This window comes from Alligator mississippiensis, chromosome 5 (genome assembly GCF_030867095.1).
Source record: "Alligator mississippiensis isolate rAllMis1 chromosome 5, rAllMis1, whole genome shotgun sequence".
Classification (NCBI taxonomy): domain Eukaryota; kingdom Metazoa; phylum Chordata; order Crocodylia; family Alligatoridae; genus Alligator; species Alligator mississippiensis.
The window spans coordinates 108,882,936-109,171,293 of record NC_081828.1 but is presented as its reverse complement, the minus strand read 5'-3'; the positions used below and the strand labels follow the sequence as shown (position 1 = coordinate 109,171,293).

Sequence of the window (288,358 nt, the reverse complement as noted above, 5' to 3'; positions counted from 1 at the left end):
TGGATCACTTGGCTCATACAATCTCAACATTCCTCTGAATGGACTTTTTCTCTGCATTTTTAAGGTGTTCCGTGGTAACTACTCAGAATCTATTGACAACTGTACAGCAACTCTGTTTCTGCTGAATTTGATTGCTGAATTTTGAGCCCAAAAATAGCTTTGGTATATAGAATGTTTAAGTAGGGGAAAAGGAAGAGAAATCCTCTTTTCACAGTGGCCAGTCAGAATGACCCTGTAAGCCATTTTATTCTCACAAACATGCATGTGAACTGGTATGTGTACTAGTTGCCTTGTGTCATGTGCTTACTCTATAAATTGAAATACAGTTAGGGCCAGTAGTATAACAAGAAGGGTTTACACTCTGGACATACTCTCCTGGACATCAAGAAGTGAAGGAGAAGGGGAAAGGTGGGGGCAGAGCTTCCCCCTTGCTCATAAAGTAATGGCAGCATAGTGCCAATGCTTTGGCTGCTGCTGCAAAAGTAACACTGTGGGGCTGCCCTGCTGCCAAGATACAGACTCAGCAGGCGTGGATGCTGGCTGTAAAAGCTTGAACAGTGTCTCTTGCAAAAAAATGCAACACAGTGGGTGGGGCAATGCTGGGCTGTGGTGACAAGACCGATACAGGAAAAATCAAGTCTTGGCGATGGCTACAACCCATGAAGACGTAGAGACAGTGGAGCTTGAGGTACCCAATACCAGAACCATGCCATAAAATAATAAGAGTGATGGTTCCTCTAAAAGCAAAATTGTTGGCAGAGACCTGACACACTCATCAGGTGTATCTCTAAGGTAAGAGAGCAAGAGAAAGAGGCTCAGCTACTGTAAATAGAGAAGGCAAGGTAACTACATATACATTTCAATTGAACTAGCTACTAAAGAAGACAAAAGACTAAATATACATTTCAAGAAAAACCTGTAAAAGGTGCATTGGATACAGGAAAGTTGTCCTGTATGTGACATCCTCACATTTCTCAAAACAGGCATCCAATGTCTAAGATGTTACAAATGTCTCAATCATTCAGTGTTTGTCTGGAGTTGTGTAATAGACCATCAATGGTACAAGCTATTGCAAAAGAAGCTATTGCCCCACTGATAAATGAATGGGGTACAAGCTATTGCCCCATTGATAAACAAATACCCAAAGACAGGTCTGGTAACCAATGCTTCTAGGTATCTTGTTTCTCTACTGAAGACCTATCACATTTAATTGACCTATAACTTCTGTAGTTGTGAGAAACACAAGTCTTCACAGCTGGACAAATCAGAAGGCAGGCAGTTTAACAACTGTAATGTGATGGTAACCCATTTCCTCCCTGTTTTGTTCAGACTTTAATCAACCAAACATCAAGGAAAATACTTTAAGCTATACAATTAAAACAATATACAAAACAAGGCAGAATGGCCAGCAACAGGTGCAGTCCAGAAAAGATCAAGGAGCCACCCTAAATTCAGTCCACCAGTGAAGGGCCATGCTCTGTAAAGGCTGCAAGACTGAACCAGCTTCCCTGCTTCCATTGGTGAGAAAACACTGCTGCAACTAAATATGTACTAGGGCTTTCTGTAATAGCTCATTTTATATTGGGAAAAAGTATTTTTTCTGTCATTTAGTTTTGTAGCTTGTTGTTAGTTACTAACGCAAGCCTTTCTCCTATTAATCAACTAGGTGTTGCGTCATTTCTTAAAGCACTAGGTTTAAAAACCTGCTTTTAAGTGCAACAGCGAGGAACGATTTTGATGCCCTTCGTAAGTGAGCACCTGGGGCTAGTGCCGCTCTCATCCACCCTTAGTTATGCTACTGATTAGGGCTTTTCATTCCCAATGAAGATGGTAGGTGTTTGAGTCATCCAGCTATTGTGTCTGTTGAAGACAGTGCACTGGTAATTGTCTATATTCAGAATAATAATAAAAATAAGAACCCCTCCCCCCTACCTCTTAAATGAAAGCTTAGATCCTGCAGGAACTGATGCTTTGAGTAAAGAAGTGTTCCTGCAGCATTAAGTGATGAATGCCAGTTTGCTCCAATGAAGAGATATTACACTTAGGGTTCAGGAGACATAGATTTTATTTTTAGCGCATTTACTTATTATTTGTGCAAATCTTTTAAGCTGTCTTGGCTTCACTTCCTAATCACTGTACAATTTAAAACTCCATTGTAATGGGTATGTAGAAGAGGACAGAGTTAAACTTGTTCATGGAGCATGAATGTAGAGATGTCATGACTCCAGTCTGTGAAAGTACAGCCTGGAGAGTCTTTCAGAAAAGCAAATATAAAACTGTATTCTATTAATATGATGACATTCTGAAAAAAAAGTAGTCTAATAAAAGAGAGGGACTTAAAAAACCAGATAAGTGAAACTGTACTTCTAACAGTTGCCTAGATTTTATCCACCAAAGAAAGATTAATTCATAAAAGATAAACCGTGGGGGAGAGGGGGTATTTTTGATTGGTTGGTTGTTGAATGTTTTGTTTGGTTGTGTTTGTTGTTGTTTTGGGTTTTGTTTGCTTGGTCTATTGATGGCGGGGGGGGGGTGAGGGGGCGTTGTTTTATTTTGTTGCAGTGTAATGGAGCCTAAATTTAGAAAAAAATGTACAAAATGAATCTTAATATTAAAAAACGTTTATTGCTTATCCTGGAGTATAATTTAAAGCCATGAAACTATGGTAGGAAGTGGAAGAACTGAATTCCCACCCAGCCCTCCAGTCTTGTAAACTACATTTCACAAATTCTGGAAGCCCTGTATAAGTGTTTTCACAATCTAAGCTTAAAGTAACTCTGTGTATGGCAACCTACCCCATATTGTCCACTCCTGGCGGGAGATATTAGCTACAAGAGCTGTTTACCCATGAACGTACTGGTAGCTCTGGTACTCTTCTGACCCACCCAAAAATTCTTTTCAAGCTTTGTGTATTATATGCTGCCTATGCAGAATCCTCTCAAGTTCCATCTCTGAATGTCCCCATTTGTGTGCAAGGAAACCACTTCTTTTCAATGTATAGGTAGTCTCCCACAGTTTTAATGTACCTTGATGCATTTCTTTTGCTATGATTTAGATAACTATTTTAGTCAATGCAATTATAGAAATGCTTTTACTGTACACAGGAGAAATCCAATATGTAAATATGAAATACTGATGTTGAATTAATTGTAGAGGGAAGAAACACAATAGGGTTGGGGGGGATTTCAGGGGGAGGTTGTTTTTTTTTTTAAAGATTGGCATCTGACATGAGAGCATAAATCCAATCGAAATACATTTTTTACCCTTTAATTTACTTGATTTGGGGGCATACTTAGTAATGCTGAATGTACTGAAATGAAAAGTAAAGGTGACTGAGCCTTGGAAACTGGTATGAAAAAGGTGAAGGAAAAATTTCAGATGATTTAAAACATGACTGCCATAAAAGTAAAGTTGGGTATTTTTAGTTGTCATATACACAAGGCAGGAATATGCACTAGGACTAATTGGTAATCCCAGGGTGTCTATACATGAGTGTGGATGCTACTTTGACACGCAGGAATTCCAGCTCATTGCAGTAGGCTTGTTTAATCAAGTCTGCTAGATCGTGGCAATTGGCATGTTCCAGCAGCCTCCTGCATCTTGTGCATCAGCATTGAACAAGCTTTAGTTCAAGTGCTCCCACCACCATTTTCAAACATGGGGACGCTGATACAGGACATGCGGTGGTGCTTTAATTACAGCAGCTCTCAAAGCCACTCTAATTAAAGCTCCACACCTTCCCCCACCCCTGGAGCATGACTAAATGTGTCCTGAGTGCCTGTTGTTGTTTGTGGGAATTACTTGTGTGAATACTGACATTGGTAAAGGGTACATAAACAGTGTCCCTCTTATGGAGAATGTTTTACTTAAATCCGTTCCCTACCACAGTAGTGCAGTTATTCCAACCTCTCCACCTCCACCCCCCCCCATCCATTTCTACTATAGTGTGTGTGGGGGGGGGGGCAGAGGAGAGTAGTAGGAAACTCTTTAAAAATATTTTCCGACAATTAAAATTTCACCCATAGTCTCAATTCACATCCTTCCCTTTAAATTAAGAAAGACCAAATAAATACTACGTGAAACATTCAAAGGGCATAACTAAATCTGTGTGAAATTGTACACCATTTTGGAGTAAAAGCAGAATTTATTACCCATCTTGAGCCTAACATACAACAAAATTCTAACTTGGGAGGTATTTCCATAATGCACTCAAAGTTGTGCAATCCTTGAGTAAATCAGTCAAGTAGATGATGTAACACAACTGGAGATAAGCAAAGATTAAACTGGTTTGTGTGTGTGTTACAGAAAACTTACATTGGTACACATTAGCTGAATTTTTAAATTACATTTGTTAAACTTAGCCCTTTTGCGGTCTTGTGTAGTATTTTGCAGTGCCTTTCTCAGAGAGAAAACAGTATGCTAGCCATGATGCATGTGCTTTATACATGAAACAACTAAGTACAAAATGTGTAAGAACTATTCTGTTCTGGCATTCTTAGCACACAAACTCTGCTGTGCTAAGACTTTGAATGAACGCACATTACAAGACATGAATCCTACCACAAGAATTCACAGCTTAAGGCAGACACTAAAAAAATACAGTATAAATATAGAACATAATACTAATGCTCACTGCCTTCTGACCAGTATTTTTGTTGGAGTCATTAATCTTGAGAGAGTATTTGAGGGAAAGCAGAATAATTTCCCTGGTTAAATTAGGGAGGAGGCATTCAGATACAAAAAAGATACATACAAGGATTAATGAAAGTGTTGGATAAGGCAAGCATATTCATTGACGATTCTTGTAGAGTATTTCAATGAACTTAATATAAGCAGCACTTTTTGTTCAAGAGTAAACCACATCCTATGGAAGACTCCTGTCACTGCTTTCTATTGTTACACTCAAAGTCTCACTTGTGGCTCCAACTAATTGGCCATGCATGGTGATGGCTACACTCCAAACAAATGTGTCAGCTTAGAGATCAAACTAGGTGGGTGATAGTCCCCAGATAGGTCCTCTAAGGGTGTGGAGAGACACTTTAGTGAACACTGTCTACCATGATTAATTCAGTTGATTTAAGAGATATGCCAATTTCTCCAGCTTTAAAACATTGCAGCAGCGTTCTGTGCATAGCTTAGGTCATGAATATGGGTGTCTTACATATTTCAGGCCATCCACTTCAGCCAAAGTTATTTCCAATTGTTTGACTCTACCTTGCCACAGGGCCTAATGAATGATGCCAAGAAAGTGATATCAAAACAAAACAAAGCTTCCTTGCTTCTTCCAGTTCCTAAGAAGGTACATTTCACCTCATCTCATCTTTGTCCTTCTAAAATCCCCTAGTGATATGCAAGTGGTGGGGTAGTATGTGTAGTCACTGTGGGAGGGGGTTGGGAAAAAAACAACAGTTGCAAACTTACATATAGACAGCTTAGAGTATATGGTCACTATTCACAGGATGGAAGCAACAGGTGATCTTGGCAGTCCCCTGGGTAACTGAGCATTATCATGCAGCTCCCTTTCACTATAAGTGGAAGGAGCTGAAGGAGTACCTTAACTGCCTGTTTCACATTCACTCTCATCACACTACATCAGTTGACAGCTATCCCAATAAAGTGCTAAATAGAAGTTGCAAGGAGTCTGGGATCAGTTGCATCTTCCTTTGGAGTGGTTGGTTCCAAAAAGAATGTTGAGAGGCTAGTGTTAGTTTTGCTTTTAGATCTATTCATGTTGACTGCTTGCCAAATTACATAAATAGCTGTTTAAATAAGCATCAGGCTACCACATTCTGGGAAGAATCATGTTATTACCATTGGTGCCTATGCACTTACTATTACAAATCCATAGACCTGAAATATACTATCAGACAGCAAAAGACAAATTCATTTACTAGGGCAATATTATGCTGTTGTTCAGCTGGGCCATAGAACCTTTCAGTTTGCAAATAGTACATCAGAATGTACATCAAGAAAAGCCTACTACAACAGAGGAATGGTACCACAGGCAATGTGTAGGCAGTATGGGGGCGGGGGCTTGTGCCTTCCCCCCACCCTGAAATTGGCCCTTGCTGGCCGGGGATTGGGGAGCGCTGGTCTGTTCCCTCCCCGAGAAGCATCGGTGGCACTTCCAGGGTCAGTGATCAGCCACTGGGGGACCCCTTTCCACCGGGATCAGTGAACAGCAACTGGTCCCCCCTTCCCCCTGAGCCAGGAGGCACCAGTCAGCCATGAATGGTACCAACCACAATCTTGTAATTACTAACATTATATTTTGGATTTCCAGGGAGAACAACATTTCCTGGGTGGTCCCCTGTTCTAAACAATTCCATTTGATTCATTAATATTGCTTTTCCTGACAATGAAGTAATGATATTGGGATCAGAAAGTCCTGGGGACAGAGTTCTAGACAGCTTTCAGCCATACAGAGTTCAATATTTATGTCAAATTAACTGCATAACCTCAGTACAAAAAAAAAAATCCTTTGAAGAAACAAAATATCAAGAGATGAAAGATTCATGTTGTAAAATAAGACATATGAAAAGCACTGGAATTGCAGTTAAGTATCACTGGGCATGTCTACACAACACACTTTAGTGCACAGTAGACTACTCTACCGAACAGTAAAGTGTCACCATCTATATGTGCATGGAATTTACTACATGGTAAATTAGATTAATGCACAGTTAGCTATTACCTGAAAATACAGTAGTTACTGCTCAGTAGTGCTCTAGTAGACGTTGACTAGGAGCAAATTTGCTCCATGGTCAGCCTTACCAGCAGGGGATCACAGGGAACAGGGGAGTTCTTTGTCCCCAGTTCTGGCCCTGATTAGCTCCCAGATCCTCTCAGGACCCAGGATCAGATCAGCACCAGGATGGGGTCACTCTCTGCCTTCCATTGTACTGGCACTACTCAGCTCCCAAATCCTATGGGGAGCCAGGAACTACACAGTGCCAGGATGGGTGGGAAGGGGGGCGGGGCAGAGAGTGATCCCATCACTGGCGGAGAATCCCTGCCCAGCAGGGGGCTCACCAGCAGCTTCCCCAGAAGTGGGACAGCTGCCAGTAAGCCTGTTGGACAGGAAAACACCCTGGGCATGGGGCTCACTAGCAACTGTGTCCCAGTGTGCACAGAGCCAGGAGACCCCTGCCAGCTACAGCAGCAGCTGTCTCCCAGCTCCATGCATATCAGGATCCCTCCAGCTACATCAGCAGCTGTCTCCTGGCCCTGTGTATGTTGGGACTGGCCCCTGTGCCTCTTGCCAGCCACCAAGCTAGCACCCTGGGGGAGCATAGAGTTCCCCCTGGCTGCCATAAGGGAGCAGAGCAGGACAGGAGCAGCCCTGTACCAGGCTGCTCCATTTGGGAGCAGAATTGCTCCCAACAGGGAACACATGTAGATGTGCTAATAGGGAAGGCTTACTTCACAGTATCTTAGTGCACATTAATAGCCCTTGTAGACATGCCCACTAATGCTGTTTCTTGAGACAGTGAAGCTGACTGGAAAATTCAGAGTTCAGGGGTAATGCAGAGAATGGATTTCCCCAAATAACTGTGTTTTACAGTGCAAATGGATGTTCACCTCTACAGTGGTAGTCTTCCACTCCATAGGGCTGGATGCAAGGTGTAAGCCATCTATGGTCTTGATTACCTCCAGCTTGAACCACTATTGGAACAGAATTTAGAGCACATGGGCCAAGGTTTCATCAGTGATATTGCCCACTACTTCAGTAGGGCAATTAATATTAGATTTGCCCTGGGGCCTGAAGGTCGTCATCCTGCTGCAACTGACAGTTCTGAGGGTCAGATTTTCTGTGGGTTTTTATTATTGGGAGGGTGAGGGGATTTGTGATAATCCCAAGATAGCCCCCATTCCTGGGCCTGGAGTGGCTTGTTTCCTTTGTCCTTTCTCTTGGAGCAATGAGTGAGTCTGTCCTGTGGCCCCCACCATGGAGACACAGATACTGTTGATGGTATTGCTCTTGTCCATTCTGGATAAAGTGATAGTGCCCTTTATGAATCTGCATGGGTTTGGGAGTAGCAGCAGCAGGATGAAGAATCAGAGAGGGCAGGGGTTATCTTCTTTCCTTCCTCCGCTCCTGGAGACAATAGTTAATTCAGACTGCTGCATCAACAAAGGTACCAAACCTTGAGGGTTTCACCCATGTCAGTTCATGATCTACCTCTTCTCAAAGCACCCAACAGAATGAGTAGAGCTAGGTCACCTTGTTCTAGTAAGTGTCTGCTGGAACAGTAGAAAAGGGATGTATAGGCATCAGCAGTAACCTGGCCTCGCAAAGGTTCCTTCATGCAACTTCTGATGTCTAGGCCTGGTGGGGATCATTAAATATTATGCAGATTTCTTGAAAGAATGCCTCCCAATCCTGGAAAAGAAGGCTCTTATGCTCCACCAGTGGAGAGACCCAATTCAGGGCATCCCCATCAGGAAACTTATGATGAGGCTCATCTGTGCCTGATCCCTAGAGGAGATTCCAGACTGGGCTAGAAAAAAAAGGTGGCATTGCATAAGTAACCCCCTGAAGCAGTACCAGCCCCCCATTATATCTTTCAATTAGCAGAAGAGGGACATGGGACTCTGTGGGTGGACAGTGTTCTCCTCGCATAGCTTACATGTCTCCACATACAAGTGTGGTTATTCTCATCAGATGAAACAAGTGGGTTCAGCTTGTCTGGCCTGGCTTTCTGATCTCTCAGAGTTGTGGCATCCATGTGGACAGGTTCAAGGGCACCAACGGGGGATCAGGCTCCATGCCATAACCTCCGCACCAAATTGGTGGTCTGGGCACACGGTCATGCTGGACACTTCCTGTTCCTGCTCAAGAGACTATCTGGGGGAAGTAGTGTCAGCTGACCATGACCAGCCGCAGTGACAGGAAATGGTCAGAGGTTTAGGCCTTATGGAAGCTTCAAGACAGCCTTGCTCAGTCTGGGTGGTTAGCTTGCTGGGTGGCAGGCCAGGATGAGCAGCTATACTGGCCTGGCTGAGTCAACAGATTTGAGGCTGTGGCCTTACGATTAATTAGATTACTTTTTGGTGCATTTAAGATCTGTTCCATTACTTCCATATTTGTGTCCTATCTAGTGATTGTTACTTTAGAACAGGGGTGAACAACCTGTGGCATACATGAAACAAGTATCATGAGTGCTTGCTTGCTGGGTGTCAAATACAAGCTCAGTAAAGGAAGGCTTGGAACTCAGGCTGCATGTAGGAGAGTGGGGGCAGGACACTTCTGGAAGAGGAAGGGGCACCACCAGGAGGAGCCAGATTAACTGTTCCCTGATCCTGCAGACATGAATCCTCTCTTGCCATATACAACTGTGATGGTTGCAGTTCCAGGACCCAAACTCTATCAGGTATACTCTGACGGACAAGAATCAGAGCAGCACTTGGGAAAGGCATGGGGATTAACTTATACAATGCCTGAAAAGATAGGCCATCACTACTTTAGAACCTTTTTGGGACTTTGTTGAAAAAATGTATATGATGAAATAGTTTTAGAGAAAATACTTTCCCTTTTTGACTACAATTTAAAAATGTTGTCAGTTGATTGTTCCTGATTTATACCAGGGTCAATAAGAACAGGATAAGGCCTATTTTCATATCCAGACTTGAGAGTATGAAAAATAAAGCCATACAAGACAAAATTAAATTGAAATTTCTTGTTTGTGCTTTGTCTATTTTTTCCTTTTATTGATCCTTTTTATTTTATCTTTTTTTTCTTCTTTTGATGACCTTATTTAGATCTTCCATTTTTAGTTTCCCTCTTTTCTTTTTATTGTACCCTTAGAGGCTTGTGCTCTATTTTTTCACAGGTAATATAAGGCTTTCATGTGTGAAGTGAGCGAGTAAGATTTTGGTTATTTATGTCTTTTAAAAGACTCATATGTGATGAAAGACTTGTAATGGGGATTCTGCCTAACTTGTTTGAGAGTATTGAACAGACTTGTAAAACACAAAGTTTTCCTGTTTTCAAGTAACATTTTTGCAGTGTTGAGGAATACTATTAAACTACACTCTATCCAGCACCTTTCACACAAATTGTAACCCTAAACTCTTCATTATTTTATGCTGTTGTAGATCTCTAATTGAACAACTGCAAAGGAAGAGATAAACGAAGGGATATAAGTGAAGGATAAAAGAGACTTTTCCACATGTGGCTTCAAGGCAAAGAGGAACAGGAAATCCATTTAGACAGCATGAACAGTAAAAGCAATGGCTCTTGTACCAGTGAAAAGGAATCCAGTGGTATATGAGCAGAGAGAGGGAAATAAAACCCAACAAGACTGATTTTATATGTATTCCCAAATAAATGGAAATATGTAGCACATTGAGAAGAAAGGAAAACTGAGCTTAGAGCTGCACTAGAGGTAAGGTTGAAGCAATGTTGCCAACATAACTGTAGGCAGATTTTGAAAAAAAGAAAATAAAGAGAGGGGGGACAAATAGCATTGCATGGTATGTATTCCTTGTTCAAGAGAAGCACTTCTGTTTCTTGAAATATTTTAACAGAAGTATTTTCAGATTAATTTTAGACCAAGGGGTCAGAGGGTGATGAGAGGAATGAATCACTGAAAGTGTAAGAAGCTACTTAAACTGGAGAATCATTGGTGTAAAAGTGGTGGCTAAATAAGGAATGGCAAAAAGTAGTCTCTCACTGCTTTTAACTTCAAGTACTGACATTCTGGGAAAAGACAGCAGAGAGATGAGAATTGAACTCTGTGGGCTGCTAAAATGGAAGTATTGCCAGACAGAGAGAGCAATTTAAGAAGAGGGAGCCGAACCATAAAAAGGGATTGTAAGTATCTGCAGGTGAGCCATGAGGAAAGAATGGTCTGAAGTGTCAAAGATTTTTAAAGCTGTAGAAAATGCAAGGTAAAATGGGATTGCTGACAATATAACAAGATTTGAGAGGCTGCATGAAAAGATAGGAAGCCGAGTGGATGGTTAGAAGGAAGGTCCTACAAACTACAAAAGAAGTGGGGTGACATACTGCAAAATGTGTGGAAGAGAAAAATTAATGAGAAACGATATTTGGAGAAACTGGAACTTAACATGAAAAAGTGAATTCCTGTTTCTATAATGGCAGCTATCTAAAGACAGGAGAAGCACATTAAACATTTTGTAATGGAAACAAAACTTGCTAGGACCTTTGGAAAGCAGAAGCAGAAGTTAGGGAACTCAGTAAAACTAAAATGTCATGAATACAATATCTGACAATTATCAGAACCTGACATATACTGATTCCCATTATGTGCAAATAATTCCATCTCTTCATACTTCATCCAATTTGATTCTTTTCACTGTTCTCCTTTAAAACTGGGGTTCAATTAGGTAGTCTGGCAATAGGATCAATATTACCAATGTCACTGTGGTATTTGATTGAACAAAATCTTGCCTAGCTTATCATTAAAATTGCTGAATTCTTATTGCTAGAACTCAATTAATTCCTGTCTTTCTAATTTGATTATATTTGTGGATTCTCCTTGCATTTTAACTGTTAGTAGTTTTTGCTCTGCCCTTCTGCTCTGAATTGTTAAAACCTAAGAGGCTTATGCTTTGGTTGCACTTTTCATTTTCATAGGTATCTCAATTCATGGCTGCAAACCTGTTTCTTTTCTTTGTCCTCCCCTCCCCTTTCACTAGGAGAATGCTGTATAGATGGCAATGTCTCATTTACAAGAAGGCCCCAGTAAAGAAAGTTAATAGCAGTAGAGCTTAGGTCTCCCAACACTTCTGATTTAAGAAACTCTTTTTACTTTTGGACAATCCTGTCATGATACTATGTGCAGCTAAAAAAAACATTCTCATCTGACTGTATTGAAAAATCCATTTTTGTTCTTATTCATGGGATTGCCTACAGATTCCATGGATTGCTTTTGGGTATTAAGATAAACTAAGACATTTAGATAAACTAAGGAGGAAAAAAAGTAAAAAACAGAGGAAACAGAGAAAATATCAAACTGGGTCAGAACACAGGTCCATGTGGGGTCAGGCCAACTCTCAGAATCTCAATATCAAGCTGTTAGGCAGGAGGGTGTGGTGTACAATTGCACAGGCACTCATATCACTGATTCAAGCACATACACACCCTAATGATAATGACATGGAAACATACACAATGCACACATACATACACAGATACACACAGGTTAAACACTGACTCGGGTGACAGTGTGTGTGTGTTGGTGCTTGTGGTACCTATGCTTGGGGTGCTTGGTAACTAAAGAGCAAGTGACAGAGATCAGGGAAAAAGACAGTGGGGATGAGGCAATAGCAGTGGCACAGACTTGCGGGAAAGGCAGTGGGAATAAGGCAATAGCAAAGAAACAAAAGTTTGCAGGCAGAGAGGAGCTCAGGATGGTTGGAGTCACAGGAGCATGGGACAGGTGTTGGAGATGGTGGTGATCCAGAAGCAGGAGAGGGAGAAATGAGACAGAAGTTAGAGGGGCGATGAGCAGAGATTGGAGCAGGGCTGGAACCGTAGTAAAGCAAAACCCAACTCAGGGTGCCAAATAACAGTTTTATTAAATAAACACTGTACTGTACAGCTTGGTTTCCACACACACTCACACAATGGTAGCAGGAGAAAGAGACTCAGTGGAAGGGTTGGAGTCCAGGTAGGGGAAGAGAAACAGAGTCCATGTCCTTTGTTGAAGAGAGGATGGGGGTGATAGCTACCTATCCAGGCTGGGAGGGGGTCCTCGATGGCCAGTCGGGGTCTTTCTCCAGCAGGTGTTGTCCAGAAGGGGTAACCGGCAGGGCCTCTCAGTTGATAGGCAGCATAGCGTGAAGCAGGTCTGGTCCAGGTGAAGATGGCATCCCAAGGAGTCAGGTCTTCACTACCCCTTTTTATGGGGCAGACTACCTCTGATCTCCTATAGGGAGCGCCTGTCCAGGCAATGTCAGTCCTGTTCCAGAGGGTTCCAGATGTTCATACTGAGCATGTACAGCCTTGGCACAATGGCGGTTTGCCTCATCTTTTGTTTCAGGAATGCGGAGGGTGGTTCCAATGGCTGGGTCATTGGTCTAGGTATTTTCGACTGTATTTTCGACGGTGGGGTGATTTAATAGGGGGTCCTGCTATCATTGTGTTTCACTCATCCATTAACTCTTTAGTGTCAGACACTCAAGGAAAACCAATTTACATAGGAGGGGTAGGTATGAGTCATAGTTGTAACATATTGCATAGGGCAGGGGACACAAGGTGGAAGCTTGACATTACTTTACAGACACAGGCCTAGATCATACAGTATTAATATGAAACAATAGAATCAATGCAAAAATGATAGGAATACAATATAATACAATATAAAACAGTAAAAATCAATACAAATATAGCAGAACACTATTTACAATATAAAAAAGGAGCTTATTAAAATAATATCATACAAGAACTTAGCTTACCTAGTACTACTTGTAATCACTTATACGGGATAGAGAGGTCAGTGAGAAAGTCAGAAATGGTTAGGGGAAGGGGAGGGAATGTATTTTTAAAAAAACTGAAAACAAGAAAAACTGGGGCGGGGGGCACGTTGCTACACATGTATCCAGTATCCAATAATCCAGTATCTTTGTATCCCACAGTGGCAGAGAATAGATTCTGAAGGGAAGAGTGTTTTATGCAGGGCATATTTGTCCCCTTGCTGCCAGTTATAGCTTCTAGAACTGAGAGGAGCTTGCAATAGTTGTGAAACTTGAAGAAATTCAAAAGACACAGAAAATGGAAATAGTATTCAAACCAAAGCTTCCAAGGTTTTGTGTTAGTCTCAGAGATAGTGTGTGTGTGTGGTGGGGGGGGTCTTTTTTTTTTCTTGTTTGTTTTTTGCCACTGAGTGGTAACAGTAGCTATACTATACCATGAGAGAAGAGCTTTTTTGGCTAAGGACAGACATTCAAAAAGCCTGAGCTTGAATTGATTCAGTCTTTGCAGGTTATTCTAACCCACCTAGGTTAAACGGGTTTGCAACCATACAGACATTCCCTCTGGACTGAGGAAATGCAGGCAGATGCCTGCAGTGCTTCAGGATAGAAGCTGGAGGGTACTAGAGCAGCCCTCCCTTCCCTTGGACAATGCTGAGCTGCGGGAGGGTGTGGCCTGGTCCTGGCAGGACACTCTGATTAGGAAGGGGCGTAAACCCCTACCCTGGCCTGCACCATCCCAGGCTTTTCCATGCTCACTGCTCTGGGTGGGAGCATTGCCAGATCCTAACCCCCAGGTAGTACTCTGAGGCAAAGGGGGGGAGGGGGGAGGGAAGGTGCAGTGCATGCATCTGTTGATGATACTGAGCTTTTCAATCTCCCTCTCCCTGCTTCTTCATACTGTCTACAAACCTGACAGGGCTGCAAACCAGCAGGGGGATGATAGAACTAGCAGGGGGCTGATAATAGAGTGTTTATCAGCTCATCAGCAAAACAAAAGTCTCTCTCATGAGTTCAAGCTCTTCTTAAACACCTTTTTCCAAGGAAGGGGTAGAGGGACATTACTAGCTGACCTGTTGATGAGCTCCAAAAACCTCCAAGTAGATATTGCTCTGTCCTCCTGTCCCAATTAAATTGGGGACACACACAGACACCCCTCAGCATTAGCTAGCATACCCCATGCCTAGGGTCAATGGGGCTGTGGTTCATGTTATGGGAGAGGGAAGGGAGGGAGAGGTTGATCCTTGCTTGAGCAGCAAGGTGCTGGGGGCAGGGGGAAGCCAGGCAAAACTTGCTGTACCTGCAGTCTCCCCTGGAGCTCTGGCTAGGGAGTGGAGGGGTTAACCTGTTCTCTGGAGTAGACAGCCCAGCCCAGGGCTGCAAAGCATCCGGGATGCTGGAGGACTCTGGTTTAATTTAAACCAGGAAGGGGTCTGGGACAGACATTGCATAAACCAGTTTGACCCAAATCAATTAAGTATGATACTACATTCAACCAGGTTTGTCTTAAACCAGTTTCAGCTATTTTGATACTGGTTTATTTGCAATGAACTTATGTTCTGTTACAGGTTTAAGCCAGTTTTTGATCACTTTTATTTGATCACTTTGATCACGGTTTGTGTGTCATGTCTGTTCCTAGCCTTCCTGATAGAGCTGGATCTCCTTGTCCTCTACATATAAAGGCCTGTGGAATTTTTACCAGCTGAGCATTTTATTACCCCTTTTTCAGATTTAAAAATCTAATTACATTCTATCTGCTACCACTTAGTGATCTCTATACCGATAAGAAGAGTAACACCATTGGCAGAGAGATTAAAATATAAAAACACAACAATTATCTCAAGATATAAAGATAATGGTATTTAGAAAAAAAATAAAACTTTTTTTTCTCATTTGATAGAAAATTTAACAATATTTAAATTCCTTTTAAAAATAGTTCATTGTTGAAAGTGCTTAATAATTTAAGAATGTAACATTTTAATTTTAATAGAGACTGACTATATTTTCTTTAAATATTAATTCTGGATATAAAAGACAATTTTTAAAACTAACTTAACCTAAAAGAGTTCTTTCTTCTTACCATAGGATGAAATAAATTTGTATTTTATGGATGTGTCTACACATTGCCATAGTGATGCACTACATCACCACATGGCACGCTATAGCAATATAGTGATCACATAAGTGTACACATGATCGGCAGCTACTTGACTGTATCAGCACACTCCTCCCATTTTAGCACACTACTATGTCAAAGTAGCAGCAAAATCTAATCATGCACCATGCACACAGTGCAGTACAGTACATGGTTACTTATTTCCAAAAGGAAGTACTGAAGCATGGCACCATAACAACATCACCAAATGGTGGCATGTAGACACACCCTATGTGCTCTCTCCTTGCCCTGCTTAGGAATCCACACAACATTTATTAACATAGAATGAAATGTATGATGGGAAGAAAAGGAAACTGGGGTGAGGGGGACTTCATACACAAAATCCTCTACCCCTCCCTACCCCAATTTATTGCCATATTAATGTTATGATTTCTAGTTAAGGGGTCACAGACATTTAACTCTACCTTCTTATACATACACATATCTTTGTGTTCACAAATTTGAAAGGAAACATTGTGATGAGCTATATTTGAATATAATTTGCATTTTTATTTCACAAAAATGTTAGAGTAAGGTGATAATTTTGCACATTATCAGGTGCATTATCTATTTATAATACATATATAAGCACACACTGCTTAGTGACAATAATATATATTACAATTATAATGCATGTATGTATATGTGTATGTGTGTGTGTATTTATATATACAATATGTGTATATATATAATTTGTCACTAAATTCACGAAGCAGTATTGCAAGAGATAGCACTGATTGTATGATGCTGCAAGAGATTACCATTGAATGAAATATTGGCAGCTGTTAATGTGTTATAGGCAGAAATGTTTCCATGGTTGCAACTACTTATAGAGCTTCAGTAGTGTTATTAATGATGTAAGTTTTCGCTGTAAGGGGAAAGTCATAAGATGACTTCTCCTTGCTTGTCATTGGAAAATCTGCTTGGGTGTGGCAGTAAGAGACAATTGGTTTGTGGCTATTTTATTCCATTGGCTACTGTCATTATTCTTGCTTAAACTCAAGATGCATTTAAAGTAAGATCTTGTCAACAAAAGACAATTTGCGAATTTCCACTGACTTCAGTATAAGTTATACTGGTGTAAATGGAAGTAAAACTTGTCTCATATATTTTTTTAAAATACTGTGAATAGTGTTGTCATGAATAAATTGTTTCAATAACTATATTGGTTTTTATTTTGCTTGGTTATTTTATTTAGAAGTTCAGCAAATCTGTCTCACTCCTAATTCATTCCATATAATTCAGTGATGAACAATATTACAACACGTGATCTGATGCTCTGAAATTTGCCTAGGCAGCTGACATGAAATACCACAGTCAACCTAAAACCTTTATTTTCAAGCTACTGCAAAGTATGACTCAATTTGAACCTCATATTCTGTTAATATTATCAAACTGGCAAAATAAATTATGACTTTCTTGAGACCTTTTAAAGTAGTCTGTACTTCATGAGCAATGCATGCTCCCAGAGGCTGGGGAGGCACAGTGACCACCCGCAGGTAGCCGCGGTGGTGTCAATGGTGGGGGGGGAGGGGGGTGCGCCCACCAGTGGTTGGCAACTGCCCACAGGCACTGGCAGCTGTGTCGGTAGTGAGGGTGGGGGGGAGAGGGCAAATGGCTACCACCTGCAGGTGCCTCTGGCAGCATCTGTGGCACTTCTGTCAGGGGGCGCATGTACGCCTGTGTGCACCCTTTACACATTGCCAATGCTCTACTTCCTCTGATGGGGAAAAAAAAAAAAAGCAAAATGGCATCCATATCTGGAAACACCAAAGGCATGGAATAAAAGATTAATAGATATTAATGTTTAAAGGGACAGTTGCAATCAACTAAGCTGGCCACCTGTGCAGTTTAGGGCATAGAATTTCACCTAGTAGACTTAGATATCTACATTTTGGCTCCAGTTCAACCTATGATTAGTCTACCTTTTTCAAAATAGACAATTTGAAGTGAAAAATTCATTTGATAGTTATTAGATCACATTCCTGAGAATCTGCTCCACTGAGTACTTTTCTTCACTGTTTATTTATAGACACATACACATTATACACATACACATATATATTTAATTTAAACCTTTTGGGCATGTCCCCATGAGTGAGAATTTGTGTTCCTTGGGGATAACTAGCAATGGCACATTTGTGCTGCTGCTAGTTGTCCCCTGGCATGCCCCTGCACACATATTCTGGAATATGGCAAGTTGCCCCAGCTGGGTCGAGGAGGCTGAGGCCAGCACCTGAACTGGTCCCAGTAGCCTTATCTGCAGCCATGGGGGCTTCCCAAGGCTGCAGTGGTGGTGATCCAGGCATGCGGAGCCTGGCCGGCAGCCAGAATGTGGCTCTGGCTGGTCAGGCTCGCTTTGGGTGGTGCACACTGCTGCCATATACACTTCCTCATGTTCTTCTGGCATGGGAAATCCTGGTTTCTAAAAATGCCACTGCACTGCAAATTAGCATGGTGAACACAGGCATGTGCAATGTGTGCAATTTGTGGTGCTGAAGACAGGTTGGCAGTACCACAAACCACAATTGCATGCTCGTGGGGATGCACCTTTTGTTTTCAACATCAGCTACTGGATCTTCTTATGCTCTTGATCTGCTACATTAGTGTTCTTGTGGATTATTTTCTTATAAATGTATGTTTTAGGCAATGATGAAGAAGCAACAATTAGTTCCATATTTTATGCTTACATTTTCTATACCTTTATCCATGGGTAAAACTTTCTATAAGCCTTTAAGCAATAAGGCATCAGAATTCAGATACAGGTATTAAAAAAAATCTGACTAGTTTCTGCTCTCTAGTTGACAAGTAATACATTATGAAGAGAATTTAGAAAACAAAAAAACAAAAGCCCTCATTTGTTGAACCTTTTTTTTTTAATGGTTAGATGTCAACATTTTAGAAAGCTGACTTTCTATTATTTGATATACAGCACTTTGCAAAACAAAAATATACACTTACACTTCTCTGTGAATAAGTCCCATTTGATTTCTTTCTTTTTCCCCTTAACTTCTTTCACTTGAAACTGTTTTTACAGGTCAGTTTTCTTTCTTTGTTTTTGTCTCCTATATTAATATATGCGTTTCTCTTTTACAACTTCTGTTCCTATGATGCTACTGAGTTACCAGCGTGACATTGGTCATCATTTGCCACTTTCCAGAAAAATTAAATATCTGATTGGCCTGCCAGGAATGGGGTGTTCGGGAACTTGCTAGAATAGGCTTTTAGTTATTCTTGCCATTCTAAATATCTTCTGCAGAAGAAAAATGTCACTAATTCATGCTTTTCAGAGGGGGCGGGGGGGGAAATGCCCCAAATTTTCTGCATAACTCTTATGAAAGTTAGAAATGAAAAATTGGTAGTAATGAGTGTCAGCAAAAATCTTTTCTACCACAGCTATCCCATACCAAGCATGTACTCAAAACTTGTCTTTTTAGTGGTTTTGTTACAAACCATAAAATGCAAATCCAACATAATTAAAATGTTTGTGTGAAAGGTAAACACATTCTCAGATTTTATTAGACATATAATACATTCTGCAAACCTTTACAAATTTGAGAGGCTTGCTCATATTCAGAAACGTGGTTAAATACTGTCCAACAACTTGTAGATTTTGGCAAAAACATTGCAGAAATAAGTCATTTTTTGCTAGCATAGGACATTTTATCTTCCTCAACATTTATAGATGACTCAACACTTCAGTGACAATAAAACTGGTGTGGTGACCCTACATTTTTTATCTAGCTGTGCAATGCTTAAGCAATCATTCAAGACAACTGTGTGTGTGAGAGGTGGGAGGGGGAAGCCTTCCAGTTTCTAAAAAACGTATATTTGTGCTGGGAGATGAAATTTGTTTGTTAGAATATTGAACAGCAGTTTCAGCTGAGCTGGACAGATCACACAGATATGAAATGCAAGGTATCTTATTCTTTCAAATTAGGTTTTGTGTTTAAAAAAAGAAAAATAGAAAATGCCTTTGCTGCCTGTTAATTCCTCCTCCTAGTCTTTCTCCAAATGTATATAATGTTACTATGATACACCGGTTACCCAATATAATTCAGTAATAAATATATGTTAGTAATAGTAAGAGAATAAAAATCTATACAAAAATAAATCCGTAGCTGTTGTTATAACACTAACATAAGGTATGTTCAACAATCTATGCCTTTCAACCTAAGTCACATGCAGGTTAACTGGTTTGTCTGACTGTACATAAGGACTACTCTAAATTATAGACATCACTAGAAATCAGCAGTCCTTGACTTCTGATCACCTGTTCAAACCATTTAATAGCTTTTTCTTCTAGTGCAGACTGGCTGAATATCAGTGTTTGACATCCCATGTAAATGGCCTGTAGATTAAAGGTATAAGCTTCTAAATATAATGTGCATACTCTTAATTGTGTTTAAGCTGCATGCACACACTGGACAATATGAGTGAATCTACATATGTATGTTACTGTGGAGTAGTATAGCAGGTATCCTGGTTTTCTCTGTTTAAAAATCTCAAATTTTCTGATTTAACCCCCCTCTCCCCCCCCCATCTGTGATTTTCTGAGATTAAAATGAAGCACCACTAATATATATATATATATATATATATATATATATATATATATATATATATATATATATATCAGTTGAACACAATATTTTATTTATATATTTACAATTTAAAGCAGTTTAGAAGCCCCAGTCTTTATAATAGAATAAATTCTAAATGCATATATATTTTGGCATTTGATTTTGGTTTTTTAAACATAGAAAATCAGAGCACCCTCTGCCTGCTTTGCTCACCAAGATGCAGGTCTAGCTGTGGTTGTCCCCACTGGTGCTTTGTGGCACTGAGCAGCCCTGATATGCTGGTGCATTTCTTAGAAATGTTTAGCGAGATCCTGTGTGAAGTGAGAAGGTGACAGGAGGGTTTGAGGAGTGAGACAAAGGTAATAAAAATTCTGTTTTTTGCAGGGCTTCAATTTTTTGAACTGGAGCAGAGTTGTTTAGCTAGGAAGATGGCAGAGCTAAGAAAGGAGAGAATAAATGTGGGAAAAGTTACTGAGCATCTCTGGAAGATGTCATATGACCAATGTGAAAGCAGGAGAACAAGAAAGATGTCTGTGATGAGGAAGGGCTGGAACATGTCATTCTAGAAATGGCAGTAGAGGAGAAGTGAAAGATACAAAGATGTAGGAGGCTGATGCACTGAGAGAATAATTTGTTGTTTTGACTCCATACACCTTCTACCCTGCCATTTTTCCCAGATGAGCCAATGTTAAAGTGGACTGGGCCTGGGAAGTTGATCCAAGGAGGTGTGCTAGAATAAGAGAGCACTGAAATCACGTGGAGTATCAGCTGAGTCTGAGGTACAAAGCCAATTGTCACTACAGATTTGTGATGGAGGCAAGCGGACGATCATAGTGGTTCAATCTAAGGATAGGAATAGGTAGGGCAGGAACCAAACAATCCAGAATGGAAACAGACAGACAAGGTAGCAGGAGCAGAGAAAGGCAGGTGTTAGACAGGGATCTGGGTAGGAGCAAGATACAGTTTCAGATAGGCATGGTGCAAGTCAGAACTGGGCAGGAGAAGGCACACGTGTAGGCTAGGCAAAGATGCAGGCAGGAATTTAGGGAAGGATCAAGGCACAGGATTAGGTGAGACCTAGTCAGGTAGGCAGGCTGGAAGTATATGGGCTTAAACGAAAAAAGAGACAATATGGTAGGCAGGCAGTAGGATGGAATAAGAGAGAGGTAATAGAAAGAAGGAGCAAAACTCTTTGCCAGCCCCAGTTCCTCACTTTGCAAAATTGATTAACTTAAATTACGTTGGTAACAGACTCTCATTCTTATTTATGGTTACTTGTTCTGTTTCATTTTTTAAAGCATGGTTTATTTGTTAAGCGGTAGAGATGACCAGATACTCCTCATTATATGGAAAAAGTCAGTAGCAATGTAACTATTTTTCCTTCCTGTCAGAAGAAGGAAATGGTTCTATGTTGATAAGCACACAAACAACTTCACTGGGATCAAAATATGTTGACATATTTTACATTTTCTCCAGATTTTGTAATGACGTGTTTCCCAAGTGAATTTGAACACCCCAGAGTCCATTAATAGCTGGAAGAACAAGTTGAATACTGTCAGTAGTCCTTCCAGGCAACTTGAGATATAAGAACTAGTGGCCTGTCTAAATGATTATAAGCAGATATCCAGGGTATGTGAGAACTATTCTTAAATTAAGCAATAAATGTTTAAAGTTTATTTAAACTCCTTGAAAATAGGAAGTGTTCTATATGGTGACTATCAAATAGCATCTATTTGGTAGTCACCATATAACACTCAGGTAAATGTTAATATTTACCTGAATCCAAAGTAACATTGAGTTTAAGATTTCCCCCCAATAATTATATTTTATATATGTTAAATCATAAATGTATTACAATTTTCCATGTGTAGAATTTGACCCTCATATGTCTTCCTGCCTCCACTAGCCAGGCATGTCTCTCTGCCACCTCTATCCCTGCCATTTGGGACTCAAGTAAAACTGAGGTTGCTGTTGCTTTCAGTCAGACTAAGGTTTGGCTGTAAGAAAAGCTTACAAGAAATGTATATGAATGTGAATGTCTTACTAACAGCTATGTGTGTATGTTAAATGTTGTTGCTACAGTTACTGCTGCAGATTAGGGGTTGGCAGCCTTTTGCAAGTGTGGGCTGGAGCTTGTGCCCTGGCTATTGCTGCAGACTCTACCTGGAACAAAATGTGGGGCATGGGAGTGGTGGAAGATATCAGTTGTGTGTGACCTTCGCAGTTTTGGGGCTGGAGGAGGAAAGGTCTGGTAAATCAATCCTGTCCACTCTTGCCCCCAAACTGGGGGGAATCTTACCCCAGTTATCAGCCCCTCCACTTCTCACATGGACATGGCCCAGCCCCATCCCTCCCCAACCCTACTCCCTCTGTTCCCAGAGACTCTGCCCCCCCCACGACCCCCCATTCCCACAGACCCACTGTACCTGTGTTCTGGCTATTGCTGCAGTCTAGAAGTCTGCACCACTTTGAGCAGCTACTACCAGATTTCCTCTGCAGCAAGAGTAAGCTCAGATGCTGCAAAACAGCAGGGTTCATAGTGAAGGGGAGTCCATAAGAGGGGATGGGAAGCATGGTGCAGCTGTATGATACCAGTACCACATGTCAGAATGGATCTCCTTGTGCTGGACTGGACCTTTTTTGTGGGTTGGTGACCTCTCCCGCAGATGTTTTTAAAGTCCAATATTGCTTCCATTTAACTCTTAGAAATTTTTCCTTTAATGGAATTAAGATATCACTGGATGGATAGTGTTAGGAGAAGCTGATCAATTTTAGCCAGTGCGAGAAATCACTTGAGCTTTTTTTTGTCTGTGTTCTGGATTCATATTTTCCAACATTTATTTGTGCTCTCTCTTATCAGTGTTGCTCAAAGAGAGTGTTTCTGCCTCCCAAACTCATCTTTAGATTCTTTAGAAGCCATCTGTCTTCTACATGATGCTGTTTGCTTCTAGAATGCCTTAGATTTATTCTTAGAATGTTTTCATGTTCTTCAATTTATTCTTTTCATTGTGCTCTATTTGTAAATCGCATGGTCATTTCTTTTTAATCCTGTTGCCTGATAATATCAAAGATGAAGACCATTCAACAGCCGATTATATAAATATAGGCAGTGGCATCAGAGAGGATAGTTAGCCATTTGTAATGGCTGTAGGTAGGAAAAAGACCACACATTATGTCTGAATCTACATGCCCATTCAGTATTTCTAGTTTATTTTGGTGAGTTGCTCTTTTTTTCTGCATCGCATGAAATTTCTACAAGCATTTTTTTTTGTTAAAAATTAGATTTTTAAAGTAGAAACCAGTATGCCTTTTCACATGAATAGCTAAACCATTGATTTCTTGCTTTTGATGCCTAAGAATTGATCCCAGTTAAATGCAACATTCTTTTTTCTCTTTTTCCACAGAAGATTAATTCTCTCCATAGTTCTTTTTGGAACGAGTATTCCCTGAAATTGTTCAACTAAATTAAGAAACGATTATAGGTGCCACCTCCATGCCTCATCTCAGTTGTTCTAGTGCCATTAAAGCCTCTCTTCACTGAAGTAGCGTAGACTGAGAGAAATTTTCAAGATCACTTGACTTGCAAACAATCTTTTAGCAGAGTTGTTCATCTCTCAATGAGCCTTGACAGTGTGGCACAGTAGCCCCTTTCCCTAAGCTATTCATTGAAACTGGTTGAATTTTAACCCCAAGTGTTAGGAGAAGAGGGAATATTCAACCTTTTCTCCTGAGGTATTCAAAGTCACTTGCTCTGTGGATAATTTTCTGTATATCCTGAAAAGCCAGCTCACAGCATTCAGGAGGCTTGGAAAATGTCTTAAACATGGCGAAATACAAACTGTATTTTAACAAGGTTTGATTAGAAAAACTGATTTAATAAAATTGTTTCAGGTGACTGTGGTCCTGTAACTTGCCTGCAGTCAACTCAGGATTCATGGAACAACAGAGGTAGCCCCTTGGAAACTGCTTTTGAAGTCTCAATAAAGGATTGTTTTCTTTAATTTGTGAAGAAAATGGCGAAAAATGGATATGCTGCATAGTCATTGGTTATTTTCCTGGTGCTGATTGTGACAGGGGGCCTCCAGGGGCCGATCTCCACAGCCCACCCCCTGCCTGGTGGGCAACCGCCTGCCTATCTCGCCCACCACGCCTTTGATGATAATTAGTTCAATTAAGATGTTAATTAGTTCAATTAAGATGTTAATTAAGCAGGAGGCTACCCATTGTAATCCCCCAATGCCAGGGGGCGCTCTGCAGCTCCGACCTCCCCTAATACCACAGCCCAAGCCTCGCAGATGGCATCTAGGTTTTCATCTCTTCCGGCCCCCACGCTGGGCCCCAGACTCGTCCAAACAGGACCCCTCTATGATCCCTCCTGATCAGGCGGCCTCTCCGCCTTCATCCAGGCTACTAGCCCCCCCATGAAGCCCTTTTCCCCTCTCGGGTGTGGTCCCCCCGGGACCTTCGGCTAACTGGCCCTGGCCCACCTCCAGGCCAGTCAGGACCCCTGGCTCTTGGGCGTCCCTCGCGGTGGGCCCCTGGCCCTTTTGACCCTCTCTGGTCCTGGCCCCAGCTTGGGCCAGTCAAGGGTACTCTCTTGTCAGGTCGGGTCTCAAGCCCCTCTCTCTCTCTCTCTCTCTCTCTCTCTCAGGGTCCGCCCTCTGGGCCCCTCCACAACTCATGGGGTTACCCACCCGGTGGTGGGAGCTAGGGGTTAAGGCGCCCCAACCCGCCTTTCACCGGGTTGATCACTGGCCTGGCATTTCCCGGGGGCTCCCGTGCCACTGAGAGCCCCACCAGACCACCCACTCCCAGCAGGGTGCAGTTTCAGGTCATGCCCAGGACCAGGAGCCTCCTTGCCAACCCCTTGCAGCTCCCCCTTACCTCTGACTCATTCACAGCAGCCCTTCAACCAGGCAATGTTACTGCCTGGCCTCCTGCAGCCAAACTGCCCTGTTTAAATAGGCAGCTGCTGTCTCCAAAATGGCTGCCCTAATCAGGCACCTGGAGGCTGCCAGCTCCAGGCCCTTAAAGTGGCAGGCACACACAGTGCACTCACTGCCACACTGATAATACAGAACTGTAAGCTATGATTACTTTTCACTTATAACTGTTTGGATTATTTGTTGCTGAAGTCAGAGATAAGCATTTTCTTTACAGCATAAATTAGATATATGTTTATTTTACAGTTAAAGACATACTCTTATTTTGCTGTTTCCTTATTTGGAGTTTTCCTTATTTAGAGACTCAGGGGATTTCTCTGAGTCAACCTTAACTACCTTAGCTATCTTTCAAACATCTGTCTCTATGGGTGCTTAAAACATTACATTATATACATCTACCACTGACATCACAGTTCCATCAACTAAAATGCACTATATGCAAGCATTCACAAAATTTCAACCATTAAAAAAATGGCCAGTGTGGTGGAAATCTCCACTATATCAGACAAGGCTGAAGTGCCAACAAATTGCAGTTCAAGCATCTGAGTGAACGCTTGCATACAACTCCAATTACACACAACCACAGTATCCCAGAGTTCCCTACTCTGCTTCTTCCCCTCCAGGAAATACTCTATGACTCAGGCCATACTCCACTGCTGCACCCTGAGTGACATCCCCTCCCCTTGACAGCTCAGGGACTGGAAAGTCCAGTCCCTCTTCCTAGTTCAGAGGCTGTGGAGATGTCGAACCCCACGAAGTGCTGGGGCTGCACTTGCCCCCATCCCAACCCCAAATTTACCCCCTGGCCCATCCCCACCTAGACCCTGGCCCATCCCTGACCTTGTTGACCCTGAGGCCCTTTACAGCCCCCAACCCAGACCCTGGCTTGTCTCTGCCCCCACTATCCTTGTGTCCCTTTAACCTGCCTGTCCCTACCTGGACTCTAGCCCTGCTATCCCTCAGCTCCCTTAATCCTTGCCTCCTAACCTTGGACATGGCTCACAACTGCCCCTGTGGTCCCCAGAGACCATTGATCCCCCTACCTCCACCTGTATAGCTACCTAACCAAACGATTCCCCCTATCTCCTCTTGTCCACCCCACAGAATCTACATGGAACAACATGTGGGGGGTGGTGACAGGTCCTACTTGTGTGTGATCTCTGCAGTTTGGGGACATGGGGAGGTAGGGTCTGGCAACCTTGTCTCCTCTTGCCCCCAAACCGTGGGGATCCTGGCCCAGTTATCACCCCCCACCCATCTCACATGGGCATGACCCATCCCTCCCCAATCCCACTCCCTCTGTTCCTGGAGACTCTTCCCCCCCCCCCCATTCCCACAGATCCACCCTTCCTATGTTCTTGGAGCCCCCAACACCTCTTTCCCCCCCACAAGAACCCCTTGACTGCCTCCCACTCCAGGCTTCCCCTGACAGCTGAGGGATGGAGAGAGTATTGTGGGGGGGAGGGGGCGCATCCCTTGAGGCATTAGCCAGTAGGCCTTGATGTGCTCCTTGGGCCTCTATCATCTGTAGCCAGGAAAACAGAAGAGTCTGCAAACCATGCTGAGATGTGTGCTTTGGGATTGGGTGCTTTTAGCATTGCAGACAGCCTGCAATACTAAAAGGAGGGTAAGCCATCAACCAGTTGAACTTCAACAGGTTGTTTTGAACTATTGCACACACTCTAAATAAGGATTATAATTAGTGTTGGGCAATCTTAATTTAGCAGTATCTTTTTTATATTTTCAATAAACCTAGTTATGAAAAGTCATTTAATATGAGTTTATAGTTGAAATTTAAAATGATTACTTTATATTTATTTTACAATCATGTTAGCTTCTGTTAAATACCATATTTGCCTGATTCTAAGATGAAGGGTATTTTTTTACCTCATTTCACATGGGGGAAAAAATCCCCTCACCTTAGAATTGTGTATGAGGGTTGGGGGGCAATGTGCTGTGCAGGCAGCTGCTGTAGTTCTGGCCAATACCTCTGCACCCCCACATATCTCCCCATCTCGTGCAGCCCCTGCTACCCTACCTGCCCATCCCTCTTTTCCTTACATTTGCTCAACACCAGGTTTCATACATGCTGAAGCTTGGGGGCAATGAGCAAGGCCCCAACCCAGTCCCATAGCAGCATAATGCAGCATCCATCTCTGTTATGGGGGAGGGGTTGGCACTATGCTCAGTGCCCCAGGCTAGAATAGGGACAGAGCCTGCCACATGAACAAAGGGTAAAGGGTGGGGGGAGGAGGGAGGAATGGAGGAGAAGGAGGGGGAGGGATCAATGGAGGATAATCTTGAGAGGGTCCAAAGGAGAGCCACTCATATGGTTAAGGGTTTACAGGCCAAGCCCTAAGAGTAGAGACTAATGGACCTGGACCTCTTCAGTCTCTGCAAGAAAAGGCTGAGAGGTGATGTTGTGGCCACCTACAAATTCACTAGGGGGGTACATCAAGGAATTATAGATGCTCTGTTCACCAGGGCACCTCTTGGGGTAACAAGGAACAATGGTCAGAAACTGACAGAGAGCAGATTTAAGTTAGACATCAGGAAAAACTTCTTCACAGTGGCGGTGGCCAAAATTTGGAATGGGCTTCCAAGGTACGTGGTGCTCTCCCCTACCTTGGGGGCCTTTAAAGGAAGGCTGGATAGGCATCTAGCTGGGGTCATCTGACCCCAGCACACTTTCCTGCCCAGGCAGGGGGTCAGACTCGATGATCTGTTGAGGTCCCTACCAACCCTAGCATGTATGAATCTATGAATCTATGAGGCTAGAGGGGAGAGGGTAATGGGGCAAATAGGCTGGGGGAAGAACAAGAGGAGGAGCAAAGGCAGAGGGGGAAAGGGAGGTGAGGCTTTGGTGGGGCAGGCATAAGCAGGGGGCAAGCTGCTTTACTCCTCTCTCTGCACCAATAAGTGGGATGAATTAAAGCTGACCCTCAATAATTAGATTCTATACATAGAAAAGTATAGCACATTTATAAATATTCCATGTTTAGAATCTAATTAGTGGGGAGTCATCTTAATTTCAGAGTCATCTTAGATTTGAGTAAATATGGTGTGTTTATATATAAATCCGCTTAGTACTGTGTGCCTCCTGTATGTTGTGTTGTTGACATATTAGCCTTAAACCATGAGTGTAATGACATCTGCAACTCCTTAGAGTTGTGGTAGACTTCTTAAATGCCACGCTACCTTTTAATTGAAGTAATGGTAAAACAGAAGTACAGCCGGGATATTTCTGTGCATTGCTTATTAACTCCTTCAAGACTTCCTGCTGTTATTGTAGTAGCCGTTAGAATATTCCATGTGGCATAAGGGAATGGCCAGGTAGAGAATGGGGCTAAAATCAGGATGCTGTAGAGGTGAATATTAAGCTGTCTTTGCACAGGAATCTCTGATTTGCATTTTCCACAGTTTAATCATAACCAAGGATGTGACAATAATTGTGGATTTGAATCTATGAGATACTGTGCTCTCTACTTATAGTAGTATAGTGGTAATGTGAGGCATGAGTTTAGACAGTTGGTTAGTTATCATTCCTATCGGTAGAGACTAGTATAAATTTAAACCCTCAGGCTCAAGTAATGACCCCCATTCAGCTCCATTTACCCTTATCTTTTTGGAAGATAGTTTCTGTAAGAACATGTCCCTCCTGAGCCTAATTTCTTTCACTGTGCTATGGAAACAGAATTTTGCATATGTATGAAAGTCCCAAATAGCACAAGATTTAAAGGTGCATGTCATATGGATAGAATTAACTTTTCATTTCCTGTGGTCTTATCTGTTTTGATTATATTAACTATCATATTCACCACATACAGATTCCTCTCTTATGCAGCTCCATTGAAATTACTTAGGGAAGAATATGTCCCTTTGCGATTGCATTTTCTGTATCTGAATAGGTTATTAAATATAATTTTTCAAAAATGATGTACCACCAAAAGCATAGCATATACAATATTCCAGCATATCATTACTTTTTAAATCTTAATTTCTAAATTTTCTGATTTTTTTTTCTTTTTGTAAGCTGCCAATGAAGTGTGAGGTGAAATGATCATTCGATGAATACTGAATTTCACCATATTGTTTCTCTTTTTGTCAGATACAGAACTAAAGTCTAGGGCCAGATTAGATAATGTTTAGGGACAGTATTTTGTTCCTCCAGATTAAGTTCACAAGTCTTTGCCCCTCAAGAGAGCTCAAACTTCCCAGGTTTACCCTCTTTGTAGATATATGGCTCCCATATAGTGAGAATAAGTGCAGGCAGGAGAGAACAACACAAAGGCTTATGGAGGAGAGTGCTGAGGAGGGGATGGGTGGCTCAACACAGCTGCTTGCCACTTGATCCCCATGCTAGTTCACTCTGGGCCAGACTGGACCTTCCTGTGCCAGATCCAACCTCTTCACAGGCTGGATACAGTCTGGGGTATAGTTTACCAAGCCCTAGTTGAAACTACTATGAGCTGGTTGCTTACTGAATTGGACCATTTTGCCTAAAAAATAGTTTTTATAGCTTCATGTCAAATTGTAAGGCATTATCAAGTGGGGTTCCCCAAGCATCTGCTCTGGCACTGGTTCTGTTTCTATCTTCATTTCTAACTTGGAAGATGGAATCGAATATGCACTTAGCAAATTTGCAAATGACACCAAGTTAGATGAGTTTGCAGGAGTTTTAGAGGACCGAAGTATTATTCAAAATGACTTTGTTAAATTGGAAACATTATCTGACTGTCGCAGGGCACCTCGGTGCCCCTGCTCCTAGAGTGGAGAAACTGCCAGGGAGCAAGTGAGCGTGCCCTGGCCTGACATGACGAGCCCAGCTGAGGCTGGCTCAGGTAATGAGCGCAGCTGCGGGTTGCCGGAGCAACCAAGCGGAGCCAACTGCCTGTAGGGGGCAGGGCCTGGCCCTTATAAAGTTCTGGCCTGAGGCCAGGCTGGCAGTTCTCTGCCAGCAGCCTGGGAGGCAGGAGCTCTGAGAGTGAGGATGTGGCAAGTACAGCTCATGATAGCCCTGGAGGCTTGAGCTATGATGATGAGTTATGGCCAGGCGGCTTGCATTTGTGTTACAGCCTAGGGGCTTGTGGTTTTGCTTTGTGTTTGTATTATTACACCCGGAGGCTTGGGCGAGGCTGTAGGGGTTGGAGGAGGCCTCAATCACAGGGACCCCAGAGAGTGTGGGGTGCCCTAGCACCAGGGAAGGCGCAGCTCGCTCGCCAGTGTATGAGCAACTGGCGGCGAGGAGCGCGGCCAGTGGGTCGCGGGCGCAACCCGTAGGTTGCAGACGGGGACCTAGACCCCGGATTGCGTGTGGGGGAACATAGACCCCGAAGGCGCAGCTCGCATGCCACTGCCCGAGCAGCTGGCGGCGAGGAGTGCGGCCAGTGGGTCGCGGGCGCAACCCATAGGTTGCGGACGGGGACCGAGACCCCGGATTGCATGTGGGGGGAACATAGCCCCCGGCCCCAGGAAAGGGGCAGTGTTACTGAGTAGCCCAGTGTGGGCACGGCGAGCCCCAGAGAAGGGGGGAGCGCCATACTGAGCAGCCCTAGAGAGCGGGGCCATACTGAGTAGCCCAGTGTGGGCGCGGCGAGCCCCAGAGAGGGGGGAACGCCATTGTATTTTATTGAGTAGCCCAGTGTGGGCACACGGGCATAGCGAGCCCGGCCGCAGGCTAGTGCAGCAATCCCCCTCAGACCAAGGCAGCGCGCTGCGGTTGCCCCTGAGAAGACAGGGAGTAGCAGCGCGGGGAGCCAGAGTCAGGGAGGGTATCCATCCGGTGGCCCATAGGACCGGCGGGCCCGCTAGAGAGTCCCTGAGCGGAACCACACCGGCAGGGCACAAGAGAGGGAGCCCAGGGTGGGCCACATTAGAGAGGAGGCCCGGGAAGCGGGCGTATAGACCGAACAACGTCCTTTACATCTGCGAGGCTTGGGGCGTGGTATCAGGGGAGGTAGGAGCCACGCATAGCCCATAAGGCTAGGGCGCTTGGATAGCGCCCATTATACGGGGAGACCCACGAGGGGTCCAGGAGCTGACAGGCCCGAGGTAACACAAGGCAGCCTCCCTATTACATATATTCCATCAAGATGTGGTGGGCGAGAATGGAGGGTGCCCTCGGGCCGGAGTAGTGCGGTGAGAGGGCCTCAAGGAGATCACGGCCCTCCGTGAGGACCCCGCCGTGACACTGACATAAGTAGGATAACACTCTTTTAAAAGAACACCTTGTTTCACAGTTAGTTGTTTTAAGAGGAATATCAAGCAGGTTACAGAAAGTGATTCCTCAGCCCTTTTTGGTGCCTATGAAGTCTCGCCTGGAAGCTAATGTCCAGCTTTAGGCAACATACTTCATGAAAGACATGGACTAATTGAAGAGTCAGAGGAAAAACAACAAAAAATATTAGAGATGTATAAAACATGACATATGATGAGAGGTTGAAAAAAGTTGAGATTGTTTAATCTGGAGAAGAGAAGAAGGGAATGAAGAGGGTTTTGGAAAATGTGGCAATTAGTTGTTCTTTTTGTCCACAGGAAAGAGAACAAGATGTAGTGGCCTTAAATTACAAGAAGGGAAATTTAAGTTAGATTTTAGGAAGAATTTCTAAATAAAGGTGTGATTAAATGCAGGAACAGATTAGGTAGAGTAGTTGTGGAATCTCCTGATTGTCAGTTTTTAGGCAAATATTTGCCTACATATTTTACACAGCATGATCTTGCCCTGAGAAGGAGGTTAGAGCACATGGCCTCTTGAGGTCCAATGGAGGCCTATTTTTATGATTCTATATAAAATATGCATTTCTATTCTTTCCAAATCACTTTTCTGTTCAATATAAAAACCTGTGTTAATATTTAGTAGAAAAAGTGAATCTCCTCTGACCAATTCAGATTTATTGAAAATAAGAGGTCATTAAAATTTGGAAGAAAAATAGGAATTATTTGTATACGTCAACTACCCACGCAATCCTTGATTTAAGACAATAATGTGGCATGTTTAGAAAGTTTATCTTATCTCCATATAGGAGATTCTCTATTAATGTATCCTTTCCGCTGGAAACAGCATATTCAGGCAATTGCCCAGAAAAGCTGTGAGCTGTAACATCTCAAGGATGAAAGTGTATACAGTACAGCATGTCCTTATACTCTGCTCCCAATCAATACACAGTTTGCTTTCACTCAGTTTTAGAATGAAAAACTAATTGTAGCTACACAGTCAAGGACGCTGACCCAAAACCTCTTGATTTTTTTCCCCCCTTTTCCTTATTCAATGACAGTTCAGGAAAGGACAAAACTACAAGAGCAATAACTACAATAGAAACAAAAATTATTAGTCCTTCTGTATATTGAAGGTGTGTGCATGCTTGGTCTTGGTCACATACACATTTCTTTTTCCACTTACGAAAGAGAGAAATCATGCATGTAACAACATGGCATCCTACCCACAACAGTTATTGCAGCCCTTTACACAAAGAAAACAATCAGTAATAGTGTTGGGGCTCCTGCATGCATCTCATTCATTAAAATGTCTGATGTGTAACCAAAATATTAAATGAGAAAAGAAATGGCATTAGTTTTCTGTAGATCACAAGTCAAATCAAGTCAGCCTTGAGGCCACTGCAACCACTGGGGAACCCCAGCCCTCCTTTAGTTGAGTTGGTTTGTATCACTGGTGATTCTTTGGGCAGAATGACCTGGCGGTGCCCATCTCCTCTCCAGGTACAGATGGCCATTAGCTCACAGGGAATTCATCTGCCCTGTGACAGGCCTTGTTTTCAGTCCTGCTGGGTGTCCATACACCTTCCTCACCCTGGCTATCTCTGGTGCGGGTGACAATTTAGCTGCTGACAATTCAATCATGGAACAGGCTGTACTGGTTTACATGATACCAGATAGCACCAAGAGAGGCCTGGTTTGACAATGTCTATAGGTCACAGTGACAGAGAAACTATGGTAATAAATGAGATGGAAGAGGAGGCTTTGAGGCATACCCAACCTGTGTATGACCTATTGTAGATGCCTTCAAGAATCCTGGTTAGCCAACTAGTAACTTGGGCATCTGAAACTTGTAATTCAAGAACTGTCATTATACAGTGGCATAATTATGTCTGTTTAATCCAAATAATGTTGCAAGTTTCTTTTCATTATCTGGTGTCATGTCCTGTCTTGGAAAATGTGATTTTCATAAAGTACTGGCAATAATAAAGTTTAGAGACAGTGAGTCATTGGATGAAGAAGTCTGGGTCACTACAGCCATGAAGTGAAGAACCGGGCTCCGTGCAGCTCAGGGGCTCTGCAGAAAGCCCTTCAGACAACCTGACAGCAGCCCAGGAAACAGCTCTACCCAAGAAAAGTGGCAAGCCTGATCTTTTTTCCCCCTCCCCTGAAGCCTGCCTGCCTGAGCTACCCAGGGCCCTGGTGCTTCCCTCCATGGCTGCGGTGCCCCCTGGGACTGCCCAAGCCAGGTGCCTGAGGGCAGCTGCTGCCTGGGGGGGGGGGGGGGGCGGGGGGTGTAGCTGGCACAAAGGGAAGTACCAGCCCCCCCTGCAACCCAGAGACTGCTCTGCTTGCTGACTGCTCACCCTCCCCTCCCCTCCTCTCTGGAGAGGGAGATAAGTCAGCAGGGTGTGTGTGTGACAGGGGGGTTTAATCAGCCCTAAATTGGAGCATTGTTTTTTAAAACCCACCACTTCAATTCAGGGCACCCATTTCATCTATACACACTCAATAATCCCAAAGTGTGTGTCTTTTTGTGTGCTTAGTTACTGATTTACGTATCCATTGCCTGTGAGGCACTAGGGTGATTTGTGACAATTGTTCAGGTTAGAAAAGTTTCACTTAAAATTCAGTATATGATTTAGATGAAGATATTCGCTAAATTTGGTCAACTTATCACTGTCAGCCTTTCTCATATTTTAACAAAGCTGTCTACTGTAATGCAGTCTCCATCTGATTTCTCTCCTCCTCATTCTAGGTGAATACAAACACAATAAATGTTATGAAGCAGAAGTTTGATGATGGGTCTTTAAAGGTGAACTAATACATTGAACAGGTCTGTTTATATTAAAGTTAAAGTTATATTAAAGCAGTGTAGCAATGTGGCTGGGTGCCTGGGGCACTGGGGAAGTTATGACTTCTGTTTGCTGCCATGCTGGCAGCATGCTCACAATCACACAGCTTCCAGGAGCAGTCCTTGCCCAAGTCAGCGCCTAGACCCATTGCCTTCTAGTTAGACCACTGGGTAGGTGGATAATGAAATAACCTTTTCAGTTTAGTTTGTGGCTTATTATGTGAACTTCTCATAAAAGACAGGGAAGTTTCTTGCCTTCCTTCTATCTTTAAGGCACAGCTAAATGAAAACTTCAAAGACTATACAAATAAGGCTTAGATCACTACATTGTAAAAAATCATTCAAATATATTTGTAGATTATTAATATTAGTTAAACATTTTACATTCTGTTGAAATTCACTCATTCCCACTTTCATCACACATTGTCACTTTTCAAATAAAATAGTTATATTTTATTTTAACAGAAATAGGCAGAAATTATTTTACTAGTAGCCATATATAATATAAGTAAGAACTCCAGTATACTCTGTTACTTACTTGTTCTATATGTTCTCAGTCCCTTTTTATAAAGTATATAAAACATATGTCATATGGCAGAGGTCAGCTTCTAGGGATTACCCCATTACAATATCTTTTGTGTTTTTGCATCTCCAACTGGTTTAGATATGATCTTTCTTGGTGTCTTAAATGGACATTTTAAAATTCAAAGCAGAAAGTTTAGGATATTGATTCTCAAAAGGTAGAAAACACAATCCTATTTTTGAGGTCGAAGAGGTAATTTTAAAATGTTGCTCTTGATTTTTGTGGATATTTCAGGCAAGTTCCCCTTCCTCCTATTCACAAAGTCTGCGTGCATGAAGCAGAGACATAAACCTAGAAATGCTTTTATAACACAGCATGTTGCTTTGAAATAACACAACTGGATTTTGTAGGAAGTGAAGGAAATTCTTATTTTCTGTGGATACACTGACTTTCAGCCAGCATGACCCAGAGGGAATGGTATATTTTGAATAACATGTCACTCAGGAAGACAACACAAGCTATCACTGTATTATTTTCTGCATTTCAGATTCTACAGCAGACTGGTCAAGGCCTACATCTGCAGTGACCACAAACTCTCTGCCTCACACATTTTGTTTGACCAACATGTGCTATACAAGTAGTTCTTGAACTGGTGGAAGTCTTATTGCTACTCCCTGCCCCCTGGTCCACCTAAAAAAAAATCACTTTCCTTGATTGGCTGTATGCTGGCTTGAGGATTGTCCTAGAACCATTCCTAGAAATAAAATTTTGTATTTGAAATGGTATCACAATTTTCAAAATGAATTATTCTTCACATTCACTACAAACAAAAACAACCCCCAAAACATAATTTCAGTAATGTTTTTCAGTTTCAATATCTGTCTGTTAATGTCTGTTAAATATCAAAAAGTTAATTGTAAACCCAGAGTATGCTGTTAATGATGTTGAGATAGCATTTATATAGCAAGAAGTTTCTAGACCCTATACAAACATGAACTAGCTAATCTATACAATGCACTGGTGAAAAAGCTAAATACCATTAGTAAAGCTGGTGAACACTGCAATAAAATGAAGAAACATAAATTAGGTTATTACTAGTATTTAAATATGGTGTCTGGTTCAAATTTGTTACATATCCCCTGTCACATTCACTTTTGATGAAGACTACAGTTAGCAAGCTTTTTGAAAAGGTATACAAAATGGAAATATGCATATTGAGAAAAATCAAATTACAAATGCATAAATGTGTATAGTTAATTGGAAAAATCACTCCCAGATTGTGTGAATGTTAACATGATACCATGTGATCTAAATTTGTTAGGAAAATTTGCTACTGTTGTTTGCCTTTATATACTGACAATGGAAAAATTTACTGATGCAAAATTAATGCAGTAAGAAATTATTCATAAGAAATGCAAAGAAACTATACGTTTTGCCTAACAGACTGTGAGTAGAGAAATAAATGTGGTCATTCGATAATTCTTTCCTTTATTTCATTGATGCAACCCCCCCCCCCCCCAAAACAAAAACATAAAAATAAAAACTGAGTCAGAGAGGAAATGATTTTCCCAAATGCTCACAGTCTTTTTCAGAGATGGAACTGGGAAGGTGAGCTTCTGTACGTCTTGTTCTATGCTCTTACTATTAGCACACACAACCAGTAAAATCTTTGAGGTCTTGTGCCTGTTGGGGACATATGGGATGTTTGGATTTGTATTTTTGTAGCAGAAATTATTTACTATAAGAAGCTGGCTGGGGAAAGCTGATAGAAAATGGCATTGATGCTATGGGTGATTTTCTCTGCACTCTCTTTTTTTCTTTTTGGTGGGGAGGGGAGGCATCATTTTCACTGTTCAGTCTGTATGTTAACATAAATATTTGGACAACGAAAAATTTATGCCAGTTTGTGATATATTTACATTGGTCTTTACTAGGCAATTTAAATTACTAGAAATGATACATTTAACAAATTTCTGTCATCCTGAAAGTATGGTTTCTACTTTTAATCAGGACAATTCTTTATTTACAGTTGGGGGGAGGGGAATGGGGGAAAATGTGTCTGCTTTTAGATCCCAAGTTTTTTTTGCTGCAACCCGCTGCTGGGAGCAGAGTGCGGCAGTGGTCCAGAGGCAGAGGCGGGGGAGCTCCCAGCATGCAGCATGTCCTTTGTGTGCAGCACTGCTGGCATTGCCTCTGTGACCCTCATGTGGGTCATGACCCGAGGTTGGGAACTGCTGTTTTAGATAGATACTATTCTAATTTAAGGGGAAAGAAACTGAGCATTGAACTATGCTTTCTGCCCATCATTGCACAATGATATTTTGTTTTACAGGATGTTCCTTGTTCATTTACATCTCTTTTAATTGCTACTTCTGCATATGGGGCTTGTGACTAAAATAAATATTAAAAAAAATATTTGCTAGCTTCTAAAAACTGTGTTAATAGTCTCCCGTAGGCCTTCATTATACCTCATAACTTCATGTAACGCTATACAGTAGCATAATTAGAAAATGTCAGTACTCAGAACTCTCAAATACTTGCTTTCTTGGGGATGAGAAAGCAGCACAGTAAATGACCTAACAAGGGAATGAACTCAAGCCCTTTGGCTGTTGTCCAGTTTACAGATGAGCTATAAAAGGCTTTTGGCTGTTTTAGATCGTCCTTGTTTAATTTCCTCCCCACCCCTCTTCCCACCCCTAAAGGTAATAACCTACAGATAACATACTATGGCCTTTGAGAAGCTGTATGCAAAATTAATTCCATGCTACACTGTGACATTTTTGAAAGACTAGAAACAGTAGTAGAGGACCAGTGACTGAAGTGAGGGCCTTGTTACATGTGCCACTTTTGAGCTGCTCAAATGTTGATCAGTGTTATTGTTAGCTCCAGTTTGCAGTGGTTGCATGGTCAAGCCAGCAAAGGCCTAGATGACTGAAAGATAAGAATTGTCTCCTTCCTCTCCCATTCTGGGCTTTCCCGCTGCCCAGCCCTGAGGCTCCTCCTGATTCCCCTGCCCCCAGGTCTCCACCCTGCCCCCACTCAGCCCTCATGGCTCACCCACACCCCCCAGCTTAGATGTGGCTGCCTTCCCAGACTAGACAGCAGCAGCGGTGGCCAGAAGAGCAGGTTCCCCTTCCCTGTCTGCTCTCCTGAGACAGCACAAGATAAGTCAGTACCAGGGACTGGGATAAGCGGAGATCTGGGGTACTGTGGAAAGTTGGGGATGGTGGGCCCGATCCTGAGGTGTGAGGTGGGGGGGAGCAGGCTGATCCAGGCTGGTGGCTTCTTCGCAGCCCTTTAGGGCTCTCCCTGCTTCTCCCTGGCCCCTTCTGCCCCTGGGGCTCCCCTCATCCTTCAAAGTTTATTTTCAGCTGTTGGCACAGTTCCCATAGAGAGGCAAGCAGGGAAAGGGATTCCACCTGCTTGCCCTCATCACTGCCACTGCTGACACTGGGCTGTTGCTCTTTTCTGAGCTGAACCCAACCCAGGGAGTAGGGAAGACAGCAGTGGGAGCTGGACAGTGGGGTTTCCCTTCCCTGCCTGCTTTCCCCAGGACAGTTCTGGCAGCTGAAAGTAAGCAGGAGGACATGATAGGGAGTCAGCCGGGATCTGGAGTGCTGGGGGGCAGGAACAGTAGGCCTGGTCTGGGGGGGTAGTGGGCTAATCACAGATGGTGGGTGGTGGGGGTGGAGGGTGACAACCTGATAAGAAAAGCAGTGAGCCTGATCCAGGCCAGCAAGGGATGGATGTGTGTGGGGTGTTCACACTAATGTTTAGCCTAGAGTGGTTACACATTAGTGCAACACAAGCTGAATAACACAGATCAGAAATAAACCTAGGCTGGAGTGGCATAACTTTAAGTAGCCTAAAGAGTGTTTAAGACTTGTTTAATGTGTTTAATACTGTGAAAGAGAGACACAGCAAGAAACTGTTTTCCCTACAGGGAAACCAGCCTCCTCCCAGCTTTCCGGGAGATGACAGGAGAGAGGAGGGGGCTGTCCTGGAGTGAATGCCAACTCCAGAGGAGCCAGCAGAGCTTGGCTGAGAGCAGCCCTAAGCTAAAGAACTCAGCTGAGAGAAGCCTTGAGCCGAGGAGTGATGTGAGAAGAGCCCTTAGCTGGGGATAAAGCCAGCATCCCCGAGCTGGAGCAGCACTGAGTTGGGGAGAGACACCAGGAAGAATGGTGAGGGAGGGAATGCCCAGGAGGCATGGTCAGGAGAAAACAACAAATGCCAGAGCCCAGGAGGGAGAAGAGGAAGTGGACACACCCTGGAGAGGAGGAGGGAGAAGAACAGTTGGGAAGCAGGTTGTGGAAGAGTCCCAGGGAGCACAGGGATGAAGGAGGGATCCTGTGGGTTACAATTGAGGCTAGCGGTTGGGTAAGAGACACACCACAATTGGGTAAGAGACACACCAGAGGGTAGCCAGAAGGAGTGGCAGCCCAGTGGTGATGATTGGGATGCTGGAAAAAATAGAAATATAAATTTAAACATAAGAAGAGCCATAGGCAACAGTTAAAACATGACTTTATTTTGTTTGCTTAGTGTTTTTTGGACTGTTTCATTTTTACATTAACACTCTGAAAGGAATCCTGTGTGTCATGTGGCATGAGGTTGGAATGCAGGGGATGGTGGAGCCCCATTTTTTTCCTTAGGGTATTTTTCACATCAGTAAAAATCTTTTTTGCCCTGTTTCATGGTAAACTTCCTCTCATTGGGGAAAGTGTACATAACCCTGTAATAAATAAGAACCAGAATACTTAACATCAAAGTCATGGCAGGAGAGGTTTTTTACCAACAGGGAAGGGTAAGGGTGATGGTAACCCCTTACCTGTTATAGCAGAAGAAAAGACATGTCAGAAAGGGCACAAGTCATGTAGCACCCACCACTGATTGACAAATATGTGGACAATCCAGGAGTTAAGAGCTCCAGAAGCCATCTAAAATTGATATGTAACAAGGCCCTGAGAATCACCATTAAGTGGTATGCATTACTCTTAATGCTGTACTTATATAAGGACTGTATTTATCCAAAATACACTTGTGGGTGGAAATAAACTGCAGCCCCAAAATGGTGTTAATATTGGATGATTCTGAATAATACCAAACAGAAATTTCATATCTTCAGGTATTAAGAAAAAGAAATACAGAAAGGATGTTATCAAAATGACACCTTTGTCTTAATTTGCATCCCAAGTCGTATTTACTTCTTTCATAGTGTAGTAGTAGTAATTTATTTACAGCTTAAAAAAAATACAGAAAAAACTGACAATAAAATTATATATAGTATAAAAGTACAGTTAAATACTTTATGGTTATAGAATCATAGATTCATATGGTTATAGAAGAACTGGAAGAGGCCTGTAACATCGAGTCTGGTCCCCTGCCATAGGCAGGAGGTAATTGGGTTCAAATGAAGTCCACAAGGTGCTTGTCCATCTCCTCTTGAACACCTCCAGGGATGGTGACTGCACCACCTCTACTGGGAGTGTGTTTCAGATTCTAGTTACTCTTATGGAAAATAAGTTTTTCCTTATGTCTAGCCTAAATTTTTCCTCAACTAGCTTGTGCCCATTGGACCTCATTCTCCTGAAGGGTGCCTTTCTGAAGAGCTCCTCTCCTAGATCTTGATGTTCACCTGTAACATACTTGTAGGTGGCTATCAAGTCACCTCTCAATCTTCTCTTACTCAGACTGAACAAGCCTAGTTCCCAGAGTCTCTTCTCATAGGGCCTATCTCCCAGGCCCCGATCATGCAAATGGTCCTTCTCTGTACCCTTTAGAGCTTAACTGAACCCTTTTTGAAATGTGGTGCCCAGAACTGGACACAGTACTCCAGCTGTGGCCTCACCAATGGTGAATAGAGAGGGAGGAACACCTCTCAGGATCTACTGGCAACACATTGGCTAATACAGGCCAGAGTTCTATTTGCCCTGTTGGTGGCTTCATCACACTGCTGACTCATATTCATCCTTTGATTGACTGTCACCGCCAGGTTCCTTTCAGATGCAGTGCCAGCCAGTGGGCACCACCCACTGGTTTAGATATGTGGGTGGTGGCTATAACCTTTATCATATAATTTTGGTGAAGTTTTTACAGACCCAGATGAAGGACCTGGCACTTACCCCTGTTGAACTTCATCTGAATACATTCTGCCCATAGGACCAGGCTGTCAAGGTCATCCTGGATACTTGCCCTGCCTTCAGATATTCCAGTATTTCCCCACAGCTTGGTGTCATCCACAAACTTAATCACTGCGCTTCCCGCTCCCTCATCTAGGTCATAAAGATGTTAAAGAGTACAGGCCATTGGCAAAATCATGCAATAAGATTGTGCATGCTACCAGCTTAAACAAAATTAAAACAAATAATATATGATAATACAGGGGAAGTCTATTTGAATTTTGGCCCTTATTCTTTCAAGTAATGCAAATACACCTAACGGACACATCCAGATGAGCCCGCACATGCTTCTTGCAGCATATGAAACCCCTTTGAGATGCTGCAAGAGGCATGTGCAGGAATGGGAAAAGGTTTCCCCCACTGCAAGTTTGCAGTGCGAGGGCAAAGTTAGACCCCTGCATATCCAGGGATCAAAAAAAAGAGAAGGAAAAAAAGTGGGGCATGGCATGATCATGGACCATGCCGTGAGGCAACCAAAGGCTGGGCCCTCCATGGAGATGATCTGGTCCTCCACAGAGACGCCCATGCAGGGTAGGCAGCGTGTCAGCCTCAGGGAGCTGGACCCAGGCTCCACTGCAGGTAAGTAGGGAGTTGGGGGGGCTGGAGGAGGGGACCATGGGGGGGGACCCCTGTTGTCCCCACCCACTCCCCCAGCCCCCCAGATATCTGCCCCACCTGGCCCCACCCCCCACAGCCCCCCAGATCCTGGCCCCACCCCTGCCTGACCCTGATCCCTTCCCATCCCAGCTCCTTCCCCCACCTTCCCCTCAAGCCCCCGATTCCTGCCTCACCCAGCCCCACCCCCAGCCCCCTTGATGGTTTCCCCACCTGGCCCCACCCCCTGCCTGCCCTGAATCCTTTCCCAGGCAGGCACCATCCCCTTTCTGCATCCCAAGCCATGAAGCCTTTTTTTTAAGTGCCAGAGGCTGGGGTTGGAGGGGGCAGCCATGGGGGACTGGGGGTACAAGTGGGTGATGGTGCCAGCTGGAACAGCCATTGTGGGGTCTGGTGGAGCAGGGGAGGTGGGGCTGGGTGGGGCAGTCGTCAGGGGGCTGCAGGAACTGGCAGGGGATGGGCCCAGGCAGGGCAGCAAACTGAGGGACTGGGGGAGCAAGCAGGGGTGGGGCACATGGGGCCTGCTGGGGTGCTGGTAGCCACTATGGGGGCCATTTAGCCCCTGTGGGGGAGGGGGCTATAGCCTCTGTGGTGGGGCTGGCACCTTGGACCAGCTGGCTGTGGCTGACTTCCTGACCAGTTGGTGCCAGGAGGACATGCTTTGACAGTTCAAAGCAGGCCACCACACTGGGAACATCTTCTGGGTGATAGTTGTCCAGATGGCTGGGCAGGGCCACACATGGCAGTAGTACCACACAAAGGCCAACCGCACAGCCACAGCCAATTGGCAGCTGGCCCAGAGGGCCAGGTCTGGCAGGAGCACAGCAGGTCACAGCCAGGTAGCAGCCCCCACTGTCAGACTGCTGCAGTCAGTAGAGGGTGCAGGGAACTCTCAGGGCTGCTTCAGCAGTCCAGCTGGCACAAGGGGTAGTGTCTCCAGGTACCAATTGCCTGGGCCCCAGAAGCTCCTAGGAGTGAGTAGCCCTGAGCTACTTGACAGGGCAGCTTTTTGCACTGATGGGGCTAGGACAGGGCAGCTTGTTATACTGCTGGGGATAGCACAGGTGATGGCCCTGGGCTGTAGCTCCCCCTGGCTGCATATCTGGGAGGTTCCAGGCAGAGTTATTTTCCCCCAAGTGGCACAATTTGCCCCACAGCAGAGTGCATGTCCAGGCATGTGCGCTGAGACAAAAAGCCCCAGCTCAAATTTGCACCACTTCTATTTGAGCTGCTTCAAGTGCATGTGCTTGCATGTGTGGATGCACCCAAAGAGGACAGGACAGGCTTTGATTTATTAGAGAGAAGTCAAATTGTTTTTTGTTTATTTGTCCTCATTAGCCCAATATTTTACATTTCTATGAATGGAGAGATCAATTTCCTCTTATTTCTTCAAAGAATGAATTACTACTACAACTAGTAATTTAAGCCACATTCTTCCTGCAGGAACACATTCTATCAGAAGATGATATCCGATACCACCTACCCATTATGACTGTAGACTTCAATTGAATGAACCACAATGTAGTAATCGATTGAGACAAACTGAAGATGTGAGACATCTGCTGTATGACCATCCTGCAGCATGTAAACATCTGAAGTCACACAGGAGCTTTCTCACCAGCACCCAGCCTCTTGATACCACACTCAAGGAGACATGACTACAGATATGGAACAAAAGGGTGAAGAAAATACCTGACAGCAAAACAAGGTACAGTCCAGCAGCTGAGTCCTTACCACTAGGGGCTGATGAACCATGGCAAAGGTGGTGATGTCTCAACCATCTATGTACTGGAGTCGGATACTCCAAGGAACTAATGAAGTGGAGCTATGCCACTGGTTCAAACACCTATAACTGTGACACAGAGCCTCAAACTATTCAGGGCCTGCTGCAATACCTGCTGCTTGAAGGCACATGTACAATGAAAGACCTTGCAAAGTATAGCAAATGAGCACAAGTATGTGTAATAAAATGGTCAAATGTTGTGTAGAGACATGAGAAGAAAAAGGAGTTTAGTAGTGGACACTGCTTGAAGTTTTGTACAACCGATAGGTACAGTTCTAGAATGGAAAGAGTGCTTTATTAATCTCAGAAAAGGGGAAAATTGAGAAAATCTCGCTGCCTGTATATCTGTCTGTATGGTGGCATCTTTAATTCTTAAATGTATGTTTTGTTTTAAATATATGGGACATATTGGGCCACTAAATCCCGCCACTTCTGGGCCATATTGGGCCACTTCTTTGGAAGAGAATATAAATATAATAGACTTCTCCTGGTTTTATTTGTTTTACTCTTCTATTGTATATTGCTGAAGAAAAGGGTCTCAGCCTTCTCACTAGGTGGAGCTTCTTTCATCAGCACAGCCACCTTCCTTTAAATAATTTCTTTACATAATTTCTGTAAGTAAGCAGTCAGAAATAATGTATATATTGTATTGAACTTTACTTAGTGTGGTCTTAAAGTTAAGGTTTTAATGAATCCTGCTACTATTTACCTGCCCAGGTATGGTAATTATGAATAACTTCTTAAATTGAGTATAAAAGAAAGTAGTGACTTGTAACCAGGAGACATACTATCCTATGGCAGACAGAGAGCTGGTGGCTCTGCATCTTTGCCAGAGCTGACTGATTACAGCATGGATCCTTCTTAAAACAGTATGATGTGGAAGTGGCAACATCAAAGAAGTTTTCTCCACTGTCATTGTATCTGAAAAGTGTTGTCTAGTGAAACTTCTCAGAGTAATGAACAGCTTTGTGGGTGGGTTGCCTCCACCATGAAGCTGAACCTTCTACAATCCACTGTGGTGAGCTTGCCACCTACTTTACAGGAAAAAAATGCCCATATTTGGCATGCATTAGGAACTGTCAATTTATTGCAAGAGTCAATTTGGAGTTGGGGTAGCAGGCTTGTCAATTTTATATGGATCAGTTTAAATTGATCAATTGCTGGCACCTACTGTCACAGAAGTTGTGGTCAGGGGGATGTAAGTGAGCTAGGGTAACTGGGGCCATTCCTGGAAGGAGTTGTCAGTGCCTCTCTCTGGGAGGGCAGAGTACTGGAAGTTCTTGGCTAGGGACAGAAGTTACACATAAACTGATTTAAGTCTTCCGAAACTGGTTTAAACCTATAACAGAACAGAATCTCAGTGTATATAAACCAGATTCAAAATGGCTGAAACTGATTTACGATAAACCTGGTTGAACGTAGTATCAGACTTAACTTATCTGGGTCAAACTGGTTTATTAAACTTCTGTCCCAGACCCCTTCCTAGTTCAAATTAAATCAGAGTCCCTCAGCATCCCAGCATACTCTGTATGTTTATTTACTCTTCCTGTTTCCCCTGAGGTTTCTGGGATTGAGGTCCAGGCCCACAGAATCAGGCTTCTGCAGGGTTGTTGATCACTTCCTCCTCCTGCCTCCAGGTGCCTCTGGGATTTGTAGTCCATGATCACAGGCAGCAGGACTCCACAAAGTTGTTCCCTTCTGTTCAATACATGCTCGCTTCAGAGAAAGTCATGTTCTTGCTTAAGCTTTTATGACTTCATTGCCATTACCTTTTTCCCTACCCACCCATTCCTCAGCCTGGCAGGTGCTGCCCCACTTGGACCATCCAGCTAGGTCTGGGCTGGGGCATGGCCATGCTCTCTCTGCTAGAGCAGGGAGGGAAGAAAAGCCTTGGAACTGGCAAGCTGGAAGGTGTGCTTTAGTGCCCTCCAGCTTCTGGCTTGAGTCACTGAAGGCATGTGCCTGCATTTCCTGAGTCAAAAGTGAATGTCTGTTCACTTGCTTGCCAGTTCAATCTCTGCATATTAGACTAACCTGCAAAGACTGAACTGATTCAGCCTTGGGCTTTTTGATTGTCTGTACTTATCCCTTAAGTTTCAGACTGTGCAACTCCACAGAAGAATCTTTGATGTTATGATCCTTTTTTTTTCAACTTCCCGTTTTGGAGGAATGTCTTTGAGTACATGGCCATCTGACAGTCTCTGGTGCATCTGAATTCAATCAGATGCCTGGACCCTGGCCAACCTACTTTTCACTTGGATATAATATGGAGACTGAGCTTGTAGCTTTAGTTGATGATCTTTGCTTGAAGTATAACAAGAAACTACGGCAATGCTGTCTTTCATATTTTAATTAATTTCAACTCTAAAGTCCCATGTTGACCTATGTTTTCACCTTGTAATATATAACAGCTGCATAAAATCAGGTGGGAGATAACATGAGCCAGGCCTATGTCAAGCTTTTTTTGTATTTTTCCCCCTCTGTGACCATGATTGCCTATAACAACTTTGTTCCACTGGAACAAAGTAGCTACTGACTATAGTGATGAGGTTTGTGTGAACTGAGAGTTCTTGGCAGCTGGCCTACAGTTGTAGAACTGACTCCAAGAAAACCTCATTTTGATCACAAATCTCCTGGCTCTCAGCAAAGCCATAGCAGGGAGCTCAATGCCCTGGGATGTGTGATGCAGAGGACAGTTCCGGTTGCTGTACTACTGGTGGGGTGGGGTGGCCAACTGCCAGCTGTGGCAGTGACTATTTTAGTGTCCCCCTCCCCTCAGTTATGTTACTAGGCATCAGGACAAAACAGAAAGCTAACACATTTGATATATGTTCCCTAAATACGTAAATGTCTTTAAAATAAACCTCATGGTGTGTTGAAAAGAGGGAACCATTCAGGAGTAGTGTATAGTAGAAAGTGAATACCACTTTGGAGGGGTGCCCCCCATAAGCATGCATTTTGTTACTTACTCTTGGAAGGGTAAGATGGATAGGTGGATGGATGGACTGAGGTTCACTGAGATTATATGAATGCAGCTATGAAACTGAAGGAAAGCTGTATGCAACATCAGCCATAGTGTTTTCAGCTCAGATATAGACTAACAAACTACTGGTGAGATGCTTAGCTTGCTGTTCTTGCACTCTCTCTCTTATGTGGAGGTGTTATGCTTAGTTTTGCTGTTTATTGTTTTCATTAATATATAGTAAATCATCTAGATTAAGAAGCATGTTTTGCTCTGTATATGTGGAAAATACAACAGAGCATCAGTTACTTAAGGTAAACTTTAGTGTTAACATGAAACTGCTCAATTTTCTACTCCAGTTCCTTCTCCTTTTATGCCCCAGAGGCATGAAGTTTTCAGTTGAAAATGCAGTAGTACATTCTGCTGCTTAAAGAAGCCTCTTAATGTCAAACTAACAGTTCATCATTCCAGGTGACCTGTAAATGCAGCTCATACCTCCCTCCCCATTCTATAATATGTCTAAAAAGGGCTAGTGTGTTTTATTTTTCATTGTCCCTTTTTTAAATCATAAAAAAATAAGAATCTTAATTTGATTTTGCATTGCCTAACGCAATGATAATGTGATCTCATTTGAGGCCCCTACTATAATAAAAATAATGTGGAGATGTTTGTTATTGAAATAGAAAAATAGTTACTGAAGAAAACTACCATTGTTTGGACATGGGGGCAGTATGGTACAACAAGAATAGGAGCAAGTCTTTGCAAGGCAAGTGGATTTAATGCACTGGAGAAAGCAAAACCAGCATGGGAATTCCAATAAAAGATGGCCTGGGCACAGCATTAAGATGAAAAATAAAATTAATTTAGATAATCTGGGGTTCAGAATGTAGAGGTTTGAAATTTTGGGGGGTTAAAGGTGGACAACCTGTCTTGAACTTGTATCTCAAGGAATGAATAAAACGTATAGGGAAGGACTGCATCCAGTTTGCGAATAATAGAAAAACAATTCTTTAATAGCAAATGCTATTAAATTAAAGCAAAATCTGGGAGATGAAAATGGGTCCAAAATTAAAGGTAGTCCTAGTATGACCCGAGAACTAAATTAAATATTTTACCTCAGTTTTCAACAGTGATGATAATGTTGAACTTGGGATGAGGGGATAGAGAAGATGGCTACTTGGGAGAGGGCATAGAAAATGATGTATTCAAATCAGGGTAACAGGCAAATTTCCAATCTGAAAGTCTGAAGGAAGTGATCCAGAAAACTTCTGTTTAATAATAAGGATTTTTAAATAAATCTATCAGTTGATAATGGTGCCACATAGCCAGAGAATAGCATTACTTATATTAAAGAAAGGGAGGGGAAAAGTGACATACACTCATTAATTTCTGTCTTCAATCGTGTGCAAGGATTTGGAGCAAATTTTGAAGGAAAGGATGATTTAAAAAATCAAGGTAAATGGGATACAATGCAATGTGAGATAGATTGTGTCAAAATAATATGCTGATAACTAATTGATAACTAATTTTTCTAGACAAGGAAAATGTAGTAGATCTCATATATAAAGACTTCAGTAAAGCATTTGATGTGGTGCCACCTAGGAAATTATTGAAATGTCTGATTAATTTAGGGATTAGTGTACAAATTGTAAGATGGATAATATCCTGGCTAAAAGGGGTGACAATGGATGGTGCTGAAAAGGGGAATGTCATTTTGGAGTGTGGCTACTAGTCAACTTGGCTGTTCTTGAAACTTATGTTATTTAATATTATCATTAATGGCCTTAAGCACAAAAAGTAGGAATTTACCAATTAAATTTGAAGGTGCTATGAAGTTGGGAGGCATTGTCAACACACAAGAGGATTGTAATATATCAGGATGACCTTAAGGGAGGGAATAATAGAAATGAGATAAAATTAAACAATTTGAAGTACAAGGTCCATGCACTTAGGGACGAATAAGAATTCCTGCTTTGAGGTCATCAATTGAAAATAACCTAGGAAGAGAAAGACCTGATTATGACTTGGTGGCTGTGAAAAATGCAAATGTGGACCTATGATGTGTCAGCCAAGGCATTTCTGGCAGACAAAGGGAAGTATTAAAACGATTATATAATTCTGTACAACTCTGATCACCTATTTTCAGTATAGTTGATTTCAAGCAGGAGCAGGTGAAGAGAAGGGCTTCTAGGATGATCAGGGCAATGGAGAGTTTTGCTTATGTGAGAATGTGCATAAGCGATTGGTGTGTTCATACTAATAAAACAAAGGCTAAAAAGGCAATATGATTGTTCTCTGTACATACTTCAGGGAAAAGGGAGTAAGCCCATAGAGAGAGAAAAGTTATTTATATTAGCAGACAATGTTGGAACAAGAACAAATGTGTATAAAGTAGCTGTGAATAAATTTAGGCTGAAGAAGGTTTCTAACCAGTAGAGGAGGGAAGTTCTGAAACATTCAGTCAATAGGAGTAAAAGGGGCAAAAAAAGGTGTAAGTTTTAGAATGGAGTTGACCTGTTTATGAAAGGGATCCTATGACATGGTTGTCTGCAATACCTATTGCATTGTACTTAAGGGTATGTGTATTTTTTCTTGGATTTACTGTTTGTTTTTTCCACATATCAATATAAAAACCACTTTTTTTTCTCTACAGTAGTATATTTAAATGGACAGATATTTCTTTTTGTCATACATTTAATTAAACACAAGAAATTGGTTACTACTGCTATTTTCTCTTTCCCAGATGAATGCTTTTAAAGAACTGAGAATAAAAATCTCAAGTAATAATTTTCTATCTAATTGAAAGCAACTTTTACCAGGAGTCCCAATCACTTCTATTTGCTAAGTGCCACTCTCTCTCATCCAGGATCTTCTTTTACATTGCAGAAAAACATTCTATTTCTAATATTCTTACTCTGTCTCCTTTGTAACTGTTTGGACCATGAACAGAGGGCCAAACCCAGCTTCCGTAGAAACCCACTGAATTCTGAATTCTGTCTGATTTCAGGACATGCAAGGTCAAGGATGTGCTATAGTCAGAGTGTAATTGCCATTTAATTTAACAGACGTTTGAAGGTAGAATTCAGACCTAGCAGCTAAAACTTTAAAATACACATTACAACATGCACAGATGTGCAGGACTCAGGTGTGTTTGATTCTTGCAGATGTACATGAAAACAAGTATTTGTGTAATCAAGTATTTTGTTTTAGTTACAGACTCACCCACTTAAATGTGCAACTGGTGGGCAAACAGTATATAAATTTAGCTCAAAGGCAGTGCCTTTAATTTTTCAGTTCTGGACCTTACACTTGTTGCCTTTAATACCCAACATCGCCCTGCCAGACCACTGTGTAGATGCACAGGCCTTATAATGTAAGCCAGAACATTCAACAACTTAAATGATAGAAAGGATCCAACACTTGCTTCTGTGTATAGGGAGTAATTCAAAACTATGGTTCCTACAGCAACCACATTTTAGACTGCTTACACACATGAAAGATTTTGCAGGATTGAAAAACGATTAGTCTTTTACTGTAGGCCGACAAGGTTCTTTGGGTAAATGTGATAGCTTTTATTAGATCAACTAAATAGTTGGAAACATGTTCTTTACAAGCTTTTGGCACAAACACCCTTCTTCTGGTATAAGGAGAGTCTGCTGGTATTTGTGTGATCTCCTGGGTACAACAGAAACCAATATGCAAAATGTAGGTCTGTGAAAATGCAAATGCATGGCAGTGAGGATCAGGGAATGGAAGACAACAGGTGAGAGATGGGGTGGGGGTGGGGAGGAAGAATATAGAACTGTTGACAGAATGTAGCTGGCAAAATGCAGACAGGTTACCTGGGGTTATCAGATGGCAGACAGGTTATAATGTGCCATAAATCCAATGCCTATATTAGTCCATGATTTTCTGTATCCAGGAGATTTATGGAGTTCGTAGGCTTGTCTACAAAAGGTGTTTTGTAAATTCCCTTTGAAGATTAGAACAGAGAGACTGGAGAGAGAATGGTCTTTTGTGAGAAGCGTGCACCCATAGGCAAGAATCGGGTATTTTTGTCTTTGATAGATTTTTAGTGTGTGTTCATTCTGGTACAGAGTTGTTGTTTGGTTTCACCTACATATTTACCATCCAGGAAGTTGGTGCATTGGATAAGATATATTACAGTTCTGGGGGTGCAGCTGTAAGATCCAGGAATGGTGATGGTTCTGTTGTGGGATGTAGTTATTGGGAGAGTGGTGGAGATGTGTTGACAAGTTTTATATTTTCTGTCCCGGTGTGGTCTAGATCCATTTGGTGTGTTTTGGGCCATAGAAAGTTTGCTTCTGGTGATGAGGTTGGCAAGGTTTGGTGCTTGTTTAAAGGTTAGGATGGGTGGTTCTGGAAAGCTCTCCTTAAAAATTGGGTCTTCTTCTAGTATGGGTTGCAATTGTTTGAAGATTCTCCATATAGGTTTCAAGGAAGGATGTAGTATTTTACTGTAGCACCCTAGAAGCATTTGCGTGTTTAATGTGGCTGTTACTGTTTGCATGGGGACCATGACTTTGGAATACCTGATTTACACTTGCTTAGAGTATGATCCTCAAAATTACATTTAATAGTTATAATATTCTGAACATAATTACCTTTCTTAAAAGGATGTTGGCAATATACGATTTACTGTGTGTCCAAATAAATACACATTTTTAAGTTGAAAGTAGCATGTGAGATTCACATAAGCACTCACAATGAGCTTGTTTACTGACAGCACATTGCATAACACTGAACTATAGATTTAATACACACATGCCTGGGACTTAGTTATTGTACATGTTGTTGTATTTTTATGTTACCTGGTATATCACCCATTGTACACAATGCTTAGTTGGTCTCGAGTATGTGGAGCCTGAACTCTGAGCTACTAAGCTGTCCTTTTACATTGAGTTTTAACAAATGGGAAATCATTTGACATTCATACAACACAAAATACAGTATTGGTCAGCTATATCCTGCTGTTCCACACCTTTGCCCATATAAACTCTGAATGATTTTCTTTTTTCTTTATTTTTTGGGTGAAGGAAAGTAGGAGAGGAAAGAGGTGATAATCTAGAGTGTCATGTCAAGTGTATGTTTCTCTCATCTTCTTCCACTCCAGGTCCAATTATTAAATCTGAAGTGTGTGCCTATACTGTTTTGGGTTTGTTTTTTTAATTATGGGACAAATCCTGAGGTGTTTTTATTCAGTATCTACTCTAAAAAACTTCACTTGCATAGGAGCCTTTCAGTAAGGACTGAATAAAAATGCAGGCCAGGAGTGCCTCCTTCTGTTGGAACAATTCATGAGAGAGAACTAAAGGAGGGGAAAAAAAAATCTTTACTAAATGTTGGTTGCAAATCTCCTGTAGTCCTTCAAGGTCTGTGCAGAAAGATCTCTCTTTCTTTCTCTTCTTTTCTTTTTCTTCCTTTTTTTTCCGAGCCAGGAGCCATGTTTGCAGGTGAGATCCTTTCTCCCTGGCAGCCTAGGTCCTGTTTGAGCCATTCTGATATAAGATGGCTCTTTTCACTAGAATCACAGGGAGTTCATATTGCTTTGATATGTGTTACTCTATATACAGAAATCCAGGTACAGAGCAGAGGAAAGTATTGGAGAGATTTGGTCCTTCCTTGATTCCTCCCCGTGCCTCCCCCCAAACCCCGCCTCACTTTTTGTCAGAGACCTACAGTTGAACGTCTCCAACAATCTGCATAAGATGAGATAGTGTTACAGCAGTAGCACCAATTATATTCTGTTCAGTTTGGAAAGGAAAAGATCCTTATGTACAGGGCTTCTTCTACATGTGGACACCTTGGATCTGAGTTTGGTCTGCATAAGGAATTCAGCATGTGCTAGACCCCTCTCCTGTCCTCTTACAGTACAATTACAACCTGTAAACGTATTAAAAATGTAGCTTATCTCTCTGTCTCTCTCTTTCTTTCTAATATATATATATGGATAGATAGATCTAGATCTATAGATATAGCTAATATATAACTATATCTATATATATTAGAAATAGATAGATATTAGAAATAAACAGAAATAGAAAGAAATAAGTTCTATTTCTTTCTGATAGAAATTAGAAATGTGTGTGTGTGTGTATAAAACCCCATTTTTTAATTTGTGGGGGGGCTAGGAGAGGAAGAAGGAACAGTGTTTTACCATCTGCTCTGTGTTCTCCTGAACTCTACAAAATCATTCCTGATTTTAGACAGACTGAAAACCAAGATTTAGTTTAATTTATTTTGCTTAAAAAATGCAACTTCTTTCACGTGTGAGCAGTCTGACTAAAGCTGTCCCTTAAAGTATGTAAGCCATTGCATTTGCCAAATGTAAAAATAAATAATGTATCTAGATGAACCCAGATTAAATTTATTAATGGAAGAAGGCTTCCTCATTTATTTGTTCATTTCTGTTCAATTCCATATGCTTGTGCATGCTTATTTAAGGGTAATGGGATGGCAATACACCACTTGTCATCCCTTCAGGAAAAGACACATTCACAGCACTGTTAGTACATTACACTCAAATTTATAACCATGCCAGCTAAAACACACTTCTGATTAAATTCAACCTGTGAAAAATGCCACTGACATCTAAAATGGGAGTAATTTATTTATGTTAGAAGAGGATTTAACAACAGGTTGTATGAATTGGTTGTCCTGTTTCAAATGCAGCTGTCATTGGAGGTGAGCGAAGAAATAGAAAGAGCAAGGGAAGTGCAAGGTACTTGCTATCACTCATATTAGTAATATGCTTCCTGACAAAACTGAGAATCTTCTACTCAGTTTGCTAACTAGCCATTTACACCTTCAAGTAAACTGTAAAATTGTTAAAACCAATGCTAACAAGAAAACAGTAAAGACATTGTGTGAAAGGGGAAATAAGCAACAGACACCAGCGCTAAGTACAGACAGTCAAAAAGCCTGAGGCTGAATCAATCCAGTCTTTGCAGGTTAGTCTAAAATGCAAAGATTAAACTGAGAAACAACTGGACACACATTTACCTCTGATTCAGGAAATGCAGTCACATTCCTGTAGCGGCTCAGACCAGAAGCTGGGGGACGGGGTGGCACTAGAGGACAGGTCTCTGGCCCTTCCTATCCCTGCTGCCCCCAAGATCTTTGGGATTTGTGGTCCAGCATCACTGCAGCAGGATGCTGCAGGGTTGTTCATCACTTCCTCTTCCTGCTTCCAGGTGATTCTGGGGCTTGTAGTCCACAGTCATAGCCTGCAGTAACTTTCAGTAAGTTTATTGGGGCAGAACTGCACTGGGGGAAGGGGCAGTTTAGGGAAAGGGGGGGATTAACCCCCTTTACCTGGCCCCAGATCCCAGCCAGGGTTTGTCTGGGGGAGGCAGTCCCTGCACTTCTCTCTCTCTCCCTCTCTTTCTCTCCCCCGCCAACCCTTCTCTGCTGGAGCAGACAAGCCCAGCCCAGCCTAGCCCTGTTTGATTACAAGTTTAAACCAGTTTCTATTGGCTTAAACTGGTTTATTTGTAACTTCTGTCCCTAGCCAAAAAAGAGTCTAAGTGTGGTGGACTGAACATGCAGTTTAGAATGTATTTCCTCTTTAATACAAATAGTCATAAGTGCCATGAAGATAAATGCTGTGTTTTGAACATAAATGTATCAAAGATGGCATGCTTCCAAAGGCCTTCTCCTCTTTTACAGTTATATTCACCCCCCACCCCATTTTTTGTTGTATTTTTTACATTTCTCCTGATCATTACTATTAAAACAGAGGATCAGAAGGTTATCATTTATGCTCCATAATGGCTTATTGGTAGGCTTTTGTAGATATACTGACCATATTATTTTAAAGGAAATCTAGGACACTGTATTTCAAGTGAAGGCAAAGAGACCTGGTGGGCGAGCAGGCACAACTTTTGCTGTGCTGAAGCAAGGCAGGTGGACTGGAGTGGTGCCCAGCCTAATCTGTCCTCCCACTCCAGCCACTTCTCAGGAGAAACCAGGTCAGGCACATGTAGGTGGGGCGGCATGTACTCTAGTCTACCTGCCTTGCTCCCACACAGTAGTAGTGGTATCTGCCTGCTCTTCTGCCTGGTGCACCATGCACTCTGTCCACTCACCAGACTATATACCATGACCCACCTGTCTGCCTCTGCCTGTAGCAATGCCACTGACTTCGAGGGTGGGGAAGGGTATGAATCTATGAATCTGGTACAGTACTGTCCCAGCCAAACCAGAGCTTACAGTCACCCTATCTATAATTAACATTATTTTCTAATCACTGGAGAAATCTTTGATAAATCCATGTTTTACAGTGGAAATGTTTGATCAGTACCCTGCCCAGCAGTTTAAACTTGTTTGTGTGTGGTTGTCATGAACCAGATTATGTTTTGGGGGGTTGTGGGATATCATCAATGTTTTTCCTGTGGTTTACTGTACTGATATGGCACATGTGGTATCATTGGATAGCCAATGTTATGCTGTATCCATTTATGTTGCTGTTATCACTGCATAGCTTATGTTATGCTGTCTATGTATATCTCTACAAGTTTGGGTCTGGTTCAGACAGGGGATTGAGACATACAAACTTAAAGTTAATTTCCCTTCCTCGTCCCTCTCAGACATAGACAGAAGGAGTTGAGTCTCAAAACATTGTGTTGGGAGATTCAACTTTATAGTAAAGGCATGTGAGAGCCATGGACCATCAGACCATAGGTTTGCCAGGTACCAAGGTAGGCCAGAAACTTCTGGACAATTCTAATAACTTATCATCGTGAGAATAATGCTTTTGAATGGGGTGGGGCCTGACCTTGGAGGCTTTTTAGGGTCTAGTTAGAATAGGATCAGTGTATTTGAATCTCAGGCTTTGAAAGATCATTGACCCCAGATGAGCCAAATGAGAAGGTAAGAAGCTTTGCTTGTTTCACTTTTATGCCTCCAAACCTATATTCTGTTTTACTAGTATATTTTTTTTGTCCTATGTAATAAATCCTAGTGTTATTTTGTCTCCTTACTGATTGCTGTAGAAAGAATGATTGCTGGATGAGTGATACTCTAAGCTACCCTCTCCATGGAAAGGGGGGCCTATAATTTCTTCCAGAACCCAAATGGGGTGGCCAGCTAGGCTGGCAGGGGATCCCTTGTTCCAGTGGCAGGGTCCAGTGTAAGGGCAGTGAAGAGCATTGGCAGGGTCCAGTGTAAGGATTTCTGGGTTAAGTAGTTATCCCAGAGCAACCTCCGTCTGTTCCTTGGTGCAAGTGGCAGTACAGTGGGTTGAAACTCAGGGTCTCCCATGGATGAGTTTGTGACAATTGTCTTCTGTATATCAAACCCACATCTCATTTATAACATACCAAAGGGGATCTGCAAGGCAACTGGAGATAAACTTTTGAAGTATGCTTAAGGTTATAGTACTGAAAGAGGTGAAGATCCAGGTTGCAAGGGCTCTAGGAGAGATTTGTAAATAAGTCATGATGGGCTTCATATTATGAATTCAAGCATAATTGCTGTGAATAAAACAGCAGGTACAACATATTTCTGAGGCATATTTCAGCCTTTTCATAAAAATAGCACATCAGTTCTTTCTGATGGGAAAAGATGCACAAGATTGGATTAAGACAGGATGCAAAGGATTAGAGGATTTGACCTCATGTCTTGGAATTTTCTGCAGACCAACTATTTTGGATCAAAGGGATTTTAATGCCCTACACCATAAGTCAGTGCTGGAGGCAGACTATAGAAGGCTAAAAAGTACAGAGTAACGTTGTCAGAATAGGGAGTCCCAAGTGCCATGGCCACTATTACTGGCAAAACTGCTGATTTTGCTTTTCAGTGGGTTGGATTTTTGTATTGCAGCTATGTCCCATTTTAGTTTTACACTCACACTACTTATATTATATAGGTCCTGGGTAAGACCATAAACTGCATCTGACTGGATGGCTTGGTAGCAATGTGATGGGACTACTCATAGCAGAATAGCTCCTATGAAATACCACCATTTTGCAACCTCCAAAATAAGGGCAGTATAGGGTGCCTCAACCCTAGCCCCAGTGCCTTATGGGTATTCCTTGGTTGGAGAAAGGCTGAGAGACATCACCCTGACAGAAACATGCCCATGCTGAGCCATTAGGTAGTCAGCAGCATTTTTTATCTGTTGCTCTCTGACAAAAGCTACCATCATCAAGACACTGAACATCTGGATTCCATCTGGCCTTTGGATTCTTCTTAGTGGTCTAAAGTGGGGGTTGTTGGTCTTGGGCAACCTTAACTCCATACTTAAGAGTGTAATCTTGTTGGGCAGAGACAAGATTTTTTTTTTTTTTTTGGTCTTAGCACATTTGCTTTTATTAATGACCGCACAATCTTAATTTGGTACCATTGTGCATACTGTCTATAATATTGTCTTCAATTACATGAACAGATTCAGTACACAGGATAAACAGAGGCCTCCTAATAAAAAGCAATCCAATATTTTGCTTTATCTTCATTGTTCCATGTGCGGTCCAAAGCCTCATTTTGTTGGGCACTATTTAAACCCTGCACTAAAAATGGAATGAATTGTTCCTCCTGTGGCTTTCTCTGATACACAACACCAAAGAGTCCATGTACACTCTCTGCTCTCCCAATAGAAACTGTACTTCACTTACATAATCCTGATTCATACCAGGATGGGACATTGTAACAGGGGGCCTTTTCGGGGCCTATTTTCCTGTGGCCCACCCACCTGTTTCTGGGCTAACCGCCTGCCTTCTCACCTGCCATGCCTTGATGTTAATTAATTAATTGATGTTAATTAAGTGGGAGGCTGCCCATTTCTTGCCCCAATGTGAGGGGTTGCTATCTGAGGATCCGTTCCTCCCCTACACCGCCGCCCAAGCCTCGCAGATGGCATCCAGCTATTGTCAATATCATCGGCCCCACACTGGGCCCCAGAATCCTGCTATTTGAACCCCACCTGGATCCCTCCATTCAGACGGCCTATTCCACCTTCATTCTAGGCTACATAGCTCTCCCAGCTACTCCCCTTATGGATGTGGTCCCCTTGGGACCTTTGGCTCTACTGGCCCTGGCCCACCTCCAGGCCAGTTGGAATCCCAGGCTCTCAGCGTCCCTCATGGTGGGCCCCTGGCCTTTTGATCCTTTTGGTCCTGACTCCAGCATGGACCAGTCAGGGGATATCAAGACAGGTTTTAGTCTATGGCCCCACTCTCTCACTGGGGTCCACCTTCCAGACCCTACAAGGGTATAACCCACCCAGTTGTGGGAGTTGGGGTTAAGACACACCAACCCGCCTTTCACCGGCATGGTAACTGGCCTGGCATTTCCTGGGGGCTCTCGCACCACTGAGAACCCCACCAGGCCACCCACTCCTGACAGGGTGCAGTTTTAGGTCATGCCCAGGACCAGGAGCCTCCTGACCATCCCTTACAGCTCCTCCCTTACCTCCAGATGATACCTGTAGCCAGGCAATGTTGTTGCCTGGCCTCCCAGCAGCAAAATGCCCTGTTTATATGAGTAGCCCTGAATCAAAAATGACTGCCCTCATCAGGCACCTGCTGGCTGCTGTCTTCAGGCCCGTAAAGTGACAGGCACAAACAGTGCCCTGCCACAGGCATCCTGCAGGGTGTATGACCAGGTGTGCTGTAGAACCAGTATTATGTGAATACACAATTAGAGGCTATTGCATGATACATACACACCGGTGGGTTTAACCTGAATTCTGTATTTCCTCACTCTGAAAACTTCATTTTGAAAATGTATTCATGTGCCTTTAACATGGGTGTTTTCTTTAACGTAAATAGTATCAAACTGGGGGTAGAACCCCAAACAAGCAACAAGACACATTATTGATGCCCCTGTTCTAGGCCTAGTTCCACTTTTCTAGGCTGTTCATTCAATTTCTTAACCCCAGCCTTGGACTTCACTTGTACCTTCCTCTAGTCATGCTTGACCATTGTCTCTAAGTCTCTTTTTCCAGCCAAAGCCAATTCTCCCTCAACAGAAATATTTATCATATTTATTTCCCATCTTCAGTCCCTCTTTTCTTCTGCCCTCGTTTTCAAGTCCATGTCTTTGTCCAGCCAGTACAAATCCCAGTTCTGTTGTCTCCTTCCCTCCTCATTTCCCAATTCCCCACCCATACCTATTTCCTTTTTTACCTCCTTATCCTTCATGGGCAGCCTCTCACCTCTGTATCTCTGATCTAGTCATTTTTCCTAGCTTGTTTAAATAGCCCACACCTCATACTCAATTTCCTTCCTCACCACTGTCCTAACAGCCACAGTTCTAATTTCCCTCTCCATCCAGTCACCTGTTCCAAACCAATTACCCCACCACTTCCACAGGCCCATTCTTGTCCCCTTAGCATAAAAACTGGGTGGCATCATCCTCTAAAGTGCCTGGATTCATCAAGTTGATCACTGAGGGTACCATGTTTTCATTTCAAGTATCTGACCCACCAAGGCCCTCAGCAGGCTAGGCCCAAAGGAACTGCAGGAAGAATCCTGCTCAACCATGGTTGTGAATATGCTCAGTGCAGATGGACTCTTTGTGCATGTCCAGATGAGTGCACACCTACAGTTTGCAGTGCCACAAATGCACCTCCAGTGCCACAGAACACACATGTTGCATATACAGCATGGTGGGTTTTTTTTTACACCAATGTCAAAAAAATGTGGCAGAAAAAAGTAAGGTGGCACATATGGTGGCAGTGTATGCTCCACATGCCCGTATCACTGCCACTGCATCCCTAGGAGGCCCCCAGGAATCCTGGTAAGGCTGCTGGGGCCACCCCAGGTGCTGGTCCCATCCTCCCCTACCCCACCTGGGGCAATTTGCTGCATGCCAGACTGCATGTGCATGGGTGTTCCCCAAAGACAAGTAGCAGCAGCACAAATAGGTCCCTTCCAGCCCTAATGTCTATGAAATCTATGAAATATATGCCACAGCTATTTGTCTCTGTGGAAATGTACATTCCTGCTCATGTAGTCACACCTTTTGGGTGGAAATTTAGATGCAAAACTGTGAGAATTATTTTTAAGCATTTAGGAATAGATTTTTTTTTTAATGTCTTTATACCTTGGCCAGATTTGACTGCTTTCTCATGAGGACAGCAAGAGAACATATTAAGCATGTCTACACATACAATTAATCCTCATGAATAAGCTCCAGAGCTTATTACTCTGAAGTGTTTTTGCTCCTGGGCATGCCTTTGATCATGCACCCAGGAGTAAAAAACTTGTGAGCATATTTCTCTGGAGTTTATTTGTGTGCAGTACAGCAAGCCTAGTAGAAACAGCCTAGGCTGGCAGGGGACCTAGGGGGGCAAGTTTGCCAGCCCAGGGCTGCTCCAATTGGGCTCCATGTGTTGCAGAGGCGTTGGCTGGGGCACAAGGGTGCTTCAATTCAGGGCTAGCCAGCAGGTAGCCCCCAAGGTGAAGCACCCTTGCATCTCAGCCAGCTGCTCTGGAGCACGTGGAGCCCAACTGGGTGCCACGTGCTGCAGAGGGGGTGGCTGGGGCAGAAGGATGCTTCAGTGCAGGGATTGCTTGCCAGCAGGCATTGCCTGCTGAAGCACCTTTTTGACTCAGCCAGCCCCATCACTGTCTACATGTATGCTGTGGCACATGAAACAATGCTGCCATAGGGTAGTACTTGTGTTTAGCCAGATTACCTTGCAGCAGCATTTATCAGTCTACTGCAACCTAATAGGGTTGTACATGTAGACGGTGATATTTTACTGTGGAGCTAATTATTCAGCTCTGCAGTAAATATTTTGCGCAGACAGAACTGAAATCTAATGCAGGACTATCAGTCAAATTTCAAGTTTGCCAGTATTTTTTTTAATGCAACCAAAATGCATATTCTCTAGTCTCTTTTTTAGAAAATAGCAGGAGTGTTTTTGCTGAAAACGATTAAACAGCAAGGTGGACACTGAGCATGGAAAAAAAAAAATATCCCAAATAGTTTTGCAAAATTTCAAGCAATTGTAAACAGAACCTTTACAAAATTAGTGTTGAGAGGCCTGTTATAGTCTATGCTACCAGTCCCACTATAATGCTCCACCTGATGTGGTGTAGTGGCCAACTTAAACATTTCTCTGGATTCGTATGAATGAATAACTGCTGTCTTAGATATTTTTGTGATGTCACTGAGGGTAATTGTGTTCTTAATGGTTATCACTCTATGGGAAATGGAAGTTAGAGTTATTAGGACTTGTTTAATATTATAGTGGGAAGAGAAATTAAAGCTATTCCTGAAAAAAATCTATATGTATGACACAATTATTCTGGCATTAGTTTTTTGATTAATCTTAATCCAATTTAACAAACTATTTAAGTGAAACAAAATTCTCTTTTTCCTGAATGAGGATGTCAACATGTCCTCTTTGCACCTTTAGGATTTGTCCCAGCAGAATATATACACAGATGCGCACAGTCATTTAATGTATGGTTTCATAATGAGGATGTCAACATGTCCTCTTTGCACCTTTAGGATTTGTCCCAGCAGAATATATACACAGATGCGCACAGTCATTTAATGTATGGTTTCATAATGATTGCAAAACAATAATAAAGATAAAATATTCTTTGTGATCAGAAAATAATTTACCCTACAGTTCTTGGGCATGGACTGTGAGGGTTTTTGCCGTCCCCTGTAAGAGGGGGCCTGGTACGGTTTTTTTGGATCTCTCCTGTATCTTTTAACAACCACTTCCTGTCCTTACAGTGACAAGACATTGACAGTATCCTCATTCCCCTTATTTACCTGTGGCAAGCTAGGGTTTTCTTAAGAGTTTTTGGGCAATGTGTGTCTGGTAGTTATGTGAAAGGCTGGTTTGTGTAGCTTTAAGAATAGGTTAGACAAACACTTTATAGGATACTTTAGATAGCATGATATTTTCTTGAGTGGTGGGGAGGGGAGGGGAGGGGGGCAGGGGGGGAGTGTTGTTCGATTGGATGACCTCCCGAGGTCCCTTGTAGCCCTTTTCTATGATTCTATGACAGCCTGTTAAAAACATAACACGTTAATTGCCAGCAACTTGTACAACTTGTACAATTAATTACAGCAATGTACAACTTGTAACATTTTTGGATCACTGTCAGAACAGTGCTATCCAGATTTACTGAGCTTTCTCACAATAATATACATTTTAAAAGCTTCTTTAACCCCTTCCACTGTGAGTTGTACTGTACTGTAGGTTTGGCAATGTAGCTGTCACTTTAAGAAGTTGTTCAGCTTGCTACTATGGGGACCAAGCCTAGACATGTTGCTTTTAGGAAACAGAAACACAGTTGGTACAGCTGGACTAGGCAAGTGTTTTGAACTCCACATTCAACTCCGTCCAGGGGAGATGTCATCAAATACAAGGGAATTTTATATTTCCTCTTACGCACAAATAAAGGGAAATGATTGGAAATCGGCACAGACATCTTAATATCATTGATGTAACACAGATCAGTGGAAAATGTGCAGAGCTGTTTTCACTTAATAGTTTCTCATGTTGGATAGAGTAAGGAACCTTGAATTTAATTCTCTGTCTTTCCTGAGAAAAAACGAGTAATGGAGAGGAAAGTTGTAGAAAACCAAGAAGAGAAGAAAGAATGGCAATTATTATTTGTTAGACTGATACAGCTATGGGAAAGAAGGAAGCAAAGCAAACACAAAGAAAATTGTTGTTTATAAATATTATTGCATTAATGTATTTTACTGACAAAGCATGTGTAACTGAGTACATTCTAGTTCATTTAACTTATTTGTGTTTTCTAGAGAGAATTAATAATCTGTTGAGACAGAAAAATTTAGTCACAGAGCAACCTGCTATATCCTAGGAAAGAGAGATTTTCTTTTGTTGCATTGTTCCATTGTTTGTCAGTTAATATGTTCAGATGTTAGTATAACAGAGGGGGTTAAATCTTGCCTACTCTACTTTAACTCTCATACAGTGTTGTGTTTCAGTCTCTTTCTCTCTTCTCTCCCTCTCTTTCACACACACACACACACACACACACACACACACACACACACACACACACACACACACCTAGCATCTATGTCTAACGGAATGAACATATCTTTCTTCATGACCACTTCTTCTTACACAGATCATCAGCACACCTTTGGGTGATCATGTTACATTTCTCTGGCAACTCCAGGAATATAGAAAGTAACATATTTCTAAGCCGCGACAAAGCTGGGAAAAGGAAAGAGAGCCAGCACAATGTAGGTACCTGCTCTCCATGGACCACTACTAACTGCTCTACAGACCAGTTATGGTCACGGACCCAGGTGGTGGGACTTCTGTCTTTTCATCTGAGAAGACCGCTTTTGTTAGGAATTTTTAGTTGAATTATTTGCCTTACTTTTACACATTTCTTTTCTACAGTCCAAATATTATACTTCTCCATTTCTGTTTTTTTAGCTCTTTTTTACAACCAGAAAAGGTCCTTTGTGACACTGTTTGGATGGAGCAATACTGACATCCATTGGCTTAATCTTGGGTGGATATTTGCCATTGCTTTCCTAATAAATGCGCACACAATCCTCTACTATATCACACTGAAAGGACTGGTCTTAATATGATCCAAGGAGGATTATACTGAGTCCAATTTGTTGTATTAGGAAACATCAACTGGTCCAGATTAACTCTGTGAAAAGGATTACATCTTTAAAATGAGAAACTGCAATGCACTGATTGAAATAACGATATAACAAAACACAGGACAGGCAAATGTGAACCTGAGGGGAAAAATAAGGTTGGGGGAATAAGTAATTATTTCTACACCATAATGCTAGATGACCTCTGGAAATGTATCAGGACCCTATGCGATGGGAACTTGCTCTGTTTTGTATACTCTGTAACACTGATGAAGGAGGATTTTTTTAAATCTAATGGAAAAGGCAGTTCAGTGAAAACAATCATAACCCTCTCTGGTTGCATTTCAGTTCTTTGTGATTTAACTTGGCACCCTATTTGGGGGGGGGGGGGAGGTAGCTTGGCATAATGGTGCTCCAGGCTCAGGACTGATACAGGGAAAAGTAAATATATCTAATTAAGAAAAATGATTACAAGAAGTAGTCGGGTCTTTACTGTTCATTATCCCCACAAACCAATAAGATTAGCTGATTACCTTGGACTTCAAACACAGAGAGCCATTCTATCACAAAGGGGAGGGGGACAGGCTTTAACAAAAAAAGCCCTCCTTTCACTGTACCCTCCCACTGCATTCACTTGCAAATCGCTGTGTGCTTGGAAAAGCCTGAGCTTCCCCAGTCTCTAACCTTCCCATGGTAAGTGCTGCAGCTCTATCAGCAGAACCTCTCTCTCTCTCTCTCTCTCTCTCTCTCTCTCTTCCTGTGAGGGAGTATTTTTTTTTTTTAATCAGGAGCTCTGAATGAAATCAAGTCAGAGAGAGAGAGCTCCCCCCTTAGCTTTGGTTCCCTGCTGTCCAGAGTTAAGTGATGCTGGGAGAAAAAATCTGAGTTAGATCCAAGTAGGATCAGTCTTAGAAAATAACAGCAGAAAACACACACACAAAAGGAGACGATCATAGCAAATACTTCAGTTTTGCTTGGATTGGACACCACTACTTGTACTCAGAAGCAGAATAAAAGGTAGGAGTCTTTCTTCTTTGCATTTCCTTAGGTGGTTTTATTTTCTGGGAGTATTAACAGCAATGTTTTTAATGAACACACAGAATTATTCTAATATATGCAACTTTTATATGTTTATAGAGATGCTTTAGCAAATATGGTTAATAAAGGGAAAGAGGTAAACGTGTGTATTCTCTCCTCAAAGTACATTTCATTTCTACCTATGCCAGACTGAAGAACTATACCTTTTGCAAAGCCTTTTTTTCCAATAAGCAAGCTAGTTCCAAGCAACACAGCTTCTATTAATATTCAGTTATTGCAAATTCAGTGAGGAGTGGGGGGGAGGTTACTACTTGCACTGAAAAAGCTTAATGTTTCACAATGTAACTGTCATGAGCCTGGCATGCAGCATATACATATATGCCCACACTCCACTCCTGTTTGTAAGTCTGTGACACCTTTCTTTAATATTAGACTATCATGTTTGGCTTTTCCTCTGAATAACATTTCAGTATAATTACACACACTTAAAGCAAATACTTCTTCAGGAAACAAGTCTCTGGAGATGGACAGGAGGGTGAATATAGGCAATACTTCATATACATATGTAAATGTGTAGCTATCTGTGAATGCAGGGAAGAAAAAGATGCATACTTTCCCCTTAAAAATACATTTCCCATTTTAGTAAGAAGATAAAAAAGAGAAAAGGAGAGAGAAGAAAGAAAATATTTAGTCAGCAGTTGTGTGAGCTTGTATTGTCACTGCTGCAATAAAATCCATATTTTATGTGGTGTTAAATTAATGCAGCACAATTCAAGTCCAAATCCACATTCCCAACAAGTAATTGTTGATGGCACTGTCAGCTGCACTTGAAATTTGCAATAGGCTAATACTGTACAAGACAGTTGCAGTCTGAAAAACCTAGCAGTTCTTTAGCTAAGGAGGATGCATCTGCACGTGCAATCAGTGACAAACAGCTACTAGCATTTTAAAACTGACCTATCATCTTTGTTGCTTCCACACAAATGGAGCTGTTTTCTACAATCTTCATCTTTCATTCCAGTAAAAGCCTCTCTATTATCCAAAACTGTACTTCCTATACTGTTAAGATGTTTTGAGTTACATTGTTTTCTTTCTGTTTATGTGCTGTGTGAAGATGCAGCACTGCAAAGAACAATGTCTTTTTTAAATGGTGTCAATTTTTTAATTATTATTATTTATTTATTTACATGTTAATATTACTAGTTTTTGCTTGGGAAATATTTCTGAACCTCTCAGTCCCTTGTGAAATATGCCACTTACCAGGAATGTTTTTCATCTAGTTCTAGTATTTTTTGAGGATTTCAAATTACTAAAAGTTTTATGCTAATCACATATCCTTTGAATGTACTGTAAATGTTTGATATTTTAAAGAAAGATGAAAGAGTAAGTCTGGAATAAAGGACTAGGAGAAGGAAGTGGAAAAGATAAGCAATTTTTTTTCCAGAATAGAAAAAGCAGGTTCGTAGAGTCAATGCAGCTTGCTCAGGGAGATAAATACTTTTTGGATCATAAGCTGGTAATCTTGTATGTGCCTTGGGAATTCCTCAAAAATCAAACCCACTCTGGTAAATAATAATGTAACTGAAAAACTCATTTGTGCAGCAGGTTTCTGTTATAATTTATTCCCACTTCACATCATTTCCTCTGGATGTGTGTCAAAATGAGTTTGAACATTGAAAAATATGTACAATATTCTGTTTGATAGAAGGGTAGTGATAAAATAAGTCTTAAGACTTTGTACTCATTTTTTTTGTTTGAAATATTGTCTCTGATTAATTGTGGGTGTATGGGACTATAGCTTTTAATGGTTGCATTAGTCACCTTATGTTTGTAGTACTGATTTTGTAGGTACACTTGGCACAGGAAAGTATTTAAGACATATATTTGTATAGCTATTTATATTTTATATGTAGGTGCTTATTGGTTGCTTACTGCGACGGTGACTGGTATTGTGGATTTTGCTTTGGAGTGGAGGGGTGTCTGTGTGTATGTGCAGTGATACATGCATACATGATGTACATGATATATATATATATATATGTGTGTATCTCACTTTTAAAATGCAAATTGAAGAAAATAACTGTTTCTACTAGATATAATATTTAGATTTTACTTATGGTCCACAGATAAGCTTAGCTTTAAAAAAGGCACAATTAGTGTCTTACTGTCACTCCCATCCATTAAATAATAATTATTAAAAAAATCTTGGAACATGACAGAATGCAAAACTCAGTTTAAGTTGAAACAGGAAATATATTGTTTGAACTTTCTTGTCATATAACTCAATGAAATGATACAAAAGGTTAATTTGAAAATGATACCTACCTTGATTCTCAGAAAGTGATTTCCTGATTTTTCCATGATTTTCTAAGGAAACAGTGCAGATGACTTATTTTCTACGTCTGTTAAATAGATTTGCATCCAGGTGACAGGTGATATAAGCTATCCTCTAATTTCATACCATATCATGCCACTAGGTTGCAGCGTAAGTGCACAGGGTCAATTTAAAACTGAAATATTGCTGAACTGACAACAAAAATGGGGGAACTAACTTTATACTAAACGGTCATTTTTAAAATGTATTCATTATTGTCCAGTGAAGTAATGAGTGCTTAGGTTTCCTAATTAGACTTTGTCATATATCTGTGCTCTTACTTCTGAACAACATGCTATCTCCTCACCCTGATTTGACATGAAAGTCAGAAGTGGAAGAGGAGATAGAAAATTTAGACAGATAAATAGCCTTGGAAATAAACAGGGAGATGAAAGACATTTTGGTGTGCTTTATCACTGTAGCTGCACAGCATAATATAAATTTACTTTGTATTATTAATAATGGTAACTAGTAGAAGCAAAAATATATTATTAATTAACATTTCATTTGTAATAAAGGATGAATATCTAGATCGAAAGTGAGTCAGGAGCAAAGGAGCTATGGTTCATTTTTAGTCCCAGACTGCTTAGGTGGGCAGCATGACAGATGACTTCATTGTTTGTATTGGGAACACTCATGCAGTGGCAAAATTGATTAAGCATCTTTAAACTTCATTGAATTTTGTATGATTGTGTATACAAAAAGTAAAAGTCAAGGCTCTTGGTGGTACAGCGAGGACTTCTTCAACTGTGTGTAAAAAATATCTTAAGCAAAAATTCAATTCACCTCCTACCTTCAAAACTACCACTGTGGAGTATTGCCCTTTAACTAGGCAAGGTACCCTGTCATAAGATAATTAATTTGTCTCTATTATTTCCACATAAACAGATTGTTTAATATAATTAAAAAATATGCAAAACAAAACAAAGCCCTAATTTCATAATTTGGATGAAAAATTCTAGGATATCCTTCTTCCTACGTTAACCTTAGAACAGGTGTTTTCCAAATTTCTCTTGGAACCCTGTTATAGTTGCCTTGTTGTTTTTGTTTGCTTTTATTTTCCTCTCTCTGGGTTGGTGGCCTTCTCACCTTTAAATCCTTTTCATCATATCTTTCTTCCACTCAGTGGGTGAAGGGTTGACCCAGCTCAACCAGTTCTGCTTCTGTTTCTTAAAGCCATAACAGCAGAGCAACAGAAAGTAACCCTTTCCTTAGGAGCCAAGGTGTTGTGTCCAACTGGCCCAAAAGAAAATTAGATACACTCAAGACCTGGTTTTCACCATGTTTTGTGTTTGTTTGGTGGCAGGCCAGAATATTGTCTTAATCAGAGGACCACTGAGCTCATTAATTCTGTTTATTATCTTCTCCATCTAATTCTTAATATGCAGATGATTTGCTGATTATACACCAGCCAGCACTTTATATGCATTTTTCCACTAGCACATCCACCTTGATGATCTAACATCAACAGTGGGTTTGCTATAAAAGGAAAGGGGGTGAAGAAGGAAAGAAGTTGTGCATCTTCTGGGATTGTATTACAATAAATAGGATACTATATTTTCTTTATCTCATTCACATTTGATATCTATTCCTTCTCTCTTTGGAATCTGCCATTATTGCTTCTTGCCTTCATAAATGTATATGAAATAGATGTCTGTGTCATTCTGTTGATAAGGAGGAAGAGTGTGTGCAAGAGGCATAAGCACTAGAAGTATCTGTGAGATGTTTCCTAGCTTCCACTATCATAGGCCATCTGATCTGGAATATGCTACAGTACCCAAGCCTGCTACTTGGCAGTTTGTAATGCTATCTCTGTACCAACAGGCTGTATCAGGGGAATACAAAACCTTAGGAAGTTAACTAGATACACTCTAAGACAACATGGCAGGTGTCTTTTTTTAATATTGTCCCCAAATGTTCATCAATTAAAAAAAAAATCATTTCTTTACACAATGGTGTTCTTGTTTTAACTTATTTTTATGGCACTTCTTAAACACAAGTAAAAAAAACAACATTAAACCATGTTAATATGTATATAGTTTAAAAAAATATAACCACTCAAAGAATATGTAGCTAGAAATGAAATACCCAGACATAACGTGATTTCTGCTGGTGTTCAAAAGCCAAAGCTGTTCTCTTCTGTGTTTTATGACAACTGCAGAAGTCCTTGTCTAAAATATTTCCCCATGTGCAGTTTTATATTATATTATATGTAATTATGCTTTTTGTAAATCTTATGATTTTATCACTGGTATTTCATCATCTGCCACATTACAGATTGGATTTATTGCATTATCCCATCTCAGTGCTTTGCATTACAGCATAAAGAACATGACATACCTTCATTTAGCCTGATAAAATCATGCCATTTTAAATGAATGCAATCCTTTTGAACTCTGCAGATGTTCTGTCACATAGGCTTTTTAGAAATAAAGGGTAGGTATCAATGTAATTTACCGCACTTATGAGCAAAAGAGGTTGAAATACAGCATTTAATAACACTGAGAGTTCCCCCTCCCCCCCCCAAATTAACATAATGTAAATTAAGTAGAAATGAGTTGTTATCATGGCCTCATGTCAGGCTGAATATTAGCAAGTTATCTGAAATCCATGTTTATTTAACAGAATGAACTGATTATTTGAATAGTTATGACACAATTATAATATTAAACATAACTAAAATAAAGCATGTGCCTGTGTCTAAGACTCTGATTCATTTGAATAATGTATTCTTTCATTGGTTGCTATAGCTAACTGGTTGACTCCTTAAAGACAGAACAAACATAAGACTTGTTTTTACTCCCTTTGAAATCAAAGGAATTCTGTATGCAAAATTTTTCAAGTTTTGTGCACAAGTATTTGGAATGGTAAAATCCTGTCTTCTACACATGGTAAGGGTAGGGCCAAATTCTTATTTTTTTTATTGGTTTTTTTATCGGTTAAGGATTCTGTGGAAATGGATTACTAATTGAAGATATTCAAAGCAGAGCTGGTCATAAAGTTTAAGTCTCATATAGAATGGCCAATTAGAGAATATAGCCACTGAATGTTATAAGAAATAATTTCAGATTTATTTATTCTGTTACTAAATAATCATCATTAAATACTCAAGGACCTATCAGTTTCACCACAAAGGCATCAACTGTTCAATTTACAGTCAATATCTCAAAAAGTCTTAAAACTCCATATGTTATCACGTTGAGAAAAAGGCATTACAAGCACTTTAGGAAATTAGCAAGCTAGAAAGTGCAGCCTTTCTACTACTAGAGTCAACGATAAAAAGTTTGCGAACTTTAAAGGTTGCATGATTCTGAACAAAGTGAGTTGCAACCTGAATTGAAGATATTAAATATCTGAGAGTCTAAAATTATATCTAGCATTGGAGACATTACAAGTACAATGAAAACAATATTTCTAAACTTTACCTTCACCACAACCTCTGTGGTTTTAAGGCAAGATGTAATGTAGTAGAGGACGTGGCAATTTTTTTTTTAATTACATGTAGCATTTTTTTTAATTGTTCAAAATGATTAGACTTATCTGTGTGCAGATTGATCACTTGTATGTGTGGTCTGGTATGAAAAGCCTTTTTTTCCTGAGGAAAAAAACACATATACCAATCATAAGACATACTTGCCAGGTGTTGGACATCAATTTCAACTGTTTCAACTGAGATCCATAATGTTTTATTTCTTTACACAAATCTGAACTCCTTAGTTAATAGCCCCAATTGCTGGTCATTTTTAAGTACTTTTTTATGAACCATAGAAATTTGAAATGGAAAACTCACTCACCCTTTCATTTTAAATTCCCCAGTCTATCTCCCTTTCAGTGTGGCTATTTTAGAAGTAATATTTGGGCCAGAGACTCAGGTCTAATTAAAACCTATTGAAATAATTGGAAAGATTCATACTGATTTCTATGCATTTTGGTTAAGCCCTGTAGGTACTAGACTTGACTTCCCGGCTTTGTCAAGTGATGCTTCTACATCCGTGTAATCCAGAATGTCAAAATGCCATTTTTATTGCTGTATAACAGCTTCTTCCAAAGTTTTCCCTCCCACTGAATATTAGTATGTTTGATTATTTTCTTTCAGATATAATCACTTGCATTTTTTTCAAGTTGAAACTTATTTTTGGCACTTTTCAATATTTGGTTTCATATAAAACTCTCCCAGGGTACATTTATTTGGTTCAGAGAGAGACAGTTTTTCATCATTCTGTTGAAAAATTCTGGTAATAATATTGGACGTAGGCCCATAAACAATATGCACATCTTCTGGAACTCCACAGTACTAGGGGGAGATACGATTTTTTTTGCCTGAATTTTCCAGTAGATAATTTGTGCCTCTTTCTGCTCTGGCTCAAGACAAAGGTCAGATTCAGTAATGGAATGGCAGCATATATTAGTAGGATGATCCTGCAAGCTATGAGATCTAAAGAAGTTAAATAAATCTCAGTTGCAGAAACCTGAGTTTGGGCAAAAACTGCATATTTCATTTACACAAAATCTGAACCCTCTATGCATTTAAATCTTTAAAACTAGAGAAGTCTGTGGCATATTGTCCACCCTATATAAAGATATGTTGGAGGAAGCCTAACAACAACATTTCTGTCCATTGAGAGAAGAGTGTAAAATAATAGGTAAATATGTCATATCACAATTTAAAAAATATTTTAAACTGTTTTTTCAAAGTATAGGTCAAATGTGGAATTCTCACTAAGGATATGCCCTAGTAGTAAGTTCATTTGATATAGGACCAAACCCTCCATGGTACCAGAGGCTACCATGATATCAAGAAAGCATGAACAGTTTTGTGGTCTGTAGTGAAAATAATTGAAAACCCTTGTCAAAGGTTGGTAAACTGAGCTCATAAAGACTGTATACAGCCACTGTTCCTTTGTAAAAAAAAAACAAAACAAAACAAAAAAAGATTTTCAGCCTTTTTTTCCCTTTCCTTCTCACTCCTGCATGCTGAATTGAGAATAGTCACCTAAATTTCCAGAGCACCTATGTACAGACCTAACTAGGCTTAGATTGATCTAAGTGCAGATTGTTACAGATGTCTGGGGAAGTTAGACTGGGCAAAAAAAGGCCAACCCAGTGTAACTTGGTTTATCTGAGGAGGTGAACTAACTTAGGTTGGGAATGGGTTAACCTGATCTAATTAACGTCTAAGTGCAGCCTCAGGTCTGGGAAAGCCCATCCACTTGCCCCAGCACTGGGGCTACACTTTTTCTAAAGCCCCTCCTCCCTCCTCCCTGACTGGGCTATTTTTAGCCCTCTGTTCCTCCTTACCCCAGGACATTCAACCCCTACCACAGACCTACCAATGCCCTCACAGACCCACCAGCCCCCCTACTCACCAACCCCTCCCAACGCACCAGCCCCCTGATCCCATCTGCCCCTCTCCCTACCCCAGCTTATTTTGATTGGGTTCCCAATGTGCCTTCCACCACTAGCAAACATCTGTACAAGCATGATCTATGATCACATGGCTTAAAATAACCCTGGGCCTTGCAAACATGTGTACCTACCTCAAACATGCTTGTCATTATCTGTTGAAAACACCGTTGGCTTTAAAGTGCATTCTAAGAAATTACTTTGTGACAGCTGGCCCCTTCCTGCAACTCAGGACATATATTGTACTTAGGACATACAGCTGTGATCACTTTCTCTCTTCTACATAATCACAATGAATGTTTTAACTCTTTTTTATGCCAATACCTGGGTTTTCATTTAAAAATAAGCATGCTATGTAATTCCTTTAAACATCAATTCATGACTGTCTTCTTGCAATCAGAGTTTTTAATCTCTGTATAGAAGTGCTTTCATTTCAACAATGAACTTGGAAGTAAAAGCTATTCATGAAAGAGTCAGGATCTGAAATTTATCACCCAGGCGAATCTTTTCCCATTTTACTATTGGTTAAATAGACCCCATTGGTCTGTTTCAGCTGCCATCTCTTCTCAGCAAATCACATAAACATACTTAAGTCACACTGATTTTAGTGCAAGCACATATTTGAGTGATTCATTGACTGGTGAGGTAAATGAATGCTTTAAGACAGTAGGAATTCACTCTTGAATTGCTTTTTTTTTTAATAGTGATTTTGGAAAAACCCACACTACTAGAAATAACTATCCATCTTTTTATTATGTGCAAATAATATGTAATATAGCTGCAATATAATATTCAATAATAGGAAATAACTGAAAAACACAAAGGAGATAAAACATGCAAAGCTAGGAGAGATTACAGAATTCAAACTAAACAAAGAACAATAGCACTAAGAATAAAAATAGCAAGGCATTAGGAAAGGTTACTTACTATATATTTTTTTATTCCTGTGATATATTTTAATGACATAAGTAAATAAGCTCTTTGTCTTAAACATTGGAGCATATCTTCCTACATTCTTCACATTATTCTTTCACCCTATCCGTATATGTCTTCTAAATTCAATACTATATACTTTTTTATTTTCCATTTGTTTAATTATAAAGTATTTTGCACAAGTAATCACTCAGCCATAAAAAGATGAAAAGTTGTGTGCATTATTAAGTCCCAGATCCTGCAAAAAAGAAGCATATGGGCTCTGTAGTCTATCCCAGGGGTGCTCAACACATGGCCCACAGGCGAGTTCCAGTCCCTGGTGTCATTTCATCTATGGTTCTATGTGCCTCATCTATCATGCTGAACTCTGTGGGCTCCAATTCCAGCATGCCAGGCTGAGGGGGAGAGAGGTACACAAGGCTCCCAAAGCCCAATCCCTGCATTGGGGTTGAATAGGAGCAGCACGAAGCCCAAGCCCCCAAATGCTATGCATGGGGCCAGGCAGGGGGTGGTGTGGGGCAAGATCCCTGCACATGAGGCTGGGTGGGGACATCATGGGGCTCTTGGAGCCTGATTCTTGCATACAGGGATGGAAAGAGGTAGTGTGGGGTCCCTGGATCCTTGTCCTGTCATACAGGGTCTGATTTGGCCTACAGACTGGCCCTACACCCCTCATGTGGCCTGCAGTGCTAAAAGGTAGAGCACCTCTGGTCTATCATGATTCTCCTACCAGTATTGGGCCATAAACCATAAATAATCATCAGTGTATCTACAGTGGTGAATTCTAGGTCACATTTTTAGTAAACTACATTTATTTGGCTATATTCTACTCTGTCATCAATTTGTTTTTATTTTAAATATTCAGGTTTAGCCTGAACTTCATAAAGTATCTTGAATACACAAAAGATGAGCAACAACATTGCTTTCAAGAACTGAAACTATTTAGTTATTACTATAATATTAAGTTATGGACATCCCTGGCATGTCAGAAAAACTATTCCTCACTTGACTTCACACTCTAGAGCATTTTATTAAATCTTTATGAATAAGAACTTACTGGATGAAATGTGTTATGAACCGGATCCTGTCTTCTGGAGGGTAGCCTCTGTGTGAATGTCAAATGAAGGAAGGACCTTTTTTTTTTTTTTTTTTTGTGATGTCTTCTACTGGACTAACTGCATGGTGGAATAAAGTAGAACAAGTTTTCTAATGCCTTGCATACTTCCTCAGGTCTGGGTAAGCGGGGAAAGTACAATTGCATCTCTTGTAACACTAACAAACACAGGCAGATGTGTTTCCCAGTGGAAAAGTAAATACTTTAATGGACACTCTACTTTATCTTGTTATTGTGTACACTTTAACTTTTAGAACCTGTCTGCTTTAGGTTGGCAGAGATGAGATTGTATTGTGATTTCATTGACTTATTAATTGGATGAAATCAAATAGGTGGTAGGAAATTATTACTTTATTTTGTATTTAGTGTTGTGCGATGCTCTCCACTAATGGTATTTTAATTTTGTTTATGATTGATAGAAAGTTATTTTCTGATGAAAACTAGTGTTGGGGTTAAATTTATATAAATTTAATGAGAGTGCAGGCTCAAGATTTTCTTTCCATTATTGTGTTAGCCAAGTGAACCTGCTTTGTGAAGCATGTGAGCTATTTGTGCATACATTGTAGAAGTGGTACTTTTATCCAGAGTTTAGTGAGGTCAGAATAATGGGAATTAGAAAAAGAATGATGAACTGAGGCACAGCACACTACAAAAATAATCATCTTGAAGCTTGAAGTATTGAATCAGATTGCAGTATAAATATTCAGAATAATTTAGAAAATTATATTGTGCATTATGTGGATCATTGTGCTATAGTTATCTTACATTGGATACCTCTGAGCATATAGCTGACAGAGAGAGGATCTTATTTTCTGAAATACAAGTTAATATTTAATATTTTTAATATTTCAATTTGTTATACTTAGGGACTTGATATTGTTTTTCTTAGATTTGTACATCAAATAGCACTATTCAAATCATGTCCCCTAATATGTGGGAAGGAAGATTTTATTTTTTTGGTGATATCTTTTTATTGGATCAAATGTATAGTTGGGAAAGCTGTTAAGCATGTTTTTAGGTAAACAGTGCTCTTCCTCGCGTCTCCAGGTCTCAGAAAGAAACAGACACAACATAAGCTAAGTAAGAGATAGAAAAATGCCTCACATACCACTTTGTATGTAAACGCAAACAAGTCTTCTTAAAGGAAGGTTGTAAAATAGGAAAAAGGAGGTGTTATCAGGGATAGCTTCAAAATGAGAGAAGTGCAGTAGAATACATAAAATAATTGTGGGGAAGAGTGAGACTATTCAAGAGGGAAAAGGGTTGTTATTACCTGTGGAATGTAGAAATAGTCTCTATCTGTTATTTAGCTCAAGCTGTATCTGCTTCTTTTCCAGACCAGAGGTTTGGTACTTTGTACCTGTCAACTTGTCTAACATCTCTCCCAACTATGTAGTTGGTTCAATAAAAGATATCACCACACACACACACACACACACACACACACACACACACACACACACACACACATATTCTTGCATCTCATATATTTCCTGGACCATTTTTCAGTCATTCTTTCTGTCTCAAAAGTCACCATGTCAGCTGATGTTAGCCACAGTCCGGTTCTGTTACTGGTAACATACACAAATTACCTTTATTCTACAAGTCTACAATGACCAGCAATTGGGTAATTTTTCAGTGTCAGCAGCACAGTGCAAAAAATCCTAGGTGCATAATATGAATCAGGAGATGTAACATTCCTTGCAACTGCAATTTGATTATTACTTGTGCCACAGACAGATGCATGTGTATTTGTAATGCTTTAGTAAAGATTTTTTTAATTATTATAAAAAAGAATACATTTCTGTTGGTTTTAATTTATACCTATCCTATAAAGAATTTACTTCTGCAAAAAATTATTTTAATTACCATTCAAATATAATAGCTTATAACTGGATCAGTTAGTGTTCGCGGTTGACATGGAAAAAAATGTCATAATGGTAGAGATAACTGCAAGTTTAAAAAAGGCATTAAAGTCCTATGCTGAAGATCATTTGAACGCCATAGGAGTTGTACCATTGATTAAAATAGCTCTATCATCAAGCGGAAACCCCTCAAAGCTAAAGCATTAGTACCTTAAAATATAAAAGGTAAATTGATCCATGTTTGAAATTTCTTCTTTTAGTACAGTTAAGTAGTGTACTATCAGAACTGTTGCCAGTGAAACAAAAGACAGTGCTGATTTAAAATCTCATTTTATATTTCAATCATCCTTTGTCTCATTAAATAATATACATATAATCACTTCAAGAATTTTGAGATGAATGCCAAGGTTTAGATTTGTTGGTTTTTGTTCTTTAATATGTAGACCATACTTCTATTTTGAGCAGTTATATATCAAATAAATCAAATGTAATGTAGAGAATAATATGATTAAAGAACTGGCAGAGTAATTATAGCACAATTTTTTTACCTTTCTTTGCAACTCTAGAAAATCCTGGTGCAATTTTATACGACATAATCATATAAGTATATTCTTGCCTTTAACAACACTCTGGATGAATCATATTTTGTTGTGAAAATTTGGAAATACAAACATATGAGGGTGTTATAAGAATTCACTGAATATGAAATGGCTATTGAATCTCTCTTGAAATGTTAATATGGAAAAAATAGCATAGAATCAGTTCTATTCAATCAACAACAAAAATGCATAGTTTATAAATTCTAGGGCTAAATATTTTATTTTTTCAGCTTGGATATGATTACTTCAGAGGCCTGTGTATTTGTTTTGTTTACTGTTGTATACCTTTGTATGTTCTTGTTCTATGTCTTAAAATAGCTCATATTTAATTGCAAATAATATTCACTTCCTATACAATTTTAGGAAATTTGAATTTAAGGAGAAAGAAACCCTGCATATTAAATAAATCCAAATTGGGTCTCAGCCCTTCAGGAGCTTGTCAAAGCAGTTGGGATTATGTTAATAACTTACCGACCCATTGGAAAGTGAATTGATTTTTTTTTCGCCTGCAATTTCCAAAAAAGTTTCTTCTGTTACACTTAGAAAAAAAGCAAAACAAAACCCTTAATATTAAGATTATTAGCCCTTTGGTGCCATCTTGTGGTGAGATGATAGTTGTGAGAAGAGAAACAGTATTCTGTGCTTGTCATAAGTTTCTTTGCCTTATTGAAACAATCTCAGTTTTAGTAAAGTAGGAATATGTATGCATTTACTAGTAGCTATAATATGAGAAAATGACTCATGTATAAAATAGCTACTTTCTTTCTTCTTTGACATTTCCACAGACATCATTATAAATTTTGTTTTCAAGAGAAATCTTACTAAAATGACTCTATTAATTACCAAATAGAAATATATTTTTACTCTACAGCTGCATCAGATCTCTATAGAATACTTAAATATATAGCTAGCTCAAGGCAAACCTCATGTTGTCATCCCAGAAGAGGGCCTATGCTAGTGTTCCTTTTGTTTTTGGAAAGTTTAAAGGAAAATATATGGCCTCCGAGTGAAATAAAGGATAGTGGCCCAGGCAGCCTTTTAAAGTCATGTATTTCTCAGTCAGCTCTTTGGAAATACAGCTCAACAAATGGTTTTATTTTTGTTCTGAACAGTGGGTTAAGACTCATTTAGTTGGTTGTAATGTGTTGTGTAAATGCATATGCTGAGTTTATAAAAGTCAAGGCCGGGTCATTAGTGCACTACCTTCTCCACCACCAGCTGACTTCAATGAGACTTGTAGGCAGCCAAAATCATTCAGAATCTGGTCCATGCACAATATTTTGAAGGGCACTATATACAGTAGTTAATGTCATCCCCCTGCCACCCCCACATTTATGCTGGAAAGTTCTTAGATCAACAGTTCTCAACGTTTTTAGACTTGACACACCCCTCTATAAGTTTTGTGTATTGAGTGGCACCCCATTTCAAAAAATGATTTACCCAGTATAGTGCTTACCTGTTGTTGAGGAGGGGCCAGAAAGGAGAGGAGTAGCTGACATTAAGGGCCTTGTTATGCATTAATTTTAGGTGGCTCTTGGAGCTCTTAACTGCTGGATTATTTGTACATTAACACCTTAAACTTGTTTTATGCATACGTTAGATAGCTTAAAGTTACACCATACCAGGACACGTTTATCTTTCATCCATGTTACCCAGCTTCTGTTCCATTAATGTGTGGCTACTCTTCACAAGTGAGCCACTCAAGTTACAGTCATCCAGCATCCCAACATGCAGTGTCCCCTTCCTCATCCGTCTAGTCTATGTGGGCAAACTTTTCACCCCTTGAACTTTACTGCCCAAGGAGTGGTTCTGGCACCAAGCCAACTGCTCCTATCACTCCTGCAGGTGTGACCTTCACACACCAATAGCTGCAACCCCATGCAAATAGCTTGCACAGTGTATGCCCACTAGCCAGGTAGCAGGGCATGGACAGGTCCAGGTCCAGGTCCAGGTCCAGGTCCAGGTCCAGGAGTGGGGTCTAGAGGAGGTAGGGGGGGAAAGGTAGGGAGATGGATTGGGCCTCCATGAGCTGGGGATTCTTTCCTGGAGCTGGGGTTTTAGCTACCCCAAAAGTGCCTTCCTTCACTGCTCTTACTTCCCAGACACCTTGGAAGCATGGCAAGCACCACCCACACCCCAATCCCAAATCCTAATTTATTAAAACATAAGATCTTATTTAATTTACTTTTTTTTTTACTTTGAATTTTATCCTTTAGTGAATGACTTCTTTAATTTCACCACTTTTTCCTGACTCCCATTTTCTTTCCACCTCCCATTTCATTACCCACCTGCATCACATTAATTGTCCACCTTCCAGCTTCATGTTTCTATACCCCACAACTCATTTCTCTCACAGTCCCACCTAGAGCAGGGATAGAAGTCTGTCCTGGATCACCAGCCACATAGTGGCAATCTAGCTCACTAGCCCTGTAGGTCCTAGTCAGGCCCTTGCTATCCAGCCCTCTAGTGACAATTCATAGCTGTGCAGGTGGAAGACAGTCAGAGGTTTTTATTCTTATGGTGTGGCAGCTCCAAACTTAAACTAGCATTAACACTGATCAGCGTATGAGTAGCTCAAAGTACAATATGTAATAAGCCCTAAGAGCCTGCACTGCAGTGAGTTGCAGGGATGGAGGAAATAGCAGCTGGAAAGAAAGAACCTACACTTATCTCCTCACTGGGGTTTGTATTTATCTCACTTATCTCCTCTCTCTTGCTGGCACCCTTCAAGGACTGTCACAGCATCCCAGGATGCTGGAGCACCCTGGCTGAGAACCACTGTGTGAGAAATAAAATATTACTCTCAGTCTATAGCAGGCAGGTGGTCAAGAGGGTTGGGAGGGAAGGGCAGGACACCACATCTGCTAAATCCAGTAATATCAATTATCTAAAGAAAAGAGTTCACGCTTTAGGTAAAATATTTCTAGATATAATGCACACCATGTTTCCAGTGTATAAATGCATGTGTTATAAGAATAAAAAAAATGACTGGGAAAAAAACCCATAAAATCGACATTGGGGCAACTTTTATAACAATTATTTCAATTATTGTCCATTATGTTTCTTCAATTTATAAAATACGCCTTAATTTCAGGTTGCTTTTTCAGAGTGGAGCGGAGGGGGGGAGGAGAAACAAAACATCTTATACACTGGAAAATGTATGTATTTCCTTTCCTTCCTTTCTTTTAAAGGGTTTATGTAACCTCGATAACCATAATATTTGATAATCGAACAATATTTCATGGATTTATCAGGTACTACATGTGAGTGTGGCCCTGGTCTAGGCAGGGAAAACCAAGGTGTGGGTCTTGTTGTCTGGTTTATGGGTTTGCATGCTGAGTTTTGAACTCCAAAGGTTAGGAGTTAAAGGCTGGGTATGGGTACAGAGAATGGGCTGGTAAGCAGGTCCCAGGTGAATGTGAGGATTCCCCCCTATACACTCTATTCAGGACTGGTGAGGCCACATCTGGAGTACTGTGTTCAGTTTTAGGCCCCCACTACAGAAAGAATGTAGACAAATTGGAAAAAGTCCCATGGAAGGCAACAAAAATGGTTAGGAGTCTGTGGCACATGACTTATGAGGAAAGACTGACAGAACTGGGCTAATTTAGTCTAGAGAAGAGGAGGCTAAGAGGGGAGTTAATAGCAGCCTTCAGGTACCTGAAGGAGGTTTGAAAGAGAATGGACCTAGACTGTTCTCAGTGGTGGCAGATGAGAGAAAGAGGAACAATGGTCTCAAGTTGCAGCAAGGGAAGTTTAGGTTAGATACTAGGAAGAATTTTCTCACTAGGAGGGTAGTAAAACCCTGAAACAGGTTACCCAGAGAGGTTGTGTAAATGCCATCCTTGGGTTTTTCAAAACCTAACTAAACAAAACTTTGGCTGGGATAATCTAGTTGAGGATGGTCCTGCTATGAGCAGGTGGTTGGACTAGATGACCTCCTGAGGTGCCTTCTAACCCTAAGTTTCTAAGATTCTATGATTGTATCCCTTTTTTTACAGACAGGAAATGGAAAGCATAAAAAAATTAAGTGACTTTCCCAAGGCCACACAAAAAATCTACTGAAGGGCTAGAAAACAAATATAGATGCCCTATCCCAGTCTAGTGTTTTAATGACAAAATAGGATTTTCATTAAAAAAATAGTTATTCTGTATGTTCTTCAGATCTATCAGAAAATATCCATGGCAGTAAATTCTTGCAGATTGTCAGTGGAACAGTTTTTTTAATTTTAATAGTTGAAAAAGGAAGTTGTACTGAACATGTTTATCCTGCCATTAATTCATTTTTGAACAAATTTATGGGAGTATATGTGTTTATGAATGTAAGTACACAATATTGCTTGCATTGGGTATGCTGTGCCTCATCTGTGCAATTATTTGAAAGTACAGTTCTTTAAAATTATGCTACTCTGGTAGCATATGGGCAGAAAGGGTGCCTGTAGACATGCAGGATGCCTGCTCTGACACTCTGTAATGACACTGTGTCAGAGCAGACTCAGCTAATCGAGTTTAATTACCAGCCTCAGTGTCTCATGTATTCAGTGTTCCCATGCTTCAAAATGGCATTGCAGTTACTTTAACTAAAACTCATTAAACAAGCATTTGTTAAAGCACCCTCATCACCATTTTAAAGCTCTGAACACTGAAAACATGAGGTGCTTGTGAGCTCTTTAATTAGAGCAGCTCCCGAGAGCCGGTTTAATTAAAGTGCTCCTCCCCCGCCTCCTTCCGCCCCCAGAGCATGTGTAAAGATTCCCAAAGCAACCATTCCTTACAGTGCTGTGACATTTATAGAAATGCCAGATACAGGAGCACAGTATTTTAATAAGTAGTCAACAGCAGCATGCTGCACTGCCAAGGGAATATAAAACACCAATACCTATCTGTCAGCCAGTTAAGGACTCTGTGGTTAGAGATACCTAAATTTTATGGGTGCTGTTGTGATTTCTCTGGTTTTAGTTAGTTCTTGGAGCAAAACAGTTTATTTACAATATGTTTCAGGAAGATAAGGATAAACAAATGTTAATGTGCAGAAGCTTGCTACTGAATGCAATATGATACAGCATCTTGGCATTTCAGCTTAAGTGTGTGATGATTTCTCAGTTTATAGTTTTCACTCCAGATACAGCTTTCACTTTATTCCACAAAGTTCTCTTGACAAATACTGTGCTTAGATTTTTTTCCTATATATATATGTGTGTGTGTGTGTGTGTGTGTGTGTGTGTGTGTGTGTGTGTGTGTATCTTCTAAGCTTTCTTATATATTTTATGTACAGTATAAAAATGGTAGCTAGTTACTGAAGCTGATATAAAACGTTAAAAATAACATCTCTCTGTGCTAGTACAGCTTGTCCTGCTATAAGGGGTGGACACATTTAAAGGGATAACAAACCTAGGTTTATGACATGACTCTTGTTTTTAAAATTGCCCAGTTTTGGACCAGAGCAGGTATACCTTTTTGTATGAAAGTCCGAACTACTAGTCATTCTGTATGCATCATGTGGAACTACCAATTTGAAGCATATATTTAATGCTCACTTGCCAGTGTGTATTTATTTGGTCTTCAGATCTGACTGTGGGAGAACGGTTTTAAAATATTCTCTTCAGAACCATATGGTCAGCATTTAGCTAGTCACCAGCCATGTCTATGGATCATGTCTAATTGTCTTCTGTCATTTCCAGAGACTTAGTAGTAATCTTGTCTCTAAGGGTATGTCTACAATCACATAACTTACTTTAAACTGTGTGATGCTAGATTGGGAGTGGCATATGCAGATACTTGCTGGTACCAGGAGCGTCATTGGAAACTCAGTGGGCGTGCCTACATGAGACATTTACTGTGCAGCTGATTAATTAACTACATGGTAAACATCTCAACATCTACACCTGTGTCCCTATTAGATTGGAGTAAACTAATTTACTGCACAACAGGACAGTACTTGTATTTATAAGACTCCTCAGCAGTGCACATATATACACTGGAGGGGCTGGCTGGGGTACAAGGGTGCTTCAATGCAAAGGCGGTCTACTGGCTAGCCCTGTGCTGAATCACCCTTGTGCCCCAGCCAACCCCTTCTCAGCACATTTGTTGGCTACAAAGGACCAACTCACAGGATCGTTATAAATTCAATTTTATTAGATGGGATGTGAAGTTTTAATAAAATTATAAATGAAAATTTTGGGGGTTTATGATGGGTACTGGTCACCTTAGCGCACACACACACACACACACACACATGCGCTCACTCATTCAAATCCATGTAGTATAGTATGTAGTAGCTGCTATAGTGATTGTGAAAGCACTGGTGTTAGTATATCTACCTATCTGAGGCCCTGTGGATCTGCTGTTGATGGTCAGCTTCCTCCAAGGTGGTGTGTTTTCCAGAAGGGGGTCGCTTGCTTGTCTTTCTGTCTCAGTAGGTCGGGTGCTGGAAGAGAGGGCACCACTGAGGGTCACGCTTCACTGCCTTTTATCCCTTTCTGGCAGACTTGTGTGATCCCCCTGTGTCATCTCAGCTGCCCAATCCAGAGGTTGCTGTCCCACATGGGTCTTGAGTAGTGCATGACAGCTGTTAATCACAGTGGTCTCTGCCTGATGTTATGTGCGGTTTCAGGAGTCAGTTTGTGATTTTGATTAATTTAACAATGGCATTGTTAAGGGTTGCAGGAACAGTCAATAGGGTGTGTGCTCAGTTCCAGGAATCACTTCCTTGGCTTGCTTAACCTAAAATTGCTTGTAGAGTAGAGTTTTGTAATGGTAAGTTTTTCTGGCTAGGCTATTGGCAATTAACAGGTGGTCACGGGAGACTTCAAGTACCCGGACATCTCATGGGAAGAGCACTCAGTCAAATCTGACTGGTCACAAAGCTTTGTCACATGCGTGGACAAGCTCTACCTGACTCAAGAAATCTATGGACCGACAAGAGGTAAAGTGCTGCTGTAGCTGGTACTGGCCAAAGGGGATGATCTAGTCAGTGACCTAAGAATTGAAGGAAAGCTGAGAGACAGTGACCATGAGCTGATTACTTTTACTATCCATCGCAAAGATGGCAAGTCAGTCAGCAATGCAGAAGTCCTCGACTTTAGGAAAGCTGAGTTTGATAAGCTTGTTGTCAAGGAAGGCTTGTTGTTGAGGGAGGGGAGTCTAAGATGAGTGGTTGTTCCTTAAGGGAGCGATGCTGAAAACACAAGGGGTATCCATCCCATCTCAGAGGAAAGGTAGCAAAAGGGCACAGCAACCCCCTTGGCTCAGCAGGGAACTCGTGGACCTTCTACATCTAAAAAGAGTGGCTTATGAAGGATGGAAGACAGGAATCACCACTACGGAGAAGTATTCTACACTGGTCGGTACCTGTGGGGAACGAACCAGGAAAGCCAAGGCTGCAACCAAACTCCAAATGGCTACACGTATCAAGGACAATAAAAAGTCTTTTTTCAGATATGTGGAGAGTTGGAAGAAAAGCAAGGGTAACATTGAATCTCTGCTGAACCAAATGGGACAAATGACAACCAGCACCCAGGAAAAAAACAACCTGCTTAATGGGTACTTTGTGTCACTTTTTCACCAGCCCAAAGGGACCGCCCTGCCTAACATGATGTGGGACAGCCAGGATGAGGGTGAATTTATACCCAGCATTGGAGTAGACCTTGTAAAGGAACACCTTGAGAGGTCAAGTCACCTGGTCCTGACAGATTGCACCCCAGAGGAGCTGTCAGGCTCCTGGAATGATCTCAGTGGAGATAACTTTACTGGAATCCAACGAGCTGTCATGCATCATAGCAGCCACTGGCAAGTATATTCAAGAACTCACGGTGCTCAGGTGTTACTTAAAATTGCCAATAGCTCAAATTAAGAGTGAGACCTTAAAAAGGGAGATAAGGCAAAATGCCATGTTTACTGGTTACATGAAGCTGATACATAAGCTTGGACACACCAGTCATACAAACAGACATAGACAGACATACAGACAAAACCACTCCAGTAAGGTGTTATAGTTACCAGCAGATGTTACTCAATATTAGCACTGGATGGTCGGGTCCAAGCTTATTGAGGATATGAACAGGGGTATACAGGCATGCATGCCTGTGCTCCATGAGGTAGCAGAGAGTGGATTCCCCATCTTGGCTTGTCTACATCTCACTTTTATAGGGATTTTAAGTCTTTGTTCAGCATTGGGGTTTTTCCATGCTCAGAATTTAATTAGAGGTTGTTTCTTCTTGTTATCTCAACTTGAGGTCATTCCAGTAAAGACGGTTATCTCCACTGAGATCATTCCAGTAAAGTTGGTTATCTCCGCTGAAGCATTGTGTCCTTGATCTCTGTCTTGAAGCATTGTTGTCCTTGATCTTGAAGTACTGTGTAGTTCAAATGGCAGGATACGCAAAATTCCTTCTTTGCACCTGATCACAAATGAGTTCTTCAGCCATCCATTAATTAACTTAATTAGTTTACTGTCTGGTAACATACATTGGTGTCTTGTTTCTTACACAATCAATTAAATCTTATTCTGTTTTCAAGCAAATACTTACCATTCTTTCACCATTCACCCTCTGACACAGACACTCACATACACAGGGCATAAGAAGTTCATTTACTCATGTCAAGCTAGCACAAAATGGAGTTTTAGTTCATAAAATCATAGAGGTTTATCAATTCAATACTGTTATCATTTAAGCATAATAACTAATATTCAAAAATTAATACTACACAGGTGACGTACCTGAAGATTAGAAGAAGGCCAATGTGGTGCCTATCTTCAAGAAAGGGAGACAAGTAGATCTGGGGAATTATAGGCCAATCAGCTTGACCTCAATCCCTGGAATGGTTTTGGAAAAAGTTATTAAAAAGAACATTCTAGACAAGCTCACTGATGGCAGCATACTGAGAGACATCCCGCACAGGTTTGTTGCAGGAAGGTCTTGCCTGACCAGTCTCATTTCCTTCTATGACATATCACTTGGACAAAGGAGAAGAGATTGACATCATATATCTGGACTTTTAAGAAGCCTTTCATCTTTTGTCCCATGATCTCCTCATAGAAAAATTGGCCAACTGTGGCCTCAGCTACATCACAGTCCGGTGGCTAGGGAACTGGCTCCAAGGTCAGACCCAGAGAGTGGTAGTCGATGGAAGTGAATCATCGTGGCACTCCGTGACCAGTAATATTCCCCAAGGTTCCATCCTTGGACTTGTACTCTTTAACATCTTTATTAATGATATGGACACTGGTGTCAGAAGCAGGCTGGCCAAGTTCACTGATAACACCAAACTTTGGGGTAGAGCATCAACACCCGAGGATAGGCTGGTGATCCAGGCTGACCTTGATAGGCTTAGAAAGTGGGCAGATAAAAACCTGATGTCATTCAATACAGAAAAATGCAAGGTACTCCACCTCAGGGGGAAAAAAAACCCCACATCACACTTATAGGCTTGGCAGTGCTATGCTCATTAGCACCACAGCCAAAAGGGACTTGGAGGTCACAATTGACCACAAGATGAACATGAGCCACCAGTGCAATGTCGCAGCTGGTAAAGCAAACAAAACTCTGGCTTCCATCCATAGATGCTTCTCAAGCAACTCTCAGGATGTCATCCTCCTGCTGTACTCAGCCTTGGTGAAGCCTCAGCTGGAGTATTGCATCCAATTCTGGGCTCCACAATTCAAGAAGGATGTGGAAAAACTTGAGAGAGTCTAAAGGAGAGCCATGCACAGAACAGGCCTTATGAAGAGAGGCTGAGAGCCATGGAACTCTTCAGCCTGGAAAAGGGCAGGCTCAGGGCTGACCTGGTGGCAGCTTATAAGTACATAAGGGGTGTGCATCAGGGTCTGGGGGAATGCCTGTTCACCAGAGCAGACCAAGGGATGACAAGGTCCAACGGTCATAAACTCCTCCAGGACTATTTTAGGCTGGACATAAGGAAAATCTTCTTACTGTCTGAGCCCCCAAGGCTCCTACTCTGGACTTAAGACATTTTTGGGCACTTACCTTGTTGGGATCCTTAGACCCTAGCTGACTTCCTGCCCCTGGGGCAGGGGGCTGGACTTGATCTTCTGAGGTCCCTTTCAGCCCTAATGTCTATGAAATCTATGAACAACCAGAAGCTCTTGCTTTGTTTTCAGTTATCTACTGATTCATACATACTCGCATTTACTCAGTGGGACCAGCCCAATACAGCAATACAATTCCAGTGATTACAATTCCAATGTATTCTTACAATAATCATTTTAGTAGTACTAGGTATGACTTTACTTTAAAGAAAAACACATTTGTTAATAGTTAAAAGTTATAAAATATAAAATACTGAGTGGCAGGGTGAAGATGAGACAGATAAAATATAACAATGCACTGTGAGGTAGTGAGGATCAAACACTGGGGACAATAAGTGAGTGGGGTTAAATGCAATAGACTGATTTAGCATAAACTTTTGATGGCTATGGGAAGCTTGCTTTGGGAAATAGGTTTTAATCAAAGGGGGAAAGTGTCCAGCAGGATATATTTACAGTGATGTTTTCAATGTACTTTGGCTTGGCTTGTCTCTTACAGGCTTTGCGTTAAAGTGGATATTTTAGTTCTTTTGTTTTTTTTGAATGACACTTAGCTCAATTGATATGTAAATGTAGTTTGTAGGTTTCTCCTACAGAAAGCCACTTCAGCTTTCTGGTTTTCTCCAAACCTTGCCACACCCATGCAATGTGTGTGCTAGGTCTTTGCCACTACTTAGAAGGAAAGACAAATGCACAAAATGGGGAGGGGGGTTCAGGCAAGAAAGGGCTTTTTGTTACACATTGAGCTGGGGGGGAGCAGCTCTGGGATGGCAGGCTGACTTGTGGGGCTCCCTGCTAGCTGGAGCTACTCCAATTCAGCTCCACATACTGCACACGAGTAAAGTGCAGAGCTTATTGCTCTAAAGTTAATTGCTCTAGGCACATATTCAAACAGTGTGCCTGGGAGTAATAAACTGTGGAGCAATAAGCTCCTCAGTTTATTTATATGGAGTAATAGCACAAGTAAACACACCCGGTGGAAGTAACTTGTGGTGGGGGGTAGTGGTTTGGCAGAATTGGGGAGCTGGCAGGTCCTTGGGAGGGGAAAGGGGTTACATTGGGGGGTTACCAATCTGGGGAAGGAGGATCAGGGGACTAAAAACAGCCTGGCCAGAGTGGAAGCAGTAGGAAGAGCACAGCCTTGTGGCTGGGGCAAGCAAGCTGGGCTTTCTCAGCCCTGGGGTTTTGCTCCAAACGTGTATAAACATTCACTACATCAGGCTAATCCAGTTCCGATCTAAATTAGTTCACTTCCATTTTTGCCTGATTTAATCACCCCAAACATTTGCTCAGATTGGCATTTAGATCAACCTAATCCTAGTTAGGTTGACCTAACTGTAGGCTGTTGGAAGATGTGGGGAAAAAAACAAAACAGCATTTTACTGGAAGAGGAAATGCTTTAGTTAGACCTGGCTCCTCAGCATCTCTATAGATTGCATACTTCAGCAGGAATTTTGGCACTTTTATCTAATCAATCAGCTTTAGAGAAAAGTGGGCAAGCTGAGTCAAATTAACACGATGCCTTTTCTGGGCATGCACTGTGCATGGTGCGGGGCCACTCCGAGCTTAGAATAAAGCGCTTTGTTCCCCTCCCCCCCCCATCTGTAAGCAGCTATAAAGTTTGCATGTACCGTAACAAAGAAATCTAATGGTCTTCCTAGTAATTTTCTCATCACAAAGTGCATAGACCATCTTCCTGGCTGGAAATATGTTTTCCAAAGCAAACTTGATTATGTTTAAACATGAAGTTCTTAGGGTTTATATTAAATACTGTTCCACAGTAGATTGTTCTTGACAGTAGTTATATGTTTATATGCCAAATATGAGCCAATAGAGGTGAATGGCTAGGGGGCTATAGCATTATAATATTTTGGGTATCTACCTTATGCTAAAAGAGACTTATGGAGATACAGTCAGTGTAAAGAATTAATCTTGTCAGTATTTCCAGTATCAGGTATGGAGACTTCTCTTGAAACCAAAAATTGTAACTGCTCAGTATTGGACATTTATTTCTTTTTGATATACTGCAGTATGTGTTGCCTTAATTTGGGGAATATGTCATTACATTTGCTGTGTTAAATTACCTGCTTCTTCCTGGTCAGTAATCTAAAGTACAGTACGAAAGCAATAAATGGCAGTGTGTGAAGTGTCACTCTGAGTCTTTTGTATATGGTGAGCTATAAAACTAAAAAAGAAATACAAATAAATATACTATATTTATATGAATATAATATGAGTCTGAATATAAGATGACTCCCAGTAATTTGATTCTATATATGGAACATTTTAAAATTTGTCTTAATCTTCTGTTGGCTACAAATGACCAACTCACAGGATCATAATAAATTCTAGTTTATTGGATGGGATGTGAAGTTACTGATAAAATCATAAATGCAAACATGAGTTATGAGTGGTACTGGTCACCTTAGTGCACACACACATGCACTCACTCATTCAAACCCATGTCATTTAAACCCATGTAGTATAGTGTATAGTAGTTGCTGTAGTGATTGTGAGCACTGGTGTCAGTATATCTACCTATCTGAAGTCCTGGAGTCTGCTGTTGATGGTCAGCTCCAGAAGGGGGTTGCCTGCTTGTCCTTCTGCCTCAGCAGGTTAGGTGCTGGATGAGAGGGCACCACTGAGGGTCACTCTTCACTGCCTTTTATCCCTTTCTAGCAGACTTGTGAGATCCCCCAGCATCCTCTTGGCTTCCCAATCCAGAGGTTGCTGTCCCACATGGGTTTTGAGTATTACATGACAGCTGTTAGTCACAGGGGTCTCCATCTGCTGGTACCTGAAGTTTCGAGAGTCCACCCTTGACTTATTGAGTTAATGGCTGTATTGTCATGGGTTACAGAAATAATCCATAGGGTGAGTACTCAGTTCCAGGAATCAGTTCCTTGACTTGATTAGTTTAAAATGTCTTGTTAAGTTCCTTTGGCTAGGCTATTGTCACTTAATTACATACTGATCACTATATACTCGCATTCACTCAAGGGACTGCCCAATATAGCAGATTTTATCACTTTACAATTACAATTTCAATGCAGTTTTTAACAATGGTCCAAGGTATAACTTCAGTCTATAGGGAGTACATTTCTTAAAGGTTTAAAAGTATAAAATATAAAATACAAAATGCCATGGTAAAGATAAAACAGAAGAAATATAAAAATGCACTGTGAGAAATATATAAAAATGCAATGTGAGATAGTGAGGATCAAAGGCTAGTGAGGACAGTAAGCGAGTTAGGTTACTGCAGGATATATTTACAGTCTTTGCAGTGGATATTTTAGTTCTTTTGTTTTCTTTAGTGACACTGAGCTTAATTGATATATAGGTGCAGTTTCTAGGTTTCTCCTACAGAAAGCCACTTCAGGTTTCTGGCTTGCTCTGAGCCTTGCCATACCCATGCAATGAGTGTGCTAGGTCTCTGACAATAGTGAGAAGGAAAAGAAATGCACAATATGGGGGATGGGGGGGGGGGGGGGTTGCAGGCAATAAGGGGCTTCTATCAATTTCCAGAAGGGAAATGTACAAAGGGGGCTTTCTGCTACACTTCCAGGTAATTGTTGGAGGTTTATCTTGAATTTGTTCCCCTCTCATTCACTCCTACAACAGTAAAAAATAATGAGGGGTTAAGTAGTCCCTTTCACATCTGCCTCCCCCCAGCTGCTTGCCCCTACAAGCCCTTTCTCCTCCCCTTACCCCATCTTGCTGGCAGGCCCTGCTCTCTCTGAGCACATGGAAGTGAGTAGCACATAAGAAAACACTGACCTTGAAACAAACATACCATATCTGTAGTAAGACAAGGTTCTTTGGGTAAATCTGATATCTTTTATTAGATCAACTCAAATAGTTAGAAAAAAAAATTCTTCACCCGTGTCCTTGACCAATATGACTATAACCTATACCCCTGGTATCTGTAGTAATGTATATACAGTACACAAAGACTTAGTTCATCCAGAATTGGTGCATTTTACCTTTTTGGAACTGGTGCAAGTTTTAGCACAGGTACTTCAGAAACACACTTTTAAGAAGGACTTTTGTACTTATTTACATATCAAACTATGATTTTTTTTTTTAAATGTGTGATATTAGGCCCAAGTCAAACATCTCATGATTTACCACATAGTTCATTTGGGATGGGCCCTAGCAGAGTCAACAGCATTTCAAGCCATGGTGACCCCACAGCTCAGCATTGCTCAGTATGTGTGTGTACTCCAAATAACCCACCACAAAAGATCCATGTGGTAATTAGGCATCCACTCATCATTAGAATCAGGCATTCCTAGTTGTGAGTTCTGCTATCTTACAAAAATGTATATGCAGATGAGATGCAGGGCACCTTGTCCAGCTTTGTCTTATGGAGGGTGCGGCTACACTAATTATATGCACTAGGCTCAGAGAGGGAGGAATAGAGGTATACGGGGTGAACTGTTTGGGGACTCATTTGGTGATGTTTACCAGAAATTTAAGGCCAAGGAATGATTTGAAATGGGAAAGAATGGTGCTGCTCAGCTGTGGGAGTGAAGAAGTCAAAATATTTGTAACAATGTGGCTTACCATGACTTGAAATAGAGTTGGGGCTGAGTGGGGCTGCTCACAGTGGGTATTATCGTATGTTGTATTCATGTGGGCTGCACTAACTTTTCTTTGTGGTAAGTTCCCGTCAGTATGTTTGCCCCAGATGGGCCATATATTTTATAATTGTGCTCAGTGCACAACTATTTATAGACTTGAGTTTAATTAGCTTCATAATCGATTTCCATTATTGAGCATATACTGCTTTTGGAAATAATTTAACGATAGACAATGCATTTAATGAGGTTTCCTTGTATGCAAATGTAAGAGAAGGAGATTTTCCTCCCATGCTGATGAGGAAAAAAACCCTTGATGCGTATTCTAGTAAATATGGTATTACAATTTTTTGTAAACTATTGCAATTCAGATCGTATTTTGGCTAAGCCATTTTTATTCTTGTGTAATCATATGAAATGGCATTGCACAGTAAAACAAATGTGTGTCTATAAATCATTAATGAAAAATTTAACCAAAATGCTTTAAACAATGTAAGGCAGAAAGTAACTTCAGTTTTATTCTGTGTACTAGAAGGGTTTTTTCGGGGGGAGGGAGGGGCAGGGGTTGTTTTATTTTGCTGGGGTTTTCGGGAGAGTTACTTATGATTTTTAATGATTAGTTATAGGCAAAGTAAAACTGAAATCAGTTGAAATTTGAATCTAGAAGAAGACAAAATCAAACAGAGATAGATAAATATAGTACTGTCTGTCAAGAGCTGCCAAGGACAAGATGTTCAATCAAATGTGGTGAATTTATGTTGAGGGAAAAAGAGAAGGCCCACACTAGTTGAGCAGAAGTAGCAAGAGAGAGACAAGAGTCTTTAGAATATAAAGGAGTACATCCTTGGAGGGCTTTAGAAAATGTTTTTCAACTGGATACTGAATAAAATGGAGAAAAAACAAAAATTGCTAAGCCAGAGAAAGTTAGTTGTTGCATCTCTTCATTTATATGAGAGGAGACATCATGAATGTAAATGCAGTGGATGGAGTCTGGCAATCAAAGGCTTGAGAGGGTTCATAATCCTTGAAGAGAGAGGAGGAGATGGTGTCATGGCCAAGACAGAAATGAAGATGAGGCATTACTGTACTTCAAAAACAGTGCAGGTATATAAAAATGGTCTATTTACAAACCAAGAGAATGTATGAGTAAAAGAGTTCAATTGGATATAGGTGTTATGGAGTGTGTTATAGAATATGGAATCCAATTAAAAGTCTGAGTTGAGGAGACAAGAGATGAAGGCATGTTTGTGGGGGTGTGCACTCTTTCTTGAGCAATATTTACATTTAAATAAATGTATGTATATTTAACTGAGATGAAGCACACAGTTTGGTTAAGATGAGTAAAAGAAAAGAACAAGTAGGTTTTAAAATATAGACATTTTGATATAATAAATTCAGAGGTATTAATTAATATTAAAGATAGCTATTATAAACTAGAGGCCATTGGTAAATAGGAAAGAGAAGAGACTTAGAATTGAATGATCTTATAGAAATGGAGCATTGGTACAGAGATGGAACTTTCTGGCCAGGGAGAAGAAAGTTTGATAGAAATGAACAGTAAAAGAAAGAACCAGACAGACCTAGGCAGAGGGTTCAGAAATCTCCAGTGAGGCTAAGGAAAAGGTAGGAAGTTTTTGCCAGTAAAAATAAGTTGATGGCTAATTATACAAAGGGGAACAAAAGGGAATTAAACTGAAAATGGATAAAAAAAATTCTGGTTGGGCACCACATGTGTATAGGGTGTTACTGATGATTTTGGGTAGTGCAGCCAGCAGCTCTATGATGGGGTTTAGTGCATTTTTAAGAATAGTTTATACAAACACTTTTTTTATAGTTCAGAGAGGGATGATCCTGCCTTGAGCAGGAGCTTGTACTAGGTGACTTCCTGTGGTGCCTTCTAGTCTTACTATTTTATGAATCTATATTCAAGAACACCTCTAATTTGATTTGAGACCAGCATTTAATATTCTCTAAATGTTTCCTCCTAACTCATCTTTTTCTAAAGGTATGTTGAATAACTTAATCCGTAATAGCAGTCCCTCCATATACCACTATATAATTGAAATAGACTCTAAAATAGAGCTTTGTTTACGTATTTTAATTGTAGTATGCATAATTACCTTAGAAAGCATATTTCTGCTACTTTTAAAATATGTGACTTTTCATCTTTTCATCTTTTGCCTATTTTGCTTAGTACCATTTTAGAATTTATTTTCCAAAGACACAATATTCAGCATATACCTCTTGGTCCATAGATTTTCCACTCTCAATCCTATGTACTCCCTTTAACTGAAATATCAGGAGGCTAAGGAAATATATTATTTATGTTTCAGGATCTGTTAGGTCTTGAATATAAAGAGGGAACCACAAAGTGTCTGTCATAAAGCTTCAAAAGATGATGAAAAGAAAAAAAAAATGTTTTTCTTTAAATGTTTCCGGTCTTAGTCAGTTAGATAAGATTGATTGCTGCTGCATGGAACTTGTGTATTTAATGTGTTCTTCTCCTGACTGTCAAAATTATTTATGTCTTGTGTGCCTACCGACTAGTGTAAGCACCATACACCTTAGCAGTGGCAGTGAAGGAAGAAGGGGAAAATTCATTTTGCTGTACAACTACAGCAATATATAACTGACATGTTTCGGGGGCTGAATGTCTAGAGAAATTCTAAACAAGATGTAAAGGTCACTAAAACACAGGTTCCCAACAACTGTGAGTGCTGTTCTTACATATGAGACATAGAAGTAACATCCTTTGAGACACCTACAAAAATAGTCTGAATGAGCTGTTGCCATGATTTTGCCCTCTGGAGATTATACTATTTTGGACTCACCATAAAATGGCTATTTAAATTGAAAAGAGAAGTGTTACAACAGGAAGAGTGACACCAATAATTTTGGTTGCCTAGTTTTGCCATCAGGGTTAAGAGATCCTCCATTTCCTAATATATCCAAAGTTGTCTTCACACACAGCTGAACAAAGAAGTAGATGTACATATTAGATGTGCATACAGTGCATCTTTCCTTTACTGTTATTATTTCTTTTTCCAGTGTGAGCCATGTCATTTCAGAGGTATGAATGCACATCACTGAGACAAAGATTAAAATTTCATTTCAATGGACTAATGTCTGAACTACCTATTTGCCAAAAAAGAGATGGCTGTTTCCCTTCAGTGGAGTTGTACTTGTATATCCCTTCAAGTAGAACAATTGTGAATTTACCTATATGGATATCTGCAGCTTCCTACTTTTCAACCAAAACCCTCCAAAAAACAAATACCTCCCTCCCCCCATCAGGAATATATATTAAACAGAGGACAAAAATATTGAAGCTATGTAAATATAGGAAATGTTTTGCTGAGATACCAGTGCATATTTTAAATATAATTTTGCTCAATCCTGGTTTAACTTAATTATGTCATGATGCAAATTATGTGAGTGAGGGAGAAGGGAATGACGTTAAAAGGAATAAAATTTCCAAATGTAAAAAATCATTGTTTTCCTTCTGACAGCTGAAAATCAGATTATTTAAATAATGTAACTTCCACTAAGAAAGCAGATGACAAGAAATACTCTATTTGTCTTTGTGGTTCCTGGGATCACATGTTTAAAGCCTTCCTCTCTGCCATCTCAAAAGGAAACAAGTCTGCAACAGCTTTGCTCCTGTTTTGTGAGTTAGGAGGCCTAAACTAGCGTGCAGACAGGAGATTATCAATTCCGTCATGTTTTCTACCTGTAACTTCTTAGCTCTTCTGTGAGGGTTTTGTGGGGTTTTTACCATGTGAATCAAGTGACAATAGGTCTCATAAGTGAGATTTCAAGTTGTGCTCGGTTTTCCATTCCTTCTCAAAATTCCCAAAGGAAAATAGTTTTAATTACCAAAGTTATAATACTGTCTCCTTTGCATATTTTGACACCCATAGTTAAAACTATTTCTGTTGGCACCTTATGGGTGCCCATTTATGTACTCAGTTGCTCATAAGAATCATGGTGTTCAGGGACCAGCTTTTGGATTGGTCTGCACTGCAATAGTCTCTTTTGTTCAGTGAATTTCCCAAGACCTACAGGTCTGAGGCACAGTAAAAACGCTCCTTACAGCCATAGAAACTCCATAATCTGTTGAAGTGGAGCTAGGTATACAAGAGGGCCATTTTGTTCCATCAGTGCAATTCTAAGCCAATAGATCTCAATTCAGGACATCACTGTAGTGCTTAAGTTTCATTTCAGTCAATGAGACTTACACATGTGCTTAACCCTAAGCAGACACTCAAGTATTTTCCTAAATTGGGAAGAATGTATACGTATGTCTAAACACTTTGCTGAACTGAGGTTTCAAACTACCTATGTATCTGCAGGAAGAGTTGTGTTTCAGTATATTTTAATTATCTAGCAGTCTCCACCAAAGTATTACTGAAATGGACTCTCAGTAGTTTCAGATTGCCTTGTAAAGCTGAACTGATTTTGGTTGATCAAAAGACCTTTAGGTATGAGTGCCTCAATTTATACCTAGTTTTACAGAATTACTTGTGGTCAAACAGCATACCTGTAATTTCTAATGTATTCAGATATTTTATTGTTTGCTGCCTAGATTTTAATAAAAGGGTGAGTTTCTTTCATCATTAATTCCGCAAATCTGGTAGTTTGTTTCATAGCCTTTTAATGATCCTTGATAAGTATTTGATAGATAGTTAGTTTAATTGATTTATGTCTATTAAAATTCCAAGGTGAACATTCCACCGTCATGATTGATGCACAGAACAGTTGGAAGGAATGAATTATATATGGTATTACTTAACGCCATATGTGATCACATTTTGTCCTGGAAAAAGCTTAAAACAAGATCCTCCTTTGAGTTTTTGCCCAATAATCGTTCTAACCTTTTGATAAATGCTTGATTCTACTTCTGCTACAATATGCTAGGGGATAATGTTTCTATAAAATGAGTTTATAACACCATTGCATCTTCAACAAGGTATTGACATGCTAGCTAGGCAAAAAAGTTACAATACTGTCTATCATGTAACCCCAAATAATTATTTGATAATTGTCATTGTGCGGTTTAAATAAACAGATATACATCTTATAGGATTAAAACAAATGTGAAGATAAACCCCAAGCATTTAATGCTGGATATTGCGTTTATACACGTACACACACACTTAGCTCTAAAGGTTTAGTCTTAGTAATCTTAAGAAAGCTTTGTTGTTGTTTTTGTTGTTGTTTGAGGTAAAAATTAACTTTGGATATCTTTAGCTGCTTCATAAGGCAACATAATGCTTTCCTAACCTTACTCAGAAGCTGGATCAACTGCTTGCTTTTATCTTTCTGTACTTTGCATTCACTGATAGATCAGTGTTCTTTTCGTGTGTCATGTATTTTTATGTTCATTGAATTTTTGCCTAGAATTACTTACTCAATGATATGCTTTTCACTTCTTACCTCCTGCTGTTTGTAGATGTTTGAATTTGAGTTGTATTATGTAAAATGGTAAAATCAAAATTTAATGATGTGTAATCTCACTTCTTGTAAACAAAACTAGGTTTTCATTGTGGCAGGTTAAAAGGGTTTTTGGAGTATCCCACAAGAGACCTTACTCCATAGCTTTAATACACATACAAAATTATTATTGACTTCAGCTACGTGCACATAGCACAGACTAAGCCAATGATTTTGCTTACGTCCAGATGGCTTCCCTGTATCTTGTGACAACTGGCTTTTTTAAACAACTCTTCATTTATGGTTCACCATGTGGTCTTTTGCTGATTTGAAGAAACTATACACACAAAATTATAAATTCTGCTTGGTCTTATGAAATTCAGGTCAGGGTTCATGTAGACCCTCAGAAAAACAGGAAGCTTAATTAGGAATGAAATAGAAAGGACGTACTTTATAGCAGTGGGTTTTGGTTTAAAGGAAGAACAGACCAAGTGAGAATGAAATTAGCTGTACAGGAGGGGTGGAGGAGACAAAAGGGGAGGGAAGGAAGAAAGCTTTTTCTATTGGCTTTTTATACTTTTATTATTTAAAAAAAACAACAACAACATAGAAGTGTAAAAAATGTGTAGCCCTCCCAAAGGCTGAAAAACTGTCAGTGGAAGGGCTGACAGGCAGAAAAAACCTATCAGCAACAAAAACACCTTATCACTAGATATTGAATCCCTCTCCCTCACAATACCCTTCATGAGGTTACACATTGAGGAGTAGCTATCTATCTTCCATCTTGCAGACTGCCCCCTCAGTGACCCAGCAAAACACAAACTGATCCAAATTTTGATGCAAGGTCCAAATTCAAATGTGACATACACCTGGACCAAGAAGTGGAAGAGTCGTAATGCTTTGTCAGAACTGGTCCCTGTGAGCACTTTTCTGTAGCTTTTCAGAATCGCCATCTTCACCTAGCCCATCAGGAAACTCTCCTCAACCGCTCAGTATGGGATAGAAATGATGTACAACAGTCTTGGAGAAGTCCAAGTCCAGTGTGTGAGACAGCTTTTCATTATACTAATACTTATTTATGTCTGACTTTTTAGTTTTTGTCTGAGAGAGAACAGTTTTCTGAGCAAGTCAGGTGGTTGGATCAGTCATTATTGCAATTCAAATAATAAATTGTACCTAGCAAATACAATGAAGAATTTACTTTACATATGGGATCACCCTACCTTGTTCTGAAATGCCATTAAATATGACACACTAAAGATTGAGTTTGGCCTGCATTTGGACTGGAGATATGCAAGTTAGCTGTAAAAAATGGAGTTATTTCAGTAAGTATACAAACAGGCATCACACTTGACCCAGGATAAACCATTTTATGCCAGAGCAAAGTGCAATCATTCAGATGTCCATGTCTACATTCCTGGCATAAGTTCTAAAAAGGTTCATGGGATAAGAAGTAGTAACAGTTTATCCTGTGACATCACAAAGTACATCTGAATGGCTATCCTAGGATTGCATCATTGAATCAATGGCAGGAAAGTGACATGTTGCCATTCAGTAAACCCTGTGTATTTTGCCACTCAGTAAACCCTGATTAGATGGGTGATGTTTGTATGGGCCAATCCCAGGATATTTCTGTTCATCTATTGCATAGATGGTTCAGGGACAAATGCAAGTATGTTCCTAGTCTAAGTGTTACTTTTTCTGAATGAGGATTGAACCAATGCCCACCATTTTTGTGAAGGGGTACTGGACTGCTATAAGTGCTATTTTTAAATGAAACAAAAGCAGGAACACACACTATTTGAGAAAATTAAGCAATCTATTACAATGTCACAAGTACGTTGATATTGGATGTATAGTTTAAACTTGGTGTTATGAGCAAACTGGGTACTTACATTCTGCTAGGCAGGCCTTACTCTGAGTCTTGTTGGGCCCTCTGCAAAGAGGCACAAGTTAGGGCCTAAACTTCCTGCTCAAAATTCAGTTTGTGACCTCCTTTGATTTGCCCCAAACTTTTTTTTTTTTAACTGTTACTTGTGTTTTGTATAGCAAAGAGGGAGAAAATATATTTGGGAATGGAGTACAAGCTACATGGATAATGAAAGGAAAATAGAGTAAGTAATACAATGCAAACATAATTGGTACAATCCCTTTATAGTTCTCAGTCAGCATGGCATGATATGTACTTATCCCTTTGCTGCACTAGGAAGCAAGTAAGAAACATCTTACTGTAATATGCCACGGCCCCTGGTGCTCAGTTAGCTGTTTTGTTGCAGGTTTAGCATAGTTGTTTGAGGTGGCCATATTTCTGAACTAAATTACTCATGTTGTTGTTTCAGACGAATTTGTATTTCTTTCTGTTGAGCATTGCTTCTGTAATACCATTAGACTGGCGTTATTTCTCTTCCCGAAGCAACTAGATCATGAGACCTTTGCAATAATCCTAAAAATAGAAATAGAAATTATTATGTATTATTGTTGATATAAAAAGACACATCTAGAGAGTTCCAACAAAGACCATGGATTAATTGTGGTAGAAATTTAACAAGCATATCAAAAGTGACCTTCCATGACCTAAAGAGCTTATGACCTAAGATGGAAAGACAGGTAAAGAGCAGAATGTGGAAACAGAAACTGAAAGAGGTGAAGCTATTTGTCTGAATTCAAACAACATATCATTTGCAGAGTAAGGAAAAAGAAAACAGACCCTCTGAGTTTCAAGTTCAGTGACTTATTCACCAGACTGTACTACTGATCAGTATATTTAAAAAAAGTATTAAAGAATTATATTTGGAAGAATGACTGAATAATTTGATGCATGCTTTTAATGATAAAAAAAGTGAAAAGATAAAAGTATATGACCACATGAAGGGAAAGTAATGTTTAAGTTTTAACAAAAACTTAGTTTTAACAAAAACTAAGGTCAATTTGTATTAAAGAACTAATATTCTACCAACTTTATATTCTACCTTTCCTCACTTTCTAGAAATAGAAATGTATATTTGATGATGAATTGGTTATCAAGTAGCGTTCAATGATATAAAATGACTGAGGAAACACAGACGTTACATTGGAGAAGAAAACATCCTTAATGGTGATACTGCTGCTTTTATATTTTCCCCCTATTTCAGAAAGTGTTTCTACATATTTGGAATCATTCAATTTCCCTTTCCTTTGAATACACAATATACGTAACCATTAACCACCTTATGTTAGCCCCTTGGGCTATATTTCCCTTTACCAGTAATGTTAAAAGGTACTTCTCAAAACCCAGTAGTCTAAAGTGACAACTTAAAAACAAAAGAAAAAGAAAAGGTGCAAAACATAAAGGTGCTAAACATAATACAAATAGGTATTTAGTTTCTTAAATGTATATATAACCTGTAGGGAGAATGTGGAAGCTAACATACAACATTATATTTATTTTGTTAGAACTGGGTTAAGGGAGCTTTTATTTATTTTTTTTTACTAGTTCGCAATATGTGGTCAGTGAAAAGATGATTGGCTATCATACTTTGATTCCAGCTGCTAAAATGAATTAAAAGATGCCCAGTAGCCAAAAGTATGTGTTATATAATTTTCTAATATAAAATACTCAGTGTAAAAAATTGCCATAGTTGTAATTTTGTTTCAAATAGTCATGGTGTATAGAAATTCAATATGAGGAAAGGGCTGCTTCACAAGTTACTATTAAGATGAATATCATGGTGTAACTTGAGTAAGGGATCTTGTACTACGTGTAGCCATCACTGCAGTGGGCATTTTTACATGTCTCCTGGGATGCAGCGCTGGGCACCTTAATTAGCAAGCTGTACTAATTAAAAATGCCCGCACATCATGTGTATCAGCATCCCTGCATATCCCCATGCTGAAAAAATGGCAGCAGGGTGCTTTGAACTTAAACTTATCAAATGTGTTTTATTTCAAAGCACCCTGCTGCCATCTGTTCAATGCTGGGATGCACAGGGTTGCTAATACATATAATGATGCCAGAGTGTATCAATTCCCATGCTTCAGCACTGTAGAATTGCTCCCATGCAATGCACTGCAGAAGCCCAATTTGTTCACTGGTTACATCCTATTTTCCTCCATGTGCAAACAGATGAAGAACCAATTAATCTGCTATTGTAAATTAATACATCTTTTAAGTCAAGGAATCTGAAAGAATTCAGAGAAACAAAGTTTGTGGCATAAATATATTTTTTTCAACAAATGTTAATTATAAGAAAATGATTGTCAGTAAAATGTTATGAATATAATGGAGCTAATGAGAGTGTTCACAAATTGTTTTGAGTTTTCCTTTAAATATTTGAAAAATTTAATTCTCTTGTCATGTGTTTGTGATTGGCCCCAGCAGCTTATTGATTTTTGTTTAATTTATGTATTGTTCTATTCCTGTTTATCTGGTAATTGCCATGTCTCAGCCTGACTAAAGGTGCAGACAGAAACTCAGCTCCCTGCTGTAACTCTGAATGCTTTGCAGGAAGTGTTCTGAGTTACAACAATCCCCTGGAACAAACTGAAGTTTGCTGTTGATTCCAAGGGGGAGGATAATTTAGCTGCTGGCTGGGAGTCTGCAGTCAGTTTCCCCTAGCAATGGCCCCTCCTCCCTGACAGCTTATGCTGTTTTCAGAATGGTGGGGAAACGGCACAAAGGGAATTAATTTTATGGGTTCTCCAGCCCATGCTGGTGGGGGAGCCTTCCCCACCTCATGAGGGCTCCAATACACAACCCACCCTACTCTCCAGTGGGAGCTGAAAAACTCCTGGACCAAGCTTCCTCTGCTTTTAGAAAATGAATTGGAAAACCAGAAAGAGTAGAGGTCTCATTCAAAGCCTGTTGTCCCATCACCAGGGGAGGATGCAGATGTAGTCAGTGCAACAAAAAGGGGGAGTTTTCTGTAAATCACTACCTAATTAGAAGCCATGCTGCTGCTGCTACTACTAGCTCTCGTCATTGATGCACGCTGACCTCTGTGTCTTCCTGATGATTATACTAGAGCTGCTGCCCTTCTCACCTGTCAGCAGCCTTTTGATGTCTAGCGATGCAAGTGTCCATGTAGGTGAAAGGTATTTTACATGTAAGAATATTCATATCTGGCCATATTTCAGATATTTCCTTCTATTTTTTCAAACATACTTTCTCGTTGCACAGTTATTCTATTCTTCTTTAATGGTTTATTCTAGTAATGCGTTCATGAGGTTGCAACTGGAAAAGTTCAGAAGCAAGAAAAGAACTTACAGTTGCTGAGCATGTAATATTCATTCTTAAAAAAAATTAAATTAAAAAATTAAATTGACAGAATCCATTTACCTCACCAACAACTTTGTGAAGGTTCATTATTAGTGCTTTGGTAATGCAGCAGTTATATATCAAATGATCATAGTTATTACTTTATATTAACGCATCTGAACCCATTGTAAGCATCTTTATGGTTTGTTTTTAACTGCCTTAATATATATTGAAAAAAGTGCAGTTACTTGTATTGATCTTTAGGCTAATCAGATTATGCTTCGAATTATGCCAATGAAAATTTCTTCTTCTATTTTAGAAAGGGGAGTTGCTTTGGATTTTCATTCTGGTTTTAAAGACAGCAGACTCTCAACCCAATTGTAACCTACATGATACCAATGCCATTAGATTCCAAATCCATCCTCCCTGACTTAAAAGCATGCTATCAAAAGGGCCAAGAAACAGCAGAAAAGGGGAAAAGAATGAGAGAATGTTATCATTATATTTCTAAAAACCAACGTATGGAACATATGGAGCAAATACTCCCCTGAGTGTGATATTAAAATAAAAACATTCAGAATAAGTGGCTTCAGCTGTAAATTGGTAAAAACAAAACAAAACAAAAACAAACAAAAAAACAAGAGTAGGATGTAGTAGGATCAACTGAAATAGAGCCTTTTCCTTAACCGTGGGTACATCTACACTTGTGCTTTACTGTGAACTACACTCATTAATTCCATGATAAAGAATCGCAGTCTATATATGCACCAATATTAGGGTGCAGTAAACTAATTAACTTTGCTGTGGAGTATTTAAATATGATGAAATGCATGTATAGATGCCAACCACAGGTATACACTGCATCCAGTCAGTCCTACCTCAAATTGCTGCTGTCCTAGGTGCACATATAGACATTGTACCCAGAAGCAATTTACTCTAGCTCAAACTGCTCTGGAGTTTATTGCATCACATTATTTGTACAAGCAGATGTACCCCATATGTCATTTTATAGACTCTTGATAGTTGTTTTTATTGATAGTTTTGTGCCAGATTTTTTACAGTTCTTTGGGTCTGCATGAGTTGTGGTCTCAAGTAGCCTTGCAGGTCTTCCCCAAGAGCAGCCTCTATGCTTCCTGCTATACTGTTGCTCTTTTAAAACAACAAAATTAAAGACATAAATAAATAAAAATCTTGAATTCTTGGAAGTGACTTTCTGCATATTGATTTTGGGAGTGGGGCCAGTACATCAGTCATCCTAGTGAATGTAGTGAATCATTCATGTAGCAGCATTGGAGCAGTTGTACCAGACTTACATTTCAAGTTAAGACTTCAAGCAATAATTCATTAGCTACTGGCAAGATAGTATGTCGGGCGACTTATTCTTAAGTTTGTAGGTACTATATGGTTCTTAGTATCCTGGAAACTGTCTTTGCTGCAGATAATTTTCCAAGAGAAACAGGCTGATGATTTGTTATTTGTGATGATGGTTACCATGACAGAGGAACGACCTTTTTGGGTCAATTAATTCCAGTTAATTCATATGAACGAATCACATGATATGGTATAATTTAGCAGATATTATTTTTGTGACCATCATGATAGAGACTGACTTTATGTCCTTGACAGCTGATAAAAACATTCCTTGTTTACTGTTTTTATAAGATATTGTAGTTTACTTGTTACTAATGGGCATGTCTACATGTGTAGTTTAATGCACATTAGTCTTTTTTAATGTGTATTAAGGCAGCATTTAAAAACAGCGGACATTTTTACATGTGTTGTGGGATGTGGTGCTGAGTGCTTTAATTAGTGAGCCACGCTAGTTAAAAGCACCTGTGTATCACGTGTATTAGCATCCCCATGCTGAAAAATGGTGGTGGGGTGCTTTGAACAAAAGCTCATCAAATGTGTTTTAGTTCAAAGTGCCCATCCATTATTTTTTCAGCACAGGGATGCTGATATAGATGACACAGAAGGCTGCCAGAGTTTGTCAATTTCTGTGCTCCAGTTGAGTCTACTCCAATGGGCTGAATTTCCAGGGTGTCAGAGCATCTTCCCACACATTTGTAGAAGCCTCAGTGCTCTTTAGTTAATGCACATTAAGACAGGCTAATGCACATTTTCCTAATACCTCACAATGGAATTACTGGATTTAATGAGCATTAACTAAAGCACATTAATGCATGTGCAGACACGCCCAGTTTGTCGATGATCAACAAGGTGGTGTTTCATTTCAAAATATGAAAGCTATGGAAGCCAGGGAACATCACAAAATAGGACACTATTCCAAAGCACTTTCTACCTTTATTTCATATTCTGGTTTTATTACTTCTAATTAGTAACTTTTGCCAAAATATGAATATGTTGACTACTCCCAGGATCATTACCATTTCAGTGAATTCCTTATTAACATGAATGAATGCTTCTTGGGATTAGATTATCACATTTATATAAAACCAAAAAAAATTCATATTGCTAATATTTACTGTGTACGTTTTGCTTAATTTTTTTTTTTTTAGCTTTTGGGTTAGTGAAGAACTTGAGTACCATTTTAGGCATCCATGTTTAATGAAACTTAGGTTCCAAGTCATTTAAACATTTCTGAAAATGTTACTTCTCTTTTACCTTTGCATTCTTACTATGTTTTTGTTTGGTTTAAAGAGGAATGACCTACTGAGAAACTTTTATATAAATTACACAAGATTTTGGCATCACTTCTATATAAAATATTTCACATAAATCAACAATTGACAAGAAAAAGAATTTCTGTGGTAATGTTTCATAACTCCCTGCCAAAATATGGTATAATATCCTTCTGGTTATTTTAATCTAACCAAGCTAACTAGTTTTTATATCATATACTCCTTTAAAAAAGTTGTGGACTGACATTTCTAAAATCTGTATATCACTACAAAACATTTTTGTTAATTTAGTTTCAAGATTAGAAAATATTCCTGTTGTTGAAAATGACTCATGAGCCAGAAGGGTCTTCAGAGAATTCTGCCTTTTATTGTAAAATCTCCTTAAAATATAACTTCTTTATAGTATGAATGCTGATAAAACAGTGCATAATCTGAAAAAAAAAATATCCAAAGCTAAAGAGACTAGACAATGACAGCCAGATAGAAGGCAGAACTCCAGCAATCTTCCTATCATTGAATTTCCGGAGGTTACAGCCAAAGATTAGATATCCACTTGAAGGGCAAAATAAACATTAAATTTATTTATTTTATTTTTAGTAGTGCATTTAACATTTATATGAAGCTTTGACCCCTATTTGGCTTCTTCTTTTATGATGCCACCATGATTTTCCCAAACCAGACGATTAAAAATGTTAAAATGAAAAGAAATAAGCAAATAGAAATATAGTAATTAATCATATTTGATTAAATTATTCCCTAATTTACCCCTCTATACATCTCCATCGTGGTCACTGTTAACAGCTTGTAACTGCATTAATTCTAGAATTAATACATAGAATTGTAAATCAGGATATAGCTAGTGTGAGAACAGTGCGTGGCAATGGGAGGTGCTCAGAAGGGGTGCAGTGGCAGTCACACACCTGCTTTTGGACCTTCATATGGGAGCAGGAGCTGAGGTCCTTTATGTCCCCAAGGTAGGTCAGCATTTTATCCCTCCCAGCACCCATCCTTTCCCCTCTATGTTCAATATGAACAAGAATTCTGTATGCCTGATGATAGGAAAGAATTGGCTTAATTTAAAGAGAAGGTTGCAAAGTAATATTAATTCAAGGAAGAGAAGGGTAATAGACTGTCAATCAGAAATAGTTAAGACAAAACAAAAATAGAAAATAGGCAGCCACACCTGCCCAATTACAAAAAAAAAAAAGCTTGGTGCTCAGATTTTGAAACCAAAATCAGACCTCTCTCCTTTCACTCTCCCTCCAAAAATTTAAGTACATTAAAAAAAAACAACAAAAAAACCCCAAGAAAAACAGAACTTGTGAACTAATTATTTAAATGATACTTTGAGAAAAAAAAAACCTGACCATAACAGTTAAAATTAGATCTTTAGCTAAATTGTATAATTAAATTGGCCTATTCCCTTTTTCTGAGTTGTTTTTGAAAATGCCAGAATAACATGTGAAGTGTAATATTATGAGACTGTTGGATTGGTTGAAAGTTTCTTGGAGTCAGGAACACAGTACAGCAGCTTGTGTGACACTAATAAATAGTTATTTGAGTGAATGTTCCTTGGTAGAGGGCAGAAGGATGATAAAGTTAAAAGCTGGTTGGCTCTGTTTCACAGTTTCACAGCCACGAAGACACTTATTCAGCAAAATAAGTATTGTGTAGTAGTGTCAATAATGTACATTAAAAGAATGAAAATATCCTCACTGAAAGAGAAATATAGCAGAATAGCATCTTCTAATGTGGGTGTTCTCTGTTTATTTTATTTTTTCTTTGTTTGTTGCTAGAAAGTACAAAAATTGAATAAACTCTGGCAGATGTGTGTTCCAAATTTCACAATTCAGCACTATCAGAGGTATTGTAGATTACCTGCAGATTGAAAGTTTACTCTGTTCCAGCATTTCTTGATTGAAATCACAGTTGCCAGTTACAGTGCTCAAACAAAAACATTAAAAATAACAACATGGTAACTTTTGTTTCCAAGGAAATGCTTACCTATGACTTGCCTTCCAATCATCCATTTTCTAATGTACCAGATGTCACCAGTTGATGCAGAAATTCCTTTTATTGTCTGACACAACCTCAGTAGAGACAGTATATATGAAACAGCTTCAATTACCTGTAAATGATAGCGAGGTCTCAAAATCAGTTGTCTTTACATTGACATAAAATAAGAAGTTGCACCATTTTATTTCAGAGCAGTGAACTTGCATATTGTGCAGATGAAACCCCATACAGTTCTGGCAAGCAAAGCTAAGGAGACTTCAGGCTCCTATAGACGTGCTTGGAGCCTACTTCAAAATCCAGCACATCGGCACAGACTTGATTAATCAGCGTCCCCACGGAAAGACACAGGGATGCTGGTACACATGATGCGGAAGGCTGCCAGAGTGTGTCAATTGCTCCAGCAGACTCGATTAATCGAACAAATTGATGTGCTCTGGCAGTCTTCTGTGTCATGTGTATTAGCATCCCTGTGCATTTCCGCACTGAAAAAAATGGCAGTGGGGTGCTTTGAAATAAAACACATTTGATGAGTGTAACAGGGAACCAGTGATCCTGTTACTGAGCTGCCCAAGAGAAGTGTTAATTGCCAATAAGGCATGCCTAGACCTGCCAGGGAGCTGAGCCTAGACTTGTTAATTGTCAATTAAGATTTCACAGAGGTGAGGTGTTAATTCACACCTACAGACTTTGTATCATAAGACCTGAGACTGATTAGAGACTTCCCCTGGAAGGGGAACTGGACCAATGGCTGGGAACTGGCCAGAGCAATGGAACAGTTTTTCCCATGCGAAGGCGCAGGCACAAAGGAGGAAGCAGGGAAGCTTTCTCTATGGACAGCACACGGTGAAACCTGTGGAGAGTTGCAAGTGATGCCAGCATGGCAGTTTCTGGGACAGTGTCGCGGCGCGCCTCACCACCCCGCTCCTAGAGAGGGGAAAACTGCTGGGGAAAAGCCCTAGCAGCGATAATAAGTACAGCTGTGGGTTGCCAGGGCAACTAATAAGAGTCAGCTGCCTGTAGGGGGCAGGGCCTGGCTCCTATAAAGCCTAGAGTCAAGGCCAGGCTAGCAGTCCCCTGCCAGCAGCCAGAGGGGCAGGGGCAGGGGCAGGGGCAGGGGCAGGGGCAGGGGCAGGGGCAGGGGCAGGGGCAGGGGCAGGGGCAGGGGCAGGAGCTCGAGCTCGAGCTTGAGCTCGAGCTCCTGGAGTTAGGATGAGGAGAGAAGCCTAACAGCAAGTACCGCTCGATCAGAGTTGAGCAATGTTAAGTTATAGCCAGGCAGCTTTGAGTTGAAATAAAGCCAGGAGGCTCGAGGTTATGTTTGTGGTGTTTTGTATTACACCGGTGGTTTGGGTGAGGCTATAAGGGGTTGGAGGAGGCCTCATAGGGACCCACAGTGGTGTGGGGGCCCTAGCGCCAGTGAGGGGCACAAGCCCTAGCACCAGTGAGGGGCGCAACTTGTGGGATGTGTAGACCCCAGCCCAGACAGTGGCATTTAAAGAGCCCAGTGTGGGCACAGCAAGTCCCAAGAGAGGGACGATTTTATTAGGAAGCCCAGGCTGGGCATAGAGAGCCCCAAACAGGGGGCAGTATTATTAAAGAACCCAGCGGGGGCCCGGAAGGTCCCAGAGAAGGGGGACCATTGCGAGGCCCAAGAGGGGCCAGATTGAGAAGCCCAGGACGGGCATAGTGAGCCCGGTAACAGGCTAGCACTATGGAAAACCCAGGACAGGGGCAGGGTGCTGCGGTGGACCTAGACCAAAGGGGTTAGCAGCACAGTGCCCCAGAGAAGGGTGGTGCTGCGGTGGTCCCCAAGAAGAGGGGATAGCAGCACAGTGCGCCCGGCCAAGGAGAGGTTAGTAGTGCGGTGGGCCTGAAAGACCGGAGGCTTGATACAGGGTCCCAAAGCGAGCAAGAGTCCCTGAGTGGGATGACACTTTTAGGGGAGGCCCCAGAGAAGAGGGGCAGCACTAGAAAAGGCCCCAGAGAAGGGGGCAGCATTTTGGGAAGCCCAAGGTGGGCACGGCGAGCCCCGAGGAGGGGGAGCGTCTTATGAGAGAAGGCCCCAGAAAAGGGGGCAGTGTATGTATAGCGAGACACACCACCATCTATCACATCTGCAAGGCTTGGGGCGTGGTATTAGGGGTTGGTAGGAGCCACGTGTAGCCCATAAGGCTAGGGTGCCTGGGGAGCACCCATCATACCGGGAGACCCCCAGGGGGTCCAGGAACACATGGGGACAGAGGTCCCAGCTACCCGTGCCCAGGGAGTCGTAAGGCAGCCTCCCAACATATACTAAACAGCAAAGATGTGGCGGGCGAGAAGCGAGGGTGCCCTTGGGCCAAATTGGCACGGAGAGAGGGCCTTAAGGAGATCATGGCCCTCCTATAGGACCCCGCCGTGACAGACAGGTACTCCGTTTTAATAAAAGACTGTGACTGAAGCCCTGCTTATCCCCAGTATTCTGAGAGACTGTGAATAAGCGAGGTAGGGACCAGATGCAGATGCGGAGGTCCCAGTGATTGTGTCTTATTAAAGATCCCTGCTAATCCCAGGTAGGAGTGAGGGGAGAGGGGCCTGCAAGTAGTATTGGCATGGCAAGCAGCCATTCATTTGCAGGAGCGGGAGCACAAGAAGAGCTGCCCTTTGTGTTCCTTGAGTATAGAGAGGCTGCTGCCTAAGTTTACATTGGTATTATGCTAGCTGTAGCCCGACCCCATATCAGCAACTCGAGATGGCACCAGGACAGGGTGTGGCATGTTATAGCCTTTATTAAATTAGAAGCTTTCCACCTGAGACCTCTTTACTGTTTTTTGTTGTTGTTTTTTGTGTTTTTTTTTTTCAATCGAGTCGTGGCAGGAGAAAATGAGCTCAGGCGCAGGAAGCAGGTCCTAACATGCCCCTTTGATTGATCTAGGAATCCTGCTCACAATGAATTTTAGTTTAAAGTTCCCTGGCACCATTTTCTCAGTGCAGGGATGCACAGGGGTGATGATACATGTGATACATGGGTAGTTTTAATTAGTGAGGCCTGCTTGTACCACATCCCAGGGCACATGTAAAAATGGCCTTAATGAATGACATGAAATGAAAGATAATAATCTGTCAGTGGCTTATTATTGATATGGAGTTTTATATGCTCTTTTGGGTAAGCACTGTGCTTCAGTGCTACATTTCAAGTCATGAGAAAGTAAGAAAGGAAAGTTGAGACTGTCAAATGGAAAGAAACAGCAGCCTTTGTGGATCCAAAATTGAGCAGCTTCATGTTTCAGGTGCTAAGGTTATGGTACAGACAGAGAAAGATGTGGCCTGATTTTCATAGGCATTGAACCCCTTACTTCAGTAAGAAGTTAGCAAGAATCATTTAAGTTGACTACTTAATGAAATCAAGGCTTATACAACTCAAGGACCCAAAATGTATAGCTGGTAAAAGCAGCATGACCTTAACATTCTTGAGACATCTTTCATGGGGTTCTTAATTGATGACAGAAATTTTCCTTTGCAGTATTCACAGCAAAATACTTTTATGAATTTCAGAACCTACGCAAAACAGAAAAGGAATCAGTTTTGTGGAGGAATGTCAGGGCTTGCAGTATATATTCTAATGTTTCTTACTAGCCTTTTCAAAGGACAAAATGGTTGTTTCTTGCACATAACCTAGGAGCTGAATGCATAGACAAGAGTTATCCCTGGTAACTATACCTGTGGGCATAGCTTATTTTAACTTATTACTCTCCTGGGTCCTCTGCTAGGGGAAACATCACTTGAAATGACCTTCTTATGCTATGACTCTTTCCTATGTCTCATCCTATTTCAGGGTATTCAGGAAGGAATATGATGGCTTCAGCTGTAACAGAACTGGACCCAGTCTCTGGTACAGCTCTTCTGACTTCATAGGAATGCAGACAATAACAATTAATGTTTAAGAACAATAAAAAGAGAAAATTCTAATATAATAAAAGCCGTAGCATTTCTGGTTGTGTGTCTGTCTGTCCATAATGCTCTGGGTCAACTGCGCATGCGCTGCCCGGAGCCTTATTGAAAGACAGACACACAGGTGAGGTGGAGGTGGTGGGGACCAGGGTGTGCTCCGCTGAGGAGGGAAGAGGGGAGGCGAGAGGTTTGGCTTGTGGTCTTGTGGGGGTGTAGCACATGGTGGGGCCTGGCGCACAGCCACAGGGTGCCACACAGGAAGCAGGTGTGTGGGCAGCACCCACCAACTGCAGCACATGGCCATGAGGTGGGACATGCCCTCTGCATCCAGGGATTGCCTGCTGGCTGCAGCCATGGGGCATGCAGGGTGCGTGGGGAGCCATGGGAGAGCACACAAGTAGTGCCCAGTGGCTGCAGCACATGGCCGCGGGCAGGGCATGCCTCTCACACCTGCTCCCCACAAGGCACCCTGTGCCCCCCTCCCCCCCATGGGGCTCAACTGCCAGCTGTGGCTGTGGGGTGTGCTGGGCAAGCACAGCCACAGGGTGCTGTGCAGGGGCCAAGAAGAGGAGGGGAGTCACTGTGGCATGCGCTGGAGGGACTGGGGCTGAAGCTGATCCTGGCGGGGGGGGGGGCGGCGACTGTGCTCAGGCCCAGCTGGTCTGCAGGGCCAGGGGAGCCTGGTGACTCCTTCAGGGTCAGGGGTGGGTTAGGGCCAAGCTGGGCCAGGCAGCAAGGCATGTATGTGTGGCATGGGGCTGGGTGTGGGGGTGGCATGTGACTGTGGCAGTGTGTGCAGCATGTGTGTGGTGGGTGGTTGTGTGTGTCATGTGGGTGGATGGGTGTGTGTGTGTGTGTGTGTGTGTGTGGCGTGGGTGTGTGGGTGTGGCATGTGGGTGGGTGTGTGGCTGGGTGGGTGTGGCAAGTGGGTGTGGGGTGTGGCTGGGTGGGTGTGGCATATGGCTGGATGGGTGGGGGGTGGGGGTGGATGGGTGTGGTGTGAGTGTGTGGTGTGGGGCTGGAAGAGTGGGGTTGTCTAGCATGTGGCACGTGGCTAGTTGTATGTGTGCAGTATGTGGTTGAGTGGGTGTGTGGCTGGCTGGCTGGGTGTGTGTCAGGTATTGGGAGGCACATGGGGCCAGACATGGTGGGGATGGTTGTGTGCGGCCAAACATGGAGCGGTGGCAGCATAAGGCGGTAGGTGGTGGTGCTCCATCCCTGCTGCCTACCCATCATTCTTCATGGGCACTTTACTAGTAACATATTAAAAATTTAAATTTATCTACAGCTCAGCTTAAAGGTTAATATATTTTAGATGAGATTTTAGCTCCAAAAAGGAGTTTTATAAGCCAAGCTGAAGATAATGCAAATTGGACAAAAAGAACCTGTCAGAGTGCTACTTTAAAGGTATTTAATGCCATTTTCTAACTTTGCAAAATGTTATTATTCAGTATTTTTGGTTCTTTTAAGATATGCTTTTAAAAGCCTGTATTTTAGGATTACATATCTCACTGTGTCAAATCAATCCCTCATAAGGTGCCATCAGACTTGATTTGATATTTGACTTTTTGGTTATTATAGCATTTTGTACTGTACCTTTCTGAGTTTGTTTATATCCAATTTAGTAAATGCATATGTGAAACCCCCCTTTTCACTAGCCACATCCCTGCTGCTAGCTGTACTCTTACCTTTGATGTAGTGTAGTGGTATGTATTCATTTTAATAATGAGCCTCTCCACCAGGCTTTTAGTATCAAGTTTCCCCATTGTGCCCAATGGATTCAATTCTATAAGAAGCTAATCCCATCCTGAGATGTGATTGAGCTTTTACAACTGAACAAATCTTTACTGAGAGTTGCAAATAGTGCTTTGTGAAAAATTGATTTTTTAGTTTAGAGCCAAACTGACTTGTGTGTAGGGGGAAGGGGGAATCAATTTGATAAACAGTTTCATTCCCCCTCCCTACTTTTTACTGAACTGTATTTAAGTGTATGTGGGGCAGGAATTTAATTAAACTCCAAATATTCCATACAATTGGAAGCATGCTTTGTTTTGGATATTTGGGGGGAAGGACAAAGGAACTAAAAGGCTAGATTCACACAAGTGAAAGTGAAGTGCCATTACCTAGTGCCTCATTTTACCTAGTAGTTCACTGTTTAGGCCACTTAAGATGTGGGAGACCCAGGTTAAATTCCATCTTCTGCTTGAAAAGATTTGAACACAGGTCTCCCACCTACCAACAGCATGTCTTTATGATTTTGTGAGGTACCTGGGATGGGCTACTCTCCATTCTTCTTCTTGACACAGTCTATGAACAATTAAACAGTCACTGGTGTTCCCACCTCCCAGGTAAGTGTTCTAACCAAAGGAATAGCAATTAAGGGTGAACACATGTGAGCAAGAAACAGCAAGTTTTAGTTAAAGCAGGAAGATCTGTAGCATTCCAGTTGCTTCTCATGTGCACATAATTGCCCATATACTATATTACACTAATGACATGTGCATGCTTTTACCCCCATGGTAGCTTATGCAAGTATCTTCCACCAGAGGGCTGGAAAACAGCAGTCCTTGCATGCTTCTCAGCATCTCAGGTCCAGGTGCTCCAAAGGAGACCTGAGCACACAGGAGAGTGCTTATCATGGATTAACCCCAAGAAAAAGTTACTTGTAGAGGTTCACAGTAAGGCATGTATGGATAGTCTCCCAAATTAGGTTTACTCTTGAGGAGTTTATGCTCTACGGCAAAGTACAGTCAGTCAAAAAGCTGGAGGTGGAATAGATCCAAACTATGCAGATTTCTCTAAACTGCTAGTTCACTCAAATTCAGGAAACTCACGTTCATTCTTCAGTTGCAGGAGACAGGAAAATGCCTGCACTGTCCAAGGCTAGAAGGTGGCACTCTCACATGCCTCCCAGCCTGTCAGACATTGCTGAGAGCAGCTGAGCCAAGTGAGGACAATCCCTGGTTGACTACCTGGCACATGCCTCCCCACACTGCTCTGGCAGCTGCAGGCAACCAAAGGAGGGAGGCATGGTCTCACCTGCTCAGTGGCAAGGGGGTCCCTAAGCTTTATCTGGGGTAGGGGAGCAGAGGTCTACCCCAGGCAGGACACAGGCAGCAGGGAGTGGGACTCATGAGCTTCTGGGGAGGCAGTGCCAGCAGTGCACTCTACATTCCCAGCCAGGTTCTTCCCTTGTCCCATTTAGTGAGAGAATTTAGTGTTGCTTCTGGAGGGAACATACTGAGATCTACCAAGAACTCCTGCAGTGCAGGGTCCCAGGGCTTGGATGGGAAAGGGGAGGAATACTCTCAACCCTGTACTGCAACATCTCTGGGAAGGGTTTCCAGGATTTCCTCCTTGAAGCCAATGCAGAATTCCTGGCTGAAGCTGGTTTTCTGCAGACACGAAGCTCCGATTCCCAGGGAGGGGGTGGCCACCATGCCCTTGCAGCTGCAGAGAAGCAGCTTCAGCTGAGTATTTGGTGCTGGGCCCAGGGGAGATATCCTGCAAGCCCTTCCTGGAGCCACTGCAGTGTAGTGTCCCAGGGCTTGGACGGGACAGGAGAGGAACACTCTGTGCCTTGTCAACCCAGCTGGAAATACAGGGTGCACTGCTGGCACCATCTCTGCCCAGTAACTCATGAGCCCCATTTCCACCCTTTCCTGCCTCTGTCCTGCCTGAGGATGACATACAGAGAGCAGAGAGTTCAGGGGTGGAGGTGGGGCTGGCTAGGTGCTCAGGTGCTCAAGGGTTAAGAGGCAAGGAGAGGTTTGGAGGCTCTGTAAAGCCCCCTGGGATACCAGTGGATAGGAACCTACCTTGACTCACAAGCAGACCTGTCACTAATGTTCAATAGGCTGGTGTAGCCTAGATTAAGTCTGATACTACATCAGCACAGGTCTATTTTAGATCAGGATCTGCCATTTTGAAACTATGTGGCATGAACTATTGTTTCATTATGGTTATAGGCCAGTTTTTGACCACCTACACTGGAAAAAAGTGTAATGGCCTAATTATAGCTAGTCTGAAGCTGTGTTCAGTTTTATGGTTCTCATATCTGTGGGGTTATAGTATTTGATATACTATATATTACATTATATATAGATAAAAAATATAATGTAGATCTATCTTTTTATTACAGCCAAGGTTGTTTTAATAAGGCAGTGACTAATATGAGTGGCCCTCCACTGCTCACAGTTAGAAGTGTTAATTGCTTTTAGAATTAGCATTTGACAAGGGCTTTTGACTTGTCACACTTGCCTACCTGTTCTGAGGCAAGGGAAGCCAGGATATGGCCAGACAGTGAAAAAATTACATTTTAAAAGAAGGACTGTAGTGATGACAACTGGCTGCTCAGGAGAGAGAACTAATATCTTCTTATTCTTTGGCAATCCCTTGCAGTTGAGGATGATTGTCTTATCTGTGGGTCTGAAGATGGCTGACAAGGCTGATTAGGGATTGGTAGACTCTGCTGTAACTTGGGAATGTGTTTCTGTGCATGGTGGGTGGCTCTAGATTCTAAATTCAGTCTGTAAAATGCTGTTTCTGTTACTCCTGCTTTTCCATTTCCTGTTGTCATTGTATGGTTTCAAAGATCTGAGGTCTTCTCAGCAGACTGTTCTTCCATTTGGGATGGTCCTGGTCCAATAGCCTTCTATGAGTTGATGTCAATGTTGCACTTTTTCAAGTTGGCCTTGAGGGCTTTCTCTGCCTTCCTTTTGAGTGTACATCTTGACTGAGCTGGGAGAATAAGGCTTGCTTCAAGAGTCTGTAAACAGGTATGTAGATGATGTGGCCGGCCCAGCAAAGTTGATGTTAGATGATCATTGTCTTGATGCTCGCGGCTTTTGCTTCTGAGAGAACACTAATGTTGGTGTATCTGCCTTCTGACTGGATTGGAAGGATCTTCCTCAGGCAGTGTTGATGGTAATTCTCCAACAACTTGAGGTGTCTCCTGTACACTGTATAAGTCTCAGTTCCATAGAGTAAACTGGGATCACAACTGCTTGATAAACCATGGACTTGGTTTTAGATCTGATCATTGAGGTCAGCATTCTGTAAGAGATGGCTTGTGAGGTACAGGAAATACTCAGTGTTCTCCAGAGTCTCATCATGAATCTGAATTACTGGAGCGGAGGACTGTTGTTAAGAGGTTATTGATGGAAGACCTTAAGCCTTCTGAATGTTAAGCATTAGTCTCATTTTCTTGTATGTCTCGGTAAAGACATTGACAGTTGCCTGAAGGTCTCCTTCTGAGTGAGCACAGACATGCATCATCAGCATACTGGAGCTCAGTGATTGAGGTTGGAGCAGTCTTGGCTTTGGCTCGAGGTCAGCTGAGATTGAACAATTTACCTTCCATTTGATAGTTTAGCTCCACTCCAGCTGGAAGCTTGTTGGTGGTCAGCTATAGTATCGTGACAAGGAATATGGAGAAGAGTGTTGGAGCAGTGATACGGACTTGCTTAATTCCAGTCTTAACCTCAAAGCCTCAAAGGGTTATATTGGGTTAGTGAACCTACATGTCTGAGAAGGATGCAAGTTTGTAGTGTGCTAAACAAGCACCTTGGACGAATGAGGCAAGAAGTTACTGACCTAGTGTAAGTCCTCTAGAATCAGTGGGCATTTTTACATGTATTCCCAGTGCAGAGCTGGGTGGTTTTAATTAGTGAGCTGCCCTAATTAAAAATGGCCAGTGCTGCATTGGGAGCAGGTGTATCAGTGGTGCAGCGTACATCAGCACTGGGTAAATAGAAGTGGTACACTTTGAACTAATGCACATTAAACATGTTCCAATTCAAAGTGTATCACCGCCATTTTCTCATCTCTGATGCGTGCTGTGCCACTGATACACGTGATGCACGAGGCTGCCAGCACATGTCAATTTACATGCTTGAGTAGACTCGATAAATTGAGACTGCTTCAATGCGCTGGACTTCCAGCACGTTGGAGCAGACTCCCTGTGTGCGTGCAAGTGCACAAAGAGGTGATGTATGTCAATAGCCAGATAGGCAACAGTACTTAAGCCTTCCTAGAGAGCATGGCTTTGTCTAGTCTTTCCTGGTAGAGGAGAGACTGAGTACCTTAGCCTAAAAAAAGTAAAGCATTTGACATGGAGATGCAGAAAATTCTGAAGGGTCAGAGGCAGGGTCTGCATTTTAACCTGTAAGTTGGCTAGGGGCTGCATCCTTCGATTTAAGCTCCAGGGTAAGAGCAGGTTACTGTTCTGAGATGTTCTTTTGTTTACTTCTTCTTGTAATTCTAACTGTGTCTCACTACATGATGATTTATTTCTTATGTTTGTTCTTGGCTTTTTATAATAAATCCTTTCATTATCACTTTATCACCCTCTTGATGTCACTGATTTTTATGATAGCAGAGGACGTTAAGCATTCAGACTTGCCCCATTCCAAGAAAAGTGGGGGGTCCATCCATTCTGTGCATGTTACCCAGCTTGGCAACTCTTATTCAATTCAACACCTCCTAAAATCAGGACTTGTGAAACTATTTCAACTTTCTATGGGACCTGCTGTGTTTGACAAATTGACATGGTGCATTGCTTTTATCTAAATGGCAAAGATCTTAGCTACATAGCTACACACATCTCCTGGGGGACAGTGATTTGATGATAAGGCAACCACAATAGAGTGTTTTTTTTCTGGGAAATGAGATGCATATCTTTTATATCTGCATGTCTGAAACATGGCAGACTGTCCCAAATGTTCTTTCTGATACTCCTTCCCAGCCTAGGCAGGGGGGAGGCTTAATTTAACAATATGTTTCATTATAACTAGTGCCAGTCTTTGGTGAATCCAGCCACCTTCATTTGTACTGAAGGACTGATTAAGGACCTTCTCTGCCTTAGGCAAAAAACTGGCCATGGTGCTTTTAAATCACTCGCTGAATGAGTGTAAGGAAATTTCTCCATATGTCACTGTTCTGTTTGTTACTCAGGATCATCTGGTGCATATTACATGTCATGGATAATGCTACTTCATGCTGCTTGTTCCTAGTGTTTGGTAATATTGTTCTGGGCACTTCCTGCTTTTGTTTTCTTTATTAGGCAGTTTGTTGCCACTCACCATTATCAAACTAATGGAACAGAGGAATACCTAGTAGGGCTATGCAAAGCTTCGGTCCCTGATTCAATTTGGTGGAGATTCAGCCTGATTTGGTGGCCAAATCTCCAAATACAAATCAAATTAGGAGACCGTTTAATCTCTCTGAATTTAATCACAAGCCTCTGAATTGATTCAGAGAGATTCAGAAAGATTTGACGATTCGGACATAGACACAGCTTTAAATATTTTTTCTACATACCTCAAGGTATCAGATGGTTCATGGACACCGAGATGGTGGGGCAGATGGAGCATCCTACAAGAGCACACAGGTGGGGGGGGAGGGGCAGCACACTCAGCAGCAGACCCAGAAGTGGACCAGAAACACTTCCAGTCCACTTCCAGGTCCACCAGGGAGTGTGATGGGCACCCCCCACCATACTCCCCTGGCTCAGTGACTAGTGCCTCCTGGATCTGGGGACCACCTCGGGTCCCCCCACAGTCAATCACTGAGCTGGGAGGGGGGCATGGGAGGCCCCCCTGCACACTTGTCAGCGGACATGGAAATGGGCCAGAAGTACTTCCAGTCCACTTTTGGGTTTGCCAACAAGCACGTGGGGGGGGGGGGCTGTGCTCCCATGGAATGCTCCATCTGCACCACCATTGCATCATTCATGAGCTGCACCTGATACCTCAAGGTATATAAAAAACATTTAAAGCTGTCTCTATGGCCGAATCTCTGATTCTCTGAATCAGCATTGACTCTTCAGATTCAGATTTGGCTGAATCAAATTAGGACAGTGATCTGAATCAACGAATCAAATCATTGTCCCCGATTTGGGCCAAATCTGAACCAAATATGACCTGTTTCACACCCCGCTAGTAGCTAGCTATTTTGGTGCCATGCATAGAGTGGTGGGGAAGGGGTGTGCTATTGAGCACTGTAGACTGGGTGGGGAACCATCTTACCTGCCGTGGCATGGACACACCACATTCCACCTGTTGCTGCTGCTGTGATTTGAGCTTGGGCTTCCATGGCTGGCTGCAGCAGTGCCTTCAGTGTGAGCTCCCTGGAGGCCGCCATTTTGTTACTGTCATCTAAATCAGTGCATAGGGATAGTGCCTTGCTTGCCCATGGATTCTTATGCTACTGAGACTAGACATAATATTAATAGTAGAAGTCACTAATCAGAGGCTTAATGAAAGAAGGTGGAGGGGGTAGAATGTTGGTTTTGGATTTAAGAGACTTGAGTTAATTGCTTGCTGTTTTCTAGCATTCCTGTATAACCTTGTGAAAAGTCACCTAAATTGTGTCTGTACAGTTAACTTGCCATACCCAGCAGTGATGAGTCCAGGCCTGCTGTGGTGTTTCTAAAATAGAAGTAGTATGGCCATATTTTTGCAGGACCCTAAGTAGTCTGGATAAACTGCGGGAAGGCTAACTATCGTTGTGGGAATAAAAAGACTAGTTTTCCCCCCTCCCCCCATGCTGATTAGGCAGCCCAAAAGGCTGCTCCAATGTATCTACACCGATGTTGATTTAGGACGCCATGTAAGCAAAATACATTGGTCAATTGAGGGTGTCTTTGTACAATACGGTAAGTTTTTGTAGCTCTCATGATTTTGCAACTCCATTATAAAATCCCAAACTCTTTACAATCAGGCAGGTGAACATCTATCATTTTAGGTGCCTGCTCCCTGGCAAGCTGAGATTTTAAAGAGGGCATCAGCTGGTCCCAGAGCATGCCCCTCATGTTATAACAATTTACATTTACTTCATCACTTAGGCACAGATACAAATCTCCAGAGGATCTTGTTGCCTGCCTGTGGGCTCAGTGGACAATACTATGCCTATGGATCCAAACCACAGGTCTCAGGACCTGTAGGGGAAAAAAAAAATACTAAAAATAAAGTTCTGGCTCCCCAGTGGGAGCCAGAAGTCCTCCCAGCCATGCAGCCTGTCCCAGGGAAGTGCAGAGGGAGGCTGCTGGCGCAAAGGTGAGCAGGCAAGGTAATTGTCGCCCTTGCCCCTTGCTGCTGATTGGCTGAGAGGGCTGGCTGCCTGTTGTACAGTCCTTCCCCTCTCCAATCAGCAGTGAGGAGCGCAGCTGCATAACATACAGCCCTAGAAGGGCAGGGCTACTGGGGCTCCTTGGCCAATGAGAGGTGTAAGGGGACCCTGGTCTTGATAAGCCCTCAAAAATAGCAGCTGGCCCTGTGATATGCCTGCAACATTAGCAGGCTGCCTCCTTGATTTGTGTAGACCCCTATTCATATGTGCCCTACCCAGTATGCAGGGCTCAGTGGCTTACCAGGCCTTGCTTGCCCATCTTTTCCTCCCTTCCTCTCTCTCTTATTTTCAAACCTCTGGTGAGGCAGAAGGTGTGACAGTGACCAAAAGGAGTTACTACCTTTTATTTTTCAGCACCAATCCAGACATTTCATGGCTACATCTGCACCAAATGCTAAGTTCTGATCAAAGTTGTTGCCAAAGCTAACTTCAAATAGTTGATATTTGTAGCCTGCTATGTACTGGATCATGTGTGTTCTATGCAAAGAAATAGCATATGGATAATGCATACAAATAAAGGACTGATCTAAATTTGTACAACTAACCTTAATCCTGGGTTTTTGCTTTTTGGGGTTTTTTTAACCTTTTTTTTTTTGTTTCATATGGACAATAGTGTAACTTGCATGGGGCAACTGGGGTAGCAGCTGTAGCCACTGACTTGGGCTTGGGGGTAGGGGAGGGATGTAAAAAACAGCTGCTGCAGCTGCACTGTCATCTTTGCAGCATGGTGACAGCTAGAAGTCACTGCTGCCTCTGTTTATTGCAGCTGCCTCAGGGGGTCAGCTGACTTCTTACGGGTCTGTCCACAGTGGCATAGATGAAGATGCAGCACCCTATGCAGCAAGAGCCACAAGGTCAAGACATCCAAGAGTGTAATGTGTGATTGTCAATACTTCACTATAGATTTGAGAAAAAATTCTAGAAACATTTTTGCAACACTTTAATTGGGCAGGTAAAGGAATAAGCAAAGAACAGTACAAAGAGGTATAAGAAAGGGATTATCAGATATAATTTTACCCAACCAGTTCAATGCCTTAAGAGTATCCAAAGTAGTAGTTTTTTGGTTTTTGTTTTGGGTCTCATTTACTCTTGTGACTCATCATAGGGCATTTTTTCTTATTAGGTGTTTGGCGGTGGTCATGTGTGCAAGGGACAGGAGTAGTAGTTTGTTGCAATCATAAAGGACTGGATTCAGTAACCTAGGAGGTCCCTTCCAGTCCTACATTCCTGACAGATTGCATGCCAATTGGTGCACATATGACACAATGCTACACACAAAATAAAACTCCAAATTAGTTTAAATGCTCATTGACAAAGTAAGTATTGTGAAAATAATCCAGTACATTATAAATACATTTTCTTGTTAGTTTAATGTTCACATTGTTGTGCTAATCAAATATGGGACCCCTAGTAACTGAATAACAGCATGCATTCTGAAATATTTATACTTTGCTTTCAATTACTGTTACCCAAATCATTAATTAGAAGAACAGAAAGATAACAGTACACTTTCTGGAAGGTTTATCTTCCCCATTTCTCTCACAGTTAAATGTCCACTGGTAAGCCCCTGTGGAAGAAGGAGGCTTTTCAGTCTGCTCAGAAACATTTAATCCTACTATCATCATCTAATTAACAGGAATGGGAGTCTCCATGCTGCAGGCACAGACACTAACACAAGTCTGAGGAGCCACTGTGTAGACATCAATGAACATTTTATTAAATTACACAGTTTTCTAAGCAGGCACAGTCTCTCAATGCCCCAATTCTTCATGCTTTAGTGAACTGTCTCTGCTCTCTGAAGCTGTAAGGTTTCAGTGTGAACTGAAGATATAAACTCTTGATGAGATTATGACAAGTTTTTAGATATTTGGCATGCTTCTCTGCTCCTTCTATTTCTCTGATAAGGAGGATAGTTGGCTGGCAGGTGAAAGCATTAGAAGTACAGACTTGGAGCCTTAAAATGTCGTCTGTTCTCAAAGAAAAGTATTTTTTTTACAAGAGTATTGTTACTCATTATAATTCACTCTGGTCAGAGAATCCTCCTCTACCCTCCCACGCACCAGGGCAGGGGGAAAGAACATTAAGTCCCAACGACTGTAAGTCTCATCATCTGTCTCAATTGAGGTTCCTGGTAGTATTTAAAACATTTTATAAATCTTTTTGTTAGCAGAAAATCAAAATGTATCTAGAAGTTTGGAACAAACCTTTTAGGCTCCAATATGCTTTAATGAAATAGAGTAAGAGGAAAATAAATGCAGTGGTACCAGTATTTCTACAATTTCTCTGGCACATTGTTTTCCCCCCACAATTCAGCATTACAGTACATTTCAATAATCCAATATCATAATTTGAATACCCTCATTGATTACAATTGTTCATACAGCGTGTGAACATCATGGCTGCTAACAATTTGGGAAACAGTGTTGGACGTTCGCATAACTATTCATCATACTATATTTTTTCTCCTGTACTTGCATTTTTTGTTTCTCAAATAAAATTTAGTTTGTAAAACAGAGTCAGGCAGCATGCACAACATTATGTTTATTTTGACATTTCATTGGCTGCAACATTAAAGTGACAATGGTTCATTAAAAATATTGAATTTATAAATTCCTACTAGCTTCTACAAACCTTCCTGAAATTTTGCATACCATTTCTCATCACAGACCTGATAATCACAGTTCTGCTATCTTGTTTATAGTGTGTTGATCCTTTTCTTGGGATATTTGCTAAACAATTAGAAAAGCCATTTTAAAATTGTGATGGTCTTTCCACCCTGTCCCCCAACCTTTTCTTTTCCTTAAAGCAATGACATCAACTGCCTATCTCTTTTTTGCTCTCTTTTTTTTCACTATTTCTTTAGACATATTTTTTTTTTTTTGTGGGAGGGAAGAAACTAGTGTATGTATATTAATCAATGTTTTAAAAAAAGATAGACATTTATGGCTTTCAAGATAGCAAAATTTAAACCATCAGTATTGTAAACACTCACCTACGAGCTTTAACAAGGCATAATAACAAGTTGTGTGTCTTAGGGAGAACCCTTCCAGAGAGTGGGCAGGGGGAGGTGCTGAACACCAGAAAGAGAGGGTGGGGAGAGAGTCTTACCTACCCTGAGGACTCAAACACCCTGATCTCTGCCATCGCTTTGCTGTATGTCTATCTTAGCTGCTGCTGTTAGAGTGGCATGGTATCCCCACATCAGGCTGCTGCTCCTATTTTCTCTGCTGTGGCACTGATCCTTTGGAGGCTGCCATTCCACTACCCACTGTAAGTTGGCACCCAGGGCTGATGTCTTGTTTGCCTACCTGTAGTTATGCTACTGAAACATAGGGAAGAATTCTGTTTCACTTAGGTGGACAACTGAAGTACAGCTTGTGACTAACTGATTTATCTAAAGTTTAGAAGGGATTGTATTATCCTCTTTGAGTTTGCAGATTCCTGCCCATTATAGGAATAGGGAGATATCCGTATGATGCTATTTCTATAATGAGGGCACTTAGCAGAGTGGCTAACAGAACCACTCCTACACTTTAGTCAGGTAATTCAGAGTTGGTCTGAAACTGCACTATGGTTGTTGACTAGGTGAAATAGAGGGACACTATGGGCAAATTCTCTTTTAAGGTTTTGTTGCTGTGATAGGTTCTGGGATAAGCCAGAAGAAATGAGGCAAAGAGAGGGGCAGAAAAACTTGGAAGAGAAATACTTTAGGAGTGTGAATTACTTTAGGAAGGGGATCTGAGGGAAAGACCATGAAAGAATAGCATGGAACTGGGAAAGACAGAAAAACAACTGTGGGAAATGATGGCTAGAGGAAGGACTTCATAAAATATTATTCTGAGGGCTTTAGGAGGAGTCAGAGAGGATGATGGAGGGAGGTTAGAAAGAAACAGCATTTGTGAGAGAACTGAAGAAAGCAAAAAAGTAGATCATGGAAAGGTGGAATGTACCGGGAGAAAATAGACTGAAGAAAAGTGGAGAGGTTTTGGAAGAAATGGCTGAACAGTACTAGAAGTATATACAAGGGCAAATGTAGGAGTTTCCAGGTGTGGTTGACAGCGGTCAGAGGGGATGGGAAGGGAATGAATGGCAGCCAGGATGCAAACAATGTACAGAATTATTGTGAAATCCCTACTTATTGTAAAAGGACTCATTTCCAGTCAGTGAAGTATTGTGGGTCTCCAGTGTCCGGGGGCCAATGCTTGCACTTGCACCCCCCCCCCCAACCTTCTCATAGAAGTACTTAAAGTCACGTCGCATGATTAAAAACTCTGAAGCATCCAGTCAGCACCCCCCCTTCCCCTTCCACCACTGTTTCCAGTATTTGCTTACCAATTTCTTGTTCTGAGTGCATCACAAATTTTTGCAAAGATAAGGTAGCATCATAGTGAATGATAGAAGATTATGATTAGGAAGGACAGACTGGATCCATTGATTATCCATTTAATATGTATTTGATATATTTATGTGAAATTTTAGAATTTTTGCTATGTGATGCACAATTTTTGCTATTTGATGCACCCTAGCCTTTCAGAAACCTTTGATACATTCTTCTGGTGGTCATCCAGACCTTGGCATGCTCTTTTGCCCCCAAACCAGGTCAACTCCTTGGCTTATGGTGCCTCAGCCTTACCTATCTTGTGCAGGCCTTGCTGGCCCTTAGCAAAAGGGAATTTGCTAGATAGCAGGATCACACCCTTGTCTGGTCATGAACTTGGAAAAGATGGATCTCCTTTCTGTAGAATGAAGAAGCTTGTATGGGCAAAATATTCTAGTATCATGAGTGTCACTAACATCAAGTGGTTTATTACATCATAACAAGGGGCATATCCAGACAAGCATGATCATGCAGTATGTGACACTAGTGCCACATATCACACAGTCTGGTGTTCTCCACACTGTAAGGGCATGTTGCCCGAGCATGCACTGTACTGGCTTCTTTTTTTTTTTTTCTGTGGGTTTTTTTTGGATATCCAGGGGTAAAAAAAAACGAGGAAAAAAGCCCTGGTGCAATGAATTCTTGGCCAGTGTGCGTTGCTGAAAAGTGGAGCTGGGCCGCTCGGAGCCACGGTGTGGCTGCTGGCCAGACTCCGTATGGCAGAATCATGGATGCAGCCTCGGGAACGCCACAGGATCCTAGATAACACTTATGCCAGCCCAGTGCTGGCCCCAGCCTCCCCTACACCACCCGGGGCAACTTGCCACATGCCAAAGCACGCATGGCATGGGTGTTCCCTGTGGACAAGTAGTGGTGGAACAAGGTGCATTGCCACTGCTTGTCCCTGGGGATCCAAACGCATGTCTGGATGTGCTCAAGAGGGCTTTATTATATATAAAACCCCTAAAAACAAGAACAAACATAAGAGATCAGTAATCATATAGTGAGATACAGGCAGAGATTTAAAAGTAAACAAAACAAAATATCAGAGCAGTAGCCTGTTCTTACCCTGCACCTTAAAGCCAAGGATTTAATCCCTAGTCAGCTTCAATGAGTTAAAAACAGACCCTGACTATGACTTTTCTATCAGGACCTCCTTCAGTTTCCTCTGTCAGCTTCTTTAATTATCTTACATTGCTCAGGCTAAGGGACTTCAGCCTGTTTCCTGGGAAGATAGAAGAAAAGCCATGCTCTTCAGGCAGGCTTAAGTGCAGTTGCATATCTGGCCATTCACATATTCTACATCTTTGATTATAGTGGGGGTTCACACTATGTCACTATGGCTTCCTGCTTCCCAAAGGTGCATGTTTACTTAAGCAGAAATATTTCATGATCCAAGTTAAGACCAGGGTCATATGTGCCTCCTTTCAGACATGGAGATTTACTAATTCAATATATGGTCATTCTATTTCAAGAACATTTCCTTTTCAAATGTAAATTCACCATTGTCAGGTCCTAGTCTGGCTCCCATGGCTTAGAAAATGTAGGCAAGGGTGATGAGTCAACCAACCTGCCAGGTGCTAATACTCAGTGATTAGTTTTTCTAAGTGTGAACCACCTCACTAAAACAGCCCTGAGTATAACATATATATCGAAATTACATTGATATCAGATACTAACCCAGTTTCACTCTAGCTACAAATAGGAGAAAATCTAATTTAGGAGAATATCCATGCATGGCACAGAGTGAAGCCAAAAGGCAATTTGTTTTGAAGTGCATCAGTGACATTATACAAAAGTGAATGGTACTAATCATAACACTTTGACTAAAGAATATACAGTTTAAAGAGTAAGATGACCTACCTCTCTCAAAAATACTACATTTTCTTGACCTAAGTACAACCAGCTGCTGTACTACTGCTCTGTATTTTATTTTCCTTACAATTTTTCTCTGTTTGATTTTTTTTTTTTAATTTGTCTCTGAAGTGAAACATAAGGCCCAAAATGTTTCAGGGCCTTGTTACGCAGCAGTTTTGGGCAGCTCCTGGAGCTTTTAGTATCTGGGTTGTCTGTACACACATTAACACAGGGGTGGGCAAAATCCAGCTTGTGGGCTGGCAGTGGACTCCATTTCCCATCAGCCCCTGCCCAGATAGTTGGGGCCAGTCTCCATGGAGATCCCAGCCACACCTGTGCTGTGATATCACTAGGCTAGGGTTGCCATGGAGACCGGCCCCAGCTGTGCTGGCAGGGTATGTGGCAGGGCAGGGCAGGGTGCTGCTCCAGAGCCACTGGCATCTTGTGGTGGGGGCAGCTTTGTCTGGGGCCAGGGCAGAGCTGTGATCTGCAGCCTGCACTCTCTGGGTAGGGGTATTCAGGCAGCAGATCACAGCTCTGCCCCAGCTCAGAACCAGGATGTTACTGCTGCAAGAAGCCAGGGCAGATCCATAATCTGCTGCCTGCATGCCCCTGCCCACAGCATGCAGGCTGCATATCACAGCTCAGCCCTGCTCCCAGACCAAGATGCCCCACCACAAGATCTCTGTGGCTCCAGAACAGCCCCATGCTCTGTCCTGCTGTATGCCCTGCCAGTGTGGCTAGGGCCCATCTCTATGGCAACCCCAGCCTTGCACCATCACAAGTGAGGTTGGGGTCTCCATGGAGACCAGCCCCAGCCATCTGGGCAGGGGCTGCTGGGAAATGGAGTCTGGCTGCTGTCTGGATCTGCCATTTTGCCCACCCCTGGCTTAACACCTGAAACTAGTTTTAAGTATGCATTGGGCAGGTCAAAGTAACTCCACACCAGGCAGGATTACCTCTGATCCCTGTTACCTAGCTTGTGTTACACTGAGGTGTAGCCACTGTAGGCTACATCCCATTCATCTCCCTCCCACACTGGTTTTTGCTGGACTGAACATATAACTGCTCCTATCTCAACCTAGTACTGACACCGATCACCATTTGTACAGCTCACAGTGCAATATAGAACAGGACCCTTAGTTGGAGAGAAACTTTCATTTTGAGTCAAGTAGTTTGAAATAGAGAAAAGCAGGATCACTATCACTGATCAAATATATATTTTTTAAACAAAGTGTTTTTATTTCTGTTTGTTACCAAAACACACAGACATTGATTACATTTCTAAGTGGGTGAGAAGCTATACATATGACAGAATTATTTAGTTCAAAGATTCAGATATCTATTTTTACAAATTTGTGTTGTAAATTAGCAATCAAGATATGCTCGGAACACTGTATATTATATAGGCATCTAATACATTTTGCAAAATAGCTGTTTTATTGACATTTTTTATTAGTTCCATAGTATAGAACTAGAAGTATATGGAGATTTAGACACTTTTTCTAGTATATGGCTACATCTACACAAGATTCTGACTACACAATCATTACTGCGCAGTCATTTAGCATTTGTTTCAGTCATTTAATACTTGTATAAACAAGTACTAAATGACTATGCAGAACTCTGGTTACTGCACATTAGAATTGCTGAACAGCATTTTTGTGATGCTGAATGCGCAGTGGCTTGTAACTATTGTGGAGTAGTTATATCATGCTTTCTGGCAACGCTACTTGCATTTGTAACCAGCTACTGCACAGTCAGTGTCTCATGTTTACATGGCCTATAACTAGTAAAATGAAAAATTCTAAACTGTAATGCACTTAATTATAAGAATGGAATCCACTCAGGGTTGATCATTGGAAAGAAAAGTTCGCTTCCCTACCCTTTCAAGAATTCTTGATTCAGTGTTTGCTAGACACCTGTTTGTGAGGGACAAATTTGCATTAAGGGGAGGGGAGGCACAAATATTTTGTTTGGAAAAGCCAACTTTTGTGCATTCAGAATTCGTTAGACAAGTGGGCACTTCATTATGTTGTAGTCTAGAGAATATGAAATATTTTGCTTTTCCTACTTCCCATTTTTATTCTTCTTAAACATCTGACAAAAGAAGTTAAAGTACCTAAATTAACTATGAGGCAAGAGTGTTTTATATTTTCTATTGGACCTTTAAAAAAAAAATCAAATTTCACTGTGTAGTAAAACATGAATCCTAAAATGTCTGACCTGTGTAGAAAGTTTTTGCGCCATAACACCACTCTAATACCACCAAGTTAATAATGAATAAAGCTTTTCTTTCACTAATCCTCTTGTTCTCAACCTTCTTAGACTGTAGACACCACTTGGAAAATGACAGCTTTTGGCTTTCCCATGTTTTTAACTACAGCAAAATAATACACAAATTCTTCTGTTGCAAAGAATTCAGAGAGAGCACAACAGGTCAGAATGTTTTTGATACTGTGGATTCTTATTCAAAATCTCTTGGTTTGTCTTTTGAATCATGTGTATGCATTTGTACACCTAACAGTGCTAATACTGTATAGTGCCCCATGGCACCATGAAAAAGATCTCACGGCACCATAGTTGAGAATCACTGGGTTAATGGAAAGATGAACCATTTGTATGTCTAGTTATTCCCCCATATTCACTCTGCTAAAGGCTAGATGTAAGAACTAGTATTTTAGAATCAGGCCTAAGAATTTAGAATTCACTTACTCTACTACAAATTAAGGGTTAATGTATTATTACCACACCAGTTTAAAGTTACTATGAGAACAATGTCTATTTCAGTGTTTCTCACCTTCCAGTCTACAGCTGGATTTGGCCCACAGAGCCAAAACCACACATTCAGAAATGTGGTGGTTGTAGAGCAATTGGTGTGTTAACTGGCAAATTAACTGGATCTATGGAGAACCCTGTGCAGCAGGTGACATGACTCTCTGTACCAGATTGGGCTGGCATGTGGTGGTGGTCCATGGCCAAATCTAGGTCACAGGGTCAGTCCATGGTGGATCTAGCACATGAGGTCAATCTATGGCTGGATCTGGCATGAGGGTCAGCCCCATGTATTGGATCCAGCCTGTGGACTGGCCTTTCACCATACATCCAGCCTGCAAGGCTGAACAGGTTAGGCTCACCTGGTTTATCCCATTATAGCCAATAATAAAATGGAAATTTACTCTTCTTAAACAAACAAACCAAAATCCCCCAAACAAATTAAAAAAAAACAACAAACCCCTCTCACACCATTTAGGATAATTTATCACAGGACATTTCTGTGATATTTTGTGGGCACGTCTACTTATGCAAGTAATGTGTCTGAATTTTCTGTGCAGAAAATTCAAGTGTATTAAGCTGCACCCCTGCATGTATCTGAACCTGTATCCATCAGGAGCAAATTTATTCCCAACCGGAGCAGTTCAGTATAGGACTGCTCCTGCCCTGTTCTGCCCCCCTGCAACAACCAGGGGGAGATCCAGGCTTTACCCGGTGCCAGTTTACGACTGGCAAGGGGGGCACAGGGTCTGGTTCCAATTTTCATCATGTGGGAGAGAGCTATTTCATTTTCTGGGCAGGATGCTGCCTTCCAGCCACATGGAAATGGTGGCTGGGAGATCATGTGGCCAGGAGGTAGCTGTCCAGTAGCCAGGACGGCTGTCCTAGCCCCATGGAGATTGGAATGAGTCCCGATCTCTACAGGGCTGGCAGGCAGTATCCTACCAAGCTGGCACAGCTCTCTCTGCCCCCTGTGGCCTCCTGCTGCCTAGGCTAACCAGAAACATTTAGCTCCCAGTCAGCATCTACACATGCACTTCAACACATTAGCTTAATGTGCTGATTTTTATTACCTGTATCGTCAGGTACTAGAAAACAGTACATTAGACTAATATATTGCACAGTAATTGCTGTATATGTGTAGATGGTGATGCTTTACTGCACTTTAAATTAGTCTAATGTGGAGTAAAGCATCTTGTGTAAATGTATCCTGTATATATCATTTATTCTTCTACTGATGCCATGCAGGAAGAAGCATGTGAGGATTGAACTATAATTTAAAAGAGGCATAATTTAAAGTTTCATTTGAAAAGTTTTAAATTTAAAAATCAGTTCAAGTTTGATGGTCGAGTTTGGGATAAAACATCTAGGTCACTTACTATTTTAACTGAACTCTTAGTGCCTGTCTCTATTGGTAATCATGTGAGAGGGGTCATTCTACTTCAATATCCAAGCCAAATAAATTTAGATAAGCTTTTGATCTGTGCATCAGTTATTAATTTAAATACAATTCTGTTGACTCACTGAGGCAAGTGATGCTTTAATGCATAGCAATGCCAGGGAGATAGGAGTAAATCCCTGGGGAGAGAGAGAGAGAGAGAGAGAGAGAGAGAGAGAGAGAGAGAGAATTAAAGTTTTAAACTGAGAAATCTTAGGAGCAGACAAACCCATAAAAGACTGGACTGAACATTTTAGTATCTTCTTTATTTGGAAGAGAATAAACACCTCTTCCACTGTCTACAGAGGCAGTGAACTGAGTCTGAAATGCAACAGATCAGTTCTGTTCTGGTTTGGCTTTATTAACAAAGTCCTTAAAAGCATGGAACACTTTGGTGATAAGAAGGCTATTCATTAGGAAAAAAATAATATATATATAAATGTGCACACTTATTTTTCACACAAATCTCACAGGATTAAAATAAATGTTATTACTTATGAATTAGGAAGTGCTGTTGCTTATGAGCTTCACTGACATCAGTATAATCAATACAGGCACAGAATTCAATATCAAATACATATTCTCTATGTTGAGTAAATAATTGTGCTCTTTGTGTGACCTTTAAGGAAGGAACATGTGCTAAGGGTTCTATGTTCTCATTTCCGTCCCTCAGTTTATTTGAAACAGAGAGTAATATAGATTTACTTCTCTTTAAGAGTGACAAGAGTTCATATAAAGTTTCTCAGCTTGATATACTTAAAATGGTTGTAATCAGTTATTTGATAACCTAAATAATGGTATAGTGTAAGGTTGATTTAACAGTTTTACTTGTGGCTGAGATTCATTTTCTTAAATGAAAGTACTCTGAAGATATGTTGAGATAGCCAAGAGTACAACTGGAGTTGTTAAATATTATTGACCATCAGAGTAATTCTAGGAACCAAGAAAGGGTCAAAGAGGCAATCCCACAAAAATAATGCATACTTTAATAGCATATTAATGAAAATATAGATAAGATATAAATGAGCAAACAATACAGGTAAAGCATATGCTTAATGACTTAAATAACTAGGCAAAGGACTCAAATTTGTTAAAATGTGCATTCATATAAAGAAATAAGAATCTTGGTAACATTTGAGAACATTTAATACTAATTTCTTTAACTCCTAAAGTCTTTAAAATCTTCTACTAGGTGGCCAGCCTGTTAGGGAAAAAATACTTCTCATGTAGGATTCAAATTACATTTTAAAACAGCACTTACCATCTGCAGATGGGCTTTTCAACTAGTACCATTGCTTAAGGCTGAAGAGCAAAACTTGGAGGTAAACCCAAATTTTTATACACTATTATCTAGCTCAATTCCAAAAAGCTTACTAAATAAGGCAAAACAAGTTTTAAAATATGGGTGTTTTTACATATGCACTTCATTGGAGCAGAGTCTACAGGCACCTTATATGTTTCTACTCTAGTTGTACTCTTGGTTCTACTCTGCTTAATACTTATATATCAATTTTTGTTGGTTTTGTTTAAAACCAGATCTAACTAGGATAAAACCACTGAATTTACTCTGTGCAACCTTTAGCCTATTTCTTTTACCCTGTCATTCTGGAACTTCCTAAAATTATTCTCAGTTCCCACATTCATTTCTTTTGTGTCTTCTCTTTCCCAAACTTTGGTTAAACAAATGCTTTACCAAATTGCCATGAAGCAGCTTAGGGCCTACTTTCACCTACAAAAGTGGTTCTTAACCAGGGTGAGAACTACTGGTTTTCCACTGGTTTTCACTGGTAACTCCTGGGGTGCTCTGAGATTCATTCAAAGGTGTTGTGGGGTGCCATGCCACACAATGTTAGCACTGTTTGATGTCCAAACATGATTCTTAAGATAAAACCAGGTATTTCAAATAGGAATCAGTAGGTTATAACCATTATGGCCTGTTGTGGTCTGAGTTCTTTGCAAGAGAAAAATTGTGCTAGTACTTTTCTGTAGTCAAAAAAATGAGTCAAAATGAAGAGCTGGTGTTTTTTTTTTTCCCCCAAGGGTACCTCTAGTTAGAGGGAATCTTTAAATCTAAAAATCTAAATAAAAAAGGGGAGGAACCACTGGTCTACAATATGACATAATTCTTGCTAGTAATAATGGTACTACATTTAATCACTTAAGGAAAAGAGGATTCTGTGTGGTTAAGCAACTAAATTTTTCAGCAGAAATTTCATTTTTGGTTTTGTTCAACACAACATTTTCTCCCAATCAAGCTTTTAATTGTATTTTTTAGTTACACTCCAGAAAACACATTGCAGTGATATGTTCTGCTTTGAAGCATACTGTTTCATGCTCAGAGTACCCTATAAATGTTAATCAAGGTTCCATGCTCAGAGAGTTTGTGAGATTGTGATTTACTGTTTCTACCAGTTGTTGATAATAATCAAGGTATTCCCCCCCACCCACAAACACACACTTTGGCATTTACTTCAGGACATATGTATCGCTTGATGGATTTGAGAGGCTATATTAAAGGGCTTCTGGGGTCTCCTCAAACAAAGGAATAGATCTTAGAGGAAAGGCTCATGAAATAATTTGAATAGCCAGTTTTATTTAAAATCATTCAATGTTGTAAATAAATAGTAAAGAAAAAAGTATTTCCAAATGTATTCTGAAGACATTTACTTAAAAAAAAAAAGGTTAAATTTTGTTGGATTCCATCTAACTATTCCACCAGGCTTTAAGCATATTTCCCATATATTTCCAGTTGCACTCGTTGTAAAAAAGAACAGAATTAGAAGATGGTAACAAATTCAGTTTGTTCCATCACTAATTAAGCTTTGATGAAGAAACATAACATTCAGTGAGCTATAGTGTATAGTATAGTGCTTGGTACTTTCTCTTTTCAGTGTCCTTCATATTCTTCTATCTCTCCCTAATCTAATTGTCCTCTTTTCTTGTAAAGTTATTCATATAATGACATTTTCACTACTTGTTGCAGTATGGAAGGGTTGAGTTTTCTTTCTTTCAGGCCACTTTCACACTTTTATTACATTTAAAAGAGCAAAGCAAAATCAGACATAAGTCTTTGGGAATACAGGGTAAGGATGGTAAGCCCTCCTATGTAAATCCATTAAGCAGCCTGGCCTGCACAGTCTATGCACATTAGCTAGCTTTGTAACTTTAACAAATTCCATCTGAGCTTTCATTCCACTGACCTAATTTAACAAGAAGGAAATTCACTAGCAACCCCTAACACTAAAGTACCATATTATTTCCCAAGAGGAATTTAACATGTCTACATCAAATAGTAATGTGGAATAGTGAAATATACATACTTATGAAAACAAAGGAAGAAAGAGAAATAGAGTTAAAAAGAGGAAGAATACTATGCTCTTTTTTACAAAAGTAATCCAGTAATGTTCCATCTGGGTGAGGGAAAAAAAGGTCTACGAGCTAAGTCCAGTTCCTGCAGGTGCATATGCAACCCAAGTGACTTGAGGAAAATATGGATTTCTCTAAAAGCAGGGTGTCCTCCTCCTACTTAAAAAGACCCTCCCCCCCCCCCCCAAAAAAAAAAAAAAAAAGCTATGCAAATGTGTTAGGTACTTCCTGGGGGGAAAAAAAGCAAAAACAAGATACCTGTCCCACCACATACTCAAGTGTATACCTTTTCCTGCATCCTTTCCTGCTATGTATATCTTTTCTTGCATCTTTTCCTGCCATTCTTTGTTCTTTGAGTGAGGTAATACTGCAATTGTATGTTGTTATTTGGCAGTCGAATGTGCATGCTCATTTTGGGAAAGTTTGGCACATGCAAAGAAGATAGTGTGCTGAATGGAAGTTGCAGGTAAAGTATTGGAAAGTTTAAACCAACAAATGCCAGTAGTCTCCTTATAGTTGCCAAAATTACCCCACTATACATCAGGGGACCCCAACAAATTGAAGACATCCACTACTTGGCCACATTGTGTCTCCCAGTAGACTAAAATCATGGAAAAGTTTCCTCTCTGCAAAGCAGAGCCGCTGGATGAAACACCAAAGCCACACAAATAAAAATGTGGCAGACAGTTACAAATGACCCAGGTTGGTAAACTAAAGTTAACATGTAATTGTGGACATACTCCAACAACACAAATACCATGTACAAATGTGGAGGAAACTTTCAAATTTCAGGGAGGACCTCACTAAGGCTACAGATTGATCAATAGTGTGTGCCTTTTTCTGGACCCAAATTTGAACATGGTGACAGGACATGAGAAGAAGATTCTTTATTCTATAAGTACTCCTTTCTCATACAAGTAACATGTGCTGGGCCTGGTTGAATACTATTATAATGGAGTACTCTTTAATTCTCATTTTGTTGTATTCATCACCATAACACATCCTTTTTAGTCAAGGATGACAGTCCTCAGTTGGCAGGGGCATAAAAATAATGTGGTAAGTGTGCAAGGGACTGAAAAGTCCAGTGTGTGTGAAGCAGTCTCTTTCATATGTCTCATATTTCCCTCTTAACCAGTTTGTTGCTGCTGTCTTTTTTACATTACATATAAAGGAACCTCATCTATTTTAGCCTTCTGCTTAAGGTAGGATTATGCCTGACTAAACCATCCCAGGCAAGTGCCTGTCTAACCAGCTGTTGAAAATTTTCAAGCATGGCCATTTCACAGTTTCTGTAAGTAATGTGTTTCAATGCCTGACCACACTTACAGTAAGAAAGTTCCTCCTAATCTTCAACCTAAATTTTCCCTGCTGCAGCTTGTGGCCATTGCTTCTTTTCCTGTCCTTTATAACCATAGGCACTAACTTTTTTTTTGCCAGTGACTGCTTGCAGACTTAAAAAAAACCCAAACCCCCCCCCCCCCCAAAAGTGGCACTTTATTTTAAACTCAGCATGTTCCTGCCGTTAAGTCCCACACTTGCTCAGAGGAGACAACGCATTACTACAACCCAGCTGGCCTGATATCTGTAAAGATTGGGTGCATTATTGGGCCTTTTTGGTACTTTTATCTAATAGCTGATGGAATCACCACCAGCGCTGAACAGAGCAGAAGAGTCACTTTCCTTGAGTTGCAAGTTGATACAACCCAGTATGCTGTTGGCTTTTTTTGCAACAAGAGCACACTGCTGGTTCACATTCAGTTTGTGGTCTACAGTAACTCTCAGTCTTCTCTGCAGTAGTACAGCCTAGCCAGTCATTTCCCAGTCTATTTGTGCATGAAATTCTCTCCTAAGTGCAGGACTTTGCACTTTCCCTTATTGAATCTCATGTAATTGATTGGGGATCACATCTATCCAAGTCATTCTTAGTCCTTGCCCTACTCTCTGGAGTATCTGCAACTCTTCCCAACACGATGTCATCTGTAAACTTCCTAAGCATGCACTCCATCCCATTGTCTAAATCATTCATGAAGATACTAAACAATGCTGAACCAAGGACAGACCCCTAGAGAACTCCACCCCAAACCCCCTCCCAACTAGACATTGGGTTATTGATGACTACTGTAATGATCCAACTAGTTGTACATCCATATTACAGTACTTTTGGCTAGTCTGTATTTTCTTAAGTTAGTAAGAATGCTGTTACAGATGGCTTCAAAAGCCTTACAAAAGTTAAAGTATATCATATTCATTGCTCTCCCACAATCCATGGATCCTGTCATCTTGTAATAGAAGGAAATCAGTTTGGCCAGGCATGAGTTGCTCTTGGTGAATTCATCTTGGCTGCTCCTGAGCATCTTGTTTTTCTCTCAGTGCTTCACAGCAAATTCCCTGCAGACCTGCTTCAAAATCTTTTTAGGTATCAAAGTCAGGTCAAGTTCCCCAAATCCTCCATCTCCCCTTTATTACAGAAGAGAGCTCAATGTTGGCCTTTTCCAAGCATCCAGGTCCTCACTTATCCTCCACGAGTGGCTCTGAAGCCAATTTCTTCAGTATTCCACATTGTACCCCAACCCACGTAGGCAACCTGAACACATCTAGTTTTTCTAAGTGATCTCTCACCTGGGCCATTTTTCTCTTTCCCTAGCTTTACTACCCACTGCACTTGTTACTTAGTAGCTGCCCTTGTTTGTGAAGACAGAATAAAAAAGGCATAAAATACATCATCCTTCTCTACATCACGCATAACTAGATTGCTTTCTCCATTCCGTAAGGGACTTTGGATTTCTCTGATCTTCCTCCTACTTTTACCTACTTGTAAAATCCTTGTTATTACCTTTTATGTCTCTTGCCAGTTGCATCTCAAATTGTTCTGTTGCCTTTTATATATATATATAATCTTTTCCTTTATATATTGCCTTTATACATGGGGTAACTTCACCTTTTTCCCCTTCCTATCCTTTGTGAACAAGTTATACTCATCCATGGCCAAATTCATCATGCAAATTAACCTACCATGTCTCTTTAATTCCAATAACATCATAATTTTGTGCTTGTACTAGACCCTTCAATTCTCCCTGTTCCTTCCCTGTACTTCTTGCATTAGTATATAAATGTTTCAGGTATCTTATTGGCTGCCCTATTATCTCCCAGAGAATGTTGCTTCAAAATTGCTTCACCTTAATAATTTTTAATCCGGGTCCTCAGTCGCTTTACTTTCCTCTGGGCTTTTGTCTCCATCCTCCAGTAAACCTTGTTTAAAGCTCTAGTTTAAAGAGCCTAAAGTACTGTCACAGTTCAAAATAACCCTTGATTATATTTCCCTTGTTACACTGGTGGTTCTTCTAGTCAAGGGCTCTAAGTGATCAACTGGTTTGTTGCTTTACACCAGGCAATACGTAAAAAAAATCCTTAACATGCTTCCCAGGGCAGCCATACTTCCTTCTGCCAAAGTATAGGTCACTGTGACTGGTTAATTATAGGCATTTTTTCTGTATAACCAACCAAATAAGATGACTCTTCATAATTAATGTTTTATACTCATGCAGTTGGCATGCTGTGAAACTTCAGCATTTAATACTCAATCATGTCAATAGCAAGAAACATAAGTGTATCTTGTGCAATCTCTTTAGCTGCTGGATGTGTCCTATGTATACCACATTAGTTTCGTGTCAGTATAGCAGAGTCTTCAGTATTGGTGTCCTGTAGCCCTTCACCTTAGCCAGGCTGAGCAGTCTTGTGCTGAAGCTGCTGGCTGCAGCTGTCAAGAGTGTAGGATTCGGGTGGGAGGGCAGAGGGAGGGAGCCCCCACCACCAGCTGGACCCAACCCAACCCCCACTCCAAGATCTGATCCAGAAATCTGGGGGGGGGGAGGGAGGGGAGAGGTTTGAATGGCAGGAGGACTCCCCCCAATCCCCTTAACAGATGCAGCTTAAGATGGTCTGGCTCAGGTTTTGACCATGCTGGGAACTGAGGGTGGAGAGAGAGAGAGTCCCTGCCACATGGACCCGACCCATTGAGTCCCTGCCACATGGACCTGACCCGCCTCCCTCAACACCTGACTCAACAAGCTGAAGGGGGCCTATGTAGCATAGCACAAGGGCTTTCTTCCTCCTCTCTCACCACCCAGACACTGCTGACAGTTGCCAGCTTGCAGGAGGCAGGACTTGGGAGAGGGACCACTCTAGCAGCCTGTGGGGGGTGCTCCTGTATGCCTCACCTGTTGGCCTTGGCCAGTGCAGGCAGGATCCGAGCCTTCCCTCCAGAACAGTGAATGTCTGTTCAGTTTGCTTGTGCTCTTACTTACAGCACTTTAAGTAAAGCACAGTAATTAGAGTGCTTCCACCGGGGGTGGGGTGGGGTTTGAACATCTGTGTTTAGCTGTGGATGACAGTATTCAACATTGGATAAAACCTACCATGCTGCCTTTGGACATCTCTAAAATCATGTTTTTAGTGAGCATGACATCAGGACCCAAACCAAATTTTCTGTTCCTGGCTGTTGTCATTCCTACCTTGCTATATGGGTGTGAAACTGGTAAAATGTACTAGAAATGCATGTAAGCTTTGGAACATTACTATAAGCAATATCTTTGATAAATTCTACATATCAGTTGGAAGAGCAGAAGAACTGCTGCCAATGTTTTGGCTGAAGCAAACTCTAGCAGCATTGATGCCATGTTTATATGGTATATCATAAAGATGCCTAGTCACTGGATCGCAAAAACAGGTCCTCTACTCCCATCTCACCAATGGTCACTGCTCTAGAGGTGGGGAAAAAAAAGAGGTTACCAAAATTGTTAACATCAATGCTTGGGAGACTCAAGCACAGAATCGTCCCCAATGGTGCTATGATGTACAACAAGGTATTGATCTCTTTGAGTAAACTCGCATCACTATGGAGGCAGACAGACAAGAGAAACAAAGGGAGAGAGCTGCAACTTGACATTACCAGAATATACTTCTTTCTCCTTAAATTATTTGCTAGGTCTGCAGTCAAACATGCAGATGCTAGCATACAAAAGTTGCCAGTTAGTTTGTTTGGAAATCTTAGACCCCATTTGTAGTCTAGAGAAAGTATGGTACATCCAAATGTACTTGGAAGTGAAAATGTATTTCAATATCCGCTGTTCACCCTGCCCAATATAGTGGCATAAAGCAACATAAAAGGATTGATTCCAGGATACAAGAAAAGGTTAGATAAAATTTTGTTACAAGAAAAGGTTAGCCAGGTCACCAGTCAGATATGATATTCTGCCAAACCTAACTTCATGGTGCTCTTATGTGGCGATAACAATTACTCAGGACATCCAAGCTTCCCACTGAAGTTCCAGAGTTAGGATGAGTTGACAATGTAAAGCTTTAGTGATTTCAGAGAAGGCCAAGTAGAAATCTTGGTTTTGTTAGTGGCACTTTTCTTGAATTTTGATCAGCTAGGTCTACTGTTCTGAGGATATCTCTGAAACATTTACTATTGGATTTCCCTATCCATAATGTACAGCTGTGAATAGTACAGAAGAATCCAAAGTAGAATCATGTCAGGAGTAGCCAAGAGAGAGATCTGCCAGTGCTTGACTTCTCACTTTTGCCATTATAAAATGAAATAGCAATTGTATTGTTAAAGTCTGTTGTCATTAAAGTTGAAGCAAAACCTCCATTTGATTCAATGGGAGTCCGATCAAGTATTCAAATTATACATCCTGGTAGAAGAGGACATATATCATTTAAGATGTTGTGCTGATTATCAACGACTTAAGATTATATATTGTCCTGGAGAAACTTACTTCATAAATATCTTCAAAATGAAATATTCCATAAAGAATTAAAAGTCATACACTCAACTAGAATTGTTTAGCTAGGAATGGTCCTACCTGGAGCAGGGAGCTGGACTAGAGTATGTCCTGAGGTTTAGAGCAGCCTACTTTAATATGATCCCATAATATTTAAAAGTCACTTTTAAGTTAAGAGATTCCTCACTACCACATCACTTTTGCTTAATATACCAAGGAAGAGAGGGGCAAACAAAAGGGTACAAAATTGACATTTATAATGAGAAATGCCAGTGAATATATGCAAATTTGCTTGTAAATTTTTAGCCTTATATACATCTCTCTTACAGTACAAGTTTTTGGTAAAGTTTTCCAGCCTCCCAAACACTGATAGTGATAAAATACCCTCATGACTGAACCTAGAATCTGAAGGCAAAATTTGGCTCTTGAATTTAATTTGTTCTTGTGGTTGAACCACATGAAATGGCTAGATTTCACATGCTCTCTACCCCATGCTATAAATCACTCCCTTGTGATGAGAAACTTCTTACATACTTGAACTTGAGTGAACCTGACTTGAGTTACGTTGGTAGTGAAATCTCCAAAAAAACAAAACAAAACAAAACAAAACAAAAACAAAAGGAGAATAAAGTTTGGATCTGTATTGAGCTCTTCTTTGAAAAGTTTGAAACATCTAGTGCCTTTTCATCCATGATATAAAGATAGTGAAGTCAACAGAGTTATTTTAAGAATAAATGTAATCAATGTCTTTTTCTTTCTTCTTAACTACTCAAGGATGTGCAACTAATCATGGATACACCTAAAATCTACCTAATAGTACTGCTTGAGGTTCTTTGTCACTATAGAATATACCAATTCTGTATGTGGCAGAACTTTAGCTCTTGCCTATAAATCCTTTTCTTTATTTATAGATTTAGGAATATAAAAGATTTCTGAAGTAAAAAATAAAGAAATATTATGCTACTCACAAAACAAAGAATAAGGTAATTTCATATACTGTCATACTTTAGCAGCAGGAAAAAAACAACAGTATTTCCCATTTTGCATAAATCGGGAACGCTATGAACATATGCGAACAACCTTTCTTTTTCAAGAAATAATGTTCTAGTTCTAGTCACAAAATATAAAGACTACATATATTGCATATGCAATGACTGTCCTATTCCATTTATGATCCTGAAATGGGAGATTTAATATTAGTTGTATTAATATTGTATTTAATATTTTAAGTAATATTTTTATATTGCAGTTTATATCGCTTGGTTACTCAAACAAATCAGCCTGAGTCACATAAAGATTTGCTCTTAAGAATTTGATATTTTCCTGGTTAAACTTTCATGGGAAAGCAAATCAGCTAATGGTTTTAATAATTCAGAGGGCTAAATTAGGATAGGAGTTTCTGTTTGATAATGAGAGAATGCATTGTGATACTCTACCTATATTTGTTTTTACCATGGTGCAGATACCTTAAATACCTTGCTTTTGTGCCACTAAGAAAACTGAAAATGAGGCAAATCAACAAACAACTATTTTCCATTCCCTAACCCTGCCCCGCCCACACAAAAACAAGAACAAAAAATCAAACCAAAAGAGTGCCACACTAAATTTGATAGGAAATGGTTATTTTTTTTTTCTCTCTCTCTGTAGTACTTGTATATAAACAGCTACATTTAAGTACACTGCAAACTAAAGTTTTCCTGGCCTCTCTGTGCCCTGGCATCAGAACAGATGAGGTCTTAGGCCTTTTATCAGTTCTTCTATATTTAAGATTGAGTTTGAATGTTACATTGGTTTATACTGTAAGTACTTCAACCTAGGAAATTTTTATTTTAAAAAGTTTGCTTCTTGTCATGTTGTATTTCTTCTGATGCATATATGATGCTCTCTTTTTGCCATTTAAAGTACCTTGGGGAACAAGTGTTTCATCATTTCTTGGTTTCTAAAACTGCTTTGCATTAGGCTTTCAGGCCTCTTGATAACAAGATTAATAAAACACTGGATTACTTGTAAATCAAATCGGGTGGAAACATTTCAAGTAAAGGCTGCAATATTGAATATGTAAGTGCTAGTGGTATTAATTCCCCAGTCATCTTTAAAGTTCCTAAATTGAAAAGTTTAGGGCAAAAAAACAGCTCACTATATTTTTCCTGTGTTTCTCCTATAACATTTTGAAAGCAGCTACTTAATATATTTGTAGACCTCCCATTAGGTGGGAGTTGTCAGATAACCTTTATAGTCACCACCTCAGCCATTAGTGATGTATGCATGGGAGATAACCACATTTCTTTCTTTGCTATATGGCTTTGCAGCTACAGTCAAATATGATCTGAAGTAAAATATGTTCATAGATTTCTTTGACATTAGGGCTGAATGGGACCTCGGAAGATCATCGAGTCCAGCCCCCTGCCCCAGTGGCAGGAAGTCAGCAGGGGTCATAGGATCCCAGCAAGATAAACATCCAACTTTTTCTTGAAGGTGTTCAAAGTAGGTGCTTGAACCACCTACGGTGGCAGGCTATTCCAGACCTTGGGGGCTCAGACAGTAAAGAAGTTCTTCCTTATGTCTAGCCTGAAACAGTCTTAGAGGAGTTTATGACCGTTTGGCCTTGTCATCCATTAGGGTGCTCTGGTGAACAAACGTTCCCCCAGATCCTGGTGAGCACCCCTTATAAACTTAATTAAAAGTTTTCAACTTATGCTGTGTATTTTTCTGTTTACTTTGAGGATTCGGTGGTTATGAATAGAACAGAAATGACCTACTGGAAACCACTCTGCTTCACTGCCAACTAGAGAGAGACCAAAAGATAAACGATTTACCTTGCAACTTGCTGACTTGTAAGGACAGTCAGCAGTGGAGAGCTATGATAATACAACAAGTCCTAGTTCTGCTGCTGCTCTGGGTATATCTGCCACATCCCTGCTGTACAGAAATGTTCTTCAGAAGGACTACTGAGCACCAGCCAAAAGGCTTTGTGACACGTGCTTCAGGAAGTGATGGGAAGGCGCTTTACCGCCAAAAACGAGGCTGGATGTGGAACCAGTTCTTCTTGCTGGAGGAATATACAGGATCTGATTATCAATATGTTGGCAAGGTAGGTCTGTGTTTTAGTTTGATTCTCTATAATTTTCTTGTGTATTTCCTCTCCTATTTTTCTCAAGCTATTGCTTGTGACTTTTTCTCATAGATTCAAAGAAGGTTTCTAGGCAACTTCACATGTTCTGTTAGAAATCCTAAAAATAATAAGAATGAAAACAGCTGGTTAAATTTACTCAGAAATGTTCGACTAAAACAAGCTAATGTGTATTTTGCAAGTAATTGTGTTTTTTTCTTTTTAACATAATTCCTGCTATAACCTATTCAATTTCCTCTTCTATATCTGAGTCTAGTATTTTACATGTCTAAAAACAAATACATTCTAAAATTGTATCGTATTTTTCTCTTTAACTGTTTCTTGTTTCAAGCAAGTTATTACAGACTCCTTTTTTTGGTTCCTGTGCTCTTTGCATAGAGTCCTTCTAAAAACAAAATGCCCCCTTTCCAACTCTCCCTGTGTCTAAATAAATTGTAGAGGTTGACCTTCATTAAGAGAAGGTGTGAAAGGGAAGATATATGCAGGATGAAATTGTGAACTTAATCTTATTGACACTAAAACAATTTCTATGCTCCCAGATCTAAGCACAGGTTATTAAACTACTTAAACTACTTGTGGGTAGCTTGTTTCAGTCCCATGTGTTTGAAGTCTGTATACTTGCACTGAGGCTGTGGTAGTGCAGATCTCACTCCAATATTTTAACATCACACAATGATAGAATAGATGGAATGGCTACAAAACAAGAATTCCTGCAAGGAGAGGTTTAGATGAGTGGCTTTATTATATATTATGACAAAAAAAGATACCTTTGTGTCTTTACTTTTGTAACCCAAAGCATATACAAATGGGGACTGCTGGAAAAACAAATTTAAGTAATCAATAGTAGAAGTGCCATGGACAAAATGGAATGCATGTACATAACTGCACTGACCACACAACCCATATTCCTAAATCTTCTCTTTATACATTACCACAATCCATCAAAGACAAAGCCAAGTGAGTTCCTGTGCTGTCTTTTTAGATCTGTGAGTACCAATATTCAGGCAGAACAACCCCCTTCCTCACTCTGGTTTCTCACATTATCCTTCCTAGCTGTTAGTCTCTCAGGTTTTGTGAGGTAAAAATTTGTTTTGCCTAAATGTTGGCTGATGTACCACTAAGGCTTTACCTTTTATCACCTTTGTAAATGGCAAATTCACTGAGATTTAACCAGCATTTGGAATTGCCCTTTAATGTGACAGTAAGTGCCTATGATGATATGATTTATTATGCCACAGTATTGTGAGTGATATCCACATTATAGAAAAGCACCCAATTCAAATAACCTCATGGGGCGCATCCACCTGAGTGCAAATGTGCATCTCGCAGCATCTCAAAGCCCTTTGATCTGCTGCAAGAGGCACCTGCAGGAATGAGAAAATGTTTCCCATGCTGCAAATATGCATCACAGGGGCACAATTAGACCCCTGGATATCCAGGGGTCAAAAAAAAACCATGGCAGAAAAAAATGGAGCAGGGCATAGGACCGTGGCCTGAGGCAACCAGAGGCTTGGTCCTCCACAGAGACATCTGTGCAGACATCAGTCCTCCCTGTGTCATCCAGCCAGGCCACTTCTGGGCATGCAGGACCTGGGATGGCGTGGCCAGCAGTCCCTGCAAGTAGCGCACAGTCTTGGGTAACAGCCTGGAGTTGCCTGAAAACACAGAGCTCCGCTCCATGCTGCATCATGCTGCACCATGCCAAGCTGCAGCAGTGCACTGTGGCAGAGGCCACACAGATACCTGAAGGCTGGGGCCAAGCCATGCTGCCTCCCCCATCATGCAGGGGGGCTGTGCTACAAGGCCAAGAGCATGGCTGCTGTTGCTGGTAAGCTGTGGGGAGGTTGGAGCCAGGTGGGGAGGGTGCAGGGGGGCTGCAGCTGAGCAGGGGAGCATGCAGCGGGGCTGCAGGCAGGTGGGGAGAGAGCAAGCAGGCCACAGCTGGACACAGGCCAAGCAGGTTGACAAACCCACCCCTCCCAAGTTGCCCCCCTATGGTCTCCTGCACCCTCATTAGTCCCCATCTGCTCCTCCAGCTCCCCCCATCCCCTACTTACCTGGCATGGAGCCAGGTCCCAGTTGATGTGACCCCTGTCCATGTGGTGTGCAGGGGGGCTGTGCCCTGTGAGGGACAGGGGACCCACCCCTCCTGAGCAGCCCCACCTTGTAGCCCCCTCCACACCCATACTCCTCCCACAATCCACCCACAAACCCCACAACCCCAAGCCACCCCCAAAAACCTCTCACCCATATTCCTGGCCCTGTGGGGCAGGAGTGAAGGAATGGGGTGGTGGGGTAAGTTGTGGGTTGAGAGTGAGGAGCAAAGGCAGGGACAGGGCAGTGGCACATCAGTGCTGCTCAACTCTGCACATCCTGGTGAGTGAAGTGGGTAGTGGCAGCTCTGATTTTTCTATGACAGAGAAGCCCAAAGTCAATGCCAAACTGTATAGATAAGTAGAATTTATTTTATTATGATGATGGAGGCACTGGTAGGCTTCCAAGTTGCTTTACAATTGTAAATATATCAATACAACATTGCCCAACTAATCTCTCTCTCTCTCTCTATATATATATATAGAGAGAGAGAGAGAGTGGGTTTTTTGTTTTAATTGTGGAGGAACATGGATTTTGGGTTATTTTAAAAAGTGAACTTGGGATTTTTTTTCAGAGATTTTGCAGGTTTTAAATAGAGAACACTGGGATTCCTGCTAGGGAGACCAGTGGCAAGAACCAGGCAGAAGATCCTAGTCAGGGCAGGCATCTAGGACCCAGCTGGAGGTGGCTGACCTCCTAGCCACTTGGGGCCAGAAGGACATGCTTTGACAGTTCAAAGCATGCCACTAAATGGGAACATCTTCCAGGTGATGGCTGCCCAGATGGCCGGGCAGGGGCATACATGGCAGTTTTGCTGCATAAAGGCAACTATGCAGCCATAGCCCACTGGCAGTTGGCCCAGAGGGGCAGGTGCTTTTACTGGCCATGCAGTCCCCATCTGGGTCTGGCAGGCATGCAGCCTTGGGGCCACATGCTGTCACAGGTGGCAGCAGGTCACAGCCAGGCAGCAGCCCCCACTGCCAGACTGCTGCAGTGGGTAGAGTGTGCAGGGAACTCTCAGGGCTGCTTCAGCCATGCAGCTGACACAAGGGCTAGTGTCCCGAGATACCAATTGGCCAGTTTCCAGAAACTTCTGAGAGTAAGTAGCCCTGAGCTACTTGCCAGGGCAGCTTTTTTATTGATGGGGCCAGCACAGGTGCTAGCCCTGGGCTCTAGCTCCCCCTGGATGCAGATCCGGGAGGAGGCAGGCAGGGTTATTTTGCTCCAAGTGGCACAATTTGCCGCACACCAAAGTGCATGTCAGGGCATGTGTACTGTAGCAAAAAGCCCTGGCTCAAATTTGTACTGCTTCTATTTCAGCTGCTGTAAGTGCACATGCTTGCATGTATCGACATGCCCATGTAGTTCAATATAACATGCTGGATTATGTATGTTTTGTTACTCCCTACAGACCCATGTGAAAAAAAAAAAACAAAAAAAACCTAAATAATTTGGGTTTTTTTTCCAAGAGTTAGCACATTTAATTGACTTGGGTTCTAAGATGAGATACAAAAATTATAGCAACAACCGTGGTTTTGATCTGTGAGGTCCATCCCCTGTGATTTTATTGATTATCACTGAGGTCTTTTTTGCACAGGCAGAGGAGTCCAAGCTAGAAGACCTTAGTGCAAGCCTTAGTTTGGATTTAGGCTTTCAGGGTTCATCTACACAAGCAGTTAATTAAGGCAAAGCAATAAACCCCAGAGCTGTTTGAGCCAGAGTACACTAGTTCTGGGCACAATGTCTACATGTGTGCCTCGGATAGCAGCACTTTGAGCCGGAGTGGAACTGGCCCAAGCTAGCAGCAGGCTCATGATGTTAGGCCCAGGCTCCAGACGGCAGCAGAGGGTGACAGAGGGGCTAGCTGGGGCACTAGGGTGCCAAACATGTGGAGCTATGTGGCCAGGCAGCAGCCAGGAGTCTGGTCCCTGCCTGGTCACTGTCTACACGTGCATTTCAGTGCAGTTTATTATTCTATTGTAAGTACTGTTCCTGACAGTACTATCTTATGGCGGAGTTCATTAGTTTTTTGCAGTCTAATACTAGCACATGTATAGATGGTGATGCCTTACTACAAAGCTAATGAGTAGATACACCTTCAGGGTGCATCAATACATGCTAGAAGCATAGTAGACTAATTATACTGCACATTAGAGCATCAAAGAAAAAGTGCTAATGCGATAATGCACAGTAGAATTAGTCTGCTGTGCATTAGTGTCAAGGAAAAGATGTGTGCTAGTGCTACTGTGCAGTACCACCAATTATGGCACATTAATTTAATATTTATTCTTACAGGTACTAAACTTAATGCACTGTAATTGCAACACATTAATGCATATGTATACATGCCCTCAGAGTTCCATTTTAAGCTTGGGTTTCCAGGTACAGGCAACCCCCGCTTAACGCTCTTAATTAGTTCCTGAAAAAATGAGTGTTAAGCAAAACCAAATTTCACTTTCACTTTTCACTTTCTAAAGCCAACAAAATCACCAGAATCAGGCTGTCAGGATTAGTGCCAGTTCCAGTGCCAGCAGTACGATGCCTGTGAGCATTATAACAAAACTCACTGAGCATGAAGTGAAATTGGGTATCTATGTAAAATGAGTGTTATAGCAAAACAGGTTTTGCCTATACTCTAAATCATGAAGCAAATCTCGTTGGAAGTCACCTATCATCAATTGATGTTAAGTTAAAATTGTATCCTTATGGAAAAATTATATCAAATACAATAGGTGATACCATTATAGATTGTAAGAATGGAAGGGACCTTGGCAAATCATCGGGTCCAGTCCCTGCACCAGGCAAGAAAGATTAACTGGCGGTCAGGTGACCCCAGCAAGGTGACTGTCTATCACCCCTTGAAGATTTCCAGGGTAGATGATTGCACCACCTCTGGAGGGAGCTTATTCCGAAGCCTGGACACTGTGAATAAGTTTTTCCTAATGTTGAGCCTGAATTGATCTTCCAGGAGTTTGTGGCCATTTCTCCTGGTTTTCCCCTTGAGTACCCTGGTGAACAGTTGCTTACAGAGTCCTTGATGTATTCCCCTAGTGTAGCAGTAAACTGCCACCAGGTCCCCTCTCAACTTTCTTTTCCACAAGCTGAAGAGTCCCAGATCCCTCAGATCCCCTTTCCTCATATGGCTTGCCTTTTAAGATTCTGATCATATGGGTGGCTCTTTGGACTCTCCAAGCTTGTCCACATCCTTGTTAAAGTGTGGTGCCCAGAACTGGATGCAGTACTCCAGCTGTGGTCTCACCAGTGCTGAGTAGAGCAGAAGAATCACCTCCTTGCTTTTGCTGGAGATGCATCAATTGATGCATGCCAGAGTATTATTTGCCCTACTGGCTACAGCATTGCACTGACAGCTCATATTCATACTGTAGTCTATTATTAGCCTGAGGTTCCATTCATTCATGGTGCTGGTCAGTTTGGTGCCAGTAAGTCTGTAGGTGTGTTGGGGATTGCTCATCCTGATGTGGAGCACATCACATTTCTCAACATTGAATGTATCAGGTTCCAATCCACCCAACTTGCTAGCCTGTCTAGGTCTACCTGTATCTGTAGGCTATCTTCAAGCATGACCACACTTCCCTATAACTTGGTGTCGTCCTCAAACTTGGCCAGTGAGCTCTTCACCCCCACATCCAAATCATTAATAAAGATGTTGAAAAGTACTGTACTGAGTACTGACCCTGCAGGACACGGTTGCCCACTTCTCACCAGGATGACACACATCGTTCACTACGACTCTCTGGGTTCTATCCTGAAGCCAGTTTCACACCCACCTGGCTGTCTCAGAATTAAACCTACAATCCTCCAATTTGTTTGTGAGGCCATTGTGGGATACTAGATGAAAGGCCTTTTGAAGTCAAGGTATACGATGTCAACCTGCTCTCATGTCCAGATGGAAAGTTACCTAGTCATAGAAAGAGATGAGGTTGGTAAGGCAACAATGAAGCCATGCTGGCTGTCATTCACAATCTTACCTTCTGCAAGCTTATTACAGATAGACTCCTTGATGAAATTTTCTGGATTTTCCCTAGGATGGAAGTTAGGCTGATTGTCCTATAGTTACCTGGGTCCTCCCTCCTGTACTTCTTGTGGATGGGCACAAAATTGGCCCTCTTCCAGTCCTCAGGGACTTCTCCAGAGTACCACGAGTTATGGAAGAGATTTACCAGGGGTTCTGCAATGACTTTGGTCAGCTTCTTCAGCACTGTCGGATGAAGATCATCTGGTCCCACTTACTTATATATGTCTAATTTATTTAATTGGTCATACACCAATACTATGGCAATAGTAGGAAGGCAATTATTTATACCTGGTGTGGTTTTTCCCTTGGTCCATTGAAAGCCCAAGGCAAAGAGGTCATTCAGGAGTTCAGCTTTCTCCTGGGTATCAGTAACCAGCTTTCCTGAGTTGTTGAGCAGTGGCCCCACAGTCCCACTGGTTTTCCTCCTGTTCCCTATGTACCGAAAGAAGGACTTCTTGTCCTTGATTCCTGTTGCTAATCTAAGTTCAGTTACTGCTTTAGCCTGTCTTATCTGTTCCCTGCAAATGCGGGCTGTCATGGAATAGTTCTCCTTAGGGCTTGCCCCAAGCTTCAATTGTTTATAAGCCTCTTTCTTTTTTTCTTAAGAGGAACGTGATTCCCTGTTTAGCCAAGAGAGCTTCCCAGCCCTTCTGTTACCTTTTCTTCACATAGAAATGGGCTTCTTTTGTGCTTCAAGGATTGTGTCCTTATGGAACAACCACTTTTCATGCACATCTCTTACTTCCAGTCCCTGGTCCTGCAGCATTTTTGACCTACTAATGACTTAAGCTTGTTGAAATTTGCATTTTTGAAGTCCAAGACTTCAATCCTGCTATCCGATGTGTCTGCCTTACATCGGGCAGTGAACATGATAGTTTCATGGTTGCTGTTGCCTAGACTTCCATCTATATTTAAGTCAGTCACAAGGTCATCTCCTTTGCCTAGGACCAAGTCTAGCAGACCACCACCTCTGGTTGGCCCATGCACCTCCTGAATCAGGAAGAGCTCCTCGACACAGGTCAGGAAGGATCACACCAATTCAACTTGGCCAAGTGTTTCTCCTAGGAGATGTCTGGATAATTAATATTGCCCATGACAACTAAACCATGCCTCAGTCAATTCCTGGTCAGTTCCTCTCTCTGGTTTGGTGATGTGTAGTATACACCTATAATTAGGTCTTTCTCAGCACACTCCCATCCACCCCTGCAACTTGACCCAGGGGATTTCAAGTTGTCCATTTTTAGAGCTGATGGCCTCCAAGGAGGTGTACTGATCTTTCACATAGAGAGCAACACCACCACCTTTCTTCCCCACCCAGTCCCTTCTTTGCAGGGTGTAGCCTTCTATAGCTATTCTCCAGTCATGTGAAGAGTCCCACCAGATCTCCATAATCCCTGCTAGATCATAATGCACACTAGAGAGTAGGAGGACTAGCTCCTCCTGCTTGTTCCCCATGCTCTTGGCATTAGTATATAGACACGTGAGTCCTCCTACTGAAGCCCTTGTCTTCCTGTTCCACTGATGGAGAACAATTCCCTCAGATCCCACAAAAGTGACTCTCCCAGTGTCTCTATCTTTAGGGCTTACTTGTATGTTGGTCCTTGGACGTGTTTGGATTTATGTATTCCCATCTCCCAACAATCTTAGGTTAAAGTGCTGTCCAAAAGCTTGGCCATCCTGGCTGTGAACAGGAACTTATCTTTCCTCATGAGGAGGATGCTGTCCCTTCCCAGGAGTCCTCTGCTGGGAAGTGTTCTATACAAAGTACTGTTTAAAAACCTTTAGAATTTGGGTGGTTCTTTAAACATATGTAATGAGTATGAATATTTTATATTACATGCTATAGCACCATTCTATAAAATAATGAATATTTTGTGTTTTCACTAGAGGTGCACTGATATATCAGTGCCACATCCAGTCAGCACTGAGAAAAGGAAAATTAGAATCATTGGCTATAAGGTTTTTTGGCCAGTGGAGCTGAAAATGTCACCAATAAATGCCATGTGCCAGGAAGAGGATGGCACAGCTCCTGACCCTGAGCCCTCAGCAGGCAGCCTGTCTCTTCCCTGTACACAAATCCAGGGGGGCGCATGCCCCCCATGCCTTTCCTGGAGGTATGCACAGCAGCGGGGAGTCTTCCCCCTCCCCACCCTCCCATGACCCCTGGATGAGCCATCCATGGCTCCATCTCACTCCCAACCCTGGGGTCACATTCACCACCTCGGCTGGGCAATGCCTTCCCCAGCCCCTGCCCCACTCCCTCCCTCACTGTAGGGGCCTCTATCTGCCTCCTCCCTCACTTCCCTTTCCCCACCCCCACAGACTGGATCCAAGCAGCAATCCAAGCTGCATCCAAGCTTGACTTAGAGCAAGTAGCAATCCAAGTTGCCTGACTTCATTCCTGTAAATTGCTCATTGGATCAGTATTGGTTGATATGGCTGGTTAATAAATGACCATTGATATTGGCCAAGAAAATATTTATCAGTTCACCCCTAGTTTTCACTAGAAACTGGCTGAACCAGAGTTATTGTCCCTGCTCCTAGGACCTTGCCTATTTGCATTAGACATTGGTTATAAAACAGAAATAAGCATGGTATTAGGGACTAGAACTCAGGTTTCTCTCTGTCCAGAGGAATGCCCTAGTCACTGAGCTATAGACCTTGGCTTCCTCTTGCTTGCTATCCTTTTGGCTTCATGATTCCTACATTCTCAGATGCCCAGTGGATTTATAAGCTTGTGTTTAGGAGCCTCTTCCGAGAGGCAGGATATATTGGTTTGAATACTCTTAGGCTGAGGAGGGTCCACACATCAAAGCTCCCACTTCCTGAGTGAGTACTCAAGACATTATGATATGCAAAAAGTGGAACCCTTCCAATGTTTTTTGAGTGAAAGTCATCAAGTGTCAATGCTGATCTCAGTGTTATTGATGCGACTTAGGCATATTCCAAAGACACTAATGAATGGATTGGGCCCTTTCAAGAACTCATGTATCATTTAGCCTTCTCCTACCAACATTTTGAATTATAATAGAGCTTAGGTGAGAGTTAGATACCTAGGCATTCAAATGGAATTGTGTCTGAGCATATAGAGAAACCCAAATGTAGGTGCGCAATGAAATCTGCAATCCAAAATGGAGGCATCCAGTGAAATTAGTAGACAGAGCTAGTTTGCATAGCTTTTTGGTATTTGATTGCCTAAATTCCACTTAGTTCCAATACATCTGCCTGTTTCTTATCTTTAGCCACTTAGTCCCATTTATAAGCCCATTAAATCAATGGGATTTAGATATCTACATTCCTTTGGGAAGCTTGGTGTAAGTCCCTTCACCATTTTTCCCTGCTAATCCTACCCAAGGTCAAATTCTGAAGGCTTTGGATAGGTGAGGAGTTCCACTGGAGTCAGTAGAACTGCTTGTATGACTGCAAGTATTCTAGGCTTGGACTGATACCATCAGAAATGTCTGTTCAAAATATACGCAACTGGCTTCTATTCTTGCCATGAAATAGTATGAAAAATGAGCTGTAAATGGACCAAAGAGTTATGAGGTATCAGGGTTTGAGGAAGGAAGCAGTATACATCTTCTTCATTAACACCCAGAAACCTGGTGTTAGGGAGTGGAAAAATTCTCAAGAACAGCAGTTTATTTGTAAATGGAAGTTGCTGTTAATAATCAAGGATTCTTATTAACACCTTGGTGGTTAAGCATGCTTATTTTAATTGTGCTAGCCCATGTTTTCACTGAAAAAATGCTTGCAAAGCAATAATATGATAATAAGACTTGAGCTTGTTGGCTATGATCCCAATAGTTTTCTTAAATATTTTCCTTTACTAGTTCACACACAAAGGTGGTGTTGCAACCATGACTACAGCATTAAAATTCATGTAGAAAAAAAGCCTCTATTTAGTAGATCCTTTTCTTTAAAGGGAATATACTTCATGCAGACTGTGTTATTTTTGGTTTTTGCTTTGTTTTGTACTCCAAAGGAGGGAGGACTTATTAAAATTTCCAGTAAATCAGTAAGCAGCAAACAGGAATTCAGAAATGACAGAAGCTCAAATGTGAGTAAATTGCCTTTGTCAGCCACTATTTCCATTTATTATGCATTACTCTGTGGGTTTGTAGTTTCAATTGCAACCTTTAAAAGTAATTAGTGTTTGTATTTACAGTAGTACCCATAGTGTGATGCACTCTCAGCACACTTTTTATCATTTATTTCTCTTTAAAATGTATATTTTAAATGATGCTTATTCTGTTCCAAGTATTCCTACCAGGAATTAAAGATACAACTGCAGTTACACCAGCAGTATGTCCATTTCTAACTTAGGATATAATTAATTGGTGATGAAAACAGATGTCCAAAATACCATGGAGGATTCACAAATAATAACTTTCCTTTTATTCTAGCTTCCCCCTCCAAAACTGAGGAAATAAATGGGCTTGAAGTATGCCCTAAAATGCAATTTCTCTAGCTTATGATTTTAGATGAAAGAAAGGAGTAAATTGTAAAGTTAAAAGTTCATATATAGTACCCCAAACCAGAAGCTTGTTCTCTTCCATACCTATTTTTCTTTTGACACTTCTTTTGCTTGAATATGTAGATTCCTCTTCTTCTTTTCTTCTACTTATTATTAGTTAACAATATTCTTGTGGTCACGATGATAGAAGTAAGTCCTTCAGATAAACCGAAAAGGAATTGGATAATGATCTTATGTCCTGAAGTCTGGGCTTTAAAAGAGCCTTATGAATGGAAGGAAGGTAATGGAGGCAGTTATAGCAGGGGATGCAGTCAGAGCATTGAGGCTGACATTTCTGGAGGAGCTCATGATTAGAGGCAAAATAGTAAGAGGACAAATCAGAGTAAGGAAAGAGGGGGCAGAACTAAGAAGAAACTGAAGGATAGGTAAAGTCAGCAGTTTAATTTCGTAATATTTGCTTTGTAAACAGGAATAAATCTCCTTTTTGTGTTCAGAACAGGTGACCATAATACCCTTACCTGACAGTGTAGAAATATTAATATATATTTCTGTAGAGCCACCTCTACATCAGATGCATGCTATGATGCTTTGCAGTTGCCTTATTAGGTGCAGAACATTAATTAAAAATAACCTAAATTTCTAAAAAACCCCAATAAACAAACAATTAAATCCTCATTCTGAAATCTAGGACTTCTAATTAAATATAGAATAGGCATACCTGCCTTCTAAGTTCACGATGGAGGTATAGAAGAGGAAAAAAAATAAGCCCCATAATCATTGTTACTCGTGTTTATTATGGCAGTACCTAAAAGCCAACAAAAAATGAAGCCTTGCTACATACTTCACAGGGGGAAGTAGGCAATCCTTCCCTTGAAGAGGTTTTGATCTAAGTAGGTATGGCAGATGCACAGTTTCTACCCTGGGATGAGAGCAATGATTGCAGTTCAATGATTGAGCAATGATTGCAGTGTCAACATACCTGAGCTAGCTTTAAACCATCTAAATTGGATACCACTCAGGGATTACCATGAGCTAATTTCCTGTAAAGTTTAGGGTAGTTTTCTGCAAATGACACAGTAGCCCACTTGTAGAAACAGGGCCAATGCTAAAGCTACCTTGGGTGTCTCAAACTAGCTGTGATAACTACTGTAAGCATACTTATTTCAATTGTCCTAGCCCATGTCTTCACTAAAAAATTGCTTGCAAATTATTTTATCTACCTTGACAGTAATGCGGAGAATTTTCTCCTGGGTTGGGGAAAAGTGTTAGAAAACACAGTAGAATGAACAATGCCAATGTAGCAAATGATCAAGTTCCTTATGTTAATGTATTCATTTTTGTTTTTCTTTTTTTTTCAGGAATGCATAAACTTAATAGAAAGAATAAGGGACAATGAAAGAACAGGAGTGAAGATAACAGGGCAGCATAGAAAAGGCACAAATGTGGAGGGGATCTCAGGTAGAATGGCCTGGGGGTTAGAACATTGTAGGAAATAGCCAATCACACAAGATAGAGAAGATCCAATAACAAAATCAGAAAGTTCTTTAACTGCTGATTAGTTTCTGATCTGGCTGCTTCCGAAGTTGCTTTTACCAGTTGGAGACTCTTGCAGGTTCTTCTGTTTACTTTTTAATACTTTTACCCACAGTTACTGTAGATGGGAATGCTAAAATGAAACAAATCATTCAAGATGGCCAAAATGTAGGGACATTGTCTGCTGAAGGCAGAGTGATGAAGACAAAGTGTTTATGCAAAGTTCTTGTAAAAAAGAAAAAAGTACAGAAGAGCAACAGCTGTAATATGCATTAGTAAGACGTTCAGCAAAGATACAACCAGTGGAGAACAATTTTCATTAAGATTGTGAATTCACTACTTTTAGATTGCTAAGCGTATGTTTAATTTTTCTTTGCTAAAAATTGTAAATTTATTCTATCTAGAAATTGCAGAACAGCCTTCAGGCTGTTAACTATCACATTATCCCTTGAAACGAATGACAGAGGTTCAGAATGCAGTTTGTATATCCATTTGTTTTATTCACTTTACTGTTTAATCCAATTCAAGAAAGTCCAGCTGGCAGAGTGTTTTAGGAGTATACAATGCTACATATCCATGATCAAAGTATAATATGCCCATTTAGGAAGAACCAAAAGTCTCCAAGAAAAGTCAGAAAAGCACATTATTCAGATACAGTCACCCGCTGAAATATAAAAGACAGCCTGGCATATATTGCAGTAGTTATGGACTCTTTACTACATGTTTCTACACTGACTTTTTTCTTTGAGGTGGTTATTAAAAATCCAAATTACTATTTTCTCCCATTAAATTGTCAGAATTAAAAAAAAAATCTTTGGGGCTGAAGCTAAAGGCTTTCTTTGTTTAACTAGTATTGAGCTATCAATAGTAAAGCACAGCTTATATGCAGAATCTATGTTTTCTTGTTTATTAAATTGTAATTGTTCTGGCAATCACTAGTGCAGGGATCTTCAGGTTCCATGCAGCTGGGGTCACATACCCCACAGGCCACATCAGTAGGGGCCTCCACACTAAGGCCCTCAGGCTAGATGCAACACAGACACTGGTCCTGCTGCACTATGTGCTCATGCAAGCACCACTTCTGCCCTACAACTGCTGCACTACATGTATTCAGCCCATCACTCTACTGCATGGGCCATGGGTGTGCAAGCATATCCCCAACCCCATTAGATATATCACACTCCCAAAAGGCACTGGCCTCATCTTCTACTCTGCTACTGTGCTCCACCCCTGGGGTAGAACCAGGAAGCAGCAACAGGGGAAAGAGAGTATCCTGGAGATTCTAGTTCCTGTTGCCTCCAGAGCGATGAGGGCAAGAGCATGGGGCCACAACTTAACCCTTCTCGAATTGCATGAAGCCTTCAGACCACTATGTGGACAAACCTACTTTAATGAAAAATGAGCCCATAAAACAAAATAACTTCAAAATAAGAGAGGCTGTATATATTTATTGTAGAACCTCCTGAAATATCTTTATAAAGAAATCATAGAAGATAATGGCCAAAACAAAGCCACTTTTTCATAATTCTGAAGATGATGCAAACGTGCTCAAAGTGAAATTAAAAACTCTTAACAATAATAAGACCATTTATCCAGATTTATTTTATAATAATAGCTAAGAATTTCATGTTGTTTTAGCTATGAAGATTAATGTGTGATCTTAATATACTTTCTTAATATGCCCAAGGACTCATTCATATTTTTTTCCTCTTTTTTATTTCAATATCAAGTTCCAGGTTTTATTTATTCCCTTTCTTAAGAAAGCAACGATATTACAGGACATGAGTCATTTTCAAGCTTGTTCTGCAATATTGGATTTATCCTAAATATATCCAGAAAAAAATTATCTAATGACATTTTCCTACAGAATGGAAAACTGATAGTCTTACAGTTATCAGATGGAGGAATTACCAGCATATGCCAGGAATATCATAATTCACACACTTTTCTTCAAAGATGGAGAAATAAACCTATCTTGGTGCTTTTTTTAGGAACCTAAATTTCAGATTTTTCCACTCAGCTGTCTGTTTGCATTGAGCAAATCTGAGTCAGCTGTAATAACAATTTTTTCTCCCCAACAAAACTCCAGCCTGTTCATAGCAATTATCTATATGAGGTCAGCTGCAGTGAGTGTTTTCAAATGGTTTGCAAAATCTTCAGTCTTCCTATTTTTTTTATGTGAAATATATATCACAAGAAACAAATTAACATATACAAAAGAATGAACAGTTTGATAACACTAAAGGGTGCTTTTCCTTCAATTTAGATTCTTACCCAGTCATTCTGACTTTGTAGAGTTGTAGTGACTGGGTACATTGTAGTAGGTAAATAGTTTCCTTTTTCATCTCTAAAGGAATGGGTTGCTGCCTTTCATGTAACTCTAGTGAAAATCCTTTTGATAGTCTAATCATCATAGTTCTCCTGGATCTATACAAAAAAAGCTACTGAGTGATGCAACTTGACGGGGGGAGCACCAATAGGGAAAACCACTTTGGGTGCTGACTTGGAGGAGGTAAGTGGAGGAAACTGGCTGCTTTTGGCAGCTGTGCATTAATAATTGTGAACATGGTAGCAACTGGAAGTCACTGCTTCTACTTTGCCTTTGGTGTTTTGGGACATCCCTCCATTACTGATTAGCTACCAGACAATCTGGCATTACAGTATTACCAATCTCTTCTAGTTTGCATTGAAAGTTTAGCTGTAGTAACTGATACACAAAGCCACTAGGGGAGCTTTTCACTGGGAAACTCAAGTGTATATATTTTTTTTACCATTGCTATTAATCAGGCAGGCTTTTTTGTTTTGTTTTGTTTTTGCCTACTTCAGCTTTAATATTAAGCACAAAAGTAGAATAATAATTTAAAGAAAATAATTCCCTGTTTATATTCATTAGGTGAGTACAAACTAAAGAATGTAGTTTAAGTTTGTTTGAATAGGTCTTACAGTACTTTCCATTTTGGTACTATTGAATAGGCCTAAGAACTAATTAAAGAGGAAGGTTAACATTTACTGGTTCACCCCGATTCAAAGCTCAATGAATCTAAGTAGATACTTTAAAAGATTCTTGTTTCAAAAAGTTTCTTATATTGTTAATGGTAATGTCTTCCAATTAATAGGCAAAGTACTGATAGGTATTTTCTGGCTACATCTGCCACTGTCTCCAACTGCGTCTGAAATTAAGAGGCAGAACGTGCAGCACAAAATAGTGTCATATTCATAGTCTTGGAAGGTACTTCAAAGAACAGCTAGTTCAACCCCCTGCATGGATACAGAATTCATTATTCCTAACCATCCCAGATAGATGTTTATCTAGCCTCTCCTTGAAAATTGTATTCCACAACTTTCCTCTATATGACTGTTCCAGTGTCCTACTGTTAAGGCATTTCTCCTGAAATATGATTTAGTTCTGCTTTAGTGTAGTTTAAATCAGTTTCCTTAAGCCCTACTCTTCGTGGCAATAAAAAGCAAACTTTTTCCATCTCTTTTGGTAGCCATTCAAATAGCTGAAAATTGTTGTTATGTCTACCCTTATTTCTTCAAAATAAGCATGTTTTGTTCCTTCAACTTTTCATCCTATGACTTGTTTTCCAATTCTTATCATTGTCATTGCTCTCTTCTGGATCCTCTTTAGTTACCCTTCTTGAAAAGTGGTGCACAAAACTGGACCCAGTATTCAAGCTGAGGTCTAACCAGCAATAAATGAGTGACATTATCATCTCCTATACCCTTCATAAAGGGTGCATGTACACGAGAAGCTACTTCACTGTTGTGATATGCTATGGCGATATAGCTCATCGCTACTGTGATATAGTGGGCACTAACCGTGATGCTGCCACTACTGCCTAGTAGCAGTGAGTTACTATGTAGGGTTGGAAACAACCTGTGCTCCACCAGGACTGTGCAGTACTGGTGGATACTGCAGTCATTTAGTACTTGCTTTAGAAGGTGGAGGAGAAGGAGGACTTGCTTTAGCACTTCAATACCTGCTTTAGCAAGTACTAAATGACTGCACAGCATCTGTGCAGTCAGGCACATGTGTAGATCCATCCACAATGTTTCTATTAATGCAGTGCAAATGAGTATTTCCTTTTCTTATGACGGCATCACCTTGGTGGCTCATGTTGAGTGTATTCCTGAAATTTTATCCCCCAGTAGTTTATGTGGGAATCTGGTTTTTTGTTTTTTTTCTTTCAGAGGTGTAGCATCTTACCTTTTGTTTTAGTTTAATTTGATTTTGTTGTATATTCATAGATCCATAGATGTTTGAGTCGGAAGGGACCTTAGCAGACCATTGAGTCTGACCCCCTGCCCGGGGGAGGAAAGAGTGCTGGTCAGGACAGCCAAAGCCAGGTGTCTCCTCTTAAAGACCCCCAATGTAGGAGAGAGTACCACCTCCCTTGGAAGTCCATTCCAGATTTTGGCAACCCTTACCATAAAGAAGTTCTTCCTGATGTCTAAGCTAAATCTGCTCTCTGTCAGTTTGTTACTCCAAGGGGTGCCCAGGTAAACAGAGCATCTCCTATACCGTGCTGTCTCCCCCGATGCATTTGTTGGCAGCCTCAAGATCACCTCTCAGCCTTCTCTTGCAGAGGTTGAAGAGATCCAGGGCCCTCAGTCTCTCCTCATAGGGCTTTACCTGTAGACCTCAGCCATATGAGTGTCCCTCCTCTGAATCCTCTCGTGGTTGTCCACGTCCCTCTTGAAGTGTGGCACCCAAAACTGGACACAATACTCCAACTGTGGCCTGACCAATGCTGCATAAAGGGGAAGTATCACCTCCCTGGACCTGTTTGTCATGCTCCTACTAATGCATGGTAACGTGCAGTTAGCTTTACTGATCACTTCGTCACATTGACTACTCATATTCATCTTGGAGGCAACAGTGACTCCAAGATCTCTTTCTGCTGCTGTGCTGCTGAGAAGGTCCTCCCCCAACCTGTAATCATGCTGGTGATTCCTTCTTCCTAGGTGCAGCAACTTGCATTTGTCCTTAATGAACTGCATCCTATTCAGTACTGCCGACTTTTCCAAGCTGTCCAGATCCACCTGGATTCATTCCCTACCCTCTGGTGTGTTAACCTTACCCCATAATTTGGTATCATCTGCAAATTTGGACAGGGTGCTTTCCACACTCTTATCCAAGTCACTGATGAAGACATTGAATAGCACCGGTTCAAGGACCGAACCTTGTGAGACTCCACTGCCCACCTCTTTCCAGGTCAATACTGAACCATCCACTACCACTCTCTGGGTGTGACCCCCTAAGCCAATTTGCCACCCACCTGACTGTGTAATCATCTACATCACAGCCTCTCAGTTTATCCGTGAGAATAGAATGAGATACCATATTGAAGGCTTTCTTAAAATCCAAGTAGATGACATCCACCTCAATTCCTGCATCTAAGCATTTTGTGATCTTGTCATAAAAGGAAAAAAAGATTAGTCAGGCAGGTTCTACCTGCTCTGAATCCAAGCTGGTTGCCCTTTAGCACTGCTTTCGCCTCTGGACTCACACAAATGTGGACCTTAATATTTTTTTCAAAGGTGTTCCCAAGGATAGAGGTGAGACTAACCAGTCTCTAGTTACCTGGATCCTCCTTCTCCCTTTCTTAAAAATAGGGACCACATTGGCTCTTTTCCAGTTCTGTGGGACCTGACGAGCTGTGCCAGTGGCCAATTCCTTCAGCACCCTTGGATGAAGATCATCCGGGCCTGCTGATTTAAACACACCCAGCCCCTCCAGTATCTCTTCACTAAGTTGGTGCTAACAGTTTGTGAGCTGGTTTTCCCTTTGTGCCTGTCTATGATCCAATTGGGAGATTTGTCCTGATCCAAGTTCAGGAATACAGAGGCAAAAAACTCATTGAAGAGCTCAGCTTTGTCCCCACTATTTGTCACTAACTGCCCTAGTTTGTCTTGTAGGGGTCCTATGCTACCCCGCACCTTCTGTTTGCTTCCTATATACCTGAAGAAGGACTTTTTTGTTGTCTTTAATTTTGGTTGCCAGCCTAAGTTCCATTTCTGCTTTGGCCTTTCTGACTGCCTCCCTGCAAGGGCAGGCCAAGTAGGGCACATACTCTGCCTTGGTAGCTACCTCCTGCTTCTACAGCCTATATGCCCCTTTTTTTCCCCCTAAGCTTTCCTGGATTTCCCTGTTCAGCCAAAAGCCTCCTTTGCTGCTGTGACAGGGCTCCATCCCCAGACCTGTCCAACGTAGGCCTGACCCTCCATCTCTGGGCTACCCACCTATCTATCTCTCCTGCCACACCTTGATGGAAAAATAATTATGGTGTTACTCAGGTGGGAGGCTGCCCATTTACTACCCCAATACTAGGGGGTCACTATCCACTGCTCCAAACCTCCTCTACATGGTGGTTCACACCTTGCAGATGGTATATAACTGTTGATTTGTGCCTTAGGGCGTTGGGTCAGCTCATTCCCCCAGTGCCAGGGTCCGATCACCCCGTGTCACTGCGCGCCTTAGCACAAGGGTCTGATCACCCACTGTCACTGTGCCCCCCTGGCACTGGGACTTTGCACAGTAGTGTGCCCCAATGAGGCCTCCTCCTCCCCAAATAGCCTCAACCTAGTCCACTGGATAAAACAATAACATAAGTATGAGCCCCTGGTTTATAACATAATACAAGTCATAAAAGCCACACTGTGGCTCCTTAAAAACCCCAAACTGCTCCTTGCACATTGAGCATGCCCCCCAGCTCTAGGTACCTTGCAGACTCCTAGAGCCTCATTAGCCACAGCAACAGTCTAGCCAGCAGCTACAGTGTTCCGGGGTAGTTCTGCCATGCATGAGCTCTCTTCCCCTGGCCACTTACCAGAGACCTCCTCCTGCCAGCCTCAGCCCTGGGGTTTATATGTACCCAGAGGCCTATCCCCTTCATGTCAGCTGATTGGCTTCAGTGGTTGGGCTATTAACCCCTACCCTCCTGGTGCTTGTTGTTCCTGTAGACTCGGGTCTTAAAGGGGCATCCCTGCCTCTTAGTAACAGGGCTAGGGTTCCCTGTTACACCTGCACAAAGGGATTGTCTCCTTCTGCACCTGTAGGATTGCTCCTTTTAGGAATGACCACCCTTCCTGGACACATATATCACCAATTCTCCTGTTCTTCAGTGTCTCGCTAACTAATCTCCTGAGCACACTGAAGTTAGCATTCCAGAAGTCTAGCACTTCTGCCCTACTGGCTATCTTTCCCACCTTACGCCAGATAGTGAATTCAGTCAAGTGATGGTCACTGTCCCCTAGGTTACGTTGTGTTAGTAGATCCCCCATCAAATCATCCCCTGTAGCCAGGACCAAGTCCAGTAAGGGGTTTCCCCTAGTAGGACTGTGTACCTCCTTTGTTAGGTGAAGGTCCTGTATACAGGTTAAGAACCTCCGTGAACAGTTGGATCTAGCTGACTGCTCCTCCTAGCAGATTCAGGATAGTTTAGGTCTCCATGACAACCATGTCCCTTCACCGTACAGCCTCTGAGAGCTGTTTGGAGAATTCCAGGTCCAACTCCTCCTCCTCATGTGGCAGCCTGTAGTAGACCCCCACTACCAAGTCCCTTTCCCCCCATTCCCCTTGCATTCTGACCCACAATACCTCAATTTGCCCCTCCTCTGGTCCCATCTTGATTATGGAAGATGTATATTGCTCCTTCATGTAGATAGCAATACCTCCCTCCCCTTTTCTCCCTACTCTATCACGTTTGTACAGCTTATAGACCTCAATGCTTACTGCCTAAACCTGGGTGGGGTCCCACCAAGTTTCAGTTAGCCCAACTAAATCAAAGTTCCTGTTTGCAAGCAGGAGTGCACGCTTCTCCTGCTTGTTCCCCATGCTCCTAGCATTAGTGTGGAGACATTTGAGCCCCCTGATAGGTGCCCTTGGTGCCTCCCTGTCCTGATGCCCATCAGGCCCCTTAGTACTTACATGGGCTGTTCCAGTGAATGGCTCATGGTCTGTTGATCCTCAGTTCTCACTGTCATCTGCATCCCTGTCCCCCCCAATGAATCTAATTTCATAGATTTCATACACATTAGGGCTGGAAGGAACCTCGGAAGATCATCGAGTCCAGCCCCCTGCCCAAAGGGCAGGAAGTCAGCTGGGGTCATAGGATTCCAGCAAGATAAGCATCCAGTTTGCTCTTGAAGGTGTTCAATGTAGGCGCTCGAACCACCTCCGGCAGCAGGCTGTTCCAGACCTTGGGGGCTCGGACAGTAAAGAAATTCTTCCTTATGTCCAGCCTGAAACGATCTTGTAGTAGTTTATGACCATTCAACCTAGTCGTCATCCCTTGGGGCGCTCTGGTGAACAAACGTTCCCCCAGATACTGGTGGTCACCCCTGATAAACTTATAGGTGGCCATCAGATCACCCCTGAGCCTGCGCTTTTCCAGGCTAAAGAGCCCCAGGGCTCTCAGCCTGTCATCGTAGGGTCTTTTTCCCTGACCTCTGATCATGCGCGTGGCTCTTCTCTGGACTCTCTCAAGCTTCTCCACATCCTTTTTGAATTGTGGAGCCCAAAACTGGACGCAGTACTCCAGCTGCAGCCTCACCAAGGCCGAGTACAAGGGGAAAATGACGTCCCGGGATTTGCTTGAGAAGCATCTATGGATGCAAGCCAGCGTTTTGGTCGCTTTACTAGCTGCAGCATCGCACTGCAGGCTCATGTTCATCTTGTGGTCAATGATGACCCCCAAGTCTCTTTCTTCCTTAGTGCTAGCCAACATAGCACTGCCGAGCCTATAAGGATGCTGTGGGTTTTTCTTCCCAAGGTGGAGAACCTTGCATTTATCGGCATTGAACACCATCAGATTCTCGTCCGCCCACTTGTTGAGCCTGTCCAGGTCAGCCTGGATCACCCCCCTGTCTTTGGGTGTGGATGCTTTGCCCCAAAGTTTGGTGTCATTGGTGAACTTGGCCAGTCCGCTTCTGACTCCAGTGTCCACATCATTAATGAAGATTTTGAACAGTATGGGTCCAAGGACAGAGCCTTGGGGGACCCCGCTGGTCACAGGATACCATGATGAGTGACTTCCATCAATTACTATCCTCTGGGTCCACCACGGAGTCAATTTTCCAGCCAGTGGATCGTGGAGGACCCAAGGTGACAATTGGCCAGCTTCTCCAAGAGGTGATCATAGGAAACCAGATCGAAGGCTTTTTTGAAGTCAAGATATATGATATCAATCTCTTCTCCCTTGTCCAGGTGATAGGTCACCTGGTCGTAGAAGGAAATGAGATTGGTCAAGCAAGACCTACCCGCAAGAAACCTGTGCTGGCTATCCCTTAAGATGTTGGCGTCGGCCAGTCCATTAAGGATGGCCTCCTTAATAAACTTTTCTAAGATCTTCCCCGGGATAGAAGTCAGGCTGATGGGCCTATAGTTAGCCGGATCCACTTTCCTCCCTTTCTTGAAGATAGGCACCACATTGGCCTTCTTCCGTCTTCGGGCACTACACCAGAGTGCCAAGAGTTTTCAAAGATCCATGCTAGAGGCTGGGCTATGATGCTCGCCAGCTCCTTGAGTACCCTGGGGTGAAGATTGTCAGGGCCGGCTGACTTGAAGGTATCCAGCTTCTCAAGATGTTCCTTCACGAAGTCAGCATTAATGGAGGGCAGGGAATCACCCTCACCTGGACTTCCCTGGCCCATAGTGGGCATGCGCGTCCCATGGGACTGATGAAAGACTGACGCAAAATACCTATTTAATAGGTTGGCTTTTTCCTGGGCGTCAGTTGTCAGTTGCCCCATCTGGTTCAGCAGGGGTCCAATGTTGCCCCTGCTATTCCTCCGGCTCCCCACGTATCTGAGAAAGGACTTTTTATTGTTCTTGATGCTCAAAGCTAGTTGGAGTTCAGTTGCAGCCTTGGCTTTCCTGGTATGCTCCCTACAGGACCGGACCAGTGCAGAATAATCCTCCTTGGAGGTGACTCCCATCCTCCATCCTTTGTAGGCCTTTCTTTTTAGCCTCAGGAGGTCTGCTAGTTCCCTTGAGAGCCAGGGGGGCTGCTGTGCCCTCTTGCTGCCTTTCCTCCGAGATGGAATAGACTTATTTTGTGCATTGAGGATCGCTCCCTTGAGGAGCAACCACTCTTCTTGAACTCCCCTCTCCCTGTGGTCATGGTCCCTTAGGGCCTCACTGACAAGCCTCCTGAGCTTGTCAAAGTTGGCTTTCCTGAAGTCAAGGACTTCCGTATTGCTGACTGACTTGCCAGCTTTTTGGCGGATGGTGAAGGTGATCAGCTCGTGGTCGCTGTCACCCAGTTCTTCAGTTTATCAAGATTGCTTGAATTATAATCCTATCCTCCAAGATGTTTACAACCCTTCCCAGTTTGGTTCACCTCCATATTAGATTTGTATATTCTCTATCACTGAAAAATAAGTTGTTTAATAATGATATTAATAGCACTGACCTCAGAACAAATGCCCATAAAATGTCATTTGAGGTTTCCTAGTAGTCTGTCACTGATACGTTAGTGGTAACCCTTTGCTTGTGGATATATAACCAATAATGAATCCACCTAATGGTAATTTGTCTTAGCCTGCACTTCTCTAGCTTTCTTGTAAGAATGGTATGTGTGACTGCCTTAGTAGCCTCAGTAAAGTCCAGATATTTTATATTTACTATTTTCATAGTTTCATAGTTTCTAGGGTTGGAAGGGACCTGAATAGATCATCAAGTCTGACCTTCTGCTCTGGGCAGGAACAAGTGCTGGGATCATAATACCCCAGCCAGAAATCTATCCAACCTCCTCTTGAAGACCCCCAAGGTAGGGGAGAGCACCAGCTCCCTCGGGAGCCCATTCCAGAGCTTGGCAACCCTAACCATAAAGTAATGCCTCCTGATATCTAGCCTGAACCTGCTTTCAATCAGTTTGTGACAGTCATTCCTTGTTATCCCAGGTGGTGTCTGGGGGAACAGAGCCTCACCTATTTTCCTCTGGTCCCTCCGGTAAGTTAATAGATGAACACCAGATCCCCTCCCAGTCTTCTCTTGTGGAAGCTGAATAGATTCAGGTCCATTAGTCTATCCTCGCAGAGCCTGGCCTGCTGCCCCCTGACCATGCAAGTGGCCATCCTTTTTTTCCCTCCCTATTTTCCCTTATCCACCAAGCCTTGTCTTGTCAGAGAAGGAAACAAAGTTGCCTTGGTATGATTTGGTGTTAAATAATCCATACTGGCCACTAGATTAATATCACTTCATCCTCCAAGTATTAAAAAAAATAAAAACAAAGCAGACAAAAAAACCCCACCCTGACTTCTTAATTTACTATAGTACCTTTTCAGGTAATCCAGTCAGGCTGACTGGTGTATAATTTTCTGGTTACTTTTTTCAGATGGACATTATATTAGCCTTTCTTCAGTACTTCACATCCTCACCTGTCTCTAATGACTTGGCAAATATTATTCCTAGTAGCTCTGAGTTTTATTCAACTAGTTCTTGTAGCATCCTAAGGTGAATTACAGCAGGTTCTGTTAACTTACTTTCATTCAGTTTTGTCCACATTTCCTGGATGCAATCTTTACTTACTGTGATCTGAATCCCTCTCTGTTTCTTGTTCAGATTCATTTTGCTATTATCTGGCCACAGTTGCACCTCCCCTCTCCCCCCCATCGCCACCTTCCCCTCTTCCCCTGAGTGAAATTTGAAGCAAATTAGGCATTAGACAGCTCCACCTTTTATATGTCTTCCATTAATAGCTCACTTTTTTTCTGTTGAGCTATGGATTCATCATGTTCCTTGTCTGCCTTTTCTGTCTGACATCTTCATAAAACTCCTTTGTGGTTTCTTTAACATCTCCTTATGGTATGGCTATTTTTTGCCTTTGCTTCTGGATTTTTTTCCCATATATGTTTGCTCTTCCTTTTTATAGCTCATTAGTGACATGCCATCCCTTCCATTACCTGTACACATCTCTCTTGATTTTGACATGCCATTGATCTCTTGCTGATCTTATTTTTCTTCTGTGTTGGAATAGCTTGATTTTGACCCTGTAATGGTATGGCTGTTTTTAATTTTTTTTTTACTTTTGTTATAACTCTTATAGGGCGTGTCTACATGATGCTTCGAGTGCAGTACACTGATTCTAGTGTGCATTAGCGCAGCAGGCAAAACCCATGCTAATGCACTAATGCCCAGTAGAATTAGTCTACTGTGCCTTAGCATCACCAAAAAAGTGTGTGCAATGGCAAATGCACAGTAGCACTGATTATGGTGCATTAAGGTAGTACCTGTAATTACAGGTACTAAACTTAATGTGCCATAATTAAGTTAGAAGGTTGTTAAAAGGATGTTGTCACTTTACTCTTCGTGTATGGATGATACTTAACGTTATGGGACTATATAGGGCACATATAAATGTTTGGGAAAATTAGGGGGAGGTTAGATAGCATTAAAATGGCCACACAATCAAACATAGTTTGTCCATGTGCAGACCTTATACTTAGATCCTTACTTAGGTGGAGCTAAATAGAAACTGTATAGAAGTTTCAGGAAGGTTAGATCTGTCTAAAAATGGCCAGCCCAATCTAAATTGACCCCATCTCTGAGCTAGTCTAACTTAGATCGGTTGGGCATTTTTAGACCAATTTTTTTTGTCCCAAATTTCTATACAGTTCCCAGTGGAGCCCCAGGGCTGGGAAAGCCCAGCCACTGACCCCCAGGCAGACCCAGCCAGGGACCAGCCACACCCCCTAACCCACCAAACCCTCCATTCTACAAGCTGCTCCTGGTTCTGTTTTTATCAGCGTTTATCAATGCTAGGAACCAAGGAATTAAATCCTGATGTGGAGAAAGGTAGAGTGGGAAGGGGTAGGTTCATGGGGGTGGTTATCTGGTGAGGACCAGAGGGATAAAATACCTGCTGGTCCCTAGGGGAGTGAGGGAGAGAGTCCCACCTCCTCCGAATCCTGAGAGCCCTCCTTGAAGATCCTGTGAGGTCCCCTGATCCTTCCAAATCAGGGGGCCTCCCTGGACTCCCCCATGAACCCTGCCTCCCCCCCCAATCCTTCCCACAGATACCACCTTTCCCACAATCTCTTCAATCACTCCTGCAGACCTCACTGATCCCCCCCACAGATGCTGCCTATCTCCTCCCAATTCCCCCCAGTATCCTCCATGGATCCTGCTAGCTCCCCTGACCTCTCCATTCCCCCCACAGACTCTGCTTGCCTCCCCCCCCATCCCACCCATGGATCCCACCTTCCCCCATTTCCTCCCACACAGACCATCCAATCCACCCCTGCCCCTCAATCCCCCCATGGGCCCCAATCTTCCTCAGTCTACTTGTCCCCCTAACCCCCCAACTCCTCCTGCTAGTCCCCCCCATCCTGACTTATCTTAGATCAGATGGACATTTTTAACTCAAACTAACTTCCCCTTAACCTTTCTGAATGTTTATAGCCAGCCCCGATGGCCTCATAATCAAGCAAACCATATCATGTTGTATATGTTTTGCAAATAAGACTCTTCAAACTGTTTTCATTCCTGAAGAAATGAAACATTTTGTGAGTCACATCAAAGTACTTTCTGTACATTATAATTAATGTTTTATATATGAATGTTTGTAAGTTCTGCCCCTCTTTCCTCTTTGCTCCCCTGTTCCTGAAAATAAAACTTTGATCAAGCAGAGGTGGGGTGGAGGAGAAGATCAGTTATGCTACATAAAAAAATGTTTTTTTCAACCCTTCTTTTTGGGTGAAATATCCAAAAGTTCAAAACAAAACCATTTGGATTAATTCACAGTCTGTGAATTCCTTACACACAACTCATAGCCTGTGGTCACCGTGCTCACAAAGCTAATCACCACTGAAGTGAATGGTGACTATGCAGGTGAAGGTAGCCTAATATTTAGCCTAATATCTCTATTGTATTAATTCCACTACATATTGGTATGTTAAAACATTTAGATAACATAAAAATTGGCTGCCAGGCCTGTATTTACAGAAGAAGAAAAAAAGATAGCATTTGCAAACAAATTCTCAAAGAGTAAAAGTACATGTGACAAAGGGTAGTGTTAGAGTAGCAGTGAAGTTCATGACTGCAATTTCCTTACAGTAGTCATACATAAAAACCTTAAATACTTTTATTTTGAATCTGAAACAAGAATATACAATGTGGATCATAGTACTACAGCCCAATGCATGTAATATAAATAAGTAAGATGAGTCTTAATCAAAACTAAGATTCAAAGTTTAATGGACTTCTGCATTATTTTGGATCCAAATTTAATTTTGCAGTTCCAACAAATTACACCTAAAATGAGAAGAGAAAAAGGTCAATTATGCCCAAAAAGAAGCAGAAGTCAATGATCTGTGAAAAATAAATTTAGTAGAATAAAACACAGGAAGATCTATGATTGGAGTTACCAGGGTACATGTTTACACCATGACAGCAGCAACCCCTAGTCAAGCCATTTACAAGCCCCACAAACCATACTGGAAGTTCACAAGTTAAAGATATTCCAGGGCATCCCTCAGCAGTCACTCTAGAGATCTCAATCAAAAAGTATACACAGTGGGAAAGACTTTGGAGCACATGCACTAGTACATTTTCAGGTTTGGAGCGTCTGCACAGTGATGGGTAGGCAAGGTGTGCATGGGAACTTCTCTGCTAGGGCCAAAATAGATAAATCCTAGTACTGTAAATGTATCTAATACTATTACAAATGGTTTTAAATCTATTATATTTAGTCACAAAACGAGTAATATATGCAGGGAAAGAAAAAGGCAGCTTCAGAATTTACAGGTCATCTAGAATCCACTATATTCTGTGTTTTCCATCTTTTCCACTATGTAACTTGATACGTCTTAAGTCATGCAAGTGTATTGACAAGCAAAACCAGAATTGTTCCCAACGTTTATTTTTCAGTTCCTAGTTCAACCTTATTGTAATTGCTTTTACCTTGGTTACAGTCTAACAGAATCAAGAATTTAGTAGTTAATTTGTATCCTGTGTAATCAAATATATAGAGAAAATGATATTCTCATATAATTTCACTCATGTTTTTCTGATGAAGCCAACCACCTATTTGAGGTTTTCAACAAACTTAACAAGATACAATCAGACCTTATATCTTCAAACTTTCAAAATAAAACACAAGCCATGCAAACTGCATATTGTCTCAGGTCTCCAGCAAAATTCTTGAGAATTCAGTTTTGGCAAAATATGTCAAACGTCACTATTTATGTAGCCAATAATCTTCTTCTAGGAATCCCACCACCTTCCATTTCCTTCCCTTCAAATAGAGGAAGAAAGAGGTAGGGTTGTCCTTTCTCTGTCCTTAGTGAGCATATGAATTAATTTGGCTTTCCTGCACCCCACATATGCATATTGTCAATGTAAGCCCATCCTTCCACTAACCTATTGTATAAATGATACAGCCCTCTAGAAAAGCAGTATGGGAGGGTGAGTCAACCATCTGCCTCTTCAGGCACTAGGCATGGAGCCCTAAAGGTCTTTAGTCCATTATACATTTTACTGTAGATAAATTATGATCTTTTGAGTAAAAGTTAGAGTTTCATTAGCTAGAAGTGTGGGTAGCTTCCCAGTGATAGAGTAGCCTTGGGACTCCTAAATATTATGTAGTCAAATGAGACATTTCTGTCTAGTGCTAAAAGAAAATGCAATCACAGTGTTCACCCACCAAAGAAATAATATGGTGGTAACAATGTAGGCAACAGGCGCCCTTCTACCAGACATACAAAAGTGTCAGTAAGATGCTCTCGACTTCTATCATGGATAGCAAACTCAAGACTTGTAAGTGATTATGTGCTAATATAGGCTGTTTTTCTCCTCTTTAAAGCAATTGGCACCTTTAAAATGGCACCCTTTCTTCACAATAGTGTTTTAGTAAATATACTAGAAATATAGTGTTTTAGGAAATACACTTTTTTCTTCTTTTTAAAGTGACATCTTCCTGTTACAAATAAATACTCCAAAAAAGTAACAAATTGATTGAACTGAGGTAATTTGTATTCAGACCCACTGCTGTGGAAAAACAGATCCCACTTCATCACAGTAGACCCATTCACTCCAGGAATTAAAAATATAACAAAAAGGAAGCTTCAGAAATGTTTGACCTATACCTTATTTAAAGTTACAGATGTATAAATTGCTGTGAACTCTGTAGTTTCAACAGTGATTTAAAGCCTGGTGCTTTAGGGTTATTTCTTTTATCAAATGCATATGACCTTTTAAATATCCTGTGTATAAAGATAGCATGGGGGTGCGTAAGTGAGGAAGAATAAATGTCTTACAACAAAATACCCATGAGGAAGATATATCTCAGAAGTTAAAAATGAATGTTTATCTTTTAAAATGCCTATTTGGAAGCCTACCAGTGCAAGCCTACCAGTGTCCCTATCATCATAATAAAATTAATTCTAAATATCTATACAGTTTGGCATGTACTTTTGGCTTTTTTTGTCATTGAAAAATCAGAGCTGACCCTACCCTTTTCACTCACCAGGATGTGCAGCACTGAGCAGCATTGATATGCCAGTGTCCAGCCCTTGCCCTTGCCCTTCACTATCAATCCACAGCCTGCCCCCCACCACAGTCCCCTCACTCCTGACCCACAAGTGTGGAGGTGGCTTGGGGGTGTGGGGTTTATGGGTGGATTGTGTGGGGACTGTGGGTGTGGGGGACATATAGGGGGGCTGCTCAGTAGGGGTGGGTTCCCTGCACCCCTCAGGGAGCAGCAGGGATGCTGGGGCCAGGTTGGGGAGTGATCAGGAGAGCAATCTGGGGCTGGGGGGAGCAAGCGGGGGGGAGCTGGGGCAGGGGGCAAGTGGGGGACCCACCCCTCCCAAGGTGCCTCCCCCATGGTCCCCACACCCCTCCTTCAGCCCCCCATCCCCTATTTACCTGTCACAGAGCCTGGGTCCAAGTCCCTGCAGCCTGCACTGCTGCTTGCCATAGAGAAGCTCTGCAAGGCTACCAGAGTGGCTCTTTGGAGGATCCAAGCCTCTGGTTGCCTCAGAGCATGGTCTGGGACTGTGCCCTGCCCCACCTTTTTGTCCCAGAGTATTTTTTGATACCTGTATCTCCAAGTATCAAATTTTGTCCAGTGCTACAAATATGCAGCATGGGGAGCATTTTTTGTTCCTGGCATATGTCTTGCAGTGTCTCAAAGGACATTCATCTGGAAGCACCCAGTGATTCTCAACCAGTGTACCAGGGCATGAAACCCTTTAAAGGGTGCCACAAGAAATGTGAGGAGAGAAATAGGTAAGGAGAGACTCCAGCTCTAGGTGTCAGGAGATGAGGGGTGTGTTGAGTCTAATTAGGGGTGCCTCAAGTCTAAAGTAGTTGAGAACAACTGCCCTAACCATTAGGTGCCTTTGTACACACCATAAAAATTGACCTTTAAAGCAGCTTAAATGTCCTTTTACATCGCTTTAAAGGCATTGCTGTTTGCTTGTTCGGCAGCGTATTCTGCTTTAATGGTGTTGCTATTTGTATGCTCAGTGGCGTATTCTACTTTAAATGACTTTGGAATGTACCAAGATAAAACATCTCCAAGGTGTTTTAGTTTGCTACTTAACAAAGTGCAACAGTGTATGGGGGGCTGGAAGCCGACATGCTCTGGGCTTGGTGGGCCCCACACAGCTCAGGGCTGTGGGACCTCGCAGCAGCCCGTGCAGGCAGGCTCCACTGAAGAAAAAAAAAAGGTGGCAAGCTCTCTGGAGCCTGCCTGAGCTGTGAAGGGGACCAGTGGTTCCCTCTGGGGCTGCAGGGGGGAGGGGAGCAGTGCTTCACTCTGCAGCTTCAGCGCACCCTGGGACTGCCCAGGTCATATGCCAGTGGGTAGGTGCCACCTGAGAGACCCCCATGCAGCTCAGGGACTGCTCAGCCTGCCAGCAGCTCACCCCCACCCCTGCTGCCCTAGAGGCAGATAAAGATCAGGCCCCCAGCCTTGTGTACACACCACGAGGGTTTTGCTCAGTTTAATTCTTCCTAAATTGTAGCAGTGTTTTTAAAAACCCACTATTTCAATTTAGGGAGAACTAAACCAAATTAACCTCCCGTGGTGTGTACAAGCAGCCTAGTATCCTAGCTACAGCGAGAGTTCTCCTTAGGACCCTGGAAGAGAGAGATAATGATATTATGGGACTGGGTCACAATATGTATAGAAGTCTTCTGAGTCATTCCCCCAGGTGACATTGTCCTTACTTAAACTATTTTCTTTCTTTTTTTTTAAATCATATAAAAAGAAAATAAAGAATGCTTCCTTATTATTCAGACTTCAGTGCTGGCACTGGTAGCCCGATATATGCATCGCTGTGGTCAACTGCATTTTCCAAAAAAACAACTTGAGAATTATAGGATTCATTCCCTTATTTGTAGTTGAGAGGCTAGGTATACTGCAACTTCAGCTCATTTGGCCTTGCCTCGTTATTCACAGAACTGGACAAGCTGGTATTAAATCCCTGTAGCTTTTGTACCCAAGTAAACTCTTGGTAATTGTGAGATGTAGTTTGTGATGTTCTACGGTAAATCTACTGGCATGACTGTTATCTTTTGGCAGCATTCCTATTTAGAATAATTGTTAATGTGGCCTCATGTTAGAGAGGGTTTTTTATACAGAACGACTCATTCTTCTCTCAAAACAATTATAGAGGGATTTTTTTTTTCTTCTGTTGGGAACAATTTTGTGTTGTAAAAAATGGTTGTATTATTTTTACTAAAATGCTCTTATTGTATGGAGTAGATTAATTTATATAATTACAGAAGATGCATTGAAATATAATGCATAAAAGCAATAAATAAGCAATGTGAAGAACATCCCTAAGCACACACGTACTGGTGCATGCTCTTTCCTCAAGTATATGCGATCAAAATGTACATCAATATGTTCAAGTTTGTGTGTTTCCACATGGACTTTTGCAAAACTTAACATGGAATCAGAAAATTAGGGTTGGAAGGGACCTTAGGAGATCATCTAGTCCAAACCTCTGCTTAAAGCAGGACCATACCCATAAGGACGTTAATAACATGTGTGCAGTTTTGAAAACAGTTTTTTAGAATTAGTATAAATTTTAAGCACTGTTTTCATTACCTACACAATTGTGGTAATCTGGTAAAGGTTACAGTGGCCACATCTACATGAGATGCTGATGGCACAGTAGCTCATTACTGTTGTGCAGTAGTGTTGCGTGGGATGAAGCGTGATGCAACACCGTTGCACAGTAGTAATGAGCTACTGCACAGTCAGTGTCACCAAGAAGCTATGCGGGGACACTACTGTGCAGTAATGCAAGTACTAAATGATTGCATATTAACAACTGTGCAGTCAGCGTCTCATGTAGATGTGGCTAGTGATAATAAAAAATAAACAGTGATGATTTTTGGTAGCTTTCTTGAGCTGTTTGAACAACTAAATGGATATGGTCATATATTAAATAGAGAGAGATATCTGTGTGGAAAAGCACTTAGGTAAAATACATTTTGACTGGTGCTGGGCCACAGGTACCAACACTAGAACATTTTTTTTCTCTCTCTTCTAATATGTAGAAAAAATATTGCACAGTAAGTTAATTACATTTTTAAATGATAATGTAATGATGTTGTCTCGTATACTTAGGAATGACCTTAGAGCCCAGGAAAGGGTCTCAGATAGATTGATAATTAATGACTAGAAAACCACTGGGCTCATCTACATGTGCCCCTGACTGAGCATTTGGCACTGCATAGTCATTTAGTACTAAATGACTGTGCAGTACCCACCAGACTGCACAGTCCTGGTGGTGCATAGTTATTTTTAGACTTTACATTGCCATACTGATGAGCTATGGTGACATAGTGCCTCAAGTAGATGCACCCCTTGAAGAGTACCTTGCTGAAAAGCAATATAAATGTGCTAAGTATTGGTTGTCATTTGATAACAACAATAGCCGCATCTTGGGAGTATCAGCGCTGACATACACGCAGACATGTACAAACAGACATGAAAAGTCAGACTCAGGACATGGATACTGTAGCTGCATTGCATGATGGGCTCTCTTGGGTGAGGGCAGAGTCTTTACAGGCCAGACCAAGGACTTAAAACAATTTGAGTGGGAAATATAGAGTAGCAGGAGTCAACAACCTACAGTCACAAAGATGTTGATTCTTGTCCATGAAGGTCTGATTCAGCCTGGAACAGCACAGAAGATCAAGTGGCAGCTTCATTGAGCAGTCCACTTCTTCCCTGCTGCACTCTCAGTTTCACTCACCTTCACTGTAGAGGCGCCAGGGGTGTGCAGTGAGGGAATGGATTTACAGTGTGAGGCAAGGAACCTGGTTGCAAACTCTGGCTCAAGACAGGAAACTTGCCAAACATCCAGCTAAGAGCAAGATTTAGCACTTCAACAAGAAGTATTGAATTGGCTAGTTAGCAGGGAGGCTACCTGGAGTGGTATTAGCCAGATCATTTGACAATTCTATGGTTAAGAGAACTGAAAAGAGCCCAGAGCTGTCAGACCATAGAATAGGTGTGGAAAAATGGAAAACTTTTCAAGTGCAAAATTTAATACTTCAAAATTTTTTAAGTTGAAAACTTAAAAAAATGTTCATCTGTTAGGTACCAATTCCATTTGATACTCTAATGTAGAATACCAGTCAAAAATAGTTAAAATGTACTCCTAAATACTTCAGAGCATAAGAATTAGGGCTGTGCAAAACAGCTATATTTCAATTTAGTTTTGGATTAGGCCGTTTCAGAGGGACGGTGATTTGTTTTGGTGTTTTGGATCACTGTTCCATTTCGATTCAGCCTATAACTTTGTCATTTCCTGCTTGATTCAGAAGAAAATTGCAGGGATGTAGCCCCTTCTGAGGGCATGAAGCATGCCAGATTTCCAGCAGATAGGTGCAGGGGTTTACCACTTCCCACCCTCCCCTCCCAGCTTGTTTCTCAGCCCCTGATGCCTCAATTTACATTTCCACTGATTGGCTTTCTTGCCTACATCCCAGCTTCTGGCTTCTTTAGTACTCCTTCCATCCAACAGCAGATGCTCCCTCAGCCTGACAAAGGGTTTTTAAACCTGAAAGTTTGCTAAGATATATTTCTCCAGCTATTCAGTTGGTCTACTAAAAGATATCAGATTGCCCCAAAGATCCTTGTCTGCCTTGTGTGTGTTAAGCTCTGAGAGCCATTTTAAAGCACAGGGACTGATTGATACACAAGACGTGGGAAGCTGCTGGAGTGCATTAATTGACACATTCCAGCAGACTCAGTTAATCAAGTTTGCTCTGACCTGCTGGAATTACAGCATATCAAAGCAGCCTCCCTCCTTATGTACAGACACCCTATAGTTTGAACTATGTAGTTTATTCACAAATAAAATAAAAGCTTATCTTCTTGCTATTAGCTTAATTTTACCTTCAGTTAATTCATATGCGAGTCATGATTAAGGAAATGTGAATATGAGAATGGAGAGTATCAAGATTTGCCCCATAATATTTTTATTTATGTTTTCTGGCAATATCATGGTGATGCTGGGTATTTCATCAGTTCAGACGTTTCTAAGATTAGTGATATACTGTATATGGGTTTGATTTATCTTAAGGGTAACAAGAAGAAACTTCATAAATTGTTTTCTGAGGCAAAACAAAAAAGCCCATGAACAATATAAATGCATATTTTTCTGGGATTAGAAAACAGGTGAACTTCTGAGTTTTGCTGAACTCTGAATGTAGTGTATTTGTAATCACCATTTTAAGGATAACTGCAACATCATACGTGCATGCACGTGTGTGGATGTCCGTCTAAGCCTTTAGTTTGCATATGTATATTCTCCACCTTCATTCCACCTTAATCTTGTTTTTCTCTGGAAATTATCTACTGTTGCTTAGTGAAGTATAATGTGATATAAATTGACTTCAGTTTCTACTGGACATCTGTTTGGCAGCTGGAACAGACCATATGAAAGCTAAATTATCCTCTTACCTCTGGAAGTGGTCTTGCCAGAGTAGAAATGTTATGCATTGTCCATGCAGAATGTATAGATGTCTACTACTATCCAGTGTAACTCTGTAGTTTCCAGGATCCTTGTAAGCATGAACTTCATTTAATGAAAAGAGACAAAAATATCCGTGCTGCTTCTAACAATTTACATTTTACAGTGAGTTTATTTAAAAACAAAGAAAATCTTCCCTTCTGTGTTTTCAGTGAGCCTCCAGCAATAAACAAAAAACAAAACAAAACAAAAAAAAAGAATGAGAGAGAGAGAGCTAAGAAGCATTGATGTTAATGGAGCGCTGCATTATTTCAAACAAAAAGGACTTAATGCTGTTTATACCTAATGCAAATTTGGTAGCAAGATGTACGAAGGCTAATGCTATTTTAATGCTTATTTGGTTAATACTTAAGCTCCTTTATGAAGTTATATTTAAGCCATCTAATAAAAAATACCTTAATAAGATTTAAGATTTAATACTTTAAGTATTAAGATCACCTCAAACCATTGCTTAATTACCCCTTTGATTGTTGTCCTTATTGAAAAGCCTATGGGGCTTAATATTTTTTTTTTAAAAGAAGCAAAACCAAAACAAACAAAAACTATGCAAAACTTTTAATAACTATTGTATTTACAAAGTTTTCAGTGCAATAAAAGAAAGGGCGGTGTTGGGTTTCAGCACCTGAGGCTCTGTAATTCAGCTCAGACCAATTTCCATGCTCAAAGTTGCTGATGAAAGTTTAGCTGAAGGGGGATAAACCCTGGATATTGCTCATCTCTTTTCATCATGCATTCATTTATGCTACTCCAGAACTAGCAAGCCAGGCACAAATGAATATTCCATTCCCTAAACATGTAACATATGCATACTGAATAATAATGAGTTTGGAGAAACGTAAATAGTTTTTCATGAGCAGCATCTTCCCCTCCCCTAATACCACACACCAGGGGTTCACAACTCACATTTTTTATTGAGAGCCACTTGGAAGGTACACTTTCCAAAAGAAGGCAGCTGTTTGTCAGATGGACTCTGATCAACTGTACAACAAATTCACAAGGAAGAAAATTGGATTGCACACATGCAGGTTGATGAATTGCCACATAGCAGAGGCACAGAACCCATTGTTTTGCTTTTTTAGATCCTGTTTCATTTACTAAAGAATTGTGAGTTTGCTCTGGTGAGCCACATGCAGCCCACAGGTCATATTGTGTGCCCTTGTCCTCTAGAGTCTGTTGAGATAATCTTTGAAGAAGGGAGAAAATATGAGCTAGCTGGCCCTGGGCTGGAAGGGGGCAGAGCCAAAAGATGTGCATTACCTTTCCAAATGTGCATCACCTAACCAAATGTGATTACCTAAAAAAAGTTGATACACCTTGTAATAGTATCAACTTTAACACTCTGCTATAGAAAGCCTATTTAAGAGAGGTCCTGTAGTAACCTAAGGCTGGAGGTGTTAGACTAAGCTGCCAAGGAACGGAAGGGAGATAGAAAGTGCCACAGGCATTATGAGAATGGCTCTGTCATTGTGCAGATTAGCAGATGCTACTCTTCTCTTCATCCAAAATGTTGCCACCTTCTCAAATAATGTGGGAGAAGCTCCATAAGGAAAACCTCATACAGTATCCTTCTTTATATGCCTGGAATATTATCAGGAACAAGTTTCTGCATATTTTTACCTATCTACTTCCAATGTTTACCTGTTGTAAAATGACAATTTACACATATCTTGAACTTTTTTTTTAAAGGAAGAAGAGAAATTTAAACATTAGCCTGATAGCACACTTCAGCTCTTTATGCATGAGATGAAATTAGTCTCTAGTTGCCACTGGCTCAGCCAGATGTGTTTGATCTCTGCTAGGATGAAAGTATGGCAGCACAAGGCATATGCAGCTCTGGCTTTCTTAAAATCAACTGGCAAAACAAACAAACAAAAATCACATAAACAAAATAACCCCCCAAACAAACAAACAAAACAAAAAATAGTAAACTTGGCCATGGGATGGATGGCCAATAGATGCATTGATTCTGTACACCCATGATGAAGCCTATGTTGTTTCTGTGTAGTTTGTTATGGAAAAGATGGCTGCCTTTCCTAACTAGAAATTCAAAAAGGAAATGTCAGTAAAAAGGCTACCTGCTCTTGCCAAGAATATAAATCCCTGTTTTTGCCTGGCTGTCAAGGCAGGAGGTTCATTGGCAAAGATAAATAGAACCCTTTATGTAGTTTGTAAAGTGACTTGAGATCCTTAAGGATAAGCTCAGTGGCCATGTAATAGATTATTAGATGAAGCTGGCACCATTTCTGTCCCTGATCTTGTGGCACAAAATTGTTTCTCCAGTGAATTGAGAGAGAACCATAACAGTGTTTTTATTCTTTTGTTCTTTCTTTCTTTTGTTCTTTCTTTCATTCATTCTTTCTTTCTTGACAGGTGTGTTTGCTCGGAGCTCTGAGAGTTTGTTCTGTAAGCATTTCTCCTTCTCTTGCTTTGTTTTCCCTCCCTCAAACAGTCTGACCCCTTTCTCACCATAGCCCCTCACTTTTCATTACTTTTCCTGCCTTTTTTCACGTTTTTGTCCTTTCTCCTGCAGTAACTGTCTTCCCCTCCCCTCCCCCTTCCTCCGGGGTTATTTTTTTCTTTCCCCCCTCTCACTTCACCTGCTCTGCTTATTCCTTTCCCTTCTCTTCCCTGCTGTATTGCTCATATTTGTCCCCTCCTCTGGTGTTTGTTTGTTTTCCAGCTTCTTTGTTCCCTGCCAGGAGAGGACTGCTCACCCCTCTGGTTCCTTGCAAGGTTAACCTTTTTTTTTTTTTTTTTTTTTTTTTTTTTTTTTTTTTTTTTGCTGGAATGGCTGAAGGCAGTTCCCAGTGGCCCACTGCTGAGAGTTCTGCCCCTCTGGACCGGAGCTTTGGTCTCTGGCTTCATGCCCCTCCCTCCATTGCAGTGGAGGAATACGCTGCTGCTGTGGAGGTACTGGTAGGCTGCAAAAATGTCCTTTACGCTGTCCAGGTAGTTTAATCCCTTGCCTCATCCTTCCCACTCGTCTTGAATGATGTGGCGGTGGCACCGGCCCTCGGCACCTTGCTTGCAGTACTAGATGTGAATGTCTCAGACAGTGCCTATTTGGTTTCTTTTCCATGCCAGGCATGAAAAAGGGGTGTCATCTGCAAAGCTAGCTACTTTCCAGAGCTGTAGGAGTCAGCTTGCTGGGGCTGTTTCTGATGCTGCCCTGGGATTGTTCCAGTGTTTGGTCTGGGCACGCCTGTCACCACAGTTCGAACCTGTGGTTCTCCAGTGGAAAGTACTTGCCTTCCAGACACGTTGGGCCATTTCAGGGGTGCTCTGTGGCATTGAGGGTTTCTGTTTGGTACTCACACTTGGATCCTTCCCCTCCTCCTGGGGTACCAGTGAGGGACCTAGCAGATGGCTGTGGTACTGAATGTTTTTGTTTTTGATTTTGTTTTTTTTTACAATTGTGAGGACAGACCTTGAGGACTAGCCCTAGGCTCTGTCTTCTGCACTTGGGCCCCTGTGTGGGCTTTCTTTTTTGTTTTGTTTTATTATCACCTATTTTCCCCCTAATAAATGTTTATAAAAAGTCAAAAGGAAAACTTTTTTTTTAAAAAGCAAAAAAAAGTCAAAAAAGGCAAAAGTCTTTCTTTCTTTCCATCTTTCAGTCTTTCCTTCTTGCTTCCTTATTTTAACTTTAACGCTTGATACCACTGCCTGAAAACCCTTTGAACTTTCACCTTTTGAACAATGTAGATCATCGCATACCATCATTATGAGAGAAGAAAAGTAGAAAATGTCTCTCTGCTAAATATCATGAAAACATGCAATGAAATTAAATATTAATTATAGGGTTGTTTTTTGTCCTTTACACAATAGCAGGTAGGCTAAGGGTACCAATGAGCCAAAATAATCTTTGCTGCAACTCAATCACAGTTATACCAGCATAGAATTTAGTACAGTAAAGATAATGAAGTCAAATTGAGACCAACTAATCTAATCTGAGAACACATCACACAGTAGAGTTTTTCATTTTTGTGTTTGTCTTTTCTCAGCAAGTAAGAATATTTCAAAGCTTTTACTACCTCCCAGCCAAAACATACTTGCTGTACTTCCTTTTAAATTTGTTTTCTCCTCATCTTTCTCAGTCCTGCAAAATTTCCTTTGTGTTTCTCACCTCTTTTAAACACCACAATAGCAAAGGACTCTCAAACTGTGACAATACAAATGAGTGAGATTTCAGAAAATTAAGAGTGTGACTGTCTCATTGAAACAGTGCAAAAAGTAACATAAAAAAAGAGTTACTTTTAAAGCTACTTTTCAAGCTTAATAAGATGAGATAAGGAACTCTTATTACAAATGAGCAGGATGTGGCTCAGAGCATTGTCACTTAAAACCCAGGAACCATTGAACAGGTTGTATGGGGCAGATGCACAGAAAAAAATGGAAAGGGAAAGTGGTTTTGGCACACCTCTTCCAAGTCACACCTTTTAGACTACTAGGAAGAGATACTAACTCAGCATCTGCTTTATACTTCATTCTAGGGAAATAACTGTTCCTTGATCTTAGAAGCTGGTAGTTTTGCTTGTTTGTTTGGAGCTTTTTTTTGGTTTTATTTTCATTCCTGCACGATATAACCTTCTAGGATAGTAAGGTACTATGCTGCAGGGTGTCCAGAAAAAAAAGTTAAAAATAAAAAAACCCTCCAAAAGATAAGAGGGCTTTTTTATGTATTTGAAGAGTACTGAGCTAGAGTGTAGAACTACAGCAGTGATTCTCAACCTTTTGGGATTCAGTGCACCCCTCATTAGGCTTAAGGAACTCCTTTGTTTTGTGAACTGAGTGGCACCCAATTTAAAAAGAATAATTAATAATTACAATGCTTATCTCCTTGCAGAGGGGTTTGGCAGGGAGAATAGGGGATCTTCCAGACTGGGAGAAGGCAGAGCTTGCTCATCTGCTTAGTTTAGGCGCTTATCTCCTAATAACACCTCACTTATCTCTTCATACTGCATGGCACCCTTTAGAAGATCCCAAGGTGCCCTAGAACCCTGGCTGAGAATCACTGAACTGGAGTTGAAGCGAGAACACTTTCTCAGATTATATTTTACATCACATGGCTAATATGATTAACTAGAGAGCAGCTAACAGATAAAAATAGTTAAACATAGGATCTGACATCACCCTGCAAATTTAGAGGAAATTTAGGACTTTATCTGAATCTAAATATCATCTCTGAGTCTCATTGCTACTGTATTAATCATATCAAACTGGAGGCTTAGAAAATGAAATGTAGAAAAAGTGGAGACAAATTTTGCTGATAGAAATATTACATTGTAACCTAAGGGAAGTCAAATGTATTTGGGAAGGTAGTAACTGAATAGCCTGTATCATTTGGTGAAAACTGCTGAGGAAAAAGTGAAGATTTGTATCAGATGGGGTTGGTTATTAAAATAAGATGAAAATAAGACGAAAACTGGCTTGAACTGAAGGTTGAAGATCCTAAAGTAAGAATTTGGACTACCAGTTTTATTTGTTAGTAACTGTTCTGTTTTGAACTACAAATGCACTGCATTTACTTGTTACCTGATTATATGGATTTTAGATTATCCAATATTCAGACATTGACCTCTGAATATGAAATTCAAATGGAAGTAAATTTTATCAGTCCTAAAGTATGATAATCTTACATTATTATTGGCCACATTTATATACAAATACATTGGACTATGTCTTACTCACCTGATCTGTTCCCTGTTAGTCAAAATATTATTTTCTGACTTTCTTGATGAAAGTGGGATTAATATTTTTGTTATGCCTGTTGGTACTACAGGAAAAGCTGATATGACTTTCAGATTACATGCAGAACTTTCAGTGTTGGCAATTAGGGGGTGAATATTCTTTTACTTATGCAATAGGTGGATTTTATCTGGAATCACCAAGCTTCAATGAAGGTTGACTCCATCCCCCAGTACTACTTTCAAGTCACTTTTCTGAATAGAACTACTCTGATGTAAATTTTGAATATTTTGATAGATTTGTGTAAGAAGACTCAAAATCAACAAAGGTATATCTGTACAGAATTTTCTCCAGCATTTTTTCCGTAGTTGCCTTTAGATATATGTTGGTAAGAAACACAATCTCATTTAGCTCTATATTTTTGCAATTAAGATACATTTTCTAACAGTTTTCTATATTTTTCAATTGTTCTAATAATGCTTCTAATAAAACATGCACATAATAGCCTGTTGCTCTGGCCCTTTCCAGATGTGAACCAATATTTATCAAATTGCCTTCAGTTTAATATTACTATTTAATACTACTCTGATGAATATATTCTCAAGTTTAAAGACTATATTAATCTTACTATAAATACATAAACATATATACAGGTCTGTAACACAAAGTAATTATTTTTACCACAGTCATTCCTAAGCAGAATTGACAGCTAAGAAGTTGAAGAGTTCATGTGGGAAAAGAAGTAAAAAATTCATTGAAGAAAGAGTTTGCAAAATATCAGATACAGATACAAAAACAAAACCACATCTTTACAGCTGATCATTTTATGAAACAAAATTGCTAAGTGAAACAGATTTCTCTCCTTTTTTCAGCTTGGCTGTCATGAATCACAGATGCCTGTTAGCCAAAAGAGCTGTGTGAAACATTTTATACTTAAAGCAATGCAGGGAAATTTCATCAGCTTAATTTTCACTAACCTCTAACAGAAAAGAAAAATAAACTATCAGTTTTTACTTGGGGTAATTTCCTTAAAAGTTTTCATAGGCTTGTTTAAATAAATGGATTATTTAAGTTTTGAAATCTCATTTAGAACAGGATGTGATTTTTTCGTGTGATATTTCTGGAATGTAAAACCAAAGCACAGCACCTGATCTCATGTATATCACAATGGGGGCACCGATACATGTACTTTACTGCAAAGTTGATTAATTAGCTCTTCAGTAAAGTGCCACTGTCTACATATGCAGTGCTATTAAGCCAGAGTAAACTAATTAATTCCACTGTAGGATAGTAGTGCCCAATACACGCACTATCCTATGGAGGACTTATTTAGTGTACACAATGCACATTTAGACAATGACTGGGGCTGGCTGGGGCACAAGGGTGCTATGGATGGGCTGCTTGCCAGGTAAGCCCACACTCTAACACCCTTTGTTCCCCAGCCAGCCCCTCTGCAGCATATTGAACTGGAGTGGAGCAGCTCGAGGCTGGCAGGCTGATTCCCTAGGCCCCTTGCCAGCTGTGGCTGCATTGCCCTGGCTCAACGTGCTGTGGTCCCGGGTTCATGTGTAAATGCTGTGCGTGGGAGCAATAAAATATGGTGCAAACTTCACCAGAGTTAATTCACTTGTGCTAATTGCATGTATAGATGTGCCTGGTAAAAAACAATGGAACCTCGAAGAAACCATGTTATTTGCGGGGCATGGAAATGACCCCTGCAAGCTTATTCAGCCATTCAGTATCAAGAATGGGTTTAGGATTCAGCTTCTCTGATGCCCAGGCACATGCTCCTACCAGTCTGCCTTTCCTAATGATGATTTGATTGGTGGCAAAATGCTTATAAAATGGAATGTTTTCTATCATTTCATTTCTGCGGTTTATAGCTGCATTTCTGGAATTGTCACCAGTAGACTCACCCATAGCTCTTCAGCTGAAGGGGAGATTGTGCAACCTGTTTCTGAACCCTTTGAGGGACTATTAACCTTTCTAAATATTCTGTCCTTGTGCAGGTTTCATCATTTTAAGGTTGTTCTCAAAATACTTTGTTTAATAAGGTGTTTGATCCTTTTACATACTGTAGAAAAAGAAAACCCATTATGACCAGAGATCCTGCTTTTTTCTGATTATAAAAAAATCCCCAATTTTTGGTTAAAAAATAGTAACCTCAAATCCATATACAGGTTTCCCTTGCTTTATGCTGTACATGTGTTCCTGGAAAATGGTGCATAACTCAAATTCGCATAAAGGGAACCCACATTACAATGTAACAAATAGGGATACGTTCCAAGACCTCGACTGTACTGACTCCCAGACCTATTTCTACCACTTTTACAAGACAATTTTGGTACTCACCAACAGCAGACAATACACACAAGCACAGGGAGAGGGGTAGGAGATAAGCTAGTGAGAAACATAGAAGCCAAAATGGGGACAGCAACTACAGAAATATGTCGCAGACAATGAGCGAGGAGCACAGATCCACACAGGAGACTATTTTTGGTGTGCATCAGTCCCACAATGCACCACACAAAGCAGCTAACTGTGGGATTCCACCACACTGATTGCATAAGAGTGAATTTACCTCGCATATAACGAATTTTTGGTATAAAAAGGGTCATCGCATAAGAGCGAATTCACACATACAGAACCCACATAAAGCGAGGAAAACCTGTGTGTGTGTGTGTGTGTGTGTGTGTGTGTGTGTGTATTTTAGTGGTGGTTCATTTTATCATGGAAAACTGTGGATTTTAACCAAAAATAGGGATTTTTTTTTAAATAGAGAAAACCAGGATCCCTGGTAATGACTGAGATCCTTGTTTTAAATATAGTTTAGGGTGTGTACACGATTTCTTCAGCAGTTTAGTATTTCTAACATTAATTTTATTTCATTGCCTGTTAATATTAATGATTGCCCATATATAAGGGGAGATATCTTTCCAGCTTTAAAATAGCTTTAAAGGATAGCTATTCAAAGGCTTCTAATATATTTCTGTCTAAATTTTTTTTGAGGTTCATTCCTGACAAAGGACATTTAAGGCTGCAGGAACCTTATACAAACTTTAGCAAATTTGTAAGAAACCTGCAAAACTCAGTTGCCACTTCTGGTGAGAATGGAAAATGATGGTTTTCACCCTGTTATACACTGACCAGGATACTTGTGGCTTGGGAAGCAGTAGATGGTAATGAGGAAGGCAGAAAGTAGTAAGTAGAGGATGCTATGGTGTGGTAGAAGGCAAAATCTGCTGTGGGGGCAGGTATAGATACTCAGGATGTTGCTGTAGAGGGACTTTTAGAAGGATTGTTGCTGTTCTATAATGGTACTCATGCAGATTTCTTTTCATAATAAAGCTTTGGAGTCAGGGAGGTGAGAAGTTATTGAAGGGTGAGGTTGTCATATACAACAGTCAAGAGGTGCATGTCTCCAGGGAGGGGGCTGGGAGAGACTCAGAAGGTCAAAGCAGGCAAACATTACAATGCATAAAGAGATGAGAAAGGCCATTAATACAGATTTGTTTTCATGATTTATGCTTCAGGGACTGTGGCATTTTAAATGCATAATAAACTTATTTGTAGTTCTGTTGCGAATATTTTGCACAGTCCCACTGTAAAAGACTGGCAAACCCACAGTGGCTATATCCATTTGATACTACTTTTATCCACATTGACTAATGATGTTCTGTTTATCTGGTGCTAAATGAAACTGTTCAAGTTACCTGAAGCAGTCAACAGTCATATAAACCCCAAAGTAAATTATCAAAATTAGGTTAGTTTTTTTGTGTTTATTTGTTTAGCTTAAGAATTTTGTACAGAAAAACCTTGTTAGCTCAATATTGGATAGTTCAAAGTATTGGATGCTTTGAAGCTATCGTCACTCCCTAGACAAAAGATTGCAGCAATTTTCAAAAAGATAAAATGCTTCAATTGTGTTTGAACTAAGGCTGTAGGTATGTAGTATTTTGCATATGCAAATTACTACGGGTACATTTATTTTGATCCCATTTATTTCAAAGTTGGTGTTTTTTGGTCCCCTGCATTTCAAATTAACAAGTTCTTCCTGTAGTAGCTATTCATTAGAGCGAATACTGCAATTTGCTGCCCAAATGTTTGTGAGAGTTTAGTCAGTGCATCTTGTGAACAGAAAAATACACGCATTCTTCACATTGCTCTGCAAACAACAGCAAGAGTTGTGAAAGGCGGTTCTAAATAAATAATTGACCCAATTTCTTCTTCATCCATCAAATGTGAGGATTGAAAAAATATTGTTAACTTTTGCCAGTCTTCCTGCCCTATAGTTTTCTATTACCTTTATTTTCTACTTCCTTAAACTGTACAGATGCAGAAGCACATGAATGTTGTGAGAGAGATTCCCTAATTTGCAAATAAGAGGCTATAAAGTGGTTTTCTAAACCTAATTGAAATCTCTTGAGAATGTCAAAGTCCTTCCATCAGTAATATACATTCATGCTTATTGTCACAGATCAGACTAACTTATGGAGATAGAGGACATGAGACAGTTACTTCTCCTAATAATTGTGATTCTTCATCAGTAACTTTTGTCTTCTTGTACTTAGGAGATGCATATCACCACTAAGCTGGGAGATTTATGGAAGATCAGTACCCATCAGAACCAAAGATTACAAACTATTTCTTATGTTAAACCCAGGATTTATATGAGAGTACAATTCTGGTAGGAAATGTTGATACCACTCAAATGGAAGTGGCAACCAGTAACTTCAAAAGGATCCCAAACTAAAACTATAATGTTTAAAGCAGGGGCTGTCCTTTGTGTTTTATCTGTGTAAAGATCAAAGCCTCTGCTCACACTTCCACGTTTGTGTACAACTCTCATTGCTAGAAATTTCAAATGCAGATCACAGGCATGTGTCCTTTCAATTTTACAATGTTTTGCTAAAGAAGGACTACTTTAAATTAGCTTGTCATTACTGCTAGTTTTCATAACTGCTCAGTGACCTGAAAAGATAAATATTTCAGGAATGAACATATTGACTTTGCTAGAGTATTAAGAAACTGGGACAATCTGTGACTAAATGTGGTAATTTGATATTCAACATGACAATTTTATTGATTCAGGACTTTGCAATTGAATATCTATTAGAATGAAGTGTAAATACAAGAGATAATTTTTAATATTGCAAATAAATTGATATGCACTCACAATAACTGTTATATGCCCACAGTATTGCATTAAATAGGTGATGTTGCTATTTGGCTTTTAATGTGGCACCGTAGCCATTTTGTGTGTGTGTGGTGGGGGGGGGAGGGTTGTTCATGTTTTTGCATGCAAAACTGTATTTGAAATCACAAGGGAAAATTATTTTTTGGCCATTCCATTTCTCTTATTTTTTTCCTATCCTATCCTATTTCAAACATTGCCAGGGATGATTTATTTCCCTCCATCAAACAAGAAGCAAACCAGCAAAGGAATTGTCCATGAAGTTTACTTTCCATCCTTTACCATAAAACAAAGAGAAAGAAGATAATTAGAAAGCAAGAGGAGGTAGAAGAGGATGAATCTGTGAGTGGGTCAAACTTTCCAGGTTAAGAGGCAAAGGAACTGAATGAAGAGAAAGACAGTAGGGAAAAAACTTGGCTTTTATGAAGGAAAATTCACTCCCAATTACTTTTCATGCCTTCTCTTTGTTAGAATGAACCAGCTGTTCCTAGCTAAAAAAAAATTAAAACAGAATATTTACTTTAATATTTACTTCTAATAAAATTAACCTATAATTCCTTGCCCCTAGCCTTGGTGTAGTTACTATTAAAATACAAAATTAGAAAATTTATTGAAAAAAATCAACGTAATTCATTTTTTTCTGTTTGTAAAAGTAGCAGTAGTCCTAGTTTCTGCATGAATTTCTTCACTCTAGGCTAGTCACAATGGCTCCCTATGCATATACTTGTGGGTGGGGAAAGGGGGCATTTAATTTGAGTAGTTCCTGGAGAGCAACTGTAATTAAAACAGCTCACTGTCATGTGTATCAAGCACTTATGCATTTCAAAATGATCATGGGACAGTTTCTATAAAGCTCATTCAATGAGGTTTAGATAAAGCACCCTGTGGCCATTTTGAAATGTGATGGTGAGGTGACACTGGAGTGTTCTTATTGGAACATGAACAAGCATGTCTGTAAGCACCCATTGTGAGTTTAATGGGATTGTTTCAGAAAATGTACTGCAATGAGAGGAATTTACCCTTTGACGTTTAGCTTGTCCTTCCACTTAATTGTAATCATTTGATTTTTATGCAAAAATCCAGGTATTATTACATTAAAACAACAGCAACACTGCCACAGTGGTTTCTCCAGTTTAGTATTCTAAATTTAATGTTAGTTTAATCTAAACTAAGTATTTTAAAAAGCAATGTAAAAGCAGCATATTCCAGAGAAACTGCAACACTGCATACCATCCAGTAGTTATTTATACCCAACATAAGCATGTCTGTCATCAGTTTATACCCTAAAGCATGAAAGGTTTTGTTGTTGTTTTGTTGTTCCAACTTATGTGATTGAATATGATATTAATGTAATTGATTAAAGCAGAAGCATAATTAGTAATTTTGGTGCCCTGGGCACAGACGCTGTTGAGTGCTGGAGAGCAAAGAATGGGGAGGGGGTGGGGCAGAGGGAAGAGGTGTTGAAAGCTAGCAAGTGGATGGGGTTTGTGGGGGGAGAGGGCAATGTTAAGCACCTGAAGGCAGGAGTATGGACCACTGTAGAATGCTGCTGGCACCCCCTCTAAGCCAGTAGCTGGGGCTGGTGCCCTATTTGCCTTGCCCTACTTGCAATACTGGTTCAATGCTTCTTTGCCATTACTCTATTTGTGGTTAGAAAATAAGGATAGAGACCAAAATGTTCTAGTTTTCTTTTCTGTTCAAAACTTGTTGGACTACTCTAATTTTTGGATCTGATTAAAAATTATAATCCTCCCCCCCTCCAACCCCGTGTCATTCATTTTGCCCTTAGCACTTTTTTCAAATATTTATGAACATATTTTGGAGCAAGTATTTGTCTTTTTGCATCTGTAGGGGAGCTAGTTCATGTGGTAGAACGCTTGCTTTGCATGCGAGAGGTAGTAGGATTGATGCCTGTGTTCTATGTAGCATTCTTATGAACATACTTTGTAGCAAGTATTTTTCTTTTTGTATCTACTAAATGCTCTTTCTATTGTTATTTTGCAGATACATTACTAGCAGATATATTACTATTAGATGAGAAAATTAGGTAGTTGAGGATCTACACGTGCTCATAAAATGATTTACAATTTAACAGCATGCCCTTCATCATTCACACTCCCTATCTTCTAGACTCAAATACTTGCAGGTAGAATTTACAGCATGTGTAGGTCTAAACACCTGATTATGTAAAGCTAAATATTTATTGGTGTTTTTTCTATATGGTGCCATGGGTTTATGAATGAGGTAGTTAAATGTCTGTATGCCATAAAAATGTCTTTCTAACCACTGGCTTCCTTAAAACTTCATGCACAAAATCAGAACTATTTTAGGACTTACTTATTAATAAAATCAGAGCTGTTATCAGATGTGACATATCTGTCATTTTTTAAAGTATATTACAATTTTATATTTTGAGGTGAAAACAAATTGGATTATCAAATGCTGCAAATAAGACACATGGAAAGAATGAGATTGTAGATGACTTTATAACTGGGTTGGTAGGAAACACATGCTATGTAACATTCTCATTGGCTGAGCCAGTTGCCTTTCAGGACAAAACAATACAGTGTTACAAAATATTAGGGAGGTTCCTATGTTAGACATCATTAGTAGAGAAAGATATGTATTATAATACCCAGATAATGGGATAAGAGTCATTACTGATTGCTTAATAAATCTTTTTCTTTCCTTGAAGCCATATAAATTATTTGATGGGAGTGAAAGTAATAATTAGGCACAATGAAACACTCTCCAATTTAGCAGAAACATAAATAATACGAAATATATATTTTTAAAATTGTACAACACAGCACCGGTTGTTCTATTTTCCTTAATTGTCATGTATCCTGCCATGTCCTTTATCTGCTTAGTGAATTTACAACTAACACAGCAGGTTGTGAATTTTTAATAGGTTCTCTTCAAGGAAAGAAAAGGTCAACATTAACATAAAATTCTTCCTTAAGATTTGTGGCACAAATGTTTCACAGCAGAGAACAGGTGTTGCTGGAAAACTAAAATCTACCACAGCAGTCAAGCTAAAAGATTCTCTATGTTAAGTAAGGGGGAAATGAATGCTTTAACACAACACAATAACTCTAGCAGCATGTCAAGGCAAAGTAAATTGAAAATGACTCCGCTTTGTCAGTGAAAGCCTTGTTAGTTGCAAGCAGCATAACATTTTTTTTCATTTTGTTTGTGTGCATTTTATTAAATCTGACCCCTTTTTTAAAAGTAAATTCTCTCTCTTTCTCTCTCTCTCCCCCTTCTTTAGCTTCATTCTGACCAAGACAAGGGAGATGGGTCTCTCAAGTACATTTTGTCAGGAGATGGGGCTGGTACTCTTTTTATTATTGACGAGAAAACAGGTGACATTCATGCCACTCGAAGAATTGACAGAGAAGAGAAAGCCTTTTACACCCTGCGTGCCCAAGCTATTAACAGAAGAACTCTCAGGCCAGTGGAGCCAGAATCTGAGTTCGTTATCAAAATCCATGACATTAATGACAATGAACCAACATTTCCAGAAGAATTTTATACTGCTAGTGTTCCTGAAATGTCAGTAGTTGGTAAGTAGCAATTTCAGGTATAAATTCATGCTTTACATTTCATATTTGGAGAAAACATTTCTCCAACTATTATGTTGTCACTGGAGTCTTGAATTTTAACTCATGGGAGGTTCTTATGGTCACTGTATTCTCCACTTCCTCAGTCTCCCATTAGAATTAAAAAGGAGGCTGAAGTATCTGGTAGGCAGGTCAATCTCTGTAATCAGATTGAGATGCAAATGTTGTGACTTTATGCCAGTTTGAGAGGGAGAGGAGTCCAGGAGAGCTGGCTGTACTTTAAAGAAGCCTTACTGAGAATGCAAGAACAAACCATCTTGATGTGCAGGAAGACTATCAAGTATGGCAGACAACCAGCTTGGCTTATCAGGAAACATTTCAGTAAACTAAATCACAAAAAGAAAGCTTATAAGAAGTGGAAACTTGGACAAACAACTAGGAAGGAATATAAGAGTATTGTTTGGGCATTCAGGGATATAGTCAGGAAGGCTAAAGCACAACTGGAGTTGCAGCTAGCAACGGATATGGAAGGGACAAAGGACATGGATATGGAAAATGCTGAAGTACTCAATGTCTTTTTCACCTCCATCTTCACAGGCAAGGTCAGCTCCCAGACTACTGTACCAGGCAGCACAGTTTGAGCAGCCAACAGTGGAGAAGAACAGATTAGGGACTATTTAGAAAAGCTGGACATATACAAGTCCATGGGGCCAGACAGGATGCACCCCAGAGTGATGAGGGTGTTGGCTGATGTGATTGCAGAGTCACTGGCCATCCTTTTTGAAAACTCATGGCAACTGGGAGAGGTCCTGGATGATTGAAAAGAGGCAAACATAGTGTCTATCTTTAAGAATGGGAAAAAGGAGCATCCAGGGAACTGCAGAACAGTCATCTTCACCTCAGTTCCTGGGAAAATGATGGAGGAGGTCCTTAAGGAATCCATTTCTAAGCACTTGGAGGAGCAGGTGATTAGGAAGAGTAAGCATGGATTCACTAAGGGCAATTCATGCCTGACTGACCAAACTGATTGCCTTCTAAGATAAGATGACTGGCTCTGTGGATGTGGGGAACTAATGGATGTGGCATATGGTCTCCTGTATTCCACAGGTAAGCTAAGGAAGTATGGGCTGGATAACTGGACTGTAAGGTGGATAGAAAACTGGTAGGAGCATCAGGCTCAGAGGGTAGTAATCAATGGTGCAATGTCTAGTTGGCACCTGGTATCAAGTGGAGTGCCCCAGGGGTCAGTCCTGAGGAAGGTTTTGTTCAACATCTTAATGATTTGTAAGGTGGGATCGAATGCACCCTTAGCAAGTTTGTAGATGACACCAAGCTGAGGAGAGTAGTAGATATGCTGGAGGGTAAGGCTAGGATTCAGAGTGACCTAGACAAATTGGAAGATTGGGCCAAAAGAAATCTCATGAGGTTTAACGAGTACAAGTGCAAAGTCCTGCACTTAAGATGGAACAATCCCATGCATTAATACAGGCTAAGGGCTGACTGGCTGGGCAGCAGATCTGCAGAAAAGAACCTGGGGGTTACAGTGGAGAATAAGCTGGATATGAGCCAACAGTGTGCCCTTGTGGCCAAGAAGGCTAACAGCAAACTCGGCTCCATTGGTAGAAGTGTTGCCAGAAGATCAAGGAAAGTGATTATTTCCCTCTATTCACCACATCTGAAGTACTGTGTTCAGTTTTGGACCCCTGACTACCAAAAGATTATGGTCCAATGGAGGGCAACAAAAATGGTGACAGGGCTGGGGCACATGACTTCTGAGGAGAGGCTGAGAGAACTGGTCTTATTTAGTCTAGGAAACAGAAGACTGAGAGGGCATTTAATAGCAGCCTACAACTGCCTGAAGTGGGGCTTGAAAGAGGATGCAGCTAGACTGTTCTCAATTATGGTAGATGACAGAACAAGAAGCAATGGTCTCAAGTTGCAGCAAGGGAAGTTTAGGTTAGATGTTAGGAAGAATATTCTCACTAGGAGGTTAATAAAATACTGGAACAGGTACCCAAAGAGGTTGTGGACTCCCCATCCTTGGAGGTTTTTTTAGATCCAGTTAGATAAAGCCTTGGCTGGGATGATCTAGTTGCAGATGGTTCTTCTTTGAGCAGGTGGTTGGACTAGATGACCCCCTGAGGACACTTTCAACCCTAATTTTCCCTGATTCTATAACTATGATCCCTACATAGAATCTTAAATATGTTCATTTCAGTGCATTTGGACTTGAATCAGAAGAGATGCTTCTCCCTTTCATTGTCTCTTCCTTGTTTACCTCTATTTATTCTAGAGGATATAGAAATTCCATTTTCTTCCCTCCTATGGCTTGTTTGTGACTCTTGCATGGATTTCTCTATTTTTCCCCTCAATTTTACCCTTTAACTTGTGTCATAAACTAGGGACAGACATTCAAAAAGCCTGAGCCAAAATTAATTCAATTTTTGCAGGTTAGTCTAACCTGGTTAGATTGAACTGGGTTGTAACTGCACAGATATCCCAGAAATGCAGGAACATGCCTGCAGTGGCTCAGGCTAGAAGCCGGGGGGCACTAGAGCAGCCTTCCCTTCTCTTTGACACTGCTGAGCTGAGGGAGGCATGGCCAGGCCCTGGCAGGACACTGGTTAGGGAGAAGTTCCTCCCCACTCTCTGTTGATAATAGAGTATTTAGTTACACAGCAGGGAGTTACACAGGGAGTTATTACCATTTATCAGCCCATCAAACACAACAAAAGCATCTCTCATTAGTTCAAGCTTTTCCTAAACAACTTTTTTGCAAGGAAGGAACAGAGGGACATTACCAGCTACTTTATAGATTTCATAGACATTAGGGCTGGAATGGACCTTGAAGATCATCAAGTCCAGATCTCTGCCCCAGGGGCAGGAAGTCAGCTAGGGTCAAAGGAACCTGGCAAGATAGGTATCCAAATGTTTCTTGAATGAGTCCAGAGTAGGTGTCTGCACCACTTCTGGAGGGAGTCTATTCCAGGCCTTGGCGTCTCGGACAGTGAAGTTTTTCCTTCCGGCTTCTGGCCTGAGCCACTGCAGGCATGTCTAGCCTAAAATAGTCATGGAGGCGTTTATGACTTTTGGTCCTTGTTATACCTTGGGATGCTCTGGTGAACAGACATTCTTCCAGATCCTGATGCATACCCCTTACATACTTATAGGCAGCCAACAGGTCACCCCTGAGCCTGCACTTTTCCAGGCTGAAGAGTCCCATAGCTCTCAGTCTCTCATCATAAGGCTTATTCTCTTGCCCTCTGATCATGCACTTGGCTCTCCTCTGGACTCTCTCAAGCTTCTCAACATCCTTCTTGAATTGTGGAGCCCAGGATTGGATGCAATACTCCAGCTGCGGGCTCACCAAGGCTGAGTACAGTGGGAGGATGACATCCTGAGATTTGCTTGAGAAGCATCTATGGATGCAAGCCAGAGTTTTGTTTGCTTTATCAGCTGCTGCATCATATTGGTGGCTCATGTTCATCTTGTGGTCAGTCATGACCCCTCAAGTCTCTTTCAGCTGTGGTGCTAGTGAGCATAGCCCTAACGAGCCTATAACCGTGTTGCAGGGTTTTTTCCCTGAGGTGATACCTTGGATTTTTTTGGTATTAAACATCATCAGGTTTATATCTTCCCACTTACTAAGCTTATCCAAGTCAGCCTGGATCACTAGCCTATCCTCAGGTGTGGATGCTGTGCCCCAAAGTTTAGTGTCATTGGTGAACTTGGCCAGTGCACTTCTGACACCAATGTCTACATTGTTGATAAAGATGTTAAAGAAAACCGGTCCAAGGACAGAGCCTTGGGGGACACCACTAGCCATGGAGCACCATAATGATTTGCTTCCAATGACTACTATTCTCTGGGTCCAACCTCAGAGCCAATTTCCCAGCCATCAAAATGTGATGTAGCCAAGGCCACAGTTGGCTAATTTTTCCATGAGGAGATCATGGTACACCAGATCAAAGGCTTTTTTAAAGGCCAGATATATGATCTCAATCTCTTCTCCCTTGTCCAGGAGATATGTCACCTGGTCATAGAAGGAGATGAGATTGGTCAGGAAAGACCTACCCATGACAAACCCATGCAGCTGTCCTTCAGAATGTTGCCATCAGCCAGCTTATCAAGAAGGGTCTCTTTCATAATTTTCTCCAGAATCTTACTGGGGATTGAGGTCAAGCTGATTGGCCTGTAATTCCCAGGATCTACTTTCTGCTCTTTCTTGAAGATGGATACCACATTGGCCTTCTTCTAGTCTTCAGCTACTTCACCTGAGTGCCATGAGTTTTCAAATATTTTTGCCAATGGTTGGACTATGACACCTGCCCTCTCCTTGAGTACTCCAGGGTGTAATCTGTCAGGAACAGCTGACTTGAAGATGTCCAGCTCCTCAAGGTGTTCCTTTACAAGGTCTACACCAATTCTGGGTATAAATACGCCCTCACCCTGGCCATCCTGTGTCATGCTAGGCAGGGCAGTCCCTTTGGGCTGATGAAAGATGGATACAAAGTACCAATTAAGCAGGTTGGCTTTTTCCTAAGTGTCAGTTATCAGTTGTCCCATTTGGTTCAGCAGGGGTCCAATGTTACCCTTGCTTTTTTTCTGACTCCCTACATACCTGAAAAAGGACTTTTTATTATCCTTGATATGTGAAGCCAGATGGAGTTTGGTTGCAGCCTTAGCTTTCCTGGTCCACTCCCTACTTCGATGGACTAGTGCTGAGTACTCCTTCTTGGTGGTTATTCCAGCCTTCTGTCTTTTGTAAGTCTCTCTTTTTAGGCGAAGGAGGTCCTCAATTCCCTGCTGAGCCAAGAGGTTTGCTGTGTCCTTTTGCTACCCTTCCTCTGAGATGGGATGGACAGCTCTTGTGCTGTCAGGATCGCTTCCAGGACCACTCCTCTTGGACTCCTCTTCCTGTCCCTTAGGGCCTCAACAATGAGCCTCCTGAGCTTGTCAAAGTTAGCTTTCCTAAAGTCAAGGACTTCTGAATTGATGACTATCTTGCCAGCTTTGTGATGGATAACAAAGGTGATCAGCTTATGGTCACTAACACCCAGCTTTCCATCGATTCTTAGGTCACTGACTAGATCATCCCCTTTGGCCAGTACCAGGTCCAGCAATGCTTTACCTTGTTGATTAGCTCCAAAAAACCCTGAGCCAACACTGTGCTTTCTGCCTTTCTCCCATCTCCCACAGCATGGACCATAGCCAGCATGTGGTATGCTAGCTAAAGTTGAGAGGTGTCTTTGTAAGGCAGAGGGGAGGGGGGAATCCCTGCTTGAGCAGAGAGTGGTGACGGGAGGGGAAAGCAGAAAGAAGCCAGGGAGATACCACTGTACCTGCAGTCTCTGCTGGAGCTCCAGCCAGGGAGCAGAGGGGCAGGGCCAGCTCTTCTGTAGAGCAGAGATCCCTGCCCAGGGCTGCAGAGCATCTGGGGTACTGGGGGACTCTGGTTATATTAAACCAGGAAAGGGTCTGGGACAGACATTGCATAAACTGGTTTGACCCAAATCAGTTAAGCCTGATGCTACAATCAACCAGGTTTATCTCAAACCAGTTTTAGCCATATTCAAACTAGTTTATGAGCACTGAAAATCTGTTCTGTTACAGGTTTAAACCAGTTTCTGATCACTTAAGCTGTTTTTTGTGTAATGTCTGTCCCTAGCCATAGTGTCACCCATTCTTCTCTTTTTCATCCTTCTGTATGTTAATGGCCAGGAAGTAAACATGTGTCTGGTGGTACCTCCCTTCCATCTACAGGGAAATATTTTGCTACAGAAATGGCAGATCTAAGGGCAGATTGAATTCATAGTTAAGCTATGAGGATTCATCCTAGCCAAGGATCTGTCCTCTGACATCTTGAAGGTTGTCTCTCCTGAAGAACTTTGATATGTTTGAACAGTTGTGATGAACTGAGTTAGCTCAGAGGGTGTGGAACATGACCCTGGGTTAGGGGTAGTGCAGCCAAAATAAATGCTGATCAGCATCATGTCAGAGTTTAGTCAAAGTTAGCTGACATAGCTGACATGAACATGATTCATCCACTGACTGCAAAGCTGTGAATAACAAATAACGTCATCCTAGATAACTTGATTCTTATACAATCTAAGAAACATAAGAAAATAATGCAAGGTAAGGAGACTTTGGAATACAGAATAGCACAAATGAATTTAAACATTCATTGAGAGAAGATCCCATGATTTTACACACACACACTAACCACATATAAATAAACTGTGGTCAGTATTAAAAATTCAGTAATTGCTAAGCAAGCACAGAGCTATATGTGGTACCAGTGTCTGACTATATTTCAAACACAAAATAACTTCAGTAAATCTTAGTTATTAGTTGGCAAATTTCACTGTATATTTTTAAGTGGCTACTCCTGTGTGAACAACAGGTAGATTATACAGGGCACAACTACAAGTGCCCCTGTGGTACCAGTGTTACTGTGCCTTTTCAGAAATACTAAATGACAATGCAGTAACAGCCTGTACCGCACCATCTATTCGGCACACAGGTTTTTTTAGCTATTACGTCGCTGTAGTGATGCACTATACCTGGAGAGCATGTCACTATCGCAATGCAGCTGAAGCGTCATGGTTTTTACTTGTTGTTACTACATTGCTGTAGCGCGTTGCTACAGCAATATAGCATCATGTATAGATGCACCCACAGTGTTTTGAAAAGATTTACAAATACATGTGCCTAAGCATCAACACCAACTCCAACTGATTCCCTTCCACCCCCCAAAAATGTTTACAAGCAGTAAAAAATACATGGATAATGAAAGATAAAGATGCCCCATAGAGCACTGTGGGACTAGGTTGAATCCCCACATTGATAATTTTGCATTTTTAAAAAGTCACTGTTACATCTACCATACAGCCTAAACCATTCAGCTATCTCTAATTCTCAACACTCACTGAAATTCTTTCTTTTTATGATATTCTATTACACAGGAAAGCACAGGAAAGAATTACATTGGGACCCCACAGAAAACAGCCTAAATAATGAAGATAATTCAACAAGGATTCTTTGTTTTTAAAATGGAACATCAAGATAACATTGAATATAAATTGAGTCATAGCTTTTCTAACACCATAAATATCAGCAAATGTTATGTAGCCTCAATTAAACAGCAGATTTTGACAGAACAATTCCATATTAAATGGAGAGGAAAGCATATATGGTAAGATGCAAGATTAGAAAAAGACATCTCAGGTCATACAGTCTTGAATCTTCTTCTCCATGAATCCTACTAGGCATGTAAGTGAGCTAATAGATTTATGCTGGGTGAGGTATCAGCTTATTAAACATCTGCAAGTGTGGCTGTAGAGACCAATTCTTGAGTGACAGTACCACAGGTACCACGTGAAATTCATACCTAACAGTCCTGAATGTGATGCAGGATTCTTCTGGAGGTTTCTTTTTTCTTCTGCATGTTGGACTCTTCTATCCTCAAAAGCCTTCATTCCATGCTTAATATAATGTTTCTGAGTGCTTCAATCCTCAGCATTTGTCTCCCAACCATTTGACTTAATGTTCATTGCCTTCATATCTCTCTTTCAAACATCTTTGAAATGGAGATAAGGATGCCTATGCAGTCCTGTAAAGAGTTTCCACATGAGACATTCTTGGGTATATGGCCATTATCCACTCTCCATATATGACTAGAACATCAAAGTCAAAACTGACTGAGAAGACAATGGACACTCAGAATATGGGCATGCTCTGAGACAGCATAGGCAACCTTGTCCCACCAGGAAATTCCTGGAATACAGAGAAGGCAATGTAAGTTCTTCTTTCGTATACTTTATTTCCCCCTTGGCACATCATTAATGTGCTGGAGCCACACAACTGTTTTATTGTTGGCAGTGTAAGTGAAAGCTGTTAAGGCACTTTTCTTGAGTAGAAAACATGATCCAGGACTCTCTGCCATATAAGAGTGTTGATGATGCAAGCATGGTGTACTTTGACTTGGTCTTAACAATCAGTTTGTTGTTGTTACACACTTGTTTGCTCAATGTGCTCATGATGCCTGATGCTTTGCCAATATGGGTATTCAGTTCAGCTTCAAGTAACAAGCAATACTTTTTGCTTGAGATACAGCAATGAAGCCAAGCTTTGTAAATTTACTTGCAACATCCAATTTGTTTTCACCTATCGTGATTGCTGGTGGTGAATCAATTTTCTAGCCCATAACATTGGTCTTCTTGATGCTGACTGTAAAACCAAACTCATGAGCAAAGTGACTTGAGGCTTTGGAGGTCACTGTCTCTGTGTGGGCTATCAGAGTTGTGTCAACAGGACACAGCAGATTACAAATCAAAACTTTCTGCACTTAAGTCTGCTTTAAAGTGTATGAGGTTGAATAAATTCCAATCTGAGCATATATATAGATAAGTTCCTTTGGTAGTGGTCCCAAAATCATATATCAGAAGAAGAGAAAAGAAAATCCTGAACAGGTCATGGCAAGGGCACATCTGCTTTGAATCTCAAAAGCTTCAGATGTTGATCTTTCATAGCTGACCACTCCCCATATTCCATCATAAAAAGAGTGGATTATGCTGAGAAGTTTTGCTGAATAGCCAATCCTTTCCAGTAATTTGAAGAGGCCTTTGTTACTGACAAGGTCAAAGGCCTTGTTCAGGTCAATGAAGGTTATATAGAGGGTTCTCCTTTGTTCCCTACATTTTTGTTGGAATTGTCATAGTGAAAAGATCTTATCAATGATGGACCTACTAGCTCTTAAACCACACTGTGACTCAGGGTAAGCATGGTCAACAAGGATCTGAAGTCTTCTGAGCACCACCTGAACAATGACCTTCCCAACACTGCTAAATAATGAAATTCTACAGTAATTGTTGCAGGTGTTATGGCTTTATTCTTGTAAAGAGTGACTATATTGACATGTCATATTTTGCGGTACTGTCCCAACTGTCCAGCAGTGAGTAAGAAGCTTGTGTAGGTGGGAAAGAAGCACAGGAGAATGTTTCACTGTACCTCATTATTACTTTCACTCCCATCAAATATTTTAAGAAAGCATTTGATGACTTCTGGAGGAATGCAGTCATTTTCTGGGGCCTTGCCATGGGCCAGCTTGCCTATGGTCTTACTTAGATCCTCAATAGCTGGAATATCATGAAGCTCTTCAAGGACCTTCAATAGAGTTAAGAGCTTTGTCAGTGACATTACTTTCCCATGAAAAGAGTTTGAGATAGTGTTCTACCCATCTTTCGCTTTTCATCTATTATGATTTTTTCTGATGCTGTCTTAAATGGAACAGAGAGACTTCTTTGTAGTTGGATCTGCTGCTACCTTGATTCCATTGTACTTGAACCTGATGTTTTCAGTTTCAAATGTGGATTGAATTTTCTTGCACAGTCCCAACCAATAAGCAGTGATTCAGGATCTTGAGATTTATTGGATGGTACTCCTTACTTTCCTCAGTTCCTTTGGTGTTTTTCTTGTGATTTAAAACAGCAGTTTATTTGGCCTTGATAAATTAAATCAATTCATGTATGTACCCCTCAAACCAATCCCAGTTTCTTCTGACCTGTTTGCCAAATATAGAGTGAACAGTGACAGATGATTTTCTGAGGCTTCCCCACTTCTCTTCTGCAGTGTCTCACAAAGGCATCTCTGAAGCAGACTCCTCCAGAGCCTCAATAAACTACAGGGTTTTCTGATGATCAGATGTATTTGTGATATTAATATGTGGTCAACACTGATACTTAGAGGAGAAGATTTTCTTTGATTTTGTTTTGATCTTAGGATGCCTGTTGATGTGCAAGGAGGATGCTCCAATGTGTTGTAATTACAGAGTATTGGAGCAGATTCAGAGACAGGAACACTCAGAAGTAAACAAGGTAGGGATGTAGCAGTCCAGGTTAGGATCAGGCAGGCTTGGTAACAGGAGCAGAGACAGACAGATCCTAGATAGAGTTCCAGGTATGTGTGAGGTATAAGTTCTGGCTACGCAAGATACAGGCAGGAACTAGGCAAAGGCAAGGCACAAGTGTAGGCTAAAGAAAGAGACAGGCAGGAGTTCAGGCAAGGAACAAGGTACATGGTCTATCTAGGCAAAGTTCAGGTGGTACCTGCTAGGCAGGAGCAAGGCAGGCAGGCAGCTTAGCAGGGTTCCAGGCAAACCAAAGGCTGCAGCTTAGTAGTTTGGTTGCTTAGACAGTGAACTAGGGCCTGGGACTAATAAGGCCTGAATGGCCCTCATTCTGCAGGTCCTGAGGATGACTTAGCCAGGGCCCTGGTTGCCTTCAGCTGGGGCTTGGAGCTGGATCAGTCCCAGCTGGGCCTAGTGATTTTCAACCAAGGTGCCACAGCACCCTGGGGTGTTGTGATGTGCTGTGCAATTTTAGCACTGTTGGGTAGATAAACTTCTACACGTGATTCATGAAATAAACCCAAATATTTCAAATAGGAATCTATAGTCACAGAAAAACCATTCTAACCTTTTGTGGCCTTGCTAAGTCCTTTTCAACAGAAGAATTACCCTATGATTTTTCCATAGTCAAGATATGAGCTAAAGCCCGGACCTACCATTTTCTGAGAGGTACCGTGAATCTAACCAAGAGTGCCTTTAGGTTTAATACTGGGTGCCTGGAATCTAAAAAGGTTTAGAACCACTGGCCTAGATTCATTGCAGTAAGATGTTCTTGTTTTCAGCCAAAGCAAATGCGTTCTTCATTAAACTAATAACATTTCTTGAATAAATAAGTCTGGCCTATGGTCCCAAAATTAACAACTCACAGCATTAGTATAATAGAGTGAATAATAAAGTGGCATGAACAGACTTTATATAAATTATTAGTTCAAAAGTATTATAAATAAACTAGCTAATTGCCCATCGCAATTACAGAATGACAGATTTCAGGGAGTGTTTACATGGCCCCCTCCTCACCCCCCACTCACCCTTCAGGGCTGGCCATGTTAAGTCTTCTTCTGCCACCTCCTCCTCCAGCCTCCGATGTGGGAGCTCCCTGCCCCACCCGTCTCCACCTTGCAGCACACCCCCCCCCCTCCACCCTTCCCCTCTGTGCTCCCCTTTCTCCTTCCCCAGCACCTCCCCATCCCTGCCGGCTATTGTCCTGTGTGACATTCAGGCTGCCCTCCCATTGGAGGCAGCAGCCACCCTGGATGACCATCTCCATGCGGGCCAAGTCCCTGTGCTGCAGATGTCCTGAGCGAGGTTTATTTCCCACTCTGCCAGTCACTCTGGCCATGGCTGTTGAGCTTGCCAGTGCACCTGGCAACCTGCTGATACTCCCTGTGCCTCCTGACAGTGACATGGGATGCCCCTTTGCTTTTTGTCACGTAGAAGCCTGGGTGGTTCATGTCCATCATGCCCAAGTGCTGGCGGGCTGCCCTGATACACAGTGGCAACAGCATCTGGGGCCGTCAGATTCCCCACCGGCACACCCGGAGTGACCCACATTGTATAAACCACCAACCACCAAGAAGACTGGTGACCTGCAGTTGCGGTTGCTGCATAGCATCCTAGCTACTGGTATGTTTGTGTTCCATTTTGACCCAGCCGCCTCGATCACCTGCCCCTTCTGCCTGGGGGAGTGTTGAGGAGACCTTCTTTCATGCCTTCCTTGACTGTCCCTGCCTATGGCCACTCTTTGTCACCCTTGAGCCGCTGCTGGGAGCGCTGGGCAGGAGCCTCTCGGAGATCACCTACATGTGCTCCTAAACATACCAGGTGGCTGAGAAGGGTCCCCATCTGCCTGGCCAATTTTTTACTGGGTCAGGCCAAGTTGGCCGTCCTCAAGATCCGCCAAAACCGGCTTGCTGGGACCAGGTCAGATGATGCCCTGTGGCTTTTCTGCTTCCTGGTACAGGTGCGCCTCTTGCTAGAGTTTGAGTACGCTGTGCTCCGGCAGACAGTGCCTGCCTTTGAGACATTGGGCCCTTGATGGAGTGCTGTGCCATGTGGAGGACAGATGTCTCAAATACGCGCTCTGATGTCATGACTGGTCTGGGTGACTGGGCAGGTTCGGTGTTGGACTACAACTTCCAGCTCGTGCCGTGCTCTGGGCCCTCACCAGGCTGCTCTTTTGCTTTCTTTTTTGTGTGGGAAGTTGAAGGTGTTATCACGTGTATGATTGAAAAGAGCAGGGTAGGAATTGTTTGTAGATATGACCATGTGGCCGGCATTCTGACCACATAATAGCATGTAAAACACGACGTGGAATGTAGCGAAGCTGTCTGTCATGGTGTGATGTGATGAATGCAATAACATGGTGTTCTTGGTTTGATGGTAATTTGTTTGTCTCTGCTTTGTAAGTGTTTTTTAGATATATAGGGAGTAAAAGGAAGGCCCAGGGAGGAATAGGACCCCTGCTAAATGGGCAGAAACAATTGGTGACGGACAGGGGGGACAAGGCTGAACTCCTCAACGAGTTCTTTGCCTCAGTGTTCCTAAGTGAGGGACACGACAAGTCTCTCACTGGGGTTGTAGAGAGGCAGCAGCAAGGCGCCAGACTTCCATGCGTAGACCCTGAGATGGTACAGAGTCACTTAGAAGAACTGGATGCCTTTAAGTCGGCAGGCCCGTATGAGCTCTATCCGAGGGTGCTGAAGGCACTGGCCGACATCATTGCAGAGCCACTGGCGGGAATATTCGAACGCTCGTGGCGCATGGGCCAAGTCCCGGAGGACTGGAAAAGGGCCAACATGGTCCCCATTTTCAAAAAGGGGAGGAAGGAGGACCTGGGCAACTATAGACCAGTCAGTCTCACCTCCATCCTTGGCAAAGTCTTTGAAAAAATTATCAAGGCTCACATTTGTGAGAGTCCGGCAGGACAAATTATGCTGAGGGGAAACCAGCATGGGTTTGTGGCAGGCAGATCGTGCCTGACCAATCTAGTCTCTTTCTATGACCAGGTTACGAAACACCTGGACACAGGAGGAGGGGTGGATGTCATATACTTAAACTTCAGGAAGGCCTTCGATACGGTATTCCACCCCATACTGGTGAACAAGTTAAGAGGCTGTGACGTGGATGACTACACAGTCCGGTGGGTGGCGAATTGGCTGGAGGGTCGCACCCAGAGAGTCGTGGTGGATGGGTCGGTCTCGACCTGGAAGGGTGTGGGCAGTGGAGTCCCGCAGGGCTCGGTCCTTGGACCGATACTCTTTAATGTCTTCATCAGTGACTTGGACGAGGGAGTCAAATGTACTCTGTCCAAGTTTGCAGATGACACAAAGCTATGGGGAGAAGTGGACACGCCGGAGGGCAGGGAACAGCTGCAGGCAGACCTGGATAGGTTGGACAAGTGGGCAGAAAACAACAGGATGCAGTTCAACAAGGAGAAATGCAAAGTGCTGCACCTAGGGAGGAAAAATGTCCAGCACACCTACAGCCTAGGGGATGACCTGCTGGGTGGCACAGAGGTGGAAAGGGATCTTGGAGTCCTAGTGGACTCCAAGATGAACATGAGTCGGCAGTGTGACGAAGCCATTAAAAAAGCCAATGGCACTTTATCGTGCATCAGCAGATGCATGACGAATAGGTCCAAGGAGGTGATACTTCCCCTCTATCGGGCGCTGGTCAGACCGCAGTTGGAGTACTGCGTGCAATTCTGGGCACGGCAATTCAAGAGGGATGCGGATAACCTGGAGAGGGTCCAGAGAAGGGCCACTCATATGGTTAAGGGCCTGCAGACCAAGCCCTACGAGGAGAGACTAGAGAAACTGGACCTTTTCAGCCTCCGCAAGAGAAGGTTGAGAGGCAACCTTGTGGCTGCCTATAAGTTCATCATGGGGACACAGAAGGGAATTGGTGAGTATTTATTCACCAAGGCGCCCCCGGGGGTTACAAGAAACAATGGCCACAAGCTAGCAGAGAGCAGATTTAGATTGGACATTAGGAGGAACTTCTTCACAGTTCGAGTAGCCAAGGTCTGGAACGGGCTCCCAAGGGAGGTGATGCTCTCCCCTACCCTGGGGGTTTTCAAGAGGAGGTTAGATGAGCATCTAGCTGGGGTCATCTAAACCCAGCACTCTTTCCTGCCTATGCAGGGGGTCGGACTCGATGATCTATTGAGGTCCCTTCCGACCCTAACATCTATGAATCTATGAATTTATGGGTGGAAAGCATGGCAGACTGGAGCTGTCCATGCTCTGCAGCTGCCCTAGGACAGCACTCCCAGGGCTTCCGAGACCCAGTCCTGTGGGACAATGAGCAATGTGTGTGTTACCCAATGAAGTGGATCAGCTGTTCTGGGACACATCCTGGCACAACTGATGTGCTTCACTTGGCGATGTCTGTTTATAGTCTTAGGGTATGTCTAAACTGTATAGGCTACCTTGGCTAACAGAACTAGGGAGATATCTGTGAGATACTTTATTGTGTTTCCAAGTCTCATTTTATTTAAATCTAGCTTGGCATTTCCATGCCCTTTAGACTGTTTTGCTGACCAGTCCGTCTTCCTTCTTTTTAATTTGAAACATTTTACTAGGATTTAATTCACCATTTCCTTTCCTCTGCCTCCAAATATAACATTTCTCAAGCAAACCAGTCAAGTTTTTAACCATCAGAACTTTCCTCCATTGCACAAATGAAGTTTTATTACCTATCAATCACCATTCTCTATAGGAGACTATCTATATCTATATCTCTATCTCTGTATTTATCTATAGCAATAGATATGAATATATCTATAGATAGATAGAAAGACAGAGATGCAGCAGACCATTAAATGTGTGAATGTGCAACAAGGAGAAAGGTGCAAGAAATAGCTGCTAAGTAAAACTGAAATAGTCAATTTAAGAACTGCCATACAATGGCAGACCAATATCCTGCTCTGTCACTGACAAATATAACTGTATCTACTGAAATCAAAGGCAAATATTTTTCCCCATTCAACATGACGGGGAACCCCCTTGTCTTAGACTTGAGCATAAGCAAGGGATGGGTCAGCAGCTGTGGATCAGACCCCAGCTCCAAGTTTGGGGTCAGAGCTGGAGCTGCAGCCACTGCCCCACTACCACTTGCCCCAAGGAGCCTCTGCAAGTGGAAGGTAAGTGGCAGCAGGGAGCAAAAGCGTGTCTTTGCTCTCTGCCACTGCTTACCTTCCCCTTGAAGCTCTAGATCCTGCTGGGGCTTGCTTTGGCTGGGGTCAGGAAGCACAGAGTACATGCTGCCTCCAGGCCCAGTCTGTCCACACAGCAGTGACAGAAGATCCGGGTCCAGGGCTGGAGCTGCTGCTGCTGCTGCTGCTATAACAGTAGGCTTAGCAGAATTAAATTTTATTTTTTAAATTATTTTGATAGATAATTTTGATGTTTATATTCAAGCATTTATTTAGATTTGTATTGATTTAAATTAAATTAACAATATAAAGATCTGCCTTTGGGATGGAAGAAAAGAACAATGAAAAGGTCAAGAAAACATCACAACTTATATCCTTTCTAATTGGAGTCTTTCTCTCCACATACCAATGTTACCAGTAGGTGGCTTCACCTCTTTTTACATTCTCTTCCCTGTTCTCTGCAGCTGAGTTGTCCCACTCAGGCATCAGGAACTCCCTGCCACTGCTTCACATACCCTCCTCCACAGGTCCTGTTCCCCAACCCTCCGAGCTGGGGGGCTCCAATTCCCTCCTCCCCCCAGCATATCTGTGGAAACCCCAGACAGAATTCATTCTCCTGCCTTCTCCTTCTTGCCTCCCTCCCCCCCCCCCCCCCCCCCAACATCCTGATGGAGCATGGGAGCTTATAGAGGGAAGCAGGGCTAGGGGACAGATGCAGCAAACAGCAGCCTTTCTCCACTGATCAGCTCCTAAGGGAAACTGAATCACACACCCTTCTGATCCAACAATGAATATCTGTTGGATTGGGAGGGTTGGCCTAACTCATGCTTTCTGTGAAGCATCATGAGTTAGACTGTGAGCTGCACATCTGTCAGCACCCATATTGCTCTCCACTAAGCAGTAGATGATAGCTAGTCCATTTCTGCCTTGGGCTGTGATACTAGATAAATGTGTCATATAGTTCCCCTGTCATCTTCTGTCTCTTGTTCATAATCCTTAAGTCCTTTGTTATCTTGTTCATTTTTCCTAAATCCTTCTCTAGGTGAAGATGAATGAGCTATCTTCAGGATCCGGCATTTGGGTAAATAGCCCAGTAAGGCAGCCTGCTGTCCTTGAGTTCGTTGTATGGATTACTCTAAATATCTTCTCCCTTTCTGTGTTATTTCCTTATTCTGTCCTCCCAGAAAACAAACAAAGAAACAAATCTCTCAGAATTTTCTTCCAGCTGTGTTCTTTCCTAGTGTTTCTTCCTTTCCTTTTCATTTTGTTGGGGTTTCTTTGAACAGCTCCAGTCTGCCCATGCTTTCCAACCATAAAAAGATATATAGATATAGACATATAGCCCATATCTTCAGGGTTTAGCAACTTTTTCTATGCATTGCTTAGTCTGTGATTTTCTCAGCATCTCTGATAGCTGTCATCCTTCCTGGTTGGTCTTCTATCCCTCTAATCTCTCCCACCCTCCTGCATTATGGATATCAATGCACTTCATACAAGTGTAGCCTCCCTCAAGGCTCACATCCGATCTACAGCTTGGGCATCCCACAGTTAGCCTGTCATCTTTACATACAGTTTTCCTTTTGTCTTTCTCTTCAGAAGTCCAGTAAAGACTATTTATAGCTACAACTGCTCTGCTTGCTCTCCAGGTTCACTCCCTCATTAGTACTGTATGTCCCCTTTTCCCACTGCTAGATCCTCTCTCTTCTACCATGGAAATAATTTATTTCTGTAGCACTCTCTTCTTATTTAAGTCAATTGTTGTGCTAACACTTTGGATGTTTTTCTTTTCTGACCTTTCTTCCTTTTCCTAATTTCCCAACAAAACCTCCCTGCATCTGCTGAGTTCATCTCAGAATGGCAGGTCTTAATGGCTTTTATACTTGCATTACATCTTCACCTTTCTAAATAAATGCATTCTCAGTTCACTCACTACACACCAAATTAAAAGTAAAAAAGTATCATGAAGCAATTATTGTTCTTGTTTTCTCCCTCAAGAGACTGATTTAGGAGACACTGATCTCTAGTGCTTGTTTTTTTTTCCAGTTTCCTTTTGCTGATTTATAGGAAGGTCCATTTGCCTGGAGCTCGTTTCTGATGTTGCTTTCCCGACACATGTTGTCCCTGAGTTTTTCTGCCTTATGTCCTCAAGTCTGAAACCGTAAATGGTTCTTTCCCCTCATTTTCTCTAGAAGCAGCAGATAGATTTTGCTTATTTCAACATCCTATTTGTAGAGGCAGTTTAGTGTGAAGGGAATTGTGTAGTAAAAACACATAACAGGGAGTTAAAAGGTAAGAGTCCTCACCTGAACTCTGCTATAGATTTTCTGTATGATTGTGTTCTACTTCATTTTCCCTTGTGATACTTATTTAGATAGGGTTCTACCTCATAAATATGTTAAGAAGTTTAAGTCATTAATATTTGTTAAGGTTTCCTTTAAGATGCTTATAGAAAAGGGACTAAAAGGTTAAAGTGTATTAATTGTTTGTATAACCTAAGTGAACCTTTAGGAATATTCAAGAATTATAATTCCAGTTATTAGATCTGCAAAAATGTGATAACTGCTTGTTTATTTCTAAATGCTTAAGTTAGATACTGGGGGCTTGATTCACCACTGTATAACTTCAGTTTATACCACCATAATATCAGGAAGAAGGCAGATGACTTAAGAATGCCACAGCAAAATCTCTGCTCATAAAATTAAGGGTTATATCAGGGTGAAACTGAATTAATATAATAATCCTAAATTATATGGTCTGTGCCAGTTTCCCAGTACATTACAACTGCTCTACACTATTCAAAAAGTAGCTGGAGTATATTGAATTTATGATGCCTTATGCTACTATAAAATGAGAGACAGGGCTCTACAGTTTAAGGGCCAACATCTTTATTAGGAGCTATATCTGTATATCCACAGAGTAGAATTTAACTGTACGTCTGCATGCTTTAATGGATTTATATTTCCTTCTTCACAAGTTAAGTATCCTGGCATTGATACACTTTTCATTTTCATCAATTTTCCATTGGTGTAATCTCACATATTTGATTGATAGTCCTGATTTATGTCAATCTAAGTGAGAGTGAAATCAGAACATTTTATTTCAGTAACTATATGTAGATAGTCAGGTATACGAAATAATATAAAACACATGAGAACTTTACAAACACAACCTATGCCTGGGAGTCCCATGCCTGACTCCATTTGAAAAAATAGAAATATTAAGAGAAAATATTGTGCAAATCTGACAAATTTGTTTGAGCATTTTTCAACACACTATGGAATTATGTAACAAAAGAGAAGCAAAAGGGGTGCAGTTGTTTTCTGTGTTTTCAAAAAAGCTTTTGATATTTTTTCATACAAAAGACTGAGCTATAAAGATTTGGTTTACATTGCATGGTACATGGGAGAGCTGTTGAAATGGATTAACAATTGGCTACCAAGTGAGAAGTAAACAGTTTCTTGAAAGATAACAATGTAATATGCAGAAAGATAATGATATAGGTTGTGTTGTAAGGGTCAGTTAAGGCTTATTTTCACATACTTTAAATGGCCCAGCAAAGGGTTTTGTTTCAGCAATGGATGCAGGTACAGGTGAAATAGAAAGGAAGCAGTTATGCATTCAGTGTGATTTGAATAATATAGTTTTCTTGGTTGATTAGCTGCTCATGCAATTCAGCAGAGCAAAATAGAAAGTAATGAGGCTTCAGTGATCAATCAGTTGAGTTGAGCTGATCAAATTATTCCTTGGGAATGCATTATCTGACTAATTTAGTCCTTTTTGTTCATTTACGGTCATATTCCATAGTGCAGGTTAGACAGTTTCTGGACTCAGTATGGATACATAGGGAGGGTACAAGGATCTGTGTTTGTTTTTGTGTCCTCTTCCCTTCAATTCCTATGCACAGTCCTGACACAGGAGTTAATTCTAGTGCTGAAGATTGTGCATATCTAAAAAATGTATCAGGTTCCTAGCTTTGCCTATACTACAACAGCATCTGGTTGGGGGCACAAAAAGGATCAGGCAGCACTATCCAAAGAGATGGTACAAGCATTCAAAAGAATAATTCTTCCCCAAACTCCCTCTGAAAAATGTCGTGCTGCATTGCCCGTAAGATAGTATTATCCCTAACAGTACTATCTTATGGTGACATTAATTAGTTTACTGCAACCTAATAGCATTGTGCGTGTAGATGATGACCTTTTACTCAGCAGATAATTAGTCTGTTCCGCAGTTTAGCAGGTATAGATGCAGCCATAGAGCTCAGTTCTGCTCCTGGTGACCTTAGAGTAAAGGCTATGCCACTACACTGGGGACACTTGCAACCATGTTCTTTGCAAGTAGAAAGTAGGATAGTCAAAATAGTTTAATTGAAACTTAGTATGGCATAGCTCAACATGAAAAAGTTGCTTTTAGTCTGTGCACCTTAACAAAAAGAGGGAAGGAAGAACTTTTTTTCAGGGAGGTCTGTTCTTATATTTAGATCACAAGCAATATTCAAGGATAGTTAGATTTTGGGTTCACAAGAGACCATTAGGGTTAGCCTGATTTCTTTTCTGAGGGGGCCTTAGGATTCCTCCCTTTTGCTCAGTCATTGAGCCCAATATCTTGATTCTGATGACTGTTCTTGACTAAAGTTTATTTTCCAGGAAGAAATCCAGTCTTGATTTCTTCCTTTTATTTAATTTAAGTATTTTATTGGCTTGCAAAATGCTGTTAACATCTAATCTAATAAGAAGTTATGAAGTAAAGTTAAAACAATAAATGTCTATTATTTAAAAGCCTCCACATTTTAAAAAATGTGGCAAAAACTTAAGAGGGTGCTTCCACTTTCTGTTTATGTTTTTTTTTAAAAGTTACTCTGTAATCTAAACATCTGTTAATTATAGGGAAGAACATAATAGCAATTCTTCATGTTTTAGCTAATTTCTTCTCAGATGCAAGAAAGCATCGAGCATCAGCTTCTTGTCAGTGCAAAGCCTTGAAGAGGTGTGTAGCATATCCATACAACACTAAGAAAGAAAACAGAAAGAAAAACAGATGGTTTTACTGTAATATCACTCATATATCCATTAATTTAATTCTCCTATCAGCATACATATTACAAAGAAAAAAAATCATCATGTAGAAAAAAGAAATATTATTTAATATCTGAGTGTGTTATTACTCTTCAAAATTCAATCAGCTAATACTCAGAGATCCAGTTCTACTGAATATTTAGAAAAGTTAACATTTTTTTTCCAATTCTTCCTCCAAATTATCCTCCAGTGAAGACTCCAGAAAATATCTTTCTGGTTTAGAAAACAAGAAAAAAAAAGCCCTTTGCAACACATTTGATTTTCTTTTATAAATGTTGCTGATTAGTCTGCAAAGTAAATGGGCATTACCTTGAATGAGTTGAAAATTTAAAAATCTTTCTCTCCACTGAATAATATATTACACTATTATGATACATGCTCTGACCCTGCAAGTCCTTCTGTTGTTCATAGAAAGTTGTACAAAGTTGTGCTGAAACCTTCATGAGTGAGTGGCAATTTATAATGTAGACTAAGACCTCAATGCTTATTGCTAGTATATGTTAGGCCCACTTGTAAGTACACTTATTTTCAAGTGCACAGGGCACTGCACTTGCAAATGATAGAAGATAGAATATGTGCATAGAATGGGGGAGGGTATCTCAGACCTAAGGTGAGATCACTGTAATAGGTAGAAGAGTTAGCTATGCCTTTTCCATGAGACTTATCCCTTGTTTCTATTGAATGTAGCAATCATATTAATACAGTGATTTGCACTCATACGTTGTCTGTCTTTCAGTATCACATGCCATAATTCACAATGTAAACTCTTCATGATGAACCATAAAAGCTACCATACCACAGTTTGGTGTCTTCAGGTTGGGTCAATGCATAATGAAAGTGTCAGGCCATACTTTCTGACCCAGGGAAAAAAAAAAATCCCTTAATATGTACGCTAAAATAATTCTAGTGTCATAAAAACCTGTTTATTTTGCAATGTTTGAATGCTGTCTGGCTATAATCAGCAAAGAATTTATGTATATGCTTAACTTATAGCAAGCTTGTTAGTCCCACTGACATTATGAGAACTATTCACATGCATAATATTAAGCACATGCTTAAATGTCTTTCTGTACTGAGATCAAAATTTATAGCATCTTACAGGATGTAGCACCAACTGAAATAAAATGTAGTTGTTAGGCTCGTGTATCTGGCCAGGGCAATTTTAGTTAGAATCAATTGTTAAAGTAGCCGGTAACAAGTTTTGGAATCTGTCATCACAGGTTTTAGTATCCTATAGGCTAAAAATGAATGTTGCATTTGTCCCAATGGTCTGTTTTTGTCCCAGAATAGAAATGTCCCAAGACTGGTGGGTACACATATCACCCTTCTAATTAGGGGGCACCAACATGAGTGACATTTTGTCACGCGATCAGTCACTTAAAAGTGCTCTGCAGCCTTGCCCTTACAAAAGTACATGACTGCAGAGCTTTTTTAAAGGGATCAATCTCATGATTAGTCCTTTTCCAAAGCAGAGCACCCTCAAAACTCCATTTTCAGAATGGATGCCAGTGAAGGGAGTGGAAGGAGCTAATTTTGGGGGTTGCCCTGCCAGCACTAAAAGATGGAGCAGGTGCACTGCAATCCCCCAGAGGTAAGGGGGCTCCAGTCCACCTGAGCAACCTTTACTGCTGGCTGGACAACCCCCAGAATGAGCTCCCTCCATTCCCTTTCCCTTCCCGCATTCTGAAGACAGTGCCAGGGCTGGGAAGGAGGAGAGACAGGGCAAGGTGAGAGTGACTACAGACTGACAGCTGCTCTAAACTGCACCTTGATTCCCCAACCCCCTGGGACCCAACAGTGAATGTCTGTTGGATATGTAACTCATGGAGCTTACTGCAAAGTACCATGAGATACAGGAGGAAGCTGCACTTCTGTCTGTGCCCAGGGCTGAATGAGTGGATCAATGCACTGCTGCTTTTCTGCCATTGATTCAGTAGAGCAATTCTGGGGATAACTGTTCAGATACACTTTGTGCTGTCTTGGGATAAACTGTTAGTACTCCTTATCCTGTAAAGCTTTTCTTGGAAAAAACAGACATGGACTTCTGAATTATTGCACTTTCTCCTGGGATAAAATGAGTTACCTCAGGACAAAAGTGATGTCTGTTTGTAACCATAGTGAATAATAGTGAAATTATTGCATTCAGTGGAGAGAACAGAATTGGGAAAACACAAAAGTATGTATGAGAAGGACTTCTGGTTTGTAAAAATGCTCATAATTGATTAAACGGGCACATATATATATTTCTCTTTTTAATACCATCAGGCAGAGAAGCAAAAGCATATGTGTATACAGTTCACGAAGCTACTCCTCATCACTACAATGCCATTACAGTTCTATGCCAATAGGACATAGAACCTGTTTGATGAAAGAAAAAAAAAAAAAAAAAAGGATATTAGGTAGATTACTGAACTGAAATTTTGAAATGTTATTAAAGTTTAGAAGCTTTGCTATAATTTAGATGATAATGACATTTAACATTTTAGTGTTTTAGGAAGAAAACCTATGTTTTATGTAACACTGTTTGTTTGGTTTTGTTTTCTTTCTCATTTTTCCCTTTAGAGTAGAGAAAGTGTGCATAGTTAATGCTGTGTTTTTCCAACAGCTATAAGTAAAGGTCTCATTAAACTATTCAATCATCTGTCCCTTTGATATTCCTGTATCTATAGTTTTATAACACATTGACATTATTGCACATAAAGATTTATGAGACGAGCTGACATGACTTAAACACAGATTCTTTTCATATTTAAAATGAACCCTGAAAGAAGCAGGGGAGAGATAACAATGCCTGTTAGAAATAAGAATAGTATAAAGGCAAGTTTCTGCTGCTGTTGTGGTTTCACTTAATAAGCTCTGAACAAATATGTAGATTAAGTTTGCTAGGTTGGAGATACTTAGAGCCAGATCCTAACATTAAGGTTATGTGTAGACAAAGTGGGGGTCCTAAATTGAAGCAGTGGGTTTTAAAAAACACCGCTTCAATTTAGGGCTGATTAAACCCCTGTGTCGTGCACGCACACCACTGACTTACCTGCTTCTCTGGCAGAGACGGGAGGGCGAGCTGCCACTGGGTAGAGTGGTCCCTGAGCTGCAGGGGTGGGGTGTGGTGATGCCTTCTGTGGCAACTGTGCCCTCACCCCCAGCGGCACCCTCCCAGAGTTACCTGGCTTGGGTGGTCCTAGGAGGCACTGCAGCCTTGGTGGGAAGCACCAGGCTCCTACACAGCTCAGGCAGGCAGGCAGACTCAGCCAGGGAGTGGGTGGGGAGTGAGAGGGGAGGGGAAAGATCAGGCTCACTGTTTTTCTTGGGCACAGCTGCTTTTCCAGGCTGCTGCCAGGCTGCCTGCAGGGCTTCCTGCAGAGCCACGGAGCTGCACAGAAACTGGTACTTCATTCTGAGACCATAGGGTCAGCAAACTAAAACTCCTTAAAGGAGTTTTACTTTGCTGCACCCCAAGTCATTTAAGGTGCATTATGCCACTGAATTTCCTACGGTGGCTGGAATTAATCCTCAATACTCTGCCGAGGTGTGAAAACACTGACATTATTAAAGTGGTGCAAAAGCATTTAGCCTGCTTTAAAGTGTCGTGCACACATGCCTATCATTTTGTCTATACGCAGCCTAAGTGAATAAATATATTTTTGTAGTTGACCACAAGCTTATAAGGAGTTGAACAAACCAAAGTTTCAATGAAGCAGGCATCGTTGTCCATCTCAGTGGGTTTTTTACTTGACTGAAAACTAGTGCTTTTGCTCCTCATTCTGGTACCATGCAGAACTAAGCTGAATTTGGATACTTCAGGTACTTCTGTGGTGCAAGTCACAGCCACTGATGCCGATGACCCTTCGTATGGAAACAGTGCCAGAGTCATCTACAGCATACTTCAAGGACAGCCATATTTTTCGGTGGAGCCAGAAACAGGTTAGGAAAATAGATATTGCTTTTATTCAACCTTGGGGGGGTGGGTCCCTCCTCTTCTGGAAAAATCCAAGAATGCAGAGCAAATTTATTTACAAAAAGTACAAGCACTGAAAAACTGCAAGGTTTCTTATTTGCTGAAAATAGCTTAAAAATACTTGTAACAAAGTAAAACACATGTATCTTTTATATTTTTGGTATATTCATTTTTATAACTTTACATAAAATATATAAACTGTATTGATGAATATTTATGAAGATACAAAGATCACTGTTCTAGTAAATGCATATGGCAGAAATATATTTTACAGATCCATAGAAAAGTATGCATGTCAAAAATGGAAAAATGGATAACACACACTTTCCTGTTTTCTTAAAGGCATTATCAGGACTGCTTTGCCAAACATGAACAGAGAAAACAGGGAGCAGTACCAAGTAGTTATCCAGGCAAAAGACATGGGAGGCCAGATGGGTGGATTATCAGGGACCACCACAGTGAACATCACATTGACTGATGTCAACGACAATCCACCTCGATTTCCCCAGAGTAAGTAATAGTCCTAAACTATAAGAACTGCAGAATAACAGAGTTAAGCAATCACCATCTGGTTTAATTTAAAGTAAATCTATATTATGGAGCATGCATGAACAAAAGGTTTATGTGCTGAGCTATTCGCTGTTATTAGGGTAGAAAATTAAATGTTATAGAACTCCTTTTTTCTGGAAATCAGTTACATAGTCCAATACAGCAACAGAAAACCTGGACTACCTTTCAGGATTATTTGGGGGGAGTGAGGCATGGTCATAACAGCATTAGAGTAATTCTTTTTTCCCATTACCTATAGCTTAAATTGTTTTCTAACTGGAAAATAAAACATAGTAATTATACTATTGCAAAAATACATATACTGTACTCCTGCTTAAACACTTAATCATAAAGACTGCAACTTGGTATACACATTCCTTGAAGGAAATTCCATCTGTACTTGTATAGATAAGACACCATAAAGGCTGAGATGCAAACAGATTCCCAACATGAATGTAAATTAAATTTAACTTCACTGTTTTGGCAGCTTAAGCTTATCAAAGGACTTTATATCGCTTTTTAACCTTTTCTGATATGACTTCCAAGTCATAGCTTCATGCTAGAATATGAAATCATTATTAGCCTTTGTTTTTGTAATGGGATATTTTAATATTCTTCCTTCTTCAAATTTGTTAGAGGTTAGTGCAGACTGAATCCTTATTCCATTAATGTTCTTTGTGGTAGAAGAGCTTGCATAGATAAATGTGATGTTATAGAGATGTATAGTACTTTTCTCATAGAATGTAATGTGAAAAAGAGAAAGGATGGAATGTATAAGGCGACTACATGTACATTTTCTTTGTTAACATCATAGGTATACACACACACACACACACACACACACACACACACACATATATATATATATATATATATATATATATATATATATATATATATAGGACTTTGTCTGTTGGAGGGAAGAATGAGCCCTGCTGCTCTCAGCATTCTTGTGAACTACTGCAGGGAGCCATTTATGGGGCTATCTATACATAATGCACCAGTAGAAACTCTCACAGGCTGGCTTGAGCTGTTGCATTTAGGGTAGTGTATAGCAGCAATTACAGACTAGGTGCTTCTATGCTTCTGTTTAAATTTCCTTCAGAAGGAATCAGACTATTGGTTCTGGGTGTCTGCATGGATTTTATAGAACTATTACTATTGGATTCTTCACACAGTACTTATCTGACTGTTTAGTTTAATAATCATTTTATTGGCTTGAAGCTTGACCTATGTCCCAGAAGGCAAACTAGGCATTTTTCACATGGAACTGGATAAAGCCCTTGATCTCTAGCAATTTTCTTCTGCATGACTCTGTTATTGGAAATTTGGCAATGGCTTTTTTTTGCCTTTCTCTTCTTCCCAATTACCTCCATATTTTGAGAGACAGAAGTAAAACCAACCTGACATATCTTGTTGAAAACTTGCCACATTCTTGAAACTGCTGAAATGCCATTGATTTTTTAAAAAAATCATTAAATGTAATTTCAACTTTGCTAATAGTCATTAAAACAATCCCTGTCTTTATTACATGTTTCTGAGATTAATAAAATTGACAGTACCTAAGTAAAAAAAAATTAGCATTCTGAAGTTTGTCATATTAGTGAAACATACAGACTTTTATCAGGTTTGTGAGATGGATATAGTTGTCAGATTTAGAAATTTATTAGATAAACATTTATTTTCTGAAACAAGTGGAGATAATTCTGATACAAACTGTGTAGTGTTTGCTGCAGATATTTCAGGGAGCTGACTGCCATTAATAACAACTATCCTCAATTGCAGGCAAAGAATATTGGCTGCATCAATCCTTTGTGTTCACCCAGTCCTAGACTATGCAAGAGTTGGCCCAAATCCAACTTTTCTATTGCTGTTATTGTCATAAAGTGGAATACCATTAGAAGCAGCTTGCATTAATATTGCTTGAGAGCCACAAGATACTAGATATGGCAAGTGTAAATTACCAATGTAGAGAAATACCCACACCATAGCTATGGCCCTTCTTCAGATGTAGGAAATGACAACAGAAAAAACTGCTTTAGGTTCCATGCCCCTGAGGATCATGATGTTCAGGGCAGATTCTTCAATGGCCAGCTAATGTGCTAGTGGGATTCTTTTGTGCCTCTAGAATAGCATAGGTAACTCCATCATAGCCAAAAAATGAAGACAACAAAGAACAGTGCATTATGTCAAGCCTATTATGATTTGGGAATGGGTGCCTCTGGGCATGTCTACACCTGATGCTACATCACCATAGCAATGCTCTACGTAGCATCTGCAGGCAAAAACCATGAAGCTGCAGCTACGTCGCTGTAGTGACACGCTCCCTCATTATAGTGTGTTGCTACAGCGATGTAGTGCCTAAAAATAACCATGTATGGAGTGCACAATGCAGTATGGGTCATTACTGTGCTGTCTTTAGTACTTCCAAAACAAAGTATTAAATGACAGAGCAGTAACAACGGTGCCATAGTGGCATGTGCCCCCTGTGACAGTAGAGAATTAATTTATTCTAGATTAGTTACATATAGAAGACATATTGGTTAGAGAACTATGAAAAATTAAATGGATACTTTGGTATTATTTTGATAATTTATTTAAATCTTCCATGACTTGCTCATATTTGATGCTGGTCCATTACAGTTAATTAGGCCAGCCCCCCCCCCCCCCCAAATCTCTAATAAACTGATCGAATAAACTTGAAACATATTTTGTAGAGAACTGCTTTCAGAGGTATAGAAAATTCTACAGTTAGAACTTCAGCTTGTTTGGTTCAGTTGTGATTTGGACATGACTGATGATGATACCATACAAAATTGCAATTCCAGCAACACGTTCTGCAAAAGCAGCCTTTCGTAGAACTTTTAGAGAAACATAAACATTTTACAGATCCCTGGTCATTTTTCATGAGAGCTCAAGCACAGTTTCTCAAATGCTCCTCAGATGATTGGAAATATTCGTTTTGTACTTTTGCTGTCCTTAATTCTGATTACATTGAATTTATAAGTGTCACTAAGCAATTCCACCTCTGGTCCCAGTATGATATTTATTTTCAAGAATATCCCATGCAAATTCAGTAATTTTAGCTGGATCTATGTATCCACAACTGAACTTAGAAATCAATGAGACTTGTAACTTTTAATGGGATTTTTAATCCTAAACCCCTTAGGCTAAGTACAGAAGTCCAAAAAGCCCTTGGCAAAAGTGCTTTAACTTTTTGCATTTTACTTATATTCAAAGCAATATAAGTTAGAGAGGGAGCCAACTGAATAGACATTCACTGTTTGATAGGGGTGGGGTCTCAGAGTCTGCCCACACTGACCGCTGGGGGTGCTCCCACATGCCTCCCAGGAGGCTTCCAGAACAAACCCACTCCCCAGACCTGCTCCCCTGTCAGTTGCTGACTGTCAGCAGTGGTTGGGGAGAAATGAAGTGGGGAAACATAGACTCCCGCCGTGAGCCCCCCCTACAACTTGATTACTGAGTTCTTGGCGGGACAGCCTGGGTCCATGTGGTGGCACTATTGCAGTGACAGTTCCCAGAGCCCTTCCCCCACAGCCCACTCAGCCAAGCAGCAGTACACTGCAGCTGGGATGGGGCAATTGCCAGGAGAGAAACCCTGGACTTCTTCTCTTGCAGCACCACCCCCTTATCCCAGCTGGGCTGTGCCATGCCGTGGAACCAGGCAACTGCAGGGAGAGAAACTCCACTTCCCACATTTCCCCCATACCATGCTATGCATGGGGCTGGGATCAGAGGCTGTCATTGACCCACCAGAAGGTGGGGCTGGCTCAGCACTTGGGTAGGGCAAACGAGCTAAATTAACCCTTAATTGGATATGTCACAGATGTTCAACAAAGCACTATAACAGAAAGCACTTTAGATTAGTACACATCCATCCAGGGTTAATTTAGAGCAGGATCCACCATTTTTTAAAGCACTTTGTGCATGCTTAAAGTGCATTAAGTGTAACCTCTGTACCTACCCTTAGACACTTAAGAGAACTACCCCCCTTCTTCTACAAAAGTAGCCATTATTTTTTCCTCATGGAATGTCCAAAAGCAGATAACTGATACCTTGAAATTGTTCAAAATTATTCAAGGTACTTTTGGCTTACAAAATCCTAAATGTCCTAAGAGCCTGGGTCCAGATGAGCACGTCTGCCTTGCCACATATACACATAGATGTTCTCCACGCAGCAAGAGAGTGCTTCCTGTGCATGTGCTGCTCCACTTGTTTTTCTGGAAAAAAAAAACCAGGAGTGTACTCACAGGCAGTTAAAAAGGAGGCAACTACTGGTAGGTATAAAAAACTGAATATGTTTGGAAAGCCAGTGAAACTTATGCACCTTTCCCCCCATATCTTAAAACTCAAGATGTTTTTGGCTGAGTGTAGATACAGCAAACAGTATTTGGATAATGTTCAAGAAGCAAGAGCTTATCACTTTATGGTGAAAAACAAGTCCAGACAACTGTCTGTGGCAAGGATACAAAAATAGTTCAGTGTATCATCTATTTTGAGTACAATTATTAGTAGTATATTGTAAACTTTACATTTTTCTTTATATACATGCTATGACAGGATCTCTACAAATACACAGGTCATTATAGTGATTTGGGGAAGAGGGTTCAAAAGAATCTGTAGCTTATGAGTCCAAGATCCATTTTCAAAAAGCTGAACTCATGGGTCTTTTGAAACTGGGACTTTGGCTTCTAAATCACTTCAGTACTTGTGAAAAGTTTACCACTGGAGTACATAACCATGAAGGAATGCAAGGGAAAGTAAGGCAATTCCTTAATTTCCCTGGGCTGGCTAACTGTGCCTGGGTCTGGAAATGCAGGAGTAAGCAGACTTGACTTGTCTGGTATCTGCCTTTCTCCAGAGTAGATGGACTGGGGAGAAGAGTACCTCATCTCTTCCCTTCTGATGTTACCACACTCCAAATAAATTGGACGTCACAGCTGCAAAGAACCTATATAAGCTAAGACCGTGATTGTCAATCAGGGTGCCACAGCCCCTAGCTTGTCTTGAGATCCTTTCAAGGGTGTTGCAGGGTGACATACAATTTTAGCACTGTGTAGGGTATAAACATGAATACAAGATACATTCTGAAATTTCAAATAGAAACCCGGTGTCAAAAATATTCTGACATGTTGTGATGTTTCTGAGTTCTTTGCAACAGAAGAATTGTGCTATTATTTTTCTGTAGTCAAAAATTGAGTGAAAACTAAGAGCTGACATTTTCTAAGGGCTATTTTAAGTCCAAAAGTTTGAGAACAAGTAGTCTAAGGAAACATTTGAAATGGTTAAACTAAATATAATTAGACCATATAAAGTTTCACTGTAAAAAACTTCAATAGTCTGTCTTAAACATGGACATATATGAAAAATGAGAATGAATGTTGCTATGGTACCCTTAAATCTTCCCTTTCATGTGTACTGTCTCGTGAAATATTTTAGGACATATAGTCTTTCATCATCGTCTCACACACCACTGAGTAAATATTTATTTTGGAAATGTGAGCAGAAACTATTTTCCCTCCATTTTTCAACCATTAACAGATTATGGAGAGATTATGTACTAATGTAGCAAAGCATAAAGATTTAATGTTACAGAAAGGTAATGAAAATGTCAGTTTTAATATAAGCTAAATCATTCAACTGAAAACACCAAAGTGAAGTAGTGTCAAGAAAACCTCATACTGATAAGGTAAACTTAAGTGTACTTTGGTAGCATAATACTGAGTTTACCACAGTAGATGTGGTAATGGTACATGCCCCCTAGCCCCAGAAAAGGAGAATTGTAAGCTAATTTAGGATTCTGTCTTCCCTTAACATTTGATAGACTTTCACAATCCAGATATAATCTAAACCTAATGTGTACTTTTGTGAATGGCATTGGGGAAATAAGGTATAACAACTAGAATCAAGAAACTGCTTCTTAAAAATAAGAATGAACATGCAACTCAGTCTTAATTTCAAAACGATTGAGAGGCTTTCCTTAATATGGATCTCCTCAACATGAGTCCTTCTCTTCCTCTGCAAGCCAATAGTGTGACAGTCCTTCTACTATTTTGTTAGGAAACAGGAACAACCAACAAATGATCTGACTGGGTCTTCCTGTAGATTTCCTGGAAGGTTGTTAGTGGCTTCCCTAGTGGCTGCATATACACATTCAGTAATCTGAAAGAATTCTCCCAGGTTTGGTCACCTGGTAGAAAAACTTACCCAGAGCTGCATGTACAGACATTCAAGTACTGAGGCCCTGAAGAGTGGAGAGCTTGTACTAAGTAGGGAGCCCTGTGCGCATACCTGAGCATGCTTTGAAGGCTCCTTTAATTCACCTGGTGACAGATGGCATTAGTGCACAGGGCATCACTATTTGGATGACCCAAACTGCTCACGATGAGCCTGTGTTTCCTTGCAACACAGCGTGGGGATTGTGAAGGGGGCATGTCCTGCTCCATGCTAGAGCCATAAAGTCCAGGAAGCAACACATTAGGTGTGTCTATACAAGATGCTTACTGTGAAGTAGCCTAATAACACTGAAAAGTAGTGTGCTGTTAAAAAACTATGATAATATGCTACTGCTCAGAGTTATTAAACTATTGCACAGTAAGCATCACAAAAAATCATGTGCCAGTGCTACAGCACAGTAACTACAGTTCTTCATTAAGTAAACACTAAACTAAATGTGCAGTAAGTACTGCACCATAATGAACATGTAGATGCACCCACTGTCTCCTTGAGGCAGAGGGCAGTGTGGTGCTGAAGAATTATTTTATCTCTGAGAGAAACCAGAGCATGTACATACATCTTCTGTCCCAAGTCCTGGGAGTGATTTAACCTCAGTTGTTCTGGGGTTATTTTTCTTATGGAGTAGCCATTTTTACTCTGGAAGAAAAAGTCTGAACATCTGTACACTTGTGGTTTCTCCTGAGAGAGCAGTGGCTCTCCCAGGAGACATGTACGAATCATCCACCTTTCAAGAGCTCAGTATTTAAAACACAGAAGGCTTTTGTAAACTGATTATAGGAATTTTAAAAGAGGCCAATTATGTGTTTCAAAATGAAATGTCATGTTGTAATGATTCAATTTTTCCCATTCAGGTTTTTTATTAATAATGTCCTGTCTAAGCTTAAACAAGAAGCAAGTGGCAGAGAAAAAAAAATGTGCTCTCCTGGGTCCTAGTACTGTAATTTAAGCTTTACCTTCCTATAATTTTATGCCTCATTCACTGTCATCCTCTATATTAAAGGAAATCGGAGTCCTATAGAGAGATAATTAAACACAGTATAGCAAATGCACTAGTTATATATATGTACAATAAATATTCTTGTACATCTATTGACTTGTTCTGTTTCTTCTCCACAGACACTATACATCTCCGCGTTCCCGAATCTTCCCCAGTTGGCACTGCCATAGGCAGTGTAAAAGCCACTGATGCAGACACTGGGAAAAATGCTGAAGTGGAATACAGAATTATTGATGGTGATGGGACTGATATGTTTGATATCATGACACAGAAGGACACGCAGGAAGGCATCATAACGTTGCGAAAGGTGTGTGTCATCACTAATAATCAATTAATGGTTTAGTTGTTAATCGTAAAAGTTTCTATACAGCTATAACTGAGAGATTGGCTTGTTCTTCTGTGTTTAGGACAGGAAAAATCTTTTCTGGAATATCACTAAGAGGATGATAGAGTTTTTAAAAAATTATTTCCACTGAAATATAGATGAACAAATATGTTGCCGCAAATTCTCTCCATGGTTTCTAATACAGATTTGTTTAACAGTCTACTAAAATGTTGGTTAAGTGCTAGAAATTGGTTAGAAGAAGATTACAGTTTTATACTATAGATAAAAATATAGCATCTAAAATAGTAATGTATAGTAATTCTTCAGTATTAACAGAGAATTTAGTACCATAGAGCAAAAAGCATCATGATCAGTAGCTGCCAGCTATGACTTAGTACCATGCAACTTTCATAGATAGATTGAAGCAACTTAGGACCTAAATTTTTCTAAAAAAAGCTGAAGCAATTGTCTACCTAACTATAGGAAGAGTGCTATGAATTTTGCAGTTTTTGTTCTGTGTTTTCTTGGGGAAAATGGTCAGACCTTCCTCGTTCAGTCTAGTTTTATAATCATATTGTCCAAACTTCCCAGTCTGTCTCACTGAACACATTTTCCTCTGAGACACCAGAAACATTATGAATCTCGTACTTGGGAACCCAAAGTGGTTTCAGAGCACATAAAGTCATAATTGAATTACAACTATTTTATTTTAGTGAAACTGGGACTTTTTTTCCCTTTTACAAAAAAATAAGGTATAAGATAGGATATCATAGTGCAATTACACATCTTGTATTCAAAGATTATGAAACACTCTTCAATGTGCTTATTTTGTATTGGGAATAGATATAGCTTGTTTTAAAATAGATTATATGACAGAAGAGTTAATTTTTCCACTTATTTAGGAAGTGCTTATGACCCCATTCTATTTTCTCTAAATATGTCTGATTTACATAAGTATTCAGTGGGCACATCTACACAAGGCGGTAACTGTGCAGTAGTCAAATAATACCACACAGAAGTGCATCACAGCACAGCTACTGCACAGTATTATAAGCCTACTGCACAGTAGCATCACTGAAAAGGCTTTGCCAGTGCTACTGTACAGGAACTCTGGTTACTGCACAATTATTTAGTATTTGATTATACAAGTACTAAATAAATTTGCAGTAACCACTGTGCAGTAGCGTTTTGTGTATAAGTGCCCAGTGAAGAGTTAATAGGAACAAATTGAAACCTGCAGATTGCTTGTGAACAGTTGAATTTTCATTGGCGGTTAGTGTGTGAGTTTATTTCTGTTCTTTGACTCGACAACTGGAACTTTGTAAGCAGAACAGTACAGTATGATGAAAACTATAATGGTTATCAGACAAAATACCCTTTTTTGGTATTTCATTGGACCACCTAAGGTGCAGTGGCCTCATATCCCTACTGATCTCACCATGGAATTTTTCGATTTTCCCACTGCTAGACCAGGCCTAAGGCTCTTATCAACTATTGCTACACTGCAGATTCAATTGAAATCAAGAGCCTGCAATTCTATACTTTGAGAGTTTGACTGGTAGCGAGAATGTTCTTAACACCAAAGCTTTGTCTAGTTCAGTAATCAGAAGAAAGAATTATTATGGAGGAGGGAAAAGAGGGCTTTAAAAAAACATTCTGCAAATACCTGTTTTAGCTCATCTTTTCAACTCCTGGTTGGTAAATTAGCTAGTAATAATTTCTTCTAATTGCCTCAAGCCATAGGCAGTTCTAGGATTTTGAAAGGGAGAATGCAGATGGCACATCATTATATATAACACAACACATATTTTTCTTCAGTTAAAGAGAAACTTCACTAATATGCTTTACTAACATGCTAAGGGCTTAGTGCTACATTAGTCAGTTTAAGATAAAAGCAAAATCAAATATAATTTTATTGGAATATGCACTAATTTGCTAGGTTATATATTAAGTTTGAAAAATATGAACTAGACAAAAATAGTCAAAATGTATTGTTTCCTGAGTCTTGTCATCATTGTAGTTAAATGTATATCTCTTACTCAGGTTCACAAAACATTCTAATTTTTTTGAGCACCTTGACAGTTCCTTTAATACTTCAGTGTCAGTCATTTCTACATCTGAGGTAGTATTACTGCACATGAGTTAAGTTTAACATAGCATTAACCTAGAGATAAAATCAGTCTGGAGGGCTGTGAAAAAGGAGGAGCACATTACTAGGGATGGCTAACAGACAGCAAAATTGCCAAAGAAAGGAGAATTTGGATAGCAGTACATCAAGACCATTAAAAAGGAGAGAGGGTCATTAACACTTTTGAAGTGATGAGAGATTAGCAGACACCGGGTAAATTATAATGAATCATAAAGTCAATTGACTCTCTCAGTACTGCCTGAATAGAAATACTACTGCCCCTCATAGACAGTTAGTATTAAAGTTTGAGTGGAGCAGGAATCAAAAGGGGTGCAACTACACCACTGCACCCTCCTCCCGCCCAACACTTGTATATCATCTCGTGCCCCCAATTCTTCTTTTCCTGTTTTCCCTACAGGCTGTTAAGGTGTGTCAATATAGACTTCAAGAAAACACTCCAATTTACAGATTTCATAAATTATTACAGAAGAGAACCAACCCTGTTACAGACAGATAATAATTTACCTTTCTGGACTAATACTTTTTAATATTAAAAAAAATCAAATTTGTCTTATTCAACCAGTTCCATCAAGCAATTTCCAGTATACTTTCTAATAATGGATAATAACTTCTTTACAGGTGTGTAACTTACAATAGTTTCTAGACCAGGGGTTTGCAACCCCCCGGCATGTGTGCTGAGCATGGCACACAAGGCCATTTTGCTCAGCATGCCACCACCAGCCCGAGCTCTAGGCAGCTGCTGTCAGCCACGTTTGCAGTCTGCCCACTGCCTGCTGCAGCTCCCCAGAGACCAGGCTAGCTACAAACAGCTGTGCTGGGCTCCGGAGCCCAGTCATCAGCTTTGTGCCAGCAGCGGGGAAGAGACCAGGGTTGCACTGCCTCAGGCCCCTTCCCCACCAGCCTTTCCAAGATGCACGTGCACCCACCAGTATGGAGCTTATGCTGGAGCTTGGTGCAGCTGTTTGGACTGCAGCCCAGGCTCTGGGTAGCTGCTGCCAACCACAGAGGCTAGGCTGCTTACAGCAGGGCTTGCAGCTGAGCCCATCTGACTGACTCCCACCTGCTCTGAGCCTAGCCCTGACCCAGCCCTCCACTGGGATGAGGCTGGCACTGCCCCTTGCCAGGAGTGCCTAACATTTGCAGGCTTAGCTGTGCATGGTGGGTTGGTAGTTGGGCTGATGGGCGGGCTCCAACCCGGGGTCTCGGCCAGCCACACTGTAGTCTGGGGACTGGCTCCCTGGGGAAGCAAAGGGGCTCCAGCAGGCCCAGGGCATTGTTGGGTCAGACTTTGTTCAATGGCCCAGCAGCCTAGCACCGTGTGCCTGCGCATCTGGTTCTGCGTGTTTGTCTGCCTCTGTCTGGGTCTGTGTGTGCACACATGCTCTGGATGTGTTCTGGTTCTTCGTGTTTGTGCACATGTGGTTTTGTGTGTGTGTGTGGTTCTCTCGCTCCTCTTTTTTCTTTCTCTTTCTTCTCTTTCTATTACTTTTCTTTTTTTTCTCTCTCTCTCATTGCAATATGCTTAACAAAAAAGGAATACACAACAATAAAGGCAACATTTATGATTATTAAATATACTAATATGCATTGCATCCTGCCATGTACCCCCCCCCACCCCTGATTTTGTTTTTCTGGCATGCTGACACTCCAGCACCTTCCAAGGTAGACATTGTGTTTTTTTTGGCACTCGGGCCAGAAACGGTTGCCTACCCCTGTTCTAGACCGTTGTAATTTACATGGGTATCCAGACTAGAGTTGAATAGTTCTCTTTAAGTAGTTGCCTGCAATAGGCACTAAAACTTGTTTATATTGAGAAAATGGCTAACATGGGATTAAAATGACTAAAACTGTGAACATACAATCAGTGTACTTGTGTGCCTGGATCTAAGGCACATTATACCAGTACAAGTAGCATGTGTACACACTGAAGCAGCAGTTTTCCTACAGTATCACTCAACTGTTCAGTAAGTCATTGATTCTGTGCTGATTGCTGTAGATCTTAAGCACATATGCTAAGAGTTTTCCTGAATAGATACTTAAACATAAGTACTTACTAATTGGTCCTAAATGTATATGTGCAGTAGACTATATTACTTAAGGGATTTGTATTGAGCCTTTGCTTTCAATTCCTAGTTTCAAACCCAGATTTTGTTATCAGAGGCTGTAAACTATTACTATCATTTATCCATTTTTGCATTCCAGTCCAGATTTTAGTGGGCAGATTTCTGTGTTACATTTGGTACTTTCTTTACCAATTCTGGTGATAAGAAATTGAGAATAGGATTTAATCCATAGAGCACCTGTACAAAACCAGCAAGGCTGCTCTGATATGCTGTAATTACAGTGTATTGGAGTGCGCTTAATTGAGTCTTCTGGAGCATGATAATTACTGCGCTCCGGGAGCCTCCAGCTTCTCATGTATTGGTGTCCCTGCACTTAAAAATGGCAGCGAGGGTGCTTTATCTAAAACTAATACACAAGTTGCTCCAGGTACTTTCATTAGAGCAACTCTCACAGCCACTCTAATTAAAGCGCCCCCACCTCCACTCCCAGAGCATGCGTATAAATGCCAAACTGTCCCTCCTCTAATTTCACTTCATAAGATTAGGGCTTTGTGGAGGCAAGTTTTCATTTATTGTATGCACCTTTGCTCCTGAAAAATAGAATATTTAACTCCTGAGGCTGTCAATCTGGCACCTTTCATAAGCAATAATTTAACCTTAAAAGTTTTAAAAGGAGAAAAAAAGTAAATGTGACTCTATCATGCATTTTAGTAAGTGAAAAACACCAATTTGATATATCTCTGTTATTCTGTGTGAGCTAATGAAGTCTGTTCTGGTGTCAGGTAAATTTTTAGCCTGCTTATTTCCAAGATATTATTAATTACCTACCACATTTCACCTGTGACAGTCACAAAGAAATCAGGGGAAATGGTATTTCTTGTCTACCCAAAATGAATTCTAATTAGAACCCTGAACCTTTCCTCTTTTCATTTTAAAAAGTAACTGCTGACAAAATGTCAAATATATCAGCAAAAAAAAAAAAAAAAAAATTCGTAATGTTGGATTCATGAAATTCAATGAAAATGAGCCAGATTAAGGTCTGATTTTTTTCCTACTAAAGTTTTAAATCTTAAATTTTTATGGGATATATTTTTTTCAAGATTAAAACTTACAGCTAAGACCAGTTAAATTTGTTTTGCTTAAAATTGGACTACTCTAGACATACACACACATTCCTAAAGTATGACATCCAGAAATGTGGTATCTAAGGCCTACAGCTGGAAATTCTACATTCATTCTTTTCATTTACCTCAATGGGAGGTCCATATGTGGAATACTTGTTGGTTTAGATCCTATTTTTGTTACTTGTCAGAACACTTCTTCAAGCAGTTGTTATGCTTGTAATTTAAAGTATACAGTGAAGATCTGTTTAAAAAAAGACTAGTTTACAAAGGTTTCCCTTTTGAAAATGATTTTCAAAAATATATCAAGAAGCTCCATGTAGTTCTTGGTACTATTGGAATGCGTTTATTGAAATAATAAATGGTGAATGACATTGAAATCAATGGACATTGAAGTTATTAGAGGAACTGTGTTCCTTTTCTGTACAGCTGTGGGAGATAACCATCAAGACATGAGCCTGAAAGATTCTGAGAGCTATGATTTACATAGATTAACCCTAGGGTATATCAACTGATGATGTGGTCTATTATGCTTTTATCTCTTCTGTGCACCCAACATAGATAGTAAGGTAGTATAAGCTTTTTTTCTTTTTTTTTCCCCACAGCCACTGGACTATGAAATGAGAAGGCTCTATACATTGAAAATAGAAGCAGAAAATACCCATGTGGACCCACGCTTTTATTATTTGGGGCCTTTTAAAGATACTACTATTGTGAAAATATCTGTAGAAGATGTAGATGAGCCTCCTGTCTTCAGCCGATCCTCTTACCTTTTTGAGGTGCATGAAGATATTGAAGTAGGAACAATCATAGGGACAGTGATGGCACGGGATCCTGATTCTGCCTCAAGCCCTATCAGGTAATGTCAAAGCCCTTTTATGGACCTCATAATTTTAAAAGAAGAAAAGTTGATGAAACTTCGAAAACATGAAATAATTCCATCTGGTATTGGGAAAAGGAGAGCATGGTGATGTTTCTGAGATTTTCTGGAAAGAAGTCTGTCATGAAAATTCTGCTTTCCATAGGGAGAGAGCTAGCAATCTAAGACTGGTAAAGACACAGGAGCAAGTCTTCACGTGCTTCAGCATGTATGACCCATTATAACCCTTAGAAGGTTCATCAGATCCTACAAGGCTCAGAATTACCCCCATGAAGAGCCTATATTATATGCTTTCTTAGTTCATGCCCACTCTCTGACTTAGAAGGAGGCTATCATTGCCCTTTCCTCTAAACTTCACAAGTCTTGTGGGCAGCCTCCAAGGTCATGGGTCTTTCTTGAGACCATAGTTTAAGTAGCTTCTTGTAGTCTCCAACACTACAGGCTATGGGATACTTAAAGACTCCTATTAAGCCCTAAGTGCTGTGTGGATAGACGCAAAGAATCTCCTAATGTTTGCTTCTGCCAACCTCAGGAAGTCCATTATTAGCTATTCCTCTTTCCAGCAATCTTTTTAAGGTCTATAGGAGCAGGGGTTTTCCCAAGCTAAATGTAGGAGCAGTGAAGAATAAACAACTCCCATCAGTGGTGATTGTTTTTTTTTTCTTCTCTGTTCTGTCTCAGAAGTGGGGCTGTCTAAAATTAGCTTTACAGATCATGACAACTCATTTCAGCATTATGGATAAAAAAATAATTAGTATAATTTTTTTCCAGGGACCTTTCTGGTTTACCAACTTTTGAGGCCAATTTGTCTTGATTTGGGGATTTGGGGAAGGGGACAGGACTGGGTTTGTGATGAAAATTGAATTATAGATGCAGTTATAGTGGGAAAGTACAATGAACCTCAGATTTTGGAACCTCTAAGAATATTCCTAGAAAGTGCAAGTCAGCACCATGTTAAACACAATGTGCTAGGTCTGTGCATGGTAGCTCACAAATATGAAGTATAGTCACCTTATTATAGTGCTGCAGGTAAATTTAAAAATTCTGCCTCTTAGTGGAACTAGGTAGCTTGAGTGCTGTGCCACGCTAATGAAATTGTACTGGAGCTAGCATCATGCATTTCAGCATGATGCTGTCCTGCACCAAAAAGGCATGCTGTTCTAACTTCATGCAACAATTGAGAACCTAGGGACTGTCTGCATTGTACAGTGCACTGTACATGCCTTATGCAGCTGTGAATAAGATGACTTGGCTCCCAAAAGCATTATAGTTGTCTTAGTATAGCACTCTGTACCAGCTAACAAGCTTTTCTGAGAGGCAAACTGGGCAGCCAAGATAAAATACTAGGTTAACCGATATACTGTTTTTCTTTCATCCAGGCTAGCTTGCTATAACCTAGCTTAGGTATCTCTATACAGCCATGCTTTGTGCCATGTAACATCCTCTTGACAGGGTTGACTAACACAGAGGCAGTTAGGCCTATGTGGCTAGGACCAGAGTCAGGGCTTTATCAGAATGCAAGTAGCTGAGGTCTAAGCCAGGTATTAGGGCTGTGCAAAGCTTCGGTAGCAGATTCAATTCAGAGGAGATTCAGTCTGATTCAGGGGCCGAATCTCTCAATCCAAATTGAATCAGGAAACCAAGTAAAACTCTGAATCAATTCAAAGTATCTAAATCAATTCAGAAAAGCTCTGGAAAAGATTTGTCCAATTCAGAGATTCGGCCATAGACTAAACAGGCAGCTGACAGCTGCCTCCAGTGTTAAGTCTGTTTGGGTTGGGAGAGGGAGGGATTGGGACTGGTACAAGCTGTCCAGCTGAAGCAGGAGGTGCGTTATTCGGGGAGGGGGACAGGGGGCTGAAGGATCCAGGCACGGCAGCATTGGGAGCAGGGCCTCTGCCCTGCTGCCACTTGCCCAGTCAGGGCGGGGGGAGCAGGATGCGGGCACGGTTTGCTCCGGGTGGCAACAGGGCATAGCCCCCTCTCCCAGCACTGCCACACCTGCATCCCATACTCTCCATGCCAGCTGGCAAGCGGCATCAGGGCAGAGCCCTCATTCTCAGCACTGATGCAGGTGCCTGCATTTTGCCCCCACCCCATGCCAGCTGGGCAAGTGACAGCAGGGCAGATCCCCTGTGGCTTCCCCTAGCAGGGTAGAGGCAGGCAAAGCCAGAGAAGCCACAGGAGAAGCCCCCAAGGTTGCCCTGCCCAGCCCCATCCCCTGCCCGGCCCAGACTCCTGGCACGTAAAAAAAAAAAAAAAAAAAAAAAGCCCTGCACTGACCAGCTCTGGCAATAGTGATCAGGGCCTCTCAGGGCTTGTGGCAGAGCCCCTCCATGCATGGCAGTGGGGAGCAGTGGAGATTGCCCCTCTCTGCTTGGCACCCACACAGCAACTGCCAGATGGTACGGGTGCAGCGCGGCTCGGCAGGAGACTGATCACTGTCTGGGAGCTGGGGTGGCTCCAATTGTCAGCTGGAGCCTGGCACTGCTCAGCCTCAGTGGCCCCAGCTCTCAGACAGTGCAAAGCACCCTGCTTTGTTACACTGCACCCTTATGATGCAACACCTGCCGTGAGGGTACCAGGTGCAAGGGCAGTCCCCACTACCCCCACTGCCCGTTGCTGTATGGGGGGGGGGGAGGCTCTGTCATGAGCACTCAGAGACCCCAATCATTGTTTTTGCAGCTGGTGAGTATGCAGCTTTTTTTTTTTTTTTTTAATGCTGGAACTAGGTTGGGGCCAGGCGGGGGATGGGACTGGGCAGGGCAGCCATGGGGGCTTCTCCTGCAGCTCTCCCCACCTGGGGAGAGGCAGGGATAGCCAGAGGATCTGCCCAGCTGTGTCTTCCTCTCCCTGGCCAATCCAAATCACTGCATTTCTCTGAGGTGTCATGGCAAGGCAAGCAATTAATCCAGAGCAACCACGATCAAGCAGACAAGTCCAAGGCACCAATATCCAACAATGCTTTTGCTGGGGTTTTATAGCCTTTCAATTTTATAGCCTTCTTGTGGTTCCTATTGGTCCCCCCCATTTAGAACATCATGAGAGGACTAAGGTTGAGCTGGGGCTAATGGTTGGTCAGTTGCTTGGTGGGACCACAACCTTGGCTTCTGCCTATAGATGCAAAAGATCCGGGTGTCACACCTAAGTAGTGGTGTTTTTAAAACTCTAATCTAAAATTGGAACAAAGTTGGTTTATTTATGTGGTTCTTCATACAAGTTGAACAGTGAAATGGCTTTCACAGGAAAAGCCACTTTCCTAATCATGTTCTATTATTTATCTGGCATGACAGCCTGGATATGATCGCACACCATTAATCGCTGCCTGTTGGCATTTCATCCACTTGAGTTATGAAAGGCAATTCAGAAGAGACAAAAAGGTGAATTTTTGGCAGTAGTGTAAACAAGTTTAAAGGATTCAGTAAAAAGAATTCATGAACCTTAATTTAGTCAGTTTATAAACAGGGCTCCTGGCACATGGAGTATGTATCCATGTAAGTGTGTATATTAAATATGTTACAGATTATAGTTGCAATAATATGTATAATCTGTAACATATTTAACACATGCTTACATGGATACATACTCCATGTATATATCTATATAATATTTAACTGTTTTACTGTTGTTTCCTTTTTCTCTGTTGGAAAGAAACCACAGCTAACTGGTCTGGATCAAGTAGAGCACCCTAATCTGTATATCCTGGCCCTAAAAGCTTTAATAGCAGCCTTACCCATGCAATTAAAGGATTCAGGGTTTTCCACTGAGCATTAGAAGATTTTTGCATTTTTATGATACCATCCTCAGCTAGTTACAGAATAGCTGGTCTTGAAAGAGGCAACAGATAGCCACAATTTCTTTCTTCATTAAGACCGGTAGTTTCTTTTTGTTTTCAGGTTAGCTTGGGCAGTGCTTTTATGATGTTCTCTTTAAAGAAGAAATAAATGTTGGAGTGCCCTACTTTTAAAATAAATGGTCCCTTTTATTTAGTTTTAATAATAGATACTAGCTTAGGCCCAAACTTTATACATAGGATCTCATTCTCCCCTGAGCTTTGAGGGTTCTGAAATCAGGACTAGCTTTACATTTCATGTTGGGATCCTACTTCTGTAATGGCTTGAAGCTAAGCCAGGGTCCAAATACCTCCAATATTTGGTTTGGCTTCAAAATCCAAAACTGAATCAGAGTTTTGTAACCTAGGCCTTATTTGTTGCTATTATATTTAATGATTTTTTTCATTATTATCTATGTTTATTAAAATAGATGTAGAAAGAATTATTCTGGGATTATTTTTAAACTGAAGCATTGACTGCTTCCTGTGGCATTAAAAAAAAAAAAAAAAGGTTTTCAGAAAATTCAGGCTATTATCTGGATTTTAGAGAATCAACAGCAACATCTGCAGGCCTTTGATAGTATTATGACAATGTAGAAAATTAATGGCTACATAGCATATACATAACCAAAAATTTTGAGCTTGTAAAGAAAACAGGATGGAATATTTATATGGACCTATATGTAAAACCCATCTTTATTGGGAAGGTAGATCTTTGATGTTAGAAGTAGCTCAAACAGTGGCCTCTTAAAGACCTATTGGTTTAATTATTGTCAAAGGGTGATAATGTGTTGCCTTTTGTTTCTCTTAGGGTGAAGTTACATGTTACACTTAGATCATACTAAGGGTACTTAAAATGCAAATGTCTGCACATTAAATCTCATTAACTTGTGCTAAGTGCCCTCTGAGAGTCTCAGGTGAGGGTAAACTCTGCTCCTTGCTACCTAGCTCATGTTAGGATAACTTCAGTCTTCTCTATGGAAATTAAATGAGCAATTTGCAGTCCTCCAGCATCCTAGCCCCTCATTCCAACCCAGAGCAGGGATAGAGTCATGGTGTCCTGGCTCCTAGTCACACCCATGCTCACCAGCCCACCAATGGCAAGTCAGAGCAGTGCAGGCAAGAAACGACAATAGCCCTTAATGTGTAACTGCTCACAGCCCGTTCCAACTTTTACACTGGTTAACATTGCACATATTTAGTGTGCCTAAAATGTAATGTGTAACTTCACCCCAGATGTGGGTGCTTTTTCCCCCATGTTAAAGCAAATGACATATTGATGGTATTTAACACAGACACACTGCTGTTGAATATCTCCAAGATAATATTAAATAGAATATATCCAAAACAGGTCAGCCTCAGGGATTTTTGTTTAATTTTAAGGATTGAATTCTGTTAATTACTTCAGAAAATTCACAGATTTTTCATGACAGATTTGAAATAAATATTTTGTGTAGTTACAAAAACTTATTTTAAAATGTGTTTATCATGTTTTGAAGAGGAGGGTAGAAGAAGAGGAGGAAACACCACCAATATCAGAATAGGAAAGGTCAGAGGAAAGGAAATAATACGGTTTAGTATTTCCTGCTTGATTCAAATTAACAAATACTAGAATTCCAAGGATAGAATTTTGTGCAATTTCTATTCTTCATCTATATTCCCTCATATGCAGTATGTTCCTTCACTTCGCATCACATCTGCAAACTATTAAAAGTACTGAATCAAATTTACAGAAGAACATAGCATGGGCAACTGGTGCCTCCTGATACTGAGGGGGAACCAGCGGCTGATTACCCACCGGGGTTGGGGTGTCTCACAGTGGCCGATCACTGACCAGGTGGGGGGAGGGCCCAGCAGCCAATTGCCACCACCACCAAAAGTGCTGGCAGCAAACTCAGAAGTGCCACTGGTGCATCTCTTAACACCCCCACAATCTCAGGTGTGTGCCAACCATTGTCCCCCACTCCCTGGCTGGAGAGGGCCAATCTCAGAGGGAGCACATGCGCCCCCCCGTGCTCCCTCTATGCATCACCTAGTGTTGTCCTAGTTGTGTCCCAACAAGTACAAAACTAGATCAACTTAAATGCTTTTGGAAATCCTGTTTTTCACCCATATGAACAGTCCATTCCTTAATTTACACGAGAACCGTTTTGACTTCAGCATCAGTTTTGGATGCCTGAAAAGTTCAAGATTGAGTCCTTCCTATGTGTGTGCCCTTAATCAGGAGAACAATATTATTGATAGTGATCTGTATGCTTATGAGAGAGTGACATCTTCTCCAAGTCAATGAAAAGTCTGCCTCTCTAAATGTTTCAAGGCAAAGTTTCTATGGTACTGTATTAGGTCCCTTGATATCAATACATTCATAACATTAAACTGCATGCAAATCAATGTAGCTGAACATTTTGTAAACATATTCAGAAATGACTTGCCAGTATGTTACCAATATTCCTTAAACAGGAAGGGGGAGGGGGGATAGTTAATTACCACTTTATTTTATGTTCTTCCTCCATTACATGTCTGATTTTTTTTTATGCAGTATTATTATTTAGTTCAGCTGTAAAGCACTCATGAAAGGGTGTGCCAGTTGCATGGTAAAGTGATTGATTAAATGCATAGTACTATGAAAAACTTAAACTTGTGAAAACTAAGGACCTGGTCCTATCCCATCTATTAGGCACTTTAGTGGATCTTGTTCCATGCTGCTGAAGCCTCTGAAAAATAGGTAACATAAAGGTGAATGGATTCTCCTTTTGCTAGACACTTTTTATGGTATATTCTTAGGCCTAAAATGATAGCATGCTACAAAAGCAAGTGTATTCGCATTTTTTAGGGACTTGAGCAGTGTGGAATAGGATCACACTTAGACACCTAGTAAGTGGACTAGAATTTGCTACTAGACATTTATCTTGATCAATGTATAGAATCTGAGTTATACAGATATGCTGCATGATATATTTGCTGCTTTTCATTTTCTGTTACATACATAACAGCTTTTCTTCCTTATCATGTTTAGGTTTTCTTTGGATCGTCACACTGACCTTGACAGGGTATTTAATATACACTCTGGAAATGGATCCATCTACACTTCCAAACCACTTGACCGTGAGATATCACAGTGGCACAATCTTAGTGTTATAGCAGCTGAGATGAGTAAGCCAATTCGTGTGTGATTTTTCTTTTGTTGTAACTATTAAAAACAAAAAAAGACAGTGAGGAGACAGCTGTTTACCTTTTTCTATGAGCTCCTCAGCTCCCAGATAAGAGGAGGGCAATGGAGTCTCAGTTATGGCCTGAGACCAGGTTTAAAGGGCTAGACAGTTGACATCTGCCTTCCCCAAACAAGTGAAAATGAGTGAGGAAAGAATGCCCTGTAGTATACAAGTTTATTGCTAGATAGCTCCCAGATGAGTTAAGTTTATACAGCTACGGCCTAATCAAACCACATTCTCACATCTTGTCCTCCTGTTCATTTGAGACAATAGCAACTAGTGTTAGAGCAGCTGAGATCAGTAACTCAGTGTGTTGGGGTGTGTGTGTGTGTATGAGAGAGAGAGAGAGGGGAGAGAGAGCAAGAGCAAGAAAGGGTAAGAGAGATAGTTTTCTTTCTTAATTTTCCTCATTAAAAAAATTGTTTTAGTACTTCAGTTAGATCCTCTAGCTCTTAGAATCAATATATCTTACAAATACATAGCCCAAGTGGTTTGTACATCTCTTGATTTAGATCTTCTTTTTTACATTTATTTTGACTTTACACATAATCAGAATAAACTTGGGGTTCCTTTTAACCCAGTATAGTAAAGGTAACTCCAATCCCACTAACACACAAGATCTGAGGTGACAAAATTGTGAGGTTTTTCAAATCAATATATGAGACGCATCCATTTGAAAATTTACTGTTTTTAGGTAACTTCTGTATCAGTGGAAGTAGCAGTCATTGCTGATAATAAACTCATGGTGCTATAATGCTTCAGTACTATTCATTGTGCTATCTTTGCTATTTCATGGTATTTATATACTATGGGAATTCAAGGTTCCTCTATGCTTAAACGAAGCTATTAAGCTCATTTCCCTGTCAGGATATTTTGAGAGAATTTAACTTCTAAACCTAGGTCTAGTAATTAGGAGTCTTTAAAGAGGTATGCTAATTTTTTGAAAAGTTCAGGTCTTTTAAGTGCAATCAGTCTGCATAGTAACTGCTTGAAATTTGTACCTGCCAAACCCAGCCCAATCACTATCCATTTATAACAGATTAATGTACTTCTCTGCAGACAGGAGAGAATGTTTGGATACTTAGTACTTTGTTTTCCATGGACTTCCAGATTTTTGCTCTAAATGTGACATTTTAAAGCAATTCTTTATGTCAGTAGATATCCTACTAACACTATTCTGTCAAGTTCTGCAATCAGTAGTGTAGGGCTGTGCAACTGGTGGTCTGCAAGATGTATGTGGCTCCCAAAGCATTAACTTGAAGCCCATGGATTCCTGATTTGGACAGTGCTCCCTCCTCATCATCGCCCCATCCCACTCTGCTACCAGACTCTGGTCTCTCCCTCCCTTCTCTGGCTTCTGTTGCCAAACCCCACCCCTGGTAGCCTAGTTGAGGAAGTCTGTAGTTAGATGGCTTGGGGACCCAAGGGCCTTGTGGCAGCACCATGTGGGGCACCAGCCTGGTACAGCAGGCAGACACCCATTGCATGATTCAGTGGGAGGGCGGTCACTGAAATAGTATAGCAGCAGACACTTGTATTATATGTAGGGATGACCACAGTGCATTGCAGCATGCAGCCTGAGGGACGTGCCACCCTGCAGCTCCCAGCCACTCAGAAATTGGATGGCCCTGGTATAATGATTGCTTCAATATACTATGGTAAATCAAATGGTAACTCCAGTTAAATCAGGAATTGGAGATCATATTCATTGTTACTTATTTCATGAACAATTTGAATGGTAATCAGAGTTATTAAATATATGGAGTTCACCTTTTTGTAGCTACAGCTGATATTATTATTGAAGGGAGGACCAGCAAGAAATGCATGTTGGATATACAGATAAAAGTTATTTTTGTACAAGCCTAAGCAAAACAGCACACCTGTGATATCAAAGAAAGGAAAGAAATATAAAAAAAAAAATGACCATCAGTCATATTACTCATGGTCCTTTCAGGGAAAAGGGGTAAAACAGATGAGACAGCAGATGACACCTTTCTGATGCTCATATCTTCCCCAGTGGTACAGTGGGAACATCACTTATAAGGTGTTATACTAATATCCTTTTCATGTTATATCTATATATATAGTTTCCTTAAAATACCTTTACATATCTATAATGCATGACAGTAGCTACTTTTTTAAAAGCATTTTCAGCTTTTATTGAACACTGTAAGAGGAAATGAGTATTGGATTTTCCTCCCAAGCACAATACATTGGTTTGGGTTGTTATTATGCTAGATAGGAGACAAGTGTTGGGAACAGGAAAATGTACTGATACTTCAGTTGTCCTGCACACCTGAGCACCTCAAGAATAAAAAAAAATATTTACTCAAGGGCTGCAAGTTATAGGAATATGACCACTGATTTCAAGCGAAGAAGATACAAGCTATTTATTCTGTTGTAAAACATTTATATATACACATTTTATTTCTTATAGGAAGATGTCTACACATGCATTTAAGTATGATTACATTTAATGCTCATTAAGCTAATGTGCATTAAGTCATTTTTGGCAGGTGTCTGCACATGCAGGGACTTGGCAGTAATGTTAGTACAAATTCCTGAAGCCCTGCCATGTGCTCCTAGTGGCTGAGCAGACCCAGCGCTAAAGTCCAATATGGCACCTAGGGTTGGTGCTCTGCTCATCTCTACATACTTATTCTACTGGTTTTAGGGGTCATATTTCTGCTCTGACTTATAGCAATATGCTCATTAGATTTTCTCATGATTTAAACCAAGAATATGAGAGGAAAATGGGAACCTTGAGAGTTTCCTACAGATTTGCATATATTGTAAACTAGTTAACCCTTGTTCAGTATAAAACAAATTTAATTACATCTTTTATGTGTAGTTTGACTTTTAAAAAAGACAAAAAAAACTCCCAGAAGAACAATACTCTTGAGCATATCAATAATAACAATTACAGTCAGGTAATAAAATGAATAAAGGTATTTTCTTATATATTTATTGATTTTCAGGAACAAAAAATAGTTTTTGTTTTCACACAAACAGCTGAATTGCTCACTAGATACTAAAAAATTAATTTGTTTCTGGCCCTGAGTGCCAGCTTGACTCAAACCTCTGATAGGCTGAGTCCAATAAAGCCATGCCATGGTTGAGTATCTAGTTTTAAATGCCCAGCTTTGGTTGCATTTGAAGAAGACAGTGTTTGAATGAGATGAAAAAAATCACTTGTTCTTGTTTTCATGCTTTTCCTTTTGTCAGACAATCTTAAAGATACTACTCGTGTCCCTGTTTATGTTAGAATTTTGGATGTTAATGACAACGCCCCCCAGTTTGCTGTATTCTATGATACGTTTGTATGTGAAAATGCAAGAGCTGGACAGGTAAGTTGTCTGTAAATCCTTAAAGCAATTTGATTTTACTCTGAAACAGAGTTCTTGATCATTGTTAAAAATATATGGTTCAGTGAGATTTTTTCTTGAACACTTCATGAGAGATAAAATGAAAACAATATATTGGCAGTGAATGAAGCTTTAGACCTGCATAACAGTAGTTTACAACTGTATCACAATGGAATTTACCAAATGACTTTTCTTTAGTTCTTCAGAAAGGACTTTCAGAAAGAGCTCTGTACATTCTACTTTCAGAGCTTTTGCTTTAGTAGCTGTTTTGTTGTTGCATCAGATGCCGTACTGTATAGGTCTGAAAGATATGCTCTAATTGGTTTCAATGCTATCTTCACAGAAGAATGTAACATGTTATAAATAATAATTGGTAATCAAATTTGATTTTTTTTTAAAGATATCTTTGTCACAGAGCTTGACTGCCATTTGAATTCATATTTATGGCATTTATAACATCAATACCACACTTTTTTTTTATGCAAATGACATTTCTCTTTCAAACACTTTCTGTGGGAGAATCAAAAACATAAAAGATGTCAATTTTGAATTGGTAGCATATAGTTTTGTTTGGCCTTTTACAGGATCCAGAAAACTATACTTTATCTAAAATGAAATGACTTTGCTGCTCACTATCTAGCTTCTAGGATGCAGCTATCGATTAGGATTGTTCAGTTTCCCAATTACTGAACAGGGCATGTTTTGCAGTACATTAAGCCAAAAATAAAAGGCCTGTAACGAGTCTGCAGTATATATAGTATATAGTGGTATATGAGTATCGCAGAATTGTTAAAGAGAGTGCAGGGGAAGAGCTCAGGCTTATCAGAGAATAGGTTGAGTACTATAAACTGGTTATTTAGTTTGCTATATTAGTATCATTTTCTGAATTCCTTCATTATATTGTCCTTTGTTATCGTTTTTTTTTATTGGGTTTATATGTATACATTCAGGACCAGATCTTACTTTACTTAAAGGGAGTCTGAGTGAAATTGTGCATCAAAGTGTGCTTCTATTCTACCCTGTTAAATCCCTGAAAATTCATGAATGACTACTTTTGTAACGTACCCCATTCTACCCTTGTGAATGAGTCACAAAATGGCAGCAAGGAGTATAACCCCCCTACCTTTTATATTCAGAGATTTTCAGGCCTTTGAGTAGGATGCAATAGGGTCACAGTTAGGTGCCTAAGTCCAGTTATGCATCTAACAGGTGGAATAAAATCTGGCCCTCAGGAGTAATTATTATGAGGCAGGCAACTTACATGCTTTATAACTAGCTTGGGCCATTTTTTCCATCAGGTTTTTGGAGTTTTTTAAGCTTTAAATTAAATGCATTTCTCTTTTTAAAAATGCATCTCTTTTAAATTAAATTTGAATTTATGGCAGCTTATATAAATTTAATTTAACATTCATAGATTATAATGGCAATATTGAGCAGACCACACATGCCAAAGTTTCTAATGGAAATCATTGACTAACCACCTGGAACTGTAAGTTTATTGACAAGATAAACCAGCTTTTGACAGCAGTAGCCTATTCTGCAGATGAAGAGAGAATGTTTTCTTAATTTCAGTTTATTCAACTAATTCAGTTCACTGACTAGTCCATTCAAAGATAAGAAACAGATTGAGAGCTGCAAAAGAAGAAAGCTCATTTTCTTTTTTCCAATCCCTGAATTAAAATAAAATAAAATAAAATAAATGGAGGTGGGGGGGGGGAGAGAAACAGTCAACTTAAAATCCTGAAAGTTTTGGTAACCAGAAATAATTGGTTCAATTTACTAACTAAACTACAGGAAATACTTCCATTTTTTGGAGCAGTTACTTCTAATTGGAAAATCCTTTGGAAACTACCTTCCCCTCCACTCCTACCACCATCACCACACTGGGGTATCCAGCACATTTAAGGTTAATCTTATTTAATTGTGTATAATCATTTAATTCAGGGCTCAGCAGCCTTTTGCCAGCATTGGAGGCCAGTGCAAGCTGGAGCTTATGACCCAGCTGTTGCCAAAGAATGGAAGTCTCTGCCCCTCCAACCCCCCAGCTGCTAGATTTCTGGCCCCTCTTCAGCAAGAGTATGCTCAGGCACTACAGAAAAGCAGGCTCTGTGGTGGAAGGGAGCGCTGCAGAGCAGATGGGCATCACTATGCAGCTCCATAACACCAATTCCTGTGTCAGATCAGACCTCTGGAGGCAGGATCAGATCTTTTTGTGAGCCAGATACAGACTAAAGGCTGTAGGTTGCCAACCCCTGATCTATTTTTTTTTAAAGTAAAGAACCTTATAATTTACCATTTCCTAACTAAATAACCTAATAAAAATTAAAAATATAAATAAAAGTATGCTAAACTATACATTTGTTTCAATAAATAAGTAGAGATATAGGAGAGAACCCTAATTTACTTTATTTGCCTACATGATACAGATGACACCACATAGTTGTGATTTGGGCACTTGTGCTTGGCTTAGGATTGAAGTCTAGGGACTCTTATACACATTCAAGAAGGCTACTCCAACATGCTATAATTATAATTATTGGAACCAACCCAATTAATTAAGTCTGCTGGAGCCTGGTAATTACTGCATACCAGCTGATTCCATCATCATGTGTATCAGCATCCCCATGCTGAAAAATGGTGCTGGGGCACTTTAAACTAAAGCTTGTTTGATGAACTTTAGTTCAAAGCACCTCACTGCCATTTTTCAGTGCAGGGATGCTGATACACATGATGCTCAAGATACAAATGACCCGCCTCCCCCATGCCTTCTGAAGCACATCTATAAATGCCCTAGGTGTGCAATGTCTACATTGAACATACTCAGCAGGATTTCACTCTGGCCATGCAGGTAGATAGTATCATATACTTGCAAAGCCAGGCAAGTCCCAAAATTGTAGCCTTGTATAAAGTCTTGATGGCAGATAAGGATAACCTTTCTATAGTTCAGCCCAATAGTTTAGTGTCTAGGGTACTTGCCCAAGAAACGTAAGGTGTAGGTGGTAGGTCTCTCTTGCCCAAAGGAGCTTGAACCAGCACAGAACTACAGCTGTCAGGCCACAGGTTAGGCATTATCTAAATGCATCTCCAGTGCTCCTTTCGAAGCTGACCCACCTTATCTTTCATTTCATATTCTTTGGATATGAAAGGTTCTGTTCTAGAGCACTAGCCATTTCACTAAACTACACATTCTCTGGTTTACTCTTCCATCTAGCTTCATGTTACTCACTCTCATGGCTGCCCAGAGGGTGAGCTGAAAGAGGAAAACTGCAGGGAACACTGTCGTAGGAAGAAGGAGCTAGAGGTTCAAAACACCTTTGTGTAAGAGAAGGCCTGAAACAGAGGTTCTCTTTATGCTCAAGCACCCCTCAAACAATGCCAGCTCTTAGCTTTCACTTTCTTTTTACTATGGAAAAATAATATAGCAATTCTTCTATTGCAAAAAAATACTTGGAAAATTAAAACAGGTCAGAATGTTTTTGACACTGTGGATTCCTAGTTGATATATCTGGGTGCAGACTGATGTAACTCTTAAACTAGTTTAAATGTGGTTTAAACCACAAGCATCCAGACACACACAGCAATTTTAAACAACTTAAACTTCCTAAAGCATTTCAAAACTATACCTGGATAATTAGGTATTATTTTGACCTGGTTCTCTATGGACTAGTTCTATATTATGTGTGGGCACCAACTTTTCCATGACTAGTATCTGACTGGTCCTCCAGGCATCCCGCACTGTATTGCTCTTCACCCCCTACCCCACCTGTAACGTGGCAACTGGCTGATCTGTTATGCAGTCAGAACACCGCTGCCTCAAACTCTATTGCCTACACTTGCCATCAGTGTTCCTGGCTAGGGGCTCTGCGGGCAGTTTTCTGCTGCTTTTAAATGGCAGATCAATTTATTTTTGTTGGTACCAATTAGTCCAGGTTTTGTGGATCCAAGGTTTACTTTGGCTAGGTTGAAGCTTGGAGGATGGGAGGGGCAGGGGAAGGAGCATGTCTGAGGCTTGGCGGCTCTACAGGGCTACCTAAGGACTCCACTGCCACTCATGGAAGGAAATTGACTATTTCTTTATTAGCAGCAGAGAGTTGCTTTAAAAGCCACAAAAGCTCTGGGAGCTCAAGAGCCTCCATCTCCCAGGAATCCCCATCTCACACACACACACACACACACACACACACACACACACACACACACACACACAGGCACTCCCAGCCAAGGTACCACCAACACAGATTTCAGTAAAGTACAGGAATGGGTCTTTATTAAATGCAATGCTAGTGAGAAGGGGAAAAAGAAAATTGCATTTGGGCTGAGTACTCATTATCACCCCCTAGACCAGGGGCGGGCAATTATTTCAGGTGAAGGGCTGCTTACTAAGTTTTGACAAGCCATTGAGAGCCACATGACAGGCAGTCAGGGGCAAATAAACATTAATTTTCTACATTTTTTAGGGGCTCTGTAGGCCGGATGGAATGGCCTGGTGGGCCACTTCTGGCCTAGGGGCCTCATTTTGCCCACTCCTGCCCTAGACAGTGGTGCAATGCTTGCAAAAAGTAATTGTTCTATTTAGAAACCTCAGCAGTATATATGCAGACACTGCTCATCCTGGGCAAGTATGAACCAGTTTCCAATAGGTGATGTCCTTTAACGGTTCAAGTAATATAGCTGCCCTTGCCCTCTGGGTATAATTTGTGAATTGTGCTCAGGTATTTTTACACTTTACAGTGCTAATATTGTGCCACATCCAATAGAACCTTTATAAGGATCTTGTAGCACACCAGGGTGCCACAGCACTGTGGTCAGCAGCCATCAACCTAGAACCTGGATTTCTGGCTGCTCTAGTGAGTGATCTGTGGTGCTAAAACATGGTGTTAGCATTTCTTGCACCATATAATTTTTTTCTCTCCTGGTTCTTAATTTATTGTAGAATGTTTTTATTTTCAAAGATACTGGATCTTTTCTACTAATGCTTTGAGAACTCTCCAGTCTGTTTCATGCAGACCCATGCACTTATATCATTGTTTCACTAGATTTTTTTTCACTATCATTTTTCTTATCCTTTGCTTTTCGCATCTTCAAGAATCATACCCAACAGTTTCCCTTACTTATTTCTACATAATCCTTTTTGTCATAATTCTGTTTATAGAAAACTTATATTAATGCAGCTTTATTTAAAAATTCAAAGTTGTCACCATTTCATGCTCTGTCAGTTATATTTTTCACCTTATTTTTTTTCTGGGTATATTTATAGAATATTTTTATTGACTTTACTTCCTGAGCTAGCACTGTATCTTTGCTTTTGTGACCTAATTTATTGATGTTGCATTCACTCAGGCATCTTTCCTGTTAATATCCCATCTCTTCCAGGTCTTTCTTATCTTTAGTTCCTTCTGTGACCTTTTTTTCTGTTCTATATCTTCTATTGATTTTTATGTTGTATTAATATTCATTTTTTCCTCTGAGTATTTGTACGTATTGTGTGTATGTTCCCTTGTTCTTTTTTCTTTCTTTTGTTTTCTTTTGTTTCCAAAATTTCATTTTATACCAGTACACAGTTTTCTTCTAAGATTCCCTATTTCCTATTTATGATGTATGACTGAGTACATATATAAATCACATTTTACAGTTTTTGTTCTATGAGCTTAACACAGAAACATGGGAATTTACATTCCAAAAGCTTTGTTCAATGGAACATTTAGCCCATTATGCTATCTGGCAGTGACCACTACAAGATGCTTAAAAGAAAGATTTAAAGATCTTGCTAGTGAACAGTTTTGAGAATAACTTCCACAAGGGAAGTTTCTTTGTAACACCGATCAATTAATAAATAATCATTTTCTTCATCCATCCCTGGATACCTTTCCATTTCTATCTCTCATTAGAGATACAGGGACTACTATTATATGTCTACTGTTATACACAGTATAGACATCCTTGGCTTGATTACAATTGCTTTAAGTCCCTTTGGCAGTGAAATGGAGCTACCTCTTGTTGTTGTTACTTGAAGGGAAAAACAAAAACAACTGAGAATGTAATGAATATGATATCGAACTTAGCACAATTGCCAGTGACATCAGGAAAAATTAATACATATATGCAACTTTGTGTTTATTTGGGGGGCGGTCCCTTCCTTATCTTATGCTTATTTTTTTTTCAGATTTTTCTTTTGCCTTAAAAAATTATATGAATGAAGGATTAAAATGTCCTGTGTTTGTACACAGCTTACCACAGTGGGTTGCTAATCAGCCTGGCCAGTAATTGCTATTATAATATCACTGCAATATAATTATAATTGCAAAAAAAAAAATTAAAAATATTATACAGGTGTATGTAGAATAGGTAAGTTCTTACATAGTTAATGTATCCAGGTAGCACTAATTCTTAGTGTATTCTCAGTTTTGGCATTGACATTGTTGCTCTTTACATGCTGGAGGTTTGTTAGATCTTCATTTTTTTTTTTTTTTTTTTACTGCTTGAAGATATATCAGCAGGGATCCTGGTTTTCTCTGATTTAAAAAAAAAATCCCCAAATTTTGGATATTAAAAAAAACCACCCAAATCCATATTTCTCTATGATCAAATGACAAACCACACATATATAAATCTACATCAGTATCTATATATTAGTAGTGATTAGTGGTGTTTCATTTTAATCATGGAAAATATGGATTTGGGGTTACTTTTTTAAATTAAAAAATTGGGATTTTTTTTAAATCAGAGAAAACCAGGATCCCTGAATTTCAATACACATTTCCTAGTATTCTTTCCCTCTTCCCTCCTCCCCCTCCCACCCTTTTTTCCTTCCAGTTTTCTTTTGGAAATCAAAGCTCTAAGTCAATTTTTTTGTTCACCAGTTTTATCTCCAGTCAGGGATGTGGCTGTCTTCAAATGTCTTTTGTTTAAAGCAAACAGCAGCCAACCAAGGCAACTAATACCTCTGTGGAAAAGTGACTGTAGTAACTTCATTTCCACGTGATGTAGGCAGATAGCTTTAAGAAGCTGAAGGAAGAATTGAAGCTTTTGAAATGAGAAAGTAATACATTATTGTCAGGAAACAGCTACTATTGCACCTTCAGGCAAATATTTCTGATACATTTGAAAAGCACTTTAAATTGTATGTATTGCATTTTAATTGTATTTATTTATTTATTATTATTACTTTATATATATTATTTATATTTATTTAATGTATTTATTTAAATATATTCTATGATTAAGAATAATAGCAAACTACACTTCCAACTCTTATTTGATTCATATTTGTAAATATTTAAATCTGCTCTACATGTGACCGTATTTTTTTTTTTTATATCATGACTTTTGTAAGTGCCCTTTTTAATACAGGAGACATTATTAATTTTATGACTGTTACAGATCTGTAAGTCAGTTGAATTGCAGACATATGACCAGTTCTCTAAAACTCAGTGCATTGAATTAACAATATAATGTTCCTAATGGAGACTGGTACCAGAATAATGCAATCAGTGGGGCAGGGGAGTGGGGTTGTTTTGTTTTGTTTTGTTTTGTTTTAATTTCCTTCCATATAGTTATGTATTTTATGAGAATATAAAGGTCTGGCTAAATCACTACTTGGATAGAGGACCTCTAAGAGAAATACTGTTGTTGCAACAAGTAATAAATGGGTGAGTCAGCAGATAGCACATTCCTATATAGAAACAGAGACACCCCAATGGAGGTGCTGTAGTTCATATAAAAATTGCTATAATTCAACTGGCAGGTGGGTGATACTTATAATCTGTGAAGCATTTTAGGATTCTTTGGGGACCACATATGATTAGCCATTTAGCTATAGTTTATTTATTGTAAAGCACCCAAGCACAGCATATTTTTTAAACAATAATATATTATGCATATATTCAAGGATCATTCTACCAACCTCTTGTATACTTGCCAGAGGAACTGCCCTTTATCAGACAACAATGTAAACATTAAGTGATCTCTATTATTGATTAGTTTTCTTTGATATGCAGGATTGCCAGAAATGATAATATTTCTAGGCTTTTATTTAAGCAAGAAATAAATCTGGAGAAGGACAAAGGAGAATTATTGAGATAGATAGTAAGGAACAGCTGCATGAAGTCATTCAGGATGGACTAGAGGAGAGAAGCAGGGAGTTAGTGGAATATTTAAAGCTAGACAGAAGGATATTATGGTAGATGAAACATATGATCAGTAATGACAAGAACTGTAATGGTTGAGAAATGTGCATACTTGTGAGATTCTGCAGAGCTTTTAGTGAACACATCATGGTGATAGAAGTGTTAGACATGGCACGGAGATGAAAGGCTTGGAGAATCAGTTAGATTGTGAAGTTGACAACAGCTGTGGAGTAGGAAGAAAACATAGAAAGTTCTAGAAGAAAGTTGAATTCACCTTGCCAGGTTAACTTTGAGTAGGTGCCTGGACATTTATAAGAAATTTCATCAGGTAAAGAGAGAGAGCTTATTATTGAAGCTGTGCTGTTGGAAGAAGTCATCCTGATATTGAACAGCAGGTTCTCATTTTGTGTGAGAGAGCATTTATAATTGGTAAGGACCAAGAAGATCAATGAAGAACTATATAGCTTCACTAAATTCTTAGATAAAAGAATACAATTCAGGGGCTCACCATTACTTCCTACAATACCACACAAAAGCTTTCTTTGGAAGTCTGCAGTCCAATTATTGAAGAGGCCTATTGCTGCTTAGAATAAGAGATCTACCTGGGATTGCAGATCTCAAGTCTGAGGAGGTTCTGTTGTGGGTATATCACTATGATTTTCCAAAGTTGAAAAAGCTATTCAGAATATTTTTTTCTTCAAAAACATTTTCATTTATATCATAAATACGTATGTGTTCTATGCTGAAAATGTTTCAAAGTGGTTTCTGTTTGTAATGTTTGACAATGATCAATTTGTGTTTTCTCTTTCCCCTTCCCCTGCCTTTTTATGTTATGAGTGGTTTCTTGATTATGGGGTCTTTGTTGTTTTGTTTTTTCCCACTTAGTAAAAACTAATATTTGGTGTTTGTAGTTAGGAAATGTCAGCCTTTCCTTGCTTTTCTACCCCTCAGATACTTTCAGAACTTTCTCAAATTTGTAACATTTAGATTGTAAGAATTAGTATTTTATTTTTGTATTTGTGGCTCTCTCACCCACCTCAAGTTTTGAAAATATTGAAAAAAAGTGGAAAAGTAAAACAAGAGAGAAAGGTAAAAGCAAAATAAATAAATAATAATAATAATAATAAAAAAAATAAAAAACACTGTTGCATCCAGTAACAGAAAAGAAATTGAAAATAAAAAAGAAAATTCAGTATATTTCTTTAGTTTGAAATTAAATGAATGTACAGTAAAAGTTTTGTTATTCGGCATCCCCCAGGAATGGGGGATGCCGGATAACAAAATGTGCCGGTTAATTGAGCGGCCCTGGCTGCTGCTTCTCCTGCCGCATCTGGGGTGTCCCTCCGTCCCTACCACAGCATCCCCGCCCCTCCCGCTGCATTGCTGCCCCTCCCGCGGGCCCTGCAGGCCCCACAGGACAGGCAGGTGGGCCCTGCACAGCTTGATACAGCCTGTTATGCCTCCAGGCCATGGGAGCTTGAGAGCGCAGGCTGCTTTGCCCCAGGCCATGGGGGCTTGGAGAAACCAGAAGTGTCGAGGTGGGCACTTTCAGGTTCACTTTATTTTACAAGTCAGCATGCCAGTTAATTGAGCATGCCGGCTTGCAAGATGCTGGATAGCGTAGTTTTAACTGTACTTATTTTGAAACTGGCATTTTCCCATGAAAAATGGTTTTGATGAAACCCCATCTTTCATCAGAAAAATCTCAGTAAAAATAGGACCTGCTTTTACAGATATATTTTATATGTATTTATTTCCTAGCAGTAACTTCTCTATGATGTTTCTAAAATTAAACAGAAAGACATGTACAGGATATTTATATGGAGGCTCACAATTTTTAAGGAAGTGTGCATATATTTGTTTCTTTTTTTCATAAAAATACCTGGTTTCGGTTCATTTGATTTGAACATTCATTGAGTTCTATGGTATTTGTAACACACAAGTAAGGTTTTTAAGCTGACATTGTTTCTGTGGATAGCTGTATCACAACACCGCATTTTTTCTGTTCTTTTTCTGCAGTTAATACAAACCATAAGTGGAGTAGACAAAGATGACCCCCTTGGAGGACAAAAATTTTTCTTCAGTTTAGCTGCTGTTAACTCAAACTTCACTGTTCAGGATAACGAAGGTAAAACATATCTAATCCTGGGGCATGAGCTTTATCTTTAATTTATTTTATATGAGCATAGTTTGAATATATTCCTGAAATACCTGAACACTTATTTGTAACAGGAAGAAGGGAAAGGGACCTAATGAACTACTTAACTGCATTACATAAAACAAACAAAAGTAATATTACTCTTGAATTATCAATAAACCTTACTGTGTCATGATCCTAGTATTGCTTTGTCTTGATCAGCATTTTACATTCATGGTATTTAGTATGTGGAAAAAATTGGGCATTGTTACAACTTATGTTATTGTTTACAAAAATCAATGCTGGCAGTGGGTAATATTATGAAAAATACTTTAAAAGCCATAAATGGCAAATTTACTCTGAAAAGTAAATCTGCTCTTGGATTTGCATGCTTTGTGGCCAAGCTAAACATAAATCTACCAAATCGCCATATTTTAGGGATGACTGCAAATCAAATCTCAAGGAAATCAAAAGAGTATGTCTAAACTACACTATCCAAAATGAAGTATAGTTTTGCATCTGAAGCAAAATGGCTGATACTTGAATGGTTCTTTTTTTTTATTATTTCTTTTGCTAGAACAAGCAAGATTGCCAGTTTCCCAAAGGCAAGACACAGAACTTCCACTTCCTTTTTTAGCACTTGAAGTCTTTGGTAGACTTTTATTATTTGTATTATAATAGTCCCTAAGAACCCAGTCATTGACCAGGAATAAACAGTGGTAGGCATTGTAGAAGCAAACAGGCTTGCCTCAAGAAGCTCATAATCAAATTGTAAGAAATGAGGCAACATAAGACAAGGCAAGGGAGAACACAGAGTAGCCAAACAGATCCCAAGATTTCACCTTTGAAATCCCAACTGTTATATAATTGACACAGCTTTGAGGGATTAGACTCGCAATTACCACTGAAATTAAAATCTACTTAGGTCACTTCTAAAACCTGATACCTTTGGTCTTTCCAGGGCAGGAAGCAGTTTTCATCTCTTATTAGGATTCTATGCATCTCTTTCTGTCTAACAATATAAAAATATTTATGATTCTCTTAGGCCACAAAGCATTTGGTCTTTTTGTTTGAAGATGCTCAGATATGGAATGTTAAAGGGAGCGCAGTGAAGGTAGATTAAGAGGGAGAAAATGAGATCACTGAAGGTTCAAGATAAATGCTATCTGTTGCTTTCATATACTCATTTAAATAATCTGTCCACATAATTTGTTCATCACTAACAGAATATAAATTTACTGAAGTCATATAAGAGACCCACCTGAAGTCACTAAAGCTTATTATTTATGTATACACATTCAAGAACAAATGACATTTCATCTTTTCTTATCATTAAATTGCGTATTTGGAAAAGAAAAACAACTTGTGTTCTACAGAGGTGGTTGTTGGAGAAAATGGTGACAAAGAGTCAATTCAGAACATAGGTTTGGGGTGGACAAATACACACACACAGAGAAAGAGTAAAAGTTGTAAGTGTCTCGATCTGCGCAATAATTCATTTAAATAAGTCTTGGTTCATCTAATCAGTCACCTTAATCTGTCCTTAAAAATAACTTAGATGCAAAAGAAAAAAAAAGTCTTCCTAGGTTTTTGTGTCTGAAGCTTCCCACACTGGTCAGCTTCCACTACTGAGATGTTCTTCAAGATGTGGGTTTGGGGTAGAAATATAATGTCTTACAGAGAGGATCAGGGGCAACTTTAGAAAATAGATTTCCTTCTGAGATTCCTCACTGTAGACCCGTTTTTCATGGTTCTGATCTTCCCAGGCTTCTTTTTCTGTTCCTTTGTAATGATGAATGGGGCTGTTGCTTTGGGTGTGTCCACACATGCTTGCATGTGTGCTTGCAGCAGCTCAAATAGAAGCGGTGCAAATCTGAGCCAGGGCTTTTTACCTCAGTCCATGTGCACAGACATGCACTTTGTTGTGGAGCAAATTGTGCCACTTGGGGCAAACTAACCCTACCTGGCTCCTCCCAGATCTACAGCCAGGAGAACACCTGTGCTGGCCCCAGCAACATAAAAACCTGCCCTAGCCACCAGCTCAGGGCTAGTTGCTCTCAGGAGCTTCTGAGGAAGAAGCATCTGGGAGAAAGTTGGCCATACCCCTTCCTGTCCCAGGTTGCTGCTGCTGCAAGCTTGGTCTCAGGAGCTTCTGGGGAGAAGATTGCCAGACACCTTCCTGCCTCTGGCTACTGCTAGGTTCTGGCTTACTCTCTGAGCTTTTCGGAGTAAATTGGCCTCACCCCTTCCTGCCTTGGGCTGTTGCTGTTGCTGTCCCCTATAGGGGGGTCCTCTACTGCACACTGGAAGCCACTGCTCCCCCTCAGGGGGGCACACTGCACTGCACCCCAGCAATGCACCCCAGCTTCTGCACTCTTCCAAGCCACAGTTTGGGGACAGCCTGGGGAGGGAGTCTACACTGTCTGTGGACCCCTCCCCCACCATCACTGCCAAAGCCTAAAGATGCCCTGCCTGCCACAGCTGCCTTGGCAGGCCACCCCGGCCTTCACCCCCACTTTCACCTGAAGCACATCCTGAGTGGCTGAACTGGATGGCTGCTACTGCTGTTGCTGCTATTGCTTCTGTCTGTTCTGCAGCTGCCCCCTCTGAGGAAAGAGGGAGATTCGCTGCTTCACCACCCTGCGACACTCAACACCAAACCTGAATTGGTTTGCTCCCTAATTGACTGATTCTCCTGCCCTCCCCTCCCCCACAGCTGCCTCACTGCATCTGTTCCTGCTTTGTTTTCCTGCCTATTGCTCTGCTGTTGAGTGCCCAGCTGGAGGCCTGAGGGGCTCCTGAACTGATCTTCAACAAACAAACCCCCTCTACCACTCCAGCCATCTCTTACATCTACCTCAGCAGCCTTCCCTGTGTGCTTTTGCCCTTGTGTGGTAGGTCCTGTGGTCCATTCCCCTTGCCCTGGTGTTTGTTGTGTGGCTGAGTAAGCCAGCTCAGGTCTTCCCAGCCCTTGTGTGTGTGGGGGTTTTTTTTTCCCCCATTCCCCATGCATAGCCCTCCCAGGTTTGTTTGTTTTTTTTTTCCCTGTGGAGCTATAGCTCTGTGAGCTTTACCCCTCCCCCCCACCTCCCTGCCCCACTGTATATTTTGGGTTCCTTTATTGTTTTCCCCTCTGTCATATGAAGCAATGGCAGGTCAGGAAACTTTTGGGGGGACAGATAGACCTTCCTGCAACTCCCACTATGGAGGCAGATCCCAGCCAAGCCTCCAAGGGGATGCATGCCATTGCAATCCCCACCCTGAAGGTAGAGCCCAGCCAACCTCCTCTGGGGTAGAAAAACCTGCAACCTCTGCTGCAGGGGCAGGTGGGACTCTGGCAGGGAGCCAACAGGGCCAGGGGGTCTCCTCTGGCCAGGCCTCCCAGGAGGGGGTCTCAAGCCCCATCCCCCACCATCAAGAACCAAGGACAAGGGCAGTAGGAAGGGCTTCTCTTCAGTCTTGTCCACAGCTGGGGGTGGGAAGGGCAAGGGATCTGCCCCAAGCCTATACCCCGGTGCCTGAGGGGACCAGGTGTGCTACATCAGCCAGCACACTCACTCAGTCTGTCCCTGGCCCTAGCCCCAGCCCCATCAATGTGGTCCCCTCAGTGGAGAAACCACAGCTATACGTAGGCAGTTATGAGGTGACCTGAAGCTGCACCACCACCAGCCTGACCCTCCACCACCAGTCCTTCCAACTTGGGCAGCAGGGCCCCCTTTTCAGCACTCAAATATAGGCATGGGGTGAAATGCCAACTGCCCAAGCAGGAGAACCTGCACTTTGAGACCTGGGTGCACACCCTGGCTCATGTAGTGGGGGCCCCCAATATAATGACAAGGGGGTCTTTTTCCTTGCCTTGGAAATGGCCTCACAAAAGGCAGTGGAGAGGGGGCTTGTGATGGAGGGTGAGTACGTCCCCCTCAAGCCCCTAGAAGAGCTGGGAAGCAGGGTGGTCCTCAGCTATGTGCCTCATTTTATCCCTAATTTAGCCTTGCTCCCCTAGCTCCAAACCCTGGGGAAAGTTATCTCCCCAGTGGTGGCCCTCTTGCTGGGGTGCCAAGACCTCGGCCTCCACCACATGCACTCTTTCTGTCACCAGGTTATGATCCAGGTGGCAGTGGGAATGCAGCTGGAAGCTGAGGGGTACCTTGTGTTTCCTTTTCAAGGGGCCCTGGTGAGGGTTTTCAATACACTGGAGGACCTGCGGTGCTTCTGGTGCTGCACCCTGGGGCACTTGTATCACAAGTGCCCTATGGGCCAGGAGGAGAGGGCATCTGCAGGTCCCACTGTCAAGATGGGTGCCCCTGCCACTGGTACCCCTCCCCTTTCAGGCCCCCCTGGCACCCCGGCCACATCATCCAGTCCCATTGTGAGCTCAGTGGACTCAGCCCCCAAACCAAGTTTGGTGGGATCCTGGGGAGGGTAGCAGCAGCCAAAGGGAGAGTGGGAGTGGGGGCCCCTTGCCCCTAGTCATGCTCCCACTGTAGCTTCCCTACCTCCCAACCCTCACCTTCTCCTACTGAAGCCTATCCACCTGAGCACCACCCCATGGTTCAGTGGTTGCAGGTCCCCTCTAGGCGCAAAGCCAAGAGGAAGGTCCAGGTGCAGTTGGAGCCCTCTGACATGGAAGACTCCTCTCCTCACTTCCCAAGACCACCACACAGGGGAGAGGATCAGCCTAGCTCCTAGGGGCCTCCCCCACTGCACCTAAAACCTCACCCCCTGGAAATGTCAAACATGTGATCCCCATGGAGGAGGTTTTGGGGCTGCTAGACAGTCCTAAACAGGAGCCCATGGATGAAGCCCTTCATTCTGCAGGCCAGGGTCTACCCCCTGAGACCATGGGTGCTGAGGCAAAGGAAGGTCCAGCAACAGAGCCCCCTGCCCCCCAATGAGCTGGGGCAGATGGGGGCCTTGGGGCTCACCCTGATGAGCCCTGAGGAGGGAGGTCCCCTTTCCTAAACCCCAAGGCAGACACCAAAGCCACCCTGGTGCCTGGTGGGTCTCTTCCCTCCCCCTCCCAGAAAAGCTTCACTTCCAGCCTGCCCCATGGTCCCACACCAGAGGGACTCGGGTGGGATCCCCTAATCAACAGGCCTATCATGTTGGGGACCCTGTACAGAGCCCCCAGGGCTTCATCTCTACCCTAACATTTTGTGACAGAGCCCCACCCCCACCCTTATCCCCACCCCTGTCCCAAGGGGATGCAGAGCTCCCCCAATCCCAACCAGAGTCTGGGGTCTTAGCAGACTGGGGGGTTCAGATGGTGCCTAAGGAGCCTGCTGAGCCCCAGGACCAGGAGAAGGATGCCCAAGGACTGGCAGACTCCATGGAGCCCACAGAACTCTCAGTCCCGGTGGTCCCCGGGGGCGAGATACTTGCATTTCTTGACTGTGACTACACAAAGCAGTGGACCAACAAGGTACAGCTTGCCTTGGACCACTAGGGAGATTTTGACAGCATCCTTGCCACTGTGAGGGCACTGTTGGGGGAAAACAAGGGGCCCAAAAATTGCAACACCTGGAGCTATAGGCGGGCCTGCAGTTTCATAGATGCCCTCTATACTTATCAGAGGGTGCTGTGTGAGCCAGTGGGCCCCACACTGGGTGTTGAGATGCACAAGGCCCCTGCTGAACCATCTACTACACCACCCCAGCCATGAGGTCATTAAGATCATAACCCTCTATGTCCACGGCTGCAGAAAGGGTCTCCAGATATGCCAGATGCTCTCCTTCCTTCAGGAGTGGGGTACCCCATGCTGTTCTTGCAGGAGACACTGACCACTCCAGCTGACGAGCCTAAAACCCACCTGGAGTGGGGAGGCAGCATCTTCGCTCATGGATGTGATCCATCCTGACCAGATGTACATGGTACCTGGACATTCCATCTTCAACAACCTGGACCTGTTTTGGGACCTCCTGGATCTAGTGCACCAGGAGGGCCTGTCTTTCACCTCCTATCCCAGTACCAGGAGAAAGCATTTCTTAGAGTGGATCACATGTACCTCATAGGCAGACTGTGAGCCTTTGGCTTCAGGCCCTGCTTTGTGCGGGCTCTCCAGGTGCTGTACACCTCTGCAGAGTGTTTGGTCAAGCTTAACTAGACCCTGATGGAGCCCATCCCCTTCAGGAGAGGGGTGCATCAAGGCCAGCTGTACCCCTTGGTCCTGGAGCCCTTCCTTGTTTTCATATAGAGGTGGGTGGCAGGGTTGATGCTCTGGGAGCCAGTGGTGTAGCTGGTCCTGTCATCATATGGTAATGATGTACTCCTCATGGTCCAGGACTCAGGGCACTTTGTGCAGGTGGAGGCCTGCCAGGCATTGTATTCAGCGGCCTTCTCTGCCCAGGTCAACTGGGTGAAGAGCTTTGGCCTGGCGGTGGGTGATGGGTGGCAGGTGGGTTTGCTCCCACCCATGCTCCGCAGGATCTGCTGGAGCATGGGTTTGCTTCCCTACTTGGGGGTTTTCCTGTCCCCCGCAGACCCCTCTCCACTGGAGAACTGGCACCAGATAGAGGGTAGTTTAGCAGCTCTGGAAATGGGCAGGGCTCCTGAGGTGCCTCTCCCTGCATGGGAGAGTGCTGATGCTGAACCAGCTAGTCCTGCCCATGCTCTGGCACCAGTTACGAACCCTCCCTGTGCCCTCTACTGTCCTGGTCTCTGCCTCCAGGTCCCCAGCAACACTTGCCCAGGGCACTGACCTGCTTGTCAAGCCCCTCCTCTGGAACCCCCAGCTGGAGGTGTGAACAGCAGAGGCACCCTGCTTTTGACAGTTTGACCCTGGACTATGACACGCATAAGTGGGTAGACCCCACTGCACTGGCCCAACGCATGGGTCTACCCATGACATGTGTGACCTGCCATCTGGTCCACGAGATGCAATGTGCCCTAGCTCTCGACACCCTTGCCCTTGTCAACCAGGTCTTGCATGGTGGCAGTCCCTCCCCTCCCCCCCTTGTCCTCCAGCCCACCAGAGCTTGGCATGGGGCTGGCACCTCACCTGCCCTCACCCCTTTCCACTCCACCACCTAAGCCAGCTGGAGGACACCAGAACTTTTCCACCATCCATCACCACCACCTCTACATGCTCATGTGCCACACGGTCCATCATGCTGTCCTTACATCCTGCCCAGACACCAAGTAGCAGGGCCTGCTCAGCAAGGACATAGCTGGGGCACCCCAGTGGCTGAGTCTGAACTCCAGCCTCATCCCATGAGACACTGGGGACCTCAGCTGGAAGCTCATCCACGGGGCCATTGCTGTGGGCATGTATGTGGCGAGCTTCACAGGCACCCTGGTCTCCTGTCCCTGCTGTGGGCAGAGGGAGACACTGGCGCACATGACCTTTGAGTGCACCAGGGTGCAGCCCCTCCAGCTCCACTTCCAGAATATCCTTCTAAGGTTCTAAGTAAATTTCATCCCCCACCTTTTTGGTTTTTGTCACCCCATCCATGGCCCCACCAAGTCCCGGGACCTGCTGGCCAACCTCCTCCTGCCTCTGGCCAAGTGAACTGTGTACTTGACCAGGAAGGAGACTCTGGATGGGAAGGTGCTCAGAAACTGTGGGGCTGCTTTCCTCTCACTTGTCTATGCATGTTTCCAGGCAGAGCATCAGTGGGCTGCATCTACCGGTTCCTTGGATGCCTTTGAGGACTGGCGGGTGTGGCTCAGGGGGATCTGCTCAGTGTTCCTCTCAGGCCCACTCATTTTCATGTTTTTACCTTTTGATCCTCACGTAATTCCTGTCCTGTTTTTTGACTTTGTTGTCCCAAGTATTTTGTTGTAGCATTCACCCATTAGCCCCCATACAACAGGAGCTACTAGTTACCCAGGTGAGCCTTAGGGCCCATGATATTTGAATGTTACAAATAGAAACTTTTGAGGCCCAGCCATTTGGTATCTGGGGACACTAGCCCCTTGTGACAGTTGGACTGCTGAAGCAGTATCCCAAATTCATTTTTTAAAATACCCACAAATCCACATTCTTTGACAATTAGAACAAAAGAGAGATCGAGAGGGATTGATCAGATGGACAATGTTTTATTGCTATATTTACAATGTTAAAGCATTTTGGAAGCCTACCAGTCTCTCTAGCATCATAATAAAAGAAATCCTAAATATCTATATGATTTGATATTTGCTCTTGGTTTCCTTATCGCATGGTGGGTGTGTGATTGGGGGATGTGGGGTGGGGGGATGTGGGTAGGTATGGGGGATGCTTAGGAGGGATGGGTCCCTTGCCCCCCACAGGGCAGAGCCCCCCACACAGCACATGGACTGCCCTGCCTGCAGGGTCCCAGCCCCCCACAAGGGGCTACAGCCCCCTCCTGGTCTCCAGCCCCCTGCTTGTTCTCCTGCTCATCTCCTGCCTCCTGTTCCTTCCCCTGCTTAGCTCCAGCCTTGGGAAGCTGGAGATGAGCAGGAGGGTGGAGACGAGCAGGCAAACTCATCTCCTTGCGCTGATCTCCAGCCCCCTGCTCGTTCTCCTGCTCTGTCTCCAGTCCTCTGGAGCCTGGAGAAAATTGGGGAGCAATCAGGAGGCTGGAGATAATTCAGACATTCCCCCAGTCGGCTCCAGGCTCCTGATCACTCCCCCTATCAGCTCCTGCTCCCCTATCGCTCCCTCACCTGGCTCCAGCCTGCTGCATTGCTCACAGCTTACCAGCAGCAGGCAATGGCAGCAGGGCTCAGCCCTGGCAACCTGGCACCCATGCTGCAGCTGCTGCATTGTGTGGGTGCGGGCCTGATGGGCAGGGTGCTGCACTCTGTCTGGCATCTCAGAGGTGCTGTGGCTGTCACTTGGGACTCAGCGCCACTCAGGCCAAGTGGCCCAGACCTCTGAGACAGTGCACAGCACCCTGCTGAGCCAGGTCATACTTACATAATGAAGCAGCATGGGTGCCAGGTAGCTGGGGCTGAGCCCCACTCTCCCCCATGTAGAGGGGCTGTGCCATGAAGCCCCCAGTGGCCCTGAACACTACTGCTACTGCCACTGAGTGTGGGTGGGGCTGGGGCTGGGGCTAGTCAGGGGAGCAAGCAGGGGGTGGGGGGAATGAATGGGGGCTGGGGCCAGGCATTCCCCCATGGTCCCCTCTGCCCCTTCTTCAACCCCCCAAACCCCTACTTACCTGGCACAAAGCCGGGTCCAAGCCCCTGTAGGCTGCACCACTGTTTGTCCCGCATGGGCAGGCAGCGTGCTTCACCACTGAGGCAAGGACGAGCCATAGAGGAACTCTGACTAACTACCAGAGCATTTCTGTGGAGGACCAAGTCTCCAGTTGCCTCAGGGCACATTCTGGTATCATGCCCTGCCCCAGATTTTTCCCTTGGGGCATTTTTTGACCTCTTGATATCCAGGGGTATAATTTTGCCCCCATGCTGCAAACTTGTTCCTGCACGTGCCTCTTGCAGCATCTGAAAGGGGTTTGAGATGCTGCAAGAGGCACGTGCACACTTGTCTGGACATGCCCTTTAAGCCCTAAATTCTGTCACCCTTTGTGCACTCATTGGGTGCTTTCCAGGCATTGAAGTGGCATTTGGGGCACTTGTGCACAGGTGGGAGTTCTATTTTTTGTGTTATGTAGACATGAGTGGCATGTGTCCATAGAGCTATTGTAGATGCTCAGTAGGCTATGCACTAGCCAGCTAGCCATGTGACTATTTTGTGTTAGACCTCAGAAAAACAGGAGCACCTGTCACGTCTTCTGTCCCAAACACTTAAGTGTTTAGGCAGACAAGGTTCCTTGGGTGAATCTGATATCTTTTATCAGACCAACCCAAACAGTTGGAGAATAGTTATTAAGCAAGCTTTCGGGTTCAAAAACCCTTCATCAGGCTAAGGAAGTTTCAGCAGTTAGTGTGTTCTCTTCCTGGATGGAATGAAAAGTAAAGAAGCCAGAGGCGGGGGTAGGGAGTCAGTTGTCAGGCAAATTATAATGTGTCAAAAATCCAATGTCTATATTTAGTCCATGATTTTTAGTAGCCAGGAGGTTGATGAAATGGAGTTCATAGGCTCATCTCTGGGAAGTGTTGTGCAAGTTTCCTTTGAGGATCAGGACTGAGAGATTGGAGAGAGAGTGGTTTTCTTGTGAGAAATGTGCCCCCACTGGTAATTGGGTATTTCTGTCTTTGATAGATTTCCGGTGTGTGTTCATTCTGGTGTGCAGTTGTTGTTTGGTCTCTTCTTCATATTTTCCATCAGGGCATTTGGTGCATTGGATGAGGTATATTACATTTCTGGAGGTGCAGCTGTAAGATCCAGGAATGCTGATGGCTCTGTTGTGGGGTGTAGTAATAGTGGGGGTGGTGGAGATGTGTTGGCAGGTTCTGCATTTCTTGTGATGGCATGGTCTGGATCCTTTTGGTGTGTTCTGGGGTTGAGGAAGTTTGCTTCTGGTGATGAGGTTAGCTAGGTTCGGTGCTTGTTTGAAGGCTAGGATGGGTGGCGCTGGGAAGATCTTTTTAAGAATAGGTTCTTTTTCTAATATGGGTTGCAATTGTTTGAGGATTTTTCGTACAGGTTCAAGGGAGGGGTGATATGTCATAACCAGTGGTGTGTGATTTGTGGTGGGTTTTCTTCTGTACTGCAGCAGTTCTTCACGTGGTATCTGGGTGGCTCTTTCAAACATGCGATCTGTCTCTCTGGAGGAGTGTCCTTGTTGGGTGAAAGCCTTTTTAAGGTTGGTGAAGTGGCAATCCCGGGTGTTCTCTTCAGTACAAATGCGGTGGTATCTGAGGGCTTGGCTGTATATCTTTTTTGGTGTGTTTAGGGTGATTGCTGGTTCTGTGCAGATATGTATGTTGGTCTGTGGGTTTCTTGTATAACGTGGTCTGTATTTTATCATTCTGGATACTGATCATCATGTCTAAAAAGGAGATGCTGGTGCTGGAGTATTCTAGAGAAAGTCGGATGGAGGGATGGTGATTGTTGAATTTCTGATGGAACTCAATCACAGATTGTAGGTGTTCAGTCCAAATGATGAAGATGTCATCGATATATCTTAAGTATAGCAAGGGTTTGATGGTGCAGTTCTTGAGGAAGTCTTCTTCCAGGTGGCTCATAAAAAGTTTGGCATACTGTGGGGCCATTTTAGTGCCCATAGCTGTTCCCATCATCTGGAGGAAGTGTTGATTATTAAAAGTGAAATTGTTGTGTGTGAGGATGAAGTGTATAAGGTCGGTAATATCTTTGGGTCTGTATTCTGAGTTGTAATCTTGTTCCTGTAGATATGTAAGGCAGGCTTGGATGTCATCCTGGTGTGGGATGTTGGTATATAGGCTGGTAACGTCCATGGTGGCTAGGAGTGTGTTGCTGAGAAGGTGGTCTATGTTTTTAAGTTTCCGTAGAAAGTCTGTAGTGTCTTGTACAAAACTTGCTCTGTGGGCGATGAGCAGTTTTAGGATTGATTCAACAAAACCTGATATTTCCTCAGTTAGGGTCCCATGGTTGGATATGATAGGTCTGTCAGGGTTCCCTTGTTTGTGGATTTTAGGGAGCATGTAAAAAGTCCCCGGGTTAGGTAGTGGGGGGATCAAGGTCTGTAGTTTTTCTTGTAGACTTGATGGTATCGTTTAGAGCACTCACACAAAAAACCAGGAAGCCCAGGTTCTAGGAACACCTTACACAGGAGAGGAAATTTAAAATGACAGCTCTCTGACTTCCTGGAACAGCCTCTAACTACTATGCCACTACTTAGGCCATGTGTAGATGAAACGAGGAGCATGTGTGCATGGCACTTTAAAGTGGGTTAAATGCTTTTGCACCACTTTAATTGTATTGGTATTTGCACGTGTTGGTGGCATATTGAACAGTAATTCCAGCTGCTGTAGCAAATTCAGCAGCATAATGCATCTTAAATGACTTAAGGCACAGCAAACTAAAACTCCTCCTAGCAGCTTGCCCTCCCCTCCCTGCCACCAGAGAGGCAGGTAAGTTCAGGTGTGTGCACAACACGGGGGTTTCATCTACACATGCCTTTAGACATTATCCAGGACCCTATCCAAGATTCTCCTTTTGAAGATGGCCTACTGGAGGGCAGAGAGAGATAAGTGAGTCTAGAAGTAAAAAAAATCCTACTCCTTTCCACCCACCTTAGTTAATGAATATGAAATAAAAAGTGCAGTGGTTCAGTTTCAATGGGTGAGCTGCAGGAAGAGGAGGAATTTTAGTTTGCTGCCCTACAGCCATAGAGCAAAGCACTGGGCTCCTGAACTGCAGGAATCCCATGCAGGCAGACTGGCAGCAGCCTGGGAAGGTGGGCCCAGTGCTTCCCTTCGCAGCTGTGATTCCCCCCAGGACCACTCGAGCAGAGTGCCTGTGGGCAGGAGCCACCTGGGGCGGGGGGGGGGGGGGGGGGCGCCGCTGCTATGGAGGCAAACACCAGCCCCTGTCCGCAGCCCAGGGACCACTCCACCTGCTAACAGCTTGCCCTCCCCTCCCTGCCACCAGAGGGGCAGGTAAGTTTGGGTGTGTGCACAACATGGGGGTTTTAGGGGCCCTAAACTGAATTCAGTTTATGGCCCCCATTTCATCTACACATGCCCTTATACATTATCCAGGACCCTATCCAAGCTTCTCCTTTTGAAGATGACCTGCTGGAGGGCAGAGAGAGATAAGTGAGTCTAGAAGGAAAAAAAAATCCTACTCATTTCCACCCACCTTAATTAATGAATATGAAATACAAAGTGCAGTGGTTCAGTTTCAATGGAAGAGCTGCAGGAAAACCTGAGTAGTGCCTAACCTATGGCCTTGTGGTTAGAGAACTGTGTTCTGAAATCACTCTCTAGGTGATGGGGGGCCTATAACTTGGTCTGGCACCTTCTAGGCAGATGCCCAAACTACTCACCTAGTAGAGCTAAAACATGATTTTGTTTGGTTTTTTGCATTTTCTCCCTCTTAGCGTCACCTCTTACTAGTATGGTGGCCAATTGCACGTTTATTTATTTTGCTATTCTTTATTACAGGTAAATAACAGTGGTAAAACATTGCACTGAACATACAAAAACATCTCATAGGTACGCTCACTTCTTTAGACTGCTTAGGAATGCAGCATTTAAATTCAAATGTTTAGATCCTTGAGACAATAACTCTTACAAGAAAATTTCAAATTTAGGTGATAAGGATTTCAGTATACTGTGCAACAGGATGTTGAAGGTGTTTTACTCTAGGGAATTGCTTATCTATTTTATAGATGGCATAACTCTTGGTATTAGCAGAAGGCATTTGAATTAAGAATCTTTGAAAAGAATACGTGCATCAGACAAAAAGTGAAAGATATTTTTTCTGGCTTGCTGCAGCTTCACTCAGGAACACTAGCTGTGGTCACTGAATAATTTATGCATTGCATGTGAATAAGCATAACATCATCAGGCTTTGGGGAAGCTGTATAAAGTGGCAAGGGAAAGCATAGATCTAAATAGAAAAAATTACTTTTTCATCACGTTCAAATGGTAACAGAAAAGAAGGATCACTCTAGTGTCAAGGAGTCCCAATTTTCAAAATACTCTAGTGAAACAAAGCATCTGCTATATACAGATAGTTTAACAAGCATTTTACAGTGTTATATTAGATCCTAGCCATATATGTTTTTAACTGTTTTAGATAATACTGCCCGAATTCTGACGAGAAGGAATGGCTTTAGTCGACATGAAATAAGTACCTATTTCCTACCGGTGGTGATATCAGACAACGACTACCCAATCCAGAGCAGTACGGGCACGCTGACTATTCGAGTGTGTGCTTGTGATAGCCAAGGGAACATGCAGTCCTGTAATGCTGAAGCTTTGCTCCTTCCTGCTGGCCTCAGCACAGGTGCTCTGATTGCCATTCTCCTCTGCATCATTATACTGCTAGGTAAGAAATGAGCTAATACTTCAGAGTTAGTCTGCCTGGTGAGTTGTAAGCTATATAACTTTATATGTGTAGTGATTCTGTTTTGTGTGATATGGTTCAAATACAGTGGAAATAAAGATGAGATTATGTATACTTTTATGAACTTCAGTATTCCAAAACCCTATTTTTAGGTGAAAACCAATGGAAGTGTCAGGTTGTTAAATTATTTCAACAAAACTCAGTGTGCAGCTGTTTACAGTGAAGGTGTTCTCTTGAGGCAGGTTTAGGAAGGTTGAATTGCATAGCAAAACTCAAATCTATGAACTGGGACTTGAGTCTTCACGCTAGCTTTTACTAATAGAGAATTTATTTTCAGTCAAATAATTGATTTCTAGGACTTATACCTCTTCACGCATATGAAAACATTATCTTATACCCCTTTCTAATAGGAAATGAGATAGAAGTGATATGAAATGGCTGAGAGAGTACTTGGTATTTTTCATCTTATATACACCCAAGCTTCTGCCTTAATTAGGGAAATAGAATTTCTTCCTTTGTAAACTAGCATAGTTGTGTCTCTCCATCCTGTAGTTCTCCTGAGTGCGTCACAGGTACCCTACACAGTGAGCTGCATATGTTTGTTTAAGCACTTGAACATGAATATTTTTTTTTTGCCTTAACTGTGTACCCGCCTCTTCTTCTGGCTTTGGGATATTCAGAGATGTAAGGGATACTGTACACTTCTCATTCCTCAGTTCCTCTTAACTACCTTGGCTTAATACAGAAGTTCTCCAGTCTGTTAGCTTGATTAACGTCTCATTTTAAAAACCTTCATTTTACTACATTTTTAATGCATTTTTTTCCCCTCTTTTCTCTTTCTTTTTTTCCACTTTGCTCTGACCATTTTTCTCTCTCTGGCATTGGCATGACTTTACTCAGGTTGCTTAGTATAAAGATATGTCCCTCCTGAAAAAGGACTGTGCTTGCCACAGGTGGGTATGCCAAGTGCTTTTGTGGTTTAGGGAATTCTCATATTTCTGGGAAATAAGATATCTGCAAATTATTCAGTTCCCAGTCTCAGGAAGACTGAGAAGATGGGCTCTAGATTCACCTCCTAAATAAACCTATGGTTTTGAAGTGCAAGACAAAGTGCAGGTTCTGGCTTGGTTCAGACTTCCTGGGTATACCAGCTCCCTCTTGAGGAGAACATCTGAGTTCTTGATACTAGAGAAATCTTCATTCGGTGAAAGCAGGCTGGAGATCCGGATAAACTTCCAGGAAAATATCATCATCCCAGAGCTTCTTAGAGGAGGCTGTATTCTCCTTCTCTTCATGAATCACAATGTTGCTTAGAGGCATCAATGTCCTGGCACGGGCACCTGATTGAAGAAAATATATTTAATAGGTACTGAAAAGATGTAAGTACACGCACCCAAAAGACTCCTCTGATTTATGTCAGAGCCTAAGTCAGAAAAGAACTGGTAATCTGCCCATCTTCTGCCCCAACACCAAGGGCTACAGGAATAGTACTATCTCTTCTACTGAGACCTGGTGGGACCTCAATAACTTCCTGCCTGCCTGTCTAGCTTTTTAGTCCTGATATCTCACGTAGTTCCACATTTCATAACATTGAATATTCTCACTGTCCAGCCTGAACTAGAGTCTCCATTTTTTCTTTGACTCTACAAAATCCATAAGCTTCCGATCTTATTCCAATTAGGAAACTATTCAGGTTGGGTACAAGGTATCACTAGTTGAGGTCTCTGTCAGATTGTCTTCTTTTAACTGTAAGGATGACTGCTGTTTTGGACACACTTACCTGTGTGCTTCATATAATGGCCAGGGGAATCCTTTTGGAAAGATGAACTAGCCCTCTAAGGGATACTCTGTTTACATGGCAGCCCTCGGGCTTACTAGAAACAATGACCATAAACTGAAGGAGAGTAGATTTAGATTGAACATCGGGAAGAAATTATTTACAGGGAGAGTTCCCAAAATATGAAATGGGATTCCAAGGGAGGTGGTGCTTTCCTCTACCTTGGAGGTGTTAGAAAAGGGATTAGACAAGCACCTGGCTGGGGTTACTTGACTCCAGTGCTCTTTCCTGCCCAGAGCATGGGGTTGGACTCAATGATTTAATAGGTCCCTTCTGACCCTAGAAATCTATGAAATCTAAATCTATGAAATCTAGACTCCTGTATCATGCTTTCTGATTTTGGCCCACTGGGTGAAGGATTCATGTCCTTTGTAATTCTTCTGGCCACATTCAAAGTGATTCCAGGTATAGGTCCCACTCCCTGGAATCATAGTTGTTAGGGCTGTGCGAGGTTTTCGACCATGTTTTGGATCCGGAGAAGCTTTGGACACTTTGGCGTCCGAACCAGCATGTCTGGATCAAAGCACTGGCTTCTTTAGGCTTTCTGAAACAGTTCAGAAAAGCTTCAGAACCACCTCAGAGATTCAGCCATAGGGTAAAATGGGGAATCAATCACAAATTTTGCCTGTCAGCAGCTTGAGGTGCAGTTCCCCCCCCAAAACCCTGCACCTATCACCTTGAAACTTGGCAGACTTCCTTGTCTCAGCAGGTGTGACCACACCTCCAGTTTTCACCACCCTGTGGTGTAACACATACATGTGACATGAGTTTTTGCTTTCAGGAATTTGGGGTGCAGTTCCCCCCGAGCCCCTGCACTGATCTTTTTGAAACTTGGCATGCTTCATGCTCTCACCCCTGCAAGTTTCATCCAAATCAGACAAAAAACAACAAAGTTATAGATATTTCATTGTACCCTATGGCTGGGTCTCTGAGGCAGCTCTGAAGCTTCGGAGCCACTTCGGCCAGATCAAAGCAGGAACCTGGTCTGGAGCTCTCGATTGGATCACTGGCATCCAAAGCGGCCAGATCCAAAGCCGGATCGAATAGCTGCCTACTTGCACAGGCCTCATAGTTGTCTACTCAGTCCCACAGTCTTTCCTTACACAGCCATCAGCGTTACGTCCCTAGAATAGGAAGGTTCTTCACACAGTCTCCAGAATGGAGGAGCTTCTTGATCCTAATCTGCTGTAGTCCCTTGAAAAGGCATTTGTCCTTCCTCTGGCACTCTACAGACTCAAGGCGCTTCCAGGACCTCATAAAGTGGATGGCTCAGTCTCTAATGAATTTCAGTGGAGGAGGATGATGAGCCCTTGTACGAGTTTATGGAATTTTGTAACAGCCTTACCTAGCAAAATCACCCTCCCCATTATTGACCAGGATTGCATTTCAGGCACTAGTTTTTACATAAGGCTGAAAGACGGTATCATTTCCCTTCCAATGATATAAAATATTTCTGCGTGCCATCTGTATGCCATCTTTCTTAATCATAGAAGCAGCTTTCAAGATGATAAGATGGGAAATTAGGAACTAAAGAGATTGGATTTGATGAGGAAGAAGTCTTAATTCTTTACTAGTTTACAGTTCTGAATATTCAGCTACCACACCTTGTTAGCCTGGTATGATTTTAGAATTTTCTAACTAAATTTGTACCACTGACACTGAATCTTTATCAGTAACTGTGATTTTTGTCATTGAGAGAGTGCTCCTGGTTTCAGGGCTCTGGCTTTCCTAGGGAAGTGCATAGTCTAATGAAGCATCTTCCTTTTGAAGACACAACATTTTGAAACGGTGAGGATTTTCACTCTCTCAATAGCCATCCTATGCTCTTTGAAAATGTATGTAGTGCTAAACCATGAGGCAGAAGTACTACCCTTATCCTAACCAGAAAGGCATCTGCTCTGCCTTTCACATGCCACTGCCCAGAGCTGTGAAGGGAGCACTTGAGTGTCTAAAGAAGAAGTATCTTTCATTGGCAGCCTCTTTAGCTTATCCTTTTTTGAGGCAACAGACTTACATTTCGATGGAGTGGTTAAGGCAGGCAGTCTGCGCTCTGAAGTTCCACTTTCCTTTTTATTTCTTCCTTTGAGAGACCACAACCAAAGTAGTTTGGATTCCTCAGACCGTAGAACCTTCACTGGGATCTTCACAGTAGGAGTAACCCACCTGTAACAGAGGACCATTGTAGGGTAGTCACAAGGCCCTGGAGGCCCCCAAAATCTCCCTTTTCCTTGTTCACCCTGGGAACAATCTTCCCTTTACTCACCCACCATGTGTTGATGTTTCTTTTGGTCTGCAAGGGGAGACTTCCCCAGGGCTTCTGAGGTCTGGTCTTATTACAAGGAATACCTAGAGGTGTGGATCTCTTGCCTTAAGGGCTAATTGCATGGCTCCATACCTCCCCTACACCCCATGCCTCCCAGATTTCAAATCTCCAGTCAGGTGGGACCCTTGTCCTGGTATCTCCAGGACACTCCTGGCTGTTCTTCTCCATTTTTGTTGGGGTTTTAGTCTTCCCTGCCTCCACCCCTCTACTCTGGCTGGTCCTGCAGACCAGGCCCACTGCTTTAGGCCTGGATTCTGGGCCCCAGCCCAACTCTTTGCCTTGAGCCTGCACCAGCAGGGCTCAAAACAAGCACACATCCCTGAAGATACTAATGAGATCTCCAAAAACCACCCCTTAGAGTCTCAGCCCAAACCACCAGTATAAATTACAATGGAAACACTAAGCCCCTGAGCTATAACATAAGAAGAAAAATAAAGGCTCCAGGCCCTTCTGTCCCCAGTTTTCATTGTCTTGTCCCCCAGGCTGCAGAGCTGTTTTCTCCAGCCTCCTTGGGCATTCAGGATCCCTGCATGCCACAACTCTCAGGGCTGGCCCCTTCACCCCAGGTGGCTCAACCCCAGGGCTTATACAGCTGTGGTCTGAGTCCTCTCCCAGTAATGTGATGCCCCAGTCAGCTGACCTGCCTACAGGGCTGTCTTTTAACCCATGCTCTGCCAACTGGTTGTGCTCTAAAAATGCTGCCCTTAAGGGAGCTGCACCACTTTCTAGTAACAGGGCCAGGGTTCTCTGTTACACCAACTCATAAGAAACACTGTGACTCACCTTTACCAGTCTGAGAGTGGGTAGCAGGTAGCAGAAACTCTCCAAACTTTTTTCCATTAGATCCACATGCAAGGCCTCATAGTGAACACCCAAAAAGTCAAACCTAGTTGTAGTTTGGAGTTTAAATGGATATTTTAGAATTTTTCAGCAGACTTTAACTAGTTTCAGACTTTACTGGAGCATATTGCATAGAATGAAGATAATCCTATCACAATTAGACCATGTCTTATTCAGCCTAGAAAAAAATGCCTCCTGCACACTAGAAAATACCTTAGAAGCATGCAGTCATGGTTGTGATCCGTGTATAAGCCTAGAAGAAATCCCCTGGCTCTGGAGGTAGCTGTTACCATGCTGATCAGATCCTCTCTCACTTGGTAAAAGGATCCAACAAATTTCTGCGAAGTGGTTCTGTTTTTTCCCTCAGTTTTCCCAACAATCATTCTGGTAATGTATCTTCTATGTGGAGATTACACTTGAATGCAAGGTCACTTTTTTCTTCCAAGGAAGCAAAGTTACTTATCAACATGGAGCTCAGGGCAGTTCACAATGCTTCTTAGACATCTCTAAACCATATTGCACAGTATCACTTTATCCATTCTTGTAACACCATAACAACCTTACATATTGACGAATGGGCATAAGCTTCTCTTCTTTCCGCCTCCATACATGAAGGCAGTCTTCCTCTAGATCTGGTACATCTGTCACTAGACACATTTCGCAGCCATACACCTTCCAGGACTCCAGGAAACACAAGTGGAGAGTCTTAGCAAGTATCTCTTTTTATATCACTAATGGAAGACCAAGGAACTTAACCTTCAGATTATTTCCTCTGACTGAAGCTATCCATTTACCTCTTGATTCACTGAGGCCCCCTGTACACATTATGGGTACTGTACAATTAACTGGTTAACTGTGCCATTACCTGGAGTCAGCTACACATGCTAAGTAGCAATTACACAATAAAAGCCACAGTCAGCTCTAAAATTATACCTTGAAAGTATGTACTAACTTTACAGCTGATTGCTATCAAACTTTAATTTTCACATGTAGCAGGGCCTCCCCTGTGGCTGGGGGGCTCCCAGCTCCCTGAACCATATCCAGCATAAAACCCCTGAGTCCTAGAGATCATGGCAGCCCCAATTCTGAGGGTCAAGGGGTTTCGCCTAGGAGTATCTGGGGTACTGGAAACTCCTGGGGCCAAAGGATTGCTGTAGGGATGATCCCCTCACCCTGGGGCTGTGGAAGCCCCCCTCAGGACTATAATATTGCTGTAATCGTCTGGCCCCAGGGGTGCATGAGGTATATCCATGACTAGGAGCCCCTCAACTAGGGTGCATATGGCTCCCAGTCATGGGAGTTTGTCTCTTACTGCTGCAGGTAGAGCCTGGCATTGGACTCCTTCTGCACTGGCAATAAGACACAATGGGTTCTTAATGTATGGCATGGCACGAAGCACTTCTGTGTGAATTGTGTATTAGATCCCATCACACCTTTACTTGTATATGTAGAGGGGACCTAAGAGTCTAGGGGAAGACTCAAGCTATAATCATATGCAATACTCTTTTCATCCCATAGTCAGGCAAACCTTTACCTTCCCACTGAATCTTTTAATTCTACAAAAGTGCTGCACAGGAGAGAGAGAGGACTGCATAACTAGATCTTCTCAGTCCAGCTGACATGAGACAAATCAGTTTCCCAGGCCTCGGCATTGTAGCAGTGAGGTACATTTTTTTTACAAGACTTGATTGCTGCTTCTTTACTTCTACCAGAATAGAGGGGAAGATACTTCATCCAGGTTTACACAATCTGCACCTTACAGTCTGGATTCTGGATGTCTCTTCAGCAAAAATATTCATGTGTTCATCTTCCATCAAACATTCATACATAGTCGGAAAGACTCTACCGGTTTAATTTACCTTATTTTTGTGATAATGCTATGCAAGTACTCTCTTTCCCCAGAAGGTCCTTTTTATTCTAAATGGAAAACATTAAAAGAAGTATAAGGGGGGAAAATGTTTTTCACTGTTAGTTGTCTCACTTTTACTTCACTTTTTTTTCCTCTTTCCCTCCTTCCCCAACTTTTTTTTTTTTTAAGTGTGAGAAATCTTGGAAATACACAATTAAAAAATTAAATTTTAGAGTTGTGTTTAGAATTGCACATCCAGAACTTCTCATGTTCAAACTTTTCTAATACAAAAATAAAAATTTGTCAAGATTGATATTTTCCTGTTAGGTTTATTTAGTAGGGAGATTAACTAACTTTGTGACTTATATGACAAAAGAAGAATAAACAGTTGACAGACTAGATGCTACATACTAACAACACACACAGACATGAGCTCTTCCCTCCATACAGGAAGGCAGATTACCCCTGGAAACTGGTACATTTGTCATCAGACATATATACCAGACAGCATTCTACTTCAAAGTCATGTGGGAGAAGGGAGGTAATATCCTTAACCTTCAAAGTAGACATGACCAATGTTAGATAATACAAATTCCCTAGGCAAAGTTACACAAGATATTTTAAAAAGGCCTTTTACTGAAAGTACATATGTAGACATGCCAGTGGTTTCATACTACAGTAAGTACTGTAAGTGTGCAAAATATTGTTTTGTCAATCATCAAAGGAGGATTTTATATGTATCAATGACTCAAAAATCAGAACGGAGACATTACAGTCAATCTGTTGTGTTTGTTAAACTTGCCACTGAGAATTTGTTAAACTGAGATCTTTGGTTTATCTGTTCTATTTTTTTTAAGTTATAGTGGTGCTGTTTGCTGCTCTGAAGAGGCAGCGAAAGAAAGAGCCTCTGATCCTGTCTAAAGAAGACATCAGAGACAACATTGTGAGTTATAATGATGAAGGCGGTGGAGAGGAAGACACCCAAGCCTTTGATATTGGCACACTAAGGAATCCTGCAGCTATTGAAGATAAGAAGCTTCGACGGGATATTATCCCTGAAACATTATTTATACCACGGAGGACTCCTTCAGCCCCAGATAATACAGACGTCCGAGATTTCATTAACCAAAGGCTAAAAGAGCATGATATTGATCCCTCTGCACCACCGTATGACTCACTTGCAACATATGCCTATGAAGGAAATGATTCAATAGCTGAATCCTTGAGTTCATTAGAATCTGGTACTACTGAAGGAGACCAAAACTATGATTACCTCAGAGAATGGGGCCCTCGGTTTAATAAGCTAGCTGAAATGTATGGTGGAGGAGAAAGTGACAAAGACGCTTCTTAACCTACAATACAATATGGTTTTGGTTCATTTAAGAGGAAGTAACCTTACAGACACCTTCTCCACTCAACAATATTTAACAATCAGGAAGATTTTCCTGCCACTCAGCACAATGGTTTTCTTTTTAATATTGATTTCAATTGTTCATTAATGTCATTTATTCTTTCTAGTAGGATGTCACATGGAATATATACAGCATTTTATTTAATCACATTCCAAGAGCCAAAGCTATGGAAATTCAGTGTTGTCCATTTTAGTAAGTAAAAGATACCGTACTTTCAGAATTTTGAACAGGGTGATACTCCCTTAAGCAACCTCATGTACAAGCCGCTTCTGTTAGGTACATGTCTTACCCTTGCAAGTGCAGCTTTTAAGAAGGCAAAGAAGAAAAAAATAATATATCCTGGTTCTGTACATTAAAATTCAAACAAAATGTACATGTGGTGTTAATAAGTGTGATATGCAGCTGGTTTAAAAAAAAAGTTTGTGCAACTTCATTTCATCAAATTCTATCTGCCAATGTTTTATATTTATATTTTTGTATTTATTTTTAAGAAATAAACCAGTTTTTACAACTATATTGTTTCCTGCCTGGATGGTCTGGGAAATGAAACAATGGATCACCAGTGGAAGGAGTTGCAAACTCAGGTTTATAGAGATTTGGGGACAGTATTGTTTTATTCTATCCCTTTCATATAATATTTGTCCCTTCTTAACAAAATGTCACCAACATTTTAAGGTGCTTGTGTTCACAGGAAAAAGGAGGTGGCAGATTACGGGATTTAAGTATTTGCTTGATCTTAAGTGAATGTCTTTATTAACCAGAAATAAGAAGGGAAGCCACACCTATTGGCAAAATTTGTTCATTAGTTTTGTCCAGGAAATAGTGGCCAATGTTACATCTGACATACATAACTTAGTTCTAAATTACATGAATAGAACAGTCCTACCAAACTTCAGAATACAGTCTGGGAGATATTAGGCCCCAATTCTGCATCAGGATAGGCCCCAATTCTTCCTCAGGATATATTAGTATAAATCCCTGTGTTCATGCAGCATCCCATTAAATTCAGTGGAACCAAAAATGGCCAATATGTAAAGATTTGTTTAAAAAAAACTCCTTTCTTCTTTAATAAAGCAATTTACTTAATTGATGGCAAAGCTATATAGCTCATTAGACTGTAACTCATTGCAAATAGGATATTGATCTTAAAAGGAGACATATTGACAAAACTGAAAATATCCTCTGTCTACAGAGCAGGGGCATTATCACCAACATTACAAGCATGCTTCAGCTGAATTCTTTGTGCTTTTTAGAGGGTACATGTATCCTCAGAAGCGATCATATTACAATGAGAAACACTTAAGTGATTAGAGAATAGAATAGGGGCACACGGATTATGGTGCCCTTACTGGCTTAGGTAAACAAATTCCATATAATCTAATGCAAAAATGCAATCTGAGGTTCCTAAAATATTTTTAAGGAAAAACATTTTGTAAAATTTTAACAAATGAAGATTGTTCTGTAATGACAAGAAAGACAACATAAATTTAATTTCAAATTGCTACAAACACAAAAGTAGCCAAAAGGCTGAATTCAAAATCTGTCTTCCATCTACAGCAAAATTGACACCAACAAGTCTGTAGTTAATGACATGAATGCAATACATACACACTAGTCCATAGAGGAAATGAAGATATATAAATGAAGCATGTAGAACTTCTCAAAAACTACAGATTCTTGCTGTCTCCATGAACAGTCAGACTTATGGTTGTGTGAATCCATCTATCACTTATATATGCAGCTCATGAGAAGGAAGCCCAGCATTTTTTTTTAGTAAACAGTAAATCCCTCTTTAAACTCATCAGACATGAATTAACAAAAATCTAAACTATTTTGATATCCATGTTAAGATTTGTTTCCTCTGTCAATGCATACAAATTGAAAACATGTCCCTTAATGAAAATCATGACACAGTTGTTGAATACCAAAATATATGGAGTAGAGAATTAAATAGTAATATTTGATAATAGTCATGCAACCATGAACACACAAACACATAAAAGAAAAGATTTAATATACTGCTATTGCTTGACAGGAAGCATATTAGTCATAACTCTATTGTGGAGGCTATAGAACATAGCTATTAAAAATATCTGCTTTCCACTATTGCTTAAATCTTAGGATTTTTTTAAAAGAAAGTATAAGTATTCCCATCATTTGATTGATGATTCATAATAAATGTGACCTATTACTTTCATATGAAGACACCCTTGTTCAACTATGATATTATCAAGTGAAGATAATAATATCATTTTTTTTTCCTTGATACTTCAGGTAAAGTTAAAAACATACATATTACAATCTCAACATTATAATCTTTTTGAATGGGAGTTATGCAAGTAAAATCAACTCCCAGCATAGTGAAAATAGACATCAGATCACTCAATAAGCATAGTATAGCCAAAATACATGCAGAAGAAAGTAAGAAACTAGTAACTGCCATAGCCATGTCTAATTAAACACAATCACATTTGAAAAAAAATCACGTAGCTGTGCAGTTTTGTTTATTAGGAATCTGTTGTCTCATGACAAAAATGCTCACATGATCATAAAGAAAACTAGGCCAACAAAACAAAAATACATTCCAAATGCAATGAAGGTGGGATTACCAGATTTTGAACTTTTGTTCCCAGAGGTTTTGTCTACATGTGCATTTAAGTGTGCACATTAAACTGGTTTAGGCAGGCATCTCCACGTGCAGGCATTGAAGCACATTAACGCCGTGTGTAGACTGACTTCAGACTAAAGCTAGTCTCAAGTCAGTCGATACACAGTGTTAATGCACTTTAACACATCTATACATTCATTAATGTGCTTTAACTGCATTTGCAGGTATCAAATTTAGGCGTGACGAGCCTAAGTTCACCATTTTTAATGTGCACTAAGGGTGCACACTTGTAGATGCGTGCTCTTAATACACATTATCTTAAGCTAATGCACATTAAAGCAACACATATAGACATGTCCAGAAAGCACAATTCTTGACACCCTCCACCATGCAGCTGTGTATCATAGGAAGTAGTGGAAAAAATGATGGGTCAAAAGGAAGGTAGGTCATTAAGACAATCTTATTTTTATAGTGTGATGAACAAAATGACAACATTCACTGATCATTTCTATCTGGTAGGAGATTTGGTAGATAAACTTCCAGATATGGAATTAAGAAAAGCCTGGAGGAGGAGAAGGAGATAAAAAGTAAATAAAGTACCACACAAAAACATTAAATAAAAAGAAAAAAATGCTGCACAGTTCTATCCATATCCATAAGTTACCACTTCCAAATGTAGATACCTATATCTGGGAACTTCTCCCTTGCCATAAAGTACAAAAATTGTTCTCTATATCCCTCAGACCAGCTATCTTTTCAATTTATCCCCATCTGTACACAATCTCACCCCTTGGTCTGAAAAAAAAAAATCTTTGTCTTAGGCTTCGGACTTAACCAAAAAGCACTTGTCATTGCTGCTATCACTTCTACCTATCATTTCTAATAGTATCCAGGCACTAATGCTCATCTCTATTCCAACAATGATGTTAGTCTTTTTCCACAGACATCCATTTTCTCTTGTGCTATCATGCAAAATTCCAGTAGAATCTCTAAATCAGCCGAACTATCCTCTTTCAAATATCTTTTTAAAGCTATCATCTAGCATGACAATTGCATAATCTTTAACAGTGCTTGTACAAAATCTTTAACAGTGGTTATACAGCTGCTGTGCTGTGATCTCTGTTTCTTGTGATAATCACGAACTGTTCTTCGCGCTTTTATTCATTTTCAATACTAAACAAATGTGTATATATCAACTATATATATAAACTATGAACTACTTGAATATCTGTTATAGTAAGTAATCAAGGGGAAAAGAAAAAAGGGAAGGAAGAGAGAGGGATAGAAGAAGAAAAGATAAGTGTGCAAGGACTGATTTTTTAAATTACCAAAATAATCTAAGAATTCTTTCCAAATTACAGTAAACGTTTTATAGCAGTTAAGCTTGATAAACATCTCTCTTCATAAATGCCAGCTATGCCAACTCATCATTCCAAATTTTGCCCTTTGGAGATGTGTTACTCTTCTAATACAGCAATATAATCCTGTATAGGTGTGTCTAAATTTGCACTTTAATGTGCATTAGACTATTTAAATGCACATTAAAGTGTCACTTTAAAAATGTGCTCTTTAGTTAATATGCAGTAAAATAGCCTAATGCTCATTAAGTGTCACTTAAAAACCATGGGCATCTATACATGTGCTCCAGTGTGGGGGGAGCACTTTAATCAGAACTTCTCTGAGAGCCTCTCTAATTAAAGTGCCTACAGTGTCACATGTATTCAGTATCCCACGCTTTAAAAATCGTGGGGGGGGGGGGGGGGGCAATTTAACTAAAGCTTTTTCAATAAGCCTTAGCTAAGATGCCTCCACCACCATTTTGAAATATATGTGATGCAGAGCCTTCTGGAGAGTGCTAATTAGCACACTCCAGCAGAGTTGCAGCAGACTCAATTAATCAAGTCTGCTCTGACGTATGCTAATTAGTTCATCATGGGGGCACAGAAGGGAATTGGTGAGGTTTTATTCACCAAGGTGCCCCCGGGGGTTGCAACAAATAATGGCCATAAACTAGCAGAGAGCAGATTTAGACTGGACATTAGGAAGAACTTCTTCACAGTCAGAGTGGCCAAAATCTGGAATGGGCTCCCAAGGGAGGTGGTGCTCTCCCCTACCCTGGGGGTCTTCAAGAGGAGGTTAGATAGGCATCTAGCTGGGGTCATCTAAACCCAGCACTCTTTCCTGCCTATGCAGGGGGTCGGAGTCGATGATCTATTGAGGTCCCTTCCGACCCTAACATCTATGAATCTATGAATAGTATGTGTGGGAGCAGAACTCTGTCATATGTATAGGTGCCCCATGCTCTTTAGTTAATGCACATTAAGAGAGGTGAATGTACATGTTCCTAGTACCTCACAATAGAGGTACTAGATTTAATGTGCATTAACTAAAGCACATTAATGCATTTGTAGTTTTGCTCTGTGTCACTAATAAGACCCACTCTAAGGGTGCCTATACATGAGTGTAGAGGCTGCTCCATTGCCCTGGAATTCCAATTACCATGCTATTGCCACTTTCTAACAGCATCCTGTGTATCTCCACACTTAAACACGGTGGCAGAGGCACTTGAATCAAAACTTATTGACTGAGCTTTAGTTCAAGCACCCCCACCACCATTTTTAAGTGCAGAAATGCTGATACATGAGATGCAACAGTGCTTTAATTAGAGCAGCTCTCTGAGCTGCTCTAATTAAAATATCCCCCCCCCCCCACACACACACACACTGAAGCATATGTAAAAGTGCCCTAAGAGTGCCATCTTGGAAGCATACAGTTGGAATTCCTTAGTAATATTCTCAAGAACACACACATTAGCCAAAGGTATCACTGCTGTGTTTGAAAACCATGTTTACTCTAGTTATACATTCTTTCCAAAAACAATTGATAACAGGGCATGACCAAAATGTGACCAAGCATTATCTGCAAAGCATCCCATCCCCAACATTTATCTCTTAGCAGTATAGTTAATGTTTTTTTAAGCTGAGAGGGAGCCCGGTAGAGATAAAAATTATCTTCTATCGTGTAAGGTAAAGTTCAAGACTGATTGTTGATGTTTGGATATTGTGAATTGCTGATTTCCACTGGTCATCTGGATACCTTGGTCTTTCATTTGATTTCTGTCTTAAATGGTCTCTATCAGTCCTGCTATGTGACAATATATATTCATAGAATGATGGCACAGGAGGGGGAAGAGAAGCAGATCACAAGGCAAAAAATAATGCATTTGTGGTATTTGTTGTATCTAACGCCTTAGATCCGCATGATTGTCTAATATTTGATGCAACCACATATATTACCATTCAATTGATTGGAAGGTCAAATTCATCACATAAATAAAAAGGAGTTAACACAGTTTTCTACTAGGAGCTGTTCTACATGCATAATAACCTTATCCATCTGCTTTCTGCACATCCATTTTTGGGACCTATAGTTCAGAAAGGAATTGCCCCAATAGAGGCCTTCTGATGTAACAAAGGATGAAACTTCAGTACATTTGTCCAATTCTTCCAAGCTTGTTAGCCTGCAAAAAATATAAGAATTAGAGAGTTATAAATATGATAAATTGAGCTTATGCTGGTTAAAAATGGAAGGGGAAAAATGTAGTGCCTGTGTGGCATCTACCCATACAGGAGAGTTATCAGTTACATTAGGAATCCAGTATACAGTCTGATTTACTAAGATGCCATTGTGAGATTTCCCAAGGTTTGGAAGATGAGCACCACGCATTTCTATTAGTAGTTGCATCTTTTTTGATGAAAGTTGAGTACATATATCCTCTCTCCACAGAAATCTATAGAACATGTGGTTGCTTTTAATGAAATAGGATTAGGAAATTACAATTGGTAGGTTATGTAATAGGTAAATTAGAGAAGTCAAGACATTCATTTTCAAAATATGAACATGCTCCCACAAGGATATTACCAAACTGTTCTATTTGTTCAGCTCCTGTAATATAACACTAAGAATCTTCTGAAAGTTTTGGCAGAAAATAACATTAACATTCTTGGCTTTTTTAAAACTCAAATAAATATATGTGCTGCTTGCCACTGAAACTTCCATTTGCTAAACATATTCTTTGTGGCATACTTATTTAGTCCAAGGAATTCAGACTTAGTCCAATTAATTTTATAACCAGAGAGATTGCTAAAATTATTAATTAATTATAAAAGGGCAGGAAATGATCTCTCAGGCGGTGACAGAATTATTAGTACATCATCTGCATACAACAGGATCTTGTGTTCGTTATCTCCTACCTTAATTCCTTTTATATCACACTTATTCCTTATAGTTGTAGCCCATGGTTCTAATGCTAAATCATACAGTTGGGGGGATAATGGACATCCTTGTCAAGTTCCTCTTTACAAGAGAAATAGATTGCATAATAACATATTATTGGTCACAACTCTTGAAGTGGAATTTGTATAAAGCAATTGTATCAACTTCATGAATTCTTTACCAAATCCCATCTGTTCAATATACAAAGTTACTTCCAAGAACCACAAACAAATCTTTCTCTAAATCAAATACTAAATGAGGCATAAGGACTTTAGAATTATGTACTGCTGCTACGTACAAATAACATGACATACATGATCTGAACTGTGCCTTTCTTGATAAACCTACTTTATCTTTGTGAATAAACTTAGGGATGACCTGTTCCAATCTGTGTGATACAGTTTTGGTTAGGGTTCTTCAAATAAATTGGTCTATTTAGAACAATTCACAGAATCCTTGCCTGGTTTAGGAATTACAGAAATAAGAGCTTCACCTAAAGTGGTTGTTAGTGACCTTGATTTTTACTTTGTTATATATATTTAGTAATTGAGGTAACAAAATACCTTTACATTTTTTATAAACTTAATAGGAAATTCATCACTGCTTGGAGATTTATTACTGCTCATGTCCTTTAAACCAAAAGTTATTTCAGCTATAAATAAAGGAACTGGTAAAGTTTCCTTCTCCATCTTTAAAATGTATTGCATGGGTATAATGTTCAGGAGTTTGTTTCTTCACCCAAGGAACCTTGTCTGCCTTTCTTCACTATAACATTCAGATTCTTGGACCACATCCAAACGAGAAGGGGTATGTGCTTGCAGCAGCACAAATTTGTGCCACTACTTTGTGACGCAGCACACAACCCTACATTTGCCCTTTATTGCAGTCTGTGTCCAGCTCCTCCCAGCTCCATATGTTGCAGTGGGGGCTGACTGCAGCATAGGATGCCACAGTGCGGGGCTAAGTCACCATACCCATGATGAGGCAACCTGCACCCCAGTCAGCCAGGGAGTTGCATGTGAAGACAAGGGAGCAGGCAGCCTTGGGCTGTCTCCTCCTGTGTCTCTGCATTTGTCCCGGAGTACACTATTTTCACATTCATGGACCACTTTTTTTTTCTTGGATTTTTCTTTTTTGCTACTGGAAAATCCCAGTATCAGATTGTACTCCCATGCTGCAAATGATCAGTGCCATGCACAGTTTAACTTGCAATGCATGTAGTTTCTGGTGCCACAAACCACACATGCCTGCCTGCCTGGACACACCCTTGGTGTACAAATTAGAGTACAACTGACTGAACTGTTAGTTGATTTGTCCCTCTGTTATATGCATATTCCACAGAGAGTCTCTTATACTTGATATTTTATTATGGTTGGATTTATTTTTTAGTCTATATGCTAGTAACCTTCCTGTACATTCCCCCAATAATCATGATCTCCCACATACAGAAGTGGGGTACTTTAGAAGCAAGCAGCGTAGCTGGACTTTTTGCCTTGGATTGTGGTTTGTGAACTCATTTGACCTTTTCTTTTATTCTGGTAAGGTGTAAAAGGAATAGACAACATTCCTCTGAATATCTCTAAGGTATGGAAATAATTAAACACATCATTTTAAATATTTTTAAATCAATAAGCTTTACAAAGGCAAATTAGTAAAGTTTATCTGACAAAAGAATATCAGAAAAGAGATATGTTGATTTTCCTCCTTTATAACAGTGATCCTGGCTTAAAAAGATAGTGTAATCCATTGGTAGTAAACAACTTTTATGTAAATCTCATCTGACCAGCAAAATATTCACATAAGTCGTAATGGGCTTAAAAGAATGACTTTTTCCAGCTTCAGTATCCCTTCTCTCTCTATTCAGTTCATAAATATTATGGACAATCACTGAAGAAGAAATGGCTGTAGGAATGTGCATTGGTCAGTGTAATTTTGCTCAGTAGAAGTGAAGTATTATTCAGCTGCCATTCTAGTATGAGTGAAATTGTAGGCAAAGCACCTTGATCAATATCTTTAGGAATGGGACATGGAATGGTAGGCAGATGCATACTACTGATAACATACAAAATTTTGCACTTCTTTAGAATTAAATAATTTTTCATCTAAGATCTTTCTACTTCATTTTAAAAATCATTTATTTCATTTTAAAATAAAGTGTATTGTTGTCAAAACCTAAAAGATTTGAAATAGAAAAAGTATCCTGATTTTGAGAAAATTCCACCAGGTTATTTTAAGCTGGGCCATTAGGTATCAATATAAAACAATACGCACAACCCCCAACCCAAACCGTGGCAAAGAGACCACTCCCCCCAATAAAACAAAACAAAAAGTAATTTTAACTAACAGTCTACATTTTCTTTGAGCATCACCATTTCTGCTTAAAAAGTCACCAATATTTTGGATACAAATGGAATGGCTTAATTAAAAAAATACTTTCTACAAAAAGAAAAAGAAAATTCAAATTGTGTTTCATGTGGAGCTCTTTGTATGTGCATGTGTATGCAAAAATGTTCCCCAAGCTCTTGTTATATCCTTGCTGCCTTGAGAAAAGTCTCCCTTCCTATACAAATTGAAACTATTTAATATTCTTGTCTCATCAACTGTGCTTGGCAACCTAACATTTATATCTACAAAGCTTCCTCCAAGATCCACCCCAGTCTGCGTGACCATACAGTAGTGTGACCTACAGCTGTAGAACAATAGGATGTTGAGCAAAGCTAAGAACTGAAACAAAGTTGAATAAATATCTTTACAAGCAGATTTAGAAGTAATGATTATTTAAAAAAATATATATTACTGCAGAAAAACTGACACATTTGAAAACATTGGTGAACAGAAATACTTTTATGCAGTTCACACATCTGTCATGCATCTCACACTGTGAACTTCACCATGCCAAAGAGTTCTTGAAAAAGCAAATAGTCTGTGTTCTTGGTCACTTTCCAGACTGCTATGGCAACCTGCCTGTTCACAGGAACATTAGCTTTCACAAAAGTTTAAGGCTGCTGCCAGCTTCATACACAGATTATCACAAGTGGGATTCATCATCTGCAGGTGTTTCAGTTATTTACTTTAAATCAAGACAGCTACAATTTTCTTGCCATAAGAGATAAAGCTTGGGATGCCCCAGTCTGACCAGTTCACATTTTGTTTCATATTTGTTTCATCATTATCCTCCAGCTCTTTCTTTCACCTGCTACCTTGTCATTTCTGCTCTGGGGCCTTAAAGGGTACCAAGCACACAATTATCTAAGATAGAAGATGCAGCAACCTGAAGTGACATGACACTCCTCATGATTATGAAAATGTAACTGTGATCCTGAAGCAAAGAGTTTGGGATCTTGTAAAATAAATCCTCTAATCCAGGAGAATTCAGCCCCAGGCCCATAGGCCAAATCTGGCCCATGAAGTCATAGCATCCAGCTTGCAGGTCTTTCCATGTGATGGGAAATTTGGTGGTGAGGGACTGGTGGCAATTTATATAATTTCCCTGTTTCCAACCCCTTCCCCCCTGCCAAATGACTAAAACCCACATGGCCAGATTGGGCACAGGGTACCCCCCACCCCACATGGCTGTATTGAGCCAGGATGTGCACCCCTTTCCCCCTCCCCTGCCCCACATGGCCAGAGTGAGCCCAGGCCACCAGCTGAATCCAGCCAGCAGACAGAGCAGGCGTTATCCATCGAGCCCATGGGGCAAAAAGGTTGGGCATCACTTCTCTAATCCTAAACACAAATTAGGGGAACAGTGCTCTTTAAAATTCTTGCTACTGGCATCTTCTGCTAAAAATTATGGAATAGCTTCCTAAAATGTACATGCAAAAGCAGTATCAGGCAGAGAACTAAGCATAAATACAAAACATAGTTGTAATGACAGAATACCTTCTCTCTAGACTCAAATCAAGCAAAGTTACCTCTAATAACTTTAGCTGACCATGCCTCCAGTAACTGATAATCACAGAGTTGTAACTAAAGGCCAAGTGCACACATTACATTTTTACCAGTATAAGTGATCAGAAACTAGTATATACCCATAATAGAACAGAAGTTTGGCACACAAAACCAGTTTATATGCATAACAGAACAGAAGTTCAGCACACTGGTTTAAAAATGGCATAATCCAATAAGAAATTTACCCCCCCTCCCCACATAAAGAGCGAACGTGTGTTCTGAAGAAAAGACGGTGACAGTTTCGTACTAAAGAATTGTAAAAAGTCTGCTACCAGCAACACATTAACAGAAGTTATTTTAACTTTTGTGTACAGAGCACTGGATATTGCTACCTGATGTGGGGAAACCTATTTACATACATTTATGCTCCTGTCCATACCATGTAAACTTGACTTCTTTGGCTTTGTATTTTGGGTTCCTTCATGGTATCTTTACTGACTCACTGAAACAGCAATAAACCAAAGAGCAAAAGTTTGCTTCAAAATTTCCCTCAGAAATTTGGAAGGTCAAGTTGAAAAATAAATCACTGTGGTTAAATGCAGAAGGTCTAGTTTTAAAGCAATCTAGATTTTACTGCTTTATTTTTTAGTTATACATTTAGACCTGACATGAGAAAAGTATTCTTAACAATACAGTTTAAAAATTATAAAATTTTAGCTTTGAGTAACAAGCTCTATACATTGATATTTATGGAACAAACATGTTTCATTCATATTAGCAATAGGAAATTTGGAAATGTCACAGTAACCTTTTAAGATGACAGTTCCAGCAGAGAAACTCTTGACAGAAACTATGCACAATTATGCCAAAGATACATGGGAACCTTTCCTGCATCATCATCCCACAGAATTGACCTGAGCAGCCTCACCATAAATGAGCCTGAAAAATGGGAGAGGGGCCTCATGGAGGTTGTTTTCTGAACCTCAGTTACAGTATCTGAAGAAGGGTTCTTATAACAGTGATCAAGATTCGGCAATACCTTTTGTCTGTGGAGCTGCACAACAAATGTAAAGGAAGAAAAATAGAACAAGCCACCACCTTCTTCTACGTCGTACATGGGCTGAGTACAATGATGGTCATTGCACAGCCATGGACTGGTAGAAGCTAGTGTCACTACTGGCATTGCTTCTCCAAGTTAAGGAAAGGGTAGGTCTCTGAGTCTCACCCTCAGTATCCTTGGCAGCTGAACTTAATACACACTGCACTCTCTGCAGAAATGATGCAGCCACCTCTCTTCCATGGTGTTCCTGGAAGGATTGTGTCTATATCAGGTGATTCTTTAAAAAACCTGATGTGGTTCACTGAATGGAGATGTAGTCACCTGAAGTGCAAACTTTTTCACATATAAAACTATAAACATCCAAGATGGGAGGTTCAACTGACTTCAGCTGGAGCTCTGAAAGCACTTCTTTTCTGAGAAAATGGGCAACACATGGAGTTCTCATGACTGTGTGCTTCTTTGCCTCTACTTTATCTATGAAAAGGCCAAAAGGGATTAAATCAATGCTCCTCCACATCCTGCTTAACATTTATATTACTCAGAATGAGACTGTAAAGAAAACAAATGTGCGCGCACACACATAAGCGCACACGTGCACACACACACACACACACACACACACACACACACTTAAGGTGGCAAAGCCAAGTGCATAAAAGGAAACACTGGAAATCAGGTTGCCTATGTAACCTTAATTTTGCCCCTATGTGCATATACATACTTCTCCCTCATTTAGTTTTAAGATCATGCACTAAATCTAGGTTGCATAGTAAAGGAAGCTGTTATTTTTAGGTTTGCTTCAGTATTTGTTGCATAAACTGGAAAATGTGTAGTAAATGAAGAAATTAATTGAAAAGATTTCATAGATTTCATAGACATTAGGGCCGGAAGGGACCTTGGAAGATCATCGAGTCCAGCCCCCTGCCCAAAGGGCAGGAAGTCAGCTGGGGTCATAGGATCCCAGCAAGATAAGCATGCAGTTTCATCTTGAAGGTGTTCAATGAAGGCGCTTGAACAACCTCTGGTGGCAGGCTGTTCCAGACCTCGGGGGCTCGGACAGTAAAGAAATTCTTCCTTATGTCCAGCCTGAAACGATCTTGTAGTAGTTTGTGACCATTTGACCTCGTCATCCCTTGGGGCGCTCTGGTGAACAAACGTTCCCCCAGATACTGGTGGTCACCCCGATAAACTTTTAGGTGGCCATCAGATCACCCCTGAGCCTGAGCTTTTCCAGGCTAAAGAGCCCCAGGGCTCTCAGCCTGTCATCGTAGGGTCTGCTTCCCTGACCTCTGATCATGCACGTGGCTCTTCTCTGGACTCTCTCAAGCTTCTCCACATCCTTTAAGAATTGTGGAGCCCAAAACTGGACACAGTACTCCAGCTGCAGCCTCACTAAGGCTGAGTACAGGGGGAGAATGACGTCCCGGGATTTGCTTGAGATGCATCTATGGATGCAAGCCAGCGCTCTGGTCGTTTTACTAGCCGCAGCATCGCATTGCAGGCTCATGTTCATCTTGTGGTCAATGATGACCCCCAAGTCTCTTTCTTCCTTAGTGCTAGCCAACATAACACTGCCGAGCCTATAAGGATGCTGCGGGTTCTTTTTCCCAAGGTGGAGAACCTTGCATTTATCGGCGTTGAACACCATCAGATTCTCGTCCACCCACTTGCTGAGCCTGTCCAGCAATGTTCTCGTGATTATTCATTTAAACGCCATGGAAAAAAAATAAGTATGTAACTAAAAACTGCATTATGATGCATATACAAAAGGAGGCCAAATTACACAGGCAGCCTTAATTCTAAACAATTTCTAACGTCTTAGTACTTGGCTTTGCAGCCTGAATAATGTTCTTTTATCATAATCAGCCCTCTCGGTTCTTTCAGAGAAAAATAAACCCACTTCTTGGAGTGGATTCTCCACATTGATATTCCTTAACATTAATTTGGTCCCTGCAGTCTGGGAAGAACAGAGAATTACTTATAGCATGCACAGCTCTGACCTGCTGATAGAGGTCTGGTGAGCAGGGGCATGGCCAGGAGCTCATACATTTTATTCCTGCCTGTCCTGCTCACCTGGCTCTCTACCAGCCACCTGGCTCTCTAATACTCCCTCCTCAGCCCCAGTTGCGTGTATATACACATGCCAGGTCCTCCTTCAGCAAATCTGCTTTCCATCCTACTTCTCCCAGTCCCCTTCTTCACCCAAACATCCCTTGTTGAGCCTGTCTATGGCCTGGCAACTCTCCTTTCTTCCTTACTTCCCCCCTTCTTTCACTCACCAGCCACTGCTCCATTATCCAGCCTGCAATTCCAGGGCATTAGAGTCCAGAAAGATGGCTAATCCAGCTGGGAGTGGTGCATCTTTGGACATTGAAAGACTTCAAATTGGTTGTTTTATGTCTGTAGAACTTTCAGATAATCTTCTCAAGTGGTCTAACTTTCAGACAAATAGGGTGCATCCAGATGAGTGTGTATGTGTGGTTTGTACCAATGCAAACCTCTGTGTGGCACTGCAAACCACACATGCATGCATTCACAGTGCTCCTAATTTTCAGTGCAGTAGGGCTTTTTTTTATACCGGGAGAGCTCAGTGTAAAAAAAATAAAATAAATAACCACACCAAAAAAAAGCAGGGTGGTGAGCTTGGCTGCATCATGCACTGCCCAAAATCAGAGCCTGGCTAGCTAGAGCCAGACCCTGACTCTTAGTCAGGTTCCACATGCCTGGATTGCCACTGCTGGTACCGTGGGAGGCTGCCAGGATCCCAGGTAAGGCTGCTGGCCCAGCCAGGTTCCTACCCCAGCCTCTCCTAATGTACCCAGCACAATTTGCTGGATGCCAGAGTGCATATGCAAGGGCACACCTGGGGACAACTAGTAGTGGCACAAAGATATGCTCTGCTGCTATTTGTCCCCAGGGCAATTCATGTTCCCTTTAATGAGGATGTAGCCCTAAAGAGCACTTTGCTCTAGTTAATAAGCCTGACTGTGCAATTGTTCAAGTTTTAAGCATTTTTACCATGAGCTATTTGCACTGTGTAATGCACAATGGCACCCCTCACCATGAAGAAGTACATCACCATCAGCATATGGAAGTTCACAACACCCAAGAACCAGTTTACCATTGGCACATCTATGGCAGAAGCTGCTTTGTAGGAGATGTGTCTGGCAATTCAGTGGTCACTGGCAACACACTTTATCTGTCTTGCCAACCAACGAGAGGTTGTTGCTCAACTCAACCAGATCATGTTCCCCAACAGCACCAGAGCCATTGATTGAAGTCACAGTTCCATCCTATGCTACACCCACTCAAACTTAGAATACATTAACCTCAAGGGATTCTTCTTTATTGTCCTGTAGTGCCTCATGGACCACTGTGGGTGGCTCAAGTTCATCAACACTGGTAAAAGCCTGAAACAATAGACATGAATGTTGTAATTAGAAAGATCATTAATCAGCCAATTTTAAGATGCAATGATGTATTCTTGATTTATATGCAGAGTAGAATTGAAGCACACTTTGGATTTTGGTAACCCTGCACTATCCCTGCTGTTGTCTAGTCTGATCACTCATCTGATAGTGTAAAGACTTCCCCAAGTTTATAGTAACTGCATGCTTATTTAAAACCATTTTGTAGTAGGAGGCAATGACCTGCTGCCATGGTGCCACCCTGAATCTGTGTGTTGAGTAGGTGAGAGGCCTGTGTGTGCTTTTGTACTTCAGAAGCACATAATGTGCGAGTTCAACTCTCTCACTATGGGGCAGTGGAATTCAGCTTGAATCACAAAGTGGGCAGTGGGGCAGCAAGCAATGAATTCTGGAAAGCTGGAGGACTGAGACGTGCTCTGTAGTGCTCGGATGCACTGGACATTTTACACATGGAACTACAAAATGTAGCACTACAGAAATGTTTCTTTCCAAAACAGGGACTTTTTTGTGGTACTAGAGATGGTGTGCCTAGCTGTAACTGTACTTTGTTGCTGCGAGGTCATTTATAGCACTAAATCTGTAACATCTGCCCACAGTATGAATGAGTTTGCCTCCATATGTGATCCCTTCTACTTGGGGCCAAAGTACATTGGATAGGCATTGTGAGTATTCTGGCCTTTCTGTCATACCTATTCTGTAAATGAAAAAAGCATCATTTTTCAGTCTTATCAGTCTTTCAAACACAAAGGTCATGAAAAGCAACATAAAAAAGAAAGCTTAATGAAAATGGGAAATTAGCAATACACATTTCAAATTGGCAATTGCTAGTAGATAGCTTCAAAAACATATTAAATAAAAAATGGAAACCCCCACCTTTAATATACTCTCATATGTGGAGCAATTTGAGTGAAGTCAGAAAAGCCCTTAGATACATTTTTCCAATAATTACAGTGACATGACTAGAATATGGATGTCAAAACATGAACATAAACTAAAGATCCTTCTATTCCCCCTGCTAATGCAAATTATTGCGTTCATTTGGTCTCAGGTTTATGCAAATTAGCATCCTACTTCTATAACTTTTATACAAAACTGACAGGAGTGGGCTGTAATTTTCCTTTAACCTAACTTTAAATGTCTTTTCAGCCTTGAATTCCTCATACTTGCTGTACATGCATAGAATGTCATTAGTCTTATTCATAGTTGATTTATTGCAAATGATAAATGATAACATTTATTTTGGCTATTAAAAGAACTTAACCTATGGTCTCTTCAATAAAAAAACCCATAAAAAACACTAGCACCCTATCAATAATATCCAACCAACATAACTAAAATCCTATCAATCTAAATCCAACCTCATCA

At 41.2% G+C, this 288,358-nt stretch overlaps 1 protein-coding gene across 4 annotated transcripts; it reads left to right on the top strand.

Moving 5' to 3' along the window:
• Positions 1–63,443: 63,443 nt before the first annotated feature.
• CDH10 (cadherin 10) lies at positions 63,444–272,245 on the top strand. 4 transcript variants are annotated; one of them, XM_019483344.2, is made up of 12 exons: positions 63,444–63,530; positions 141,495–141,862; positions 190,203–190,497; positions 214,436–214,555; positions 214,932–215,099; positions 222,513–222,700; positions 228,657–228,910; positions 235,780–235,916; positions 239,201–239,322; positions 249,486–249,594; positions 263,201–263,452; positions 271,177–272,245. In XM_019483344.2, the coding sequence occupies exons 2-12, from the start codon at positions 141,632–141,634 to the stop codon at positions 271,668–271,670; spliced, it is 2,370 nt and encodes a 789-aa protein (XP_019338889.2). In that variant the 5' UTR covers positions 63,444–63,530; positions 141,495–141,631; the 3' UTR covers positions 271,671–272,245. The 4 variants fall into 4 exon arrangements, with proteins under 4 accessions (XP_019338889.2, XP_019338891.2, XP_019338888.2 ...); XM_019483346.2 differs by lacking the exon at positions 63,444–63,530 and adding an exon at positions 63,537–63,854 and having other exon boundaries at positions 271,183–272,245; XM_019483343.2 differs by lacking the exon at positions 63,444–63,530 and adding an exon at positions 63,537–63,854.
• Positions 272,246–288,358: the final 16,113 nt, after the last annotated feature.

What these genes read in the sequence shown, in the direction of transcription:
- CDH10 (XM_019483344.2), top strand. Translation starts at nt 141,632, where the DNA reads ATGATAATACAACAAGTCCTAGTTCTGCTGCTGCTCTGGGTATATCTG. An exon ending in TCCTGAAATGTCAGTAGTTG is followed by an intron (nt 190,498 to 214,435) that starts GTAAGTAGCAAT and finishes TGGATACTTCAG; the next exon opens with GTACTTCTGTGGTGCAAGTC. An exon ending in CACTGTTCAGGATAACGAAG is followed by an intron (nt 249,595 to 263,200) that starts GTAAAACATATC and finishes TAACTGTTTTAG; the next exon opens with ATAATACTGCCCGAATTCTG.